At 40.0% G+C, this 230,584-nt stretch overlaps 1 protein-coding gene across 1 annotated transcript; it reads left to right on the top strand.

The window, feature by feature from the left end:
* Positions 1-54,046: 54,046 nt before the first annotated feature.
* LOC308138869 (protocadherin-15-like) lies at positions 54,047-196,087 on the top strand (the record flags this gene model as incomplete). Its single annotated transcript, XM_080508153.1, is given in 38 exon segments — positions 54,047-54,143; positions 73,149-73,163; positions 74,400-74,465; positions 96,535-96,695; positions 97,701-97,856; positions 99,174-99,293; positions 99,416-99,526; positions 102,066-102,236; positions 105,098-105,206; positions 105,340-105,452; positions 108,325-108,531; positions 110,877-111,011; positions 112,773-112,922; positions 115,215-115,408; positions 116,320-116,452; positions 116,848-116,927; positions 121,158-121,251; positions 125,939-126,067; positions 132,559-132,864; positions 135,166-135,396; positions 137,630-137,746; positions 142,428-142,568; positions 144,244-144,356; positions 161,755-161,864; positions 162,874-163,014; positions 167,604-167,731; positions 171,491-171,706; positions 174,047-174,135; positions 176,292-176,468; positions 180,066-180,303; positions 183,052-183,171; positions 183,174-183,194; positions 191,420-191,458; positions 191,601-191,674; positions 193,910-194,024; positions 194,156-195,209; positions 195,316-195,329; positions 195,332-196,087. Coding segments are annotated over 38 exon segments (6,441 nt in total).
* Positions 196,088-230,584: the final 34,497 nt, after the last annotated feature.

The raw sequence follows: 230,584 nt of genomic DNA on the forward strand, positions 1-230,584 counted from the left end.
CTGTGTGGTGAGGGAGGGGCTCGCCCCACGGAAGCACAGTCGGTGTGGATCAGGAGAAAACACAGCCTGAAACTGCAAGAAGAGACCAATAACCAGGGAGTACTGTCCTCACACAGTAATGTGCTATATAAGAGGACGTTTTATTCACAGACAAAAACATATTGTAGATAATCTTAAGGAATTCATAGCACACTTTGCATGCAGTCCTTTCTGATGACACCAGGTGGGGCTCAGCCCCACCTGCCCCTAATGGTCAGTCCCTCTTGATGACAGCATATGCATGTTCAGGGTTGTTTCCTCGGCTGTAGGGTGTATTTGGTATTATTCAGATTCCCTGCGGTACTACATTTTACATAAACATATATTTTTCATGCCTGCCAAAATCTATTTCACTTCCCTATTTTTCATGTTGATATTGAAGTCTTCTGCTGTACAGTATTTTCAGTTGACCCCCAAGAACAAATAAGATTTTCTGATTGTAATCATTTTCCAGTAAAGTATATTTCTCTGAAAAGACATATGGAAATGGTCCATTGTACTCAAGTATTCCTTCATTCTTATTATTAGGGTGAAGATTTCCTGGGTACCCTTTGGAGATTAATTGTCATTCCAAGGGTAGCTACATGGTTTCCCCCCGTGATACTGTCTGATTCAACTTTTATACACCTCAGAACAATACCGGATGTCGTCAAGGCAAAGGAAGAATAAAAGAATACTGTACCTCATTATATATATTTTTTTATTCTCCCAGCATTAACGACCGTGGTCCCTGGTCCACACTTCTTTTTCCTTGTTTTGACATTTTATATCAAATATTTCATTAATCCCGTCGAGCAAGGAGCTGAGAACACTGTTTGAACATGACAGGCTCAAGGGAATGAGGAGGGACGGGTCTTTAATGAAGAGGATAAGGTTTTCGCTTGGGAAAATGAACACCAGCAAAGTGTGGGAATTACTTGGCTTTGAAGTTAATGTTAGAGCTTCAATTAAATTGGGTAAAAAAAAAAAAAAAAAATCTTTTTTGCACTTTGCACTGTTGGAACCTTTTTTTCTTCTTCCATAGAGTCTTCATATGTGCCACAGACATCAGCGCCTCTATCACGTTTCACACACCATAAGATGAGAAATTCTGTGTTTGTGCTGCGTGTGGGATACGACACTCTTGGCTGACAGCGGCATGTGAATGCACATGGTCATGGCCCATTACCTCACCAGTGAGTGGTTGTACATTCAATACAGAAAATGACTTTTTGGTTCAGTGAAATAAGTGATTTTTTTTCTCCTTATGCAAGTATAAACACTTTCCTTGCCATTGGGAGTGGAAATGCAGCTTACCAGAACAGCCTGCTTTAGTTATTTTACCCCCCCAAAAGTAAATATATATATATATATATATATTTGTATTTGTATTTGAGAAATACCAAGGGCTCAGAGAGGAGCTGGAGAGGGCTTGGAAGGTGAAGGTGACAGTAGTGCCCGTAGTAATCGGAGCACTCGGGGCAGTAACCCCCAAACTGGAGGAGTGGCTACAGCAGATCCCTGGAACAACCTCGGACATCTCAGTCCAGAAAAGTGCAGTACTTGGAACAGCAAAGATACTGCGCAGGACCCTCAAGCTCCCAGGCCTCTGGTAGAGGACCCGAGCTTGGAACAGAAAAACAGGTGACCGCCCGCGGAGGGCGAGAGGGGAATTATTTATATATATATATAGTGTTTTGTGTGGGTGTGTGTAGTATAATAAGCATGATCTTTTTTGCATAAATTGGGTACCTACAGTCATCTCATTTGCACTCTTGTGTCGAAGGTTTACAACACGACACACACACTTCTTTTGTTTGAGATAGCACATTATTTTTAAGGTTGCGATATGTATCAAGAATGATTTGAAGATGCAAGACAGGCTCACATTTTAGTGATTTGGCAGAGTAACGGGACACATTGGCCGTTATCTCCCAAGACTTGGCAGTGGCTTAAGTGTACATTACAATCAGAGTGGATTTAGTTGAACATCAGTTTTCTTTCTGTCAGAATTCGTCTCGGAATACATTTTGTGTATTTCAGATATCATCCTACCTCAGGCAGTCGACTGATAACTGATGCTGAGTCTGAAACGGATTCACTCTGAATGACTAATGCCATTTTGTTTGTAGACTCAAGCCCACACTAGAGCAAAATATGTTTTGGGATGGCTGGGGACTTAAGAATAACAAACAGATGAGCCATATTTCAAGTACTTACAAGTGTCCATTTTCTTTATACCAGCTTTATGCAACTGATGTTTGGAGAGCTGGATCGGATTTCCATCTGGCTGTAGGCACACAGGCAGATTCCAGGGTGGGTCTCTAGTCTGTGACTGGACAAGCAGAGAAACACATTCACATGTAACCAGCAAGTTCTAGGCCTAAATCAACTGAATAAATGGACTGGAAAACTTTTGTAACCACATATAATTCATTTATTTATTTGACCTTTATTTATACAGGTAATCTCATTGAGATGCATGTTCTCATTTTTAATATAGTGTTATCTCATAACATGCAAACTCAACACAGATGGGCCCCAGGCCCAAATCAAACCAGAATGCTACTGCAATGCAGGCAATTATGTCACATTAAATTCCAAATGTAATTATTTAGTTAAAATGTGCTACTTTTTTATGCATGCAATTTGTTTGTCATTTGCAGGCCTATATGTTTTAAAAGTGGATGAAAAGAAGTAATGCTTATTGAATTTGGTTTTGCTAAAATATCACTGAAATGGTGTCGCAATGTTTTACCTTTTTAAAATTCCTTTCACAGTCTCTCTTTAATATCACAAGCAGCACAATGAAAATATTTGAATGATGCTGTACTGACCTACGTTTTAGAGTTTGCTTGTGTTCCATGTGGCAGTAGACTTCAGTGAATGGAAACAATAATGGGTCTCACTGATCCACATTAACAGGTATGTCAGGTTATGCTTGGCTTTCAACTGACCTCAGCTTCTTTTATCAAGATGGACATAAGAGAATGTATTTTATTGTAAGTCTGGTATATATATTTTACTGTACTGGATCACCATCAGGCTAAAAATAACTTATTTTCACTTTCCACTCTCAGGAAAACATCTATTAGAAAGGACACCAAATCAAAACTGTTGCCAAAACGTGCTCTGCACTTGTCTAATCCTTTGCCCCGTGCACCTCTTTTATGAATCCTCTTGACAGCCCCGATATAACCAGACACCGCAGGGCTATTTATACACCAAAACTGCCATTTGCATTGGAAAGCTTGTTGGCACGCACAATCACCATTTTCATAACGCCCACAACAGGGGCCTCCTGCAAATATTTCCTCAAGTTTGACAGTGCATTTATTCAGCTGGCAGGCCAGGGGAGCAAATGGCTGAGTAACCTTGCATTCCATCGTGAAGGTTATCACTTTCCGAGCAGTGTTAGGATGTCTTGCAGGTGCGATGACAATTTCACGACCAATTACTCACCATCTCACTCATCATTGCTTGACAATGTTGCCCTCCATGAAGTTGAGGATTTCTTTCATTCGAGCTGAACTTCGCCGCTCCCATCCCTCATGCCGTCACCCCTCTCACACTGTGCACTCTACAACTGCAGATTAATCAACCGTCTTATAATGGGTTCATCACTTGACCCAGTGGTGGATGTTTCTGAAACCGATTATTAAAAATACGACCCTTTGCTCACGAGGATCACTGCTTCTGTTGTGTATATTCAGAGCGACACCGCTGGACAGACTCTGTGCTGATGGATGTGGTGGGAAAAAAAGGGAGTCTACAGCCAATCCTCATTGCTCTCAGGCTGTCAACCTGCCAGCACTCAGCCGAAACCTCAAGTGATTGCACGCTGACTTTAATACTCTCATACGAGGACTCTGCCGGCTGTTAAAAACTGTAAATACAGCCAATAGCACTGGACCACTGTGATTTATGTATGTATATTTATTTTAGGGCTGTACTAATTAATCCCAGAGTTTGTTGATTTACATAAGGCATGCTCTAATTCCTGTGAGCTTCAGAATTGCCTTTATTTTTTGGGAATTCCCAGTGATGAAATTACTTTTATGTCTTCAAAATATTCAACGGATCAAACAGACCCCATGAAACAGTGGTGTACTACTCCTATGAGGAACAATTTCATCCAAAAGCATACAGTGCACACGTAGCCATTATCAAAGCAACATATGACAGCGACATTTAAGAAAGTGCCTCATTGCACTTGCAAGGCTGATAAAGAGGACTCTTCCCCGCTCCAGGCCTTGCTAATGAATTTCTGAACGAGTAGAAATGGACAGAGTTTTTATTGGTACTCAGCAGGATTGTACTGCAGCAATACACACCTTGTGATCTAAGTAAATTAGCTGTGAAATGTGAAGTTGTGCTGATGTCAGGTTTTAATTGAAGCTCTTTCTCATTTTTAGTCCTTTTTTTTGGTATGAAATAGAGCATGACAAGCCTTTGAAATTGTAAAGTAAATCATAGATCATCCTTGTCTCCCCCACTCTTTTTTCTTTAAAGAAAAGTGGCAACACATTCATCCACTTCTTGCCCATGTCAGCCTTTTTTCAGGGTAGCTCTTTTTCTGAAATACTTACCACAACATATCGACAGAGCACTTCAAAACAAATGCACAATATAAAGTGTTTGTTTCCCACACAGTCCATTCTTTGCGTCTGCATGCCCCTAAATGTGCACCTCTTTCTTATCTTATTGTTCATTATGATGGGTGTTACAGCTAAATTGAACTTGTCACCTTGGCTTATAGATGTTTTCATTTGTGACCTCAAGCTCATTCAGTGGAACACCTTGCAGGAGAAATTGCTGTGGTTTATTTATGTTTATAGTTTTTCTGTAATCGATTTTTATTTGCAGACTGAAAAGAAAAATCTGGGCCACTTTGGAAAGACTACTAATGCCTTGACATCAACCAGCATTGGTTTTTTTTTTTTCCATCATTTTATATAGAAAAAAACCTTTCCACAAACAATTTACGGGAAACTTTTGTATGTTAAGTGCTTTCCAATGCAGTGCTTCATCACACCACTCACATGTTGTATTGTAGTTTACCAGGATGAGACTTACTACCACAGGAAATCCTAATTGTTGCATCTGTTTTCATTTTCCAGCAGGTCAATCTGAGGTCTCACTTTTGCATGAGCAAACTGTGCGCAGCCTTAAAATGGGTATCTTCGCAAATTTAGTCATTACAATATACTTCCCCCTTTGTGAGGGGGATATTAGGCCTTTTCGGCACAGTTGTTCCATTTGCTGCAGAGCAAGGTCAGTGATAATTATTGCTAATATGATCTCTGTCCAGTAAGTGATAACCTTAGTCCTGTGGTTATTCAAACTTTATGATTATGCATTTCAACGTGGCCGCCATGCAAGTCAAAGTTCCATTCCTCCGTGCCTGAAAGGGGCAATCTGGGCCCTTTCCATTTTTAATTATACCCAATGTGAGGTTCCACCTATAGAGCATATTGCAGCTGTTGTGAAATATTTTCATCAGGTGATTAAATATAATTAAAGGACAGAATCTAGATCGCTTTTTAATATATGATTTGTCTCTGATTTGCCTATTGTCACTTTGTGAAATGGTAAATGGTCTAGATTTATATAGCGCCTTCTAACCACACTGAGTGCAGTCCCAAAGCGCTTCACATATCAGTCATTCACCCATTCACGCTCACATTCACACACCAATGGGACAGAGCTGCCATGCAAGGCGCTAGTCGACCACTGGGAGCAATTTAGGGTTCAGTGTCTTGCCCAAGGACACTTCGACACATAGACCAGTGTAGACTGGGATTGAACCTCCGACCTCTCACTCCGAAAGACGACCACTCTACCACCTGAGCCACGGTCGCCCCCAGAAGAAAGAAGAACCAGATAAGTACTTATGGTTAAACGCTTAGCCATGCTGAAATCACAATTGTAAAAACAATCTATTTCAAATACTCAAACCACCGGCAGTAAAAAGACATGGACTAGTATTGGAATGTTTTTAGTGGGAACAACGCTAAATAAGGTTAGAGGCTTCCAGAAATTACTATTTTTACATAACTTGTTGTCCACAGGTGCTTCACAAAGCTTAGAAATCCTCTTCTTCTAATTAAATTCCTGCAGCCATCTAAATGGAGCATTATGCATACGTTCGATTGTGCCCCTTGATTGGTGAAGTGCCCACTAGAGTACATTGCCATTATGCATGAATGTCCATGGTGCTTACATTTATTAATTCCCATCTCATCACAGCAGGCTGTTGTGAAGTCACTATATACAGTGCAACAGTTGATGATGACATCCGCCCCAGAATTTCATCATATCAGAGATGACCTATAATTAATACCCATATGGTTCTGAATTGATATTCCATGAATACATTTATATCTTTACACTTAATAAAGTATACTGTCTGCCTCTGGCTGTACATTGCTGCTGCTGTGGGATCTCATTGCACCAATGTTTCCTGAGGACTCAACTATTTAAGAGCGAATTTATTAACCACAACTCCCTTTGATTCATATTCCTCTTCTGGCATTTGTTTGACATCATTTATACAACCAATAGGGTGAGAACAGTTATAACAAGGACATTTCCACAGCCAGTACTTTATTAATTACAAATTTCAGAAAGTTATATTTGAACCCGAGAGCAGCTGGATGTGTTGTGATGCAATCTTTTGACCATCTTTTTAGAACAATCAATTAAGTATGTTGTTATTCTTTTACATTCCAGATTAATTTGAGGGTTTTCTGCTTTGCTAGTATTGGAATGATGGAATTGATGCCATTATGGCGTTTGGTCTCAATTTGTAATTTTATTTTATCTTTGTAAAAAGGTAGCATAACACAGATACAGTCCATGAAAACTTTACTGGATGAATTGTGTTTTAAAACAATTTCGTGGCATTTTGTTGCAGTAGGTGGACAGTGGTAAAAGCATATGTGAAAAGGATGTCTGATTTAAGTCGTTAATTTTATTATCATGAGAAAACCTCAGCAGAGCCAGTCAGGAAAATGCAAGAATATCCTCACAAACATCCTCAAATAAAGCATCAGAGTTAATGGAGGTGGATGCCAGACCAGCAGAAGAGACAGTCCTGTGTAACAGAGGAGATCCACCCGAGATCCACCGGAGGGAAAGGTGCTAACAAGTTCAAATGAATCCTACAGAGGAACTAAGAGTAATATTCATTAATTGAAGTTCAAATCACTCTGTTTAAAACTAATCCTTTTTCTCTGTTTTTCTGCACCCCTGCCACAATGGTCGCTTGTGTGATGGATGCTGAAAATCAATAGAACACGAGTTCAAGCAGAAGAGCTGAGCTTCCAGCAGAAAAATTAATCCAATGAAGTTTCTCTCTGCTTTGCGTCATTATGAGCCTCAACTAATCACGCCCTACTTTAGATTTATGAGATGTTTTATCTGAAATTCTGAATCGCTTTTTGTGAAATAAATCTATTCATGTGACCAGGAAAAGGTCCTTGAATGGGCTTTGGCGTCGTCACAAACATATGGATAGAAAGGCTCTCACAGTGTAATGCACTTGTTTCCTTGACCCTTTGTTGACTCCCACTGAGCCGTTTGATGTAATCTTGAAGGCAGCCAGTTTCTGAGACCTTCAGCTTAAGAACTGTTCTCTGGACTTTGGAAAACAGCCATCATTGATCATTGCTGTGCTGAGATAGATAAGATAAAACTCAATGGATTGTATTTATCTTTTCACTTTGTCTTTGGACTTAAATGGCATCTGCAATAATGTCCAGGACTAAATGGAAAGATCTTTCACTTTCTATATCTTTGTCCTGCCTCTCATTTACTGACTCTGTCCACACTTTTCCCCCCCCACTGAAAGCAGTTTGAGTATGGCTGTTTTCTCACAAGAGACTGTTTCAATGGCTCTTTACTGTCCATTAAGGCACATCAGCCATGACATGTGTTAATAATAAAGAATATCTCAGCTTAATGGCTGCCACCAATGATCCACACTGCCCGTGTCAGATGCTGAATGAAATCATAAGCAGAGAGCTGCTTTCGGCACTTAGCTGCTGACTGTGTTGATGAATCATCTCATGAAGTCAGATGTCACGTTAAGTCCACGCCAAATGCATTTGTGCATGCGCGTGAGAAGCTATGTTTCACTGATAAAACTCAATGTTCAACATGCAGCGTTTAATTGACTATAAGAGCTGACTGCTTCCACATTTTGGAACGCTTTTGGGCGTAACCCGGGAACACAAGTTGCTCCAAAAGGCAGGCGGACACGTCGACAACTTTTTCCTCTGACTGGTTGTCTTAGTGTGATTGGCATTGTAAAGTGCTTAAGCGATTGCAAAGATGAAAATGTGCCATGTAAGTGCAGTCCGCTTGATTGTCAGGATTTTGCTTGGCAAGTGACTGTTCCCGTGTTTATAGCTGTGCAGAGAAACATTCGAAGTAGTATACTGAATAAAGCTGACTTCCACAAAAGGCTCAATAATATATTTTGAAGTGAGAGATTGATACATTTGTACCGACTGGTGCTGTTTTGTGCCAAAACTTTAAATAAAAAAACAAACCAACAATTTCAGGAGATAATGTACCGCCAAAGACTATAATGATGTACTTTTTTTGTCCTTTTGGCTTAGGTATCATGTATTGCTCAGAATAGCCTCCTCTCTACTTCCAGACTGTAGAGCAGTGATTTCCAACCTGCAGGGAACATGGAAATCATGAGGACAGCTGCTTCACGTTGTCTGCTCCAAGAATGTCAAATACTATCTACACTGTTAAAGATTACTACAACGCCTTCTATCTTCAGGTTTTTTTTAGTTTGAATATTTTGAATACATTTTGTACATCTGAAGGTGTTTGAATGTATTTTGGTGAATCAGAGACTGAAGGTGAACAACATGAGCTCTAAGGAAAAAAGAGCCACTACTTGTGGAGAATGCCTCTGCAATAGCGGCGATGTGATGGTCTCTCTCACTCCTGCGATGTGACGGTCACGTTTGTTAAGCTTGAAACCTCTTTCGAGTCTTTTTTTTTTTTGTTGCCCCCCTTGGTTTTTCTGTTGCTTCAGGGTATTGTGAGTGAGCAGATATTAATATTGTTCAAACCCCGTGCCAAGCTAGGTGTGCAGCATCAGCTAGTTTTGTAATTGAAGTTGCTGCTATGTTTTGAAAGTTTGCTGAGTTTATTGTGATGAAGAGCAGGTGCATATTATTGTTTTAGCTCAATGATCTAACTGTGTCTAATAAAGTTTTATTAGCAAACCCTGACTTAATAAATTCTTAATTGTCTAGCACAGCAGAGTAGCTTACACGCAGTCACTCTTACAACACATTTTTTATTTTAAAAAGGCTTCTCCCATCTTGAGCAGTGCAGCACCCGAACAATACCCACCAAAAACACATTGATTATGGTCGGATTATAGGTGTTTCACGCAGGCCTTTGGCTCACAATTGGAGTCGCATGGTCTTTAACTCCATAAAAAAGGAAATGCCCTCATGAAAAGAAGAGTCAATGCCCAAGAAGTCAGTTTCAAATTCTGTTGGCACTGCTTTTTACAACATCTTAAGTGCTTATGTCGAGCAATATGCACATTTAGATTTTGCAAACTGTAAACATTATCACATTCTCTCACCAGAGTACTGCTATGGCAAAGTGTGATACTGAAAAGAACTGTACAAAATATATTCATGCTTTTCCTTAACTCCCTAATTTCAGGAATTTGTTAATGTTGTAGTTTGCTAGCTGAGAGGCGTTTCGCCGGCTGCAAGCTTGTGCTTGTGACTTTGAATGCACAGTGTTTACCTTGTGCAGCATTCCCAGGGGTCTGAGCTGTGCGATACACACGGTAATTACAATAAACGGTCTGAGAGTGTTTACAAAGACATAACTGTTCAGGTTCATCTATAGAGAGGCTCCTCCAGAAAAAGAAATGAATGCATTCCATTATTGTTGGTTGCTTTTTAATCTCATCTGCATTTTTTCCATCTATTGCTGTGGACAGTTGTGTGTATGTGTGTGTGTGCGCGCACGCGTGTGTGTCCCTTTTTTTTTTTTTGTATTTAGACATAGGCAAGCTCCTTGAATGAGGTCAGACCTGGAAAGAGTAATGCAACTATTAAAATGTATAATATGAACATTGAGCCTTTGCTTAGAGATTTACCACAAAGCTGTTTGAGGTGGCATCACTGTTTAATATGGCAAAAGCACACGCACACACGTGCAGAAGCAGGGAAAGATAAGCTATAATCATCATTGCTCAGTTTATACTTCTGTTAACAATACTTTCAAGTCATTAGATTTTTCCGTGTGGCTGAGATACTCAAGGTTTTCAACCGTTTGTTAAATTAATCTTTGCTGTAGGTAATGACATTGATTTTCATGAATAAAAAAAACCCTCTTGAATATAACACAAGACAGTGCTGCTTTTTTTTTTTTATTAATGATTTCTTTTTTGTTTTCTGAGAAATAAAATGCATGCAAATAGATTTGAAAACCTCAGGCCTGTTTAAATATGAGCCTTCTTTTCAGTTGTGATCACATGCAGATGTTCTGTGTTTTTCTTTTTTCATAGTACATAGATTAACCAATGCCCTCTCCTCGACATAATCACCAGACTATGAGACAAGTAATTAAGAGTGTGGTGGAGCAGAGAGAGTGGATTGAAGTTTGTGCCCCTTTACAATTCAATGTGTACCTAAAGCAGGTGTTTCCCCTCAAATTTTGTTCTTCTACTGAATTGAAGCTGAAACATATTTATGCACATTTGAGTAGGACAGCGAACTTGTCTTGGTCCAAAAGGTAAAAAGAAAAATCCCAGTACTTTCACTCAATGTTCAGTAAGAAGTCCAGTTTCCACACAAACTCTACTGTTTATTAAATTTAGTCATGTTTAGACTGTAATTGTCATTATTGCAATGTTAAGTTGCTGTTCTGGCCCACTCAAGTTTACATTTGGCTGTATGTGGCCACTGAGATAAACTAAGTTTGACTTTTCTGCCATAGACACTCATAATTAGGCCACATGAAGGATTTGTCACGGTTTGTCGGGATCCACTGACAAATTTCCAGATTCGTCATTGAAATGACAAAACGAGGATCAGAATGAGGACTTGTTGGCCCTTGGGCAAGATTGCTAAATGTCAAAGGTGATTTTTGTGGTGAATAAACCACAGCCACAGGGAGAAGCCATTTTAAAGGTAGAGAGAATCGCCATACGGACTGAACAGAAGGTCTGTTAGCTTGGTTTTTGCCTTTACGAGAAAAAAAAAAGTCAAATGGGATTTCTATGTCCTTGTTGTTTGGCAAAATATAAAAATGTATTATAGGGCTGAGCAGTTGTTTTAATTTGACACTTGGCTTGTACTTTGGAAGGAAATCAAACCAGCACAGTAAGCTGCAGTGTAACCAAATAAACATGGCCCGTGTCCTGCATAGCTCTTTTCTTTTCGGATGGAGAAACTGGATGTACCACTTGGCAGTCATACTTCGGGGTAAACAACTACTTGCATTCGAACTCAGCCCATCTACTATTTTCTCATTGCTCTAATATTTTCACTCCTACTCTCACACTCAGTTTCTTTGCTGCTTCCAATCTGCCCTTTCCATTTCAATGTTCCCTTTTGCACAGTTTGTCATTTCCTTTTCTTTTTCTTCCTCACTCTCTCCCTCTCCCTCTCTCTCTCTCTTGCACCCCACTCTTTTCTCTTGTTGCCTTTGAAGTGCTAAACAATGAAGGGGCTATACTCCCTGTTAGGCTCATAGGAAAATACAGGCTAAAACTGCATGGCACTGTGCAGCACAGCAGAATCTTGTCCTCTGGACCGCAGGGGGATGGGAAAGCAGGATGAGGCATCAGTAGTGCTGTCAGCATGCAGCGATGGTGACAATAGCTGCACAGAGCCTTGATCCTCCAAGCCCTCACAAGACTCCATTGGCACAGCATGGTTGATGAACACTGTGACTTGCTGTCCGTGAACAATCCGATTGTTGGCCCTTGACAACTGTCCATGATGACACAGGATGTATATGAGATAATCAAATGGTCAACTAAACAAATTGTACTTTATTAATCCCTTTGGTATAATTCATTTTTTTCCCCACATTGACCATTCATATTGCAGGGTTTTGCTCAGAGACCCACAGTTGTGGGATTCAAATCTACACACTCCCAATTCCAAGTCTGCTTCTCTGATCTCTAGGCCACCACTGTCACAAATTATAGATGCTTGAACATCTACATGTGAAGGCTGTACTGACTTTGAGGACCAATGTAAAACATTTCATTAATCCAGCAGTAGAAGGATGGCAACTTGTCCTTCCAGTGTCTCTGTGTTTTCCTTATGGGTTTTTTGTCCCTGCATGCTGCCATGACGTGTCCATGTGATGAATGCTTTTCATTACAAAACACTCAGAATGGGAAATGGAGGTGATTAGTGCCCCTGGAAGCAATCCGTGACTGGGACACACACCAGGCATCTGAGACATGGGTTTATCCACTCCCACATGCTCCTTGATGCAGTGTCTCACAGTTATTGACATTCCTCACTCAACCTAAAGCTTCTTTCTTGACTACTATCTTAATTTGTGTCCATGTTTGTCATTTTGAATGCGTTTACATACATTACCTTTACATATTTAACTCTAAAAAAGTTCTGTAGTTTGGCGTCCATCAATTATTCACTGCCCACAGCTTTCCTCTCAAAACTGACTTCATATAAGAACATTTGAATGCAAATTACTTTTTCAGTCATAATGATTTCATATTTTTGCCTGAGACGCATGCACATTCTCATGCGATTTTCATCGTCGTTGTAACTTATGGATGGCTTCATCCTCAGCAGGCCTGCTCTGTTTCATTAAACATGTTTAATTTGTTTGATTACGCCAATGAGGTGAACAAATGTTAAGACCCCTTCATGGTAGGAGAATTGTCTGAATTTGAAAGCTTCCTCAAGACATTTCACTTTGTTAGAAGCTCTTCTCTATGTTCCCTAAGCCTTTTCTGAGGGGCCTGAGAGGTTGGTGTAGGTCAGGGGCCGGCAACCCGCGGCTCCAGAGCTGCATGCGGCTCTTTCATCCCTCCACTGCGGCTCCTTGAGCCTCTGTCCCACTGCAGTTCATCCCGGAGCGGGACGTAAGGAGGCAAAGCGCACCCAGAGCGCAGTCCCGCGACAAAGAGTGCAGTAAAATGTAGGCGGGTCGTGAATGACGCAGCGATGTAACGTCATTACACAACAATAATGGCATTGAGTACGTAGAATTGCGGCTGCAGGTCATGACAGCCGGAGCTGCAGCTCCACGGCTCAAGTGGTGTCTGAAGCTGGGAGCTTCCTGTACCTTTCAAAGGAAAACTGCTGCGCTGTGGAGCGCCGACAATTCCGGGAGGTTCATTGCAGACTTGTTGAGAGTGACGGCAAATTATAGTGAATTACATAACAACTAAAGGACATTGAAAGCCACACCGCTCACACTCATGGTTCTAAAAATCCCAGATCTCCCACATATATCTTCCATTTTAATAATGTGCAGTAATAAAGGAGCTGAGAGCTGCAATGCATTATGGGAGTTTGTTTGTTGTGTTTTAAATGTAATTATTGGGGTTTATATTAGGTTTGTAGTGTTGGTTATAATTGTGTTGTGTTTTTGTTGCTTAGTTCATGTAGTTTAGTTTATTAGTTGTAAGTTGGCAACCAGCAGTGAAGAAGGTTTTGTGTGTAGTGTCCTCCTGGCATGGTCTGCCCGTGGGACTGTCAAAATAAAAGATGTGCGGCTCTCTGGGTGTTGTGTTCAGTGGGAAACGGGACCAAATGGTTCTTTGAGCATTAAAGGTTGCCGACCCCTGGTGTAGGTCATTGAGAGTCATAATAAATCATGTTACTGTTAATTGGCAGGTTTGTTACATGACGTTTCTGTGTCAGTGTTTGTATGTTTTTTAATCCTCTGATTGACACTGATTGACATGACTGCAATTTAACTTTGATGGTCTCTTTCAATAACATCATAGATTGTTTGCCAATTTACTGTCAGTTAGATCACAAGATGAATGTGATTTTATTTCTACTTTTACAGAACAGATATTTTTATTTGTCTCTCCTCGGATCAAGATCAGTGTATTTGTGGCTTATGTTTTGCAATTTAGTAGAATTGAACATAGGAGCTAATCTATTTTACTGGTGCTGGTTCTTTCTGAGTGTGGGTTTTCTGCTCCAGTCAAATTACGTTTGAGGTTCATTGGTGACCCAAGTTTCCTGTTGGTGAACGTGTATGATAGTCTATCTTTCTGTGTTTGCCCTGGTGGCATTGTACACTTTCTTTAATCCCATAATCAGCAAAGATGAGCTCCAGCCCTCCGGGACTGTGAATTGTCCTTTATAAGATGGATTGATGAAAAATCCACAACTCTGGAGTCCGATGAATGTCTGTACCATATTTTTAACAAATATATCTTGAGTTTCTGAGACTTGGCATGGAATTATGATGACATTTTTGATGCCCATCATCGGGACAATAAATGCCAAATACATTTGAGATCCAGTCGTTGCCACTAAAGTGTCATATTGGATTCAATGGTCTCAAGGCGAGTAAACGTCAGGAACATGAGCTGAATTTAACAGCCACACCATCATGCTGTGTACATAGTTGAAGCCTATTTGAAGAAAATGCCATTTATCTCCTCTGCTCTTCTTTACTCTGGTGACTGTTGTTTCCCAGTGACAATGTAACAAGTGCTGCTGTTAGAAATATGATGTCAACTTCATGTAATTTATAATACCATACCACAAGCCTGTATATCATTTGAGAGTTACCCAGGTATTTACAAAAACTAGAATATTTCTCTACATCTGGGCACAAATGATGCTTCCTGAAAACTCTGGCAATGGGAGATTTGGAAAAACTCAGTGCCATTTGCATCTAAAGATGTTTAGGCAGAGATTTAAGTGACAATATGAGACGGAAGCATCATCGGCGTCATCTGTGTGCGACCCTTGTTGATATTTTGACTGCTGTGATGAAAAGGAGGAGCTCTGTTTTTTATCAGTCCAAATAAGCTAACTATGTGCCATATTCACTGAATAGGAAATAATTTGCGTGATCCGTGATGTTTTTTCCAGTATTCTGATTACACTGCCCCCTATAGTTTTGGCATGCTCATAGTAGCTCTGAACCATGTGCATATGCAGGTCTGTGTAAATGAAAAATTATATGTAAACATAGTGGTGGATATATCCATTTTTGTAAATACCTGGGTACTGACCCGAGAGTTGAGTGAGAATTACGAAAGTCGATGAAGGTTGGAAGGTACTCACAGTACCTTCAGTGAAACATGCTGGATGCTCTGTCGCACTGTGAGTTTGATTTTCTGCTTCCGGCGTTTAATGTATCGAAAGCATCATGACATATAAAGGTTACTCGGACATTCTAGACAAATAATGTGCAACATAAAATCAGAAAAGTAGGACAGTGACCCAAAGAACACATCCAGCTGCACAAAAGCATGATTAAAGTAGATGGTTAAAAGTGGTCAGCAATGAGTCGTGACCTAATTGCCATTAAAAATGGCTGAAAAGAGCTGAAATCTGTGACTGTGAAGAGAACTCCAGTGAACGTGAAAGAGCTTAAACACATGGAGTAGAAAAAGAGGGGTTTTCTTTATTGTCAAAATAATAAGTGATTGGTCCTCATAATTTTCTCTGGGATAGTTTATGTTGGAGTTAGTTGTTTTTTTTTTTGAGACAAAGTTTTTTCTCTCTCACTCATAGTGTACATAGTGCTTATCGGCACTTTCTTTCTTTGATGGAGAAAATGAGATTTGAGTTAGATAAAAGAAAAATCACTCTGCATCCTCCATAATATTCAACCTTTTCTCACACAAGGCTGCTCCATATCTTTGCTCATAAACAACTTCAAGTGTTTGTAGGCCAGTTACTGAAAGCGTCACTGAGCACTTTAATAGAGACTGACAGAAATGTGGGAGCATGAAGGTAGACTGCCTCAGAAAGAGCTTATGAATTATAGTTGCATTTGCAAAGTACTGAATAGATCATTGTGCTGCTGACTGATTTGTGGCATACGTCTGCATTGGGTTCTTTGTCATTTTCATACATGCAACATATGCACAATGAAAGTAATGTTTTTTCTTTTCTTTTTCAGGTGAATGAATTTGACCAAAGGGCGGGATGTGGTGTGATCACAGGAACTTAAACCAGGTATTTATAGCTCTATTTTTCAATATTCTGTCCAGGTTTTTGTAACCTATGAAATATTCTGTGTGTCTCTGTTGCGTGCATGCATGTGTGCATTAGTGTCCCTCCACTCAGCCAGTCAATTACACTGTGATTTTTCACTGGCAGAGTAGAGTGGGACATTTTGGAGACTTACTGAATCAGACAGGATGGACCACTGAGGGTTTTAGAGCAGTTCTTTACCATTTTTTATTCATGACCCTAAGATGATTCACCCTGACATTTGGTGATGCTCTGTCTCAAGCAAATCTCTTTCCATCATAAATCTACTTGTCTAGGGTGCACCTGGTAAATATTTAAACGGTTCCCAGTCAGCTTTGACCATTCCCTTGATAGTCAGTGTCCCAAACCTGCATTGTGCTGTGTTTGGATTAAGAATTTCATTGGTGACAAAGATCTTTCTTTATCTTTGATGCCAGGACAGAAGGAGGACCTTATGAGGAAAAAAAAGACTAAAAACTCTTGAATCACAAAGGCGAACATCTAAAAACGGCAGTGAAGGCACTATCCAGGATCATTCAAAATGATTGATTCTGGTAAAGAATTAACTTTTTCGCCGACAAAGTATTGCTTTCAATTTAGTTGTTCCCTTGTAATTGGACTAAACATAAAGAACTCCTGTCATTTTTGTTGATCAAAGATCAATCGATATCAGCTGTTTAAAAGAGGCATTGAGGACGTTAGCGGTAAATGTCCTGTACTAGTACGTTAACTCTCTTTTCACTCGAATGTCTTTATCTATTTTTATTTAATGGCTTTAAAGTTGTCTAAATTGTACAATGAGTCAGTGGTTCTGCCCCCTTTTTCTAAGATTAACTTAAACTTTAAGAATCTGGCAGTTTCATATTTTGAATGATACTGAGAAGCTCGTAGACCAGATGGTCTGGATGTCACCAACAGTCTAGGATTTAGAAGTGTGACAAGTATTTATGCCTAATCCGGTCTGGCGCTACAGGATAGAAATATTAAAATTATTCATTGATTATATTCAAATGGTTTGGCAGCCAGAAAACTCTGCATTTCCCATTCTCCTCAGCTGCATTGCTCCTATATTACCACATTTCCGTTGTGCTTCTTCATAGTAAACCACTTTTCTTTGCATGCTGGGAGCATCCCAAATCAAACAGAGGTTGGCATGGATTTTGATAGAATTGTTTTAAAATGGCTGTTTGAACCAGGCTTTAAATAGATCTCGCTGTTATTGGTGTTTTGCAAATCCTTTTCTGGCTGTACATTTTTTTTTTATTCTTAACTGAAAAAAATGATCAAAGACACCACATCCAGGTATTCCATTACTTTACCAATGCCAATTAGGAATCCTGTGATAATTTCAATGATTCTCTGTATCTCTCATTCTCTGTTTGCTTAAGGTCTGCTTCTCGCTTTTACTTTCTGTCTATTTTTTTTGTTGTGTCAATAGAAAAAAAGTCTAGTGCTGAATCTCTGAAAGTTGGGGGCCCAGGAGCTTACTCAGATGTGCACACGGAGCTACTATGCCCACATATTGTCACTTACTGACAGGTTCACAGTTGTGTGTGAACTGAGGAACAAGGAGGAGAGAGATGAGAGATGGTATAAATAAAGAGGCAGTGGTGCAGGAAGTGGGGCATGTACCGCAGCATTGGGGGATATAGGATGAGCAAGTGGTTGAAGCGTAAAGGCGAGTGGAGAAAGAGCTGATGGGGTTCAGATGGTTGTACTCAGAGCATGTTCAATCAATTACAGGCACAGGTACAGACTTCAGGCTCACGTGCAGCTAAGGTGGGAACTGGTATCTCCAATTGGACCTACATGGCTCATGCAAGGTTGCATTAATGCTGCCAGTTCAATGCCCGATACACATCTGCACGGATGTATCAAAGATAATACATTTTGGATTTTAGACTATCTTTGAAACACTCACCACAAACCATAGCGCTTGAACCCATTACCGCCTTCTTTGGAATCACAACCTCAACCAGGGTCCCTAAACCAGCCCGGTATATCATTGCTTTTACCACTCTGCTTGGTCGAAGACTGATTTTCCCGAAGTGGTCTCGTTCCTCTCCACCCACTCATAATATGTGGATTCAATAGATGCTTCAATGTGTTACTTTGGAGAGGATCACGTTCTCTTTGAAAGGTTCACTTGACGACTTTCACAAGACATGGAAGCCCTTTTTAACATGCATCGACTCTAACAATCATTGCATAAAGTAATTGATACATCTCTCTCATTTCCTTTTTTTTGCTCATTTCTTTCTTTCTTTTTCTCTGTTAAACTGTCTAATGTGTGTTTTGGTATGCTTGGAAGAAATGTATGTGTGATAACTCGGAGAGCGTGGGAATAGTATAGGGTGGGAGAGTGGGTTAGAAAAATATGAAGTATTGCTTTGCAACAGAACTGCTCTTTATTATGACTGTCTAACAGTCCGGCTGTTTTGTCATCTGCAAATCTCAAGAAAGAAAATTTGAACAAAAAATAATGTATCAAAGATATAGTGGACATGTTGTTTGATTAAATGCAACCTTCATTTTTTACACTTCAATGTCGTGGTTCTCTTTTCATAGGCTTTCAATGATTTCTGACTCAATGGAGAAGAAATCAAAGAGAAAGTCCTTTTCATAACCCTTACTGTATGACCTATATTTTTATTCCATTTTTGAAACCTTTAATGCACATCTCAACACTGTAAACATTTTCTGTTGCATTGCATTCCTTGAAGATATGTTTAAAAATGACCATTTATGGATGAAGTGTGGATGTTTTCACCAAGTAACAGACGGTAATAAGGAGGGCAGGCCAGCTGTCAGTTTGGCCTTTTTTGGGTTTGGTTTTGTGTGTATGTGTACATGGAGGGCATCTATATTTGTTCATGCAGCCACAATATGGGAACGTTGTCTTCCTCACTGGGACATAAAACATAGAAATCATGACATTCTTGAATGAAGACATGTTTCAAGGTTTGATTAAAGTGAACGTAAGGGTTAGGAGGTGCTGGGAGTTCCAGTGAAGGTTATATGAAGTTCACAGGGAACAAAAATGAATCAATAAAATGTCCCCATGAAGGGTGGGTGTGTGTGTGTGTGTGTGTGTGTGTGTGTGTGTGTGTGTGTGTGTGTGTGTGTGTGTGTGTGTGTGTGTGTGTGTGTGTGTGTGTGTGTGTGTGTGCGTGCGTGTGTGTGTGCGTGTGCGTGTGCGTGTGCGTGTGCGTGTGCGTGTGCGTGTGCGTGTGCGTGTGCGTGTGCGTGTGCGTGTGCGTGTGCGTGCGCGTGCGCGTGCGCGTGCGTGTGCGCGCGCGCGAACTCCTGTCACTGTGAGTACAATCTATGAAGGTCCCTACTGGGGAAATGGGGAAGAGATTTTGCAACAACCAATAACAACAGTTGCCAAAAATGTCATAATTGTATTAATTCTGAATGTGATGAAGCCATTCATTTTATGTATAGATAGATTAGTAAGTGTTTCATAGTATCGTAAAGTAAGGTAAACCACTACGTTTAGGTAACCAGTTGTAATTTCTATGTTTGAAATACATCTGTGGGAAACGAGTTACCATAAAGCATTGAAACATAACTTGTGGTTACATGTGCATGTTTGTTTGCGTGTGGGCATCCTGGCACTTGTTCCAAATTGACTGGTAGTTGATCTGGAAGTGGAGTTGTAACAGGTTCAGGAAACATACAACACACGCACTGTGTCAGTGCAGAGTGCACAGCAGGATGAAATTACCTGGAATAATGTTTTTTATGTTTGTTGTTTCCCAGTGAAGGTCACCCAGTCAGTCCTTTGTATTCAGAAAATGTCTCTGCTCAGTATTTTAGCTCTGGGTTGTATTTTTGTATGTGATCACTGTGAAGCCGCTTCGTATCTTACTGTAGCTTTAAATCATTCTGAAGTCGTGGTGGCACAATCGCGTGTGTGTGCGTGCCTGTGTGTGCGTGTTACATGGGATTGCCACTTTGTGCAAAGCATGAAAAACAATAAAAACTTGAATTTTCATAACAAGAGTTTGGAAGTTAGGTAGATAAGTACTAAAGGTCTATTTAAATCAATAGACTCGTTAATCTATATTTACACAGTGAACTGTGGTGAAGAAGTTAAACTGGTCTATTTACCGTAATTAGAGACCGCAGCTCTGCTCTATTTGGAAATGTTGAGCGGATTTGTCCAAACATGTATTTGCTGCTGTCTCTGGGTATTTCCAAACCAAGTCTGAAATTTTGTGTGACATTTTAACAGGACATGGCAGGTACATAAATCATTTTGTGACAAATAGCTTTGTGCATTGAAGAGGCCTTTGTACCTTTCTGCTGCAAGCGTTTGTTCAGTGCCATTCACATTCAGTAAACAATTTTACACAATCGAGGGCAAAGGAATCAATTAAGTTTGTCATCTTTTGCCGATGTACAAATTATATAGCTCATTTTGTCAACTGAGTCATTGGCACAGTTGATGTCAGGTGAAACAGCTAACATGAAAACAAGTGGAGAAAAAATTCAGAATGTAGGGGCAGTAAATCGCTTCTTGAATCCTATATGATGAACACTTTTAATTATGCAACAAGGGTTTGCATTCATTGAACTCTGACATATTAATTATAACTCATATTCTGTCACAACATCTATCTCTGCCACTGCTTTGTAAACAAGAAAAAAGAAAGAAAAATTAAGTGACTTCACTGTTACTTGGAGCTCTTTGTACTGAGAAGCAGCTTCACCACCTACATATTCAAACTGAAAACATGAATAAAGAGCTGTAAACTGCTTATTGTTGAAATAGCAGTTTGAAATGGTCCTTCCCTTGAGCACACCAGAGAGGTTTCAGGAGAGGCAGCAGCAAAGGTCAGGGATTAGATGTCTTATTGATACACATTTTTAGAATAAATCCTTAACACACACACGCACACATATAAATAATTTCTTTTTCTCCCACTCTCCCCAATTTTTTTTTTTTAACATTTCAGTCTTCTTGAATGTTTACACAATTTTAATGTAATGATATATGATGACATGTAAAACATTCTGTAAAACAAACCTTGTTTTTTGTCAGATAATTTTCATGAATGTCTGCTCGTGTTTGTTTCAGAAATTGGCTGACATGTGTTGGGCTCATGTTTAGTTTTCATTCTTCTCATGACTCAGTTTTGTTTTTGGCTCAAAGGATCTATGTGGTTAGTCACTGACATTTTTAATGCATACCAGCAAAATGAGATGAAATAACCTCAGAGCGACACTGGCTAGCTTTGTCACATTTTGTTGACTTGACACATTTCATATCTCTGCACAAAAGAGAGTGAGTCATTTGCAATCACAGATGTTTTGAATGGGGGGAAAAAGCAAGAACAAAACTGCAGTGAACTTTTGGACTGTGCAGTTGTGGTTAGGCTGGGATCTCCACCGTGGAAAGGCATATCCAGGTGTTGCAGTATGAGGCAAGTAATAAAGTGGAGTCATTGCTGCAGGGCCCAAAGCTATGATTAGGCCAGAACCTGTCTGTCAGCTTTCAGTCCTGCTTGGTGTCCTGGGTATTGTACACATTACAGATTATGAAGTTCTTGAAAATGGGTCTGCTGTTCCATGATCATTTATAGTCTTCTTCACTTCATCTTTTTTGATTTTGTAGCTAGAATTATAGTACATTTGAATATTGTGTATAGTATATCCTGCACATGCATGTATTGCTACATGTACATGCACAATGGGAACAGAGCAAGATTAGAAATTGACTTGCAGCTGCTAATTGTGTTTTTTGGAAGAAATGAGAATTGTTCTTATGGAATTATAATGCTGGAGGAAATAAAACCGCTTGACTCAGGTTAAAATGAGATGATGTACTCTCAATACAAAACACTGAATTGTCATAAGATGTTTGTCACATCAAAACAATGAGACTTAATTATATACATAATTAGCTTTTTGAGGTCAAGGAGATTGTTTTCAGCAAAGAAAAGACTCATTGCTTTTGTTGTCTCTCCCTTCCTCTTTATCTGAGCAACATCTCAGTCTTATCTTTTGGGAGCATCTACATCCTTTATCTCTAGTATCTTATCTGCACTGCCAGACAAGAGGAATGGCAATCTAGACGATCGAGATAAAAGGAGAGCAGGACACATATTCTGTGAGAGGGGTACTATAATGATGTTGGAGAACTTATAACATGTTGTCATGAAGCTCGGTACAAGAAATGATTCAAAATCAGGCATTTAGTATATCAATTCAACTTCTAAACTGCTTTATCCAGTTCCAGGAAGTGGAGCAGATCCCTGTGTAACAATGGTCAAAGGCAGGGTGCACCATGTACAAAGCACCGCTTTACAACAGGGCAAATACACTTGCATCCTTATGGGCAATTTGGAGTCACATATAACCTCATAAGCAAGCTTTTGAACCAGAGAACCAAGAGAGAACCCATACACAGGGAGAGCATACAAACTCCTTATGACATTCTCATTATGGATACTACCCAACCGTGCAACCTGATTTTAGATTATATTTAGAATTACTGTAATGCAATTTTTGGTTTCCTTTCAATAAAACCAGTTCCAATGTAACTAGCTTGTTCCGGTTTCTTGATAAAATTCAATCCCAGTGCACAAGCTCACAGTGTTAGCACAAACTGCTCACTTCGACACAGAATTCATTTCAGTTTGAAGCTCGTTTGTTTGGTCTGATTGATAATAAGCCCTTGATTTGATTTCTTCCCGTTTAAAAGTTGAAAGTCTCAGGTTAACGGTTGAAAAGGTCAGTCACTCATGTAGGCACTAATGGAGTCTCCGGAGGTCTGGGTGCCTCTGGTCGTAAAAGTAATAACCTGTGGTGGCTGTCAAAAGAGCTCACTTCCCAAGGTTGCCAGGTATGCTTTGAAGAGGAGAAGAAAAGGCAAGAAGGGAACAAAAAAATAGAAAGAGAGAACATTTTCATTACAGCCCTCACTGTTGGTTTCTTTAGCCTCTGGGATTCAAAGTAACTGATCTGGTGCTAGTGCTTTAGTCCCCATGTGATCCAATTATCAAACCCCTTTAGCTTTCATGCCCATGTGAGACATGGCTCATGAGTACTGTATATGCTTCCACACAGCTGTAGGGCAACTAACTGAAAGACCTACAAGTATCACAAAGATCACCATGCAATTGCAATTGTGCATATTTATTTTACAGCTGATTTGCAAATTACCAGCAGATAGTTATCCATGTCAGAGACCAACTTGGAGGCTCCAATAAGTCATTACTCTCATAGTATCATGCAGACTATAGGATATAAAAGGAACCATCAAGCTTGTTATTGGTGCACAGTTCAAAAGCCAGTCTCTTTGATGGTGTGGAGTTGCATCAGAGCCTGTGGCACAGACAACTTGAACATCTGGAAAGGCAATATCAAAAGACAAACATGTACAGATGTTTTAGAATGTCGGCTCCAATCTACACATCATATTCAAGGAATGTCTTGTAGACATTTTGCAAGACAATGCTAGATGCTAAGACTGCAAAAAGGTACTGAATTGGTGATTATTCACTACCCTAAAAAATTTGACATAAAAAAAAATAAAAATTGCAAAGCAGACTGTTACTGAGCAGTTAGCAACTGCTCTCATCTCTCTCAAAGTCCACAGACTGTTGTTATGAGAACATAACCCCCATATCTATTTTTCAAGTATGCTGCCGCCAACAAATACTGAAATCTGCTAAAATCTGTTATGTGGCATGCATGCACGCATCAATGGTTATGTCTCTCATCAAAAGGCGTGTTTTTCTGCTTGTATAATAGACTGCGATAGAAGCACACCTTGCTCTGAAAGACAACAGTTGGCTCTGTGCTTATGATTTTGATACTGGGCATGTGACATCATTCGAAATCTCTAGTGGATTTTGTCCACAGTATATCTTTTATTGAAACCCCAGATGCTAGTAAACTTCAGAGCTTACACCTCAGAATGACGCTCAATGGGACACATGGAATTTGTATTCCAGGATGGCACAGTGGTATTGTGTTGGACACTCTCACCCTATATAGGTAGGGTGTTGTTGGTTTGGGTCCATTACAGTTTCCGCTGGCTTTTTACCATGCTTTTGCTTGAATGGAAATTTGTAATCCAATGTATTGTTCTATTGTTCCTGATGCAAGGAAGTATGAACTGCTCTATTTGCTTTGTTGTGATGATGAAGCAAATGCTCTTTTGCAAGTCTATCCATACAGTTTATCTCCTTAAAAATAATTTTCAAACAAAGCATGATTTCTCATACAGAAAACTCAAAAAGCAATATGATATAAATTTACTACAGGTTGTTGCTATAAATCCTTGCAACAGCAGCTGAAATCTGGGAACACTTAGATATTTTAGCATAATTATGCACTTTCAACAAGGATGAAGAGGACATTGTTAGATTAGGGCTTTGATTTAAATTCACGTTCTTGGAGTGCATATTTCCCATTGCGATAAGGAGCGAGGGAATACCACAGCATGATGTTTTTCAACAAACCCATTGCAGTTATTTTTAAAACCACCCCCTGTGTATAGTTAAGCCCATGGATATTCTGTGCCACACTGGTGAGTCAGTTGCCTTGCTCTGGCCTCAGCCCATTATATTATTTCAGTTAGAATAACATCCAAGTAACTTAATATTACACTCAAGTTTGCTTTATGTCTCTGCTATGTATTATTTATACTTTTCAGATTAAAGACAATGGTTCTCTTCACATTGCTATAACAGACATCTTTTCTACTCCTTCTCACCTGTCTGAGTGTTGAGTGTGATTGACGGCTTTTGTTACAAGAGAGCCAAAATGTTCTTCCTATTGCTGAATGATAAGTAAATTTGAAAGACTCGCTTATTCTCTGTATTACTTTATTTCTTACTGTGTCTCGAGTCCGCTTATTTTCTTTGGCCCCTGCTTTGTGCTCTCTCTCTCTCTCTCTCTCTCTCGCTCTCATTTTCTGGTTGGCTTTCCTTGACACACCCCCCTTCCCTCTGTCTCGCTTGCCTGCTGTCTCAGTTGCTCTGACCTCTCAATAACACACAAGCTGTCAGTGACAAACTATGAATGTCCCTTGATACTTATACAGCTCAGGAAAACGTCGGCATTTCCATTTGCACAGTCAATTAAAAAACATTTTTTGGTAGGTGTGGGTTAGTGGAAAACTCATAGTCCAAAGAAGCTCAACTTGTAAATACATAAATAAACAAACAATTGCTTTTGCTTTGTGATCCCACGTTTTCGGCTATTGTAACTTCTGAACTGAGGGTTAGGGTTAGAACTTGACAAGTCTCAACGTATAGATGTCATCTTTTGTTCTTTCAATACCTGCATTATATCCACAAGAACAATTAATTTAACTGACAACAGTAACCTCATGTTGGTAGTATACACTAGTAGCATTTTATCCACTAGAGATGACTTTGTTTTCAGCACCATGGAGAGTACCAGTAACTATTCTGTTTGTAGGAGAGTGCTGGCTACCCACATCTTTTCAACAATGTATAGCCAGTAACCTCAAAGACTAACCCGCCATTTCTGTTATGCTGTAGTTGGTATTTTTCGTGGAGATGTTGGTTGGAGATGTGATATTTCTTTGGTCTCAGTCGGGGGGCTTGTGCAAAAGCAGAGTTCTAAAGGATACATCTCTAAAGTTTTAGTAAAGTGCGCTTATATTTTCTGTCTGCAACATAATTTGGTTTATAGCTGGGCAACTGCAGGTTTTATTCTTGTGGTGTACATCATAAAGTGAAGCTCCTGGAGGAGGAAGAAGAGGGATTTGTCACAGCTCTGTCCTATGTTCAGAAAGCAGGCTATGCCCTCATACCGTAGACCAGGGGTGTAAAAACTCAATGTTGTTCACAACCCTCATACAGCGTCATCTGTGTCTAATGGGTTCAGAACACAAAGACATTAAAGCAGTCTTTAAATCATAACTACAACATGGTTTTAATGCAAAGAAGCATATTTAATTCTGAAAATGTTTACATCACTCCTAAACAAAACCTAAAATAAATTACTTACATTTTCTTTCGAGAATGACTTGCTATCTGAACCTTCCACAATGTTTTTATAGCATGAATTTCATGCTAATGCAATTTCACTAGCAATAGCCACCCATGTCATGCTACATTACTACTGGCTTTGCTGCCATTTTCTCTTCAGTTCAAGTTTTCAGTGTTTTGGGTTCCCCTTCTCAATTTCAGAAAATAAGTTACGTTTACAGAAAACTGCAGTTAATATTTCCTTAGTAATGAACTACCATGCAAGGTACTCCTGTGGGCTAAATTGACAGGTTTGAAAACCTTGCCATGGATCCACAATGTAGAAGCTATTCTTACATGATATGTGGTGCATTGCATGTTGTACCAAGAGGAAATGGTGACTGTACATTCAACTCAGCTAATGATGTTGTTTTTGTTGCAGCAAAATGAAAAAAAAAAACCCAAAACAGTTATATATCTTCAACTTGCTTGCACGGGTTCATTTGAGCCTCTGAGCTGTTTCGCAGTTTTACATCTTTGTGTGTGCGCGTGTGTTCCTTGCACTTCGATGCAGGTGTGCACACTCCCACGGGATTGCCTTCAGGCGAACTCGCAGGCAAAGGATTTCAGGGCTGAACAGCTGAGTGCATGTATGCAGTCCAGAGGAACGGCATTTCAGTGAGAGGAATTGCTCCACTTGTCTTGAGTGACAAACAGTAATCAAAATAAAGCCTGTATGAAGTCCTGCCAGCAACTTACCACTCTTGATTTTTCCCTTCCACAGGGCTTGTCACAATCACCCTTGCTCCTTTGATGAGTTTATCCACAATATTCTGCCCCCCCCCCCCCCCCCTAATAGGCGAAGCAGTATCAAAGAGATTTCAGGATGAAGGAATCCAACAGATAATGTTTATTTTCTGCTCATCCACGTTTGACCACACTCTCTGAACCCCAGAATGATTTATTGTGCTATTGATTCAATGAGCTTAAATGAAGGGCACACACACCTCGTGTTGACTCCAATCCAAGTAGAAAGGGAAAATCAGTTCACTTGTCTCAATGCTTCTGTGATGACTGGATGGTTATATGAGGACTCAGTCAAAAGTGCCAAGTAATGCCGCAGATGGTGTGCAACCCATTATGCAAACACTGCCTATCCAAGTCTAACAACAGCCATTCGCTCCTTCAAAAGAGATCATATTCAAATATTTAATGACCCTAAAACTATTTTAATGGGTTGGCAAAAATGTATCATAAACAATGCACCTTCCACCCAAGAAAAGAATGAGTAAGCCATTTCTGCAGCTACGAAATGCAACAAAGGAAGGCATTTAGTGAGAATAATTAAACCATCACTGTCTGTCACTGCCGGCGGTTGACATCTGCAGGACAAAATCAGCTTCTTGAGCTTTAAAGAAATAACTGAAGGTGCTGTATTAATACGTCGCATATAGGCATTTCCCAGTAGAATATTTGTTTTCCTAGTGATTGAAGAAAAACCTCAGCTGAATACAAATAAAATGTCTACAGCATTCACAAGGGGACCCCTCAGGCATCCCTGGTTGTACATGGGGGGGAAAAAATCCCACAAACATTGATACAACCGTGAGCGTTCTCTGGAGAATACATGTCACCTCAAAGTCAGCTCAACTGCTTTTGGTTCAAAGTATTTTGTTTCTGGATAATTAGTTAGATAGAGCATTGGATGCTACAATTAATATGTCACAACTAAAACCATATAAATTACTCTCTTCCAACACACACACGCGCGCGTGCATGCGCATGCACACACACACACACACGCGCACACACACACACTCACTTGAAGAGGGCTGTTATGAATATAGAAAAAAACCCTGATAATTTCTTGTTATAAATCCTAATTAGGTAACTCCCTGCAGTATTTATGCTGATTAACTGCCATACACATGTGCTTTAAAATACACAACCCGCCACAAGTCATGGGCACACACGTGGCTCAGTGTGATGTGGGTTTTGAGGATTTCTCACTAAGAAGACTTCATTGGATAGTTGAGATGAGACTCCTTCCCAAGAGCAGAATATCCCTTAATCACCCTTTTCTGTGGAGAGTCTTCACTCCTGCCTGAACCCTGGCCCCTCGATTTCTCTGCAGCAACAGAGACAAGATGAGAGGGAGAATTAGCACTGTGGCAGCGGCTGATTATTAGAAAGCTTTTGCCCAAAGCTTTTCTCATACCAAAAACAAGCGCAGGCCAAGTGGAGGTAGTGATGACTTAACCCGGATTAGCTGTTCGTGCTCCTCCAGGCTCTGTTAACACCAGTCACAGTTTGATTTTTTTTAATGCCATTTTTAGGTTGATATTTCAGAAAATAATAGACTGGTTATGTAATCATCTCCATCCTAGTAATGGGCCTGGTGTATCAATTAAAATGTGCTGCATATCTTTGAAACTGCAAATAACAGACAGTAATTATATAAATATGCAGTGGCATTATTTTAAAAAAGGTTGTTGCTCGGCTTGTGTTGAATGCAAAAATACTTGAAAGCTCTGATGAACTGATGTGCTAAATTATAGTGTGATGTGCAAAAGATTCAGGCTGGTGTGGGAGAAAAAATCTACAAGACTGCTTTCCAAAACATGTTAATAGCTCTTTTTAATGACTTTTTGCGAATTGCAAAGTCATTCCTCTGGAAAGGAATCAGTATTTAGTGTGACTATCCTTTGACTTCGATGCAGCTTGAGCTGTTCTCACCATAGTTGCACACAGTTTCTGAAAGAACATGCATGGAGGTTGTTTTAAATCATCTTGGAAAACGAACACATGTTTTCTCTGGATGTACTCCAGTCCGGAAACCTGGGTCTCTTCATGTAAACCCACACAGATCGTGGCTCTGTCTGGGCCACATGGTATGTTTGGAGTTGCTTTCCTCTGATTCTATATATTGATGCAATCAGACACAATTTGAACAGAGCTCTTTACACTGTGATGGAAATGTAAGCATTTTCATTTGTTTTCACAGTTCAGACACTTTCTTGAAACTGAACTAGTTTATTAATGATCAAGAAGGAACATCCACTCTGAATGGTACATTAATTATTTAGGAGAGTTTTACCAAGCTTTCACTGTATGAGATGTGCTGCTCTGTCAACTTTTTTTTTTACAGTAATATTCACGTTTTCAAGTATGTTGATACAACCTTCATAATTGTAGAAGAATCGTTACAGCTCTTTGATGTGCTTTACGGTATTTTCAAGCTTCAGACAGTGTTCTTCCCATTGTTCAACTGTTTTCCAACTGCATCCAAATTGAAATATATGAACAACTTTTAATTGAGTTGTAATGAATTTGTTTTGGCACTTCAAAGGTTTCCACAAAATTATTACCCACTGAGTTTCCGAGCACCAGTTTCAAGTCATTGCAACGGTATCCCTTGGGAAACAAGAATTGCGAGGGACCTAATTATACCTATATTTAATCCCATTTATGTGAGGCTGTGTTTAAGCCAATGTTTGGTTCTCCATTTAATAACGGATGATGATTCATGAACTTTCTGTAGATTGGATTGCTCTTTTTTTTCCCTGTGTAATTTTATGTTTATTGTGATTCCCCCTGTAAGTGTATGCTATTATTTAGTCTAAATAAACACTGTTCAGATCACAGTACATATGCTGTTTAAAAAAGGGTATTTATATATTTCGATGAGTATCATGTGGAATTTTCACTGCTGATGACATTATCTCTCTGAGCCAGCCCCCCCAGCTGTGTCATCTTGTGGAGGAACTGTTTTATTGAATATTCTCTGCAACCTTCAGTTGGGACTTATTTGGGACAGCAGCTAATTACACTATATTGACAGGGGGCTTTTTGTTGTTGGTAGAGCTGTGGGGCGGAAGCAGTGAATTGTTTCAAAGTGACAGGTGAATCATAGCTTGAAGCTGCCTTCAGTGGTAACCATTTCTTTTTTCATCTGCTCTCCAATTGTTGCAGAAGGACCAGATTAATGGATTTAACTCTGAAATAACTGACAGCGGACAGTGAATAGCATTTGTTAACCTCTCAAAACCTCAGGTTAACAGTGGTGAGAGAGCAGCGCTGCAGTCCAAGGAGAGTAATAGGTTATGGATTAGTTTGACCTCCATCAGTAGATTTGGTCACTTCGTCCCCTTCATGTTTTGCTCACATTTAGCAGGAGATCCTGTTGAATATGATATTCTTCCTCTGTGTGTGTGTGTGTGTGTGTGTGTGTGTGTGTGTGTGTGTGTGTGTGTGTGTGTGTGTGTGTGTGTGTGTGTGTGTGTGTGTGTGTGTGTGTGTGTGTGTGTGTGTGTGTGTGTGTGTGTGTGTGTGTGTGTGTGCGCGCATGCATGGCTGAGTTTCCCATGTGCATATCAAGCAGATATGGTGGGAGGAGGGGCGACCACGGTTTAGCCGGTCTCACCTTTCATGCCCTGTGTAATGAGATTACCTGCTTCACACGTCATGACCACAGAGGAAGGTGGAACGAGAGAGTGTTAGGAGGAGGAGGAGGAGGAGGGAGGCTGCAGCAGGGTTTGCTCCATGTAGTTATCTCGTATTAGACTCAGGCTCCAACCTTCTGGTGAGTGTGCTGCTGCTGCTGCTGCTGCTGCTGCTGTCTCTTGCTGTGCCGGGCTAAAGACACCGGGGCAGCAGAGTGCTGATGTGCCCGCGCGAGGGAGGCTGCAGCCGCAGTGCCAACCGGTATCTGTGCCATCCGTGCCCAGGCGCATAGGATTGCAGTTGAATACTTCTAAAGCTAAAGCATGGTAAGACGTTTTCTGTTCTTGCTGCGTTAGTGTCGCCACGTTTAATATCTCAACACATGGGTATTTGCGAGACGCACGCGTGTCTCGTCGTTCACGCTGCGTAATGGTCCCGTCTGTCCGCGGAGTATTGAGCTCGTTCACGACTTGTGCATCACTGCCACCGTTTTCTCCCGATCGCACCGATTTCTTCTGAGTAATCCGACGCCCAAACTGTGCTCCGATCTGTGGCCGCCACTAATCTTTTGGATGGTGAAGTTTTCAAACATTGGCTGCAAGCAGCGGCGCTCACTTTGGAGGATCTTAATCATATCCCATTAACGCCTGTGCGTAACTGGAGTTTGGTTTGACAGACCGCGGCCGCTGACTGCGGCACTTTGGACATACTTCAGTGACCTACTCGATTATGACTGTGATTGCCCAAATAGTTTATTTATAAATTTTTTTGTGTTTAATAGAAACCGCGATGTCAATTCGACAGCTGCGTTTTCTAATAGCCGATTTGTGTCTCGCCTCATATGCATGTGAATAGACGGCATTTTATCATGAATATTCATGCGATAACTTCCCCTGAGTGTGAGCTGCCTCGCTGCAGGAGATGATGTGTACTCCTGCAAAACTTCATTCAGTCACACACTTTTCACATCTTCCAAACTTTGTAAACCTTTTGAAATTCCAAAGTGAATTCAGAATGTATTCACTTTATTTTCAACATGTGGCAAATAGCAGTAGCACACTAAAGCCTCTACAGTAATGTACAGTATAAAGCTCTATAACTCAACATGACTATACTAGATGACTTCTATAGTCCACTTACTTTCGAGACCTAATTTTCTCTTTGACAAAATATCCCGTTCGGCCAACCTGAGCACAAAGGGAATGATTCATTATTTCCCCACTTTTGCACCATATTTCAAATAACTTTTTTGTGCTAAAAATAAACGTATAATACATATGATTGGACCTGTTTAGAATGCCAGAAAATATATTTTTCTCTGTGCACATTTGTCTTTGCATGTCAGAGCTGCAGAAGTGTTATTAATAACGTTAATGATAGCCACACTCCTTTTTACCTCTTGTGGTGGCTTGGCTTGCTGTGACTTTTAAATGGAATATAACTCATTGATGTTATTAGTTATACTATGACAGGTCCAAATGTTCCCTGTGAGGCATTGGCTCTACTCACTACTACACTTTGTTGCCTTAATATTAAAGTGTATAAAAGCACCACAAAGAGGTTGCAAACAGACCGACCTTGAGTTAAGATATTTCTCTCAAATTGCTTTATTAGCTGCTGTTGAGCAATCCTTTGAAACAGACCTCTTTAGTAAATGCTTGCTTGCACAACAAATGAGCTCTTACATTTGTAGTGCTATTCACAGGTAAATTAAACCCTTAATTTGCCTTAATTAGGAAGCAACTGTGCAAATGCAAAAACAGACTATGCTTCTTCACACCAGGCTTCCAACTCTTTTTTCATTTTCCATTTAGTGAAAAGAAATTTAGTTTTTTATTTTTTTTTAACAAATGCATCAATGTTGCCCTCTTGCATTTAATACATACTTGTCAAAATATTTTTTTCAAAATAAATCAAATATCAGATATGCCTTTAAACACTCACCATTTTTTTACTTTCACACAATGCAGCAGTTTCTGCCAGTGCACTTGAGTAGGCACTAAAGTTTAGGAATAAATAAATTCTGTAAGTGAAAGATAAAAGCACCACCATAGTGTTTGTATTATAAACCATGAATGCACCTTTGCATGTTGTCAATGGGCAGATCCTACTGGGTTCACAATACACCTTATAGGTAGCTCACAGCAAACCAAGAAAGAGAAAATTGTCTGCAATTGTATATCATATAGAAAGATTCTTGGCCATGAATACTCATATACATAGCTGTACAGTATGTAACATTTAAATGACTATAGTATGAATATGCTACTTCATGCAAGATTGTTTTATGTAAGCGACTATTATACCATAGATCATCCATGTTTAAAACAAGGTGTTCTTTCTTGTATTGGTTTTTCACAGTTGCCACAAAGACATGCATGAAATGTGAAACTGGCACAGAGATCCTGAGCTTCTTTTTAAATTTTCTCTGAGCAATTGTTAAGCTGTGGTAATAGTACAAATTGCATATTAAGTTACTGTCGTGGCTACTGTTAGACAAAAGCTCCTCACCTCTGGTATGGGCTTCAGGACTTGTAAGAGGTATATAAGTTTTTTCATTGTTATGAAGGAGCATTGGCAGCTCAAGGCAGCTACTGTTTAAGTATTAATAAAGTGAACTGAATGAGTTATAAAACACTCCGGTAACTGAAGTGAACCAGGGGGGATAAATTAGATAGTGCTGAATTATCCTTAGAAGTAATGGCGTGTCTTGTTCACACCAAAGGATGAAGGATGAGGAACGCTTTAGGTTGTGATGCACACAGGTGGCATTCAAATTGAGGCTATTCACACCCCTGCATGGTCAGCCTAGACTTGACGCAACATATTTCTTCTGATGGTGCAACTCTTTAGTCTCTTGAATGGCTTTGTGTGCTACATCTTGTATTTTTGATTTGTTAATAACCCTAAACTCTTTCGGTTTATAAAATTGTCAATCTTTGGAAGAAAAATGAATCTTGCTTATTTTATTATGTTGAACACTGACCAAAGGGGAAAAAAAAAAAAGGTAAAGTATTGGAATGTAATGCTTAGCAGCTACAAAGCATACGGCCTTGCATGGACGCATGTGACAAACGGTTTGCATTCATTCAGTCTTAACCTCTTTATTACATGTGTGCATACCAGGCAGATGCGTTTGTGTGTGTGTGATAAAACAGTAATTAAGAAGGGCTTCAACACTCCTATGACTGACTAATGATCTAATCTCGTCTGCAACAGCAGCGCCTCACACGTGGTGCATTCTGGGGGAGTAACAAATACGACTGCTCTAATTTGGCAGCTTTTGAAAAACATGGCTGTGGAAAACAATCTTGGGAGGTTAAAAAGGCTCTATTTTCGGCATATTGTGTAGTCTTATGGTAATATTCACAACGCAAGCCTGTGGCGGTTAAAGGTTGATGCTGGCAGGATTCAATGTGGTTCAATGGTTGAGTCATTTTGAGCAGATTGTATAGAAAACCACTGTCTACATCTGTCGGTTGTGCATTGCAAGCAAATCAAAAAGTGTCGAAAGCACTCATAGAATGACCATGTGCTTTATCAATTTAGCAAATTATAATGAAATGGGAAGAGAAAGAATCTGTTCTTGAGAACAGTGCTGTTTCCTTTCCCCTTAATTTATACCGGATGTAACTGGCTTTTATCCATTTATTGGTTTTTAGACATTAACCTCAATCACATCTACCAAGTGTTTAAGCATCTATGGAAGTAGAGCTCCATCTGACTGGTCAAATATGTTGGCATGCGGAGCATGAGTACACAGTGCAGAGAAACACAAATGATTGCAGCTCAGTCTTCGTGATGTGTGTGTTGTACATGTTAATATCACAATAACAACAATCATCACTCCATTGTGCAGTCCTAGTATATATGTAAATTTTATTAGTGCCTTTATAACCCAGTACAGTGGTGTTTAAACAGTGACTCCTTAATAGTTTTTGGACATCGCTTGCACTGTTTGGCACATAGCGTAGCATATCAGATAATGACCCCACAAGCAACACTTATCTTTTCTTTCTGCATACAACCTTGATGTGTTTATCTAATTTTAATGTGATGTGCGAAAATACCTGCAATGAAAGGTCCCGTCGCATCAAGCTCAAAAAGAAAAAGCGCACAAACATCATGAACAGGCAATACTCTTCATTTCCAAATGAAATTGTATTTTTTCCATAAATCTGCATTACTGCAGACATGTTTTGTTTTTTCTCTTTTGGTAGCTTGCGGGGGACATAACCTACATAATATTATCCATCATAGAGTTCTTATAGCACATACGCTATCACTGCAAGTCTTTACTCTTCCGTCTGGCATGAACCAACACCAACATTAGCTGCTATCACCATTTTGAAGCTACAGTCATTGTAAAAGAGTGAGTGATCCAAACCCCAACATAGAATACAAGTAAAAAAACCAAAACCAAAATCTAAAGAATGAGCAACATGATATAAAGCTCGGGAGAGCAGGGGCAAGATAGAAAGTTAGGTGATAATTATTGTGTGAGATTTCTTTTTCACAAAACCATTGTCTTTTGAGTGATGGCTGTACTTAAAAATGGTGATTAAACACACAATACCTGGCCATGCATTTTCCAGACATGTTAAAACATAAAAGCCTCAGTTTGAAATGGTCTCATCTTTCACAAAGTAAAGAAGCGGGGGGATGTATTAAAAATGGATTTCATTGGAGGATAAAGACTGTTTTCCCCACAGTGTATTGCTATCATAACTTACTTATCATTCAGCAAATATGACTTTATTCATATGCACAATGGACACCTCAGGGCAATCATTTCAATTTTATTTGATAAGAGAGTCGTGGGTAGTGATGCCTGAAATGATTTAGGCCTAAGTGCATAGTGAGAGGAGCAGTAAAAAAGAGCAATTGTGGAATATTTTTGGGCCTCATCCTCACCTTTGTCCCGGTGTTTCCTTATCTAGTGATTTTTTTTTTTTCTCATAGAGTCAGAGGAAATGTTGTGAGACTGTGTCCTGATTTTTGTCAGCCTCTCTATTTCCAGGAAGGGAAAGTACTGCTCAGCAATTCGACTATTAACTGATCAACAGCTCAACGTCAGCTATCAGAAGGAATACACTGTATTTCATCTCCACCACCTGTGGTGGAATGAAACAACTTGACTGTACAAATGGAGACTATTGGAACTGAACCAGCACAGCATTCTCCTGTGAACATGGAAATGAGTCACAGATATGAGAGTGACTGACGGTTTCATCTCTGGGGAGATGCAATTTGACATCTACTTAAATTTATTTAGTCAACTCTAGATTGTCCATCCGTTTCTCATGGTCTTTCTTGTCTAATTGTCTATCATTGCTTTCTCATGACTGTGACTTTCTACTCAACTCCTTGAGTGTGTGTAAACGGTTATTAAATGTGATGAACTCTCTGGGCGACACAATCCAATATGATCCAAACAGCTCTGGGATCAACCCTGCCTTCAAATGAGTCATCATGTTTGATTTTTTCTGAAGATGTTTGTCCCTCCAATGCATGTTAATAAGGTTGTCAAGATATTAGAACGTCAATATAGTCAAATCAATCCACATCAAACATGAACACTGAGCGTGTCGGCAAGTATCCATTCAAGCTCTAGGATGATACTGATCCTTAGTAATTTTTGCACAAAGATAAATGGAATCCTTATTTTTTTCTGAAATAAAACAAGTTTGCAATCTGCAATGGTGGAAACTAGCTTAGTTAAATGTGAACGAAAAAGAGAAAATTGAATTTACACTGAGAGCTATGAGCTACTGCTTTCCATTTGTTAGTTGCTAAACAAGAAGTCAGCTGCGTTCACGTCGGTTTACAAATTGAAACCTTTGGTTTGTGTTCTAGTCCACATGTGTATATTCCACTGAATTTTTACTTGCGTGCCTCCATGAGGAGTTGTTAATGAGCGATTAGTGAAACACAGAATGTTTTCTTTATTATAATTTTTTATATTGTTTCCATATTTGCACCTGCCCAAAAAAAGGACAAAAAAAAGAGGTATAAGAAATCTTAACAAGAACTGAATACATTCTAAAAGGTTGCAACTGTGCAACTGCTGCACTTCTTGGGTGCTTCCTGTTACATACAGTTTTGTGTCCCGTCTCCAGTGTCTCCAGCCCGTTTCCTCACATAGACCTCGCGCCTCATTGGTTTTGCTTCAGCTGTCATGGCTCCCGTGCTCCTGTTCTGCCGGCTCCTCCCATTACGCGTCAATCACCCGATGCCCTGACAACAAGTTCGGTCAGGTGTTTGTGGATCGCATCCAGCATGATCCTCTTCTTTCAGAGACCCCCTGTACTGTTTTAATGCAAAACAAAAAACCTCACTTTATAAGACCAATTTTCAGTAAAAAAAAAAATAAAAAAAATAAAATGCTGTTACAGGATATTGAATCGTACCTCAAGTAAAACTGAACATCATTTTTGAAATGATAACTCATTTTCAATTTAACTCAAATCAAACTTTATTGTTATAAAGCTGCAACATGAGATGGCATTCCTGCTTCCAAATTCTTATTGATCTTTTATAATGGTTAGTATTAAATAGTGCAAATACACCTGATTATGTGTAAGGTCTTTCAAGTTTATGTGTACCAAGTGCTAGTTCCTTGCCTTTGTCTGTCTATTTCAATCGCAGAATGAAAGCCGCGTGAAGCTGTTGACACCAACACTGCTGCACACAGGCAGCGATTGTTTTACAAAATAGAAATGAACTCAAGGTGTGTTGGGAATATAAGTCACCAATAATAAGCTTAGAGGAGATAAAGGTATTATATTGAGGGCCAAGCGCTAAAGTCAGTGAAGGGTGAGATTTAATTTTCTTCCTTAATTAACTGTAGATCACACTCTATATGATGTATTGTAACTAACTACATCTGCTTAGTGCCTCTTCTCCTAAATACCACAGAAATACTCAGAGCTGGAAGCTGAATCCAGTTCAGAGAAGAGTTAAATATGTCTTTGTCCAGTTCTTACTATATCATATTAAAAACAAACAAGAGCATTTCACTCCACATTGAGCCGAGCACTAGAAAACTGATTTGAAGTTAGAATTTAGGCCATTTGCATTATTTATTTGTTTATTGTGATTTCAGTCAGACTGGGTGTGCTCCAGCTGTGAGCTGTTGACTAGAGGGTGGCTGGCATTACTTCTGTGGCTCCTGTCACCAGTGCAGAAATTCCCCTGAGCTATCATTTAAACCCTGTGGCGCTTTATCAGGCAACACTATAATGGACACTTCTCATTAGGCATGTGCATCTTGGTCTTTTTCTCATTCGATTCTATTCAATGCATGGTTATTGTAATTGGGTTGTTTTAGGCAACAAATTAAACCACTGTATATGCCAAAACTTTAAAGCAATGAAAAAGTAAAGTTAGGCCACTAAATGAGTAAAAACGACAAATATCTTGGGGGAAAAACAAGTTATACTAAGATTCCTGTGAACCCAGCTTTAATTACCATATATATGTGACCAGCCGAAGAATATTATGATTTACCGGTACTCATAAATTATGTTGCAGGTGAAGAAACTGCTCTGGGTAGAGAATCATCTTGGGGTCTATTGCCAGCATGTCCTCATATTATCAAGTTGTCATTACAGGCTGAGCTGTGAAACGTGTAAATGTAGATAGTCTTTGTCATTAATAGCTGTTTTATGAAAAATGATCTACTTTAACACAGAGTATCCTGTTTCGTTGTGTTAATATTGAAATGACATACAACGTGTTACTTTGGTCATGTTTTTCTGATGGAAACAAGCTCGGTTCTTTGTAATGTTCCTGGAATATTTGAACTGCTTTCATCAACAAGTGTATGAAGCTGTCCTTTAGTATTGTATTTAGGTATTTGAGGCCATGATCATTGTGCATCACTCTTTGTTATCAGGGTTGATTGTTCAATTTCATCTTTGTCCATATCTTGATGTGTTCTGATGGAGTTCGAGCTCCATGAATGATGGTTGTCATCACTGAGGTTTGAATAAGGGCATTGACCATTTACCATTTCAAACCCTGCGATACCAACTGCTCTTACTTTTGAATCCTATTTAAGTAAGGCTTACGACTATATCACTAACACTATCACATGGTTATAGTTAGGTTTGAAAACCTTTTCAGTTTACTATGTGGTCTTTTCTTGCTTCATGCAGATCAACCTCTCATGTGGTCTGCTGAGCTTTGGGTTATTATGTTCGTCAAAATATAACCTACTTAATTCTAACTACTTGTGAATGTTTGAAAACACTTTTGTAGATAACAAACATTTGTTTTCCCTCTGAATCTGGTGTTTCAATAAAGTAATTCATTTATCTTGTAACAATGTGCACACGCCAATGCAGTCATAGCGATTTCCTCCAAGGTATTCCTCCTGATCGTTTTATCATGCATTTGTAAAGTCGTTATATACAATCTCTGCCAACGTACTCCATCATCTTCCCACGTTTTAAATGGTAGTATCATTCATCAAAGAAAAATACAAAAATGAAGAAACACATGATGGATTATTTTGTTCTGAATAAGGATTAGTCATTCTGTTACGTGTAAAATCTTAGTGAAAAAGACTGTGTGACAATCACGACCATGCTGTGATTAACCGGGGTAAAAGTCACCCATTGAAGTAAAAAGGCTTACAAAAAGTCAGAAGGCAGTCTTTTGTCTGGCATCTGCTGCACGTATTTAAAGGACCCCATGGATAAGTGGTTCCTATTGTGCGGAATGGCGCGCCGTGTGACATGGATAGGACATTGTTGATGCTAAGCAGACGCAGATCGGCTGTGACACACACATGGACTGTGCTCAGTGAGGGTTTAGAGATTTAAATGTGGTCATGAGATGACTAAGGCAGAGGGATTAGGACCTCTGAGATCTGTGCCCTGTTCACCCTGAATTAGAGCATGTGAGCGGTTTAGTGGACCACCAGGCTCTGTTGACATTAGGCACTGCGGAATACATTACCTACTTACTCCGCCGCATATTGCTTTACTTTTGAACTTCGTATTATGGGTTATTCAGAAGTAAATGGAAATATTATTCACATGCACCCTCACACCCGCAGATGTACATATGTGCACAGACAATTATATATGTGGTTTGCTTTTTATGCAAAGGATAATGACTCTCTCATCGCTGCACCTCCTCAGCTGCTCCCTAGTGTCCTGCAGCCATCGCTTTTTACCGACACTAGATATCAGACACATAAACGCCAGCAGCCCATTACTGCTTATCATGTGCTATTCTTTTCTACTTTATAGTCTACAATACTTCCTATCAGAAAGTACAGTAATGTGTGATTGTATCCGCTTTCTAACTGTAAATTCAATTTGAACATTCAGTGTTTTTTCCACATCATTAATACAGAGTAGTAAAGGCACACTGACTGTAGTTTCATTTTATGATGGCAGTTGTATTTAACTTTCCACTAAATGGGCTTGTCTTCACTTCAATACATGCGCCCATTTTTATTAATTTTTTTTGCCTGCATTAGAACATGCCCACCTTTGTTACACTGTGGTGCATGAAGCAATAGATATACAACTACTGCCAAAAAACTGACCCACAGTTTTGTGAGCACAGATGGCAGTATGTCCAACAAGGCCCACTATTTTCTGCTTCAGCCAGAAGCAACACTGCTGCTTTCTACCAATAATGCCAATAATGTAGTTTTAGAAAAGCAAGGTTGCCATGTTTGTTGTGCAGAGGTTGCTCCATGTTACAAAAGTGTTCTCCTTTCCATATTTGTATATATACAGAACATTTTACAACCTATGTGAGCACCAAATGCATATCCACATTTAACTTTTTTTTTTATTATCATCTATTTTCCAATCTTACTAAAGCTGCATTAGTAGTAGCTCTGGATTATACTTATCTGTGGTAACATATAGGGTTTTTCCAAATGATCAGGGTGCCATCAGGAGCCATATTTATCACTATGTGCAGGAAATCCACGCCTTTACTGAGGTTTGTTGCCTACCAGGAGAGCCATGTTGTCCTTCTGCCCATGTCTTCATCCCCCATGTCTTATATGTCAATTAATTTGCTTTTCTTGTGTATATTCTGACCCAAATGGAAGTCAATATAATCACCTCCTTTTGCTCTTTCTGTTGCTCCACCAGGCGATTCAGATTTCCGTTTTGTAGTTTACTCTCTTCTGATACAGAAAAGTCACTGTGAAACTTATTCGGACATATACTGTAAGCAGATGTGAGAGGAATAATTCAAGTTCTGGACCTGGATGGAGATTGTAAATGCAGGTGGATGTATTCCACATGAATAATGCCTATGGTTACATTCAGTCAACACAAATGGAAATACGCATTAATGTATCTTTTGTTCAAACAACTACAGAGACCTCTCTGTCTGTCCAGGCACTAGGGATAGGTTGTTTTGAGATTCTAAACCTGCCCCACCCTCTACAACAGGGGCAGAGATCAAAGTTACTGTGACTCTAACCTATAAATATGAATAGATCTGCAGGTTGAAATAAATCAAATCTTACTTTTTAATGTGGGAAACCATAAGATAGAATATTATTGTTTTTGGACTGCTCTCCTCCGAGTCATTACTGTGGATAATGATCTGCATGTTTGACCGGGGGGGGTCACAAGCTGGTTGTTCTAACCTCAAGGCTACCTTTTAATATGAAATGCATTGTCACAATGTGAGTGCACCTCACCCTTAAAGGGTTCATTTTGTGACTGGATGTCCAAAAAGAGAGCTAAAGGCTCAGTAGAATCATTTTGAAGCACAAACTGCTCTTTCTGTGCAGGTTACCCATGGTGAAGATAATAAGTATGGCCATTAGCGCTTTCCTTTTGCAGCCCGAGTACCTGCATTTGATTCCCGGCAGGGTGTGTACAGGTTAATCCTGTGACTGTGTAGACTTTCCCTGGGTATGTCAGTGAAGTGTGTCTTGGATTAATTGGTGGCCATTGGTCGGTTGTCGCTCTCTATTAGCACTGTGATTAACTGACCTCTCAATCCAGAGTCTACTGTGTCCTCACCAGTGTAAGGACAGGAAGAGGATCAACCCTCACTCATATGAAGTGTGTGGATGGATTGAAATGCTGCTTGGGATTGAGAGAAGTTATTCTCTTTTCACAAAAAATGGAAGTTTAAAGGGGTCATATCACACAACCTTTCAGCATTACTGAATATTTTCTTTACAAAGAAATATGCTGTTTTAACAGCAAATAAATTGCTATTCAGACCAGCCTGAGTGACAGTGCACTTATCTATGCGCATGCATGCTACACTGAGATTGGATAATTTAATTATTCTCTACTAATGATCGTAATTAGTTGTAGGCAGGAGCATATCCTGAGCCACCATTGAATCATATAATTAAATAAAAAGATCACCTCACAATTATCAAGCCCATACACAGACCTACAAACAAAAAAAGTGGCCTCAGCCGTTGCAAATGAACAAGCGTGGTGCTCGAAAATGTATATAAAAGCATATAAATCTGAATATTTTACTTACAGTTTCCACATTTGCAGTAGAGTCACAGATAGTTGGTACAGATCCATGCTTTATTAGAAGTTTTGCAGCGAATCCAGTGTTGTTCTGGCCATGTTATGAAAACTCTCCTGAAGTGCTGGGAGCGACTTGCAAAACTTTGAGAAGTATTGTTGTAGAGTCCCATTAAAAATACAATTATCCCACTGGGTCCTCACAGGCTCAGATGAAGGCAGTAAAAATTGACTCCTCTGCTCATTGATACAATTAATAACGGTGCATCTGGTGTGTTTTGCTCGTATCTTCTCCATGTTTGTTTTTCTGCAGCTGCCGTGAGCTGAAAAAAACAGCACATGTGCAGAAGACTGCTTGTGGGCAGGACAAAGGAAGGGTCAATCTGGATTGGGGTTGGCTAAAAAACCCTTGGTTTGCTTTCCGATTCGCTCGTTGGAGCGCACACTTTAGGAAAAATTAAACAAGCCAGAGAAAGAGATGGCAGCCTTTTTTCACTTCTTGCGGTATGGGGACACATATTACTGTAGGAAAACCATTTGAAGGTGAATTTCGAACGATGTCTCCCCTTTAAAACTTTTATCAAACACAATTAGTTTTTTCTTGCGCGTGTGGGTGTGATCCATTAAGTTTAATATCGATTTCTTGCGTGTGTCGGTGTGATCCATTTCATTTAATATCTATTTGAAAACCCGTCGTTGTCATCATCAATTATTTAATAGGTGATTGACTGTTGCCTACATTTTAGTCATAGCAAACAGAAAAGCCTTGATGTTCTTTTTTCTTTTTCATCCTACTTTGAAGTAGTGTATTTTTATCTGTGAAAGTACATTGCATAAAACAGGTGCAAAGGGTTTATCATGTTCAAACCATCCCAACCCATCACAATAATCATGAGAGCACTTGAGGCCTACATTAAATATTTCATTTGCTGCTTGCACCAGCACCGAAGCACATAACGGCGTTTATACATTTTCCCATTAGGGCTCAGTCTTTCCAGCTAGAACACTTGGGCTGAACATCCCAGCCGTTATGTCTGTATTTAGCATTAGTCCCAGTCAGCGCTGCACGCTTTTTCACAGGGAAATCGATTGAACCCCCCCCGACACAGGTGGGATGGAGAAAAGTTGCATAATTAGAGGAACCGAATAAACATTAACTGCATAACAACTTTTCATTTCCATGTCAAGTGCACATTGAGATCACTGCTACCACTGAAGACTACTCTCTCCCATGGCCACACACGTACACTGAATACACACTTAGGAAACACTCATCATATAATAGCAGTTGCATCATTCTGCAGAGGGAAGCATCTGCACTTTTGGTGACTAAAGAAAAAAAAAAAGCCCACAAACATGTAAATTTAATTATTAAGCAATCCAACAGGGATATTCTGCCCTTCCATTCCTGTTTAGTAACTATGAATCTACATAAATCTTGACTTCCTATCACAGAAACGAGTGAGCTTCATGTAACTAATTTTATCTAATGTGATCCTTCAAATTCGACAAGCTAATTTGAGAATCAAATGTTGTAATGAAAGACATACCCTTGGAATTGCTTTTTCAGTACAACAGTGATGTTCTGTAGATCAATCTCACAATGTTTTTCATGAAGATTGATGGCTGATTTTAGCAATGACCGCCATAATTATGCCACCTTATTTGATTATTCTGATTTATCCTTCGTATGCTGTTATTAGGTTTGTGCTTGTCTCCCTTAATGCCCTCATAAAGCCAAAATGGAGATTTCTAATTGTCAGTTACTCAGTTTTGGGGACATCCCAATTTGTCAGACAATACATAGTGAAATATGGCGGTGGATTGTCATTCCATAAATCATCATTCAAAGGTCAAAAACAGCTCTGTGTGAATTGGATAGCAACTGAGGGTTTATCCAAAATCCATTTGGATCCAGCGTTGTTTCTTAATGGATTTAAGTTAAAAACTGAATCTGATTTAAACAATTTTTATTATTAAATCAAATTATGATAGTATCTGGTATTTTCTGGTGACATAGTGCAACTGTATAGCAACAGTTACAGCATAATGACTATGAAGCTGTTGTTGCCATCTGAAAAAGATAATGTGATGTAACTATTATGTAATGCAGTCATTTCCCCCCTCTTTGTATCTCTTGAAAAGCTGTAATCACCCATGTCAGTTTAGGATGCTTCATTTTGCCAAAAAAAAAAAAAAAAATCAAGATTCTGATTCAATTGAATTTAAACAAATTAAAAATGATCCTTGTTGTACATATCAACAGATGGCAATAGCGTATGGAAATAAAATATAATAAAAAAAAACATACGTGGTGTGAAATCCATTAGTCATTTCACTGTGACTTAAAAAGCAGATTAAAGAGTTCTATAAATAGTGCTTTTTTTCTGTGAGAATGGCTTCTTCCTTTCCCCGTCTTTTATGTGTTTATCTTTCTTTGGAGTACTTAGTTTATATATTAATTCTCAATGTGTGGCTGTTTGCTGATGCTGAGTCAATTTCAAACAGGTCTTTTGGCTTACTGAGATTGCTTGGTGTAGCTGAATTTGTGGGTGCGAAGGAGGCATGTGGTCCTGCAGTGTGAAGTTACAGTGCCTCCTCGTCTCTGTGATCAAACACCTTACTGTAATCAGTTAATGAATTGCCCGGATATCTACAAACCGGTGGAGGTGGGTACCACTGATAACCACAGAGTAGCAAAGCGATAAGGCTTTGGCACAGCTGCTTGCCTGAATGTTAAGCCTGATTTCTCTCCGTTTGGTATTTGAATGCAATCTCTAACTGGGTTTGAGCCATGGGCAGGTCAATCTGGTAGCCAAGACCAATCACTCCTGTCATTAGAGCGCTGGGACTCCCTTGCTGCCGCTGATTACATATCTCACATGGTAATGAATAGCTCTGCACAAGTCCAGAACAGTTTCTCACAATAAATCATATGTTTCTGTTGTATAGTAAACAAACATGAATGCATAGCGTCTTTTGTCGTCTTTCCAAACACGTGTGCACGTGTGTCTGTGAGTGACGTTCGCTTTATGCGGTGTCCTGTTCATTTACACAGGTAGTTTTGAGTTACACACTGGAATAGCTGGTCTTATGTTTCTCAGATTGTAGATTACACACGTGACTCAGAAGCGGTTCGACTTGCACGTCGGGGTAAGACATTACAAGTGATGTAACCAGTCCAGACAGGTGGATGCATGTTTAGATTCTGTGGAAATCTGTGAGATATATTACTAAAGGTTCCTCTCAAGTATGTGTGGAATTATGCATTAGATATTGGTAGAATTATACCAACTGAATCACTTTGGACAGGTCAGAGTCTAAACATGCTGAACAGCTGTATGTTTTTTTTTTTTTATATTTATTTCAGGTTTTTATTTTTTTATTAATGGAGCTGCAAAATGGAGAAATACAAGATGTATGAAACAGGTTGACCTCCAGTGATGTTAGTTAGAGTATTTTAAGGATGTCTGGAGAGTGGAAAAGCATGTACATAGATCAGGCATTTTAAAATAAATATTCATTCAACAAACTCCTTGTAGCTGTTTGTAAGATGTGAAGTGACATTATGTCATTATGTTAACCCGTCACATATATAAACTACCTCTGCCCACTTCTCTCATTGGTTTTGTATTCCCGAGCAACTTTAAACCTTGAGGCTGGTCCTGTTTGTGAATTACTTCAAGTATTTGTCATTCAATAGATCACGTTTGGCTAAATAAAACACAACCCATTTAACACTTGATTATTTTAGGTTAGTGTTCTTAGTGCAGCTGTGAACGACCCAATTATGTCTCTTGTGATCATATTAATTCTGAATGTCTCAAGACACTCTTCTGTATAACCAAAAAAGTGTCTGATTACGTCTAATTTATGGAGCCATGTGCCAATAGCAGGTATTCTGATGTTTGCATATTTACAATGCATTATTTTTCATCAGGCCACTTGATCAATTGCATGACATGAGACTATTGTGAACGGAGATAAGGAGGGGCAGCTTCATATCCACCTGCTGTTTTAGATAAACTGATGAGTTTACAGTTTTCATTACCTGTACTATGGGGAGTAATGTTACTGAGTGAGATTGATGTGAATGTTGAATTCCTTGAGAAATGTTTTTTACCAGTTGGTATATGAGGCAATCTGTTAGAAAATGTTTTGCAGAGTTTGTATTTTTAAGTAGTTTGGAGTCTATTAACTTTGATCCATTTTATTCTATTTATGTAACAGTGGACCAGGCTGCCAACATAACACATCTCTTCCATCTGATGCCGTATAGCACCAAGTAAGGCTGGGTGATATAGCGATACTATATTATGTTATTATGTGGGACTTAATATTAACTTGAGTGCTGTTTTTTCCTTGTTTTAAAGGCTGTTTTTTTGTTATTATTGTGATTTATTGAGTTGTTTAGCAGTCAGTAACAGTTTTCTCCAACAATACTGCTGATTTTTGAGTTTGTCCATATCACTCTTTCCAAGACCAGATATATGCATACTCAACATCAGTTTTTGGCATTCTGCCCTGAGAGAATAGCAAGCCAGAATTGACTATCTACATTTTCTTTTTTCAGGGGAATATTTTTTTTAAGAACAGAGTCTCATTTTCTATTTTTTTTAATTTGTACTTGGAGTAAATGCATTTGTCTTATACCAATCAATCAATTATTGTCAGCATTAAAGTAATTATATTATGCGTATGTTGATGCTAAATCTTCAAAACTGTTTTCACATTCACCATGCCACCTCCAAATTTGAACCCCTCCAAGTGGGTCCAATGCCAGTGTTAATGTATTTACTACCCACAGGCTGCAGGGTCACTTGACCCGCCTATTTCTTATCAAGTCGGTGGCAGGTTGGACTCCGATGGTAACATGACCACTATCAAGGAGCGAGTAAATTGTTGAAGATTCAGCAAAAAGTGCAATTGACTGGCAAGACCTCACCTCTTTGAAAGTTTGCAAAGGATCTGTGTCAGTTTGAATGTTTTCAATCTTGAGGAGATGCAAAGCTGGTTTGATAATGACAAATTGAAGCCGGTGATGCTGTGTAAAGAGCTTTATGTTCCTCTAAGGACAGGGGGTTAACAACATGTACTCAGTGCACAGAAGGATTTTGACTGAATGTTATGAGCCTGTTTGTTTTTTTCCCCAGATTTTAGAATGAGTCCTTCCTTTGAGTTTCCTTCATACTTGCAGCATAAATACAACAGCAAGCCCTCATGCATGTGGCATAAACAGGTAATGCTATTATTTATGTATTAAGTTTCCCAGACATGAGGACAGGATAAGTCGGGATCTAACAGCAGATGATACTGTGTACTCTTCTTCACTTCAGACAGATGTGCTGTCACCGAGTCAGAGTTAATTTGTTATACTCTGTGCATGAGCAGACCCATTTCCGCTGTTCAAGAGAAGACTATTATTTGGGCAAATCTGCCTTCATAAAATTGCTTTTATTGCTTTTGAGTCTTTTCTTCCAGTTGGTTTTCAGAAAATGTAACACCATCTCCAGGTTGCTGGTGTTACTGAAGCAGTAGAGTTGTTAGCCATAGCTCTCTCGCTGGTTTGTGCTTGCATGTGGTCACTTTCAGACTGTATCACATTATGCAACAAGTTTTCCTCCTTTCAGGTCAAGTGACCAGCACTGTGTACAGTAAATGGACCATTTACTTGTATTTTCTACAGTATTGTTTTCATCTCTCTCCTCCATATTTTCACTGAGCTCTTTCCTCAATTTTCAATTAAAACAAGTCCCTAATTGAAAATACCAGCTGTCTTATCTGTGGTTCGTGAGGTACATCATCATTGAGCTATTGATTGTCTTGTGATTCAGGAGAACCAATTTGAAAGTCAAACTGACAAACAAACAAATGCGAGTATAAAATGAGTAGAAAAGTGTTGCTACTTCACGTGGTTGGAGATTTCTAATTTAGATAGTGATGCTAATAATGGAATTAAATAATTGCTGTTCTAATATAAACAGTCTCACAGACATATAGATCAGTTCGAGTAAAAATTAACTTGAAAGCGACAGTGACCTTTGAGCCCTTTTACTCAGCTTGCACATGCTGTTGTGAGTCTTTCTCCAAACCTACACAGCAAAGGTGAAGATGTCAAAGCTATCATGACCTTTAGAGACAAAATGTAAATATGAATGGGAAATGTCACAGGTGGAAATAAATCAAAGCTCTCCTTTCACTTGAAAAATCAGAAATCATCATTCTGCTTTAACATGAACTGTGTCAAGTCCCTCTCTTACCCAGGAAAGGGAATAGGAGGTAGCAGTAAAACATTTTGGGACATCCAAAACAGTCACATTATTAACTTCTAAGTTGCTAATGTGCAAAAGGAGAATGGATTAAAATCTTCATAGATGTGCACAGAAGTCGGGATTGAAAAAAGGGTGAATTATAAGAGCAATTCTGCCTGTGTTGTGTCCATTTGCTTGAGAGTGAGTGAGTGGCTGCCATAGTACGGCGCATGGCCAGAGATCAGCACAAGATAACAAGTGCTTGAAGAGGTGGGGTGTGACATTAACTGTACAGTTTCAGTTACTGGGAAATGAAAGCAGAAGCAAACTAAGCATCATGTTTTGCTTCCAGTCTGCTGCATTGCCTGTCCCCTTGCTTCCTCTATATTCTTGAATGAGCAGTCAATTATACAATTTTAAGACAATATAGCCTGAGCTTTTTCTTTTTTTTTTACAATACAATACAATTTTTTTTCATCACAATTTCCCCTAAATTGCACAATGTTGTCACTTGAATGAAGATTGGAATAGTAAAGAGAGAATACAGTTAGATTATGTCTGTGAACTCATTTCTTTGCCTCAAGTCCATTTTGATCTGCAGTGGTGGTTGACTGTACTGTTGCATGGTGAACAGACACTGTGTGTGAGAATGATCCAGTCAGAGGATCTACTACCAATAATCAAACAAAAGCAACATCTCCACTTGATAGCTGAAAAACAACAGTGGGATGTAATTTCCTCAGCATATATGTATTCACCATTACATATGTGCATTTCTTCTCTGGCAATGAAATGGATTTTGTACAATTGACTGGATGCGTTTCAGTTTTTAGGGGCAAAGTGGGGAACATGAGTAACTACACTCTTCCAATGAGTTCACTTATAAATGTACCATTTTTGCTGACGTCCAGTCTTTATTCAGGCTAAACCCAAGTTGATCGCATTGAAACTAGGTTTATCCTAATTATGTTTTCAGTATATTCAGTCACAGTAGTGAATAGTAGTGGAAGCGAACACTTTGTTAGCACATAGGCATTTAAATGACATATTGTTAATCACATCATTTAGGAGCATGATGAAGTGCCTAACTGCAGGTTGCCAACTTGAGATCTGAGATCCCTTTTGGGGCCATCTGAGATTTTAGGTGAGACTTGAACCTTCTAATACTCTGAGGTTGTCTAAATTAGATTCCAGATGTCCAAGAAAGAATCTAAATAGTTCTGTTGTTATTATACAATGCATTATGAAATTACCCTTGACTTATTGCAGCACTTTATAAGATCTGGAGCAGACCTGGCAGACTGGCAAATACACAGAATCAAGAGAAAAACACACACAAAAAAAGAAAAACAATAAAAACTGCACCTGACAGTGTTTCACTTGGAAACATTATGATTTTTGGAAAATCATAGCTCAAAGAAAAGAGTTGGTTGCTTTTCTTAAATGCAATTGGAGACCTCCATGTTGCCTTTCTAAAATGCAATACGGAGACCTCACTGTTGCTTTTCTTAAATGCGATATGGAGGCCTGCAGTATAAGTTTTTGTTTTTGAGCAACAGGATTTTGTATTTCTACAACTTTTGAGTGTTTAGTCACATACCAATGTAAAAGTCTGGGTGGTTTGTTGAGAAGCTGTGAATGCCCAACTTCCCGTTATATCCAGCTGAATATTTAGGCCTGATTGCCTAATTTTTATAAGTATTTGAATTATTGTTGACTTTACATTCCTGTGTTTTGGTGACATCACTTGCCATAAAGAGTTAACAAAAATGTGGGTTTCTGTTTTTGGCACATCTCTTACAGTCTGTCAACACCTTAGCACATAAGTACTAAAAGGTGCAACAAGGAGATGATGACATATGAGAAATGACCAGAGAAGCACAGTATGTGGGGGGAAAAAAAGAGACAACAGCCCTTTTTGCTCTTTACTTTTCTTCCATCAAGGGACTGAAAAGCTTTACCACTGATGCTGTTGAGACTTGCATTTTCATGATCGCAGTACTCGGGGAAACTTTCACTCACCAAAACCAACACTATTGTACACACAACCTCCCTTTTCTTACCCTTCCCAGAGTTTAATCACATTTTTTTCCATCAAAGGGATACTAGGCCAGAGATACAGTATAAACACTGGGCCATTTTTATTCAACACAGCCACTTAACTTGGAGGAAGGGGTGATTGAATTACTGAGACATTATATGCATTAAGGTAGAGCAGAGTGCAATTGAGTGGTTGCCCTTAGAGTTTCATCAAAGCACTGTGTGGTCGCTGAAAATATGGCTTTCTGTTCATGATTTGACTCATGGGCCTCTATGAGAGGACAGCCAGAGAAAGAGTATTGCGGCCATTTTTCTTTCACCACTTGGTCAGCAATATCTACACTTTTCGTATTCATTAAGTTTGAAGTAGCATCATTGTTAGCTTATGTAAATGAGCGCGTGTTCCCATGTCAACTTGGAGAAGATTTTGGATGAAGCCGTAGAAAGCAATGACTTCTCTCTTCGGGGTGGCTGGTTGTGCAGGTCTGGATTTTCCCGTGGGAAAGGGATCAAAGCAATCTTACTCAGCCCTCTTCAGAAAAATAGATGTACGAATGTGAAGAATCAAATCTGCTTCAAAAGGGAACACCACTGGGAGTCAGAGAGATGAGACGGCAGCAAGTGAATAGAAAACCAGTGGGAAATCACTCTTGTTGTTGCACTGTAAGGGAAGAGAACACGAAAGTCTCCTGCCATCCACGGAGCGATCACGCAGGATATCTGTTGTTTGGCTATGACGAGTAAAGTGGTAAGAAAAAATTATTTGTTGGGCTGTATGTTTGTACAGACTGAGGTGTGAGCATGCCAGGAAAAACATACTGTCAAAAGTGTGTAAAAGACTAAATTGAGTGGGAAGAGGAAGACAAATCACCATAACAAATGAAGAGGAGCTGATGATGTGTTAGAGGTTTGATTTGGCCGGGCATGTTTTGATTTGACAGTGTTGATGCTTGCGAGTCGCCCCTCGTCCCCTTAGCATATGCTATGAAAGCTGATTTCACAGCTTATCGCCTGCACTGAGAATAAGCCTTATGAGGAAGGTGTGACATCAAATAGCTCAGACAGAGAGAAACCCTCTATACCTCATACTGACACTTTGCCTTGCTCTGGCTCCGAGCGGAGGCTGTCTGCTGTGGGTCTGTGCGAGTTGCATGAGGAGACTCGACATATAATGGGAACATGCTGTCTCCACTGTAATTTCCACTACAGCCCAAATATGTGTATCTACTGTAAATCGTATGTTTTCTGGTCCAGGCACCATTATACTGTATGAGCTGTTAAAAATGTCAGTTTATGATTTTCAGGTCAACATTTTTGATGTTTGTGCCTTGTCATTAAGGAAGAATTCTACTTTAATTCTTATTAATATGCATATTATCATTCTGTTGACCACCCTAACTTTGGCCTCTTTTGTCAAAAAACCAAAGACATGCAGAGTCGTACAACAACAATGTCCTTGGTATCTGTTTTTGCAAACATAAAGTTCAACATAGCTTTCGAAACAAAGCCACATTTACATGAATCATTCCAAACCTTCAGTCTGCCTGAAGGTAAACAAACATTAGACATCTGGCAGAAATAAAATGCTAAGTAGCTTTAGGAATCTTCATTGCTGCATTCTTCTGCTCATGTTCCTTTGTTTGTATTGCAAGGCCGTTAACTGTGATCATACTGTATCTAAGGACAGAAGGATGGGTAAATGCCTAAATACATTATACAGTGAGCTGTTTTACTTTTATTGTGAACATTTGAGAGTTGGTCTTCTGCTACTGTTCACCAACATAACCCCCCCACCCCCCAAAAAAAAAAAAAAACTAAAAAACCAACTGTTTGGCTGGAAGTGTAATCCATATGTCTTCACCTTCATAGAGTTTACAGCTAATAAATCCAGACTCTGTCCACTTGGGAGTTGTACAGCACCTCTCCGAATAAACTGGGAGAGATGACTGGAATAAAGTAAGGTGCTGTTCCCTGGTTTAAACTGAATTTTGGGCAAAAGAGAAAAATCTGCACTATGGTGTGGTTTGCCTTGCATTGACACTGGCTTTTAATGTCAACAAAGCCTATGCTGAATTCCTGTTATTGATTATTATTGGTGTTTTTATCAGCTAAGATCTCACCAGCAGCACAGTGATTACAATCTGGCGCACTTCTGAAGCCTGTCACATCTGTGTTCGGTCTGTTCATAGCCCTCTGGTCAACACCGTGCTCAGACTTCAATCAAACTGCACAGACTTTGTTTAGGAGGCCTGCTTTCTTAAACGGGCTTGGTGTGCTTCTTTGGTGTTCACTGGGGTTGGCATGGCAGACTTCACAGTTCCACAAGTGAACGGCACTAACAAATCAATCACACCAGGTTTTGTTGTAATTGGATCAAACCTGACAAGTGTGAACACAGCCTTAAACGTTACTGCTAGTTGGTGACTCTTAATGGTGGTTCGATAGCTGCCACGGCCGTGTACAGCTTCAGTCAGACTTAAAACAAGTATTAAAACATTTGCTTTTGTTTGAAAACCTTCAAAAGATGAGTTTGGAATTACTTCCAGAGCAACAATATGGAAAATACTTCAGATGGATACATAAATACATGGGTGAATCTTAATATTCCCATTCATTCAGAATTTCACATTAGCACCCATTAATATAGAGAAACGCTCTGTATAGGCTGTAATATCCTTTTCCAACAAAAGTAAAGGCTGGCATGAGATTATTGTGACTGTGATTGACATGAGCTATTTCAATACAAAGAAAACCCACTCACTTATTAAATCATCTTTGTATTCAGTCATACTTCCAAACTGAAGTACACCGTTCTCGTTTAAGACATTTTGTGCAGCCCAGACAATCCCATTAGCTAATAGCCATGTATTTGAATCCAATTAATTATCCTTTGGTTGGGGCACATGTTTGCTGTTAACAGCAAAACAAACTTTGTAGGACTGTATCTACCTGTGTGCTGCACATTCATGCTCTCCACAAATCTGTTTTGTTATGTGCATTTTGTACTGTGGTTAGTGTATTACAATCTGTTACAGCAACAATGGCTGTAAAATCGAATTAAATCCATCTCTTGTTTGGGGGAAATCAGACATTACTAGAGTAATACAGATATAACGTAATGCTTGTTATATTTGTTTATGCTCCTATGGAAATAAATATTAAGAGGTGCTTTACCTGAGGAAAATGTCTCCAGAAAGCTAAATGTAAAGTGAATCTACACCATATAGCACCAGATTCTGTTTCGATCAATAAAAGGGACAATGCTGTAAATCTGCTAAAAATTTCTCGATTTTAAATTGAAACATTTCTTTCTTCTTATTGAAAGAAATCAGGCATTACTGGGGTAATCCGGATCAAACTTTATACATTTATAATTTTTTCTCATCCAGTGGATTATTTTATTTCATATAATCAGGGTTGAATTGAGAGATTAACGTGTTCTTCTTCTTCAAAAAAGAAAAATAACTGACCTAATGACATTGCTGTAGGTGGATGTGCTTGTGTGTACATGAAGCCCCAAGGACTCAGTTCAACATGAATAAAAAAAATCCTCTCTGGTGTTTCTTTTTTCTTCTTCTTCTTCTTCTTCTTCTTCTTCTTTTTCCATGTCCAGGTGGGCAGGCAATAAGGCTTGACAGAAGATGCGACGAGGGTGGTGGCTCGTCAGATGGCTGGGGACAGGAATGGCAATCCTCTCTTTGCTAACCCACAGCTTGGGCCAGGACCAAAACGCAGAAGGTATGGGCAGCCAGCTCTGAGACGAACCCCCTCCGGCCTCACTCTTTTCAGTTTACAGTAACTGCACTGCCAAGTAAAAGCTTGAGGGACCGAGGGTCAGCATGTTGGGGGTGTTTTTGCCACAAAAGCTTGACACAATTGTACAGTTGGGGGCCATTTAGCCGGACACCTTGTTTCAAAGGTTCATATGTTTTTTAAGATTTATCGAAAGTTTAGATTACTCCAAACCTGACTTCAATAACAGTTGAGGGAGATCTGAGTGCATAACACATCAGTGCAAATGACTTTTCTTCCTCCATATTCTTGCCATGATGCCAATGAAATTAGAGACTCTTTTAAAAAGTTATTATTCAAAGAAAGGATATGAATCAAGCTTTGTCCCTGTGCACTGATCATAGTAGGATAATTCTCTTTGTAGTTTAATGTGTATGTCCCCACATTACAGTGAGAATTGTAGGTCACTGAGTTTGTAGGTGCTGTTCATGGTGAAATCCAGTTAGAATCTTCAAACATACAACATCATACGCGCCCGTACACACACACACACGCACACACGGTTCAGCAAATGTCTGTGTGGCAATATTATGATTGAGGTCAATTTTAATTCCCCTTTTCCCAACCCAGTTCCCACTTTTCTTTTAATCCTGCTTCCCAGGGTACCCTGACCAAGTGATATAGTCAGAAACATTTTAAGGAAGGGTATTACTCCTACTTATGGAAATATGATTTTATTGAAACATTTTTATATGATATCATTCTAGCAGAGAAGATTAGAGATGACTTCCTTTTTTAATACTGTCTGGACATTTGAAAGAGTACCTTGTGGTTTCCTTTTTGGACCAACTCTCACACTGAGGCTCTGACCGCATTAATAGATGAGTGTTTCCGTGTGGAGTGAGGAACCGGTGACCCAGAACATGCCAGCTGTGGAGCTACAGACCAACTCACTGGAGTACGAGTTGTGGATAATTTCTTTTTCTGACAGGTTTTTTACACAACAAATGTTCTGTGCATTTCTTGACATGTATTTATAGATATGTGTGTGATGGTGTTGCTTGACCTATGGTTCTTTTACGTTCACTGGTTTTCAGTTAAAATGTTGATTTTGGGAACTTCTGTTGACTTGAGGAAACGTGCTCTTGTAAAATTCTTTGCCTTCAGTGATTCATTATTACAGAAAATGTTGCTGTTTCTGAGGAGCAGTTGAAAGATGTTTTTCATGTGCTGTGTGAATCTACAGTTTTTGAGGCACTGGAGTCTGAGACGTTGCATACTTTTCGCAGTGTTAAAATCCAGCACTGTCTCGGAGAAATCTTATTTCTAATTAGCCACACATTCCTTACCTCTTTCCCAAGAGTCCTCTCCACTGCCTCCAAGAGAAGCTTTTCAATTTGTAATTTAAAAACCAAAAAACAAACAAAAGAACCGTTTTGATGTATTATATTTTGAACACTAATTCAGCAAAGAAAAATCAACAAAAATGACTAGGTGTTAAGTAAAACGTCTTACTTTTCCATTCGGTACTAACAAAGTGTCCAAGTTATTGCCATGTCATATTTTCTGCCATGACCAAATTAATGAAATCACCCAACAAAACAGTTTTCTTTTTAATTTAAAATCATGCAGCATCACCGTGAAGCCAAATTTGAAAAGCTGGAGCTTTTAATTAAGAAGCACGAGCCTTTGATTGTAGATTCTCAACTATTCATTATATGCCAGAAAGTGTGCAACCATACTTTTGACAACTACAGAGCAGTTGCTCATCTCCTCTGATCTCTGGCCCGCCTCCTGCAAGGTGGGCCCAGACCTCAAGGTAGGAACCTCCGACCTACATCCTGAAATGTTTGGCTTGTAATTAAAGACCCAGATGTTGGCATCTCTCCCAAATAGTTGTCGATGACCTTAATATCTCTCAAGACTTTATAGGAGTTAAAGTGCACAAAAATAAAAATGCAAAAAAATAATATTTCAAGACATTTCAATAATGACACAGTAAAGTTACACAATAAGGAGATACTAGTGTGCCAAGTTTGAAAACTTTTCCAGCCTGTTTTCAGAACTTCAGCAATACAACATTTCCAATGGAGCTATTTCATTTTATTGCTGCACAAAGTGAAGCCTCTTTTCTTTTTAAAACTAAGGGCACTGATATATTGTTTCTTACCAGAAAAAAAAAAATCTATTCCCTTTATCTTTGTGTTCAGTGTGAGCTTTGGGTATCAGAGCGGCTGCCTGATTGACCAGTGCTGCATAATCAGAGGAGTCAAAGGCAAAACGTCAATGCAAACTTGTACAACACAACACATCCTACAATTTTAATTAAAACTGCATAATGGATTTGCCACTTTTAAGACTTAAGGTTATTGGAGAGCGAGAGCAATGTAAATACCTTGCAAAAAAAGAGGCTGTGTCTACCTGGAATACTCGGCCTTTGCATAGTCATCTATGATTGTCTTCAGAGACCTTGGACCTGAAGTAAGATAATGAATCTTACAGCACTACTGCTTGTGAATACCTGACCTCATAATGTATTGACAGCTCTCCGGCACAACACCTTTTGCTGACTTGCGATCGTCTGATTATAGAAGTCATGACATCCCACATTCTGCATTATTTTCATGCCATTAAATTAGCTTTGATTGGCAGACAATGATCCACTATGCCACTGAGTAGTTGGTGCAGTAGGTATTGAACTATATTAGAGCTGCTACGGTCGAGTAAGGTTGGTATGGTTGAGGGTAAATGCAGGTGCTGTTGTTGCTGCCCCTTGCCACTCGTTGTCACCCGGGAATGATCTTGATTTGAGCAGGGATTTTCACCTTCCTCTACAACACATCCTTCATCTTCTCACTCATAAATCTTCCTGTTCTGCCCACTGCAAAGCGTTCTTGGGTTTTGATTCTGTCAACTGATTTGTTCTGTCTATCAAACGAAAATAGAAAGCAGAATGTTTCAGATGACACTGAGCTGCATAGCGATTTCACATTTTCTTTGATGAACATCACAGTCCAGGCATTTTCAAATATAAATTATAATTGTTATTGTTTTAATTATATGAATGTAGACACAGCGTTAGAAAACAGGGTTATTCTTTATTAGATTTTTTTGTGATTTTGCCCGTATATCGTTTATTTTCAATGATTAAAAAGAAAGTTATTAATAGTTGATCTTGTCGTTCCTGCTCAAATGAGTGCCTTCATGCCTGTTTGAATGATTCTGATAATTAGGATTTGGACCCATACATGTTATTTTGTCTGACTACCAGCTTCCATTAATAAGGTGATGGAACAATAAGTGGAGTTGAAACTACATGTAGCATTTACCAATTAAAACAAAGATGGCATTCTTCAGAAACAAAAACGGCTAATTAGGTAGCTTTTAAAATTATTGGAAGAGGTCTGATGTTTCAGTGCACAAAAAACACTTTTATGGTTTAGACAATTAGTTTGAAAAAGTGTCTCTCCCCACCATAATATTGACAATAGAGAAGAAAATGTGATACAGCCTCACCAACTCAACAAAATTTACACAGCCCGTTTCCCTCCCTTTGCTGCTTTGATTTTCATTAATAGTCCTCTCTTCCATATGCCATCTTTTTTGTTCTCCTTACAATGCAGCAACTGACTCTGCATGTGCTGTAACCTTAAATGGCTCCCACCAAAAAAAAAAAAGACCATACTCAACAATACATACTCATGCAAACCCTGGAGGATACTGCTTGAATGCTTGTCGATCTGTGCCAGAGTGAGGACCAACATGCATCAGTTCAACAAATGGTAATGAAAGGTCAAATTTAAGTCCACAGCACAGAGGACAGATGTAGACTGCCCATACCTCCAAATCCCTCTGGCACTGGCTCCAGATGTCACACAAATGCATGTATGCATAGACATGCTCGGTTGTTATTTGTGTCTCTTGTGGCTTTGTGCTGGGAGGTGTGGATTACTGTTGTGAATATGCCAGCGGACGACTCTGCCATGTGACTCCAGTCTTCCATCTTCTCACGTTGTATTTCTATCCCTCTGCTCGTTACCTTCTCTCCCCATCTGCACAAACTCTTCTGACCCACAATTGTTTATCTATTTTTGGGATTGTCTGATTATGGGCCAGATGTGCATACTGTGTCTGGCTGCAGCAGAAGCCCGTGGAGGGAGGGTGTTCAGTGGAGTGACAGAGGGAAGGGGTTTTAATCTGCTCGCCAGTAGGCTGTAATCAGGCTCCGGGCAGCACAAGAAGGGAGGGGAGTGCACTCTTGGTAAGGCTGGGCAGTGGCTGCCTGTGATCTCTACCAACAGGCCCATCTTCCAGCTCAGTACGTGAGCATGTGTCTGTTGAACTGTTCACCGGGAGTGTGATTGCAACCTTTGCCCTGCTGTCTGTGTGGTTAACCTCACAGGGAGATGGAAAGGCAACAATGAGGGAAATGTCTGAAGAAGAGAAGGAGAGTATGTCTCCAAAGGGATTACGTATCAGTGAGGTAATCTCTCTTCTCTCTGGCATCATTATCCCCTAATAAATGACATGATGTGATAATATTTCAATAGGGTTACAAACTTTACTGTTGCCTCTCCATTTCTTAATATTTTATATGGTAGACTTATTCAATTGTTATAAAGGAGGCTGCAGACACAATTACACCGAGATGTCCCAGAGAGAGGCCAACACTGCTAATGATTTGTAAGGAAATAGAGAGATTTGGAGAGAGTCAGCCAGTGATTACATTGCTTCTGCCCAACATTGACACAGCACAAGAAGCAGCACAGCCTGTCTCCCGATTGATTTACCTTCTATTTCTCTCATGTAAGAGACTAGCGAATGCCTTTGCGTGAGGAAGTGGGTGAGCAGCAAATTCTGGTCTTCCACAAAACAGTACTGGCTCATAGGTTCCTGACTATTGTTTTACTTTGTGTTTTTGGACAGAATCAGCTGAATAACAGCCAGAACGAGCTGCTGTGATGCTCATTGTGTTGCAACTACTTTAGATCTGGTATCTCAGGGAAGCGTATTGGCACCACATAAAAGCTGAAACAGTCCCTTGTCTGTCTATAATGAAAAAAATCTGTTCAAGCTATGTTTCTAACAGGCCAGAAATACAGCAGGTTTCCCATAAACTTGTGACTGTGTTAGTAGAAAGTTTTCAGCTTTGTGAGTTATTTCTTTACTTTTGAAAAAAAAAAACCCACTAATAATAATAGTAATAATTAATAAAACAGTCAAACAATACATAATATGAATTAAGCCACCACGCATTCTCTATCCTCTTTTATTTAACTTAAGCTCGCTTAACACTAACTGATCACAGCTGATTGTGGGCAAGGGTGTTGTAGACCATGTGCAGGTCACGAATACATCACGCAACAAATGCAGAGAGACGGACAATCACAACACCCTCAATCAAACCCACCAGCAATTTACAGTAGAGAAAAAAAACAAAACTCAAACATTTGTCTCTGGACTCTGAGAAGAAATTGGAATAGTCAGAGAAAGCATGCATATGCACAGGGATACCATGCAAACTCTACATAAGAAGGCAGCGAAGCCTGGACTCCAAACCTTACAGCCCTTTAAAGTAAAACCTGTGATGTGGGGATGCCCTACAATCCAAGGGCAAGTGTCCCCTAAAGGCAGATGTCCCCTCTTCGGAGGGACCGGTCACAAGGCCAAATTGTAGGACCAGTTGATATTGAATGAACCAAACACCAACTATGTTATGATTATTTAAAAGCACATAACTGAATCAATGCTATATGTATAGAATATAAATACATGTATACATATGTATATAAGATGTATACAAAAGTAAATTTTAATGAAACATTCTGGTGCAAAATACATTGAAATGTCAAAAAAAAAAAAAAATGGTATAAATCCCACCTTGTTGATGGGACCAGATTGGAGCCTCGTGGTCGGTTTTGGCCCCGGGCCTTATGTTTCCTGCTGTTAAGAGAAAGTGAGTAAGTATGCGTGACTTCAAAATTGTCATCCACCTTAGACTCCGACCCTCTGCAGATATTTTCCGGATCGTTACATTACGTTACTTTATGGAGTGCGCACAGAAGTGAACCCGGAGTGTAGTATGGATGCAATCATGTATCACCTGCAGCCTGAATATTCCAATAATCGGGTCCAGCCCAAATATTTTTGCCATTTCAGTGTTGCTCAGCTTGATATTTGCCAGGAAAACCTGTCCGTTGTCCGCTCATTGCAATGTGTTAACTGTTAAATATGTGTATGCACAATGACGTGTCCGCTCAGTACAAGTTGTCCGCTCTTACTGGGTCCGCTCCTCAGAGTTCTACTACATATGTAAATGCAGATATGATAATGTGGTGTGACTGTACTTGTTCTCATGTCTACATTGTGGGTTAAGAGTGAGGAGTTACCATAAGTCATGAAGTGAGTGAAGAAAGAACCATAATTCTCTTTAAAGTTGATCAAAATGACTGTATTCTCTGAAAACATTTAGAAACTGGATAATAGATCTTACTTTTTCTAAAAGCATGTTTCAGAGGCAACAGCTGTGAACATGCCAGCAGTTATAACTCATTTGAGAAAGGGAGCAATAAAACAGAATAAAACACGATAGGCGGGATAGTGGTGACTTTGAGATCTGGGTTATCCCTGATGTGTGTGAGAAAGCAGCAGGCATGTGCCAAGGGCATTAGTGAACACGTTTACAAATTTAGCAGTGAAAACATTTATTAACCATCAATTGCTTTTTACAAGAATCGAGTGTCTATTCATTATTAACTCTACTCAAGTGGTTATGTAAAATAGGTATACTGAGCATGGTATATGAAAGAGGGTTAGTGACATAGCGCTCTCATAATAAAAAGTGTATGATATTTTTGTTCTCTGAATTATAGTCAAGAATCAAAGATGTTATAATGTATTCTCAAATCAAGCTTTACATATTCAGGCTGATGACACCATAAGAGTGTCATCAGTGTTGAAATGTGTTATTTGTATGTTCAAGTAGTAAAAAGTACAGTAAACTTGGATTCATGCATACTTGGAGCATTGATACATTGGTCAAAATCTACTAAATATACTCAAGTAGAAGTACTGTTTATCCATAATGGGAAAGTTGATACATAATACAACACCCCCAACCCCCGAGAGTTCTCCTTTAAAAAACTGCTCAAAGTATTCTTCCAAGTATTTTTCCAATTTAATTATTTTTTACCCAAGTCAAATTCTAATGTATATAATATATTTATCAGACTCCCCCTTGAACTGCAACCTTATCGTGGTGGGGGAGTTTGAGCACCCGAATGACCCTCGGAGCTATGTTGCCGGGGGGCTTGCCCCCCCAGTAGGGTCTCCCAAGGCAAACAGGTCCGAGGCGACGGGTCAGACTAAAAGCAGTTCACAAGACCCCATGGACACACTCACGAGGAAAAAGGTGACGTCGCCCGGTTTGGCGCAGCCGGGGCCACACCCTGGAGCCAGGCCCGGGGTGGAGGCTCGCACGCGAGCGCCTGGTGGCCGCGTTCTTGCCCGCGGGACTCGGCCGGGCTCAGCCCGAAGGGACGACGCGGGCCCCTCTTCCTCATCCTCCTGTGGACCCACCACCCACAGAGGCTGCCGTAGGGGTCGGGTGCAATGTGGATTGGGTGGACGGCAGGGGCCTCGACGACCCGATCCCCGGACACGGACTCTGGCTTTTGGGACATGGAATGTGACCTCGCTGGGGGGGAAGGAGCCCGAGCTTGTGAGGGAGGTTGAGAGATACCGGCTAGATATAGTCGGGCTCACCTCCACTCACAGCTTGGACTCTGGAACCCAGCTCCTCGACAGGGGCTGGATACTCCACTTCTCTGGAGTTGCCCGCGGTGTAAGGCGGCGGGCTGGAGTGGGCTTGCTTATTGCCCCACAGCTCAGCCGCCATGTGTTGGAGTTCACCCCGGTGAACGAGAGGGTTGCGTCCCTACGCCTACAAGTAGGGGACAGGTCTCTGACTGTTGTTTCGGCCTATGCACCGAACAGCAGTTCAGAGTACCCAACCTTCTTGGAGTCCCTGGGAGGGGTGCTGGATAGTACCCCAACTGGGGACTCCATTGTTCTCCTGGGGGACTTCAACGCCCACGTGGGCAATGACAGCGAGACTTGGAAGGGGGTGATTGGGAGGAACGGCCTCCCCGATCTGAACCCGAGTGGTGTTCTGTTATTGGACTTCTGTGCCAGTCACAGCTTGTCCATAACGAACACCATGTTCGAGCACAGGGGTGTCCATAAGTGCACATGGCACCAGGACACCCTAGGCCGGAGGTCAATGATAGACTTTGTGGTCGTGTCATCTGATCTCTGGCCGCGTGTCTTGGACACTCGGGTAAAGAGAGGGGCAGAGCTGTCAACTGATCACCACCTGGTGGTGAGTTGGATGCGCTGGACTGGGAGGAGGCCGGATAGACTCGGCAGGCCCAAACGTGTTGTGAGGGTCTGCTGGGAACATCTGTCCGAGCCTTCCGTCCGCGCAGCCTTCAACTCCCACCTCCGGGAGAGCTTCTCACAGATCCCGAGGGAGGTTGGAGACATTGAGTCCGAGTGGACCATGTTCTCAACTTCCATTGTCGAAGCTGCTGCTCGGAGCTGTGGCCGCAGGGTCTCTGGCGCCTGTCGTGGCGGCAATCCCCGAACCCGGTGGTGGACACCGGAAGTAAGGGATGCCGTCAAGCTGAAGAAGGAGTCCTACCGGGCACTGTTAGCTCATAGGACTCCCGAGGCAATCGACAGGTACCGGCAGGCCAAGCGAGCCGCAGCCCGGGCTGTGGTGGAGGCAAAAACTCGGGTCTGGGAGGAGTTCGGAGAGGCCATGGAGGAGGACTTTCGGTCGGCCTCGAGGAAATTCTGGCAAACCGTCCGGCGCCTCAGGCGGGGGAAGCAGTTCTCCACCAACACTGTTTACAGTGGAAGTGGGGAGCTGTTGACCTCAACTGGGGACATTGTCGGGCGGTGGAAGGAATACTTCGAGGACCTCCTCAATCCCACCACCACGTCTTCCATTGAGGAAGCAGAGACTGGGTTCTCAGAGGTGGACTCGTCCATTTCCCAAGCTGAAGTCACCGAGGTTGTTGTGAAGCTCCTCGGTGGCAAGGCACCGGGAGTGGATGAGATTCGCCCAGAGTTCCTTAAGTCTCTGGATGTGCAGGGACTGTCGTGGCTGACTCGTCTCTGCAACATCGCGTGGCGGGCGGGGACAGTACCTCTGGACTGGCAGACCGGGGTGGTGGTCCCTCTCTTTAAGAAGGGGGATCGGAGGGTGTGTTCCAACTACAGAGGGATCACACTCCTCAGCCTCCCCGGGAAAGTCTATTCCAGGGTACTGGAGAGGAGGGTCCGGCCGTTAGTCGAACCTCGGATCCAAGAGGAACAATGCGGTTTTCGTCCTGGTCGTGGAACACTGGACCAGCTCTATACCCTCCACCAGGTGCTTGAGGGTTCGTGGGAGTTCGCCCAACCAGTCCACATGTGTTTTGTGGATCTGGAGAAGGCGTTCGACCGCGTCCCCCGAGATGTCCTGTGGGGGGTGCTCCGGGAGTACGGAGTCCGGGGTCCCTTGTTGAGGGCTGTTCGGTCCTTGTATTCCCGGAGCAGGAGTCTGGTTCGCATTGCCGGCAGTAAGTCGGACCTGTTTCCTGTGCACGTTGGCCTCCGGCAGGGGTGTCCTTTGTCACCGGTTCTGTTCATCATATATATGGACAGAATTTCTAGGCACAGCCGGGGGCCAGAGGGGGTCCGGTTTGGGGACCACAGAATCTCATCTCTGCTATTTGCGGATGATGTGGTTCTGTTGGCCCCATCAAGCCTGGATCTCCAGCGTGCACTGACACGGTTCGCAGCCGAGTGTGAAGCAGCTGGGATGAGGATCAGCACCTCTAAATCCGAGGCCATGGTTCTCGACCGGAAAAAGGTGGCTTGCCCCCTCCAGGTCGGTGGAGTGCCCTTGTCCCAGGTGGAGGAGTTCAAGTATCTTGGGGTCTTGTTCACGAGTGGGGGAAAGATGGAGCGTGAGATCGACAGGCGGATCGGTGCAGCGTCTGCAGTCATGCGGACGTTGTATCGGTCCGTCGTGGTGAAGAAGGAGCTGAGCCAAAAAGCGAAGCTCTCGATTTACCGGTCGATCTTCGTTCCTACCCTCACCTATGGTCATGAACTATGGGTCATGACCGAAAGAACGAGATCTCGGATACAAGCGGCTGAAATGAGCTTCCTCCGTAGGGTGGCTGGGCGTACCCTTAGAGATAGGGTGAGGAGCTCAGTCACCAGGGAGGAGCTCGGAGTAGAGCCGCTGCTCCTCCACATCGAGAGGAGCCAGCTGAGGTGGCTCGGGCATCTATTTCGGATGCCCCCCGGACGCCTCCCGAGGGAGGTGTTTCGGGCATGTCCCTCCGGTAGGAGGCCTCGGGGCAGACCCAGGACACGCTGGAGGGACTATGTCTCTCGGCTGGCCTGGGAACGCCTTGGGGTGCCACCGGAGGAGCTGGAGGAAGTGTCTGGGGCGAGGGAAGTCTGGGCAACTCTGCTCAGACTGCTGCCTCCGCGACCCGGCCCCGGATAAAGCGGTAGCCAATGGATGGATGGATGGATATTTATCAGACAAGTAAAAGTGTGTCAGAACCACCATTTATTTCAATCCATGAAACAAATGTAGGGTTGAATGCAGAATTACGTTTTTTAAAGAGAAGAAAGTTATTGATTGCAAAATGTACATGAAAAAATATTCAATATTAATTCAATTTGCGGGCCTACTTAGGGGCGACGGTGTGAAATGTAGCTGTTACAAGTCAAAGTCTGTTACATTGTATAAACTGTACTTAAGTGTATGTAAAATTACTTTAATTCATTCTGTACACTGTCCAGTCAATCACAGCACCTTATCAGATGAAAAAGAAGCATTCTTAATATTTATTATTACAGTAACGCAACTTAATCATAACTGTTCATACTAATGTGATTGTGTTTTTAGTTGTCAACTACACACTGTAGCATTGAGTGCTCAGATCTACTGTGTGCTCATAAGCAGCCATTACATGGCAATGTGTTTCACTGGACAGCTGCCCTTTGTCCCTCTCACCATCCTCTGCCAGGCCCCACTGCACTGGACACAGATCATGCAATATAAGCTCTTATCAATCCAGCGGGGAAATTAAAACGGTGTGTTTGCTCTGTCTCCACTCATCCCTGCTGCGGGCCGTCTGTGACTCCAGGGATTAGTCATAACTCTAACCTTCAACCTTGAAGTTTTTTTTTTTTTTTTCCTATAAATGGATACTTGTCAAACTGGAGGTCAGCAGACGATCCAGACACATCTTTCCCCCAGGATGACCATGTGGGCTGCGGCTGAAAGAGGGGAGATTATTTCTACAAGATTTCCTTTTTCTTGCCTGAATACTTTCACATAGGTTCTGTCACGGATTCCCTTACCCTTGCACACTCTCTGGTATTTATATGAAAGGGCAGAAGCATTTATTGTTGCATATGGACATACAGTATGAAGCGTTTTATGATAAGGGGAACCTTGTGTTGGGCTGGCAGTTTGCCACCCATCTAAAGGATGAAAAATGAGTTCCGACTTTCCTCTTCATTGCTTTTGGTCTTTCTCAATAATCTTTCCCACTCTCCTTTCTCTGCATCCCTTACTTTTCCTGACACTTTTTAATGACTAGCCACATCTGAACCGAGCAGGCGTGTTTCACTGCAATTTCTGTTGTGATGTACATTTCTTAGATAGCCATTTGGGATGTCCATGGCGCTTTGTATATTTTTAAGTAAGGGGCCACTGAATTGATTGAGACAGGGCAGCTCCCTCGACCACATTGCTTGTTAGGTTAGTTGTCCTTTAAAGTCTGTCTCTTTTTCTTTCTTTTTTGAGAGCTCCACTCCCAGGGAGCAACAGTGTGATTTATTGCTTTCTTAAAAGGGGCTTTTGCAGATGAAGCCACAGGAAAGCACAAGCTATTGAATCAAGTGGCAGGTAAAAATGCCTTTTGAAGCTAAATGTCACCAAGTGGAATTCATCTCATCGGTGCCATGCACAAATCGATGGACTGCCTGGTAAAGACCCAAATTGCTTGTGGTTTCCCAGTGACTGTCTGATTTTGAAATTATAATATATAAAGTTTTTTTGTTTTTTTTGTTTTTTTATCAGCAAATGAAATGGAAGTATAGCAAAATGCATGAACAGTCTACTCCTTAGTCTACTGATGTAGCAATTGGACATACTGCACCTTATGTACCTACCGAGATGGGCGTTTTACTCGCTGCTGATTCTGGTGCCACTTGATAGTGATGATTATATTCAGACATTTAGATAAAAAGAACAAACAAAAAACAAAAACTGTAGATAGATACACAGTTAAAGGCATTTTTATTCACTATCCCTACAGCTATAGTGTAAATAGTCATGTCTATTGCTATATGTCCTTTGGTGGTAAGGTAAATAGGAGGCATAAACACAACAATGAAAAAGAGCAGATATTATGCAAAGAAAAAAGTTTATTGAACACAAAATCGAATACAACTGTGGAGGAGGTTGGAACAAGTTGCTTTTGCCAATCAAAATGATAGAAATACAATAAAACCAGGCCTTACTCTCTCTGAACTAATGGAAACAAAACTGAAACAGACATCAGACTCATTTATCTGTCAAAAAAGAGCTTATATATATATATATATATATATCTGTCTATCTATATATATATATATATATATATATATATATATATATATATATATATATATATATATATATATATATATACACACACACACAAAGAAAATAATCGCTAATGCAAATTTACAAGATACCCCATCTTACCTAAGTTGGGGCCTCACACCACAAACTACTACAAACTGCTGTGTGTGGAGCACACACAGCAGCAGCTCCAGCTAGTAGAGAGGATAATCTATTGATGCAGCTCCTGATATCTGCAGGGACAGCTCTTTTATAGGGACAATTGTTGGGCATGATTGACCAGTCTAGAAAGGGACTAAAACCACAGGTGCAGGCCAAATAGGTTGATGACTCCTGTAGAGCAGACAGAGGAGTTTGGGAGAGCAGGAAGTAAAAATACAACTGCAAGCAAGGCATGCATGCAGGCATGTGACATCTGGAAATTAGTAGAAAAAAGCAAAGTTTGATCCTACCCCTCCTTCAATATCTCATTTTACAATTTAATATGTTCCTGAATCCTATGAAGCTCTTTTTTTATACCACTGCCTCCAACATTCTTTCAGTAGTTATTTATTTCAACCACACCTAATTTTCAGTTTCATACTTGCATACATACATACATATTTGCATACAACCTACAACATTAATGTGCATAAATACAAATATACATACAAACAGAGTGATCCTAAAAAGGGTACCCAGCTCTGCCACGACACAGCTCAAGCCACGGTGCCCCTCACTCCACACCCAAGATGAATGATGAGATTGATTTACAAACCCCGCATATACTGCATACAGACTCATACCTCACCAATTATGCCAAATTTCCACAGCCATGGAATTCTATCCTGGCAGCCTGATTATAATACTAATCATGAGAGGGGAAAGACCGACACTACATTAGATCATGTCAGAAAGTATCTCAAAAGCAACTAGTTAATAAGACACATTTTATTATTGTATTTATTTTGTCTGATGATTTCTTCCCAGCTCTCAACCCTTTATAAAATGTAAAGATTTAGCAGAAAACAGAGGGTTGTTTTCTTCCATCATTCCACCAATTGATTGAGGCTCGCTTGCAATCACGTTCTTCTGCCCGATTTCTCAACCAGTCAAACGGTCATTATTTTGTAATTGAAGTTTTACAATTTCTAGTCAACATTGTTAGATTGATTAGTAAGAAATTAATGATCTCCCCTTTAAGTGAGAGCAAATTAGTCCAAGGGCAACAGTAAAAGACTTGTACACACGTGTACAGTGGCCTGATTACTTTCTGACTGTAATCAACATTCGTTTGGAACCAAGAGCTCGGGAAAGTAGTGTTTTACAAGAGTCATGAACAAGTCCTGCTGCTGATGCATTTAATTGGTGGAGAGCCAGTATCGTCACATATGACTGGAAATGTAGAGGCCAATAATAGGGTTTTTCCACCAAAAAGAACCAGGAACTAGTTAAGGCCAGTGCCAGGGCCAGTTCTTAAATGAGCACTGCCAAAGAAGCGGTTGTTTTTCCTGCATTAACAGAGCCAAGTGAGAGTCACGTCATTGCGTCACTCCAAAATGTTATAAGTCACTTGCGCGCACACAGGAATGAGGAGATGGACTGTAATCATCAGTTTCGTCCGGGACAAAGACCAAAGAGTGAGAAAACATTGCGTCTTCTTGTCGGTCTATTGGGTGATTTTTCACGTCCATCTTGCTTTAGCCTGGAGCCCCGGAGTGGCCAGAGAGAAAGAGAGGGGAAAAAAAAGAACAACGCGTGAATGAGCTTTGGTATTATTTTTTAACATTTTGGCAGTACATTGTAAATTTCTGTTTCCTTCACTTTATTTATGGTTGTGTCTGAATACTTAATATAGGGGAGGAATGGAGGTGTAGAATGATAGGATGCTCTAAAGCCATTTCCAATGGGAATCTATGTAACCTGGCAACGCACGGTGATTTAAGTTCTCTTTCACATGAAGCACTATTAAAAGGCACATTTTATGGCTAAAAAAATCCAAGCTTTCATTTGGAGCAGTACGCAATTTCTTTTGTAGTTGCTGGAGAACAAAGTATGGCTTCATTATTAAGAGGTTTTGTGGGTAGAAGATAATAATGGGGCATAGTGGAGTGTAACACAGATCTCAGCCTGTGGTTATAACGCGAATCAAGACTAGGAAGTAAAGTTAGTTACAATGATGTTACATTGCCAAGTCTGCCCTGGCTCCAAACTAGCCCCTGGTTCTTTCTGGTGGAAAAGCCCCCTAAGTGGTGATGGGGTAAACAGATGACCTGGATACTGTAACAAGAAAGACCAAATTGAATAACCTTCAGAAGTGTTAGCAGATTAACTACAAAATATTAGGATATCAGCATACATCCAACACAGTGATACATACAAAAGTCATTGGAAGCTTAAGCAACAATGTCTTTTTTTTTTTTCTTTTTTTTTTTTGAAGTGATGCCAAATTAAGCGCAAGGTCTTCTTGAGACTGTGACAACCTGATGGGAAGTTGGCGATAGATTGAACCCCCCAGCTGATGCCGAGGAGCTTAGTGGTGAATAGACTTACATACGTACTTGAAGAGACTTACGCCTGCAGGATGGGTCCGATGAGCTCTCTGAGTAATCTATAAACCTCAGTGATATATAGAACGCAAGCAAGCCTGCCTGATTTAAACACTCTCTCTCTCTCTCTCTCTCTCTCTCTCTCTCTCTCTCTCTCTCTCTCTCTCTCTCTCTCTCTCTCTCTCTCTCTCTCTCTCTCTCTCTCTCTCTCTCTCTCTCCTCTCTCTCTCTCTCTCTCTCTCTCTCTCTCTCTCTCTCTCTCTCTCTCTCTCTCTCTCTCTCTCTCTCTCTCCTCTCTCTCTCTCTCTCCTCTCTCTCTCTCTCTCTCTCTGTCTGTCTGTCTGTCTGTCTGTCTGTCTGTCTGTCTGTCTGTCTGTCTGTCTGTCTGTCTGTCTGTCTGTCTGTCTGTCTGTCTGTCTGTCTGTCTGTCTGTCTGTCTGTCTGTCTGTCTGTCTGTCTGTCTGTCTGTCTGTCTGTCTGTCTGTCTGTCTGTGTCTGTGTCTGTGTATTAATTTTCCAATTCCATCTGAAAAGAGTTTGTGAGGTGAGTTCACTTTATTTTCATCAGGATCTAAAATACCAGTCTTTTGCGTGTCTGCCAATCATAATGTTGTGAATCACCGTGCTCGTATCAAGTGTGGACCATTTTTGGCAGTGTGTTCACAACAGAGAAGACTGTGACTCACAGTACGTATACGGTAAATGGAGTCTACTTATATTGTGCATTAAGACTACTTCTGCAGCCTTGGTACACTTGAACACACACACACACACACGCGCGGTTCAGCAAATGTCTGTGTGGCAATATTGATTGAACCAATAAGTCATTTGTAGCAAATTGATGTCTGCTGTCTTGCTCAACGACAATCAGACAAATAGATAAGTGGAGATGGGATTCAAACCACCAATTGGAAGATATTTTATACATATTTTGCCTGAGCCCAACATCAAAACAATAGTTGTTTATTTCAGCCCTCAACCAGTCACAACAATGGACACAACAATAAAAGGAAGCTTTTCAAAAACCTTTTTTTTGGATGAGTATGTATTAAAAAAAAGAAAAATACAAAGTTGAAAATATAAGTGCTCCATATGTATTTCTTCCACTGCTGCATTCTGGAACACTGGCTTTCTTTCTGAATGATATTGATTTATACATGCCTTTGTTTACAGCATTACAAGTGTGAGTGGTTTATTATCCCGCACAACACCTATTCTCGCTTGTTATAATGCAGCCATAACCTCACATCTCAAAATAGGTTTCAAAACAACATGCCTTCAATTGCTAAAGGTGGTTCCAGTTAAACAACTGCAAAGCCCAAATTAAAACGTTTACCAGAGCTCAGTACCTGAAGGCCCCATGCTGCTTCTCATCCTTCTCCAAGTGGTGCAATCAGCTGTATCCTTTGTCTAGCTCTCAAGCTTGTCTTTTATTTTGTTCCACTGGTTTCCATTGTACACGAGTGCAACAAACTTATTTTCAACAAAGACACAATCATTTCTTGTTCAACGCGAAAAGACATGACTTGTAGAATAATCACTCCCTTTTTTCTCTCATAACTCCTCACATCAGATATTTGAGCTAAAGGCAACATGTTTGCTTTCTATAATATTTATAGTTTCACAGTATCCTTTAAAAAGCTTGATTTCCCAAATAAGTCTTAAAGCTGCCTTTTCACTTCACCATTTATTTGATATATTTCCGAGTTTCTGTTCATATTCCTATGTGTTTTAAACTGAACATTGACTTTTTATCTTGGTCAGAGCTTGTGAAATTGCTAAATTAATGTAAAAGTTGTTCTCTGGATCATGTTTGTGTGAGATGTTGATGAAAAAGTGAATTCAGAAAACACATTTCATAATCCATTATTATTTGTTTTCAAAATCAGAAGAAAGCTTGACATGTACGGTCATTGGAGAATGTAACCAACTGCTCAATGTTCTAAATGTGGAAGCAATGTGGGATCATTTACATTTTTGTGATGAACACGGCTGATCACAGGGTTTTGCTGTTTTTCTGTGTATGTGTTTTCATTCACATGTCTTTGAGTGCAACATCTGCTTGCACTATGATCACAATATGGAGCTGTTATCACTGCGGATAGAGGTGGTCTTCTTCATCTCGGCTTGGTTCTGCCTTTTGTCTTTGAACTGGATGTTTCACATCTTCCTCTCCTACTGCTGCAACTACCATTTAAAGCTTCACATGAAGACAGGCAACTGCAGGCAGACACACACACACACACACACACACACGCACACACACACACACACACACACACACACACACACACACACACACACACACACACACACACACACACACACACACACACACACACACACGCACACGCACGCGAGCATGTTCTTACGTGCACACGCAATTTGTCTTGAACACACACATTCAAAACAAACAAAACAGATTCTCTGTGATCCCTTTAAAAGATTCCCAAAATGAGTGCAAGTAACTTTTATCTCACATACACATGCGCATCCACGCATGCACGCACAAACACACACCCTCCCACTCTCCCACTTCTGCTTCACACAGTGAAGAGTCTCTGAGCAGATTTGCATACTTATTTTGATGTTGCTTGTTGTTTATGTCTCGGATTGAGAGGTATGACCCACTTGCTCTGTTCATTTTGTCGCTATTAAAGGAAACCCCTTTTACTTCGCCAAACTGGTGCAGGTTTTCTAATTGCCAGACAACAATGAAACTCAACAGTGAGTGCACAACCGAAATTAACGGTGCACAGTGTGCCAATACTTGTTGCTTGAGGAGGAATTCAGATCAGGAAGGGTTCTGCATGCCTTTAAACACTATTTTAAAGGCAGACACTGAATCTTCACAGTGACAGTCACATAAGCAGCAAACCCAAGATGCATTGAAACTGAGATTTGAATCTCAGCGTTGCTACTCTTAATAACTTTCATTTGCATCTTAACATTAAGTGAAATGAGAAAGGGGGGAAAAAAGGTTACAAATGCAATTGAATGATTTGCCTGAAACATTATCTCCTTTCGCCTCTAGTTTACTTTTAATTGGCAATGATTGTGTGTATCTGTGCTTTGAGAACACTCTTGATGATATAAAATGCAGCATCACATACTTTTCATTCCTAATTTTGGTGCCCTTTGAGACCAGCACATTAGTGAACGCTCACAGCCATGCATATTTAATGAGGAGGGTATCCACTGCTTGATACCTGGCAACAGGTGCACGGTTGGCCAACCTGAGTCAGACAACACAGGGTGTGTGTGTGAAACAAAAACCCACCGACTGCTGATATGGTGTCACTCCATCCATCTCTGATTACAGGTAATGTAAGCCAACGCAGCCTGATGGCAAGCTGTTTGAGAATCATTATCTTAGAAGTCAGGGATGAGTAATTTGGACAAGTGAATGAAAGGTATTCTAAATAACTAATGGATGACTCCATGCTTTTTTGTTTCTTTTCCGAGTGCACATAACTAATAGTGTTACACACAGGAAAGGTTTGAATTCCTCAATATATTCATGGTCAGGTTGCACCTCAGTAAGGTCAGACACTTTACTAATAAGTCTTTTTTTTTTTTTACCAGGATCTTTAGTATATCTTATATCAGTTTCTCTTCTCACTAATGTGTCTAAAAGCTCTGCTTTTTTCTAATTATGTATTTTCCTTCTTTCCTAACTTTAAAACCTCTCTTTTAACTGACTCAAGCTCTCTATTTTTTTCTTTCTTTCACGCTTCTGCTCTGTTTCCCTTTGGCTACACTAACCTCTGACTCCTTCAGACTGGCAGTATGAGGGTAAGAAGGCACGCATATGTTATCTGTTTTCCCTATTTAGATTAGCGCATTCCGTATTCTATCCTCTACCACTTCCCTCCACCTCGCTCCCATCTAAAGACATGTAATCCCAAACTGCCTCGCCTGTTCAGCAAGAGTAGAGTCTCTTCCTTTTCTCCCATCTCCTCTTCTCCATCTCTCTGGCTGCCCCATCTGGTGCTGTGCATCAAGCTGCCATTACCTGTGTCCCATGTGTTTCCACCATCAAGCTGCTGTGACCTCCATCTGTGAAGCCACTCTCGCCAGTGCTCTGCTTAGGATGTTGCCACATGCTTTCACCACCCTGTTTGTCTGGTGTCACGAACGAACAGTCCATTTCTGCTGATGTTTCTACTCCAGCAGTCATTTATGCCACCTGCTGTACAGTGATGCAGCACTTTGACAGCAGCTTATCTCATGTAATGAACACTGAAACACCATCTTTAGAGTCATCTTCTTGGATCATTGATCTCATAAAAAAAACAATTTTCTGAACGTCTTATGTTTTGCATAACAGCAGTGTCTTCAACGTAATTCAGACATTCACAGAAGTCCTTCCTCTGATATTCTAGGAATATTTTTTTAAGTATGGTTTGATTTAAAAAATCCTTTTTTTTACTAATGGGTGGGAAGGTAAAAACTATTTTAACTTTAAAGTGTAATAACTCTGGTGGCGTTAAAATCATTCACAATTCAATCTTGTTTGCTATATGTTTCCGCAGACATTTTCACCAGCCAATCAAATTATATAAACCAACTGCATATTGATGTCTTGTGTCTTGTGACAGGGCTTTTGCCCTTTCTACAACAATGCAACGATGCCATGTGCTGATCTGCAAACTACTAGGCATATAGAATTTAAACTGTACGCTGGCAAGAAAATTCTGTTTTACACACAATAATGGAAATCTTTTGCAAGAAGACAGAGGTATTTGGCACATACTGCATTCATATTTCATTGAAATTTTTCTTCAGGTAGTTTTTTTGACAGGGGCTATGGTCATTTATTTATTTATTTATTTGACCAATGTATTAACAGTATAGTAACAATTATATTTCACAGCATATATTTTCGAACAATAGCTTTTATAGTAGACCAGGTGATTGTATTGCTGCTTTGCAATTATGCAATTATACAGGGGCACAAAGCCGATTGATTATTTACAAAACCAAAAGAAAGATTCTTTTAATTTAATTCCCTTCTCTTTTTCCATTCAGAGTGTAAGCTGTCTCGACCAGGCCCCCCTGCGACTATTGTAACCATTGATGAAGAAAGCCCCAACGGTATGTACCCTACCAGGTGCTCATGCATGAACTAATGTTTGACTAAAAATGTCTTGAGGTGCTCTTTGAACGGGTTTACATGTAACTGAAAATATAAACATAATAAAGACAAAAAAGAAAAAGAAAAAAAAATCTTTACATACATGGCTGCTGATTTATTGACACATCTGCTTGCTTTTAAGCAACATGGTTTCAACAAAATGTTTCTTTTGTTTTGTTATTCACCTGTGAGCCTCTTTTGCCATGACTCCCACCTCACGTTGTACTCCTGTTTGGCTATTTCTTCTGCACTTAAGTGGATTAAGTTGTTGGGATTATATTTGGAAGTGTTGCTTTTGTAGACACACACACACTGTTTGTTCTCTCAGGGAAAAGCAGATATTTGAAGGTCCATGCATGTTTGGAGGAATGGCATTTGGCATACAGATGTGATGTGAGGTTCCATTAATCAGTTATCAGCTCCCTGTGCAGGTTGTATTTAGTGTGGTATAATTGTGCTGCAGGAGTGCAGGAATCACTGAAGCATAGAGCAGAAATGCTGCACTTGAGTGGGTCAGGTTAAGTTTTTCTTCTTTATTTTTTACTTCATCTCTTGTTCTTGCTCATTCTTCTGCTGGCCTCTTCATCACCTGCATTCACTTTTCATCTGTCTCGACTTCTTCTCTTCAGTTCCCTTTCCTTTATGACTCTTTACTATGAGTTTCCGAGTGTTGAGTGTTTGCTATTTGCCTTTGCTTTTTGAAGAGTACACGCAGATGTATGTGAGTCTTGAGGGCTGCTTGAAACGAAGCTATATGTTAATGGAGGGTATGAGATATGCTTTTCTCTAAAAGGGACAGGTGTGTGTTTGTCTCTGTCCCTTTCCCCTTCAGATATTAGTACTGCAGGTTAACAGAGTTTAATAACCAGCTCCCACTACAGATGGTATTTTACAGATGCTTCCCTTCTCCGCAATACTGTATGTACCCTGGGCACTGCTTTGTGGGTGGCAGTGTATCTCCCAGAAATGAATTGTTTGTGCCCATTTGCATGCGCCTTATGTGCATATTTGTATCCCAGGAGTATGAATGGGTGGCTCTGTGGCTGATTGGCATGCCCATTCGTCAGAGCAATGGCCAACAATTCAGTCTGTCATACGGTTTCACCTACTCCTTCCTCTCTGCGTGTGCAGCTGTGATTTGGGGCTTTGATCGATTGCTGGGGGAATTTGTGAGATGGAGGTAGCCAAGCCTGTATCTGAAAGCCTCCCTCACCCCACATGTACCGATGCTCTGTGTGTGAGGGATTTGCACTAATCTTCCTCATAAAGCTCTCATTTACCTGGGATATGGGTCTCTTCTGGCTTCAGCGTCCTTTTATTTATCTCCCCGTGATGAAACGGGCCAGAGCCCATCCTCCACATAATGGAATGTAAAACAGGCAACCCGCTGTTATTGACCAAAGCAATTATCCTTCTAAATGTGTTTCATCTCTTCTCTTCTGTCACACTGAAACCATACAAATGACACATAATAAGATCCCATCTTTTCCGAACATTTGCCTTTATATTCCTTCATGTCTTTGAATGGGAAACCAAACAACATAATCACCCATCTGTCTGGCTCAGTTTGGTCAGGGTCAGAAAAGATAGACAAATAGATATATAATTTTTGTTCTCTTGGCTTTCCAGAAGAACAAATTTAATCTCAAACTCAAGAGCCTGGAAAGTATAGGGTTCCCTGAGGGAGAGGGGTGTTTCCCAGAAACATGATAACGTTCACATTTGTTGAGGCGCTCTACTTTATAAACACATTCAGACTATCTGGATGAAGTTATACTTTGCTCAGTTTTGAGACAATAGATGCTGGTATGAACCACTCAGGGATTGAATCCCTACTCTCTCCCCTTTCCCCTGGGTCTAAATCCCTCCCCCAATCTGTCTGTCTGTCCTATCCTTTTCTCTCCTCTATCCCCTCACCCCAACCACAATAACAGATAAAAGCATCTAGAAATGATTGTGTTGTATGTGGTGCTTTATGAATAAAGTTGATTTAAATTGAATTGAATTGGCGTAGACATGGTTAACACGGCCTATTTCCTGCAGTATTTGATATCGGCTTGATATGCTTTTTTTTCTTGATGGTTTTCACATTTTGAAAGGAAGGGGGAAAAAAAGGAAAGTCACATGGGGCGAACAACCCAGTTGCTCAAATGAAGCGTAACATGTTTAATTTATCTAAGCTGCTGCTTCTGCAGACCCATTGACAGGTGCCAGACACAACACATGAAGTCTCACACTCTTGAAGAGTAGAGCTCGGTGAGAAGAGGAAGCTCATTTTCTATAGGCTCCTTTGCTTTTTTTAGTCCTATACATGAGCTAAATCCTAAAGCATTTAATCAGATCAGATTTCGATCTCATAACATGGAGCCAGATGTACAAATGGAGTACGAGGGACAGAGAGTGTCTATTTCCATTGACAGAACGCTTCCTACAACTGTAGAGGGAAATCAGTGTGTCCATAAATGAGGATGCTGTCTCCCAGCTTTTATCTTGTCTCTGCAAATTCATGATTTGTATCTGCTGTTGCCTGAAGCGTGCAAGGATCCTCTCAACCCTCTACACATTGAGCAAGAGCTTATAGGAAATCAGAAATGAGTGTTTCTGAAGTGCTTTATTAAAGGGAAAGTCAATTTAGTGTTCTTATATGCAGTGTGCTGCCAACGTAGCTTCACTCTAAATGCTGATGCATCACGGTATTTATAGATGAAGCCTGACGCCCACTTGGATGAGGCAATCAAAGTAAAAATCCTCCATAGGCAAATGATGCAAGTAATCATATAAGTCCTGCTTTTGTATGCTTAAACAATATCCACTGGTTGCACTGAATACTAAGAAAGAAAATAATGGATTTCCATCACGTTCAATGAAATTTCGAGATTTGCATTTCTTTACAGCTGTTAGAATTGTAGCACTTAAGAATATGGAATACCTGTAATATAATCCATCTCTTTTGATTTATTTTAGTTGCTGTCCTGACTTACCAAGTTAAATATTTCGCAGGGGTATCCAAATCAGTAGGTATTACACACCGTTAAATTGACTTTCTAGTTACATGCTCCTCGATAAAGTTCATGGAGCCGTTGAGTAACAACTCCAGTCTTGGAACCATGCCGCACACTTTTAATGATAAATACATCATGTTACCTTTAATAATATGTGCATACATTTTTTATTAAGTGGTACTATATGAGGCACCGTGTCACCTAATATGCCACTTTCTCGTTAAAAATACATATTAATAATGTAGCTGTATCTTTTGTTTTTCTTGCGAGCCAGATCTTGTCCCAACCCTCATCAGCACCAAAACTTTGAGCGAGGCCACAAACCCACAAATCCCCTCCAGGCGCTGCAGTGCAGCTACCCTCTGCTCTTTCAGGATGGGTTACATGCAGAGGGCACATCTGACTGCAATACTGTGTACCGTACTTGTGGGAGAGAAATAAATCTATTTCCTTTTTCTATCTTCTGTCATTGTTTTAATTATACAAAAAGATGATTAATTTATAAAGCAAATAATCTGTGTTTGAATAGATGGGTTGTTTATTCATGCTTTTTATGAGTGTAACTATCAGAAAGCCCTCCAACATCGAACACAAAGCAATTCCTGCTCCTCTATCACTCCATGCTCTCCGTTATTTCAACTACCCACACCAATCATTCTTCTGAAAGAAAGTGCCCTAGTTAGGGAGGCAACAATGCACTTTCCCTGCCTCACAGTCATCACTAAACCACCGCTGAAGTCGACCACACAAAGCTAATCAGACAGAAAATACAGTGACAACTTCAACAGTCTACATGAAGACACAAAGCAACCCATTTAAAACTTCTGCATTGTTCCGGATGTCTTTTGTCCCCGGTCTGGTGTCAGTTCTTCACTTGCAAGAGTGTATAGGTGTGTTGTTTTTAGATCCTGCTTCTGTTTTTAAGGATGACAGCACTGGCTGCAGAGCAGTCTTGACATGGCATTAAAAGTTGGGCAAAGCTAAAATAATGGTGAGGAAAAAAGACACACACACACACACACACACACACACACACACACACACACACACACACACACACACACACACACACACACACACACACACACACACACACACACACACACACACACACACACACACACACACACACACACACACACACACACACACACACACACACACACACATATATATAATATAGTTCCATTTAATTGTCTCTCATCCGATCTGGGATGATAAGCACTCATAGAGCAGTGCAGGAATTTCCCCTTAGCAAAATACCAACTCCCTCGTCTGTTGGTTAGATCGTATTTGAAGGGCTTGAAGGCATCTCCACAAAGTGGTAAATGTGTTGGTTTTAAACAATTAATGAGATGAACAACCCCATGTGACTGTTTTCCTTAGTCACCGAGGACTCATTAGCGTGCCTCCTTAAAGTTAACTCAATCTCTCACACCGTCTCTCCCCACCAAGCTCGTCATTAGTTCAATCATGCTCTCTTTAGCTTCAGTCTTCCACGTGAATAAATGGTGGGTTCAGCTTCCTTTCCATGTGTTCTTTATGTTTTTATCCATAGGCAGGTGACATCGTGTTAGGATTTTCCATGATTTCGAGGGTAAATATTCACTTCCAATGTATAGTGAGTTTGTTTAATCAAAACTGCTATCCACCTCCATGGGAACCCTGTGCTCTTCATTTTGTTAATTGGCACATGCAGGGATTTACCTTTGCATCCAAGGTTAACACAGTAGTGTGCTAAAGGTCCAGTTAGACACCCACTAAGCACGTAGCACTGTGTTCTATGAGGATAAATCCTCAAATATGTATAGTCCTCAATGCACCTGAACTCAAACAATAGTCGTTGCCAGTGGGAGAGCAAATTGATGTATGGAGCTTTCACTGTTGCCCTGCACAAACTGCAAGGGTATAATTTGTACCCCTTTTACCAAGTGAGGTGACAAATATTGATCCTTGGATTAGGAGACGGATGAGGAAAAGGATTCCAGTGTTTGCCACAGCTGTGGAGTAATAAATACCTGCACATGCAGTTCTGCAGCTGCTTTGGAGATACCCAGGACATGTAATTGTCATTCTTGCAGGTGTCTGTTGCAAGAATATTAATTTAGAAGATGCAGCTTTATCCAATTCCACCATGTAAAAGAGAAAGCTGTAAATATAAATATAAAACCAGTGAAATAGGCTATGTTTAGGCTTTTCTGCTCAAGTGTAACCGACGTAGTTGGCGTTCACCTTGGTATGGCTTACTTGCGATTATTTTATTGAGTTAATTTTACTACAATACACAGATTCCTCAGGTTCACTTTGAGCCCCAGACACATTAAGTTGAATATAAAAACAGAGGAGGCCAATTTGTGTAGTGAAGTGTCTGCCATTAATCCTTCCTACAAATGAATATCTGCACTTTCCTATATTGATGTTTTGCTCAGAGTGCAATACTTTAGGGACATTGTGATGAGACATTACTTTCAAACTGATGTGTATGTTTCTTGTGTCCAGCGAAGGTTTTGGTAATATTACCAAAACATTCAGAGAAAGAGTGCTAGCAACATCTGTTCAAGATGTATGTGATATGCAGTTATGTAATAACTTTGGCCTACTTCAATGTGATAAAGCCAATATTGGAATAACTTGTCACTATTGGAAGAAAATATATAGTTCATTTTCACATCATTTTGCCAGTAATGTCATCAGTTATTCAATGATTGAAGTAGTTTAAAAAATATATATATATTTAAATGTTATAACTGCAGCCAATGTGTAAACTGGAATGTAATTCTTGGACATAAAGGATTTTTTTGTAGGTTTTGTGCAGGTTGCCCATTAAAAATAGCTATATTGAATATGGATGGTCATAGTATTAATTCTTTAAGGATACAAACACTGCAACATTCCATTATTGCAAAGTTATATCATTGGCCATTATTATACTGTTTTTTTCCAGACTTGCCTTCAGTTCCATCAGCAGTGTTCCTGGGACAGAGTGCATGTTTACATTAATCATAGGACTTGTTAAGAGACAATAAATGCATCCATCCAAAATGCAGATTTAGTCTTTTCAGGCCTTGTTTATTTTGAAAAGGGCCATTTAAGATTGGGTGGCAAATGACTTCTAGCTTTCCTGACCTCTTTCCTGTTACCACCAGGTATGACATAAAAACGATCCATAAGTGACCATAGCTATTAAAATTCAAAACTCACCAGATTCACTTTGCATTCGGTTTGCACAGTTTCTGTCTCGCTTCCGTCGAAAATAGACATCCAACACATTCTCCAATGAGCAGAGCGCCACGTTCGACCACTTGGAGGACACTCCAGAAATGTGCAGTGGTGCTTCTGGTGTAAACACAACTTTTTTTACAGAATAGATTATTTGAAGTGCTGCAGCACAGCCACTCCTGGTTGAAATTGCGGGTTGTTGCCCATTCTGCTGATCACTGTTTAGAGGCTGTTGTGGATGTAGCACTAGATTTTACTAACCTCAACATGAGCATGCACACTAATCCAAGGGATCCCACCTTGTCATTTGATTCATGGCACTTCGAAGGCTGAGGATGGTGATTTTCAAACAGCTTACACATTTAAAATCGGAGTTTGGAGACTCTCACAAGGCTTAGCTCTATTTTCTGCTGATCAGTACTTTGTACATTTCTCCCATGTTTAATATTTGCAATTTAGGAGGAGTTGTAACATCTGGACAAAGAGGGGTGGAGTTACCCAAGTGGCCAATTTAATTTTGTGGAGCTGTGAATCTGTTACTCACAAAATGAGCACTGCTGTCTTGTGTGCAGATGCATTCGAGCATTGTGAAAAACGTGTGTCTTTGTGTGTGTTTCAGTCCTCTTTTCTGTTGAGCTCCAGCTACAACATTTGTGAGTGAACAATACTTGACAGGGGACCATACACCGGTTCGTGAATTTCATGGTTTTCGTTCTGTAATTTTCTACAGATGTCTAATTAGGGTTTTAACACCCTCCGCCCCCTGTTGTACTTCTCACAAAGATGCACACATTATGTTTATTTGCCTTATAGGGACATTGCATTGACACTTTTTTTTGTTTTTTTTCTGCAGAACTCTTCTCAACTCAGCTGCAACACACACACACACACACACACACACACACACACACACACACACACACACACACACACACACACACACACACACACACACACACACACACACACACACACACACACACAGGCCTCTAATCACTTCTATGATCATGTCCGGTTTGGATGATTGCAAGGTCATCAATATATAATTAGTGTTTAGCTGAAAGGCAGGGATTATAGCACAGCACCTGTTCCTTGTAGATTAGAAAGTAAAACGGGAGGGTGGGACATCCAGTGAGCCTCAATTATGCATTATATGTAATACATTGTGACTGCTTTAGCCCGTAATTCATACTTTTGTCTTGTTTATGCTCCTAACAAGCCATTATTATTTATGGAAGGCAGATTATGACCAGCTCTCTCTGCTTTTTCCATATGCAGAGGGTCTTTGTTGATCAGATTCTGAGTGGCAACAGCCTTCACCTCCCCATCTACTTGCCCCTAATTACACTATTTGTGTTAATGCTATTGTTTTTCTTTAGAAGTGGAGGGCATATTTTAGTGTTTGATGTGCTAATAAAGGCAGCAATTACAGTGTATTGTGGAGATAAACGATTAGCATAATTACTTCTGTTTCTGTTGTAAATCACTTTGTGCTTATCCTCATTACGCCTCGGAAACGGGTCTTTCATGTGTTACGCTACACTCTGTCATTGCGTCCTGGAACATACTTGAATTCTCCGAGGCATGAAAATATCAATTAAAAAATCCATATCCTCTGAGTTGCAAATAATCTACCAGTAATATGTTTTTATCCAACTTAATCTGTTTTCATGTTTTATTCTATGACTGTTTAGGGGGAAAAAATAACAATATACACAATAATTCATCAATACTGAACACTTCTGTCTTCTTTTTTACAGAATTTAGTTTCCAAGACATCAGAGACAAATGTATTTGTTTTTAAGTGCTGATTCTGGTGAGGGCTCTCACACCTCACTATTATTCAGATAGTTTTTGACAGATTTGGTGGGAATGTCACCCTCGATTGATGGTGTCATCATTGAATATGTGCTATTTTTTATTCCCATTTCTTTGGAAGAAGCCCAGTGTTCTTCCACTGCAGCCTCTATCCTGTGTACATGATGAGATTATAGAGCATAATAATAGTTTTAAGTTTCCCATACTGTCCTGAGGAATAGATGAGTTGAGAAACTAGAATCAGTAAAAGTTGGCCTCTGCATGAGCAACACTGCAATAAAACTTGTTCAACCAATACATAAAACATTGTTCCCTCCCTTCTTTTTAGCTGAATGTCCACACTATATATTGAATCTGACTTGACAGTGGGAGCTGCAGCGACAACATTGTGTGGATGGCATCATTAGTGGAGTCGTCCTCAAGCTTCCCTCCTGGATCTGTGATGCCTGATTCGTGGTCACTGTAATAATGCTTGGGGGCAGTTTTAATGATGGTGGTATTTTCTGGATTGTAACTATTAACACTGCAATGAAATTAAGGTTCCTCAGAAGCTTGTTGACGATTTGGAGTTGTTTTAACCTTGTCGTGTGACTATTCCTCTGTTCAAACTGAGTTGGATTCTGTTGAAGAGGCGTATAAGCCTGTGTGTTGTATTTGTTTTTGCTTGTTATTTGGTAATTTGCATTGCACTGTTAATACCAAGAAGACCATCCATCAATTAATTCCCAAAACATGATAATGAGATCATGGATTTGTTTAATCCTCCCATGAAACCGAGCAGACATTAAAATGATTGGTCATTTGTGTTTCATCCACAGAGCTTATTTTCAGCAACCCAGATTGTGAAGCCTGGCGCATTATGTTGATGTAGATATGTTTCCGTATTGAGCATGGCCACCAACATTTTGCTTTTTTTTTTATTCACATACATCATGATTATGTACTTACAACACATTGTTCTGCCTTTGCACAAATTTGTTTTGATTGACATGTTATTATGTTGTGATTATATGTGATATATAACCCTTTCCCTGTGTCTCAGGGAAACTGCAATATTCTTTAAAATATACATATTTCACATATATTAGAATCATCTTTGCAGGACTTTTTGAGCAGAGGTTTTACTCCATATGTAATAAAACGGCTGGCTTGATTGCCACTTTTGGTTGTTGTTTTTAATGACCAAATTTGTATAGTAAGTGCAAATTACAGTAACAAACTGTCTTCTTTTCTACCATTGGCTAATTGAGGGGCCACAAAATAAAATGTTGGCACAGTATATGTAAGCTGAATTTACGGATTCAAAGCTGTTTCATGTATTTTTCCAATCCTTTAACATATAACTTCATCATTTAAATTTTTTCCCAGTTTCCACTCTTTCCAGTTCTGGCTTTTCTGAGTTGTTTTTTAACCAATTTTCCCCTGTAATAAAGGAAATTGCAGACTCGGGTAATTACAGCGACCTTTATTAATCGCTCCACAGTCCTCTTGGTTAGTTACAAATGGCAGAGAATGGTTGCCTGGTTGATATAGGGATGCCAATTAATTACTAAATGGATTCTTTCTTTCTAGTTAATGATTATAATTACATGCAAATAATAAACTAAGTTGTTGTCAAGGTAGCAAATTAGAGTTTATATGCCCTGTAGTAGCAATGTAGACATAAAGGATTGTCCTCTAATCCACTCTTGACCATATTTTTGATAAAAGACTGGAATACACTCACCACCCACAATACGTGCATATTGGTTCTACCACGTTCAACCTCTTTTTGCCTTTTGAGTTGCCTTCATTTCAGTGTGACATGCATTCAGGTTGCTGGAAATCTTTCTTAGATATTTTGAGACATATGATAGTACCACACCGTTGGAGTGAGTTTGGAGGATTGGTTTCCGTTTGAGTAAATGCTCAAGAAACCAGTTTGAGGTGACTGGATCTTTGTGACCTGCCGCCTTCTCCTAAAATAAGTAGCTATTCAGACAATGGTGCACTCTGGTAATGGTCAGCAATGCTCCCCCACCACATCCGAACTACCAGCAGCCCCTGAATTAGTAATACAAGTTATGATGGACCCACGCTGTCGTCTGTGCTGATTATGTAAAACCCTGATTGCACTCAGCCATGGTGCACACCAGATACCATTTTCCAATCTTTTACTGTCTAATTTTAATGATTGAGGACATATTTGAGCGTTCATACCTTGTACTTCGCTGAGATAAATGCTGCCTGGTGGTCTTTTGCTGTCATAGCCCATCCGCTTTAAAGTTGAATGTGTTGAGTGCCGAGTCAGGATCTTCTGCAGCTTTTGATTGCAGCAAATGTTTTGACATATACTGTTGCCTTTCTGTCACAGTGAACCAGCCTCATCATTCTGCTCCAACATTTGGTTTAATCTTCTCCCAAATAACTGCTGCTCATTGTTCTTTCCTCCTGTTTGGCCTGTTACTAGTAAAGTCTCAAAATAGTTCCATAGGAAGATCCCTGTACATCAGCAGTATGTAACATATTCAAACTATTGTATCGTGTAAATATGCCTTCATTAAAGTTATTTGAATCAGACTTTTGAAACTACAGTGAGCCATCTTGGCCATCTTTGCAAGGCTTTTGGTTACTGCCCTGTAATATTTACATCAGTGAGTACTTGAAACGCTGCAATAATCTGGTTTCAAGCAAGTGTGATTGTAAGCGTCTTGCTCAAAGCTGCTTCTTCCAAAAGCTTTCTCCAGTTTTCTCTTATTGCCTTACCCTAATTAAGTAATCCCAATGTCTTAGCTACACAGCATCTGTGGGCTTACTTTCATGAGAACAGCTGACAATAAATGTGTTACTTGTGGATGAAAGCATTTTTAATTGGTCTCCTCCAGTATGAGAGTTGTAACTGTAAAACTAACAGAAGGTTTGGTGAAACTGTGACACGCTCACTCAATCTGTGGTTGAGCAAATGAAGTAGTTTGATTTGAATATGTAAAATCCTAAAATATTTTTAATTAGTATTTCTGACCAGAATTAGTCCTATAGTTCATCTAAAATAGTGATATTTTTTAATTCCAAAATGATGGAGGCTGTATGCTATAAGATCAAGAGATAAAGTGTATGTTACTGTAGATTTAATTTTGCTACAATTTAAAAACATATATATAATAACATTGTTTGTGTGTTTGCTGCACTGGTAAATATGTATAATTTGCTTCCAAAGCTTTGAAACAAGGGAGATGACTTTGCTCCATCCCTCATGTCACACCAGTGTACAGTTGCATAGTGATTTGTTTAAAAGTGATTGCATTTCCAATACTCGGCACATATTTCAAGCTAACATTCAAGGAATGCACAAAGTCAGTGCCCCATTCATTATCAACCGAGCTGCTGCGGGCTGTAAATTAAAAAGCATAGTTTTTGAAATTGGAGCCTTGGAGAGACCTCATTTCAGATGTAGAGATACTAACCATGCCCTCTCCAGTGATGCATCACTGGCGCATGACTCAGTCCGTGTCCATGTTAACAAAAGGACGTTCTCAAACATTGTTTGTGTCCTGATTTACTGTTGATGCCGGCGTGCATCATCGCATCGACCCTTCCTCTTTTTAACCGCCATAATAATCAAAGTGTCCTTTTAACTGTGATAGATGTGTCATTTAGGTGGACATTCTGATAGGCCAAGTGGTTGCCCACGAACAGGACAAAGTCACACTGGGTTAATTCATCTCCATGGATATATTTTGTAGTTGCACCCATCCAAGGTGGCGTGATGTCATTGGTGGCGCTTCAATGCATTACAGAGAAATCCCAAATTCCGTTGTGTCTCCTAGCATTGATAAGACTGTCCATTACATTTCAAAAACAGCCTTACCACTTCATATTACTCAATTTGATGAATGCCCTCTTTGTTCTGGCAACATTTTCCTTTTTGAAAGGTTTCGACCCATGTTATAGGCTTTGAGGGAGCAGATGAAGGTATGGAACAACCATGCCAGGCATTGTAATTAAGTCATTGTCTCTAACCTTGGATATCTGCCATCTGGATGATGTATATTCTACCATGACGACATTGACCTGTCCTTTTGAACATACTATGTGCATTATAGCCTCTCCAAAATTCATGAATTCCGAGAAATTCATTATGCGGTCAAAGCACAACAGTAGAGTTTTTAGAGAAGCTCAAGACAACATAACTTGCTAATTTGAATAAATCCTCCTTATCAACAGTGCTTGATGTACTTTTCATTATCATCAATTAATTCCAGCTTGTTTATATTTTTTGTTTTCTCACAAGCCTCCAGCGAGCATGATTATTGTTTTTTTAAAGCACAATCATCCCACAGTGATTATATTTTTTTTGCTATTTCCATCATACCATTTACAGTGATTTAAAAATGGCATGGCTCATTTCACAAAGAAGTCTTTATGTTCTTTTTATAGTTTGTTGTGGTATTGATCATGATAACTACTGCAATTTCTCCTTTAAATTGCTTTTAAAACTGTCAACAGCCTTGCCCCGCCTTACCTCTTGGAGCTTATTCAGGCCTATAACCCTACTTTCTCTCTCAGGTCAGCTGATCAGTGGCTCTCAAGAGTGCCAAAAACTAAACATAAGCTCAGAGGGCATCACACCTTTGCATTCATTGTCCCGAAGTTGTGGAATGACTTGCATCCATCCATTAGACAAGCTATTTCCCTGCTGTTTTTTTTATTTTTAAAGGCATCTTAAAACCCACCTGTACATTAGCCTTCAAGACTATGAGTTGGTCATTTTTTATTACTCTACATGATTTTACTGATCTTTTTTAATGGTTTTTATAGTACCCATGTTTTTATTATTTTAATGTGTTTCAGCTGTGTTTGTCTTATTTGTATTGTCTGTATGTTTCATTTATTTTAAGAAACGTGTGGAATGTGCTTTACAAAGAAAGTAAAACATTTTTCAACAGCAAGCATTTGCACAACATGAAATTACACGTTTACACATTACAAGAAAAAGCCTGGGCAAAAGCAGACAAAATGTCCTCGTTGTCGGTGAAATCCATTTTTTTTTTTTTTTCCTTTCATTGTAAATGTTTTTTTTTTTTTTTTACAGAGCTGCTGGGGGTAGGAGAAAAAGCTTAAGGTTTGGTAGACAATACACAAAACTAGTCCTGACCAGCAATTGTTTTTTCTTTTTCTTTTTCTTTGAGGCGGTATCTGCAAATGATGTATAAAGGAACAGAAAAAAGATGTTGTAAAGGTCCCTCAACCCCCTGCCATTTTTAGGTCAAGTCACACTGGCACCCTGCTGACCAGCTGTCTTTAAGGGCACCAGCTGCCCTCGCATAGTGCGAGCGCGCTGTGAAAGCAACCACATTGCAAACTCCACAAGTTCCAAGGGGATCAATCTATACCCCATATTAAATTGTGCAGATATCGACATTTGGTGTTTGAAGTTAATCAGCATGTTTTTCTCATGAAAGTACAGCAGTGCTTCATTGTGACCTGCTTGACTAAAGACTTCTCCCAGTTCTTCTTCTGAGCTTTCATTTTGTCCTTGCTGGTAGCCACATAAACATGGCGTCCCACAGGTCATCATGCTCAGAAGTCATGGAAATATGATATCAAGGTATCAGAGCAGCAAAAATGGATCATATTTACATGGTAGATGTAAACCCTCTTCCACACCCAGGCTATAAGATACCTTTGTATCTTTTAATAGCAGAACTATCTGACGGCTATTCAGACTTTTTAAGACATTTCAGAATGGCTTTAAATCGACTTTATTGTTGATGATACAGTGCTCTTTTGTGAGACTCATGCAGCCTTACAAAAAATAGTGGCATTTCACCAAGGGTTAAAAAAAAAAAAATCATCATCAGGTGACAGATACATGCAAAACATGTCACCTTTCTTAGTTCATTAGTGTGATTTTATTATGAGGCAGCAGATGTCACACTATAAAACATTATTTGTATGTTCAATTTCCATGGACTTTGATATTAATGTCAGAAATGTAATTATTGTCAAGGTCGTCAAATTAGTCTTTCAAATCGATTTAATGTCACATGTGAATTTGTTTGCTTTGTTTATTTCGAACATTTGATCTGTCAGTGCAAAAATGTACTTATGATCTTTCCAGGACATTTCTCAGTAAAGTGTTGGCATCACTCTCAATGATGAGGACATCTTCACTTTTTAGTGAAATAATTATTCTCAATGTACAACTTTTTGCCACTACTGGCAGAAAATGAAGGTTCCCTTGTTCAAACGCATAATGCCGTGAGTGCAACTTGTCGAGTTCCTACTTGGAATGCAAGACACCAGCTTTTGCATTACACTGACTTGTTGCAATTCATCAATTCTCATTAAGATTAATAAAAAAAAAGGTTATATTGGGAGGTCGAACATGCATTTCACTCTCAGAAGGTGACATCAGCTTGGTGTCATCATTTTATTAAAATCAGGATTAAAAGATAAGATCAGGAAAAACAACAAGCTATCATATTGAAATTGTGGGTTGTGATCCGTGTTAAATATGTTGCACACAGTCATAACATCAGTGCATTTCTCAGCTTCTCTGCCACTCTGATCTGTGCAGCAGGGTTGAATACAATTGTGACTGGTGACAAAACTATATGATATAGTAACTTTGATGATTATGTGACCTTTCCCGTCATTCCACCAAAAAAACCCTGGGAACTCTATACTAGTGTCTTAATAAGCGGTGGGGGATTGCTTCGGGGATTGGATGATAAGCTGGCTTAGTAAGGTGAGTCTAAATAGCAGAACAAAACACTGAACATATTAAGTATTTTCAAAGTTATTGTATCAGTAATCACCACACTTATCTATAATGCAATTAAGTATCTCATTCATTTAGTTTAGAGGACTCAAATGCCTCGTCATGTTCAAGCCCTTAACGCCAGATTACCATGTTTCATTTGTTAAAGCCCCTCCACATTTTTGGCTTTAGTCAAACGCTACAGAGCTCAAATCGTGCCTCAGTTTGCTTAAGCCACTTTCTTTTGTATGTGCATGCCTGTGCATATAGTTTTCTTGTGCAGTCTTCAGATTAACCTCATGGAGACACATTTACATATGAAGAAAAAGTGATGTGAGATCTCCCCATGGATCATGCCTCCTGAAATGCATGCAGCATTCAGACTGAAAACGAGAGATAATGTTGCAGCAAAGAGAGTAGGTTTGACATCACTGTGTTGCTGCAACAGCGGGTTATCTGTGTGTTTTTGTAATGAGGAAATTGAGTTTGTGTTTTGGACAATCCACAGAGACAAATTTGCTGCAAGGCTGGAATTAAACCAATTTTGAAGGATAACAGAGTGTCCTGACAAAATCCCGCTCAAGGCATCACATAAACTAAGCTTGTTCATGCTTGTGACAATCATTGCACCCTCAATGAACAGCGAAAGGCCCTAAAATTAAATAAATAAATAAATTTTTTTTTTAAATAAAACAACTTTCCATTTTCCCAGTGGAAGACACTTTTTCAGAGTACTTGATCACTGTTTAGAGATGCAACCAGCTGCAACAGTTTTGTTTTTGTTGTTTTATTGTTTGTAACGTTGACGAGGTTACTGAGCATACATATGCAGGAATGAACGGCTGTTTTTCATGTTTAATTTTATCAAAAGTAATTAAGTGTTATAAAGCTTTTGGAGCACTACGTTGACAGCTATATGGCATCTGTCTTTATTGGATGATGGTTCCACAACATATACTCAATTTTTAATTTTGGCAATGTTTTCAATGTTGCACAGTGGCTCCCTTGACAGCTGGTGCATGGTGTGTGTTTTGTGTGTGTGGGGAATGAAGAGTTAATATGTGGGAACAACAATCACACATGACAGGGACGAACTCAACTTAATTAAAACCTTACAGAGCATCAATTTTCAAACAAAGTTTCAAACTATAACGATTTTTTTCTTCATTGAATAGCCTCCAGTTTTAAACGCTGGCACTATACGAAATATTTTTAGATCTTCTGCTTGACCACCACTCACTGAGCACACTGACATTTTCATTTTTTTTTTGAAAGCTTTTCAGGTGCAGATCACTCCCTTCTCCCTCCTTTCTTTCTTGTGAGGTACCATTGCTCAGTACACAGCGATGTGCTGCAGATGCCCCACAGTCATGGCTTGCAATACTGTACTTTGATTGAAAAAGGTGTAGACAGCTTTTTGTTCCAACAATAATATGGGAGTGCTTTTCCCCCTTTTTTTAGAGACTGTGGATGTAAATTTTGACTTTTTTTCCCAGTTTCCCATCCTGAGGATACAGTTCAGAAATGCAATTATTGTGTTGTACAATGAGGAACATATGAGAAAGGTCCATTATTTCAATAATAACATCACATTACTTCTGTGGCTATATTCTCCCAATATACAGCTTCTCTGTTTCTTATACTGTAGGTAAATGCTAATAATCATGGCAGGCTTACTATAAAGTTTTGTGCCACAGTCTATATGCTGCTACTTACATAGCAAACAGAGCTGTATGTATCAAGGAACATTTTTTATTGACTCTGGAAAGGTCATTCATTCATCACAAAGTAAACACACAGATACAGAGAACAAAACATACTTTTCAGTTCACATTATTAACCCTTTTAGAGACACCAATTAAACAAAATGTTGGTTTTAGTGTACTGTTGGGGAAAACCCACAAATAAATCCTTCAAAATCAACACAAACTACTTTTTTTCTTAATAAAAGCAAATTCAGATAACTCCAGACTACACTTCACTGTAGTATAACTGTGTCTTGTATTTCCAGGTTTACCTGGTTTTGTTTCTGATTACCTGATTGAATGATGGTGAAATTAGAACACGTTATGCAATTTGCTCAAATAAAACGGCAGTCTGTTGGTGGCTTTCTTCAACATGATTTCCCATGTGTTGAAAGACTTTTAAGAAAAGGAATCAGACAACCAGTTATCTGAGCTGGTTAGATGATTTCACTCACACAAGCAACAAAAGCATATCTTGGCAAATCCTCAATCTATATCTAAGTGAACGAGTGTCATTGGCATGAGTATAAAGATGGAAAGCATGAATGTTAGAAGTTTAGGGGATAATGTAATTAAATAACTAACTTCCTGCAAAAAAAAAAAAAAAGAAGTGACATGACAATTCTGTCTTTCATCTTCCCATTTTTGCTGGCAAATTCTAAGGTGTAATGAGCAACTAACTGTGAATGGAAGCTGGAGGGTTTTTATACTCCTCAAGAGCAACCAAGCTACAATGTCCTCAGGAATTTTTACTCGATGAAAAGATCCTCAAAGGAAACAAGTTTCTTTTCACATTAAATAAGGGAATCTAAACTTTAACAGTTTGAACTAAGATGAACCTTTGGAAACATTTGTTTTCACTGCTTTTGTGCCTGTTAACTTCTCGCTTTTGGTTTCCTTGTGGCCTTGTCAATCTTTAATATGTTATGTTATAATGCATTTTGCTCAATTCAAACATGATTCCATGGAAATGTGAATACACCTTTAATGTAGCTTACTTATTTCAAACGAAGCTTGGATCCCCATTAGAAATGGGCTCTTACACTCATCTCCTGCCATCTCATACATGCCAGCATTACTGATATCAGGGATAAAAGTGAGACGTCTGTGGTGTCTCTGTGGGTTGGTCCACTGTGAAGCCCTGATCAGAGACGTCTCTGACCAGCAGTGACACTGACTCAGCCACTGAGCCACTGAGCCACGGTTTGTTCAGAATTGAAGTACATGGAGTACATTGCATGAGAAAGTGTGGATGGCACTTGTCTGAACAGGCCTGATAGTCTCTGGATCCCTCTTGACCGATGAGGACATCAACCTTTCTTTGTGATGAGAGCAGAATTGGCTACAACAGAGGGAGGGCAGCGGGTTGTGCGTCTCTCCTGAGAAGCGAGAGTTCAGTGAACTTGGGAAAGGAAGAGGACTCTCCTTGTCCTCCCTTGTAATACTGTCAGCCACATAATTTACAACCCGAGACTTTCAGTAAGATGGAGATCAGCACTCAAGTTACCAAGGCAGGTAAATTTATGAAAAGCTGCCTTTTAGATTAATGAACAAGCAACACGGGGGTCTTTTTGACTTTTAAATTAAATCCGTCGAAGAGCAATTTTTCAGGTGCATTTTAGCCCAAGTGAGACAGATAATTATTGGTCTTTGTGATCACAGTGCACAGATGTATCAAACCCTGACTGCTGAAAACAAGGGGAACAGCCATTAATAAGAGCCTGAAAATGCAGCATTGCGTATGATAATTACAATGTCGAAGCCTCCATCACACCTCCATCTGTGCTCCCCGTTGAAAATCTGAAAGTCGGATGACTAATGATTAAATGACTAAACCTGCTTTATAAAATGATAAAATACAAGATGTTGGGAGAAGCAATTAAGGAGTGCATTACCATGCTGCCATCTTCTTAAGTTTTACAGCTGTTAGATTACCAAGGCATGTCAAGTGCTTTAGCTTTAAACTGCATTTGAAGATTCATATAAAGTTAGGTTAATCTTGAAGCTACTAAATAATTTAAACTTAATCTGACTCTATGCGTAGTGTTGATTCAATGAGAAGCAAATGAACTAAACTAAAAGTCCGTAAATCAGAACAAAATCCTCCAAGAACCTTTTTTATGTTTTCCAGTGGTGATGTTGCTCATCTCCTCCAACTATAGCAGATGATGATGTGTTCGACTTGATATGCGCCTCTTCCTTTTATGAATGCTTTGTCAGCCTGTGCAGACATGAAAGGTTACAGTGGTCATGAAGTGAGTTATATAGGCCTGCACATAAATAACCCGTGGTATACTGATTTGTAAAGGATTATAGAAATGTGTTTAGTTAATCATTTATTGAGATGGATTGGTTTCCCGAGTGATGGCATGCAACTTATATTTAACAGTAGGCGCGGTGAAGTTCACATTTCGTTTCAACACATTTCCGTCACAGTGCGGCTGATGGTGAAAGCGGTTGGACACGTGTGTCTCTGTCCTGCTCCTTTAGCCGATTGCTACCTTTAACATTTGGATTATCCGACAATTGGCATTAGCATTATCCAAAGCTGTTGTTTCCAGTGAAGAGCAGCTCTGTTAATTGTTCTGTAAAATCCTGTTGGCTGGAGGACGAGCACCTCATTAATCTCGAACAGATTCCGTCCTCCCAACGGCAGAATTTGTCCTACTGTAAGTAACATTAACATTTAGCTGTATCTTAAATTACTGCATTTGGAGCCTTAAATAAACATCAGTTTATCTTTAGAAGACCTGTCTGCTTCTGTCAATGTGTTGGTGGATTATTTGCTATTATTCCTAAATCTGTTTCTCTGAGGAACACGTAACATGTTCTTAAGTTTCTCACTGCATTGGATTCGAGTAAATTAAAATGAGTCACACATTGCTGGCAGATTATTTAACATGTTGCTCTGAGTTAACATTAATCAATTACTAAATTAGAATTATGTTACGAAGCATGCAAGTAGTACATGTTCTATATTGCATTATTATCACAGTTTAGTACAATATTAAAATTAAATTAGTATTTTAATAGTTACCCAGAACATTTTCAAAGCATATTACTGGGTTTGGCAGATCAAAGAATTGCCAACAAACTGGAAGAGTAACTTTTGTATTATTGATTGTCTCTCTCTTGAAGGATGTCTTGATTATGTGCTCATATCAGTATTATTCAAATTTTATTATGAACCTTGGACTGTGTGGTCTGAAATTACATAAAATAGTCAAGTGATGTCGCACATGGCCACACAGTGGCACTGTGGTGTGTGTTCAAATATGTTCCGGGACCTTTTTGTGTTGAGTTTGCATTTTCTCCCTGTGGGCGCGTGAACTTTACCCTGAAACTCTGGTTTCCTCCCACAGTCCAAAAACATGCATGCAAGTGCAATTGGTGACACCCCTTGGTGTGAATGTGAGCATGTGTGGTTGTCTGTATCTAAGTGTTTGCCCTGTGATGGACTGGCAACTTGTCCGGGGTATAACCTGCCGTCACCCGTAGTAAGCTGGGATTGGCTCCAGTGACCCTGCACAGGAGAAGTAGTATGGATGGATGGATGGATGGATGGATGGTGTCAGACATACATGAGTTGGGTTTGTTTGAGTTCATCGTAATATATCAGCATGGAATTCTGATAATCATGCAGTATGTTCACCAACAAATACCCTGCCCTGCAGAAAGATTCAGATTTCAGCCATTATGCACAATTTAGCATTACTCCTGTTTGGAGGGGGTAAAAAAAAAAGACAGACAAACTAAACTAATCCTTATCCAGGTGCTGAAGCTCACTTCTTTCCATGTCTGACAAAATTAATGAGTGACAGAAACCTCAGCAATTGTACGTGCAAAATTATTAAAAAAGCAGCGTTGCTTTAATTCACATTATTGTAAACATTGGGATTTATTCCAGATATTTCAATTTTCTCCCACATGTGCAAAACGTGTTTGAGGCAGCTGATTTCTCTAAATTGAGTTTGTGTGAGTCTCTGCATTTACTCTGAGATGGACTGGTGACTTGTTCAGGGTGATTCTGGCTTTCTCTTAGATTCAGCTGTTAGATAGATAAAAGTTAGATAAAAAGGTAAGAAAGAGATGGATTGATATATTAAACTGTAAGCATAATGGGAAACTGTTACTTTCTGGAGCCTTAAGACCCTTAAAATGCTGCTGTGAGTTAAATCGTTGAGTGTATTGTTTGTCATTATTTTAACTGAGGTTAAAAGGTCTTTTCTATTCAAAAAGTATTTTCTTGGTGAAGGGCCATTCAGTTGTAATGAAATATAATTATTCCGATTAAACAACTTAACTGCATGGTTGTAAAGTGAAGAGAAAATGTCAAAATTTGAATTAAAATTGATTCTGTAATAAAACTTAGGTCGAGGCATTTTTTAGTATGATTTCTACACAATATACAAATGTCAGCAGAGAAGGTACAGTGACTTCCTGTATTTAAGAATCAGAGACACGCACTGCACTGAAGATGAGAAAGCTAATAAGGTAATAGTCACCCAACATTAATGTTTTTTTTTACTTATATTAACTTAATACAATTTAGTGCCAGCTTGGATTTTCTGTATGCGGAAAATGTGTCTGCCACAAAAAAGACCATTATGTCTTTATATCAGACAGACACATCATATTATTATTGTTGCAAACAAGTAAGTAAAAAAAATAGTTAATCACAAATCCCTCAGAAAATTAATTTCTCCACAATTAAAAAATTATAAAACAAATATCAAACTTTTTGCTCAATCCATGAGGGAATTGAACTTTTAACAGACAATTTGCTTCCTTCGTATTGTGTACCGTTTCCTGGTCACGCCGTGTCATATGGTATTTTCAGGGCTGTTCCATAAGCCCAAGTGACTCGAAATAAAACAGCTTCCGGATGTAACTGGGAAGAGTTGAGACCACTTAAAAGAAACGGTAGTTGCTTCCTCCTGGTTTAGTAAAACACCAGTTTTTTTTTTTTTCACAAGTCATCTAATTTGGCCATTTAGGAGTCAAGCATTCCTCAGATTTAACTCGCTTCACGAGGATCGGCCCAGTGGGCTGCTGTGGTAAAGTTTAATTAGCCACTGATTAAAAGCTGTGGAATATAAACCAGAAGGTGTTGGTGCCCCAAAGGATGATAATTACCAGTTGTAGAGCGTTGCCTGTACGAAATGTGGAATAGTCTGCAGAGATCTGAGCCACTATTTCTCACATTGTTGCTAAATAATGATGTTGGGAAGAGTTGGAAGTTAATGATCAAGTTTTTGCTCACAGCTTTACCACGAGGGCACACATGAATGTAGATAATGTGATTTCATCAGATTGTTTGATGCTATATGACTTCAAAGTTCAGCTGCTTTTGTCAACAGTCACCGTAGGTCCTTTAAACCGTCACTTGATTGAAGTCTTTTTTTTTTTTTTTTTTAATCCGCCAACAAAACTCACTGATTAGCAGAATAATGGCGCACGAAAAGAGAGCAGCTCATTGAATGAGACCAATCTGCCTCCGCAGGTACAGTTTTGGTGGAAAACATGCAGATAAATGGCCGTGCCCAAGATCCAGGCAGGACCATCTCTCTGACTTTAGAGGAGAACTACGACCATTGGGTGATACTGGAGCCAGAGCGGCAGAGACTCTACCTCAACAGCACCGGGCGTATTCTGGACCGAGATGTAAGTGAAGCAGATATAGAGAAAACTGGCATTTTTTTTTTTTTAAGTCAATTTGTGTTTTATATATATTTTTTCACGTATTGGCAATGAAGTATGGTAAACGTAGTTTTATATTGTGCAGATTGACTATATTTTGGCAACTTTATCAAGGTTTAAATAGGGATTAACTTTACTGATTGACAAAATGCTAGTAGATATGCTTTTGTTGTAATTTCACCAATGTGCTAAATATAGCCAGGGAATAAATAAATGCGGACCATGGTGTCTGCATGTTTACGTCTGCACATAATACATTTGCCTCAGTTCCCCAGGGTAGTGGGCAAACCGCCGGTGAATACAGAGTGGGCAAAAATAGGAGAGTATAGCACATGAGATGTGGGGGGTGGATTAGAACAGGGTGTTGCTCCTCTAGGAAAGAAGCTGTTTTCAAGCTTATGTTAGAATATATGGACTTAGGGTAGGGATGTGGGTGTGAGGCTATTAATGGGACTAACTCAGAAATATGGCCAGGAGATATGAGAACAGCAGAGGAGCACAACCCTCTTCAGCTGGGAAAAAAAAAAAAGGACGGGTAGAGAGAGTTAAGCTTTCTAACTGGCGAACTGCATTATACAGTAGGCCATGTTTCACCTTCTTTGCTACAAACAGACATGTCATGTTGGCAAAGGGACAAGCGGCTATCGTTACATTTGCATATGAACAGAGGATTTGATCAGTCGTTGCTATTTGAAAAAGAAAAAAAAATTGCGAATAAAAATAAAAGCCAACAAAGGCTATGATTTGATTACACGCATTGCTATGCAGGCATCATAATTAACAAGTGGACTGAAAAGTGGAACAGCTCGCATTTTATTATCGCTTGATGACGTATGCACATTGTTCTCTAAAATACTGATGAAACAATAGCTCATAATGGCCCAAGTCAACCGACTGTCAGGAGGACTAATACAAATGTGTCTACTGCGACACTGAAGGGGCACTTATCTGTGGTTTTCTCTTTCTCAGCCTCCCAACTTCATCATGACGATTGTGGTTCAGGTCCGCTGTGACAACGAGCTGATTGGTGCAGTCATTTTCCACGAGGTTCGGATTATTGTGAGGGACAAGAATGACAACACGCCTCAATTTCAGCAGCCACGCTACTACGTTGCAGTGAACGAGGTAAGAGAGTGATTTCTTTGTGTTCTTTGAGTTTCAATCTACAACTTTAGACACTTCATTCAGATTTGAATGCAGCTGTTATATCAACAAACCGTTTTTTTTGTTCGGAATTGATTATAGCTTGACGTGAATTTCTGTCCCCCAACCTCATGTGCTCTTAAAGATTTTCAGCTTCTACACACATTGTAGGAGTGATCTTACTGACAAGACACACTATAGTGTCAGATTAGGTCATTGTACCTGACCACGGCTTTTAGGTAATTGCTTTCACAATATCATTACAGCTTTCATCAGGACATTTTTGAAAGTTAGACTTAAATGTACTGTAGAATATTCTTTCTTTTGCTACCTTTTGCCAGTGAGAAAAAAATAAATTCTATTGGTGTGCCAAAGTGCCACTGTTTAAGGCTAAACAGTGACTTTGGTGCAGAAATCTTTGAAGCACGCGTTAACATCTGTCTATTTCATTGCAAGATTGTCGAACCAGATCAGAGAAGAAATATTTGTTCACAGTGATGGACTTATTTGTTTTGCACAAACTTCGACAATAGGCTTAAGTATCTTTGCCTTTCATAACGATTGTGTGCGATTTTTATTTGTCCAACCTGTGTCTGACTTGTAGAACTAGAAATATGCATTGATGCAAGTAAGCAGGTCAGCAGAACATTTGTAAATCTGGGTAGAAGCTTGCTGTGCAGTCGGCTTTCTACAGAGTACGAGGCAGAAGCAACGTTTTCCTCCAAAACAACTCTGCAACCCGCAGTGATTTGACTCTGCATCAAATCCTTTGACTTTAAAGTCATGTTTTTTTTTTTTGGTTGTTTTTTGTTTTTTTTAGAATAGAAGATGATTCCTTGTTGTGTTTAGGACAACCATGGCTTTTGTCTTCACTGTTCACACTTGTGTTCATCGCATGTTTGAAAAACTGTCACAGTGAGTTATCATAGCCATATGCAGCTGCCCCAACAGTGTAATGAGTCACTCTGCATTGCTGTCAACTCCCCTGAACAAGATCTGCTGCCTGCTGCCTGGTCCTGTGGACTTTGCAGAGGGCTCTGGGGAATAGAAGCGGTTCTCACACTCACCTTTTGTTACTCTGTCAGAATTGCACGTACACCTCCAGAGTGCTGCTGACTGCAGCATTTTCCCTTTTTGATTTTTTTTTCCCATTTTGTATATTAATGGGATGGCTGGACAAAACTAATAGCCATGTGAATGGGCTCTCTGTAAGTTGATGTTGTAATCACAGGGGACTGTTTGAGCTGTTGACTTTTCCTTTTCTTTTTTTCATCTCTCGCTCTCTTTTATTTGTTCCAGCTCATACCAGTTGGAACAACCATTTTCACTGGCTTCTCAGGAAATAACGGTGCTACAGACACCGATGATGGACCCAATGGACATATAGAATACAGCATCCTTTACAATCCCGATGACCCGGTATATGGACTGATCACACCATTAAAAAAAGAAATATAAAAACCTCTACACTGCTGTAAATTCTTCCAGCTGCCATGTCTTATTTTTGCAACTTTCCTTCTATCTTTTCATTTTTCTTTCAGGAATCCAACAACACAGTGAGTGTCGCAAACACCCTTTCAGGACACATTATTCTGGCAGAGAGGCTTAACTACGAGGAGAAAACCCGCTACCTGGTTCTGGTCCAAGCCAGTGTAAGTGAAATATTCAACACAAAGCACAACTACTTTTGATGGCATGTGTCGAGAACAGCGGGTTTGCAGTATCATTTAGTTAAAAATAGGCTCTAATTTATAGTTTTTATTTATTTAATTTTTCTTTAATGTCGTTTGCATCAGCATTGCCCTTGAGTAAGAAACTCCTAATGCCACTAAACCATCATCTTAGGATGTGAACGTTTCCATTTATTTTAGCTTGTAGATGTTTTCACCATGAAATCAAGAGTTTGCTACTTTGCGGTGTTGAGGTTTTTTATTTTTTTACTTCACCATTTCAAGTAGATGTCAGATGTACATTCTATCGTAATGGTTTAGCGAACTATCCTTTTCAAGTTCATGTTTACCAACCATAAAAGGGATGCTTGTGCCTTTGACATTAATTAGTAACAAATAATTTGACATTATTTCAATTTGTGGTCAGATGTAAGTTGCTCAAGTCATTTTTTTATTTTTTTTTTTATCTGATATTAAGTCTGTGGAGTTGGGCCCCCCAGGGTTTCATTACAACCTACTTTTGATTGAAAGTTTTTTTGACATGTTTGCAGCCTGTATATACCAGAACCGCTTTGCATAGCAGGGATGATTAAATTATGAGTTTTACTTCAGGGAGTGTATTTTCCTTCACACTCTCACTGGACACGATGACTCAGAAAAATATTGTAAAACAAGCAATCCTAATGATGCCATTAGGGTAGTGTGAATTATAATGAAGGTTTTTATGTGGGTTTTTTTTTTGGTTTTTTTCTGTCCAACTTTTTGCCATCAGGCAACAACACACAGTCTGGGATCTGAGGCTTCCCCAGTCTGATGTGGACCTTAGGAACCTTATTATTGTTTTTAACCAAAAACTTTCCCCTGTTTGCCGCAAAAATGTATCAGTCCTAAAACATATTGTTATGATCCTTTGTCTGTCACTGATTACATAACAAAAAAATCCTAATAAGCACATCTTTCACAATGAGATAGAGGAGATAAAGTGCCGTGGGACAGATAATCATTTAGCAGTCTTTCCATCTATTTTCTCCATTTCCTGCATGAGAGCGCAAAAGACTAAACTCTTTAAGCTTGCAAGGAGCCCTCTGGGGATATTTCATTTTCTGTGGCAAAAGGACATCAGAGTAAAGAAAGGAAGAAGACATGGTATTTACCAGAACTCTGCTCTGCTTGTGTCAAGAGTTCAATCACCTAGAGAACGTAAATATATAAAGGGCTGCGCTGGTCACTTCTCAGGGCGCCGCTCTGGGAGGCAAGAGCACCACAACAGGGATCATTAAGGGTAACTGCTGTGTTGTTTATGTTCTGTGGCTAAGAATTATTTTGCAGGAAGAAATGTGGCAGAATAGTTTCCATGATTGACTCTCCTCCATTCAGATTTTTTATTTTTTATTTTTTTTTACCTGAGGACTGTCTGCATTTTACACACATAACACGGTGGTGTAGTGGTCAGCTCCCCCACCTCATGGACTAAATATCCCTATTTCCCCTGGTTAAGCCCTTTTGTGTGGATTTTGCATGTTCACTCTGTGCTTGTGTTAGTTTTCTCTGGGTGTTCCAGAGTACTCCTGCCTGTAGATGTGGATACGAACATGTGACTGCCTGGCTGTATTGTTCAGGCTGTATACAATTACTTCTCATAGTTATAACACCAGATGATTTTAAAACACCATAAAGCAGAGACATATTGCTTTGCCTCCATAATGTGGTCTTGAGAATGCCTTCAATTGCATTTAAGATTAAAGTCACTATAGAATGACATATATTGGATAACAAAGATATCTTAGAATAAGGACCAGAATTATAAAGCCATAAAAATGTATTTTATCTATGCATATTATTAACTTCCCCCCTTCTTTTTAAGAGGCAATTTTTAATCAAAACTTTCCCACAGCTTTTTTTTTCTTTGAAATAAGTAAAATATGATTTCTTTATTGCATTTGAATAACAAATGTGTCATTTAGCAATGGCTTTGGCTCACTGTGCTAACTGAACATGCAAAAAGGTTCCCCAGATGACTTTTTTTTTTTCTTTTTCTAAGATTTTTTTTTTTTTGGCATTTAGATTTCATTAAGTGTGAACAGCAGAGACAGACACAATATGAAGAATAAAAACAGGGGGAATTATAGTAGTGGAGGTAAAGTCTGAACAGCAGAAAATCAAAGCTAGACCTCACCAGTGTTGCAATTGCGTTTATGTGATATGCACCTAAACTACTCAGCCATCAGGTTACCCATCAATATGTTTTATAGTGAAAATACAGTATTCTACCTGATGGATGGGACTATAGGCAATCACCCTGTTAAGCAGGTAAACAAATAAAAACAGCAAAACTGAATTTGTGTGGGCTTTCATAGGAGCAAATACTGCAATACATTTGGAAGAACAGCCGCAGTGATCCGTTATTGCCTTAATATGTCGTATTGATTTCAGTTTGAACTGTGTTTTGCCTCGACGCCCAAAGGAACAAATCATCAGGGAGCCCGAAGGTTGAAATTGAAAGTGTTGGCTTGTCTTCCAGGATCGAGCTCCGTACCCTCCCAACAGACGGTCGGCCACCACAACGCTGACCGTGGATGTCCTAGATGGAGATGACCTGGGCCCCATGTTCCTGCCGTGCGTTTTGGTGAACAACACTCGTGACTGCAACCCACTCACCTATCGTGCCGCTATCCCTGAATTCACTGAACCGGTAAGAACCAGGCAGACAACTGAGTGTGAACATGCTGTTGTTCTACAAGGTCATTCTCACGGGTTTCATACTTTTGTAAATGTGCGGTTTCAAAGAGGCAGGCTGCGTGCGTGTGATGCGTTGTTTCTTGTTACCGCTCGAATTAAGGCAATGCTACACATTTTTAATGCCCTAATTGTCTGCTTACACCTTGTTTCTGCCTCCCCACCTGGAGGCAGAGTACACGTTGCTACTTTGTCTCAGCATGACAATTCCAGAGGCATTTTATGGTCTGTTGTACTGGCAATTAGAGCTGAAGGCTGATCTGACCTGGGATGACAGCTAAACACCACTGGAATTCATAGAAGCCCAAAACGGAGAGGGGAGGGTGGTAACACAGCTGACCACAAGAGATAAAGAGTCTGGCTTGCAAACAACAGTACATCTTCTGTGTGTATTTATTGTGCATGTATGAAATGATCATTACAATGAATTGGCCTGAATTACTGAACTCGACTGTACGACTTAACTCAATGATTCCCCTTAATGGCCAGTAGAATGAGGGGCTGGTCTTAAGTTTTTAGCAAGGTAACAGATCCCTCATCAGTAGTCTAGACTAGACTGGATTACGTTATATTGAGCAGTATTGAATTGAATAGAATTGGACTGGAGTAGTCTGGATTGGATTTGATTGGATTTACTAAACTTGACTGGATTTGGTTTGACACTGTGGCATCGTCTAACCACCAAAGTTTAAATCTCAGCAGGCTTCCCGTAGGTGGAGCATTCCCTTTGTTTCCCAGTACAAAAACTGCGGATGTGTGGAGCGAATCAGACAGGCTGAACAGCCCCCAAAAATCCACAAAACCATGATGTCTCGATTTTCTAAGCACTATTTGTATTCATTGTGAGAGGATTACTTCATTATAATATCTTTTCAATGTTTATAATGAGAGGAATCGCTTCCCAAATCTGCCAAGTCCTTTTATTGTTGTTGTTTGTTGTAGACTAAAAACCCAATTTACAGTTTTACTGAGTTGACTGTGATGACATGGGGGACATTTCGCTAAGAATAGTTCTCTGGGGCTGTTTTGTGAAAGAAAATTGCATCAAGTGCAGCTTATGCATACTGAAGTGACATATTTTGAACTTTGGAGATGAACAGAACTAAATTGAATTGATGCAACATAGAGAGAAACTGAATGACATAACAGCTGCAAAGGGAGGCACAGTGGGAGACTGACCGAGAAAATGAAACGGTGTGGGTTGTGTCACGTGAAGATGGAGAGAGTCACTGAAAATATACATTGAGTGTGCCGACTGTGCATATGCGCCGTTTGTATGTGCATATTTCATACTGTGATTGGGGGAAGCTCACAGTGATTCACAGTTGTTTGTCCAGACTTTTCATTCAGAGGTAGCCAGTGTGATGTATAATTTATGATAAAAGCTTTGCAGACTGCTAAGTATGCAGGACCTGGGAGCACCTGCTGCACAAACCATCGCTTTTTCATTAGTTAGTGAAATGTTGGCATTTTTCCCTGTTTAGCAGGGTTTTTTTAACCATTAAAAAGCATAGCTTCATTCTCCTAAAGCTGTACTGACAGACGCAGCAGCACTATTTGTCCTATACATGCTTACGGGCTTCATCAAAAACAAGCTTTTCTTGGATAGTTTTTCCATAGCCTTGATGATGTATTGCTTTTGTTTTATTATGATTAATTCCGACTTGCTTTTCATTTGGCAAAGCTCAACACTGTGGTATTTATTCCATAGCAGTTTTGTAAGAATTACCTATATTGGTTTTGCTTTTTTTTGTGTGAATTTTTGCTGGTCTCCAATTTTTCTCCATTCTGCAGTTTAACCATTATACTCACATGTCTATCCACTGGGAGGATTGTCTTCTCATAATTGATGAGTGTATTATAATTAATCACAATGGCAAGACAGGCATTATTAAGTTGATCTGTATTTATTTTTTGCCCTGGGGGGGATATAATGTGGGCTCTGGAGTCCCCTGGATAATGACTGCTGGAGGAGGGTATTATAGCTAATCATCATTGTGCAGAGCTAGGGGGATTTGATTTAGCGCACCTCCAGACATTGTAAAAGCGAGAGGGCTGGTAGGGGAGGGGTGCAAGGATTACTCCAGAGCTGAGGGATATAAATATACCCCCACAGGGAGGGATTCTTCTGCTCGTGAGCTGTTAGCCATGTGCTTGTCTATGCTACAAAAGTTTGGCACACGCCTCTTAGCATACATGCACCTACTGTTGTCAGCCATATGGAGGCCTTTTGCCTGCGGACCAGCATTGTTAAAAGTGATGTTCCTAACATATTCCCACCTATCCACATCTTGGTGTAAGAGAGTGAAGGCAGGAGCGGCGCAATTAACAGCAGTAATGTCTCACAAAAACGGATGCAGAGAGGTGTGCCACGGTCTGTGATGTGCGACAGTATTAGGCTTATGTAGAAGAATGCCAATTAGATGAGTATTCTCTCATAATTATGCAGTACCTTGTTAAGTGGGCAGTGTGCTAAAGAACATAGAGTGCCCACATCAGCAATGCTGATTGTTTTAGAAACTGTTTCTATTTTAATAACTGAGATGAGCTTCAGGGCTTTTTGTTGTTGTTGTTGTTGTTTTTTTTGCACACACTAATATTTGATCTGAATTCTTCTTTTCAAAAGTGTATAAACCACTTGCAGCATCTGTCTGTAGGTTGAGGGGACACCAGAATTCCTTCCCATCAATAAAAATGGTCTCCCAAGTTATTTCAGGACACCGTCTGCGCTGCAACATAATAAACAGAAAATGAACACATTTGCATTCTGATTGCTTTCCTGTGTTATTGACTCACGCTCACACTTCTTTTTTGCAGAGCAAACTGAATCCACTAAATGTGACCCCTGCGATTCGGGCCGTGGACATGGACAGAAACATACAACCTCCATCAGACAGACCAGGCATTCTCTACTACATCCTTGTTGGTAGGTTCATCACATATCTTCATTGATTTTACACGTTTAAGGCTCTTTGGTTCATTTGGAATGCCTTGACTATTCTTTTAAATGTTCAGTCAGGTCTTTTTGATGGTACCATAAATGGTCTTTTTTTTTTCAGGTCATCCAGCCACGTATCCAGCTTATTTTGCCCTGAATAAAACCACTGCAGAGTTGTACGTCCTGCAACCAATTAACAGGGACTTATACCAGAGATTCACACTCATCATCAAGGTAAAAAGATGTTGACATTTTACTCTCTTTTATTGTTGCATTTACACACTTAATTTTTTCTTCTTTAACATTTTCCTGAATCCAACTCACACGAACATAATTTGTCATGAATTAGCATAAACTTTAAAAAGTTACACTTTCAAACTTTTTACTTACATTAATGGTGAAAAACAAAACATGAAAAAAAATATAAATGAACATGACGGAGTCTAATTATCTTTGTCATGAGCTCAGCCCAAATTAAAATTAATTGCACTTCTTCGTCTGCTGATGTCAGCTGAGGGTTGTTTGATTTAACATCCTGAGTTGTTTTTTGTTTTTTTTCTCTCTGATGGTGATAGTTGCACGACATGAAGTTTAACTCTTATCTTCATGACTTGAGCATGCTTTCTTGCACCCATACCAACATTGCTCTCAGTCCTGAAAGCCATTAACCTTATCTTTGGTAGTTGATGAGATAGTGGTGAAAAAGATGTTATGATTTATAGACTTAGCAGAAGGATAGGGTCCTGTTCACTCATGAATCCTAATTTAGAGCAGAGTTAGAGTGCCTCTGCGCTGCTGTGCAGAGCAGCAGTGCAGATGAACTTTTCCATCTACCCATCACTAACCTCTCGACACCTCTGAGCACCGTGTAACTTGCTCTTTACCAGGATAGCTGGGGAGCAGAGAGATGAGAGGAAGGTGAGGTTGATCACATGAGAGGCACTTTGCATGTCTTTGAGGGGATTGTGCATAGCTAGAGGAAGGAAAGGAGTTCAAAGGGGAGGCAGGAAAAGAATAAGATTGATAGAGAGATGTGTGTTGAGAGATGGTAGGAGTCTTATCTACCGGAGTCATAAAGAGAGAAGGTTGAACCATAGCTGAAGAACTCAGAGGAGCAGGGAAGTGAGAATTAGACTGTGGTATCTTGAGAGTACACCGATACAGCACAGGATGCGGATAATCTGACCGGCCAGTTGGTGAAATGTGCTCCAGACTCTGGAGAAAGCACATCTGTTGTTGTTTAAAAGTCATCACTGACCCTGATAGAGGCACACCCACCAAAATGATGAGGGTAGAATGAAGACAAGTGGCACAGGCAGATGGGGATGGAGCAGAATAGTTTGTAAAATAGTGGGGAAAAAAGAAAACAACAGATTGAGTATAAAGCTAAACAATGATGGTATTGGGTCATGGAAATTAGGATTGAGTGATGAACAGTGACTTGTGTAAGCAGTGAAAATCCTGCAGGCTTGAGCATTGTCGCAGTGGAGAACAGGTCATTTAGCACGGCCTCCGTGAAATCGGGACACTGCTAAAGAGCTGATTCACAGGGGAACGCCATAAACCCACACCTTGTCTATTACTCTTTCTACCCCCTCAGAAAAAAATTGCGTGTCCCTCGGCGTGTCAAGAAAAAGTGAGAATATCGAGACACGTGATGTCTGTCACTGGCATTCTTGTTTCCTGTGATGTTTGCGTGAGCAGATTGGATCTCTGGGTCAGCATGGTGTGGGTTGTCTTTATTATCACCCAGATAAGGCAGTGAGGATGGAGATGTTAGGCAATGATAGGATTGTGATGGAAATAATAACAGGTGTGAAATGTGTTTCAGAGCTCTTTTGTGGAAGGATAAACACACAAGCCTATAAACATGAAATTACAGAGTTGTTTGGCCCCTGATGCTTTGCCATTTAGCAGAACAAGTGTATTTTGTTACTATCGGTTCACTGCAACACAAGCCCAGTGAAATTGAGCTAATGTGCAGAATTAGTTCCAGGTCATGGCTTAAACTGATGTCGCCTGAGTCTCCCTCTCCATCTGTATTTTCAAAGCCTTAATGTTTCTGAAGCATCCCAGTGTGGGAGGCAGCAGTGACATGTCTGCCAAGGAGGAGGAAGATTATTGCGACAGCTTGACCAGACCATATTCACGGCTTTTGGTCCTTTTGGGCAGCACTACTGTTTGATGCAACTCAGGTTTATGTACAGCTTATTCGGGTTTTTGGGCAGTTTGAACAGCTGAGACAACACACACCTCAATTTGGGATAATGTACTGCATTTCTGAGGCAGTTATGTACCCACCAAACTCTGCTGGTAAACGACAGGGAAGAAGTGTTTACATTGGGCTGATTGCTACAGTTTGGTACCATCCAATTGCTGTTTCACAGTATGTGACATAAACACAGATTCATTTTGGATGCAGGTGTAGAGCTCTGGGGATTTATCAGTTTTCTGGTTTGGAACATTTACTATGTCCACTGGCACAACATGTTCCATTATTTTGGTATTATGTTTAGGGAACTTCTTGATTTTCCCTACGAGGAGTAGAAATCTGAACTATTGCTTGTTTTTATAGAGCAAACTTGCCTCTGATTTGTAATTTGACATTTAATAATATTACCACATGTTGAATTGAGTGGGGTGTATTCCATGATTCTATACTACACTCTCTGGCTTTTTCAGACATTGATAAAGACTCCTACAGCATTTCCTTGAGCTTTTTTTTCTTCCTCTCGGTAGTGATTGTGAGCCCGGAATCAAAGCAACTGTATAGATTTGATAGTTGAGTGTTTAATTCTGATACTAACCACTAAGACTCCTTCTGTAACTGGTTACTTATTTAACAGAGTATGGGAGCCTTTCTCCTATAAATGATGGTATTTGCATTACGTGCCTAGGTAATTACTTATTCCTAATCCTAAGTGGAGCCCTGATTGAATTAAGTCAATATAGCTTCTTTTTATAATTGAAATGGCACATGGAGAGATGGCGCCTTTTTCCCCCTGTGTCTGAATAGGAGTTGGAAGTCACCAGCGGCATTATTCTCTTCAGGTTTCACTTTCTATGACCTTCCTTTCTTTTTGTTTTTCTTCTTTTTTTCATCCAGGCTGAACAGGACAACGGTCACCCCCTCCCAGCCTATGCTGACCTCATTATTGAAATCCTGGATGAGAACAACCAGGCACCGTATTTCCAGTTTGCCACCTATCAGGGCTACGTGAGTGAGTCCTCCCCAGTGGGTACGACTATCTCAGCCAGTGCCAACCTCACCACCCCCCTGGGAATCATTGCTTTGGATAACGACATTGAGGAGGTACAGAGAGAGAGAGAGAGAGAGAGAGAGAGAGAGAGAGAGAGAGAGAGAGAGAGAGAAAAAGAAAAAGCCTTTATCGGCTTTACACATGGCCACCCATGCATGTGTCCACTCAAGCACAAAGCGCTTTTATTTGATTGTTTTTTTTTTTTCAATATATTAGTTTTTTTTGAATGACCACATTCCATCACGTTTCTGTTTTGTCCTTGCAGAAAGTTGCTTGTTCACAAGTCATTTCCCTGCTGTATTTTTTTGTTTGTTTGCTTTTTTTCTTGTAGCTGGCTCCCGGTGATACACCTGTAGGTAAAAGGGTTGTTTTAGTTGCAGTGACATACACAAACAAACACATTTTTATACTGGGATGTCCTGATCCATTTTTTGCTCTTAATCTCTGAAATGCTATATTTTTTATATTTGATATGTTCTGATACTCGTTTAATCCATTATGTTTTCCTGTATAATACCGTTGCACTGTCAGCACTTAATTATTTGGCCTGTATTGAGTAGCAGTAGAACAAATTGAAGGCAGACATTTGATGGCTCACTGCATTTAACCTCTAACATCTCTAATTGATTGATCTGATGTCCCACCTATTTTATTTATTTGTTGGGTGACCTCCTCTTGATCTCCACTTTTCAACAAATCACTGGACGTTCATTTATTTTGTTTGTGTGTTTGTACCTGAAAAGCACACAATGTGCCAGCTGTGGCACAATGTAATTTTAGATATAATGTGGCTTAAAGAGCTATTTGCTGTTTGTTTGGCCCCCAACACTGTGAGGGATTTACGTGTTTTCAACACAACAAAATCATGTTGTTTCAACAGCTCTTATACCTGCAGCACAATAATTTAGTATTAAAAAAAGTATCCAATTAAAAAAAGAAAAGCCTTCTTGAGCTTCATACACTTTCTGCACGTTGACTCAGGACATCCCTGCTGTTAATGCATGCATCTTCAACACTTAATTATAAACTCTGCCACTCTATTTTGGAGAACATTATCGGAGAATGTACATGTTTTTGTTCCCTCAACATTCCCTAAACATTGACTAAAATGTTAAGCATATTCCCAGTAATGATGCATGTGTGTGTAGATCTAGTTTATGCATCAACATTTTTGGGAGTCTTAAGGGAAGTTTGCATTTGGAGTGTGTTACTTGTTTTGAAGTGCTATCTTTCTTTGTATGCAGACTGATATTTTCGGTCAAACCTAATGCACTTCATCCCGATGAAGGTTGCAAATTCACCAAAAAACTATGTTTTTGTGTGTGTGTGTGTGTGTGTGTGTGTGTGTGTGTGTGTGTGTGTGTGTGTGTGTGTGTGTGTGTGTGTGTGTGTGTGTGTGTGTGTGTGTGTGTGTGTGTGTGTGTGTGTGTGTGTGTGTGTGTGTGTGTGTGAGCGTGTGCGTGTGTAGGATGTTTTTCTCTTTGAATGTATTAGTATCATTCTGGTAGAATCTGTGTGTATTTGTGTGGAAGCACACAGAGGTATGCATTTGAGATGATGTTTTAATGAGGTTAGGATTATGGTTTTGGATATGTCTTTTAATATGTTATAAAGTACTAGAAAATGTAGTATATTATTTCAAAAGCCCCAAAAATGTGTGAGTAGAGTATCCATATGCATGTTTTAATTCAATACACTGACTGTGCTGATTGAATGAACGATGAAAACACGTTATTATTGCACACCAGCTCCGCCAACACAAATAATAGCAACTGTTGGTTCAGCTTTCAAAATATAGCTTTACTGAGTCTTTGAAGAAGATTAACAAATCAAAGTGAAGTGGAAGCAGAGATAACAAAATCAATAAGCCACCTAGTCCTGATGTTTACCAAACTCTCCTAAGAGGACTCCTTGATGGACGTGAATCGAAGGCGACTTGCAGCAAAGGAACACAATGGACTTCAAGTTTATTTGTTCACACAGAAGTGATGATACGTCTTCAGTAAATTGCCCTGGTTAGGGGCTTTTTGCACAACCATAGGCGGGTAGTAAAACCTATATGTTTTAGATAATTGTTCTCATGAAAGGAACTGTAATTAACTCTTGTTTACTCTCATCACTTTTTCTTTTGATACAATCATGTCCAGAACATCAATGTGTTACTGATCCCACGATGTCAAAAGGATAGTTTACAGCTTTATTATCACCTTCTTCTCCAGTTTCTTCTGAGGACAAGGCACAGGACCTGTCAGCAGATTACTTTTCTGTGTCTGAGGCCGATCAAAATATACTCTGATAGGTTTTCATATCCCCACAGCTGAGTCCTCTCAAAAAAGAAAAAAATAAGTTCATGTATCCATAGTAACATGTCTCTCCTTGTATATCTTTCTGTTGGAAGACGAAAGATCCCATGGTGAAGATTACTCTGGATGACTACACCACGATCTTCGGCCTGACCCCTACTGGGGTAATCCGCCACCTGAGGCTCCTCAAACCTGTGGACCGGGAAAAACAGATGGCTTATACTTTTATGGTAGGTCCTAGTACTCTGTGGAACTATTGCAAGATGGCACACTAGCCCTGTGACCTACATCTCTGATTTGGTGGCTATTAATAGAAGTCACAGGTTAGCACTATACTAAGAAAGAACTGTAGATGCAAAGGTGACCTGACACTTCCACAGCAGTATGACCTTTATTACTGGTCAAATAGCAAGTGAACCAGGACTAAGACAGTCGAGTTTAGTTGATGTACAAAATTAACACTGGTATCTCTGTTCATGTTGACATGGTGGAGGGGGCTTCTATCTTCTCACATAAAGTTAATGGTGTGAGTGTTTTGGGCGACAGGTTTTTGGCCACCTTGTAGCCCCTTACTGCTCCAACAGAGGGAGTGCACAACTTGTCATATATTTGGTAGAAAGAATATACATTTATATTTTAGTCTATCCAGATGTCAATCCATGCAGTGTTGCTGGTTTTGTTTTGTTTTTTTTGCTTTTTTGTTACTTTGTTTTTGCATGCAAACAGTAGTTTTGCATCCCTAAAATTGTTAAATCCTAAAATTGCTGAAGTCCTAGCCTTTATATGAGGCAGTTTTGTTACAAATTACGTCAATAAGAGTCTGCAGGGCAACGTGACTCATATTGTGTGTAAAAGAATGTGTTGCCATTAACAACACATTGTTTTGTGTGTCCACATGTTATTTACAGTTAACTCAATGCATGAGTGTGATGTTTTCCTTCAGCGCTCCACATAAAGCGGATGAAACTTGTTTACAAAACTGAACACAGTGCGTTGTAGATGTAGACCTAATTGGTGATAATATCAGACATTTTCATAAATGCAAAACTTGGCAAGTTCTCACTAAAAGCTTGTTAACATAATGTTTACTTTAGAGTTGTATACAGGCTTTGAAGGTTGTGCCGCGGCTTTTATGTGAATCATGTCATTCCAGGGAATGGTATTAAGAAACTGTGTCTGTGTGTAACTGGTAGAATCAAATGAATTTATTATTTCTCTGAATACACGAGACTGGAATTAGAAGGGCACACTGATTCAATTTAGATAGATATAAGCCTTCAAAGATTATTATTAATTTTATTATTTTTGTGTTTGTTTTGTTTGGCGACTTATTGCTTTTGTATGAACGAGAAGGAAAGGGAGATAAGCAGGCAGGTCGGGTTTAAAATTACTCAATATTTACACATATAGGAGTGCATCTATACAGTTTAAATGATTCAGTAAATTCAAATCAGTTTGTTTGGTTCCTATAAAAAAATACAGGCTATTTGACCTGGCTGAAGAACAGAAACATATTTCGATTGGACAGAAAAGCAATGCCATATACACTCTGCATTTCTGTTTAGCCGCTTTACTTTAATGTTTAGTCTCTACTAAAGGCATACTCAATCAGAAATAATGCATTGCAATGCTGCCACCACAGTTGTTGTTTAGATATCCTCCGCTTGTAGTAAACTTAATTTGTTTTTTCACTCTATTTTCCTACTTTTCAAATACTGGTGATCTGAGCCACCAGGGACAAGCCAACATGTCGTTTGCTTAGTTTGTCTTTCATGCCAGCAGTCTCCATGCACTTTAATGTAAAGGGAATGAAAAATGAACATGTACAAAAAGCGGAGTACGAGTGATGTTATTATGTTGGGAAGAAATGTGCTGTTGTTTGACATTCATCTCATCAAAGCCAAAAGCACATCCTGAAAGCAAGTGGACTCTGTTTACTTGTCTCCAGTTTCTAAAGCTACAACAAATATTTTCCTCACTTGTGTTTACAGATGGTGGCATCAGATGGCGTCCAGCAGAGCAGTCCGGTGACTGTCAACATCCTGGTCATTGATGCCAATGACAATACACCCACGTTTGCGGAGGTCTCCTACAGCGTGGATGTCTTCACAGACATGCAGCCCGGTGAGACAGTACTCCAGGTAATCAATTCAGCAATTGTCCTCTCTCTCTCGCCGTCCTCCATCCCCTTTGGTCTTTTGCTCTGGCGCTCTCCTTACCGCCTCCATCTTTGTCCCCGTCACGCTGAATCTCCCTCACACATGTTCTTTCATGCTCAAAGCAAATAAGCACAACAATCAGTGCATCCTGTTGACAGGCGCACCTCTGGAACACTTCCCTTCAATCCATTTGCAGTCATGACAGATGAGTCAGAGATTTTATTATTTTTTTTTAATCTCCATTTGCAGTCCAGAGGCCTGTGGAACTCAGAGTGGAAAACATTGGGGATGACCATTTCAGTTATTTCCACTGTACTAAAAGGTTGTTCCTTTCAATATTTGATTTGTTTTTTTACCTAATTCAGTTGGGGTTATTATTGTTAATCAGGATCACATGACATTTTGATTTTATTTGTCTACTAGCTTGTAATATTTAAATCAATTGGTTTCCCTTTGCCACAACACCAAACATGCTGATTCAAAAAAAAATCTAAAAACATACAAGGGGTGAGGATAGGAGTAACACGGTTTACTTCGAGGCTGTTTTCTCAACGCTATGTGAATCCCTCAGCCCATTTTACTTTCAGTGTGGGGAGTTCTATTATTTCATTGTCTCTAATTTAGTAGTTGGGGCCTGATCTTGCAGATGATCTGTCCTATCCTCTCAGCATAGCCTCTCCCTTAAAAAAAATACACAACAAAAAATAAAACAAATGTCAGCCACTGAAAAGGTCAAGTTTAATCGTTTAAAAAAAAAAAAAAAGTCATTTCACTCTCCCTGAAATGAGGACGGGGTTCAGGGAGTGCTTGGTATGACCGCCTAGCCGATTTTTATAAGCCGTTTATGAGACCCGTGGGCCCTCGGAGAATGCGGCTGCTTATTCGATCCTACAATTTTTACTTCAACATCAGGAGCATGAAAAAAACTGGGGTTGGGGTAACTTGGATTAAAGTTTTAAGGCCTGAAAGATATGAAGCCAACAACACCATGAGGGCTCATAATTACAAGCAGCGGGATGCCCTAAATAATTGGATTGAAGGGAATGGTAGTTTCTCTAATCATTTGATAAGAGAGCATGAAAGAAGTTATATATTTGTACGAGACACGTTTCAATTTACTTCTGAACAAAGAATTGAAACCAACTTTTCTTATAAATGCATTGTTGATTCCAACAAATGCTAACATTTAATTACTATTAGGGTCACTTAACCTGCAGTCACTTGCATTGCACATTCATCTTCTTACAACATAACTAACTGTATGGATTTAGCTAAATGTTATTCATTTCCATCTGCCTGTACATGAAACAAAGGTCATGTAAACATTAGGTCTGCTACAGCAGTGCATCACATATTTTCCAGTGTATTATCTCTTGCTATAGACTAAAGCTGTTTTCTGAGACGTGGCTTGGATCTGATCACATTGGGAGCACCATGCTAGTACCAGGTTGAATCTACTTTTAGTGGCCATGATTTTAAAAGGTGCTGGGAACATTCCTCAGAGATGCTGGTCCTTATTGACATGATGTGATGATGTAGGTGGCTCATGTTTGTTGGCTGTACTCCCTCACTGCTACATGTCAGAGACGTAGTATCTGTAGAGGCAATTTGATTTCAGGTAGTTCACTGTCCTATTTCAGAAATGTGTCTGTGGTGATTTCATCTTTGTGACCTGGTGGGTCATCTTTCTGGGGGGAAAAAAACTAAAACTATTGATACATGGCAAGATGATCCATGCTTTCATGCTCTTTACGCCATATTCCGGCTTTTCAGTCATTCAAGCATCACAGCGGGATTCAAGACCTTTCAGGACAATTTTTTATCATCCAGCTTTGATTAGTGTTTTTGAAACCTCAGTTTGCTTTTCTCAGCAGATGCAAGTAGCACCGTGTCTGGTCTGCTTTTGAAATCACCCATCTGCACTATTTCTGAAGGCCTTTCAGTGCACCTTGATTATAACAAGTGGTCGCAGTCTCTTTTCTATCATGGCGAAACAGACTGATCATTCTCCTCCAATCTCGCATTGAAAGGCATCGGTTTTCTAAAAGACAATAGTCTTACCACATTTACTGCCGCCTAAATTGTCTTTCATCCTTAATTATTCTTGATTTTTTTAATACATTTTTTTAAACTGCCGGTTAGCTTCACCCTGTCAATGTGCTTAAATGTATTTGTCTGCTGTTATTGACTTGTTTGATTAAAGAGAAGTGGTCCATTTCATGATCATGAGCTACGTTATGTATATAGGGTTTAATATCTTTCTTTGTCTCTCAGTTAACAGCAGTGGATGCAGATGAGGGGTTGAATGGTTTGGTGACCTATGAGATCCTGGCTGGTGCCCAAGGAGAGTTCATCATCAGTAATCGCTCTGGACGCATCACTGTGGCTCCTGGTGTCACATTAACTGTGGGGCGCTCTTACACACTTACTGTCAAGGCCTCAGATAATGCACCAGAGACCCAGAGAAGGTAGAACTGCTTTGCACGTTGTTAATATTCTCTTGGGTGTTTCCTCTGAACAGTATTTTTTTTTTTTTTTTTTGTATTTTATTTATTGTCATGAATATAATATGCACTTCATGAAGTTATTTGTGTGTCTGGTTTTTTTCTTCTTCACTCAAGTTGCAGTGTGGTGAAGCACCAAGCAAGTATTATTATCCAAGTGTTATTTAATTTAATAAGCCCTCATAGTTATTCTCAATATAGCTTCTAAATGACCGAGAGAGTTTTCTCTAAGCTAAATTATGGAGAAGTTGCATTTCTCATACACTGCTGTGAGTCAAAGCGTGAATTGCTTCATGCTTTGGCTCTCTTCTTGGTGCTCTAATTAAAAAGCAGAGATGTTTTGGGTTTTTTTTCTCTGCAAAAGAAAAGTACTTCAGATCCCATCGCAAAGTGTATGACACTGTAATTGATGGAGGATTAGCAGTCCTTTTTGATTTCACCAAGTGGAACTGGAATCGGTTCTGACATATTTTAGCAACCCAGGCTTCAGGTTAACATCAAAACACAATGGTTACTTCACTGCTCATGTCAAGTCATCTCACAGAGCGGGTACCTTCACAGCAGTTCAACAAAGGACATCAAATGAATAAATAATTGACTCCGTCAGTTCCATTTCCATGTGCGCTGCTGTGAACAACTGAGAACAAGACACTCATGAACAAATCATGAATGAGAGGATTGTTTTGTCTTTGACATTTTGGTGTATGAAGAAACATCCATCACACTGTTGTGGACCTGGAAGAAAAATGCAACCACATCCCTTTTGTTTTTGATACGGCATCATATATGTGGGCTGTGGGCAAAGCACGCGTTCAACAAGTAGTCGAATAGTATCTGATGCTGTAATTGAGCTCATGTGTGTTTCTTGCTGCTAGGAGCTCCATCACCACGGTCTACATTGAGGTTTTACCCCCAAACAATCAGAGCCCTCCACGCTTCCCTCTGCTCACCTACAACCTGGAAGTCAGTGAAGCCATGAGGATAGGAGCTATTCTTCTCAATCTGCAGGTGAGTTAGCGTGCATTCATTGTATTGAGATTGTAAAAAGTCTCACTACTTGTGGACTGAGGGATTGAAAACAAAAAGAATACAGAAGTTTAAAATATAATGTTGCATGAAATTTTAATGTATTGATGAAGAGGAGAAGCAATGGGCTACTATGGTCTTTTCACAAGTTTTACATTTTAACATTTGGCACTATGAGTTGAAGCTGGTAGGATATTCTGTCCAGTTCGGCCACCTTATCACCAACCTTCTTCCTCTCTGCCACATTTCACTGTCCGACATGTATTATGCTTGTTTTTATTCCAGTCGAGTTTTCTTGCTGACTACCCTGCACTACCTTGTATCCTTGAGTTTCAATGGTACCGTATGGCCTTCATATTTCTGTTTTTTTTCTTCAGGCCACAGACAGAGAAAATGATCCGATCACATACCGCATTTTGAGTGGGGATTCCCAGAACGTCTTCAACCTCTCTGAGACGTAAGTCTGGTTGGCCTTGTGCTCATTTTTTCTCTAAGTTTTCACCCCTCTGCTCAAAGTACAGTGACATGCAGTTTTCTGAAGATAAACTGTACAAAGGTTTTTTGTTTGGTATGTGGGTGTGTGTGGTTTTGCTCCAATGCACGCTGATGTGGAGTTATGCTGATGAATGAATACTTTGCTGGACTGCAGTCCAACTGGTATCAAACTTTTCTGGCAATAGATTTCACCCTGCATGTTGAACTGTTGAAACGCTGACATTAGTTGGAGTGTTTGTACAACAAGGCAAAGCAATTTTCTCATGCCTCATAAAATGGCAATTTTGCAGTCTTTCACAAGAATCTTTTTTGTTAATGGTGATGATGTTATACTCACATATGACCATTTCATTCATTCATACACTAATGTGCTAATGGTAGAGTTTGCCATGCAAAGTGTTGAGACACCTTCAAGAAGAGCTTGAGCCTCGGTATCTTGCTTAAGGACACTTCGACAATTGGACAGGGAGAATCAAACCGCCAACACCAGGATTAAGCTGAGCTTTACATACGTTAGTAACACAACTTAAATGGGATACCATAGATGGCCATGTATCAAAAGGGCTATTCGAATACTTTACTTAAATATCATGCGGATGGTCAACATTTGAAAAACTTGTCTCACTCTGCCATTGATGCGGAGCAAGGAAAAGGCATGAAATATTGAATTGGCAAGTTTTAGTTTTTTTTTTTTTTTCTCCTCTCTTTTCCTCCATCCATTAAATAGGCAAGTAAATATAGAGTGGGGAGACATGGAGAGACTGAGAATGCACAACCCAGCCAGACAGGTTTCTCACTAATTGATTACGGCCTTTTTAGGCTACATTCTCAGTCTCTCTGCTTTGCAAGGACAAGCTGTGCTGCAGTACTGTATCCTTGCCTTTTGTTTACTCTTATTATGCTTCACAGTATTTGAATTTCAATGTATTTTTGTAGCAGTGTTTACTCTATGTTTTCATAGTGTTAATGGTAGGGGGGAAAAATACACAGTGATGCAATTAAAATGGGGACCGACTGCTAATGTTGCCACTGCATCTGCAATCTTGGGAGCCAAATTTGACATAAGTCTCCCCTAAAATAAATAGACATGTTTTCTTTCAGGACATTCTCCATTTGGCTGAAATATTACAGCCCTATCAAAAGCGCTCCACAGCCTATCAATATAATAGCTTCAAGCAGGTGGTGATATAGCATATGATGAGTATGCAATATACAGAGCTCTACCCCACTCCTTCAATTTTCAATCCTCAAAAGTCCAATATGATTTAGTAAGAGATTCTCGCATTACTGCATGTTCAGATTCAGGCAACGTATGGGGCAGCGTCAAGCCAGCTATTATGAATAATGGGCTCTCCAGTCTGAAACGTCTTTAAAATGGGATGAGCTCTCTCAAAGAGAGGTGGAAATGTTTTATATTTACTCATCCTTCACTAAATACTATTCTTGTGTGTCTCTTATGCATAGATTGTCACTGGAAAGGAATGCAGAGGTTTATTTCAAGAAGTAAAAACTCATAAATATGAAACAAAAACGTTTTATGAAATAAATTTCACATATACTTTAGAACAATTATGAAAACAACACCATTGAGACATAGTATGTGCAATATAAACATATTATATTGACAAGTACATGAGAAAATTGATTCCACTTGTTTTTCTTTGAGCAGTTTCAATAAGTAAATGCAGCTGGTTGCATTACAAGGTGTTTACACACCAGAAGCTTAACGTTTCAGTCTTGTAAAAGGACATTCTGATACATGGACACAGGGCAAGCTGGAGAAAGAAACCGCCATCACAAGTCAAGCTGAAATTTGGTTAGTTTGAGCTCATCACAATATCAAACCAAGGATTTCGCTCAACCTCATTTCTCTGCATGTTGATGGCGGCATCATTTTTAAAACTGAAGTTTTTTTTGTTGCTCTTTGAGGTTGTAAAAAGTTAACCAACCAGGGCATGCCCATTTTGATAATTGCAGAGTTTTCTAGTTGGCAGTCTTCTGTCTTTCTCGAAAGATAAACTCTGTTTAAAAAAAAAAAAAAATGAAACCAAGTAAGGAATTTCCAAAAAATGGCTTTGCATTTTGAGGAAGCAAGCCAACTTCTGGACCACTTTACAGAACCTGGAAAAGCTCTCACACAGTTAGCTCTTCTGGGGTTACAGTATCTTGCTGTCATTGGAGACCACCTCCAACATGTTTTCAGTCATAAACTGGCATCCAAGTTAAAGAGCCAACTGGCTACTTGCATGCATGTCCTCACATTGCATGTAATGCATGTGGAAATGCGAGGGGCTGGTGCACTGGAGCACGCCAGCCGAAGCAGCAGGGAAGAAACAAAAAGAGAAGGTCTCGCTTATGTAGGGCTCTTCATACATCATGTTTGAGTAGCACTGTATCCTTTATACGGTATTATGTTCACATTTTGACTTTGTAGTTAAATGCTACGACTATCCTCAATTGCTTCAGTCATAGTATGCATTTTGCATCTTGCACATAAGCCACTGATCTATCCATAGATAACAGTAATGAACAAGGACTTGAATTGCCCTTCATATTATCCTCTTGCTTTAGGGAAGAGATTGTCATTCTCATTCATTGCATCTGCTATCTTAAAATTTCGGACAGAAAGTCAGCTGTGATTGAAGATTTAGAGTTAGAATTCAAATCAGAGCTCATATTTACCCTTTTCACACGCCCCCAGGTAAAACATTCATGCCACCTGGAGCTCATGTCTTCTGCATTAAATCTGTATCACCATATAACGACACGATCTGACTGGAATGGAAGATCAAATGTTAGTGTGGTTAAGATGGATAGCATGTAACCCTCGCCACTGACACTGCAGACGATGCTGTTAACAGCGGCCCATACATCTGACAACATCTTTTCATTTTTCTGTGACAGGGGAGAGGAGGCAGGGCACTATCGCACATGATCAGTGAACCTTTCAGACCCAGCCACTGGAGTGTAGTTTAACACCGCAGCTGTAGTGAGGCATAAACTCCCCACAGCCACCTAATCTTCCTCATCGTTGTCATAATCACCATCAGGTCACCATTTCACTATAATTATGACAGTTATCAATGTACAGCATCATCATCATTATCGCCACCACCATTATCATAATATTGTCATCAAAGCTTGGTCTACCTTTAGCTTCACAGAGCACAGTGTGGACAACTTTCTGCCCTTCTGCTTATGCATAAATAAACATGAGAACGGCAGTGGGTGAAGGATGGTGCTGTGCATTTTTATCGTGGTTTCAGAAATCTGTGTTTGCCCGCCTCAACCACCGACCATCAGGTCTAGTGGATTCAAATAGGCACGGTCACTGTCACTTGGGGCAGGTGCTTAAAGAAATAGACAATGATTATCAAGGTTTCAGTGATGTGCCTGTCAGATCTTAAAATGAGGCGTTACACTTTGATGGGTATTGTGTCGCAGAGGCAGGAGGAAAAGTAACGGTCAGGTTCTGGTTGGACTGTTTGGCCACAGGAGCTTTAAATTAGAAATGTGAAGGAGTAAGGCTGCGGAAGGGATGGGGACATCTGGGAATTGCGACAGGCATTAATCTAGCGGTGCGTTCAGATGCATTCGTCTTTCCCTTTCCGGTTCTGGCAGAAGCTCTCCTGAGTGTGGCAGTGAAATTGTTTTTTTTTTTTTTTTTTGCATGCAGTGTGTGCGGCTGTGTTTGCATGTATCTCCACTTAATGCCCATGTGTGCAGCGCGTCTGTGTGCAAACAAAAAAAAAAATCTGCATTGTGCATGGGAATGTTGGGGTAAGTGAAGTGCCAAATTATACCTTGTGGATGAGCAGGAGGGCTCCTGTGTCTGCTGCAGTCATTAGATGGAAAGCATGAATCTTGCTGTCTGTAGTCCATGTGCTCTGGGAGTAAGAGAGACTGCCTACACAGAGAAAAGACAGAGTGGGAGCATTTAAACTCCCACCTGCTCTCTGCCCTAAACTCATCCTCCTTGATCAGTGACCATGCTTTATACATCTGTCAAAACTGGAAGTAAATAAACTCTAAAGTGCAGTCCTCCCCATCACTTGCAATTGCATCATTCATAAACTATTACAAATTGTAAAACGAGAATGGTCTGTGGTCAAAAGCACTGCAAAGAGAAATTAGAATAGTTTAACACATAAAATTATGTGATGATTGTCTTTTGTGACTCTTCCTTCAACAGGATTGGCCTTCTACTTCTGGGCAAGCCTCTGGACAGAGAGACCACTGATCAGTATCGTCTGATTGTCACAGCATCTGATGGCAACCCTGGAGGGGTGAGACAAACACAATTATTTGCTTGATTCCTCTGTGTTCCTGATCTTCTAAGGTTGTTTTTTTTTTTTTACAAAAAAAAGCTCAATTTCTATCTCAAATATTTCATTAGCCCCGGGATATTTAGTGGTTTTTCAACTCAGAGTGCAATACATTGCAATTATGTTAGTAACACACAGTAAAAATCTGCCCTCGCACCATTTTTTTTGTCCCATCCCAAATTAATAAAGTGCCTCTACAAAAAAGGCAGGCTGCTCATTTTAGCTCACAATCTGTATGTACGTAGAAATTATGATTTTTGAGACTTTGGCACCCTGCTGAGTTCCTTAGTGGGACTTCCTCACAGATTAATGGGAGCCGTTTCAAAAATAACCAGAGTCAGTACAACTGTGTTGGAGATATTTTTACCTAGTTAGGTTCATTTGGAGTAACTATTGTGCCTGTCAGTCTACAAGTTGTAACCGTCTGTTCGAACGAGAAATACTGCCAATCCTCAGGTGTTTAACAATTGCCCAGTGTTCGTTTTTACAATTATAGTAGAACCGAGCAATAAGAAACATGTACGAGTGTTAATGCACTTCACTGATGAATGGCATACCAAAGTGTTTGTGAAAGGTTTGTAAATTTGTGTTTTTTATGTGCACAAAGGAGGTTCTAGCATTGCTGTTTGTCAGGCAAATGAAACCTATCTGCAGGTTTTGTTGGTCTATAATAAAGGAAAAAATAATAATGATTATGTTATGATAATATAGTAATTTTTGGAAGTAGTTGTATGTAACGCTATGAAGCATTTTAATAGAATCTGAGTTAAATGATGACATTGATGAAGTAAGCTGAAGCTCGATAACATTTCCAGTCTGAGCAAACAAATTGGATCATTTGTACTTTAGTGACAATGTAACTTTGTTCCAGGGTGATTTAGAAAAAAGCTGAGTATAATATGCACAGTGTAGGTGAACAGCCTCGCCAAACTACTTTGAAATCAGTGAAAATAAACAATCAGAACATAAGAATAACTAACTAAGGAATCAAACAGTCAGATCCTAACAAATACCTGCTCTAAACATACTGGATATTACATTTCTCAAAATGCAACCAGCAGCATGTTTTACTTAAATCCTTCTTGTCCAGTAAATGAGAGTAAATGACACACTTGATAAATGTTTTCTGGAGCTCAGGACTATATACAAGTGTTTTTACATGACTTACAAATTAAAATTGTTGTGCACAATAAGTTGAGTGTACTTTATGATAACTTCTGTGTAGTGGGTACTTGAGTTGTCAATTTGCAGTGTTTTACAGACAATGTTTTTGTAACTTAGCCTGGCAAAACAGGAGACCCAAAGCGAGTGTTGGCTGTGTTGTCTCCCACTGAGAGCTGATAATCATATAAACTGTCTTAATTTAATTAGACTTCACCTCGGATGGCTCAGTTTTTGTAGCCGCCTCTGTTCCAGGCAAAGGTGAATTGCCGTTTCCTTTTTAAGATGCTGTGTGTGATCAGTAATGAACATTAGCTGATGAGCTGTCACAAGAGTGATGTTGATAGCCCTCCTCTCACCTGGACGCTCATAAACACTCACTTCGACAGCTTCTTTTCATTCACTGGCAGGCGTGGTGTGTCTTTCAAGTGGAGCTGGATGAGAGGCTGCTGTTACCTTGCTGGTGAAGGAGAGCAAATAAGACTGTGAAAGGAGACAGGAGTGTAACGGCGAGAGCAGGAGGGGAAGAAGAAGATGGACAGTGACAGGGTCAGAGAGAAAAGAGCAAATAAATAAAGAGTGTGTGCGACTGCAACTCACAAAAAGAGGGAACCACAAACTAGTGCTCTTTGCCTTATGATTGATGGACGTACAGACCAACACACTTTACTGGCACATTGTATGTGTGGGATCCTGTCCATGGAGGGAATTACTGGAGGAATGTGTGTGTGTGTGAGCAAAATGTCACAGCTCTGAAGAAATCCTGTCACCACAGGAAAGGAGTTGAATGAGGGAGAGGAGTAAAGGTTTGTCGGAGTGTAGAAGTGTGGAGCACCCCGCTCAGTGCAGCAGAGAGCTGAAAGGAGGGAAGGGATCAAAATAAGCACAGGCGGAGAGGAAAGAAAGGGCACTGAGAGTGATAGAAAAAAAAAAAAAGGACGGGGACACCAGGGGTTTGGATGTGTAATTAGCACAGAACTTGGGTCGCCATGGCAACGTGACACAAGGAGCGAAGCAAGCCCCCCCCCTCCCACCACCCCACCCCCCCGGTGCTACTTCTCTTTGAAAATAGTCAAACACACGTGCCCACACACACATACGCGCACACACACACACACACACACACACACTTACATCACCATCTTGTTCAGTCCTTTCCCTTGTATTAATGTATTCAACTTGCTCCTTGGTCTAACCTTCACCCTCAACCACTGTACATATAAATGGACGAAGTGTTGGTTTGTTTTGAAGTTTTGGTGTATTCCTGTAATGTGAGCCTGAATTCCTTACCCGAACCTATACTGTTTAGCCCTCAAATTCATGGGTAGTGGTCTGGACTGGTTTAACATTTATTCTAATTTTAACCTTTAACTATTGCCTTGCCTTGTTTTCTCTATGGGGACCAGATTTATTCATTTATTTCCATGGGAGAATGGTGACATGTATGCACATGCACAAACCTTTCCTGATTATAACTCATTGCATCTTCGTTTACTGGTGCATGGAACAATTTGTGCTCATCATTGTGCTCAATTCACAATTTGTATTTTCTTTGTGGTTTAATCTTAAATTTACCCCCAAAAATTATTTCGAGCAAACTAAAGAAAACCGCATAAACAACTGACTGATCCAGTTGGTCCCGTCGACATGGCTTCTGCTCTGGACTGTCACTTAATGGCAAAGTGCAGATGGTGCAAACCGAAGAAGAGACATCACACAGCCCCATATTCTTTGTTAAATAAATAATTGCTGCTCATTAATCACACTCATGTCCATAGAGGTGGGATTTTTGGCTTTGATAGGAACACCCACACCAGGATGGAGAAGCTAATTGGCTTCAGATTTTCTGTAAAATGCGAAAGAAATAAGCAGTACCCACTGACTGTGAACTCCATTTTCTTATATCTTAGTTTTAACATTGAAGTAGCAACAGAGAATCTTTTTTTTTAAGCTGAGTTTCCATGTCAGTCACCATATGAAGGGTCTTGATTATCTAAGTCTCAGAAGTTAGACGAATAAAAAATATCGAATAATTGTGGATGATCTCCCAATGGACAGTAAGATGTAGATGACATTAACTAGGTCATTTTCTTCATGACATGTGGTGAACGACTCATCTATCAAGCATCGTTGTTTTTTCTTCACACAAATGCTAACTCCCGGGACCCACCCATTGTTCGTCCCCCAAAGGAGGCCATTTACTCCATTATTTGCATACACGTTCATCCCTGGGCACTGAGATATTACAGATTGTGCATATTCAGCCACTTTCTAAGATGATTTATAGAAGTGTGCTATGTGTCGCTACTGTGTCATTGTTTGAAGGTTAAAAGCAGTACAGTGGTCCACGTTGGCCTCGTAAATGAATGAACACCTCTGATGATGCTGCGGGCGATTTTTTTGGACTCACCCGACTTTGGCATTGCATAAAAACATCCATCCATTATCTGTACCAGCTCCGTCCTGGAGAGGGCATTTAATAGAAACGACCACAACATCGTTGTTTGCAAACAATAGGATGACTTAAAAGTCCAATGATGGCAGCATATACAATGCAAGAACAATGTTTGTAGAGTAATTGAAGTCTGAATCTTTGGTGTGTTAAAGCTTTGTTTCTTATTGCAAAGGAAGACGAAGTAATTGATCTGTCTTCACAATTTCATTTTCAATGACCTTGCTCATTCTTCTCCTGATTGACAATTTCAATACATAATTTCAAAATGATGTGGGAAATGGATCCATCGTTCTTTATTCAATAAATGATGAATAGGTATACCATACACACAGCAAGGCGGTTTGTTGTCATTACTGTTGTGCACTTTCCTTTAGAGAAGAGTTGATTATCTTTCCTTGCAAGGAGTGAAGTGTTTTGTTAGCAGCATTTTTTTTATCTAATTTAAATCTATTCCATACCCTTTGACCATTTTGAATTCAGAAAAGAATCTGAGTCAAATAGGAATGAACTTGCATATCTATATTATCTAGTAGCACCTGGCTGCATACCTGACAGCCTATACAGTTATAAATATGGATGAGAAATCAAAAAAACAGTACACACACAGGCCTTCTATATACTCTACCTGGCTATAGGACGTTTATGAATTCAATTTAAAAGCTCCACTAGGTTTGCTGGGTCCACTATTCCCTTTCCTGTGTCACAGCTAGAAGGCATTGTAATAGTTTTACTGACAAATCACCTCAATTTGTCACTATTCAGCATTGGCTTGTTGATTGAAATGATGCCATTTTTATACAATCAGAAAGCTTTTAGCATGTTCTTACAGCTATGAATAATTATGATTATAGTATAGCTTTCTGAATTCAAAATAAAGCAGCAGCAATGAACTCACGACACATGAGAGGCAGCTTTACTTATCTGACAATTACTCCTAAATCTGATACTGAACTTAGTATAAACGGTTGTAGGGGACACTGTTTTTTTTTTGTTTTTTTAATTGAGTACTTTTTTTGTTGTTGGTTTTTTTAGACATCCACTACCACTGTGAACATGGTCGTCACCGACGTCAACGATAACGACCCTGAGTTTAATCTCACCATATCCACCAACTTTACTGTGCAAGAAGAGGAGGCCAATTTATTCGTAGGACAAATCAGGGTGAGTGCAATGTTTCACATGGGCGATCTTTTTTTTGTGCTCATGTAATATATGTTCTTCTCCCAACTTTGGCAGTCCCTCCTTTGTTTTCGGTCATTTAGAGCTGATGTGACCTTTTCAATGTTTCATGTTTTATACTGTCTTCTTAGTCATGACTGCAACCACGGGTGGAGGAGTGAGGACGAATGTCATTTATTGTCTGAGTCAACAATGGTCAACAATATGTTTCAGTTTGACAAATTGTAGACAAATTAGTTTAAATTAATGATTAACAATTATTTAATTGACATCTTGTTTGCGTAAAGTTATAGCATGCATGAATGTACTGTGTCAAGTAAGGTGAAACAATCCCCTTTCTTCATGGTTTGTTTGTTTTTGTCCTCCATTTTCTTGCAGCTTCGCAGCCTGATTTTATATACAATAAGATGCCCAAATCCCCACATTTCCTCCCAACTCAGTGTTTTCAAACACAGTCTGAAACTCAATACAGTTCAGAGTTTTGCTTGAAAAATAGTAAACAAGGTTAAATGTTTGGAGAAGTGGCAGATGGCTTGGGGCACTATTACAATATTTCAGACTGTATTTTATTCTCATACTATATATATAATATTAAAAGAAAACCATGGGCTCAAGTTTGGATGTTTGTTTTAGCTGCTGCTCACTTCTGCAGGTTCACATGACAGCAAAAATATTGAATCAAATCGATTAAAGAGATGCCGTTCTATAAATGATGCATAGTAAATGAACATACCCTTAACTGGCTTGCATCCGATAGTTGTTCTTCCAGAGATGTAGCATTTCATCTCCGTGATGGAGGATAAAATCTGTAAAGTACAATTGCTTTCTTTAAAAGTCATCTCTTGGATAGATAGATATTTCAGTGTCATGTTAGTTTCTTATCCTGTCATTAAGTTGCTCATGCAAACAAAAAAATGCCATCGTCACTGAGGGTAAACGGGCATCGTCATATCAGTCACGTTCTTCATCTTTCGAGACATATGCTTTTAACATTAGGCTTCCCGTTACAGTTTTTAGAAGGTGATATAATATACTACCTCTAAATGTTAGGGGTTTATGAACTGTGAAATAAGACAAAAGGACACACAGAGGAAGCTCAGTGTTTGCATGCAGCAAAGCTACTTTCGCTCTCACTCCTAAGTGTTTCTCAGAATTGTAGCCAGCAGCTAGATTGGGGCTTAGCCCATCCCGCCGGCTCATTCTCTCTCTCTCTCTCTCTCTCTCTCTCTCGCTCTCTCTCGCTCTCTCTCTCGTCCTCTCTCTCTCTCTCGTCCTGCTTACGGAGGTTTTTCTCAGCTGGCTCTCTGCCAGCTTGAGCTGAGGCTCTGCTTCTCTGACTGAAAAGAAAAGTACATTAAAGTACTTAGCTGAACACAATCCCGCTCTCCATGCACATGCACATCAAGAGGTTCCAGCTTAGCCTGTTGTAGCTGATCAATAAGTTATGGAAGCCTTTTTTTTTTTTAACATTTTACAGTTTGGACATTGTATATGCAGATGGTCTTTTATGATGACCCTTCAAAAACTTGGACTTTGTGAGAATACCATGGCATCCAGTGGTTTAAAGCATATATACATTTTGGACTTGTAAAACAACTAATCTGGCCTGGAGACATCTACAAAGGTAGTGATGTGGTATCAATCATGTGACAATATGATAATGTTCCACAACATATACCTTGTACAGAGTTATGGCTGCTTTTGTGTCATAGATCTGAATTTTTGGATGCACGCCTTTACAGATATATTATGCCTCTTTTTATGATGCTTTGACTTTGCTTTGATCAACAATTTTACATCCATGTGTTTTTGGTAATTGAATAAGAACTGAGAGGAACAGACATGTGCAGCAGAAGCTGCCTTAGTGTTAATTAATTCATCATAACTAATATTTCCCTGTCCACCTACAGCCTGTCTCCACAATATCCTCCTGCCTCTTTCTGGCTTATCTCCATGACATAATCCTTTCATAGTTTGGACACATTTTTCTCACTTTCTATGCGGCGAGCACATTTTTGCATTTTAGGAAATCATGTTCATTGCATACTATCTGTGGAGACTATCCCTCAGGATGAGGTTTCAGAATAAACTGGACCTGTTTGCATGGATGATAAAAAGTGTGTTTTGTTTTACATTAGTCTAAAATATGATTTACATTTGCAGTCAAAGGCCAAGAAAGATCATATCATGAGAAATGTGCTTTTCTGCCTTGAAAATGGCTCTGTTTTTAGCAACATGTGTATGACATTTAAGTCTGCAGTGCCAATAAGCGCATTAAATGTATATGAAATGCCCCTTTGCTCCATCTGAACACTTTCCAGAGCCTTCCTGGAGTCATTAGTTCATTTACAAACTGCAGAGGGAGGATTTATTTCACATAGAAATACAGAGAGAGAAATATTAATATTTTATTGGACTCTTTACTTTGAGGTTGCAAAAAAGACAAAACAAATATTGAACATTTTTCTGTCTAATATTGGAGAATATCTATGACAAAAGAAAGGGAATATGTAATTAAAGGCAAGAGGACTGATCGGTTGCATCCACTCACTGCTGGAGATATCTGACATTGACATCTCTGTCAATGTGCCAGTTGTGGAAAAAAAAAAGTAAAAACACTATTTGCAGCCAGACCGTTGTCACTTTATGTACACCACTTAAGTATTTCTCTTTGTTTCATCATCCATGTTGATAGGCTGACACATGGTCAGTTGCTGCTTGCACTCTTTTCTTAGGCCGAAATAACATCTTGTGATATGAGATTTTTAATTTTATTTATTTTTTTATTTTAAAGCGCTTTGTGCAAGTGTGTATGTGGTATACGTTTTCCTTGTCAAATAGTAGCCTGCAGCTTACTGTTACATGACATGCGTGATAAGAGTCAGCAGTAGAATAGGGAACTAATGGAGTGGAGATGGAGACTTATGAAATGAACTGCATATACTCTGAGTTACAGTACGAAAAGTCTTGCAGAGAGAGCAAGTGCCCTCCTGCGCATGCATGGATTTCCACCGGGTACTGTGTGTGCTTCCGCCTACAATCTAAAGAATTGCTTGTTAAGTTAATTGGTGATTCTAAATTGTCCGTAGGTGCAAATATGTTTGGATGACTGTCTGCCTCTCCGCTAGCGCTGTGATGTATTGGAAACCTGTCCAGGGTTTATCTCACCTTTCTCCCTGTGTCAGCTGGGATGGATTTTAGCCCCACTGAACCTATACAGGGTACTAGCCGTAATGCAATACCAATGGATAGGTGGGTACTTTGACTGTCTATGCTTCAGATTTCCATGCGATGTGTTCTAGTTTCTTTTTCTCCTTATACATCTTTGAATTCACCTGCAGACAGTAATAGTGCAGCCCTCAAAGCTTCAGGCAATTGCCAGCAGTGAAGATGACTGCAGTGCATATGCATAATGCGGCTAAGTAGCTTAATGTTAGCCTTAAAGCATTTTGGATTATCGTAACAGTAATTGGAACTGGTTCCCACCTGTTCCTATTTTACACACACTTGCACCGACACCAGACGCTTTACCAGGTTATCACAAATGACAGCTTTGCTGGCTGTGCTAATAGAGTCATTTGTTCTGTGACTGACAAATCCTACATCATATAAGCTCCCGTCTGTTTGCTCCGAGCAGGGAGCCATAATCTAAGAATGCAGATGACCGGAGGACAAATCGATTAGAATTTGTGTCAAACATGTCATGGAAACATCATGGGATATTGTTACAGCTAATACAATGCTGTCTATTTAGTTTGCGATTACATTTTCCATTTTTTGATCAAATTAATTGAGTACAGTGCTTCAAGACGAATGGTGCATGCATGGATGGATGGATGTTAAAGTATGTTGTTTTCAAAATAATATTTAGGATTTTTACCAATATACAGTATTTATTTTTTAATCCAGCTACAATACATTATCGACTGATTATATTGGGGCGGCTGCTCTACTTAAAGTGGAAATGTGTTGCTTGTTGCTCATTCAGCTTGAGATTTAAGAAATTCTTGGGTTTTCTGGTTTAAGTATTAATCAAAGTGATCATTCTATGCAAAGCTGAATCCATAAAACAAACATTGAAACAACACATGCAACACACTTTGAAGCATTATTTTAAGTGGCTATGTATTAAACACATGCACAGCCTGCGCCACAGGCTGCTTTTTGCGCAGCAACTACTCGTCGCTCTGCATGCAATGAATTGTGGAAGTCATATTTTTTAGATGGTAAGCATCATAAACACTAAATACGCCAAAGGTTCTTGCCGGTAAATCTCAAGATTTCTTTTAGTGTGTAGAAAAGTCATCATTTAGACAAGGGATTGAAATGGGGTGGGGATGGAAGGTGGCGGGTTCTGAGTAAATAGCCACTAATGTGTGTAATGGTACAATGAATCAATCAGAAAGACGAACAACCCTATTGAAATTTGTACGCAGCTTTGCTCTGACTCGTCTTTCTGGCTTTATCCATGTTAATAATTCTTTGATAACTGATGGGGATACGAGCACGTTTTTATTTATTTATTTATTTTTCATTTCACAGCTTATGAGCCGCTTTCATATGTTGTTTTGTGTGTATATTATGGTCGCTCTTATGACTGTGCGAAACAAGGGACTCCTCTCCATACTACCCCCGAGACAGAGTAATGTGTTCGTTTTGCAAAAGCTTAATGCAAAAGGTCCCATTTTTTTCAGTTAAAGCTTTCAGTGTTTGTCAGAGGCTTTGTGTTAAACTAATTAAAGAGCACTTTTTGCAGTCATATGTTTTCATGTGAAGTCTCCCCCTCCTCCCACAGCTCCACTGAGGCATCTTTTGTCTGTATTTTATGCTGCCTTGTCCTTACTTGCACTGAGGTTGAGGAATAATTGCCAAACAGACAGATGAAATGTAGTTTGATCTACGTGTGTCTTTGTCCTCTTCCCTCTCCCTTTTTTTTTCCCATCCTGTCTCTTACTCTCTCCAGAGATTGACAAGAGAGACTGCTCGAGCAGACAGCATTTATATCAACAGGCATGTTAATGACCTGCCATAAATTTAACTTATTTTCACTCTGCTGGATCATTTTAGGATAACAGAATACACCCAATGCCTCTTTTCAGCTTCTGCCTTTTCTTCTGTTTGTTTGTTTTGTTTTTTGTTTTGTTTTTTTTCACAATCACATGCATGCTCTTAAGCTTGGATTTGGCTTTTTTTTTGATGAGAAGTACAATTCGTTTGAAAAAAGTGTGGTGTTTTCTTTGCCCCCAAATGATTACTGAAAAGTTCCAGTCTGCCTTTAATCTCAATCTCAAGAAATATGATAGTTGTTTTTGGCTCTGCCTCTGCGCTGTAGCTTATGCGGCTTTCTAAGTAAACCTCTGTAAATATATACGAGGTATTAAGATAAAACCGCGCTCTAATGGATCATGTAATGGATCAAATTTACAACAGCTGCTGTTTATCCTAAGCATGACACCTCTGCTTTCCTCAGGTAAAATCAGGTATTCATACGTTGTTGTGTCTGTGAATATGTATCTCTTTTCTGTCCTTGATAAGAGCGAAATGGATTTGCAGCTTTTCTCACAGGTTGTACGCAGCCCACTTTCACTTGACTTGATTCAGGAATCATTCACGACTGTTTACGCTTCAATTGACATCACATTAACAAACTATTACTCCTCCATTGGATAATATCTGTTATGTGTTTGCTTTATCTCTCTGTGCAGGGAGTTATGGGAATTTTAAAGGTATCTTTATTTTTTTGTGGATAAAGTAACATCAATCATAAGTGAATGCCGAGACTTTTTCCTGTGTCTATTTCAAAAACTATAGTTTTACATTGTATTGCCAGCTGTGTACTATATACTATATTGGTTTATTTGGTGGAGTAGGTTGTCTCTATTGTCCCAGTGTCCATGAGCAAGACATCGATCACATTGATCTCAATGGCGGTTGAGTTTGAGCACTTTGTATGACAACCATCATCAGAGTTTCTTGGTGAATATGATCTACAATGCAAAGCACTATATCAGTGGAAGCTATTTACGATTTTACCATGCAGTTTTAAAAGTGATTTAGTTTATTGACTCCATAGTAGATGAGACAAATGTAAATCTGCCACTTGATTCACTTGTTTTGTGGATTTCTGCCTACCTGTGTTAGATTATGACCTCATACTAACATTATCACCACCACCACCAAAAAAAGGTCCAATGTGTCTTGAATTGTGTATCAATAAAGGTATAAATTGTATTTTCTTACTTCTACCATAAACAATGCGTGTACTTTTCCCACATCTCCTGGACTTACTTAATATACATCAAATGTGTGGTGTAACAAAGCCCAACATTGGAATTGAAACTAAAGACCAATTTAAGCAACACCCTCCAAAGGCATGCTGCCCAGATATTAATACTTCTTGTATCCCTGCACGACTACAAGGTTATCATTAATCTTCCCGGAGCTGAACCTCCAATTATATTCTCTTTCCACAGGCCACCGATCCAGATGCCGGAGCTAATGGCCAGGTGCAATATCGGATTGTGAATCATCCAGATTTATTTCTAATCGGTACGAATGGAAGCATCTACACAAGAGTGCCACTTGACCGGGAGCTAAGGAACCACTATGACTTAGTGGTAGAGGCCTCAGACGGTGCAGTGGACCCTCGACGGACCACTCTGACCCTCTCCATCCAGGTCACGGATATCGATGATAATAGCCCAGTCTTCTCACAGCAAACTTATGTGGTGAACGTTCCCGAGAACAGCCCTGTGGGAACGGTCATCTTGAAGCTCAGTGTAAGCAATTTCAAGTGCAAGTATTTACAGCAAGAGTTGTTGTCTCATTTTTTTTTCTCCTGTCTCCCTTCATATTACGTAGTTACTTGTGTTAACAGCCTTTTAGCATCTCCTGCCTTTAAGAGCAGGCGTTTTAGTGTTTAAAATGTCAAGCGCTTCCAGACAAATGCTTTCTCAGACAGTAGCATATACAATCCTAACATACAGGGAAAGAAAAACAGCTTTCAGCTGTTGTGGCGGCTTTCTGGCCATTTTCGGATAGGACTAAACCTAATACTGTTTTTTTTTTCCAAGCATTAACTGGCTTTTGGTAGCTTTTTCTTCTCCAGCCCGACAGACTAATTCATTTTGGGATACATTTTGAGGGGAAAAAACCAACTCTTTTTTTTGATTGGTCCGCTTTAACTTATTGGATAGTTTCGACACAGTCGAATGTTGGTGCATAATGTAAAGAGAAGCCATGTGCGTGCAGAGCAAATACTAGCAGAAGGGCAAGTAATTGCTGGCATATTGTGAGTGACATCTCCTGGAGGGGATAAAGCTGGAGGGGGGGGTGAGTGGTAGGGAGGGGGCTGAGGAGCGTGAGTGACAGTGGCACTGTGACACTATTAATCTCCAAGACGGCGACACCTCCATCAACTCTAAACAGACGGGGGCAGCAGTCAAGACATGTAAAGAGCAAAAGTGAGATAGACCAGACCTTTCCTCACAAAAAAGACAAAGAACTGGTTTACATTGGTAGATTAAAGCATGTAGCTTATACTTGAACGAACATTTTGATTTGCACTAATAACCCATGTTGTGGACATAGGGACAACATGAATACCAAGAGGCATTCCAGTCCATCCATTTTTCTATTTATGATAGTAATATTGACTTTTTTCATATTTTCTTGATTTGATAGTTGACTTTCCCTTTATTAATAACTGCAGGTTCTGACTTATTCCGAGCACCATTTTTTTTACAGATATAAAAAAGTATATATTGTAATGACCTTGATAGACTCCTCTAAGATGAATTTGAGAAAAACTGTGGTGTTAGTGGCAAAACAGTGGCAAAGTATAGGCTGCATTGTGGGGAAACCTGATGCATTTTCCTTTTAACAATGTGAATTAAGTGTGTTTGCAGATTCTGGCATTAAAGTGGCTCCCACAATAGCAATACTAATACAAAAAAAAAATCAGTGTTTTGTTTTTTTGTTTTGTTTTTCTGAGCTGCGTGTTCAAAAAAAGCCCATACTGGTTGCAGCAATTTAATCTTTACAACTAAACATTACTTGTCTGAACAATACCCATATTAGGCCATAAAATCACACCACAGTCTCATGACTTATCGTTGCTGAGCCAAATACTTAATTTGTGTTTACTTTCCAAATGGACTCGAAATCAACTGATAAAATTAAAGGTTGAGAAGCTTGAGTGACAATACTTTTACAGAGCTTGAGTGCAGGCGAGGCTTTAAAGGCCATGTTGTGAGCATTGTTAGCAACCACTTTTTCAATGCAAATAAAGGCTTCAAAAATAATTGTATTTTATGGAATTAAATATGATTTGTTGAGGCTGAGTTAAGCACAGAATTCATATTTCAGGTTTCTAAACAAAGGTGCACAGGGAATGCAAAACATGCATTGATGGGAACTCACACAGCACTCGACAAGCCTTAGATGTGATTTGTGATCACCTCAAATCATGAATTATATGATAGAGTAGGTGCATGTGTGAATTTCTCTCCTGCCAAACTCGAGATTCACATCATCCTCAGCTGAATTCTGTGTTTGATGAACAAGCATCAGCATGCATTCTTTGTCTTCATTGTTAATACAATTAATGTTGTTACCCCCCAAAATTATATATTCATCTTCTATACCCACATCATACACGTTATGATAGTAGTGACTTGAGTCTATCTCAACTAAATGTGGGTAAAAGGCACTTTACATTTTGGTCAGCCTTTTAGTTCATCACTATGTTGACACCTGGAGACAGACAGATCTCATTGCCTTGCAAATTATTGCTACTTAAAGATTTGTGATTTAATGCAATGAACTCAATTTGTCCTTTGTGGCTTAATTTAATCATAACCACCCGATTAATGATGGATGTAGCTAACCCCTACAGCATAAAACGCAGTTTTAAAATAGAAACATAAATATTAATCGTGTACTTATTAAACCCATCAGCTTATATGCGAGTGCAATATCTTATTTTGAGTTATTTCTGCTTTTATCAATCTTTTTTTGTTACTCAAATATTGTGTGTTTTCTTTTAATGTATTCCTCTCGTTTGGTTCTTCATCTCACAGGCGGTGGATTCAGACCTTTTCTCTAACGTCACTTATCGGATCAAGACTGAATCGGCCAGGCAGCTGTTTTCTCTGAACGCAATCACAGGGGAGTTGGCTGTGGTGCAGACCCTGGATTTTGAGGACCTGGCAGCTATGGGCATGGGGACCTCGTACACTTTCCAGGTGGAAGCTGTCGACCAAGGAGGGGTCATGCCCCCAGGGCAAGCCACTGTCACGGTCCGCATCACGGTAAGAGCCTTCCAAAAGTCAGTCTGCCATTACCTCCTTGTGGTTCTTTCATCTATCCTCATTGTCCCTTTGGAGTCGCAGCACTGCCCGTGCATATGTGGCGAGTCACTATGTGAGACATATGACATCATTTTCCCTGCACTGCTGTTGTTTATTATTCAGTTTACTCTTTTTCTTTTAAAGGCAGATAACTTCCCTTTTATATAACATGTTGGCCTCCTGAACAGCTCATCCTCATAGCACAACCAGAAAAAGAGGGTTGATGGATAGGTGCTTGTGTATTTCACACAGTGCTATTCCAGATCTGAATGACTCATTAGCTTTGTGACAGCAATTATGTCAGGTTTTTCAGGAGCTTGTGTTCCCTTTCCAGCCTTTCATGCGATTAACAGCTGAATCCCAACCAAAGGATTAGACGCCTTGTGTCGTGATATTATTTGTGTGTATGCGTCAATAGTTGTGTGGTGTATTTCCTCAAAGTGTGTATGCATTCATCTCTGAATCCATCCTCCTCCAGTGACTGTCTCAAAATCGACATTACACAGGAAAGCAGGAAGTGCCCAAGTTTTAATAAGCATGCTCGCCGCGTGGTCTGCCAACCTGTGGAGTGAGTTTGTCCTCTGATAAGGACGAGCTTTGTGGCATTCTTTGTGCTGTCACCCAGACATGGCGCGTGAAAGGATAAGGCATTGCACAACCGCTGATATCAAACCAATGTCAGCCTTTTCAAATGGCAGATGTGAGCCTAATAGATTCATGCAGCCTTCCTGTAGACTAAAGATGGAGCTGATTCGACTCTCTTCTTCATGTAACAACACCACAGTATTATTTGATGTTCCCTGTGCTTGACGGGTTTTTCTCCCTTGTTTTGTTGTTGTTGTTTTTTTTATCAAACACCCCGCTGTGCTGGATTGAGTGTCCTTCTTGTCTCGCTGTTCCGATTGAACTGTACAAACTTTTTCCTTCTTTATTCACGTTGGATTTGTAGAACTGTGTGTGCTTGTGAGTGTGGGTGCATGGTTGGCCTTCAATCGCCGTGTGTATACGGACATGTAGTACCATGCATATTGTAAGCAAGCATGTACTGTGGGGACATCCTGCTAATAGTGTGCTTGGAAACACTTGCAGCCTGGGCATCAGCCTTTGTTGTTCAAAGCAAGATCTGGATCATAGATTTTCTGCTCGGAAACTTGTGTTTAGATCAACAAAAGGCGCCCTCCTCCATCACTGAGCGTAAAGAACACAATGTTGCCCATTGAATTCCTGAGAAATATATGAAGGGCCCTCTGAGCTTTCATTGCCATGCAGCTATCAAGATTTCTTTTCTTTGAGAACGAGGTAAACTCTACTCTATGCATTATTTACAGGAAGAAGGTGATTAAAAGCTACGGTTGATGTGTTGAAATTCTCATGTATTGCGGTGAGGAGTAAATCACTGAGCATTATCAAAACCATTTCATCACCGATATAGAGTTTCATATAGGCAGGAGAAAAATGGAAGACACTGTGAGCCATCGATCGTTATCTCGTTATTTGTTTTGTCTGGTTATAAGAGTCAGCACTAGAATTTGAAATGCCTCACAATTTCATGATATCCTGTCAGCTTTCTTGTGTGGTTTGTCAGGAGGTCTTAATTTTGTTGTGCAGGCATACAATGTGCAACTGTGCAATGGCAATAATGACTTATCTTATCTTAGGATTTATCAAAACAATGCTCCTGTGTGTTTTCAGAACTGGTTTGAAAGATCCATCCCTCACAGTGAATTATGAATTACCCAATGAATAGTTCATTCAACCATTAAATTATCACCTAAATTGTTATATTTTCTATTTTCTGTGATTTCTTTTTTGTATATTTGCATTATTTTAATACATTTTCCCACATTTCTTAAATTCACATTAGTTTTCAACTTCATCATAGTTTATTCAAAGATCATAAGTCATTTCCAAGAAACATTGTATTATATAGGACAATTCCTTTTATTTGTGTGAAGTGTTTCTAGATAGTTTTATCGCAGTATCATCTTCATTTGTAATGGTCTTACGATTATATATGCATTTATTATTGTGATGACATTCACTTCTCAGATAGATAAGACAAACAGTTCATTTTAATGTCATTGCTGTTCCTCTGTTGCTATCAACTGGAATGTAACTGAAGACTTACTGCAAAATAATATTGTGCGTAATCAGTCATGTAATAACTACTAACCACTTTTTTTTTTCTCTTTAGGACATGAATGACTTCTCCCCCATTTTCAGCCAAGACTTGTATAGGGGCATGGTAGCTCCTAATGCAGAGAAAGGAACGGTCATTACAACTGTGTTTGCAGAGGATCAGGACCCACCGGTGAGTATGCACAAATTATTTATCAAATATGCATCATAAACAAGGAAGATGATACAATTTCTTTTTTAATTGCATGTTGATCACATGATGCATTTTAAATATTATTTTAGGGCCATGTCGCTCCCATTAGAGATTCATTGTGTCATCCCCCATTGTTCTATCTCCTGCTGTAAGAGGATCTTGCTTAGCATCCTCACTTGTGTGAGTCATCGAGCCGTTGCCTCAGACGGTGTCATGTTTCCTCAAAGTTCTCTACCTCACTATATCTAAGCGGGTTGCCTTGGGAATGGAGCTATTATATATTTATTTATTTGAGTCGGAGGGAAACCAAAGACCAAAATTACACAATGACAGATGAAAAAGTGTGTGACATAGTGTTGTGACAAGAAGTTTTATGGCGAGTACACACTCTGACAACTCCGAACTGCACGTCATTTACCGCAGATGAACTCTTTTTACTGGCATCCCCACCCACCTTAATATTTCATTGCACTTTGTGAGTCAGCAGTCCTCTTGCTTACATCCTCCTTTTCTTTTGGTTTCACTTTTGTTTACGGAGACTTCCCTCGTAGGGCTCTTAGTTACTTTGGCAATTTATTCTCAAATATTCTGAGGAAATAAAGTGAATGAGAAGATCTCAGTGACTTCTGAGCTTTGCTCAAATACCTTTCGGCCCTGAATGTTGTTTTTTGTTTTGTTTTGGGGGGTTTTTCCGTGAAAACTTGTAAAACTGCACCAGGATGCTTTTTAATAATGGTTGTCCTGCTGGTGGTACCTCACCAGGACTGGATAAGCTTGTGCTCTTTCTGCAGCGCATAAACACAGAGTGATGTGGATGCCTGTCAGTGTCGTCTGTGGGTGATGGAACATATCCAGAATGACAGTCTTTTTTTTTATTTGAGCTTGTGCTTTTTCTCTCATTACTTCTTCCAAAAAATATTCAACAGCACTAAAGCACAAATAAGATATTGTGTTACCATGAGCACAGAGGCTGCGCATCATGCACAGGAGTGACACAGAGAAATGGTTTGACTGACAGGGGGATTAGATTTCCTAACAGGGGCTGACTAACCCAGTCTCTTATTGACCTGGATATGGGAGCTCAAAGTGGTTTATTGACAGGATGGCTGTCATCGACACCTCCGCTTGATGGAGCAGAGCTTAGTCTTGTCTATTGCGTACTAAATGCACAAACAAATGCATGCTCACATGCTCTCTCACTGCTACGGAGAGTCGTATAAAATCCAGACAGCCGAAGAGAGAAAGAAGGAAGTAGATCATGTCAGACATATGTTATGCATTGATTTATTTCAAGACAATATACTATTCTTTGGGGTAGACGTAACCCGTAAAAAAAAAGTGTTATTTATAAAGTGTCTTTAGTGTCTATTTTTTGTCTGTATTCAAAACGGCTTTGGCAAAGCCAAAGAGCAGCAAGGAAAAAGAGAGAGGTTGAAAAAAGTATTTTAATTCCTAAAATAAATTCACAAAACTATTTTCACTCCACCACCTGGTAACTCAAATAATATGTATGTATGTATGTATGTATGTATGTATGTATGTATATATATATATTTATTTATTTATTTTTTAAGGCATTTTACATAGTGTAATAATGTCGGCTCCAATGAACTGTATGATTATGGTAGACACAAATGTTCCAGAAGCACATTTTGCTTTTGAGTACAAAAGTTCAAGTCTCTTTCAATAAGAAAGTCTCATTTGTCAAAAATAAGACTTTAGTTTCCGACCACAGATAAAATTCACTCTTACTGCTTCTTGTGTTTTCAATTTTCCCCACGTGTTTTAGTCACTTCGCAAATCTACTTTCATGTCTGAAATGACCAAAATAATGCCTTAAATTTGTTCCACTCCTGATTGAAGTTATGCCACTGTGCTGTGTATTTTTTAGATATCGAGTGACAGTTCTAGTACTTCCCTCAATCATCTAGCTTTTATTTATTGAAGAGAGTTAGACTTTTATTGGAAAAGAAATACATCTATCAAAGCCACATTTGGACATTAATCCTTTTTGAAAACCTCTCACTCGGTAGCAGCAAGAGAGGTGTTTTTTTTTTTTTGTACTCAAACTACAGTTTGTCTGCATTTTTTTTACTCGTCTGCAATGTTAATAGCGCGGTGAGTTCACTCTAGTGGTGAATATAAAATATTCATAGTCTGTTAGTTACATGCCATACAAGAGAAAGTGTTGTACATCTAAGAATGTCTGCGGACAGAAACAAGGTAAACTCACGCTGTAAGCACACTCCACTCACAGTTGGGCTTGTTTTTGTCCATCATCTCTAAGTCTTTACATTTCCTGAGTCTATCACTTTGAAACTCTGCAGTCTACCAACAATTTCCTTTTCCTTTTTTTTTTTTATATATATACATTGAATATAGCACGGAAAAGCTTCTGTATGGTATGCTTTTGATATAGTGGAGTTCTGGTCAACGTAGGGGTTTCAAAGAGCAAAGCAAATAACATAAATAGAGGAGAAGGAGGCTGAGTGCTGTTATCTGACTGACTGACTCACTGATTGTATGTTCAGCTTTGAGCCAAGGATTTTTAACCTGCTGTCATCGCCGAGGAGTTCGTACATTCGAGTGGTCTGTGGGACGTGTTTTTGTTGTTTCTGATCTTGACCTCACACCACATCTTCACACGAGAGAAAACAATTTGAGGAGCTTTTAGGAAGAATGCTTTATTTTCTTCAAGAATCCCCTTACTGAGTTCACCTCGATAGTTTTGAAACCTCTTAGTGATAGATTTGTGCCTGTAAGTCTCCCGAAGGTATTCACACTACAAGAGGATTTACCTCACTTTCCTGCCCTGGGTTGTACCCCGTCCCCGGGGAGTAAAATCTGCTCCAGCAAGCTTCAATAAGCTTATTTAAAATTTGTGAGGTTTTAGTGTCCAAAGGGACGACACTGGAACAAGATAAGCTTATAGAGATGATTACTAATCAGGAACCGTGATTAATCATAATCAAAGGGTCATAATAAAATCCAGACTGTCTAATGAATGAGCGTGCGTTACTGATGAGAGAAAAAAAGATGGATTTAATGGAGAGGTTTTTATTTGATATAAAAGGAACAGGTTGAATGAGCTTGTATAAGATTTCAAATATGAGGATGAGACTAATGGGGGTCATGACAAGCTAAGAGTTTTTCATATGGATGACAGAAGATGGGTAATTTTTCAGAGTACATGAGAACAACAGTTTGCCACTTCTGCTGCGTCACTTAATTAGACAATCACATTTTAAATGCATCTTTATTGTAACAGTATGGCTATACTATCTTGTCCTGAATACACATGGAAATATTGGACAAATTAGTTTCATTTGACAATGTTATTTCCCTTTTTTTACCCTTTAGGATGGCACATAACAATTGTCCAGGGACTACAGACGAAACATAGCCATTAAGCAAATTCTGGCATATTTTGCAGAAATGTATGCTACTATGCACTGTCCCTATAATAAAATACATGAATTAAAAAAATGTTATATGCTGGACTAAGAAACAAACAAGGGCGAATAGAGTGCTCAGTGATCTTTGTGTTTTTTTTTTGTTTTTTTACCTTAGTGAATATTTCTGACCAGGTATAAATCTTATTTGTCCCTATAGTGACATTATGATTCCACAGCTGACAGATTGACATACAGCTTTTAAAGATACAAAGAATCCATAAGCACAACTTAATCTGTGTATGTTCTGTAGACTTTACTGTAAAATGCTCGATTGAATGCATGAATGAAGACATTATGCAAAGATTAGAAAATTAAGTTACATAATCCATTTTATTCCAGAGAAAAATAACACATGTTAAAAGTATACCGTGTTGCCATTTCACATACATTATTTGCTTATTCTTAATTTGATGAGCACAACAGATCTCAAATGGTTTGGACAGGAAAAGGAAAATGAACAAAAGTATGTTGAACTAGTTGGAGAAGCATTTTGTACCTAGTTTGGTTTACTTGTCCAAAGATCTTGACTATGACTGGATATCAAGGCTTTAGACCAATGTCTGAATCTTAGGAACTCCTGTATTGATAAGAAGCCTGACTTTGCACTTAAAACCACTGTACAGACTCAGGAACATTTCCATAAATGAGTGTCTGTGAACACAATTCATTGCACAATCATCAAATACAAGTTACTTCTCTATCATGCAAAAATATGTGAACTATGAAATATGTGAAAAAGGTGAACACAACCCAAATATGCTTCAGTTTATTTTGCAGTGGACCAAGGAAAAATAGTTTTGTGTGTAGATAAGTTAACATTTATTGTCCCAATAAGTCATGGGTGTCTTGCACGGTAAGGAGATGAGGAATTATTCACCTTGTTATTGCCCTAGAGTTCAAAAGCTTGCAGCTGTGATGATATGAATTTGTAAAACTGGAGCAACTTGCTTGTCTGAAAAGGCTCTTTCATTGTGGCAAAGCGTTTTTTTTTCTGTTCCTTTTTAGAGTGCTGTGTTGGGGGAGTTTAAATATGTGTCTGTCTATTTAGAATGTCCCCATTGTTGGATGAATAAATGATCATCTAATGTTTTCTCCAAGAATTTATTACTGAGGAATGCTTTCAATTTTTTCCACTTTTGACAAAAGGTGATGTCCAGACAAGGAGGTTTTTATGAAACTGATTTTGTCCCACCTCTTTTCTTCAGGGTACTCCAGCCAGTTTTGTCCGTTACAGAGTGGACCTGGACAGGTCACCATATAGTGGGAGCATCTTTGAGGTGGAAGAGGAAACGGGAAGAGTCATCACGAAGGTCAATCTCAATGAAGAACCCAGCGTCACTTTTCAAGTGAGTGACTGTGGATATTAGAATCAACTCGGGTGATTCCGGGAGTTTCTGAGAACAGCAGCCTGGGGGAGGAAGCTGTCTGTGTGGGCTGTGTTGGAAAACAGAGCCGTTTAACTACTACCAGATGGGAGGAGTTTAAAAAGTTTTTTTGTCTTGGATGTGACAGATGTACAGAAAGGCCCTGGATTACTACAGATCTTGGGTGGAGTGAAGATTCGGACCAATAATCCTTTCTGCTGCCTGTTTGAGTCTGGTCACGTCTTGTTTTAAGAGCAGAAGATGTTTTTTTTTTAAATATTTTTATTGATAAGTTAAACTTGCTAAGTTGCCACAGAAGGGTATGACCTCTGCTGGGCCTTTTTCTAGACAGTTTCTCTATTGGAGGTCCACAACCAGTACAGAGAGATAGTGGATCCTAAGAACCAGAAGTAATCCACAGTAGATGCTGTGTTGTTCAGGATGATAATTGAGTGGTGTACTCCTGTACACCCTCATCTCTACAGTATTTTGCATTTCCAGCTGGAGATGGTACTGACTGTACTATTCACCACTCTTGTAGATCAAGCCAATGATGGTGGTGTAATCTGTGAACTTGGCAATTCCTTACCTGAACAGTTTGGTTTAAATTCCTCCGCAGAGTCATTTTGTGAGATTTAGGTTTGTATCACAAATGATTACCGTGTGCACTCAATTATTATTACTCTACGATTAGTTTGATAATGAAGGAGCCAGCAACTGTAAATTGAGCAGTGTGCCAAGTGAGATAACTTAGCTTTTAAATATGTTGGTAATATAGCAAAAACCACTCCATTCTCAGGCAGCAGTGATTTTATATGTACATTTATGATGTCATGGTGGCAGTAGGCCTGAGTGTGATAGTCACAAAAAATTCAATGTTCAGAAACACTATATACTGTACATCCCTTTGCACATGTTAGTTTTATTATTTGCCCTTATTGTTGGTTTTCTTGCGTGGTGCGGGACATAATAATTGATTGCACATGTGGATATTGATTGTGAATCAGAGAGTCTTGCTTGCACAAAGTTCACTGACTAATGTTGGTGTTCATTCCATTGACTCTTTTGTCTTTGTGACTGCTGATATTGAGTTTTCCTATAGATCGAGCAGCCACCCTCACAAGGGACTTGAATAGCCATGTTTTACCAACTTGAGGTGACCTTGTATAGACATCTCTATAGGTGGCGATTGTGAAGCAGCTCATGTGGGATATTAGGCCCTAATGTGTTCATTCCCTCAGAAGCCATCAGTTTATCTTTAGAATGTCATTTATTGTCTCTTTCCATTCCTTGCTGTTTTAAAAACACTTGCCTGTGCCCCCCCCACTCTCTCTCTCTCTCTCTCTCTCTCTCTCTCTCTCTCTCTCTCTCTCTCTCTCTCTCACCCCACCCCCCACCAGCCCTATTCTCAACAGTCTATAAATGTAGATCAATACATTCATACTCACTCTCTGGGAGCTTTTCAGGCAGCTCGCCAGATCCTATTTTGCCAGTCGGTCTTTATTAGAATGCAGAGCATGTCCACAAAAAGTCTCTGGCACCCTCAAAGATGGAATTATTTGTGTCACGAGTAATAGTATGCTTTAAAAATGTAACAGTTTCCTGCTCGCATTTGCATGCGTTTGTTGTTTTACATGTGTTCTCTTGCCCACTGCAGTTGTTTGTGATAGCCTTCGACGACGGGGAGCCGGTGAAGTCCAACAGCACTTTGGTAGAGATCACTGTCCTGCAGCCTTCTCGCATCCCAATCTTCACCCAGGAGGAGTACAGGTAAGTACCCCTGACACACTGTTGATGCAGCTGCCTCCACATGTAGCTTCACACACCAAAGAGCAGCTCAGACAGGGAGAGACACTGGAAAAGGCAGCAGAAATTGGACCAGAACAACTTCACACACATTTACATCTTGCGGGCGCATATTCCATTGAGGCTCTATAATACTTTGGTTAATATTTAATCACTTGATGAATTTTATATTTCACTTTGAACTGGCTGCATGTGCATTTATTTTATTTTATAACAGTAGCTGTCTGTGCATTATTGCGTCCTTGTTATCAACACTCGGTCAAGTGACTCCATCTTGTCATGCTGTTGTCTCGCTGCATGACTGATATGGGTTTTATGTGTGAATATATGTTGCCGCTTTAGGGTAGATCCTGCATATCATCACTGTTGTAAACCATATTTGTGGGAAAACCTGGGCTCACCTCCGAGTTTATTGAAAGTCTCTTTTGACAGGATTTAACAGTTTTGAACTGTTAGACCTGCAGAGATAAGAGATGAGGAAACATATTTTTGGCTGTTTTGCGATGACTGACTGCCTCACATGTTATTTACTCGTGATATTGGCCCAAGGCTAAGCACGGTTTGCCCTGTGCATTATGGATGCCATAAGTCAGGAGGAGGCCAAGAAATGTTTTCTAATTACAAAAGGCCCTGAGGATTATTAACAAGGCAAAGAAACTGCTTTGAAAAATCTTGTGTAATGATGAAATGCGGTCACAGTTGCTGTCGATTATGTCGCGCTGTAGTATCTCGGCATCCTAGCCGTATTGTAAGGTTTCAAGGCCCGATGGCAGTTACCTGGCACAATGCAGTCACGGGATGCTTAAAGAAAAGCTTACTTTAAGTGGATTGATTTACTAGCTTGTGTCTCAGTCGTATAGTTCAGCGCCTTGGCAGAGTTTAAGGGAGTTTGATATGCTTCTACACATAAGTCCGGGGATGTGAGTCCTGCCTGACCTGTCAACACCTCACTTGGAGTGTTTGGGGGTTTTTTTTTTCTGCGTTTTTTTGCGCAGGTTTATCGTTCTGCTCATCACACTGTCTTTGGTTAATCTTCAACTGAGTGAATGTGTCACTGCAAATGTGTATTTCGTTACACAGATCAGTATGTGTGCATGTGCTTATCACGTAAATGCTTTCCTGATGGTTTATAATCCAGCACTTTGTGTGTGAGCTCACGTTCTTCTGTTGCTCAGCTTTATCCAATGATTGATACACAGGAACAGCGGCGTAGCAGCTGAAAGGCCATTGATTAAAGCTGTGAATGAGCGGTCTGTCTGAAACGCGCACAGAAGGTCGGGACCACAGGCACAGACCTCTGTAGGGTGTCACACTGACAATGCTCACCATACACAGTGGCAGGCCTGCTGTAAATTATGAGCCATGAAAGCATTAGCCAGGTGCTCGAGCCTCTCCTGCTGGACAAGGTTCTCTCCAGTGGAGAGTATCCAATCTGCTCACGCTGCAGTGAACTGTCTCCTCCATCCTGCCCCTCTCTATCTCTCCACGTTGCCGTCTCCCCAAGGAATCTTCTGAACACAAATCACTCTCTAACCGTCCACAGAAGATCTCGTCTGTCTCCATGAAGGCAGTTAGTTATAGCAGCAATCAGGTATGCCATGCCTACAGCTCCAGCGCACACAATTAAAACAACCCTGCAGGGTTTTGGCTGACTTAATGATTTCTTCTCGTGCTTTATGGTTGGTCCTCTCCATCTGTCAGAGGGAAATGAGGGGCTCCCAGTCATTGTTGGCTAACACAAATAGCTTATGCTGTAGTGGTTACTGTAACAGCATGTTGCCACTCACTTTTTCAAAAGTACCATTCTTGAATCAAAAACAACTATGGCGTTTTATCATTTTGGGGGGGATTAACCAATTGTTTGGCTTAAACACACTAGATTAAGTATTGTTGTTGATGCCATGCCTAGGAACACCATTTAATTTTTTTTTTTGTTTGTTTGTTTTTTAATTCTTGACCCTACAAGGAATAATCACACAATTTGGCAGCTTCACAGTTTTAAGCCTCTTAGCTCTCTTTGTTTCAGTCCTGCAGTTCAGAAGTGCACTGTATGACTGAGTCTGACTGGCCTCATCAGCCTCCGTCCATAGTAATAATGCTGACAGCAAAGTGTATGCAAACCTCTCAGCATGAACTGGACACAATGGAGTAAAAATAAAAAGAAAACATGCTGATATATTTCTTCGATGGTAATAGACTAAAAAGATAAACACAGCTTGAGTTATTCATATACATCTACTGAATATGTGCAAAATGTTATTACATCAGAAGAAGAAGATGATGCTTTTATTTCAGGAAATAATCTAAACCTTTCTGAGGTTATAGAAAACATTATATAATATTTCAATTACTTGTGAAAAACAAGTCATAATTTATGCAGCGCTCTCGTTTCACTCAGGAGAATTCTCTGTAGGTTTCTGGAAAACTGTAGGATTCTGGGAAACAGCTTTGTATTATCTGCTCAACTCTACAGATCAGAGCAGTGTTCATTTAAGTGAAATACTTTATTTTGAATGCCCTTCTGATTGCTTTTTTCCTCTCAAGATGTATTTGTTTTACCTTGTTCCTCTTTTATTTCTGTAATTTTTTTTGTTTGTTCTGTCCACTCATCCATTGCTTCCTGATATGTTCTGTTGATGTGCTGTTAATGAAGCCTTGGAAGAAATTATCAGTGACTATTTTGATGCAATACATTTCTGTATTACTCTAAATTAAAGACAATCATAGGCTCTGTGTCTCAAAATTGCATTTTAAATTTGATTGATGATTGTGGTCAGGCTCAACTTATTGTAAATTAATTACTTTTCGCTAAATCCATTTTTATTCCATTAAATACATATTGAGATTAATTACCATTAATGTACATAGGCCAAGATGGTAAGTCCCAGTTTGAAATCACATTGAATGATTTAGTTTTTTGCTTTTTTTGTTTAAGCATGATGCATCCAGACACCTTTTAGGGAATTCTTTAGTACCGTTTGTGTTAGAGATGAGGCAATCCGATCCTGTACCGGCATTGGTTTCCTATATCAACGTAATTTATGGATCGGAAATTTCTGATCCAGCCTGTGGAGATTTCTGATCCATGAAGCCTCGTCTGTGCTTTACTGTTGCTGAAATGACTCCATAGTCCCAATCATTTGTGCTGCGTTCGTACTGGAAACACTGCTGTTTGTGCTGCATCGCTAAAGAATTTCTCCAGGGATGAATAAAGTGATTGTGAGGTTTGAAAGATATAACAAGTTTATTATGAGATGATGATGTCACACAGACCCCCACATTGTCCAAATTGAACAAATATACTTTGTACGGTTTCCTTTTCTGACCTTATACTAACCTCAAGTTGCCTTTTGGGAGAATACATGCATACATTTGTACATTTCATACTTGACTGGAGAAAGGAGTTTATTACAGCCTCATATCAAATCAACAATAATGATAATAATAATAGTAATGCAGACATAGCTCTGGTAGCAGAAGATTATCGGTAGCAGATATCTAAATTCGCGGATCAGACCAGAAGTGAAAAAAACCAGGATCGGAGCATCCCAAATTTGTGTGTATTTATGTGTGTGTGAGAAAGGGCGAGAGACGAGGACTAAGCTGCTATCCAGCACGGACTCACTATGTGAATCTTCCCTTCTTGTACTGAGGCTACTTCTAGAGCCCGATGCTACAAACCTGCGATCTGAGCAGTTTTTTGTGCTGCTTATCTCGCCCACAGCGCTTCCCCTTCTAAATCTACTCCAAATCACTTGGGACTTTTGCCTCACTGCTCCTGAGTATGTCATTTTGCTCTCCTCGTCTTCCTCAGTTCACCCCCACCTCGCCAAGCTCCCGCATCCCCTGAGTTTTTTCCTCTCAGCTTATATCTCTCTCTGTCAGTTTCTCACTTTGTCTTCCCTTTTCTTCTCTCCTCATTTTATGGTCAGTAGCCCTTCATTTTCACCTCAGCGAAAGGTTGAATTCCTGTCTCCGAGATGTTCTCCAAAGAAATTGGTGTTTCTGTGCTGCATGTTTTAATTGGTTGTTCTTTATATACAATATAGCTGTGAATTCAAACCTCACCACAATGCATTTTAAACATATTTCCCATGACATGGATTTCTATATTCGCATATTTGAACATTTGTTTGTTGTCACAATTCTGTCTGCTGTATTATGGTGGACTGTGGTTTATGGTTGTCAAATATAGCAACACTTTGACATCAGTTACTACCCTTATACAAAAAACTTCAAACACTCTATATCCATCACCTTTCTATCAAAATCATTATTCAATCAGTATTTTCTGCAATTTGATCTACAGTAGCTCGCCTGTTGAATTGACCATCCTTCCCTCCCCTGGTGCATCAATTGTAAAAGGATTTCACATATATTGCACTTTTCCACTGCTTTAGCAGTCCGAACAGTGCTTTATATTGTTAATCACATTGAGGTTAAGTGACTTGCTCAAGGACATTTTCCCACACAAACATGTTGGATCCTTGCAGCCTTACGATTGGAAGATGACTGGTCCCACAAACTGAAGCCCAGCAGCCTCCAGAGTCTCGATTGCATATGACCTTGTCGTGAGTTCATGAATTTTCCTGAACTTGAAGTATTTCTTTAGAGAGACCAGCAACTGCAGACTGAAAACTCCCTACAAGATCTTGACACAGTCACAGTCAAAGTCATTGAACACATTCTAATACTTATTAATACTAACCCCTAAACTTACAGAACAAAAGTATTATTTGCTGTCATGTATTCCACCCACTACAGGTCTCACGATGAAGAAATAACAGGCATTGTTCACTTCATATATCAACAGTCATAATGTTTTGGCTGTTACTTGTTTGTTAGCTAAGCGATCTTCTCAAAAAAACAAAAAGACAGACTCCCTGATTGGTGGACTGAATAATGTTATGTCAAATAAAAAAAAGACATCTGGATTGTGACAAAATCTCACTCATCTATGGTTGCATTAACATATATCTTATATTAATGACTGACACATTGGGACAATTTCAATAGAAATGGTTTCATGAGCCTCTGATACTTTTTGCCATTTAGATTTTTGTGTTGTCCAAGAGGAAATATATTCATAGAGAAATCCTCACATACGTCCTGACCGTACAATGACTTCATCTCTGTGAACGTAATATAAACAGAACATCTATAATTAATACCTTTTAGTCAGTTTAGCCTGACCTCAATGCCAATTCATGGTTGGTTTAAGTGTCAGTGAGCCAGTAATAGCGGCTATTTGTCTTGACTGTGTAAAAGGGAACTGTTTATATTTCCAAGTGAACATGACTTGTTTATTCTGCCCACATTACAATAGCTGGCTTGTGTATTGACATGAGAGAATACCATTTGGAAGCAAAATGTCATGACATTATTCCTCTTACGGCGGCTCAACGTAGTGAGACAGCAGATGTTGTGCCATACCTGTTGTATTAACAGACAATCTGGCAATGCTGTGAAGAGTGCCGTTACTGAGCAACACTTTTACTTGTCCTGTTAGCATAGTAAACAGCAAACACTTGGTATTATTACAGTCAACAACATGATGGGACAACGCATGCTTGCTTTGCGAGTAATTACAGAATTAGTGACAGTATGGTCAAATTGCTGTGTACACATCTTGTTTGTCGCTGCATGCATGCACATTTAAATAAGGGTTTTCTTGTTTTCAGATCACACTCAGCCACCTCTTGAACGTTCACTTTTTCGACTAAATACATCCAGCTTTTCTCCGCTTTTGACACGTCATAACTTGTTTATTGGATCTTTGGTCATTATTGTGAATGTCAGTGGCAACAGTTCAGTCTGGGGATATTACAGTACATATCTCTTTTCGGCAGTTGTTGTGATTTTTATAGATCATAGAGACTGCCGGCACAAATTTCCTGTGGTTGCTCACTGACCACAGTGACTGATTAAATGTTCTCAGTGGTCAGACTCACAAATGGTTTCACAACACCTGAAGTAAATGGATGTCCTGTGGCTTGTAATCCTGGCCACCCACAACTTCAAAGCCATGTTGCTAATGGAAAACTAAGCCTGTATATTAACCATCCAGTTAGAAAGAAAAGCACAGTCTCTTCTTATTTTAGAAGAATGGTTAAAAACTAGAAAACACAAACCTGTGTCCTCTATCAGGTGAAATATAGCATTTATCCGTTCTAGCTAAAAAAAAAAAAAAAAAAACAATACACATATGTCATATGTTATATTTCCAACCGAGACAACGCTGTAATGCTCACATAATTAGGCAGATGACATGCTTTCATAGCACACATCTCTTTTACTGGCAGCCGTCTTGCATCTGTTGTTCTGCCAGACATTTCCACAAGTCAAATGGATGATCTCAGCCTCCTCAGAGATGCACATGCCAGGCAGTTAAAGAGTTCAATGTAAACCCTACAGTGTTCTCTCCCACACACAGGCACTGTGCCTCGCTTCAAATCTCCAAAAAAAAACCCAAAAAAACCATTCCCAATCCTTGCTATTTCTACATATTTCCTCTAACTGCTGCCATTTTTTTTTGCAATATCCTATTCCTCTCTGGTCTGAATCATAGCTGTAAGGTGTGTGGAGCACTTTCATGCCTCTGAAGGGCATGATTGATTTTCAGCTGTAGGTTTGAATTTGCTGCCCTGAGCCTTGAACCACTAAACACCAGAAGCGCACTGACCTTTCACTTGTCTCTGCTAAGTAGGCAGGCATCACTTGGCTGTCTAACAGACGCCAAGTCACACCCGTTGCACACATTCCAAATATCAGATAAAGGTCGATGCCGAGTCCCAAGCAAGACGTGCAGTGTGACCTACTATTAAAGCCTCACGCTAACTTCCCCAATGTCAGTAGCTATAGGGCAAGCATGTATAAAAGATAGCGGATGGTGCAAGATATGTGTACCGTTGGCGTTTGGATTGCAGTCGAACAATTGATCAGCTAAAGTGGTCACCTTTCATTTATTCTGTATTCCTGAGATAGACAGGAAATTATGAATGGAGGGACATTTGACAGGTTCTAAAATGCATTCTATGCATTAAAATGAGCGGTACATTTTAATGTTGCCTTTCTACTGACCTTTTCTGTTCTTTAACTTGACAACATGAGATATTTGTGCAAAATAAAGCTGCGAATGAGGGATGTCTACATGCTGTGAATCACTGCGTTATTTGGTTCTATCTCTAGCCACGTTGCTCGTCTCCCTGCCATCCTTCTCATTTAATAATAATATTTTCTATAAAATTAGGAGAATCTGCATATTGTACTTCAGGCAATCGAATCACCTTTCGAAAGACATTTCAAAGATATTGTTAATGCTTTATAGCTTTATTTAGTGCTCTTTAAAATACTTACCCCAGGGACTTTAAGGGTATGTCATCAGTCAATTTTGGCCCAAGACATTTTAAATTCATCAGTGTTACAGTTTAATTTATTTATGCCATTTATTTAACATAATCTTTGCCCAAAAAATTTTTTTATGTTAAAATGTTCTTAAACATCTTATATTTCAAGCATTGTAGCTTGAAATGTGTCTGAATGGGATGTATTTGTCACTGAATTCCATTAAGAGGTAATGAAGTATCATTTAGTCTGCAACTCAATGTTATTTCTAACAAAGGTTGCGAAACATTACCCCAATTTGTCTGTTGTCACTTTTTTATGGGTGTTGTGAATAAATGTTGTGTCATTTGTTCATGTTTTATTGGATTTTTAAAAGGAACAATCAGGTGTCCTTGTGCACTAACTCTAAGTAAGAGGTACTTTTCTGAGGGCCAAACCACATTTGCGTTTATGTCATTATATGATAAATTTAAAGCTGAAATGTTTACGCATATTCTGAGGAAGTAACCAAAATGGTAATTTGCATGATAAATGGTTAAAGCGGATGGTTCATTTCCAAACGTGTTCATCTCACATGTGGGACTTAACCCAAACTGACATTAAAGAAAGGCTCGTATTAGTTGGTGCTGCTCAGCTCAACACACAGCTACAGATTTATCCCGTATTTCTTCAGGTGCTAATGTCCTCCTGTGTACACATCCCACAGGTGCTGCTGTGGCGGAATAGATAATTTGGACAGGAGCCGTAATTGGACAGTAAAAGCATGCAGGATGGCACCTTGTGATATTGCTCTAAAGCGGGTCCTGTTTAGATAGTGCATCATCTGCCAGCATCCAAACATTCACTAGTCAGATCTCCTCTTGTGTGCGAAATGACCCAGTGAATGATATGTGAGGCGATGTCCTGTGGGCTGACATGGCGAAGCCGACTCTCCGCATGTTGCCTGATCAGTGAATGTTGCTTCTCGAGCATAGGTAATGATTTCCTTCTGGCCCTTCAGAAGGAAATCTTGATGAAAACCTATTTCCCATCTTGTAGGACTCTGGTAAGAGATATAATGTGGGTACAAGGAGAATCTGGGGTCTGGCAAGGAAAGATAAGATAAGCTATCTAAACTGGGACTTGGAACAATATTCTTTCTTGTGTGTAGACTTCAGCGAGGGGCTACGTTGATCATTGTAGCTGACAATGATGCAAGTGGCACACATTTAATATTGCCTTGAAATAAACACATTTCAATGGTAACTTCAAAAAAGTTAACTTAAATTATAATAATTGCAACTAATTTATCAAATTTTTTGAGGGAATTTGGCTCATTTTGGCCAAACAGTATGAGAAAATGGGGCTACATGTGGCCCACAGGCCACCAGTTGCCCATCTCTGATTCGCTAGGTACAGGAATACTGAATTTCTGAGATCGCTGTAAGCAACAGATAATTATTTAGCAAAAGCCACTTTGCAATCATGACTCAGAAGCTCATAAACATTGTTTGTAAATATTAGCAAGTGTTGAATTTGTTTTACAAATGAGAGCATTTGCTGGGGGAGGTGATGTGTTTTTCATTTATACACAAATTCATGAACAGCTTTTACTTGAATAGTTGATAAATAAACATTGTTACAAATTCAAACTTGCAACTGTTTCTTTTTCTGATTGTTCTTTGAGATTAACACTTTGTGCAGAATAACTTAGTAAATCATGACATGAATGAAAATGTGATTGAGAGATGTGTACTTATGTTTACTATTATGGACAAGTGCATGACTTTAGATTATGTGGTTAATCTTTTAGCAGCGTTTTCTTTTTTTCAGGAGTTTACATTCTGTCAAAAATGTCTTTCCTTAAATTAATGTTTATATTTTTTGTTTAGTAGTAGTAGTAGTCAGTGTCTACTGGTGAGAAAATCACTGTTATATAGGGTAGAAAGTCAAAGCACATTTCTGTAAAAGAAAATACACAGCTGTGATATTTGCTTTGCTTTGCTGGGCTGCCATGGTTAATGTAAATATATGCTTATATGATCATAAATGCATATGTAAACATGCCCATTACATGCTATACTGGTGCCTTTGAAGTTAAGAGATGAAATATGAGTACGCCTAAAGCACAAACAGACACAATTTTCAGTTATCTCTCCGGGTATCTGGCAAGTCGCTGTGCATGTACATGCTGAGTTTTGAGTTTGGACGCTGGATCTTTATTTTATATTTCTACTGCTTGGAAAAACTTGACAGCAGAGTTTTTTTTTTCTTTTCACCAGAAACATTGTCCTTCTCTCTAAATAATCCACAAATATGGCTGTGAAAAAAACCTCTTTAAGGTTCTGTACATACTAGATAGATAGTGTGCATGCTTAAACATATGCATCATACAGAATATTTTTTTTTATATATATATATAAAGCCAGCATACTGCAGTAGAGTTACAATCAGCATTTTCAATTCTGGCTGACAGCAGAGATTTTTTTTCAGAAGGATTTCCATGATATCCATCCAACCATCTTCTGCATCGACTTTGCACAAACTTGGGTCACTTGGAATTGAAGTTATTCTAACTTACGTTGGCAAAGGGACACTGGGTAGTTTTCTTGAACCAACACCGGAAGATACAGGGACACACACACTCACTAAAAACTTACCTCAATCCTGTAGGTCTTTAGTCATGTTTTTGGTATTTCAGGAGAAAAAGAGATTATTATAATATTAGTTTTACATTGCATTGTCTCAATATTGTGTTCGAACTGGCTGCATCAGCTGCTGAGTATTTTCTTGTCCGTAAACAATGAAATTCAATGTATACTCTTGTGTGCAATTGTATATGGCTTGTAAAGTCTGGCCAAAGGAAATGGCTCTGTAATACCTCAGCTTTCAGATAATGCACCGTGTTCCAAACCTGTTTGAATATCTGGAGTGTTTTCTGGATATTGGAATAGACCTTTCTTATCTCATCATCCCTCCTTTCTACTGTTCCACTCCTCTTCAACCTCAACAAATATAACTATAATATTCAAACCTTTAATCTTTAAAGTTTTCCCTGAAATGCATTGAAGTTTGATTCAAAAGTTCAAACTGTATAATGTTACATTAAATTCAGAATATTGGAAAACTTCTTATCTCAGTGTAACCATAATGTTTATGAAAGGACATATAGTGAGCCTCAAGGTATTCATTTATTCATGTGAGTTTTAATTCAAATCAAACATTGTGACATAATTTCCTATATTCTTGTGTTATACTTATTCTGTCAAGGATTCCAGCATGAACCATCACAATGAAATAAAAAAACAACCATAAAATTCAACTCAAAAGACTATTTCCTGTGGAAATGATGCCGTGTCAGTGAACTGACTTTGCTTTGGCTGTCACAATCACGTAGAAACGTGGTCTTAATAGAGAGCATGAGTCACAGGAGTGTTTTTCCTATTTGTCTGCTTGAGTTTGAAGAGAAGCCGAGATCCTATGTGTAATTTGGTTCAAGTTTAGGAACTCTCTGTTCGTCATTCCCCGCAATTTGCTCCCAGGCAGGAACAGGGAAAAAGCCAACACCAGTGTGACAGAACAACGAACCAACATACTTGCGTGCGCATATTCTCTGCAACAGTCATTGAATTAGCCTGATTTATAAGTGCCGAACAGAGTGTGCTTCCACGCTCGGGCTTAAATGTGCTGCAGTACATTTGCAAGTTCCCATTTATGGACATCGGTGTATTGTTTATGATGATGTTCGATTGTGAGCACATTACAGTTAAACGACTCCTGTCTGGACTTGATGTTAATCGAGACCTTTATACATAGTTACATTTGCATAGCCGTGAGGAGGACCGTTGTAGGCAGGCTTGTTGTCTTGGATTCAGAGAGGTCATTCCCGACCTTCCCCCGGCGTGTCCGTTGTCTCTTGTTCTCATGGTGATCTGGCACATGAAAGGAGAGCAAAGGCGATGTGGAAAGATAGTAGACACTGTAACGTCGGCCCCCGTGGTGCACAACAACATTTTAGCGCTGCTGCCTGGCCTCATAAGCATCACTCCACCGCCGGCCCTGGGGCAGAGTGCACACTGACACCTGTGTGCCGTCTGTGCTTCTCAGTGGCATGTCATTCACCTGCTCTCATGTTGACACCAGGACTTTTCTACTGCTGCCTGTAAACATGTCAGTGTCTCGCTCCACTTCTCATCACTCTCTATCGCGCTCTCTCCTTCACCTCCCCTTTGCATGAGATTTTCATCTGAATATGAAAGGAATATAAAGTGACTTCAGCCATGCTGACTTGGAGATGATATTATATTGTGCACAGCTGACTCTTTTGCCTTTTGCTTGACTTTTGTATCTACTTATTTACCTCCGTTATATATTATTCGAGTGCCTCTCCCCAAGCGGCTGAATGCTTGTTATGTGGTGACCTTCAGTCTACATCTCATTTTATCTCTCCTTTAGTTTACCCTCCCATCAGTCCTTGCATCCGTATCTACTGTATCTGTTAACCTTTATGTCATACCTCCATCTACATGGGGATACACCTTTTCACTAATCCGCTCACTTCCCGACACCTTCACTCCCCCAATGGCATTTCTCGGCAGATCATAACCCTCAGGCTCCGTCACTTTGTAAGGAAGTGATAACATGTCAGTGCTGCCTCTTCCTGGCAATCACACCACGCAGCTCAGTGCTACCTTCTCACAGCCTTTCAAACCTGGCTCACACTCAGCATCAACCTGAGAAAAACCTGCGAGTGGGTCAGCACAGGTTATCAGCTGAGCTCAAGAGTAGAGTTATGCCAAAACTACTTAAGATAAAGAATACATTATAGTTTTTTTTCTTTGTTTTTGTTTTTTGTTTGTTTGTTTTCTTCCCTTGTGGAAAACACTGGTTTGACTTCATAAAAGTTTAATCTGAAGGAATTTGGTATTTCACAGATGCTGTCTAAAGTGAAATGATATGAAAATTAAAATAAAAAAATGTTACATAATTAAGATTCTATTGGTTCTATCAATTTTTATTGTGCAGTACTTAGCAGCTATTTCAATATGTGTTTAAATTGTTTGTATTTGTATTTAAAAGTCTTCATTATCATCATATAATTACCAATACATCACATATGCTGTTTAGTTAGCAGATTTCTTTACAACAGGACTTCACACAAGAGACAGGTTTTTAATTTTTTTTATTTGTTTGTAAATGGATTCTACCCTTAAATAAAGCTAATGTTCTGCCAGTTGCCAGAAAGCTCATAATTGGGTGTGTGGAGATGGTAAGACAAGTGGTGTAGCCTCAAGCATCTTTCTTTGAGCATTTTGGATTTTTTGGGGGTGTATAGTCACTGATTTTCAGTGTTTTTCATAAACAACCAACACCTAAGCCGTTTTCCTACGACTTGTCATATGAGACTCATCACTTTGTCAGTTAATATATGACAAGCTTGCTTTTTTTTCAATTACTAATACAAAACAGAGGGGAAGTGAATGTAAATCATGCCCTCCCATGAATGTTTTAGTTTGACTGTTGTTTGGACAACCATCGTTTTTTGTTTTTAATCTGCTGACAGTTAACCATTGGAGGTCTTTGAGCAAGGTCCTTAACACCCTGGCGCTTCCTTTTGCTGCACTGTGACAGTATACAGCTAGTTGAATTTAAATATCAATAGGATGGGTTAAATATCGAGAAATAATTTCCCCGCGGGGATCAATGCATTTTGAAAGGGATTTCTGTTCTCAAAAATTTTCATATTTGCTTACATATCTGTTCACGTATATCGCTATATATTTACAATTTTAGGCATGAAGCTTTCTTGTATGATAAACAAGGAGTCACTTGGCTATCTTCTGCAAGGTGTTATCGTGTGACTAATCTGACTCAACCTGAAGTCAAAATCTTCCAGCTCTGCACTCAACAATTCAAAGTAGGTCTGGGTTTCTTGTTGAATGTGACCAGGAACTGACTGGGAACAACATGTCCCAGCATGACACTCAGTCTCTTTAGTTATACGAATGTAGAGTTTTTAGTCATTCATGCTGCAAATGATCTGCGATTCAGTGGGGAGCAGCTGAGTTACTTACATTGATTTAAAGGTCTCTCTCTCTCTCTGGCTGTAAAACTCACTGAAGTAGGTTGGTCCTTGAATCCACCTGAGCTCAAGCTCCGTACTGAAGGCTGAATATGTTTTCTAGCAACAATAACTCTAGAGAGTGAGGAAACCAGAATACCTTGCTTGAGGCATTATGGATGCATCCTATAGAGATGGCACCGGAAGAGTAGTCCTCAATATACAGCAAGCCAAAAAAGGAATCATTTAAAGAAATATTCTTGTGACATCTCCATGACAAAGTTGGACTTTTCAAATTTAGCTGTGCTCTTAAGTCAGCAAATCTTATAGCAGTAATAGAAGAGCAACCTTTATAAAACTCCCTAATGTTTCTGAGTGTTTCTGTATGTAGAATTTAATACCATCCCAGTTTGATGTAGGATCATAAAACATTGCAAACTGAATATTTTAGCTGTGAAATATGTAGATTTACAACTTCTTAGAGGAAGAATTCAACATTTATTGGGACAGTTTTCCCATCATGACTCATTAACATTTAGCAACTCATTTAGAATTTGTACGTTTTCACTATTTGAAGAATTGCAACGGAAAATCATAGCACACCATTTCTTGTCGAGATGCACATGAAAGTTTTCTTCAATTTATGCTAATTTAGCAAAATCTCAATAACAAGCAGAGGAATAAATGTGTCATATAGTAAACGATCTGCTTTAATGCATTAGGTTTTGGGATGTTGTTTATATTGAAGTAAACCAGCTCTTCTCGATAAGATTTAATATCAAAAGAGGTATGCTGTATTGTGCATTGGTATGTGTGGCCATGGGTCTATTCTCTAGTGTTGATAAGTTTGAAGCCAGCTGAGGAGTGCCTGCAACCTTCTGCAAATCATACATAGGTTTTCAATGCAAAGCTTTTGTTCGCCTCATTCAGAGCTTCTGAGGAGCAGAAGGACTGTGAAATCAGTCTATGCCCTATAATGTTCCCACTTCTGGGCTTGCAAAGGTCCACAACAGACATCAGACTTCTGAAAACTGTATTCGAAGTAGGGGTGAAGACATTTACTGACAACCATTGTGTTACCCTTGGTTCCAGTGAATGGCACATTTATGTGACTGATTTAGAGTCACATTTTGGGCTCTGCTGCACCACACAGTGCTCACATTGTTCAAGGGCTTGCTGCTGGGTTTTTTTTGTCAGGCAGTTCCCGTGCCAAACAGGTAATCTACTTATGTGAAGGCCACATTAATAAATTGGTTCCCATCACTGTGGAGCGTGTGGTGGCTTCATGCTCGAGGATGCCGCAGGTCTGTGATTATTCAGCGAGGGTACAATACTGCACCGAGAGAGAAATTGAACAGAAGTCATTTTGTGTTATGAAAACAAAGCATTATTCACATGTCAAAACCAGCACAGTACTTCGTGTTTTTTTTCCTAAAAGGTATATTTCATGTTCCTTATTTCATCATATCATAGAGTACCTAGTATTCTCCCTGAAGATGGTATGCTATATCATCCCGTGTATAAGTTAATGGTTTCTATTTTATACATTTATTCTCAAGCTAAGGTGTCCTTGGGGATTGTTTGTGTGTGGAGGCAGTAACTGTAGCCACCAGGTTGGATAGACAGGGCTTTCTTACTCTTTGTCCTTCAACAGTGTACTGTTTGCACGTTTGTTTGTCTCTGAAAAGTGAGAGAGGTAAACACATATTCTATGGAGAGTATTATAACCACAACCTGTCTGAAAACTTTCTGAATCGTTATTTTATTCTAGCAAACAGCAAGGAAGGTGTCATTTGCCGGCTTGAAACTAGTATATTCTATCTGAAAATACCCTTCTGCGGGTTTGGTTGCGAATGCAGTTTAGGTGTTTCAATTTTCACTGCTTTATTAGTTATTCTCCTCTCATCTTCTCTCACAACTGCAATCATGTGGCGTAAACACTGTCGACAAATGGGATGACCGCATCGTCGTTTCCATGAAAATCTTGGCACTTGCGTAGCTGAAGGTGTTTGCACTGATGGGTCAGCAGAGACAAGACGAACGACACCACTGGATAACATGTAAACATGAATCAGAGGCATCCGCTCTTTATTTATAACGCTGATTGTCAAGATAGAGTCTGCAACCAAAAACCGACTGTATAATAGACTTTGACAGCAACAGACTACGCTGCATGTATCACTCCCACAACATTGTCGGCTTTGTCACTGCCACCATGAATAATAGTCAAAGTTTGAATGAAAAGCGCTAAAGAGGAGATACCGTCGTACACTCGCAAACATGTGCACGCACCTCGGATGCAGAGTGAGAGAATAAACCAGAGAGCAGTGACAGCATCACAAAGGGGGAGTCGCGGTGAGACGACATTATCAGCTTAAATTGTTCCTCACCGACACGCAGCCGAGGCAGGGTTCCCTGCTATTTATGGCAACTGTAATTTCTGTGAAGAGCGGTGACAATCATATCTGCTGGATATGATTACACACTCGCATTCCTGATAGTCCCGCACAGTCATTAACTGTAACAAAATGTAGCTTATCAGGAACAACATTTAAATGTTGCTATGGGATCTTTTGTTTGGATTTAGATTTCTTTTTTTCTTTTTTCTTTTTTTCTTACATGGTAATAAAATCTTTGGGTGAAAAGTATTTACTTTTCACTTGTTCAACAAGCTTTGTCAGATATTAAATCATAAATAAACTGGTAAGTTTAAAAAAAACAAAAAACATTTATGCTATTTTAGCAATAAAAAAAGAAATCGGTGTTTAAAGAAAAATGTAATCTTTTTTTTTCTTCTATTTATAAGCAGCTTTTATTGGTCAAGGCTGAAATCTCACAAACACTGTGCTTCTTACAGGTCCACTGGGTGAAAACCATTCAGAGGCCTAAATATCTAATTCTTTAATATGCTGAGTAAAACTCACATTTTCCTCTCAGCTGTTGGTTGGTGCATCGCTGAGCCTTTCTTCTTTCTACTACTGCCGCCGCTCATGCACTTAACCCTGCATTACGTTCAGGAGCATCTTGTACTTCTACTTACTGTGGGAGTTCTGTTAAGTAATATTCTGTCTTTGAAGAGTTCCATTTTCGATGCACATGTCAAACATGTGAACACCATACAGAAAGGCCCCCCAAGCAAAGCCCGGACTCAAACCACCAGAGATTTCTTGCTTTCAGGCAAGATTATAAACCACTACACCACTGTATGGCCGTCACTTCAAGTTGTTAATTGCTTACTTACTTATACCTTGCATGTTATCCAAGATGATTTGGCAACTGTTAAAAGAAATTACAATCTGTTTATTCATTCCACAGAGAAGAAACAAGATAATAAGTTGTACAGTTGTCTGGAGACAATATGAAAAGTGCTCTAAGAAAACCAATAAAAGTGATCAGAACACTAAGTTCCCGGGTTCAAATAATTCTTAGCTGTCACAACTTTTCTGAACTTATTTAAAATAAATTGTTTCAGGGGCATTGGCTGTTTTCTAGCAGTTTTAAGCTTTAGTACACTTGATCTAATTTCTCAAATCTCATAATGTGCATCTCAACATGTACATTTGGTGAAATTGCTAAATTTCCCACTGAGAACAAAGTGGCAATTACTCAACGAGAGTCCATCAAATTCACAGTCAAAGGCCACTGGAGCCAATCGCAGCTGGAGGGCAAACCCTGGACAGGTTGACAATCCATCATAGACAGACACACTCACATTCACACCGACAACCAATTTAGTCGCCAATTAACCTGAAAAGAAAGCAGACTGTTAGAAAGAGGGCTAACCACCCATGGGCCTCATTCAGGCTTTTATCCTTTACAAACACACACGTACGCATAAACACACACACACACACACACACACACACACACACACACACACACACACACACACACACACACACACACACACACAAAACCGCCTTCATGTTCATCCGTTATTCTGTCGTCGTCTTCATGTGTTCAATGTTTTTTTTCCAGGTTTTCCGCAGTTAGCGAGCTGGCGCCGATAGGAACTTCAGTGGGGACGATTCTCGCTGCAGCTATCAACCAAACCATCTTCTACTCTATTGTGGCAGGAAATGAACTAGGTACAGACAACAGATCGTATGACATGTATTCAGTTAACACTCAGTGAATGAATTTCTGTTGTACTACACCGGATGTCTTGCCTCTCAACTCTTCCTTATGTTGTCTTTCATTCGAATGATGGCTCAGGATGTATGCGTCCATGTGTCCGTCTTTCTTGTCCTTCTAGAAACGTCAATGAGATTCAAAAAGCATTAAGATTATTTAGAAAATTGGAGTTTGTATGCTGTGCTTATAGAGGTCTGTCCAGGACAGATAGAGCACTTTTAATGTTTTTGTTGCTCACTCTGAAACACCATAATTGCACTTTGGGATAAAGAACAGTCAGGTATGAGGTTTGCGCGGTTTTATCAGTGAGAAGAAAGGGACATATGTTAATAAAAATATCAATGAGAGTAAAAGAAATATATTACTCAGTAACTTCTTCTAAAAAGTTCCCGCATTGATGAGTTTCTGTGTGTTTTTGGGACACGAGCTGAAGTCACTATCAAGAGAGTCTTCTTGACATTACACACAGGTATGTCCTAAATTTGTAGACATCTTTAATATAATATATAATGCAACTTATTCAACATGTATTACCGGCCCAGCTTCAACTTGAGTCTGCAGCAGAGAAAAACTACAGCAATTATAAAGCCAGTGTTAATTAACCTCAACCTTCAGTTTATAGAAGAAAATGAGATCAAAAAGTGATGGCATGCCCTCCAGAGCTCTGATCCTTACATAGTCAAGTTGTGTGGCTTTACATTAAGCAGTAGAAGGATCTAAATCAGGATACATCCACGGTAAATGTATGTTTTTTGTTTTTTTTAACAGCAACCCTGAATGCAAGTTCCTTTACAAAACTGCGTACACGTGTGTTGAGAAAAACTGCTGCTGCTTTGAAGGCAAAAGGTGGCATGGATAACCATCCAAAATCCAACCACAGTTTAGCTTTCAAGATGAAATCGTATCTACTTGATGTCTCTTTTTTTTTTTTTTTTCATTGGTTCTGTATTTGTTTGATTTCAGGTCAATTCCTGGTGAACAACCGGACAGGCGTCATCTCGACAGCCAAACCTCTGGATTATGAGAATGTGACTAGCTATGTCCTCAGGGTCCAGGCTGATTCCATGGTTGTTGTCATGTCCAACCTGCGTGTGCCATCCAAAAGTAAGATAATTGAGCCATTCGTAAGGTTATATTTGAAGGAACATGCATTATTTTTCTGGATATTGTATTTATATTTGATCTTATTCCCTCACTCAGAATTGTTATGATTAAGTCCAGTTGGAAGCTTATTTCTGTCTCTTTTATTTATATTTCAGATGTAATTTATGAGCTGGGTTATATATTTGTATGTTTACATTGCATTACAATGCCTTCCAAGATACAAAATAATGAGAATGACATAGAAAATGAAGATGGAAATGTGAAACTGATGCCTTTAAAAAGAAAAATGTCCCAAAAAAATTTAACAAAGCACCTGCAGCTTTACAAATGGCTTTAAGATGGAATCATTACTGGATTGTTCCACCCATATTTTTTCTTTCACACTCTGCCCTTCATGGGTCATGACATTGTCAAGAAGGAGCTTGCATGGTCTGAGTCAAACATGTGGAAGAAATACATTAACCCTAAATGTCTTTCTTTGTTGTTATAAATGGCAAAACGGACAAGACTATGCAATTTTTTATTATTTTATTATTATAGGCCCTTTGTATAGGTTGTGTCAGGTTTGGTAGCAGAATGACTGGTTGCTTAATTCAACACACCATTCAGCATGTTGACAGTTTAGACATTCATCCTTCAGTCGTGTTATTGTTAAAAAAAATAACCTGAACCTATTATAAGTCCTACTTTCACTGGAGAATGGCAATCCAACAGTGTCATAAATTATATCCAAGTGGCCTAATGATGGAAAAATAGCCCATTTGTTTTAATTTTCTCCGATCATCTCCAAAACGAGGGTGGGTAACAAAACATTAATCATCACAAAATCTGTGTTAAATGAACGGCTGCATATTTCCCTCCTCCGTGTGCTTGAAACATACTAGGTTTCACAATGTGCAGGATGACATTGGCCACATTTGGACGACGGCAGTGAAAACCTGCAGTTGCAGGGTCTTCCTTCTGCTTGGCGTCTCTTCACTGATGCCTCTCCAAGAAATCAGCTTCTTTTTTTGAGTTGCCACAGTCTGGACACGATAAAGTGTAAACTCAGCGATAGCGACGCCTGCTCTCAGATGCTTTCTCCTCAAAGGCTCTTAGTGTTGCACATGGTTGTGCACACAAAAAGTGACAGAAGTAGGTGAACTGGGTTGAAGTGAGGAACTTATTTTCCTGCAGTGCAGACTCGGCCTGATGGTTGGATTCTCCATTTTTAAAGAGCTGGTTAACGATTGGATCCTTTCGCTGTCACCGATGTTTCTCATGCCGTTGACCATTGTTTCAGGCCGACTGAGACTTCAGACAGCACACTCTGCGATGGTCACGCCTCAGCTGGAACATCATTAGGCTCATTGTGACCAGTTTACAGGCATACACTCTGGTTCAGTGAATAATCAATCACCCACTTTACCTGACACTCTTATCCTCACATGGTGTGTCTCTCACATACTAATGGGACTAATTACTAGTTAGCCGTACTGTCTCTCTTTCTCTCTCTCACACATGCCAACACACACTTGTGATAGAATACTTGTGATTCCCACACGTCAACATGATGCAATCCACTACTGGTTTGCATCAATTTTACCATCAGGATGAAGTATCTCATCCTAAACATACCCTTACAGTGAAAGAACTGTTTGTGTGGCATAATGCAATTTCTTGCCATTTCCTCAAACCTCAACCTGTCCCTCCAAGATCTCGTGGGCAAAAATCCTTGATTTTGTGTGCCACTTTCTTGAAAATTTCAATAGAATTCACATTATTTTTTGTGCGATTTCTTTTCAAGCTATTTAAGGAAGTGACAGAAATTGCAAGTCACTGATTATTATGTAACCTCTGATAAAAGCATACGGCACCACACAAAAAAAAGTAACCTGCAAATGTTTTAGTTATCTTTGTTAGTTCAATTTTAATCTGCTTTTATATGTAATGTGTTAAGTTCAATGTATAGGCAATGCAAGTGTCATTTCGTATTGAAATTATTATTTGCTTGTGAAACTTATACCCAAATAATGTCTAAAGTACCCGTACCCCCCATGCGAAAATCTGAAGCCGAGGGCTCTGTCTCATGCAAAGGAGAAAGTCAACAGGCTGACATCCTGTTTTGGCTGAGTGCACAGAAGCCATTTTTTCTCACTTGTCTCATTTGTATAATTCTAATGCAGATCAGGGCTCAATGACAGCGAACATCTTTCTTGTTTATGCATCGCCAGGACTGCAGCGCCTAACCTGCGGGCCCAGGGCGAGCCAGATCTTAAGAGACACTCAACCGTCCATAAACTGTTCGAATGGCCACCCTCAGGAAAAAGAATCTGGACTCTGATCTTTTAGAGACATGACTGGAAAAAAGAGGCGCGGGGGGGGGGACCTCTTCTCATCTTAGATACATCCGTGTATTTAATTCAGTGCTATGTGTCTTGTACAGTTATTGGGTAAAGTTATGAGTTGGTTTTTTATGTTATCAGCATAAAATAGTTCTTATGTGCCATATCTTGTGGTTATTTATGTGCTCATCAATTATTCATTTTACACAATACATTATAAATGTAAACCTCCTTTATCTTTTCTTATCTTCTCCTTATTGATATATTATGTATTTTTTATTGCGTTTCAATCAGCAGAGCAGTAGCAAAGTAATTTGTTAGATGGATTATTGTATTCTTCTCTGGGCCAATACATTTTCTATGTATTATATTGTCAGTTGGCACACATGCATACGTACACAGGGATTCAGTTGGATATGTGCACACTCGCTAATAGAGGATATGACAAGGTGTAATCAAAGGATTTCTGAATGATAATGTACTATTAGGCACTCTCAACCTTCGGCAGCCTAAGACGCAATCTCTCTTCTTAATGGCCCCGTTTCTTTCATGCATCTTTATGAGTATTTGTGTGAGACGGAGCAAGTAGAAAGGGAGGGACTGCATTTATGCATTTTATAGGCTTATACTCTGAGGAGGCAATATGGCCAACCTTTACAAAGAGCGGGAGAGGAGAGAGAGTCTGCTGTTTTCTCTCCCATCCCCTGGAGTCCTCCCTCTGTGTCTCACACGACAGCTTTTGTGCCTGTAATTTGATGTGCTGTGTTTTGTGTGCTCAATTCCCCTGGTGCATCCTCAGCTCCAGTGCCACATGACTTTACATTTTTGCATCCAGCGAGAAGAAAAATGGTCCTTGACACTGCATATTTTTCACATGAACTGCAGGCCCGTGTAGTTTTTGCACTGCATGTATTTATGGTGTACATTATGTACATCTGGCCGTGACAAATTAAAGGGGTCGATGTTTATGCTCCCTGTATGCATGTTTAGTATTTTAAAGGGATGGATGCCGATTTGAAAGCACTCACAAAATGCCCAGTTAACCAGCAAATACAGCATTAAAAGTACCGCATGTGTTCTTTTTCTCTCATAGTGTAGGGGAAACTCTTGCTGCTTGATTATTATCCCTAATAATGTGCAAAATGCTCCCCTGGTAAAACTTTCACAACGATTTTTTGAGGGCACTGTTGTACGCCAAACTGTTGGGAGAAAAGAAGTCCTCAACAATAATGTTGCAGGGTACACCCCACTTAAAATGAATGACTGGGTGGACAGATCTCATCTAGTTTTATTTGTTTATTTATTTATATATGTATGTATGTATTTATTTATTTGTATGCCACTTTCCTAAGCAGAGTGGAAACTGGTTGAGTTGTTTTTGTTATTGCACTAGTATTAATGAGAAATCATGTTCATAGGTGAGATGCAGAAAAAATGTACGCAATCAAAATCAAATGGACATCTTTTATTATTATATAGCTTGTCATATGTATCATCTCATGTTGGAGACAAGAAGGTCTGGAGCAACAGTGTGTTTCACGTTTCCAATTACAAATCCAGTACAACACAATATTGCAGTGAAGATAAAAATCACTGCAAATGTATTAATTTTTCTGAAAGCTTAGTGAAGTAACTCTTTTGTCCAAAACACATTCAGATTCACTGTTAGTGGAATTGCATATATTACATTGAAAAAACAGCAAAATACAGATGAAATGCAATTATAACAACATCATAGGGTTTAGGTATTATTACAACTACATTTGTTTTCAGTGAAATTGCAAAAGGCTGCATCACTTACAGCATCAATATAAACTACTATGAAATTTGTTCCAAGCACCATCTATCAAATCTAAAAAGAAATTCTTTATACTAAGTATTGTATAATTTAAAATTTTAAATGTCTGATGGATAGACCATGGCAATTTTTTTTTCTTACGTGCTGTGATGATTTCAGTGATGGACACATTTCAAGATATTCGGGAAAACGATTTCAGTCTGTCCTTTGAAGTTGTGAACAAGCTGTGGAGCATGGACAAATTATTTTGACGTGACAATTCCGATGTTATGCAACACTTGATCAGCCTCTGTCCAGATGGCTAAATGAGATGCATTTATTCAACATCTTCTGGGCTAACTTGAACTTTTTTTTTTACTTGGAAGCACCAAAACTACTTCATCGAGTCCAATGTGTGTTAGTTTTATCCCAGACTGAACGTCATCCACAAACGTTAAATGCTATGTGGTACCATTTACGTTTTGCAGCTAACACAGCAAAGGTGTTCATCGAGGTGCTGGATGAGAATGACCACCATCCCGTCTTCTCCAGGAAGCTCTACATAGGCGGCGTGACAGAGGACACCAAGATCTTCAGCTCTGTGCTCAAGATAGTGGTAAGAAAACATTGTTTCTTTTCATTATTTTACTCAACATACATTGAATCAGGTGGAAACCGAAGTACTCCTTTCAGTTCTGACTCCTTCAACACGTCCCCTGCAGCCACAGGGTGAAATCTCATCCACTTTACTTTGTGAAGCACAGTTTGATCTCTTCTCATATCTCTTGTAATATCTCCTCGTCAGTTTCGCTGTCCCCCCTGTCTGCCCAGTCGGTGAGCAGGTGGGATCAGAGTGAGCAAAGAGATGTAATTCCAGCATGTTCACAGAAGCATGGTCGGACATCCTGTGTAATTACTGGCCTCCTCTGCCAGTTTCACTTTGTCGCCCTGTCTGATGCACTGTGTGAGTTTTCGTTGTGAACAAAAACAGTGGGCGTCACTGTACCGTGCACTAATGTTTGTGTAAAAAAATATTCGACGATGTCTCCTCGTTTAAAAAAAAAAAGAAAAACTGAGTGTCCCTGTGTAAAAGAATATTTACAGTGCACAAGCCTTTTTTTTTTTTTTTTACACCGGCACAAAGTCACTGAATGCTGTATTTGTAACTACTCATGACTTGAAATTTAAGAGTTGTTTTTTCCAGGAGCAGGTATAGGCATAATAATTTCGATATGTCCATTTAGGTGTCACTATTAATGTCAGAGAAAGTTAAAACTACGAAAAAACTTTATTTTTCAGAGCTCAACCAAAAAGTTCGCTCACTGCTGTGCTTCCACACAGTTGTGTTAATATTTATAGCAGACTATTTCAGTCAATAAGATCTCCTTCAGGAATCCTTCCATCCTCTGTACTGTTTCATCCAACTCAGGTTTTGGGAGGGGGGGGTGCTGCAGCTGACTATGGAGGGAAGCAAGGGATGGCCCCCCAAGACGGAGTCACACACTCGCATTCATTGCTGTGGGCCATTGAGAGACACCGTTTAACCTTAAACAAATGTTTCCTGGGCAGCGGGATTAAACTGAAAGACCCAGAGGAAACATGCAAAGAGAACATATAAACTCCACACAAAGCGAGCCCCAGCTTCAGCGCCTTCTTCATAAAAAAACATGCATTCCTATGTGCTCAAACAATCCAGTGTCTGCAGGAAATGAAAGAATCAAATGTCCAAACTGCTATCTCAGATACGGAAAAGGAAATTACTTTTCATTGTTGTTTTTGTTTTGTTTTTTTCCATCCATCTATCATCTGTTCCCACTGTATCATGCACAGGATTGCAGCTCATTAAAGCTTGCTCAAAGGACAGGGTGCACCTTGAGCACAAGGCCAGTCCATCACAGCACAGTAGTAGATCATCACTCTCATTTACATCTTTGGACAATTTCGGACATCTAATTAACGTAATAGTCATGTTTTTGGATTGTGCGAGGGAGTCAGAGAGAGCATGTAAACTTCACTCAGACAGGGCCTGATAGACGTTTCTAAATTACATTTAACTGTGCAAGACTTAAAACCACTCCAAGGTTAAAACAACTCACGAATATGCAGGTGCACGTGTTTTGTGTCTACTTATAGGAAGTGGCCACTTAACTAGTTCACTCAGCCTATTTTATTTATCTCAGTATAAACATCACATGTAAAATCACGATTCAAGTGTTATCTATATTTCCACACAGAGGCCAGTGATTGACATGGTTAATGTGAAGGGTTTGTACCTGACTTAATTAGTCACAAAACTGAGGGCTCTTTTCTCCCTCAAGATAGTCATTAAAAACATTGTCAACATTTGGCATGTGCTGACAATCGTGACCTTCTGCTAATTGATGCATGGGGAGGACTATTATAGTCACAGTCCGAAGAAGTGAATGATGTTTTTTGTTGTTGTTTTTTAAGTCAAATTTAGTTTTATTTCCTTTATTCCTGAAAAAATGCAGATGTGTGCATGAAGGATAGACATACAGATATGCTGTTTACCATTATTTTAAAATGCATGTAATAGCATTTGTGGGTTGCTTCGATCCATAATAAGATGGTTTTATTAATAGAAGGGAGCCTTTTAAACAGAAGCTTTAGATTTTTCTTCAGTTGTGTTGTTTAGGATTTTTTAATGTGGTCAAACTGCTGTGATTCACATATTTCCCTTGCTCTCTCCATGCTTGCAAACAGACCTCACTCACAGTGTCAGCCTTTCCCTGTGTGCCCATAAAACTTTTAAAGGTTTGCCCTACATACATGATGCTTGTACAGATATTTGGCAAAATTCTATCGAGTGGGGATATCTCACTTTGTTGATTTATGCAGTCCTATCAGCGGGACCTTGCCCCTCCACCCCCACACTTCCTCCTGTGCCAATAGCAAGAGGAGGGAAAAAAAAGAGATTGCTCCTATTCATCAGTGTCACTCGCCACAGACAAGCACTCTGAAAATTGATGCCTGTGTGTGTGAGCTCAGGGGCCAATCAGAACTGATGCCTCGGGGATCGATGAATGAATTGTGCAGTTTTGTTCACTACAAAATGAAGTGCCTTGACAGGCCTCATACAGACTATGATCATTGTAAATTATATGGGGGTTTCCTTCTGTTAGTAAACCGTCTTCATCAGAGAACTAGAATGAAATGTATCTCCCTGTATTTCACATATTTTACATCTATGTAAAAACATTTTTCTCAAAGAAAAATTATATTAAATGCGGTAATCTTAGATGTAGCTCATATTAAAATGAATAGCAGAGACTTACTATCTCTGCAGCTTTTAGGAGGTTATTGGCAAATTTCAGCTAATTTTACAGCTGTCCAGCTGCACACTCACACTCCTCGTGGGATCTGGGTTGACTCCAGCGGGAAGCTGTTTTTAGAAGAACAAAACGCAATGCGTACAACTGGGTCTTCCCTAAATGGCAGAAAGACCATCCACAACAAGCTAGTTGACAGAGTGTGGCACTTAAAAGCTAAAGAGGGGGATGTTTCCCTCAAGAGTTTTTAGAGACCCAAAATAGAGTTTAAAAAAAAAAAGAAAAGTGCATCAATATTAAAAGTCCAGGCACCCAGAAGCACCAAACTCAGTGACCGATAATGACCTATAACCACTAAAAATATAATTCAATGGTTTACTAATAGTTTTTATGCAACAGCTTACACAGTGCTTGTGTGTTTCTATTGTGTTTCCATCCTCAGAAGGAGTAAAATAATAAAAAAAAACATTTAAAGCTCATCAATTAAAAGAAGTGATATCAGAATAGCTTACCCATTGTTTTTTTTTTGTTTGTTTGTTTTTTTTACTATGCATAGCAATGGTTTTCACAGCGGTGTGACACCACTTGAGGTTTAGATGACTTATGAGCCTCCAGCTGCATCTCTTTTCCATGTTGTCAGCTGCTTTCACAGAACACCTGCTTGGAATGAAATTATAAGCAAATATACCCCCCACACCCACCCCTTCTTAAAATGTCCCACTTCAGTTTGCAGCCTTTAAATATATCACTGCTATAGTTGTTTAGTGATGTTCCGGAATTAGTCAATGACATTACTTCACACAATAGGAAAAATACATATATATTGGGATCTCCTAAATAAAGGGCAGTGGTCCTAACCCCCAGTTATAAAATATTTTTGAGCGCAAACATTCCAGCTCTCACAAGAAAATACTATTGCACCTCTGGCTTAATCCACTTGTGTAAACGGGTGTCAAAATCAAAGTAGTGGATGCGACATTTCCGATTGCAAGGTGGATGAAGTGCAACACACTTTGCATAAAACACTATGGTCAAGTGCTCTGGTGGCATTAATTCAAATAATGTGTGTTACATATGTGTTTCAGGCCACTGATGTTGACACAGGAAACTACAGTGCTATGGCGTACCGCCTGATAATTCCTCCCACAGCGGAGGGTCAGGACAGCTTCGTCATCGAGGCCTACACGGGGATCATCAAGTCTGCCATCATGTTTCGGAATATGCGCAGGTCCTACTTCAGGTTCGAAGTCATCGCCACAGACGACTACGGACAAGGTCTCAGCAGCAGTGCAGAAGTGGTGGTGAGTATTCACTGTGACGCTTGTTTCCCCGAGCTCGTGTGTGTGGGTCCGTGCAGATCGATGAGTACATGCAGGACACACATCCACCGCTATGATTTACATGTCACTGGCACAGCAGACGCATATCGATTGTGTGTGGCTTGCCAAGTGTGGTACAGCTGCAGTGAGCTTTACAGTGTCCACAAAATACTAATAAAGGTGAGCGATATCAAGGGGAAGTGCGCCACTTTAAAGTCTTTATGGGGCGCAGCACAGCCGGTGAAAACTGTTGCATTATGTTTGCTCTATCTCTTAAGGAATTTTGTCACATCTGAGAAAGAAAATGACACCACTTTGTTAATCTTTCATTCCACTTTTGAGCTTATCATTTTGGGAAAGACTTTTATCCACTCACTGGAAGAACTACTTGAATATAGCCCTGCATCCCTGCTCACTGATAAATATATACCTCCGGAAACAAGGTTATAAACTCAAGTCAAGTGATTTAGTGGCTGACAGAAAGATTTATTTCCTGCCTCAATTTGTGGTACTTTCCTAAAGTTGGATATTCAGTTAGTGGAGTGCAACTAAAATATTTTGTATTTTTGCAGCAGAATCACCTTTACATTATTACAAATGTTTATATAACAGTACAGTAATACCTGTATTGTATGAATAATGTGTCTCATACTGCACATTGTCACTATGTACTCACTGGAAAGGACGAATGGAGCCATCAATTGTTAGTTCTTCTTTTTTTGTGTTTTTGTGTGTGTTCAACACTTTATGAGCTAAGGACAATATTTAAAAATCGCTGCAATTCTTCCTTTTGGTTCCAATCAGTGACTATCAGGAATTCTATATATATAATTCAAGTATTTTACCAATTTGACACTTATTCAATCTGTATCGCACAGCCAAGTCTGACAGTAGTCGGTGGAAAACATGTTTCCGAGTTGTAGTGCAACATTTTGCAAGAGGCATGAAGGAAAACCTGGAAAACCAAGAAAGGATCATTGAACTCTGAAAGGATCTGTGAATGAGTCAGAGCACAGACTATTTCTGATATGGATGCAAATGTTGGCACATTGACACTATAAACTGCAGAAACTAAGTTAAATTAAGTGATCAACCAATGACTCACTACAGACATTAACATCACTGAGCAAACAAACAGTTTTCAGTTAAATATCACCTAAACACCAATTCTGTCGTTTCAATTATTAATTTGTTGCTTTGGTTCATTTGGAAAAGGCAGAAAAACTAAAGTAATTACACACACACACACACACACACACACACACACACACACACACACACACACACACACACACACACACACACACACAGCAAAATTGGCATTTATTTATTTATGCTGAATATTGCTAGTTGGAATAATGAGCAAACTTGCAAAAGAGAAAAGTCATTTGAGCCACGGTTTGGTCTTTTATTTCCACTGGAAAAAGCACAAGACAAGCAGATGAGTAGTCCTTACAATTCTGCCTTTAAGTTAAAAACTTACCACAAAAAACAACCACAAATGGCTGCGTATTTTACTACTACATACTTTTTCTTTCATCTCAGGCTTTATATGCATTATCTTGTTTATTTTGAGGCACAGTGATATATGCTTTGTCTTGTTTACTCGGGAGCAAATGTTTTGATTGTGCTCTATTGAATAATTCACAGTAGGTACAACACACTCAACATGTGCCCTCCGCCACTAGCTGATGAGCCAATTAAAGTCTTTCTCTCAGCCATAAGTATTAACTCTGTAAACATTATGTGCATCTGCCTGCTTGTAGGTTCGTCTTAATGTGTGTCGCTCGGCGCGCTTTCTTTTCCCCAATAATTTCCCCACTCACCCGCTGTGTAAGGGCTCAGCTTTGCCCCTAATTCAATGCTTATCTTCCCTGACCGTGGGCAGGCTTATTTTTCGTTTCAGTGAAATATGTCTGGCTAACAAGCTTCTAACGAGACAGAAGGAGGGTCTGGGACATTGCCTGGATGTGAGGGAGCAGCGAGTGCTTAACCATGGTGCTCGTTAATTTTCAAGGGGAAACCTAATTTCACAGGAGCCACATGGGAGATTTGGCTTCACAGCACAGAGGCTGTTTCCCATGCTTTTCACTGCAGCATCAGAATTAGGTCTTGTTAAGTTCACCGCTCGGCGGCAACGCCAGCGGGCAATTAGAAGGTCTGCTTTGGTCCACTGAAAAATAAAAAAGTAAGAAAGCATTCTAATGTGTCGGCCAATCACAATAGGGAACACCTGAAAAAGCTGTTCAGCCACAATTTATCTCAATTTTGTGTTCTCGCTCTCATCTCTTGTGTCCTTTCTTCTCTTTTAATCTCTTTCAGGTTTCTGTGGTCAATGCACTTGACATGCAAGTCGTTGTGTCCACTGTGCCACCCACATTGGTGGAAGAGAAAAGGGAGGAGCTCATTAGGTAAGACATGACTCGCATTTCGGCGGTAGAGACAGCGGAAACGTCTTCCTCAATTTTCATAATGCAAAAGCAATATCTGTGTCTGCGCTAGGAGACTCAAGCAAGGAATTCAAAGTAATTTATTTCTTATTTTGAGAGTATACCACAGAGCTCACAGACCAGACATGTGATCCACTGGTAAACATGACAAGAAAGAATAAGATGTGTAGAAATTATATTCAATTTGTATTCAATTTTATAAAGAAGCAAATGACTAACAACAAAAAGCTGAACACAGCAAAACATCAGTGCATTAAAACATCTGCTGTGGCATTTCCAACTGGAGACATCCCCCATAGCGCCTCCAAAACACCAGAAAGTGCAATATACTGTACTTGTTCATGCTTGTTTACTTTGTCCTGTTGTGACAAAGCCGGACCCTGAGGGAGCTCCAAGTCCTGATGGGTTTTGGGGGGGAAAAAGCTGCTGCTGCAGAGTTCAAATACAACAGTCTCTCGGCCTAAATTATATGCTGTGTAGTCAAGAAAACATGCATTCACTGAAACATCAACAGCTCATTTGGATGAAATTAACATTTGTTTGAGTGATACAAAATAAGTGATATTAGTCTCTAGCAGTGAAAAGAACATCATCTCAGAATCATATCTGGCAATGACTCACTGCAAGATGGGCAATAGATACGATCCCTGGGGATTCTACATACTGATGGTGGTGGAGCAGAGTGGTGGATGGCTATCCTCTCTGATCCGCCTGAAGGATGAGGAGGTGGAGGGTTGCATTGCACATTTTCTGTTAGTGAGACCATCGCACCATGATATGAGTTGCGGAGAGTGTATCGACGTTGGGTCTGCAAAAGCATGGGAAATAAACACAGACGTATCAAGATGAAAGACCAGTACATTTGTATTACTTGGAAAATCAGACATAGTCCAAATTTGTTGTGTTGATTGATAGACTGAGTGAATTTGAACTTACACAAATTAGCTTCGTTGTTGTGGATTCTTGAGCCCATCTATGAGCGCCGGCGCTTAGCTTGTATTTGAGCATGGATAAATGCTGCTTCTTATGTCAATGATCGATCCTGTGTGCGAGCACATTTGGTGAAGCATTAAACTGATTTAATTAGTTTCTATTTAGCAATCCGGCGTGAAAGTGAAGATGAAGTAGTATATATTGCTTTGATCTGTTGCCCTTCAGCTTATCCCTCCTCCGAGTCACTTATATGCCACATATTGTTTCCAGTACATTTCCTTGCATTCAACATTTCCATTAGTCATTTGTTTTCGTAGCATTGGCAGTCAGAAATGATAGCAACTATGATTTAGGCTGAAACTGGCTCAAAGTATCCCCTTAATCTTTGAATTGAGGGATCATATTGAAGTACATAATTCAGCTCCTGAAAATAACTGTTGAAGGAAAAGATTGACTAAAAGAAAAAGCGTGTGTTTTTCATTCTCAGTAACCATTAATCAATTGGCCATGAATTAGTAAATAAGATGGTTCAGTCTATCCTCTCGAGTCTGTTTTCATAGCAAGTTAATTATTAACAGAGATTCGTAACGTGTCTTTTCAGAGCACGAGGGACACTGTGTTTTGCCTAATTAGTCAATCTGAAAGGCAAATTTGTTTTAATAGTTGAGCTTTCTGTGTTTGTCTCGCATAACTGACACAGCTCTTCAGGCTGGAAAACACACACATTAGTTATATTAAGCTCCTCGCTGTGATGCCATTTGAGAGACGTGTGATTTTTTTTTTTTGATTTTTTTTTTTTTTGCAAGGGGCTGGCTTCAGTCCAGAACCATTTTACCTGTGCGCTCGAACCGTTTATCCACCTTGGCAAAAGCTGACAGCAAGGCTTTCCTTTATTGGCTGTAATATGAGGTGTGGATTTCTCTGTGCCTGAAAAGGATTATCGGAGCCTTACTTTTGCCAAAACCCCAGTGTGGAGAGGCAAACTCTTGTCCAATGGGACAATCACTGCCAGAGGGGAGTACTTAAGATCAGTGGCTGTCATATTGCTTTGGGCACAAAGCTATGAACCAATGTGAACCTCGATCTCGGCTTCTGTAAAGTTAAAAGGTGACGTGTTTTCAAATGTTTACACCTCTGTTGCTTTCTCTATGTAAACTGAACTTGTGTTTTTTGTTTTTTTTTAGAATTCTGGAGCGCCATGTCCAAGACCAGATCCCAGGAGCCAAGGTGATCGTCGAGTCCATCGGGCCACGTCGTCATGGCGACGGCTTTGAGCTGGAGGACTACTCCAAGTCAGACCTGATGGTGTACGCCATTGACCCGCTCACGAACAGGGCCATTTCGCCCAAGGAGCTCTTCAAGTGAGTGGGCGAATTTTATTACAAGCAGTCCGAACCAGCCTTTCCTATAAATTGATGTCCTAATGTCCCAGCTGTGCTGCGTGTTTTCCCTGCAGTTTCTCTCCATCCTCTGTTCAAACAGTGAGTCAGCAACTATCTCTTTTCTCAGGCTCCCCTTGGTTTCGTCTTCCACAGTATATCCACTCCACTACTTCCACTTTCTTTATAAGACTTTGATTATCCGGCAGGTGCACAATAGCCGTCATGTCATAGGGAAAGAGGAAAGAGGAAGATGTCGGGGAGAAAAGGAAGGTGGTTGAGGTCATGGTGGGACAAAGTCAAACCATCAACCCACCAAGCCAATGCCTCAAAGGCTGAACTGAGAGTTGGTAGATACATTTGCCAGAAATACATTTTTATTTATTTCTCGTTTGGAATATAGATCTCGAGAATTTGCCAAGGGTTTCTCTCTCTCTCTCGCTCTCTCTCTCTGTCTGTCTGTCTGTTTCTCTCTCTCTCTCTCTCTCAGCGGGATTGGTAAAATACCACTGAAAATGTGCAGATCATCATCCCTCCATCAGAAGAGAAAGAAAACATTGCCTCGGCTGTCACCCCAGGACAATTGTGCACTTTCCATTCTCAAGTTCCGCATCTTTTCTGTCAAACAGATCAGATACCAATTTTAGAGTGCAAGCTTCACCAGAGCGCAAGCGTCTCCAATCGATAGGAAACACCCACTTATGAGTCTCTTCTTCGCTCTCGGACCAATTTGTGCACCTGCTTGCCTTTCATTTAGCAGCCCAATGCAACCTCTTGTTGTTGTTTCTTCTAATCCATAATTACATAATTACTCTCTTCAATGTGTCACTGTTCAACCTACCGCCATCTTTCCAGTGAGATTGTGACAATTGCAGGTCATTGAGAAACTCTCCACTGAAATGACAGTTTGAGGTGATTTGTGTATGCACTGAATTAATCTAGAAACATTACCCGTGTGTCCTTGACCATCAGAGAAGCTCCACAAACTCTTTGACTCAGGGATTGGAGCCGCAGCCATGAGGACTGTGGCACTGTGTCATAAAAACTGTATTTTTTTATGAAGTAAAGACTAGTAATCATTGTGGAACTGACAGTTTTTTGGAAGCCAACCTGATTTTAAAAGATGTTTTTATACACCCAAATCTGCTTCCTTAGACACAGATACTGTCAAGAAAATCCTTTAGAAGTGAGGCAAAAGCTGCCTTATGCATGCAGAGCACGTCTGAGCATGTCTGACAATGTTTTGGGGTAATTGTATGTTATATTGCTGTGACTTTGCTGTCAGATCACAGAGGGAAAACGACAACATTGAAAGTGGACTCTTGTATTAAGAGTGTCCTTACCCCACCTTGAATGCAGCGCTCGCTACAATTCAAGGTCTCTGGAGAACAGCGCCCAGTTAATAACCTTCATCTCCGCTCATTTGTTCACCTATAGAAAAAAAGAACAATGACAGATATTGAATAGGGCAGTCTGCTCAATCCTCTGCGATGCAGGATGTTTGGAAACCGAAACAACTGGTTTGGTGCACAAAATAATTTTAGAACAGTAGGTGGTTTGCATCGCTAGTTTATCACGTTGCCGAATCCACCTTCTGTCAGAACTCTGTGCTTGAACCCGAAAAAGTTTGTATCAACACAGTTTGGTAGAAAGTATGTCATTTTTTATGTGCTCTTAAAGTTGGACATAAATTTTAATGATCAGTATGGTTCTAGCACCCAGTTGCCTTTAAATCATTCATAATTAAATTAAATTACCAGATGCCTCTGACCTTGTAATATTGTCACTCAGCAAATTAAATTCTCAAATAGGCACGAGGAGACACGTCTGGCCTCTTTTGGGACGTTGCGGCAATGTATGGTCTCAATGTTTGCTTTTTATCAATTGAGTATCATCCAGGCAGTGTCACCTATTGGAGCAGCTGTTTTCAGTCAAGGGTTCAGATTTAGGTAAGATATGCCATGAACATCATTGTCTCCTGACCTTTTTCTTTTATGGTTTGACGACAAACCGAGTAGACACAAGATTGATTATTTGCACCATTGACTGTACCAGCACATGGAACAAAGTCTGGACTGGAGACATTGCAGGTATTTTGGTATTTTGTTAATGTCAGTAGTTAACAATGTGATCTCTTCCTTATTTTTGGTCTCTGAAAAAGATTTAGGTTAAGTATAAGTTATTGTACATTCAAACACTGAACCCTGATGATTTTTACCATCAAAATTTGCAAATGGATTTGCTGCACTTTAAAATCAAGTTTTTTTGGTTGTTTAAAATTGCGAACATTTCTATTTAAGTCCCTCACGCAAAGTCTTGGCATTGTTTTTTTAAACAACTACCAATGATATTTCAAGTGGAGCATGTGTGGCGTCATCTGGTTATTCATGTTAAAGCATGTCATGCCGATCTATTGCAACCCCCACGAGTATAAAATTAACCTGTTTTGAATTCATATGAGCACCAGTCATACCACACTTTTCTGAGGGGAATGTCTGAAGTCATGATGTTAAAGACTCATTAAGAAACAAACGCCTATTGAGTCAATATCTGTAGGTGAAAGAGGCAACACATAAGCTGGAGGCCCAGTGAAGAATGCCATTGCCTTATTTGCTGGGAATTTATTGCAGTATTCCCAAGTGAAACCACAACTGACACACATTAACAAATTCTACATCATCCAGTTGTAGTTGTTTTACATCCAAAGTGCTTTTGTTATTAATCCTGAACTTGCTTCAGTATTAGGATGAATATTGTAAATGATTGATATGAACTCTGCATATGCAAACAGTGGCTTATTGATGCATATCACTAGTACAAGTCTATGTGTGTTATTCAAGGTTCATGGTTTCTAGCTGATAAGTGAATTTAAGATTTATATCCCCTCTGTTTTAGTACTCTTATCTGCCAATGTATGTCTCCTTAACTGCTCAATAGTCCATATTGTTCACGACGAGGTTGTGAACAACATCTGTCTGCTATCTGGTGCCGAGGCAGGCCGTGTACAGTGTCTTTCACAGCTTTTTGATGAAAACAGTTGCGTACTGTTGCCAAAAATGACACTGTGAGAGAAATGAGAATAAACCAAACACAACGGCGAAAGAGAGATCCGCAATTTTCCATAAGGTTGCTTAAAGAGGAGACAAACTAATTTGTTTTTGCTCTCCTTTTAAATCGGTGTCCGCCTCCACATTGTAAAGAAGGTTGTTAGACAAGAATATTTAACATAAGAATAAAATATTAAGGTGCTTTAATGTAAATGTATCCATGCAAAACATTACATTTATCCAATGAAAGTTTTGAGCACAGATGCTCCTCTTCAAGAAGTGGCACAGAGGTACTATGCAAAAAGTCTTTTTCTGAGGCATCTTCTTCACCTGACAGGTCTGCATTTACCCTTCACATTGTCACATTGTTGTCGTATTTTGTCTGGCGTGAGAAAAAATATTGAAGTCTATTTAAAAAAAAGGCTTATTTTTAAAAGTTTGGATGACAAATCTGAAACCAGAGAATTTCTTGCTGGTGGAAAACATTTTCTTCTACCATCTTTTCTACGTCTGTGTATATCATGAATCACAGATTTCTGGATGGAAACGTGTTGGAGATCAATAAGGAGTTTCAGCCACACCTGGGCGAGGGAGGCCGCATCCTGGAGATCCGCTCGCCAGACGTTGTGGCGAGTGTGAAGAAGGCAGCCCAGGCTGTGGGCTACACAGAAGGAGCTCTCCTGGCCCTGGCCATCATCATCATCCTCTGCTGCATCCCCGCCATCCTCATCGTCATGGTCACCTACAAACAGTCAGTGCTCTCAGTTTCATAGTAATCGATTAATCTTTGTTGTCAGGAAGTCACGAGGGACGTACATTTTATTTATGTCGATAAACGGTTTACTTTGCAAAGACCAAAATTAATTCATTGGAGAACGTTAGTTGCTTGCATCCTGTGCCCTTTGGTCTATTACACTTGCTGTGCCAGCAAAACCACACACGACCTTGTTAAAAGGTGTAATTATTAAGTATATGGTAGTATTTTTCATGTGTGTGCACGCGCGTCCCTTTTTGTCTTGTTTCCTTCTCTCCCATCAGACATGCTGACTGCGCACTCTGCTGGGCTAATCTTCCTGCTCATGCTCTGTGAAAGCAGATTAATTAACACTCATTTGTGACAAACATCTACAGCCAATTGTGACCGTCACAGCACATCTTCACGCTACTTAATCACCTATGCCCAAGATGCGCACAATAAGCAGGGCTCTCCTTGTCTTCCTCGCACTGTCGGTGTCATAGACGCATCTTGGTTGGCTAGAAAGAGGGGGGGGGGGGGAAGTGATGCTTTTTGTTTTAAGCGTCTTTCAAACCGACGAGGTAATTGAACTCTTATTTGGCAGCATCCAGGTTCTTATCCCCATCTAAATGTTGATATGATGCAAGTGCTCTATAAACATTTATGTTTTGGAAATGTTTATTCCTAACAGATGGGCAGAGTGGTTGTTCAGATCCAAAACGCACAGACCAGACACGCAGCAGAAAACTGTTGATGGTGACATTAGACGCAACGCGCAAACTGTCGCAGCAGATGGTGCTTTGTTGGCGGTGACACCGCTTTGGTGAAATAAAATGGTTTACAAACTAATCTCCATGATTTCTGTTTGTCAATACACTTTACCGTTTGCCAAATTCAGGAGTGAATGCAATATTCAAAACATCAATTTGTTGACTCATGTGGAATGATTGAATTTTGTCATGAATAAGTAATGGTGATATGAGGCATGTAAGATTCACTTAAGAGAAAAGCAGGACCCACTTATGCGTGTAGCCCTGCAGTCACCACTGACGACTTAATGGCTTCTCGCTGAGTTTAGATATTGCAAGGAAAATGCATGTTTTGGTCTTGGATTGGTAAATATGAATCCGCTGTTGGCCAATAACTAAATATCATACGGAAGTGGATTTTTTTAAAAACACCATCTGGCATCAGAATTGTATAACATTACTCATGCCATATTATCTTATTATACATCTTTTTTGTGTTCCCCTCTCTTTTTTCTTGATCTGTCCTCTTTCCATTGGAACAAATCTTCTCATCAGGTTCAAAGAGTAAGTAATTCTTCCTGTTTTACAAGTGATTAAGCTTTCATTGCTTGAAGTGCATGAGAGAAGTACAGTTTCTCTGATCTTCATTATTCATCAGCGGTTTAAGGATGAGCTATGACAAATGAAACACATGCCACCCTTTTTAAATGTCTCGACTGTAATGACTTGAAGCGACACTGATTCATCTTGTAAATTACTAAATCCATGCATGATCTAGCAGCACAGTTACTCTTAATGTGAAAATCTGGTGAATCTCAAAGGAAAAATCAACCCTGAATTCAGAAATGAGGTTGATTCAAACTGTGAGTCAGCCTCATTAGTTATAAGATGTCCAAAGCATGAATAACATTGTTGTAAAATTCACGTCACTAATTAGATAGATTATGACCTGGGTGAGTAAAACCAGATTTAATAAGTATGTGAGTGAGTTTAAAATTGGGCACATCGCTTTGTTGTAGCGTCTTCACTCATTTCGTAGAGTTTGAAATGTTATTTCAATTCAGCTGCAATGTTTATTTAAGCAATATTTTTAATTAACTGTGAGGTCATGTGTTGGCCAATTTCTGGTGACATGATGAATATAATGCATGAGTTATGATACTAACAGTTGATTAGATTGTGATATAATGTATGAGGAAGCTCCACATATATTACCAAATCTTGTCTGTTTAATTAATAGTGGTTGACATATTGCTGTAGCACTTTGAGTTTTCAAAAGGTTGTGCACTACAAATCAAGTTATTTATTCACTCATTAATATTAATCCAAAGATCACAATATGTGATTTTGATCAACTTCTCTCTTGCTTGTCTTGAATTGAAACAATTGCCTCCTTTAATTCAAATGCTGTTTTTAGTGCCGAATACAGAGCAACTGAAGCAACTCTGAATATATATATTTTTTTAATTTGACTTCTGGAGAACTGCAAGGAATTAAAAAAAACCATGGCAGTCTATGATTGACATGCATACAGAAAGTGCATCACAATTAACATTAACTCTTGCTCGTAATTTCGAGAAAAATCTAGAATTCATTGACAGTTTTCATGTTAAAACTGTGGTGGTGCTTTTTGGTTTAAGTGCTTTTAATAAATCTCTTGAGTTGACATTAAGTATCAAACATCAAAAAGAGATGAGAAAAAAGTTAACTTTGCCAATTTCTGTTTTACAATCTCCCAACAGTCAATTACACGTGACTGACTCAAACTGTAGTTTTAATTTTACTCCTACCACTCTGTGGGCTTCCATTTTTTTGCAAAATTGACTTACAAAAACACATAATTAATTCATGCTGGAGGCTTCATACATAAGTGATGTGGCTGGTTTCTTCTTACCTCCATTAAATGTGAGAGAAACAAACTATTTTTTAGCTGGTTGATTTTTCTTTGTGTTTCCCGATGAGTGTTTCTTTTCTGCATGTGGAGTAAAGAAACGCTTCTCTTGGTGACTGTAAATGTTAACTCTTTGCTCAGGCGACAGGCAGAGTGTGCCAAAACTGCCAGGATTCAGATGGCTTTACCACCAGGAGGGAAAGCAGCTCCAGCGGGTGCTCCCAGTGCTAACCTCTATGAAGAGCTGGGCGACAGCAGCATGTGAGTCACCCTTGTCGCTTTAGTGTCTGTCTGCCCTCCCACACAACCCCACCAATTGCCAGGAACAGCAGGTACTCTATACAGCTCGGCAAGTTTCTTCCTTTGAGTTTTAGATCCTCACTTGCAGAAAAATTGTTTGGACTTGATCGCGATTGTGCTTCTGGCTTGCTGTTTTTTTCATATAGATATATAGATAGATAGATAGATATATTTTTATATATATAGCATATATATATATATATAAAAACAAAAGTTTCAGTTGCTATCCACACTTCTAAAGTGACCACTGGCAGGTCAGGATTTGACCTCAGAAATCTCCCTGCTGCTTCAAACTTATTAGTAGCTGCATCAGTGGATCTCTCTGCCGTTCATCTTTCTAACTATAACCCTTGTCTGACATCTGCCAACTGCACTGTATATTTCAGCCCATCTGGCGACTTGCTTTTAGCTTATGTATGTGTTTCTAATCTAACTGCTTATGCATTTTAGCAAGACCCCCATTTTAAGGTAAGCCTGGGTTTAATTTTATGAAAGTACAGTTAAAGAGAAACACATAATGAAGTATGTGCTTAATAACTGTCAGAATTAACCTGAAATACTCAGTAACTCCAGCAGCGCACTAAATGCTTCATGACTTTGACCACACACTGAATTTCTTCCTTTGGCCATCAGCACAGTCAAGCTTCACCTTAAGTACTGCCGTGAAAGCGTAATGAAATGTTAATGCTAACGGATAAATGAGGCTAAATTGAAACTGCTGCCCTGCTGGTTTGGCAGTTTTGATTTACAGCGCGTCAAAGCAATACTGCTGCCCATAGCACAACTACCGACTCAGAACAGAAACCAGAAGTTTCATGACAGGCTGCACCGAGCTTTTGCCCAAACATATGGAAGCTTTTGGTTTGTGGGGTCACAAAATCCCTCATGAGTAATGGTTTGAAGCCATCTATAGTCTATTTAGCATTGTTTTTCAACATGCAAAAGGAAAGAAAGCTGCTGTACTTACACTATAAAACAGTGTATAAAATGAGGCATAATTTAATTTGCAGAAAGCTGTATTGTATGCATTCTGCAAATTAGTCTGTGCAGTACTCATACTCACAATATGAGAACTTGCTACACTCTGCACCTGCACCACATGCAAGTGTATATATTATGTGTGAACATTATTATTAACACGTCTGACTTTTTATCTTCTCTATCATTTCTATTCCCTTGTCTCTCTGGATTCAGACTGCAGTAAGTAATCCTTACATGAAGTCTGAATATGAACAATATGACAGGAACAATAATATAAAGTGTAAATATAGCACAAAATGAACCCCCTTGGCTCTCCTCTTCCTTGTTGTGCTTGCTAAGCATAGTCAAAGAATGTAGATAGAAGAATGTAGATTTTTGCATTTATTAAAAAAAAAAAAAGAAGAAAGAAATGCAGTGTGCCCTGTGTATAGAAATACCCTCCCTTGCTTGATAAACTTAGTGAAGGTATACCAGTTTAAGGGGTTTGGAAAGTTTTGCTAGACTTTCAAACCTTGTGTGACTCATCTATGCCGATGTTGAAGGGGAGCTCCCCTTCTTTAGAAGTAGTGTACTTCAGAAAATATCAATAGAGCTGCCTCCTCTCTTCCCTCCCATTAGATGAGCATCTCCTTTTGTGTCCTCTTGCCATTATTTTTACATCTCTTCACATCTCTGTGTTGTGACCGACCATACCAATGTTGATACTGTGTCTTACCTTCAATAGAAAATCCAGCATATTTATAAGTATACAAAAGTTATTTATTCCTACTATTTTTTAGCATGGCCCAGAAAGTACTCAGTATTCGAGTTACATTGCAGTCTGTTGGAGTAAAATATGCAAACATAAGTAGTGAACCAATATATAATTTTACATGCATCAGTCACAACCCAGTGGGTAAAGATTATATAGCTCTGTTGCTTGCTTCCCCCTTTGCTTTATTCATTTCTAAACCAACAAACTTTCACATGTTTCAAGCTTTTTTTTTTCTTCCCCCATCCCCGTCTTTCACTGGGACAGGGCTAAAAGGTCTGTCATTAAGGAAGCCGACCACCAGAGGATTCATGGCACCTTTGCCAGTCGCACCATTACAGCCCGCAGCAATGGAGCACTGCATGTCAGCTTACCCCGGTCGGAGAGTAACGTGACCTTCTTCTCTGACTTCAACCCGCTCACCACGCACAATCCAGTCTACGAAGACAACAGTCCTCGCCACAGTCCTGATATCTTTGCCCGGGGGATGACTCAGTTTGAGAAGCCGTTCTCCTTCTCTCCTCTCCACTCCACCGGGTCAGGATGCGCCTGGTCGATGCCTGCTCGCCTTCACGACGGCCTGCTGAAGAGGCAAAGCCTCATGGACCCAGTCGATTGGGAGCTGCAGATACTCGAAACGGCCATGAGAGGCAGGCAAAGGCTGGACAGTGCCGACACGCTTGACCTGGAGAGGCAGCACGGAGACCAAGTTGTCAGTTCGCGAGCAGGCCAAGCAGTTTGAGCAACAGGCCCTCCAGAACAAACCTCAAGCAAAATAGAGGCTCTTTAGGATCTCTCTCTTCCATCCTTCTCAGGGACCGAGACAGTGTTGACACCCTGGAGCTGACCTCAGAAGCCCTTCTTTCTCTCCTGGATTACTCGTACAGCCCCACATCTGTGGGCAGAGACGTGCCCCCCAGCGAAATATTCACTCAGGGAGATGACTCATGGCCCCCGGCAAGCCAGAGACCGACTCCACCTGTTCTCCGGAAGTTTAGCTCCAGCATCTCAAGCTACATGACTCTTCAGCCCTGTCAGATCACTGTGGAGATTATACCAGACCCACCAACAATCCACGCCAAGCCCGCCACAGCAGCGGCCACAGCCGCCACCCCCGCCCACATCTCCTCCCCCCCAGCCCTCCTCCTTCTCCTCCCTTGCCCTCCTACTTTCATGAGCAATCCACTCTTCTGTCCTCTCCTCCTCACTCCCCCTCCTCCTCCGCCTCCTCCCCCTCCTCCTCCCCCCTCCTCCCCCTCCTCCTGTCAATACAATGGTTGTTCCTCCGCCCCCACCACCCCCTACCTCCCCCCGCTCTCACCTGCTTCCAATCTAACGCGTCCCGTTGTCCAGTTCGTCCCAACCTCTTTGCCACCCCGTGTCCTCGCTCCCGTCCCATCTCTGAACGGAAGCACCCCCGCTCCTCCTGTCCAGTCCCAAAGCTGAAGTCGGGACAAAGAAGGAGCTTAAAAGGGAATCCTGAAAAAACATCAGAACTTAGACCGAGATAGAAAGGTCTGTTGCCAATCTGTACAGCCAAGTAGACAAAAACTGCAAGGTGCCCAAGTTTAACAAGAAGCCACAAGTGACTGAGGAATCGGAGGATGCTAACAAAACAGCAAAACTCTGATCCCAGCGATGAGCAGAGCATGCCAAAGATAATCAATTCCAGCTCTGCGGTCCAAATCAATTCATCAACAAGTATGAACTGTGCTGAAAATGGAACGAGTCAACCAAACATGGCAGCAGACGTTCTGCAGACGAGCCAATTGAACTCGGACAGCCCGCTGACGGCTGAGCCCAGTGAACATGTTTCCTCTCAGTCCACAGTATTCTGACTTTTTCTTTCACTCCACGTCCTCATTATTTCCATTTCCACATCTCCTTGCTGTTTTCTGTTGTTTCAATTTTTTTTTTTTTTTTTTTGCACAGCTAGAATTTTATATATGCTTTAGTGTTGAATATGCAAGTTTATAAGAGAATAAATAATGCTTTTTGTACTAAATACTATGTGGGAATCAAATTGTAGAAACCTCCAGCCAAAGAACTGTACACAAGTCTGCCACACTGTCTGCACAATATGTTTGAATGCTTGCATTAGAACAAAAAAGTGTTTACGTATGTAGGACTTTGTCTCTGTCATATGTTACATTTTTAATCGTCTGGTGTACAGTGCAGATTTTTGATTGTGTTCAAGTATGACCAGAGTTCACAGATTAATCAATTCATCCCTGTTAAACCTATGGGCTTTTTTTTCAGTCAACAATTCTAACATGAATATATCACATCCAAGATTAATTAAATTATACAAAATACCTGGAAATTTTAAATCCCTCATGCCTCGAGTCAATTTCCTAAACCTTGCGCTGGCTGCATTGCGCTGGCTGCATATGAAAACTTTGGATGCCGTTGCTCCATGCAGAATCTAAATTAGGTGAAAGGAAAAGAAAAACATAAATTGAGATTTTTTTTTTTGCCAATGAAGGAAATTACCATAACTGTTTTATTCCCAATTTCCCAAAGGTATGCAAGTGTTTGAAACAAGCTTCCGAGGATGATCACATACTTGTTGATGAAACATATTCAGAAGAGTTATTGCAGTGACTTTCACTCCCCTAAAACATTGCATTTTTTTTTTAGGTGTGTTTCACGGATATATAAAATGCAAACAGGTGTTTGATACAGTAAAATGCAATGCACCTCCTGAGCAGGAAACAGCAGAGGGTACACACAGCAACAATGTAGAATAACACAACCTAAAGCAAAAATTTCAAAAATTAATATATAAAGGATAATATACTAAAAGAAATCTACATGAACTCCTTTTATAAAAACAAGCTGCCAGACATGTCCATGTAAAAGCTTCGCCTTATGCTGGTTGGAGCGTCAGCAATTAAAAGCAGGCCTCAGCTGGACTCCCTGCAGGCGGCTGTTGAATGAGGAGAACCGACCTCTTGGGTACCTGTCTATTCACATGTCGACAGAGATCCTCTCAGCATGATAAAGTAGTCGCTGTGATATTCGTCTGCACACTGGAAAAGGCTAATTAGTGAACCAATCAATCGTTAACCAGGGCCGCTGCCTGTGGGACTGTCAACCACTGTTAGCCTCTCCTTCTCTTTTCCATCCCTCTGACCTTCTTCCAGTGCTTATTTCTCTCTCTCTCTCTCTCTCTCTCTCTCTCTCTCTCTCTCTCTCTCTCTCTCTCTCTCTCTCTCTCTCTCTCTCTCATCTCTCTCTCTCTCTCTCTCTCTCTCTCTCTCTCTCTCCTCTCTCTCTCTCTCTCTCTCTCTCATCTCTCTCTCTCTCTCTCTCTCTCTCTCTCTCTCTCTCTCTCTCTGTAGTTAGTTCTAATATCTTCCAATCCTTGGCCTCCTCTGGTTAATCTTTCTTTGTGGTCCTCATGAGATTCCATCACCTTCTTTAGACTCATTGCCATGCGGCCCCTGTCGCACCTCTCTTCTCCACTTCAGTGTTCAGGTTTTTTTCACTTTCTCTCCTGGCTGGCTTCTCTCCACCATATCCTTCACATGTTTGTTTCACCCTTCATGCCCTAAGGCAAATGGTCTTAGCATACCTCACTTCCAGAGCAATACAATGTTTGATTCATCACATGTTCCCCTGATGGGCAGATCGAAGACCTGCTAATTCTGTATTCCATGTTCACAACGTGGGGTAATCTTTTTTGTTAAGAAGGGAGGCGCTCACATGCTGTTTCTTTCAAACGGAGAAGTAGAAAGCCTTAATGGATGATATTCCTTGTATTCCATTTTGACTTTAGGTTAAAATAAACGAACAATTGAATACAATCGCATGAAGAAAACAATATTAGTAAGTGTTGTGATAAACTTCAGAAAAAACATCCAACCAAGTTTTAAAGGTTAAAAACTAAGTGGAGGGATTAAAATGATGCCCTAAGCAGAAAACTCAGGTAATCAGTAATCAATATTGACTCTCATTTGGTGATGTGTGGCTTTATTACCGAAAGTTAGATAATAAACTTTTTGGCACATTTGTATGAAATATAAATTATTTAGCTTGAAAAGGAATCCAAGCCTTGTTTCCAAGAATGACAAAAGAAATAATCCAATAAAGGATGTAAAACCCTGTCAGCAACCCTTTGATTGTTTTTATGTGTCTGTGAAGCTACGCTAAAAAGTCCCATAGGAAGTCGAGTGCTACCAGTGTTTCTCTCAGCATGTTCATCATCACCTGGTTTTTGCCATAACGAGCAAACTTTGATTTGTTGGTTTGTTTACGGCAGCAGAGTAATTTCTTTTGGCATTTTTATATATAGCCTTGTGTAATATAACGTGAGTAAGTTACTCAGCGTGAACCTCCCTGCTGTTACACACTGAGCACTGCAGTAGTCCCTTACAGCTTTATCGTCCACATTTCTTCATCGCACCTCCACTGCCAAGTCCTCTCCTCTACAAACTTCCTATGGTGACTGTCCACTCTGCCATTTTTCTTGATGTTGCATGAAGCAGCAGTAGCTGGCAGCCAAGCCAACAGGTCATCCATCAGATCCCTCTCCCATCATCCTCTCTGCCCGGGAGGTGTGGCGTATGGCTTTGCCCCGTCCCCTGGTCCTTGCCCATAATAACAGATTACAGCTCTCCAGAGGAATCTCACATCATTGCTTGGCTATATATCCGAGTGTGTGAAAGTTGTCATTATTTATGGGCCCAGGCAGGTTACAGTTGTACGCTTGTGAACCTGGAGGTTTTAGCCGGGCTGCTCCATTACCCACCGTTTCTCATTGACTTGCACTGAAGGTGCTGTAGAAGCACTGTTGTCCTCGGGAACAGCTCGGAGTTGTTGTTTTTCTTAATGTGTTTGATGAATTAAATTTTCAAGTTACTCACTTCAATTCAGCCCCTCCTGACAAAGCACTGCTCTCTGTGGAGACAACCAAAGATGATTGTGTTGCCTGTCTTTGAGTCAGACCTTAATCACAATTTCTTTTTGATATCAGCTGGTAGATACACTCGATATGCCTCTATAAACATGGACTTTTTTCATTTCCCAATCTTTCCAGCCTCTTCAACGTTTGCATTTCTTGTATCTTTTTTTTCATCCTGTTTGGATGAGATAACCGGGGGGAAAAACAGCCTACGCCAGCGTGATAACATTGTACCCTTAGGCACCCTTTTTAAAACTGAACAATATCTGCAACTCTGTAATTTAACACGTGAAAATGCACAGTAAGTAAAGCTGCAATTTCCTCACTGGTCAGCAGAATGTAGACACACTAGTCCAGTAGACTTTACATTTCATATATCTGAAAGCACATGAATTATTACTGTCAATCCATATTCATTGTTTTTCTTGTTTCTTTCTTTCTGCGACACACAGGAGGCGAGGCAGACCGGTAAGCATCCCTGCTCTTGTGCGTCTATCTTATTGTTTTGCCAAGACATTTTGTCACCAAAAGCGCTTTGAGGCAGCTTACATACCATTACTGTTATCTATGATTCACTTGATGGAAAACACTGAATGAGATTAAGATGAGATCCTGGTGATAGAACTTCTAACACTGACATCACAGTTTAGGTTTGATTTGGAAGTGTGTCGCCAATGTCCCGGTCCAGTATCAGATAAGCCTTTTTGGAAGAGTTTTTCTCATCTGTTGAGGAAAAATTGAATCATGGACCAAATGAAGTGAATCTGTTTAACAATATTTGACATTAAAAGCCTTTCCTCACTTTGAAATGCACTGTGAACACGCAGTTGTACGTAGGATGTGTTATTTTTACCTTTGAATGGTGCGCTTGGCACGCTATCCTCTTCTTTCTTGCTTTATTTTCCCTCATTTTCAGTGTTTCTGTCTTTTCCACAATTTACATTGATATATAACCACAGTGCAATTTGTGAAGATACCACTGAAGTTTAACTACCACAGTCGTGAATTCATATAACCAATTTCGAGTTTTATAGTAAAAACCTTTGACTTGAATGGTTCAAATATTGCATTTTATTTCCAAAATAAATCCCAACAACCAGTACAAAAGTATATCCTTTAATGTTAAATTCTCCAGGAAGTCTGACATTGACTAAAATGTGTTGTTTAGTGTAAAACAAACTTGATTCAGCATGAAATCTTAGATTTGATACTGTAAGTTTCACCTTCGATGTTTGGGAGTTGCCATCCCTGCTTTACTTACATCGATATGTGCATTAACAGTATTTGATGTTTAATGTAGTCTGCTGGTGAAGTAGCTTTAATCACTGAGAGGGCCATAGATTTTATCCCCTGCTGCTATAAAAAGAATTTTACATAAGGTGGCTTAGGGTAGATCCCTTCTGACAGATCGCACCATGGTTATAACATAAACCAAATATTGAATGTTGGAGATGACAGCATTTTCTGGCATTAAATGAGACATAAAACAGCCACACTTCTGTATGTCTGTGTCTCGCTTGACCACCTCTTCCTTCTATTGCCTTATCCCTCTTTTGTACTAATCTTTGGCAGCAACAGCAACTGCTGAGGCCATCTCTTCTGAGACCTGAGGTAGAAACCCTGCTTTTCTTAATTCACAGGGATTGTAGTCATTCCTCCTGTACACACTCCCTTGTGCTGCTGTTGCTGCTCTTCTGCCGTCCACCTCCGAGTTGTGCTGAGCAATTTCTCTGTTTCCCTCTTTGAAATGCAGGAACTCTCCATGGAGTCAGGTATCGACCCGGGCCAGGACTACTACACACAGGACTACTATAATTATGACCAAGGGTGAGCATGCAGCCCGCTAACCGCCTCATCTCTCATCACTCTTAGTCTAATCCATGAAATTGATCTCTTATCGGTCTCATTTGAAGTTTTAAAAAAATTACATCATTAGGACTTATTTATTATGACCTTGCCCTCCAGCACTGAGAGTTTAGGTCCTTGGGGGATGAGTAGAATTCCAGAGAAGTTCAGAATAAAACGATGAGCATAACTTATCATCCCCCTCGAGCCTGACGCACGATCCAAGCATTACCCCCGCTACTCCCGTCTGTTACGAGATCAATTATGCCGCCGAGAGTCAGGCACCTGCAAGTCTGAAAGCCTTTCCCTTAGCTTAATGGAGAGAGGGTGTTTGGACTTGTGTGTTACATCGCCCATATGGTCTAAAGAGGAAAAACATGCAACTCAAAGCCATAACAGCTGCTGCAAAATTGTTATTCATTAAATGCTCCTGTTCCGTTGCAGGTGACTTGCACCGCTCTGGGGAATTATGCTGCAAGTTTATCATTATGAGCAGAAGCTTTTGCACCTTACAGGCTTATATCAGTGAAAGGAATTCCAACAAAATGGCATTAAACTATCCTCAGTCACATTATATGTTGTAATTGCCTCTTAACTACTCAAGTCTACCCTACAAGTCACCTTTACTCACTCTGATTACTGTATCTGAATCACTCTGGTCTTCATGTGTGGCAAGCTAATATTTTAATGATATGTCACAAACTTTCAGAGCAAAAAGCTGCTTGTGTCAGTGAGTGTACTATTGATACGACTCGATGCTTTTGATCTTTGTCTGTTTGTGACGAGGGGCAAACTTTACCAGTGGTTAAGCTTTTAATCCAGCAGTCACCAGACCGTGTGATCCATATAGCAGCTCCCATATGTTCAGAAAGTGAGAGAGACAAAAACTACATCTGGTCTTTTCAACCTTGGGCATATTTCAACTTTAGTATCATACAAATAAAAAAGATAATACCTTATGAATATACATCTTAAACTTCTCTACTATGTAAGTCAGGCTATTTCCATTGCATTAAGCCACGTAACATTAATCGAATTTTAATGTATATAGAAATATATAAGTATAAACTGTTATGCTTTGTGCATTTATAATACCTAAATATTATTTAACACTTTTTCTCTTTTTTATTTGACATTTAATAAGATGTGCAGCTGTGCATTTATTCTTTATGGTTTTTGGATGTTGAACATGGTTGAATACAGTCATTTAAAATGTGTGTGAAGCGGATAATTATGTTATTAATTATAACAGCAAAAGCTACATTAGTAGGTTGTTGGCAACTACAGAAATAATCTACACCATTATGTAACTAACAATTATTGTTCATCACCTTTTTCCCCTGAATATAGACAAAAGTGTACCTCTTCATCAAATTATGTTGAGGAAATTTTTTGTTCTATACCTCCTATATCCTGGCCTCCAGAAAAAAAAAAAACTTTCAGAACATTAGCCCGTTTACTTTTAAGCTATATTACAATCGAAACAGCTCAGTTAAAAACTAATGAAACTATCTTAATCCAGAACCCATAACTCCATAAACATGATTGAGGTATTTCTAACAAGGCAGATTTCTTTTTTATCAGTTAGTTTGTGTTCTTGAAATTTAGTAGGCTCTCTTGATGAAGGTTGTCAAATTAATTTCACTCCATTTATTTTTGGAAAACAATTTTGCTCTCCACATGACTTTTTTCCACTCCATTAAATTCATCCTAAATTGAAAATCAAATTGTACATGACAATGAATGTGACCAGCTTGAGTCAATAGAGGGATATCCAGAAGGAGTAATTAAATACAGTTAGATAAACAAGATTAAATACACCCAAAACAGGCTCTTCATGTCCTTGAAAATGTCACATTGTAATGTGCACCCTCAAGTGAACATTGTGGATGGATTCTTTAAAACAGTGCAGCAGTCTAAGGGTTAAATAACCTTTCAGTCTACCAACTGAATCAGGAGTGTATCGACTGTGCTGTCAGTCTTGTCCTCCATGCAGATTATTAATGTCCCGCCGTGTCCACCCTGAATGTTGAGCATCACTATGTTAAATCATAGAAAGCATTTTTGGGGGGGGCTTTTTGTAGTGCAGATTCTATGTGGAAATTTCTTTTAAGGAAAAATCTCTCCCAAGATCATCTGTCCTGAGAGGTGAATGTAATAGACAAAAATTCTAATTATTGTTTAATTTCACCTGTCTTCTGTGAATCTTTCTCTCAGGTATGACTTTCCTCAGTATGGCAGTCGGCGGCGGCTGATTACTCCCATGTATGATGAATATGGAGAGGTGATCATGGAAGATGACGGGTATTACTACAGTCCACATGGACCTGAGGTATTATCGTACCTTGATGTCAAACTGTTGCTTTGAATAAATTGTGTCCGGTGCATTCTTGAAATGGCAATGTCAAACCAATGTGTATCTGTCTTCAAAAACATTTGCTAAATGAACTGTGACTGTCTTAGGGCCGTGGCAGAGGCAGAGGCCGTGGTGGCATGCGAGGTAGAGGTCCACCGAAGAGGGTTGGGTTTAGAGACCTCCCACCAGAGGATGAAATTGAACAAGCTGAGCCAGCAGAGGACGGCGAGCCTTCGAAGGCTGCCAAGAGGCTGAAGTCTGTCATGAAACTCAGCAAACTTCTGGCGGCCAGCAAGGGAGAAATGCCATCTGATGCCGGTCCTGGCCAATCTGCATGGAAGAAAGCCAAGATGTTCAAGATGTTTGGCGCCGGGAAAAAGGACAAAGATTATGCTAAGCTGATGTCAGCCCGCCGCATTGACAGCCAGGAGAGTCTGACTGATGGACCAGCACTTACCGGTCCAATAGACAGCAAGTCTGTTGCACGAAGCCGGCTTGGAAAGGTCTTTAGAAAGATCAACTTGAGCAACAAGTTGCAGATACGGAGAAAGTCCCAAAGTAGTGTGAGTCGTAGCTCGGCCACTGGCAGCGAACGAGATGAGGAGGCCTCACAGGCAGCCAGTGAGGATGAGAAGAAATCTAAAGTTTCTATTAGCGTAACAGAAAGTGAACCAGAAGCAGGTCCAAGCGGGAGCAGTAAGGAGAAAGACTCTGATGAAGAGTCCTCAGAGAAAAGCAGTGTTGAGCGTCTTAAAGTTGATTTAGACCGGGACGATACAAATGAAAGCACTGTTGACTCGGAGGAAGAGCCGGAGGTGGAACCAGGGGATTCTGATGAAGAAAGCAAGTCCAAATCTGAAGAAGAAACAGAGAAGGAGTCCGGCACTGAACAAGAATCTGACTCGGAGAAAGAGTCGGATTCGGAAAAGTCATCAGCAACAGAAAAGGAGAGCGGGTCAGAGGAAGAGTCCAAATCTGAGAAGGAAACGGAATCAGGCTCAGCTACAGAGAAGGAAACTAGCACAGAAAAGGGCTCAGGAACAGAGAGAGACTCTGATGAAGAGTCTGAGGAGGACGAGGCTTCAGGCAGCACAAGAGAAAGTGGGTCTTCTGCTCGCTCTTCTATGAGATCGTCTGCTACTGAAACCAGCAAAGGGAGCAGTGCAGCAAGTGGCAGTGGTAGTGGTAGTGGTAGTGGCAGTGGCAGTGGCGGTGGTAGGGGTAGTGGTAGTGGTAGTGGCAGTGGCAGTGGCACTGGCACTGGCAGTGGCACTGGCAGTGGCAGTGGCAGTGGGACCAGAGGAAGTGAAAGTGCCAGTGAGAATGGTAGTGGGACCGCTAGCAGTGCTGCATCTGTATCTGGCTCAAGTGTGAGGTCATCTCAGAGAACCAGGTCATCAGCAGTAATCTCAGAGAAGTCCAGTGAAGAACTCAGTGAGGCTGAATCGGGGACTGGGACCGCCAGTGAGACCGAAGCTGAGTCAGGGTCAGGAACTGAAGACTCTTCATCGCTCAAGTCGAGTCAGAGGAAAAAGTCTAGCACAGACGTCACTGGGGAGTCCTCAGTAGGCAGTCAGATGACAGACCAGAGTTCATTGGGGAGCGAGGAAAGTTCCGCTGGTTCCCGTACCACCAGGGGCAGCCGCGGTTCCCAAAAGTCACGCTTGAGCCACAGATCTGAGGCCACAATCACTGAGGAAAGTGAAGAAGAGGAGGAAGAATCTGAGACAGCTGACGAGAGCAAAGAGTCCTCTAGCGAACTCAGTGATGATTCATCATCAAGAAGGTCCAGCATGGCATCAGGAGAACCCGGACCATCCGCCCCCTACACCGGTCCCCCTTACAGTTCTGAAGTAAGAAGCATTGGAAACACCTCTGAAGAGACGTACGGAGGACTGTCCCCCATCACCGAGGTGGACGAGGACGCCATCTCCTCTGACAAGTCATCTGACAGCGGTTCTGGATCAAAAAGCTCAGCAGAAACCGAAGCAACATCGGATGCTGAATCAGAGTCTGAAGGAAACTCGACCTCCTTCTAGAGATATATTGTCCACCATGAAGTAAGAGTGAATGAAATCCACTGTCCTTGCATGGGAGTGAAGAAATATTGCCTCTAAAGTTTTTCAAGCTTGCATTTCTCCCATCATTTTCCTTCAGAAAGAAAACCTTGACTCTCTTTTTAACATCTTTGACTTATTCTACTGTTTGGGTTGGTGTTTTCAGTGTCCAGCATTTCACAGTTATCACTGTGTAATGTTGCATTCTGTGTGATCTGGATTTTTTTTTTTTTGTGAAAACTCTTGCTTGGTAATCCGGTAAACGGTAGTAGTATTTTCAAATTGCATCTTAAAATTCATACTTGATTTTCAATGTCAGAACAACTACTGTGGTTTCCTTTTGCAGCAATAATTTTCCCAAATTTGACCATTTTAAGTCCAGCGAAAGCTGATTTTAATTTCATGTCATATGTTGCATATTAGGTGTTGTAATTGTTCACTAATACTAGTATACAGGTGTAATTTTACATTTTTATTTTTATTTTTATATTTTAATTTTTTACTTTTATTTCTTTTCTATTGTATTTTATAATATTCCTAGGTACCAGATTGCTGCAACAAAACAATTTCCCTTCGGGGATGAATAAAGTAATTATCTTATCTTATCTTATCTCTTATCTTATTCTAAAGAAATAAGGTTTCTTACCTGATGTTTTTGAACATGTAACTTGAGATTACATATTATTTGATAAATCTCTTGTTTCACATTTATTCAAATATTTAAACTTTTGATAAATGTGTATTTAGAATGTGTCAATTGTTTGAGTGAGTTTGATGCTTTTGGAGAGAGTGGGGTACAACCCTTTGACGTGTAGTTTTGTTTGGGTTGTTTTGGGGTTTTTTTTGCCTCAGCTATGCTCTGACCCTGAACTCTTCACCTTCTCTTCCTCAGCTTGGCAGAAAAACACGGATTAAACTAGTGGTAGATCGGGAGAATGAGACCACCTCCACAGGAGAGGAGAGTTCTACGGAGACACAGCGGACCAGACTTCCCAACAATCACACCAACATCAACGGGAACGTCTACCTTGCACAGAACGGCACCATCATCCGAACTCGGCGCCCACCGCTTCTGAACAATCTAAAGATGGGCTCACCATGCCGGCTGGGTAAGCAGTTCAAAAAACTTGACAAGCTTGGGGTGACGCACGAAGAACCGCCTCCTGTTATCAGCATTGAGGGTTCGGGAAACAACACGGAAAACGGAACGGGTACGTCTGTTCCTCCAAACACAGACATCAACCTCAACACTCGGTCCTCCAGCGGCTCCGTGGGGTCTCCCATTACAGACCCACAAACCTTTGGGTCAAAATCCAATATCGCCAAGGTCGCGAATGACAAAAACAGCAGCGGCCCTTCTGTCAACGAGGAGCAAGAGACTTCTGTTGACAACCACAAGAATAGTCGTGAGACACTGGAGTCTCACAGCGACCACACACTATCGGATGAGGAGGAGCTGTGGATGGGACCCTGGAACAGCCTGCACATACCAATGACAAAACTCTGACTGGCCATGCAGCATTAGTTTTTTGTTTTGTTTTGTTTTTTTTTATAATTGTTTGTCTCAATCATGTTGTTTTTCTTTAGAAGATTTTCATAAAATGTGTGCCTCAGCTGGATAAGCTCCAGTCACTGTCTATGGCGTGTGACTGCATTTACATTTGTTCTGTTTATTCATAAAACGTTATTAAAGTATTAGTTGTTCCAAGTGTTTCTCACTGACAGGGCTATTGTGGATGAGGACATTTGACCTGAAAGGCAATGAGTGCCTCAAGAAAATATAACATTTTATTGGAACTGTGCTTGACTGTAATTTTAACTTTTTATTCAGCACAGAGGATGGGCCTCTTTTATTGCGTGATTCTTTTCCTTTTTTTTAGTTTCTGTTTTGTTCGAGCCCTGAAACGGATCACAGAGATTGTCCTTCATTTTCACTCTGATGTTGAATATATTTACAGAGAACTCATGGTGGGCATATGAAGAAATTATGATTATATAGTCTACGAAAAGAAAGATATTTTGCTAATCACATTTTACTTGCAAATAATCCAGATTGTCATTGATTATTTTATGTTGTGATCATTTGGAAATGTTTTTGAAGATTTCTGGAAAAATATATGAAATTATTTTTGTCTATTTTGTATCTAACAGATGGAGAATCTAACATATATGACATTTAAGGAAGAAAAAAAACATGTTTTTCATGTTTTTGCTGTATTTCAGCAGTGACATTATGGCGGTGTGAAGGATGTTTTTATATGGACATTTGTACGTACAGAATGTGCTCTTTTCAGTCCCTTGTACATGACGCAGATTAACCCTGTTCATGTCATGATAACGGAAAGAATACCAAAAAAATGTATCACATTCAACAATAAAGCTCTATCCTGCTTTACTGTGTATTGTGACGCATTTATGGTGAAAGTCATCGTACAGCCTGAATTGTTGAGTGCAACTATTGTGTATTTGTGAGCCAGCCATCCATCTTCTACACCAGCAATTGAGGGTTTCTGGCAGACAGCGAAAGGAGGATACATCTTCGGTAAGTCACTTGTCAATCACAGGGCAAACACAGAGAAACACACAATGCTCCTATTCACACCTAGGGGCAATTTTAAGTCACCAATTAACCTCAAACACATATTTTTTGGGACATGCAACCCGTCTTTGGGATGATGTTATAAAAATACTGTGTTGACAGCGGCATCCTCTGTGAAGAAGGCTTTCACTTTCAGGAAGAGCAATGACAGATCATCTCACATTGGGATGTGGATAGGTACTATACTGAAAAATATTCCAGGAAGTGTGAGAAAATGACAGCACCAAGCCCACTTTCCCACCTGTTAACACAACCGCAAAAAAACAGCGATCGTCGCCAAGAAAGTAAAATGAGAGCGGTAACGGGGAAAATCCTAACCACATTCTGGCTTTGTTTCTCAGTTTATCAAACAGTAACGCATTTAACACATCCAGGATGACATTTACAAAAAGTGTCCTGCAGTCGATCAAGCCTTGAGAATGCCAGTCAAGTTCACAGAGTCCTTTATAGGCTGACATTCAGAAAAAAGCAAGAGCTGAATACCAGAGTGAAATAGCTTGAAAAGATACTTGGGAAAAATAGGTCAGGAGGGAACCTTGTTTCCAACACAACAAGCCCAGTGTCCTAAAGGATCAAATAAAAAACTCGACTCTATGTCGATAAAAAAAAAAAAAAAAAAAAAGGAAAAACCATAGAAGCAAGTCTGTCTGTTTTATTAGTCATTTATGTCTGTCGTTCTAGTTTTGACTGTCTATCAAGAGTCGACTTCTCTGCATGCACATAGAGAGGAACTGTTGACAGGAAAACATCACTGCCAAATATCCAATCCACAGTGCTGTCCAAGGTTACAACATTGTTCACTTTGAGTTAATCCTTTTATAATATAAATGTTTTGAGTAATATACACAAAAGCCTGAAAATGCAATCAACATTTCTGCCAAGTAAGAAAAAAAATGTTTTCCATTCATTTCATGCATTTTTCTCCTAATCTTCTCAAGCACAAGGACGCACTTTACCGCTCTCTCTGCAATAGTCTCTGAATTCGATTAAGACTGGCCAAATGAATAATGGAGGCATTTCGACTGTCTGTCAAAGGATTATGTCCACTTTTTTTACTCCCTGCCATGATCATTTCACTTAGTAGATTAAATTACAGCATTAAGAATCAACATCCCTAAATGAATGTTAAGCTTGAGTGAACTTGCAATCCAATGTCTCCACAAATGGGATTTACCTGAAATTTGCATTAATTATTTATTAACGTGATGTATTGATATACACATGAAGATCTGAAGGTTGGCTCCCGTTTACTGTCACTGTCCTGAAAGAATTTCACAGATGGAGACAAGTGGAACAAAAGTTTTTTATTTTTGTTATTTGCTATAGTAAATTCATCTTATTAGTCAAGACCAAAAGAAAACTGCCGACAGAAAAAAAAAAATGGACATTGATTAATGGTTAAATATACAAACTAATCAATAAAACATTATAAATGAATTTTTGTTTTTAATATTGATGTCTGGAAAGGAAAGCAAGCCAAGGGCATATTATAAGGTAAGATAAATTGATGTGGAAGTAACAAATTACATATACATTACTGTTATTTATACAGTGGGTTTTGTTTTGCTTTTTTGCAACATCTACTTTAAGTAAATAGTTTAGCCATGTTGTTTTTGTCATACTTTGAATACTATTTTCATACTTTGAAAATCACAAACTGCTTCTGCATAACCCAGACAAGTTAAATCAATATTCAATATATTCACAATCTGCATGTATGTAGCCACTGAGGTTGTTCTTTCAGTTGTGTAATTATATACACGTTTACAAAACAAACTTCCAGGATGGAATTTTGAATATGCTTTACTTTGTGTCAGAGGTATTTATGCAAGTGGAATGAATAGAACTGAATTGAACTGTTGACAGTGTTTAAAAAAAAAACACAGTCAAAGGTAACTTTGAGCAGTTTTTCCATACATTTACTTGAGAACAAATTTCTACTGGTATTTTTCTCCTGTGGTATTTAACTTTGTCCATGTTTGCTCATGACAGATAATCCAGGTCCAGTGATTGTTCTCACCAACACAGCATGTCCTGCACGTAACCTCCTATACCCTGGCATATTGCTATCATGGTGCCAGGCAAATGAAAGCCACAGCTGTGCTGGAGTTGAGTTCTGATGATGGCCACTGCGTGACAAATAAACTGAGAGAGCTCATTTGTCTTAAGAGAAGAAAAGCACACTGCATCACCTGCCATTATATCCTGACCAATCCTGTCCTCCTGTTGCGGATGATCGCTAAGTAAATAATGAAGTTATCACCGCCCTACTTATGAGATGCACATAGAGACTCTCAGAGAAAGGACACCTGTAAACAGGTGGAAGCAAGAAATATAATTTCATAACATTGAATGCTTTGAGGTGCTTTGTCTTTTTCAGTCTTTGATTATCTAACTTGAAAAATTAAAGACAATTTTCACTTTCTGAAACAAGCTAACGACTTCAGCTCTTCATAGCACATTCTAGTATTTTGCAGATTTTATTTATTGGGATTCATTTTCAGAGTTGAACATTTTGTCATGTGCCACAAGTGTAGAACAAGGTAGCAAGCTTAATTTGGCTGTGGCTCAGTTAAAACTTCCAATCCAAAATTGGGATTTCGCTCTTCAATCCGCCTCTACCTACATGTCGAGGTTCCCCCGTGTAAAACGTTAAAACCTAATGGAGTTCGAGCACCTTGCATGGCAGCCGTCGCTATTATAATGTGACCGAATAAGTGAACATGTCTCACGGTGAAAAGGGCTTCAAGACTGTTGAAGCAGTGAAAATGGGCTGTAAACATGAAGCGCATTCACAATTTAATTGAAAGTATCCCCTTGAGTTGAAGTGCATCGTTGTCGGCAACCTCTCATCTACATTGGGTAAAAAATTTCTCATCTCGACTAAATACATGCAAAAACTTCCTATCAACCTTCGCTGCGTGTTGTGCTAAGTCAGCACAAAAGCACACAAAATGCTGGCACACGTTAAAATATTGAATAGCTAAACAAAGATAGTGAAATAACAGTAAATATTGGCCCACTGATTCTCCCACTCATAGCTGTGATTCTGCAATCTTGTTTAAAATAAGCTTGGAAGATAAACGTATAGATTTAAAGTGACATTATTAGTTTTTAACATAAGTGCTTTGTGATCATGCAGTTTAATGTACTGCCAGGCCATCACTTTTAATGACTCCAAACTTTTACTACCACTGTGATCTGGACATCATAGATATGTCGAAAGTCAATTTTATGAAGAGATCATCGAAGAGGCAAGCTGTATTCCTGTACCCCCGTGTCACATAATCTTTACCCCGGGGTTCATCTAAATGTATTTATACACCCTCTGAAACAGGTTCTGCTACAGTTTGTGTTTATGCAAAGTCATTTTCTGCAGCAGTAATTCTGTAATAGACCTGTGGATGTAAATCATGATACAGAAATACTGCGGCGCTTCTGAGAGATTCATAAATCTCGAAAGGTTTTATGGATGTGATTATTCCTCCAGCAGGGAGTCTGCAAAGTTAGCATGTATCAACCAAAGGTAAGGGTCATGCTCTGTTTGTATCCAAGGTTATGAGGGCTTGCTTTTTTTTCTAATTGGCCTTTTTTCTGGCTCCGAGTTAATCAGTGCAAAGAGTTCATGTCTGCTCGGTTACGCTTGATACCTCTTCAACATGTAAACGAATACACTGACTTGCTGAGAATGTAATATCGCAGCATCATATAGAGCCACGTATGTGCCCAATATGTTAACATTCAGTATGCAACATCAGAGAAATTCATCAATATTGAATCATCTTCAGCTTAAAAATTTATAGTGAATGTAAAAACAAGCAGAAGCTATTTTTTTTAGTCTGTTATATGTAATCATTATGTTAAGTAGTAATTTCCACCTGAAATTAATTTTCTACATATCACACATCTTATCGCATTTGATGGCAGACAATTACATTCTTGAGCAAACCTTTGGAAAAAGATGAATGGGAAAATAACACAGTTAATGACTGATAGTAGTATATTATGAGTAAGATGTACCTCCCAGTACCATTGCTGATATTTGATAGGATGATCCACAGAAGGAAAGAAGAAGCCCTCTGAAGTATGAATCATTTTCTTTGCTGCAGCAGCAAATAGAGCTAAAAGGATAGAATCAGAACATCGGTTGTTGTGAGGCTTCAGTGTTGAAAAGCTGCCTATTTCAAATGCTTTGAAAAGGAAATGCTGCACATCACGAAAGGGGAACAACAGGGGTGTATCCAGAGAATTTTTAATTGGGGCGGTGGGCAGAACATGGGTCTCACAGAAAAATTATACAAATGAAGGATTGGAATTTGGAAGTAAAAGACAACCTACTATGTATCTTCCAAGCAAAAACCGAGAAATTCCAAAAGTTGTTTTGCAGGCCGGGTTTGTGAATTATTGTGTGCTCCGGTTTTCCAAATGAGGATTGTCTGACAAATACTAAGATGCAGAAGAAATGTTCTCAGTAGTTGTGGACTGAAATCTCTTGTGAAGTAAGAAATAACTTGGTTTTATTTGCACTAAAAAATATCTAACAAAGGTATCTGTTGTTGTGGCAAATGTATCCTCAAGATACTCTAAGTGTCTCGTGTTTATATTCAATTCACACCTTGTTTTGGTCAGCTGCCGTAAATGTTTTCCTTGACTTTGTTTTTCTGACATCATTTTGAACCCATGTTAACTGTCGGTCAATTGTCCACCATGGACACTGTGCTCTTGAAGAAAAAGTGATATTATTCCAAAAGCAGGACATGTTACCATAAAGAATAACTTTTGTTCAGTATAGATGGTATAACAAAAAAAAAGTGTATTTGCACATCCATGTCCACTGATCTTTAATGCTGATGTGTATCAAAGAAACAACAACAGCCACATGTATAGGACAAGTAAATGCAGTATTCCATAAAAGTGTAATGAGATTGTTTGTTATCTGAAGTCACAACATAAGCATGCAGATTTGATTTTCAGTGTACACAGCAGGAGTGGCTAATACAATAATGCTCACTGAGGACTCTGCTTCCCAGGTACAGGGAAGCACTGTTGTCATCATAAGTCCCCCTGAGAGCCTCCTGAGTTTCGCCTGTTAGCATTGCCTGTATGGGATATCCTGGCCTACAGCAGGCAATATGGTAATCTACCTATGAGTCATTCTAAAGGAGATTATCATAAATCCTCAACGGAGGCAGGAGGAAACTCCTCATAATACTTATCCATCACCGAGGCTCACTACATGCTCAGACCTGATGAGATGTAGTCATCACTTCCTCCAAAGACTACAGCTCCAAAATAAAACTAAATATATCTGTTTTTGAAATGCTTATACAACATAGTAGAGCCAAGTTGCATTTTACAATCATGAAAAAAGTTACAGTGTGACTGGATGTTCTGTGAGCACACACACCACAGCAAATGGTGAGATTGCAGCAACAGCCATGTTATTATTTGTGTTATTCTATGAACTCTGACTTTTTACTCATTAACTTAGATCAGGTCAGTCCTGCAGCCAGCACAGGGACAGATGGGAACAGGTTCATGCTCCAGGGGAGACTGGGGCTGGTTGCTGGTTGGTTATTACAGAGGAGCCACATTAGAGGGTGCTGTGGATTATTGTTTATACCCAACGTGGTGCGGGGGTCATTCTTTCGATAAACAGTACAACTATCAAGCGAACACTTTTTATTTGACTTATTTTCTGAATTGTTTTCCACCCTTAAGGGCGGACAAAGCAGGAGGTGTTTTCACCAAATTGCTTCCTCCTGTAGTCTAATTTTCATTCAAGAGAAAGACGTAATAGGGATGAATTATACGTGAAATCAGTTTAAAATATGGTATGGAGAAAAAAAATCTTGTGGTGCATGAGCTCCCCTGAATATGTTGCTTCCATTGAAAAAAGGTGGAATAACATCCAACAGCATACATAACACCGGATGGTTCCATCATAGCCATAAGTGTATGTTTAAAGACCTGCAAGGTAAATGTGAATCATGGAGATATTCCTCTATAACTACCTATAGAATAACATAAATTGCTTGCAAGCTTCCTATAGTCTGTGAAGCCCATAGGTTAGAGAAGTGGGCTTCAGGTTATCATTGTGGGTCCCCGAGCAAGGCCCTTCACCTCTGAGTGCAGCACAGACTCAGTTCTTAGAAGAGAAATAGACAATTTAATGATGCTCTCTACACTCAAACAGAACTTGTTTTGGCAGATGCGCAACTGACTCTCCAACTGTTAGCAATAGCATTATCCAAAACTATTGCCTGCAATAGCAGGTCTCTTATTATAACACTGAACAAGAGGAAAATGAGAAGTGATAATAAGCATTACATAATATTAGCAGCATCTTTGATGTATTGGCCTAACCAAAAAGTAGCTTATTTTTATGAGAATATATACTGCTCATTTCCACATTTGTAGCTTGTCTCTGTTTAATCTTGTTTGTTCTCATGGCTTTTATTCGCAAATAGGTTGTAGAGGATCTTCCAAAGAACTGATGTAACCACAGCAGAATTAATGAGTGAATCAATCTCCAGACAGACATGTATAAATCATTTAACAGTTCTTACATTTAACTAGTTACTTTTTATTTCCTACCTACGTAACTACCTACCACTTGGGAATCACTGAGGCTCTGGCAGCAACATTGCTTGTCTTGGTACTCAATAAATCCTCGTGTCTTTCGATAGAAGCATAAATCTACACTTGAATACAGTTTGAAATACACAGAGAGAGAGAGACGCTTCTTCAGAGTCGAGTCCCTGATGGCTCACCTTTTCTAAAAGGACATTTTAAACAAGATGTGTACAACATTAAAATTGATCTCAAAATGAGGAGCAGAGAAAGACGACAGTGTGAGGTTCCCCCGACGCCGTTGACATGGGATGTTTCATACTGTGTTCTTTACTCTTCTTGTGTCCTTTTCCGGCCTGCAAATACATTGGAGACACTTATTGAGTTCTGACAGCATTGTAGCTTTCAATAGTTCATTACTCCTGCTGACAAGCGATGGTATTCCAGGAGCCATGGCCTTTCCAGATCAATGCTAAATTCATCAAAGCCTCCCCACTGGCCATAACGTGATTAACTGCATTTAAGTGCAATTCATAAACATTCTGTGAATTCTCCGTGGGCCGCCCAGAAGCCACTCATTTCCCCGCTGATCAATTTGGCTTCAACTTTATTAAAGTTTTTGCCCTACAGCTCAGCCACCTGTTAAAATCACACTTAACCCAACTTCCCCACTTTTCAGCACATCACTGCCTGCTAATTACATTTCCTCAGGAGTGCAGCAGAGTTAAACCTGATCAGAGAGATAGTAGCAGAAGCAAAGTGAGAATAACTTTGGGAATCCCTGCATGACCCCATGAGAGGATCCCAAACTGTGAACCCCACCGAGAGACGGAGACAAGCCAAAGAAATGATAAATGGCTGGAAAGAACTGATAGCAGAGCTGATTTTGCATAAACTTATTCCTTACAATTTATTCCCACATCATGTTGCGTCGTGTTATATATATATATTTTTACTCACTGACAGATCTGACAGCTAAAGCATTTCCATGCATTTCCAGTTTTCTGTTGCTGCTTCAGAAAAAGTAAGTTATTGAATTCCATTAAATTTCATCTATGAAATGGTAATTTTCTCTCAATCAGATGGTTTCCTGCTGTGATTCATAAAGGACAGGGTGATTTTCACATCATGAAATGTGTTCTGTGTTCTGAAATATAAAATTATGCCTATAATTAAAATTATACTTAATTTCTCTTGGTTTTCACAAGATTGCATATAAAAACCATTTTTGCATGTCTACATTGGCTTCCTGTTTCTTTTATAATAGATTCTTATAATTATTTTAATCGTTCATAAAGCACTTTATGGTTGAGCATCTTCACGCGTTTCTATCTATTAAACCAAATGTTTTAAACTGCATTTTATGATCAGCTAATGCTCCTTGATTAAATGTTCCCATAATGAAACACAAATCAGTGAAACTGTTTCCTGTTTTTATGCAAAAAAAAAAGTTATTTTATAACTACTTTATACTCACCAGTTTCTACAGCAGCTTAAAGTCTCATAAAGTTGCACTTTTAGGTGGATTTTCGTATGAAATTTCGTATGAAATGCACTGTATGAATAGTTACTGTTATTATTATTATTATTATTATTATTGGCACCCTTTCTTGGCGCGTCATGTGCACATTCAGCCACCAGATGGCGCCTAAAACTCACGGCTGTCCTCGGCCTGTCAGACAAGAATGAAGCGATGAGCAAGTAGTTTCTGATGAGGTTGGTACTGATGTGGAAATTAAAGGCAATATATTTGACCGTTGCAGCCTCTGGATACTGGAGCAACACAACACTGCTCGTTGATCATCCTTTGTGTGCAGTTTCTCGACTCAAGTGAGTAAGTGAGAGCTGTAAATGATGATGTTGATGATTGTCCTTGACAAAAAGAGAAACATCATAAAATGAAATGTTCAACTTCACAATAACATGTTTTAGGGGGACTTTTCACTGAAGCAAAGGTTTCTCTTTACTTGTTCTTGCGTGTAATGTATGTTTTTATTGTGGTGTCTATTTAAATGACCTTCAAATTGTCTTTATAAATATACATGGCCCTTAATTATAACGTCAACATTAATGATTTGTTGCTTGTGTAATTGTTTAACCTATATTTTAATTATTTCTCTTTTTTCTTCATGGCATGTAGAAAATAACACATCACTCCTATTTTCAGAAAAACTCAGACGCTCGGGCAGAGAGTAGAAGTCCATCATCATCTCCTCATTTCCTGCAGCTATTTAAGACTGAGCGTCTCCGAAATAGGCGCCCAATGACCGCAGTCAGAGCTATCTGGGGACCTGCTTTCAAACTAATTCAAGGATATTAGGATGTCTCTGAAGGTTTTGTTTTGACATTTCTATACCTTCGCCGGCTGTTGTGTGTGCAAAGCGTGTGCCATCTGACTTAATGCCATTTTAGAAGTCATCTCAGATGCTTTTAGGTTTCCATAACTATATATTGTACATTTTGAGTGCTTTATAATTTATATGGTGCACATTGTTATTTTGGAAATGTACTCCAAAACCCAAAGTAAGGTTTAAACTCACACACACACACACACACACACACACACACACACACACACACACACACACACACACACACACACGCACACACATACGCATACACACACAAAATCGTGCCGCTCAGTGAGTGCAGTCCTACAACATCCCGCCCAAAGGTTATATTCTATCTGAAATGTTGGGTGTGTAGTAAAATACATGCTCCACACTGTCTGGCTCTACTAATGAAGGGGTTTATGACTGGTAGTCCGTGTTTGTACCATGTATCATACACCATTCTATCGCTGGATACAAGGTCAGATCATATCTCTTCCTATATCTGCCAGCTGTGCAAGTCTATGCAGTGACAGCTCAGTCTATTAGACACCGTAGAGGTAATATTCCCAGACATTAAGCTGCTTTTTCAAAAATGGGATTTAGATTGAGAGTTGAGCAAAATAGAAGTCAACTTTATTTCACTTGATGGCATTTTTATACACTGTATATACGAAAAACATTTTTTTCTCTCAAAGCCTCTCTTGTATTATTATTATGACTTTGACGCTGTTGTACGTGGCTAAACTTGTCAGACTGTGAGCTTTCAGCACCCACAGTGTTAATGTATAATGTCAACGCAGTAGGGAGCCTTGTTAAAAAGCAATTAAGCCAAAATGATTTAAACATTGTGTGGTTTGGCCATTGGCGAGCCTCGAGGTACACACTGTGTTGTTGTCTTAAAATGAGAATTTCACTGTCTGCTCACACAGAAAACCGCTATTTGTGTGAGTGTAGCTCGAACCACACTTTCCCACACCCGCCAAACCATACCAAACCACAGACTTCAGATGAGTCTGTGCAACACACACACACACACACACACACACACACACACACACACACACACACACACACACACACACACACACACACACACACACACACACACACACACACACACACACACACACACACACTTGCGCGGACACACACAGAATTCACATGAAGAGTAATTGAGGGGTTTGACTAGTTTTTGGTGCATTAAAACAGTAGCTGTTTTAAATGACAGGGGTTGAGACATACTTGCATTGATGTCTGCGAGGCTGGTAAAGATGGCTGATTACTCAAAGAGGACGTGGCATTCGGTAACTCTTATTATATTCCTCTTTATTCAGTGGAGTTTGACTGAATCACACCATTTAAGCTGTTCCTGACAGTAAGACATTCTTAATCCAAGGCTTTCTCGCTCAGTACATTCATTTCTTGAGCGATTTCAGGCACAAGCCTTTCTGCAAACAGGGTTATACTTGGTCTTATTCCTAATGATCAAAACACTGTTGCTGACAGTTGAGAGTCATCAACAGGCAACCCAGAGGTATTAAGTTGTTCCCCCCGTTTCCAAAGCAACAACTCATCCCATATTCCATGTGATAATTTGCCATTATATGTGTGAGTCTCCCAGCAAGTCTACCAGCGTTACGTAAGCAGCTCCAATTTTAGTTCCAGTGGCCGTTGTCTTAGACAAAGATTAGTGCTAGTCCGTAGTCAGACACATTTTAGCTGTTGGCAGATTGTTAGCTTACACTCTGTGTGCAAATGTGCTCATCACAGCCAGACTGCTTGGATGTGGTTTGGAACATCTGTGTGGTCCCCACTCCACAAGAAGACAGACGGGGAAGAGACAGGGTGAGGAGCAGCTGAAGGGAGGGGTGGGTGGTGGGACCCCAGGGCTGCTCAGAAAGAAGCCCTCAGTTTTTCCATTGCTGCTGTCGCCGCCACCACGGTGGCGTTGCCTTTGAGCGGAGCCAGGGGACAGTGTGAGACAGATGCAAAGTGTGTGCGTGCGTGCGTGCGTGCGTGCGTGCGTGCGTGCGTGCGTGCGTGTGTAAGACAAGAACGAAAGATGGAGAAGAGAAAGCAAGAGCGGGGACAAAAGCGACAGTGTGGGGAGCTGTCAGTCTAGTCGATGACTTATGAAGCTGAAGGTTAGGTCTGGCATTCGTGGAGCTGCTTGGCGGGGGTGGGGATGAGGGGCGTTGAAAAGAGTCTCGGTCCAAACCTGCGGTCGACTCCCCCACCACCAGCAGCAGCAGCACCACGGCCCAGCTCCCTGCCTGTATGCCTGTGGTGTTTATTTACGAGCCCGTTTAACCACGGCGCGGTCCCTGTGGTGGACTGACACAAGATGACAGCAGCCTAAATGTCTTGCCCTTTAAATCCAGTCTAATGGTCGCTTAGTGCTGTGGAGACAGGCACTGGGATAGGCGCCTGGGGTCTTTTCATAGGAGGCCCTCTGAGTAACACATCAGCTAACACATCTATGGGCCACCATCCAGGGCCTTATTACTACCTGCTTCTGTGGCTGTGGCGCCACTGATTTAGCCATGACTGTGTGTGGAGGGACAATGCTAGCATGGGAATAGACAGTATTCACATATTACAGCTGTTCTAACAATGATTTGGGATGTTAAAGTTATTCTAATGTAACTTTATGGGACCACTAGATGGCTGGTATAAGATATGTGGTTAAAATTCAATTTCATTGCAATATCTGGGATGTCGACAGTAACTGTCTTAATTGTAAGCCAAAAATTGGACAGAAAAGGGCATTCTTGTATTGTATATGTTCATTTCACTGTGGCTCAAACTTGAACTTAAAGAGTTAATCCCTTGTGTTTTTGCCTGAAGTAACTCTGTGGTAAGTTAATAGCAGATGTGAGTGTTATTGGGCAAATTATATGCAATATGAGAGCAAACATACACTTCACATAAAAACGACCTGCGTAAACACACCATTCATAACTGCATGCCATTCTGTGTGGGCTTACCAGCCAATGCAATTAGATGCTTTCTGAGAGGAAGAAAAGATTATCATCCAAAACCTCGTGCCTTGCTCAAATCATGTGAAAAAAGGGATGTTTATTATGAGTCAGTTTCTGCCTGTCAATAATCCACAACAGATCTTGGTTAAAGTCATTCTGATCACACCTCTGGGATCTGTGAGAGGAAACAGGCGGAGGGGAAAAAAGTGCCCACAAATCCCATGGGAATCCATTTCTGCTGGAGAGTCTTCTCTCTGAATCACCTGTTGCCCTGGCTCGCTCCTGGTACACCAACCTCAACTTGTTTCTCAATGTGCACGCACACACACACGGTCACACACACACACAGACACACACAAAGGCTTTGAGTTTCAATCTGCATGCTTCGCTCCTGTACAAACACAGATCAGACCATACTCATTGGGCCGTGTCTCTGGCACTCATCAGGCTGTTTGTACTGCAATTTCCTCCCCGCTCTTATCCATGTTTTGTCCACTGTCATTCCAGCAGGATTATGGGATGCTTTCATCATGCAGGAACATCAACTGAGGCACTGAGGGAAATGCAAAGGAGGCATGTTGTTTTGCTCCTCTCATCAAACATAGTGTTATCATCACATGCTGTAATGAACGCTGCAGTCTAGGGTTATCCTCGAAGCTAATTATTATTTTGTAGCAACTGTCCTGTCCATCTAAACAAATACTGTATTTGCAACAAACACTCTCAGTCAGCTTCTTCCAACCTCTGCAAAATAAAGATACTATTAACATAAGACAAGGAATGCTCTCTTTATTCATGCACTTTATGTCAATTATCTACTGCGGTTTTTGATTATTAAACTGTGATGGAAATAAAAGATGTGATTTACAATATTTAATATTACAATATTAGCCAGATTGGGGGGACCGGGACTCGAGAGCAGACGGTACGGCCGTAAACGTTGCACTACTGAGTCCGCTCGTCATGTTGTTAGCCGGTGCTCCATTGCGTGGGCCGCCACATGTCCGCTCACACTGGTGAAGCAGAGTATGCAAACAGCAACAACAGAAGATTCACAAGACTTACGTCAGCCGCCCCCAGCTGAGATTATTGTTGCAATGTCACATATCTGTGGAGCTCTCAAACCAGCCTACATGTACTTTCTACAGAGAAACCACTCTGGTTACGCTTTGCCGGACCACTCTGTACTGCTCCGTTCCATCCCTGAACTTTTTGAGTGGTAGAAATTAGGCTTTAGTTGCTAACTTGTCATAAAGAAAATGGGACTATTTATTCTCTTCACCTTGTAAACCTCAACAATTGCTTATGTCATTCAGAAATCAAATGAATTCACATAGTATTTGTATTCTTAAGCACATCTTTATTTTCCTCTCTAAATTGTGGCTTGAAATAATTCTTCTGTGCTATCACAGCCGCACGACTTTAATAAATTGTGGAACACAAAGCTGAATTGTCTAGGCCACCATTGATTAATCTTAATTGTATTACGAGTATTTGTAAATTGACTGCTGTTTTCTACAATACGTATAGCATCTGATGTTTTTTTGAGTGGCGTTATAAATAGCATTTCAGATTACGCACATAAATATATAGATTTGTCACTGCCTTGTGTGCCTCAGTGTGTAATATTGTCCCTAAAGCAGACCAGTGATGTCAGTATACTCAGTTCTCAGAATAAGTCATCAGACCAGATTAGGGCTCTGTCTAGACACAATCTGTGGTTCGTTTTGTGTTTTCTCTGCATATTAGTCAAGGCTTTGGCGAGGTTAAGATTATCCTCAGTCACCGCTTCAGGCCTTGGCCACTTGTGGTTGTAATCTCTTGGGGGGACAGTTTAGTTGATTCAGTCTTTGACGAGGTGCCCTCCCTCTTCAATACTGATGAGCTGTTAGTCGTCACCACTGCCCAGCTTTGCTGATGCGGTCTGGGCCTGCCGCCTCCCTTCTATCCAAGAGCCTTATTCATCCCAAGACAAACAGACACAGCCATTACAATTAAGCAGCACTATTAAAGGGACAGGCCACTGGCAGATTAAGAGAGGAGAAATTAAGTGGCACTTTATGTTATTGCAATGCAGTCAATTTATAAAGCTTGAGAGTTGCTAAAGTTTTGTTTGCTGACCATGAGTTTTAACATTTGCGTGCATGTGGAAATTTAAGCACAATTTCACCTCCTGGAAAAACAGGTCTGCGACTGGGTGACGTTTTATTAGTGTAAGGTTTAAAATGTACATTTTTAGTATCTGCCAAGCAAATGAATAAGAGGACTGGAGGAGACTCTGAGGTCTCAGACTCCGTTCTTAAGGGGCCTTGAGACTTGAAGGATTAAGATTATGGGGGAGGTTCTTTTAAATGACTGATAGTACAAAGTGAGAGAGCGAGCAAAGCAGGGCAGGGCAGGAGTCTGTGTGGCGGACCAGCAGCAGCTTTACTCTTCAATCAGTGAGATGAAAATTGCCACTCGTGTCAAAGTAGAGGTGTTTACTGAAAGGACGACAGGAGAGAAAAAGAAATGGCAAGAAGACCTGAAGAGGGAGAGTTATGCAACCTGGATGGTCCAGGTTACCAGGGATCAAGCTGGCTAAATTTAGCCAACAGAGCTACCCTTTTTTTTTTTTTTTAAACCTCTTCAAATATGCAGGCAGAAATAGCAGAGGTGTTGAAGATGAGAGCTGGGATTTAATGTGATCCTAAAATTATGTATGTTTACACAGAACCAAATTGTACATCCACGAATGAGGCTAAAATGACAGTGCTTTGGGAATAAATGTGGGGCATCAGATACAGGACTTGCTCTGAATCTCCTGGTGAACATTTTCCACAAAACATCTCTGTGAAAGTGAAGGAAAATAGCCGCATTTTGAACTCCAGGAAACTGTTTAAGGCTTAGCTCTCGACATGGAAGGAGTCGCTCACGACCTCTGCTCCTAATCATCTAGAGAGGCTTGAGCTAAGCGATTGGCTACAGTGCGGTTTGGTAGCACGGTGGTCTCATTGATGATTTATGGTATAGTAGTGCCTTGTGGCAATTCTGCCCACACTGTATTTTGTGTGTGCCTGGATATCATCGATCCCTGTTGTGATGGAGAGTTGCAGTGAGGCCTGTACGTCAAAGCTGGGTGTCATTGTTAGGACACTTCAGCCATGGTGAGGCTTCCTAAACTTTTAAGCCGTCTTTGGACTGTGATTTGTTGTTTGTAAGATGCATCGGTCAAAACAAATGATTTAAAACTTTTCCAAACACACTCAAGAGCAGCGTGATCACCGTAATTCCAATCAATTTGATGTCGCATGAAGAAAGGTTGCTCGAATAAATGCTCATCCATTTAGTTTTTTCGAAAAAGTGGATCTCATTTTTGTGGAGTGCATTCTGACATCTTCATAAATCAGCCTAATCATAGGGTTGTGGTACACCTCTGCCTTGTTTGTGTCTTTGTTAATGCCATGCACATGGGACCAATGACATGCTTGCACAAAATAGTGAGTGCAGGCGTGCTGTCTGGGCCGTTGGGGCGTATGGATGTCTACCTTCAAGAAAGTATTATGAGGGCAACATGCTATATGTTGCTGGGATGTGTGACTGTGGGCTTTGACATAAAATACATGCAAAGAATGGAAGAATGGAAGTTAACCCCAAACAACAGTCGGTATCATTTTTAAATTTCAATACATGTGCAATGATGACTTGAAATTACCACTGATTACCTGACATTACTCATTGAAATCACATTTAACTCTCAATTCGCGAACAAGCCTTAAAGAGACAGCGACCGCTAACACATATATTTAGCATTTCCTGACACAGGCACTACAGGTACACCTTGATTGCTGCATATTAGCTAAAAACTCTTGCTCTGAGCTTCGGTATATTCAAATGGGCACCACTTACATCACATTCATGAACCATTGAGAGACAAAATATTGCTCTCCTTCACTGGCTTCTCATCCATACTTTTCTTCTCAGAGTATTGGACATTTGCACATGTTTTTTCCTTCAGACGCTCTACTTCAGTAAATTCAATTTGAACTTCGATATTGGAAACTACACCAGCATGACAGCTCTCAGCATTGATAGGAGTAGGATTATGTCAATATTGACAGAGTCGTGTGAGACACATAGTCCTTTTAACACGCAGGGTCCAAATTGCAATTCAAAAGTAATTGCTACTGGTTGTTGAATGTGCCCTGGATGGCAGTGTGTGGTTTCAGTCTTATTTTCTGCTGATAAAGACCTCACACTGGGCTCAGACTTGACACAAAATTGCCTTTTAGTTTGAGGTATAGTTAATTACTCTGACAAGGCAAGAGGTGGTCTTGAAAATGAACGAAACAAACAAAGCAGTATCAAAAATCAGAAAATGAAAATTGACATGGAAGATGGCTTTGTTTTGCAGCACTATGGAACCTCAAAGCATCCACCGCAAACTCAAACTCAAACTGAAAGCCTTGGCAAGCCTAAAAGAAAAAGAACAGTTTTCAAGAACTGAAAAACACTTAAAAAAAAAACAAACAAAAAACTAGTCAACTGAATGTGACAAAGCTTTTGAGTCTGATGAAACAAAAATTACACTCTGTCAAAGTGATGGAAAGAGTGAGATTCTGAGGAAAAAGTTTTGATTTAAAGTCTTGATTTAAAGCAGGTGCTGCCTCATCTGTCAAGCATGATTGGTGGCAGTTCTGGGATGACTTGGCTTTTATTGAAAATCTAGCAGCTGATGGAAGTAATGGGTTGGAGTCAGAGAAAAGTTTGTCAAAATAAAAGGACAGCATTTCATAATTTATCTGGATGACATTCATGAAATAATCAGCAGCCCTGCAGGACTGTTGCACGATAAGCAGAAGAAATATTTCTCACCGACATTAACTCTATCAAATATTCCCTGGTTTCACACTCAAGAGGTTCACACAATAGCAAATATATCACTTTTAATATATAGAAGTTGATCTCTGCTGAAGTACTTCATTATAGATTTGTTTGGTCTTACCATGATGATACAACCACAGCAGACCATGCTCATGATACACAAAGGAGACATCAATTCTTCTGGAAGGAATTGCTGTCATGCAATAAGGTTGATATCACCCTAAGGTTGATATCAGTCACTGTATCTACCTTCAGATGCTGCATTCAAGTTCACGTTCTGTTTGAAGCGATCCATGCTTTCTGAAGTGGAGACAGACCTTGCCCAGATAGCAACTGATGAATGCCGGAATGCTTTTGGTCTTATCATATTGTTGTGAAGATCTAACTACGCTAGGCCATGCTCAGGATGCACAAGTGAGATGGCGTGTCGTCTGCTGTCATGCCATATATCATCATATCTGTCTCATCGTACTCAAGAAGCCCATGTGCAAACAAAGATGTCACAATTCTTATTTAGATATAGATTGCAGCTGGAGGGGTTCATTTGTTCTTAGAGCTGAATTGCACCACCGTCGTGGTTCTGACTCCGACATGAATCCATATTTGAAATGGAGCATTTCATTTAAGTGCTGAAATTGTGCTGCACTTGCTGGATTTAATACACATGAGGCAATATTTTTCCTACGATATCTTTTTAGGCTTTGACTTGACAGACTTATTGGGTACCAGTTTGTCATATAAAGGGCTATTTGCTCTCCAGGCTCATTAATTTTGAATGTTCCAGTGTGCTTGTTACATACCTCACTTTTTTCCAAGAGTAAGTTTTTATTTACTTTGATGACTTGCGTGTGTGTGTGTGTGTGTGTGTGTGTGTGTGTGTGTGTGTGTGTGTGTGTGTGTGTGTGTGTGTGTGTGTGTGTGTGTGTGTGTGTGTGTGTGTGTGTGTGTGTGTGTGTGTGTGTGTGTGTGTGTGTGTGTGTATTGGATATTTTACAAGTAATGCTAAAACAACTGCTCATACAACCAAGCATGTGAAAAAAGAACAAAATATTCATTCCAGTGGGTGAGGACATTTAAACACTGTGGTAACCATCAGCTCAGTCACTGAAGTGGGGCGAGTGGTTGCTGCATATTCAGAGTGCTGGTGGCTCAGGCGACAACAGTGCGACTGGCCGTCTGTCAAAGTTTCCAGTGTTTCGTCGACGACTACGGTGAGCACAGATCTGGTTGTGATTACTATAACGGAGACAGTAAATCATGACGCAGCATGAGACTAATTTGTGGTGGGAAAAAAAGACCTGGCCCTTTCTTTATGGAGTCGTAGTTAACTACAAAAGACACATTAACATGTGCGAAAGTACATTTCAGTGGCAGCGAGTCAGAGTGGAACAGCCACAAAAATGAGAAGAGAAATTTACTGTTGTTTTGTGCTTGTTAAACAGTGTACAGATGGCTCACAAATTAAGGTAAAATATGACATTAGGTGTCTCACACCTCTTTTGAACAAGTGACCCAAATCATTTTCTCCTTTTTTGATTTCAAATTATGTCAGCCAGTAGGAGTTCATCCCTGGTCATGATAGAAAAAGAGAGGGGGAGAGGGAGCGAGAGATCTGTACTGGTAGACGCTTATTAACTTGGAATTGGGCAAAGTCAGACAACACGTCATATTTAACAGTGAAAGCAGGGTGTCCAAAAACACTGTTGAACAGACCAAAGTATTACCAGTCCACTCTTCCATTAAATTGTATTTGTTGTTGTCATCATGAATCTTTGTGCAATATTTTGAAGTGCTTTGAATTTGTTTGTTTTCTGTTTCTGTGATTGTCATCTACCTCTTGACGTCTTTCTCACCATGGATGACGGCCTCCTTCCCAACATGTCTTAGCACATCTCCATGTTAATTCTAGGATTGTTCACCAGCAATGAATCTGAAACCATTCCTGCAGGTAATCACACTTTCATTTGTCCTCACAGAAGTAGTTAACATATCAAGAGCTGGGTCATGAAGAAAAGTCAGCATTACAGGTTGACCCTTTCATGGATGAAATTAAGAGCCCCTCTCACAATTAGATTAAATAGAAATGCCACGAACAAAATTCCTCACAAAGGCTGCATCAAGAATGGATTTTGTAAAATGTGGCCAGTCGTGCTACTAGAACAATTTAGAAATTACTGTTGTTGTGACATCTTATGGTGACAAGAGAGGCTGAACAATAATAACCCTCATGATACCACACCAGGCCGTCTGTGGCCCATCCATCCATCCATCCATCCATCCATCCATCCATCCATCCATCCATCCATCCATCCACCCATCTTTTCTTGCTGTGAGGCGAGAGCGCGAACTGGTGTTCAAGTGGGCAGTCCCTCGATATCACAACTACAATTTTAGTTTTTACAACAATGCAGGTGCAATAGTTCTGGAATAAACCATGGTAATGTAGGTGTGAGCCTGTTTGGACTTCCAGTCAGTTTTACTTCGGTGCTACACCAGCATGATGTTCAGGATCAGGTTCCAGTTAATTAAAAAAAATAAATTGCTTGATTGCTTGAAACTACTGCAGCATTAACTCTTCTACGTTTAAAAAAACAACAAACAAACAAAACAAAACAAAACATATATATATATATATATATATATATATATATATATATATATTTATATATATATATATACATACACACACATACATATATATATATATATACATACACACACATACATATATATATATACATATAGCATGCATGCAGCTACGAGTAAACAATTACAATCTGCATTTGTTTCTTCTCTTATTAACAAGCAACAAAACACAGAGATGTGTTCTTTTAATTTATGAGCTATTACAAAAGGCCCTGACGCATTACTTAACCCAATCTTCTTAATTCCTTTACAGCCAATGAAAGAAATTGGAAAAATGCAGGATGAATCATTCTTGTTTGTTTGCTCACCTGTCTGGATGTTGTGTATTTTAACAAGAGTCCTTCGGTCTCCAGAACTGATCTCAAGGCATTTAAGTTAAAAAAAAAATTTCCACTCTGTTTTGGAGACCAAGTGAGTCAGCGTCAATAAAAGTTTTAGGGTCATCATGCCCTCTGAGAGCCGAACACCAGTACTACCAACAGCAGGCAGATAATGTTGGATTGCCTCATATATCATCTTTCTCGGACAGACTGACTGATCTATGAGAATATTTACTTGTGGTTTGACATGACCCCAAAGAGCATCCTTGCTGAGTGGCCACAGTGGTATAGAATAACTAATAGGCATTGTAGACTCCTTAATTTTTCAAGTCTCCCATACAACACAAACAATGTTTAGAGAAGTGTGCAGTCTGCCCCTTAATCTTTGCTGCTGAGATGTTTTTGTCTCTGTTGGCCTGCTTTTCAGTTTAACTCCTTTGAATCTACCTCACTGGGTCAAATGATTCCCTGGCTTGACAGCAGTTCTGCGGTGGCTCCACTAATGGTGCTGTAATTTTGCATCTCTTTGAAGTTCTCCCCGACCGTTGTGTTACCTGAAGTCTGCACTTCTCTGAGGTTTTGGGATGGGGCAGGCTAGCTACCCTCTGCAGCCTAATTAAATGTAATTGCTCTATTTTGTAGTGGTGCCCGTGTGGAGAGGGGAAGCCTTGTAATAAGGGAGATTGCGTGAAGGGTCCGAGGATCACAGACGCCAAAGAGGAGCCACGAGGAGACGATCGGAGACGCTTCCCCCTCTGTCGCCTCCTCTGTCCTGAGCAGACCTAGTCATTACCCCTGCACTCTTCTCGCTCTGGCTCTGTCTCTCCTTTCCTCTCTTTGCTCTTTTTGCCTCTGCTGCTCCTTCATCTTCTCTGTCATCATCACTCTTCCTTCGATTCACAGTCCTGTTTGTGTACATAAGGAATGTTTTGCACACTATATTCTTCTTAGCCCCACGTGCAATCATTTGCTTTTTTTCCACCTCATCTTAAATGTTGTCATCTGGGAATGACACACCAGGAAGACGAACCCTGAGTGTTTGCAGGAAATGTCTGGTATGATCTCTCTGGCATTCCCTCAGGTGGCGTCACAGTTGTGGGGGCAAATATCAGGAATCCTTGGAATCCTTCAGGCACCTTTGCAAGACTCCGTAACTGAGTCAGACATTGAAATGGGCTGTTTTGCCCCCTGACACTGACTGGTGGAGCGACAGGAGACACATTCTTTCCGGGAGAGAGGAGAGGAAAAAAAGGAAATTACAGAGCAGGAGAGAGACAACATGACACACAGAGAGAGGGAGCGCCAGCTTGACCGTGACCCTGCGGGATGACAGGCTGACAGGGGATGTGTGATGATGTGTGTGCTGTGGGTACAAAGGTGACTTAGATCCAGGGATAAGAATCATTCTTTCTCTCTGTTGTCTTTCTTTTTGGCAGTGGTGGTTGTGGGGGAGTTTGCCTCAGTGGGGGGTGGTGGTGGTGGGGGTGTCAGAAAGCCTTACAGTCAGGATGATAACATTCCTTCCTGCTGCCTAAGCGCCACACGCTCCTTCTGCGTCAGGGCGTCGAGCGATTTGCCTGCTTCATCTTCCTCATAGTCCTCCTCCTCCTCCTCCACCCCGTCTTCTCTGCTCTGTGGTGCCAGTGCGTCTGCCACACGGCCCGTTAAGGCTAATGCGACACAGGCTCCATATCGCATTTCAGCCTCACATGAGCACCCCCCACTACTTCATCCTCTACCTCACCCCCACCCCCATTTCCTCTCCCCAAAGCTGACGAGGCTTGGCCCAGGATGCATACATTTGATCGGAGAACACAGATCAATAAAGGCTTCAGAATCCCAAAGCCATCATTTTGTGTTTTATGGTCCAGGAAAGTGTCCACTGAACAATTTCTGTGCTCGGTGCATTAGTTTTGTGGAAATGGATGACAGGAGCCAAGCGCAGATTGAGAAGGTGTGTGTGTGTGTGTGTGTGTGTGTGTGTGTGTGTGTGTGTGTGTGTGTGTGTGTGTGTGTGTGTGTGTGTGTGTGTGTGTGTGTGTGTGTGTGTGTGTGTGTGTGTGTGTGTGTGTGTGTGTGTGTGTGTGTGTGTGTGTGTGTGTGTGTGTGTGTGTTCTCCCTGTCAGTGAGAGTAGGGGTCCCCCTCTAGAAGCAATGATAAAAATTGAGCAGGGAAACATCAAAAGTGTGGTGGAGAATGAGTGTGGTGAGATCGCACACAGCGCCGGGCCTGCTGTCTTTCTCATGACCTCCCTGTCATGTGGCTTCCATGAGAACCAAACATCCAGCCACAGTTGTTTCCATACAAAACCAAGCTGCTTTGGTGATCCCAACACTTTTTTTCTCTCTTTTTTTTTTCATACCGCAAAGCTAATCGTTTGGATGTTTTCTCCATGGCTGTTTTTTCCCCCCTCTTCTTTTATCTTATCATGTGTGAAACTTGCAGTATCATATATGTTGACTAATTGCATCACTCTATATATGTCATCTTCATGGCTTCATTGCAGGCAAAATCTTACTTTCAATGCCTTAGTCACCCATTTCTCACACCTATTCTGGTAAACAGAGTTGAAAGATACCGAAAGGGGGGGAAAAAATTCTTCAAAACATCAGGGTTGTGTAGCTACGTGTACTAGTACTCCATAAATCTGCCAACCTGATCATGCTCGCATTCTAAACAGGGGGCATAACCAATTAACGAGGTCTACACAGTAATTAGCTGTCTGCATGCTGAATAACTCCGCACTCCCAGTTCCCATTAGTGGCTTATAGTGGCAGAAGATCGTAATTATACCATGAATTGTATATGTGCTTGATTCATAATTATACCATCTATATAATTATAGATTCATGCTTCCTTTGCAACCTGTTTTGACACATTTTTCATGAACTCTTGTGATCAGAGCTATCAGTGTGTAAATGTTATTGAGTCAGGGATTGCAGGAGATCTTTTAGCAGATGTTTTTTGCTGTTTCTAAACATGAGGTAAGAACTGTTTTGGGGTGTGCACCCTTCAACCTCTTGTTTCTGAGGGCAAGGATATACACCCCTATGATAGAATTATAATAAGAATCGAACCTCCTCATGAGAGGCCTGAGTGGCAATCATTTCTATTCTATTCTTAGCAAATGTATCAGGTTATCTTGACGTTGACACAACTAGATCTAGGAAACGTTTTCAAAAAAAATTCTCCAAAACAATTCTCCAAAAAAAAAGCATATTTTCTAACCACGTGTCTGCTCTATGATTAGTGCCTTTTTGTTCTGCAGTCAAAGTGTAGTAGGTGCCTTAGAAATAATGTAATTGTTTGAAGTGTAAAGCATCAGATGGCATTCATTTATGGGATTATCAAATCCAGATGGAGCTATATTTTCCCCCAGCATGATTCAAATATCCATCTCTTTGAGTCTGCTTGCAATTAAACCATTCAGTGAATGCTCAACAGCCTGAGAAAAATCTGGTCTTTTGGAATCAGTGGGACACAAAACAGGGTGAGCTGTTAACACCATGAAAGACCACCCCTGATATTGACTGTAAATGATATTATACGTCCGTCAGGGCTCAGGTCTGACATCAAAGCAAAGGAAACAATACAACTTTGACTGCTTTTTGTCCTGTGTGAGAAAACTGGGAGTGTTTTGAGAGCTGAAGAGGTAATCTCTTCTTTGGATACACAACAGTGATGGCATTCCTCAAAAGGTAGACTGTACAGAATTCAGTCAATCAGGTGAAAGATGGAGACTGTGTTGGAGGACCAATAAAAAGTGCATTATAGCAAACTCCAGATGTTTAGTTAGTTCAAGAATAACAAGTCCCTGTCAAAAGTTGCCCTCTGGAAACACTGGGTTGTAATTTCAACCCTATTAAGATGCATTAGTGTTAATTTGTTTAAAGACAAGGAGCTGTTGTTTTGAAGAAGAAGGCCTATTGTGTTGAGACCAGGGTGTGGAGAGCACACATTAGATTTATCTGCAAATGTTGGCAGATGAAAACATCCACTCTTAATGAATGGAAAATATTTGTGCACAGCTGATTAAAAAAAAAAAAACGAAGCATGCCCACAGGTGCAATTAATTTTAAGACGTTGGTTTTGAGGGTGAGAAGAAGAAAGACAATGAAATGTGTATATGTTTTCATATTAATGGGAAACCAAGTGACAGTATTAGAGCTGTCTGTGATACAAATCATGTTCTCACCACATAATGAGGTGGTATAAATGTGTTTATTTGAGATGACATGACTAATTCCAGTGAGAACAAATCTGTTGTGTATCTTTCTCATGAAGTTGAAAAGGTAAAGCTTCTGATCAGCTGACAGGTAGCTCAAAAACCTTCATTAAAGTCTCTCTTTTATTTCCTTTCACTTTCAAATACTGTATTTACAGTCGCAAAGGTATAAATAACATAAGATTAACCAGAAAAGGATAATAAATCACAGAGAGAAGGACCAAAAATATGATAAAGGGACCATTTGAAATCATTTTGATGCAATGAGTTTTCCACAAGGACAGCGGTCGACCACTGAGTACTGGATGAGTTTCAACAGGGTCAAAAGGGCATCATCTAAATGAAATGAATAAATAAATAAATAAAATACGTTTCAGTCTCTCTCATTAGAGTGCAGAGCACCGTGGGGACTTCCTGGGTTAATAACTGGGATGAGGTTTGCATTACTTTGTGTCTCAGCAGCAGGAGAGGAGCGCAACCCTTTAATACAGCCGCTTCAATTACACCACATCAGGAAAACGATGTCCCCTTAGATCCCATTAAAAAAATAAGACTCAAACCATCGTCTGTGTGTGTGTCTGAGTGAGTAAGAGAGGGACAGAGCTCTCTTTAGGATTCTCTATTGGGGACCCATGCCACCGTAAGGACACAAATTGACTTACTCAAAAGGAAAATAATAGGCAAAGACTTGTTTTAGGATAAAACTATGGTTAGGCTTACGTTAAAGTTAAGGTCAGGACAAGAGTTAGGCAAGTAGTAATGTTTGACCAAGCACATCAAATTCATTTGAGCTCAGAAGACACATGCAACGCAACTACAGTTCAACAAGGCTGGAGCAGCAGGGGAAAAAAGCAGTGTAATACCATATAAATAATTCCAACTTCAAATCTCTCCCATTTGATGAATTTGTTCTTCAACAGACAAAAACAACTGAAATTTCTTGACAAAAATAGGTGGAATCTGAATCCTATTTGCCAGTGTTTCTCTCCAGACTAATGTTGGCAAAAGCCTGTCCCTCACAGTGGACAAATGAGGAAAATCACTTACTCTTTTGGAAAAACTGCACTTATTTTCATCTTTGTGATTTTTACGCCATTCAGCGTCAAACCACAGGCTGCATCGGACACACTGGCAGGGCTGTTTAGAGTATGTTTAGAGTAAGCCTACAGGAAATTAATGTAAGTCGATGCATTGTCCCCATAAGGCTCAGAAACATAAACTCTGTGTGCATGCGTGTTTGTACAAGTATGGTTTAGGGTGAGTATCGTAAATGTTTTTTTTCTTCCTCACATACTCAAAAAGCTCCTGGATCCAGACATTTGACAGAGTTGTCCTTTAGCCAGTGCCAGGAAGACTGATGTGTTTAAAAGCTTTAACATCTGTTAAATTGCTGCCATTGATAATCATCACAACTACCGGCAAATTGCTGCATCTTATCATGGGCAATTAACAAAATACGGAACTTCTAAAACACCCTCCGGCTGTCTTTTCTCTTCCTAAAGTCCTCTCTTTCTTTCCCCCTCTTGCTGTCAGCTGCACAGACATATGTGGCCTCATGTTAGGGAATGCCTCTCTAGTGAATACCCATTGAAGGAAGCTATTTTGCCAAATGCCAAAGCCATTGGGTTACTTCATATCCTGTCAGATAAGCAGCCACAAAGAGCTCGCTTTTTTTTCTTCCCCCCCCACTCCCAAACTGCTCCTAGCATCTCTACATCCTCTTCTCTTCCTTCCCGCGCTCCCTTCTCCTGCTCCTCTTGTTAGTTGATAAAGAGTGTTGTAATGTCAGGAAGGGCACACATTCCTCACAATGTACTCACAGATCTCAGAGGAGCAAGGTTTAGGTGACTGTGTATGTCAGATGAGAGGGATGGAGAACGAGAAGGAGAGTGGGGGAGCACTGGCACAAAGCATTACATGTAGCAAGATTAGAAGAGTGAAACAGATTTACAAAGGACCGTTTCCTTGCTAAATAAAAATTTAACAGGACTAAATACCTAATCCACAGGTTGCTGTGCAAGCAGCTTAATCAAATCAATTGCCCATAATCAATTAACAGCGCCCTCTATTGTCTGCAGTAAATATAGCAGGCAATCAGGTGGGAGTCATGGAGGAGGTCAGGGTTGGTTTATGAGTCAAAAATAAAAACTTTTCACTAGACTGCTGTTTATTATCCACAACAGGTTTAGTGACCGATCAATGCGTCACCGTAACCAGGTGCTTTATAAACTTTCATTTTAAACGGTTTACCTGTGTGTTTTTCATGATTACATCATAATCTTAACATTTTTCAGTCCCAGTACAGATGTTATTGAAACGAAAACAATGATGCCTTATTCAAACCCAAATCTGATCTTCAATTTGGGTGTTTAATTCAAACAACACAGACATAAAAGTGTTTCTATGTCTTTTAATTAATATCATTCCCAAAAGTTGAATTTATAGGAAGGTTTAATGTGGTGCTGTACAACTGCTTTGCCTTAAATTCCAACTTTAGAATGCTCAGGTTTGTTTGAGATATTCAGAGAGTGCGTTCTAATATTCAAACCACGCCATTAACCTATTTTAGTGGGGCAAAACCTTTACAAAGGCAGAATTTATGGCAGAGTACTGGATCACATCAAACTGTACAAGTGTACCCTGTGAAGTAACCTTGGAGTGTATGTGGTCATTCAAGTTGGAATTGTGGTTCAAGGCAAACATGAGACATGTCCTGACTGGACTGGAATCACACCAGCAATAATAAATCTAAACTTTACAGCACCTGTCATATGACTCGAGCTCAAAGCGCTTCAAATTATAAAGAAAACAAATTTACCGTACACTGTCATAAATGAGCCACTAATTTGTTTATTTCAAATGAATCAGCTATTCTCCTCAGTGGAAAAAACAGCGGAGGTCCAGACTTGGCATCGGTCGTAATGCCTCACAGCTCCTGCACAACATTCACAGTGCATCGAGTTAAAAAGAATTTTAAGTTTATGTGATTTCAACGTGGGAGTCAACGGTAGCACATTTTCTTAGTCTTTCGGCTCAATTATAAATTACATAGACAGCACAACAAAAAATGCTTTTGTGTCTCGCACAACTTTTAAAACCGACACTGAGACAACATTTGGACGTCTCAAAAACAGAACTGTCAATAAAAAGCAGACTTGGTCCTCAGTGCCAAACCATTAGTAGTGTGCTGAGGCACTCGGCGCGGTTCACAGGCGTTAATTGCCTGGTTGCTTGTAACTTGGAATCCTTTTTTAATGCTGTTGTTTTTGTAAACAGGGTTGCTTTTTTTTTTTTAAGGATTGTAAACACCTGTGTGCTGGAAAATGTGGGATTGGGACGCTCAGATACTATGAAAGCTGATAAGTCAAATGCTGTCCATGTGTTTCTTCACAAGCTGGTGATCTGGGATATCTCACAGAAGCTTTGTGGTTGCTGATGCCCATTTGGAAAGCGTTTATCACTTTATTCTCTTTAATCTGGAAGTCATGCTCTGGTTTCTTACTCATCTTCAGATCCTGGCCTGTAAAGAGTCTCCAGATGCTCCAGCTGTTGTGAATGACATAGAGAAAACATGGCGGAAACAGTCCAATAACAATAGACAATGACAAATATATTATACAGTAGACCTTTAGCTTTAACATTCAAACTTAAAAAATGTTTTTTTCCAATTGAAATCATCAATTGTGAAAGTCCTTGTCTATTTAGCCTCGGGAGAATGGCTGTTTTAAAGCATTTTACAGTCCTTGTTCTCATTTTTATCATATTCACACATTCTCAGGTTGTCAGCATGAGCTACTTCACTTAGTTTGTTCTGCTGACTCTGCAGATTTGCTGGCTATATGTAGGACAAGCACAAACAGTGTTGCATATGAAGCCTTCCCAGTTTGGCTCCTATCAAAATGGCTGAGATGCTTGTGGCTTTGTGATTAAGCTGTTGCAAACCACACAGCCCAGGGAGAGTAAACCCAACATTTAAACCAAAACCCAGATACAGGCAGCCTGGGCAACAACAGTGGCATATTAGTAATTACTCCAAGACAAAATGTCCGTCATTTGTGTGTATCCCACATTCAGGCACTTCGGCTTCTCAGCACATGGTATTAAGTTTGGGAGGCTTCAGGGGGTTCAGGGTAATGTTATGCAGTCATTTGACAGCCCTTCCATTGTCTGGAAGAATTAAAATGACTTGCTGTGAAACTGCTTCAAGTGATTGCTGAGGAAGTTTTCTGCGTCATTGTGTTTCATTAAGCCGTTTTTAAAAAAAAATTTTAATACATGTGCATCATCTTATTTCTGTTTCATTTGGAATCGGATATGGATCACCTGCTTGCTGGACTTCAAAGAAAGCACCAATTGGATATCAGCTGCATCATTACCTATCGAGTCCCCTCGAATCCCTTTTTGACCAGAGGGACCTTGTCTAGAGGGGGAAAATAACCCATCTGTCCGGCAAATGTTTCCATATGGACATAAGGAGTGAGGCCCATTCTTGTGGAAATGACGGCAAGTCCTTTCATCTAAGAGACATAATCAATAAATGATAAGGCCTGTAGCTGGAGGCCAAAGCGGTGGTTTGAAGATAACTTAAGACAAGATTTGTGATGGGACAAAACGGGGGTGGTGGGGATGCTGTTGAATTAAAACATTATGCATGGAGGACTGGAGTTACTTGCTTGGTAATCAGGAGTCCCTATCAGCTCTTTAGATCACTTCCTGTGAGCTTAGCTCAGTTGTATTCGAGTGATCATTGTTTTATCTGGAAGGAATGCTAATTAGAGTGGTGGAGGAGCTATCCCTTGCTGACATTACCGAAATACACTCTTCTGTGGTCAGTTTAAACAAGACAATAGAGGCCTTCAGAACAACTATTATGCAAAGGAGTACCAATTTGGAATGCAATTTCCGTCTAGCAAATATTTACCAACAGCTGAAGACAGGGAAAAAAGCTTAACAGACAGCTAGGATGGTTAATGACAAAGTATAGAGAAGAGCTGAAATATACATTTCAGTAACAAGGGGTTAGACTGAGGTTCCTGAGTGCAATTCAAGCCCCGTCAGGAATGTGCTGAGTATGACTTTTCATGTGCTAGATAACTGAACTAATGAGCATTTTCAATCGACATGTCAACCCAGATCTCAGCGGTGATTCAAAAATAACACCAAGGATGAAGGGAGGTTTTAGGCTTGGCTTTGATTTCACGGGACTATAGGTTTATGGACCAGAATTACATTTGAGTGCCAGTTGAATTTGTTCATCTCTGGAGCTGTTTCTAATGATATGGAATGACCCAGACGAGTGCTACTGGTCTTAAAGTCTCTTAAAATAGAGATGCTTATTTGCTACACCACATTTGGGCCATGCACACAGCGAGTGGCAAACTGTGACACCAGGCAAGGAGTCTAATTTTCCCTCTTTTATGGTTATTGCTGAGAATTCTCTCTAACATGCCAGGCAGCCTTTGAAATAATACATTTTGAAATATATAATTTAGCCATCGGCTTGTAACAAACACAAACTATAAGGATTTGGAACTTCGTGGCATTTACATTTTGATCATATCTTGAGTTATTTAACCAGAAGGCAGCTTTCCAATTTTTCTTTTTTTATGAGCAGCTGTAGATGCTTCTATAAAAATACTAAGCTTTAACGTGAGAACTGCGTTTTCAGGACAGTGTGGAATGTAGTGGTGATTCTCTCCACCAAATGCATGACTACTTTATGATTTCCAAAAGCAAAGGCGTTTGTGGGATCCTTTTGATGTCCGCAGTTTATCAAATTACGGTAAGAGATGTCATACGCAATCAACTTAATTCTTTGTCTCTGGCTGTGGCTAACAGCAAGCACTGGGGTGTGTACATGTGTATGATTTATACCTTTCTCTTAAAGTCAGCTGTGAGAGTGACAGTAATATGATGTTTCCCACCCACAATGGAGGAACACACACACAGTCAGCAACCTCAGCATGGCTGTTTGCTGTGGCTATAGGGTGTTCCCAATCATTTCCTTACCCACAGCATAGACAATAAGCTTGCTGTATTATCAAGCGTTGGTCCTGTGACTGAAAATAGGGAAATTAACTGGATTCATTTTTTTGTTGTATTGTCTCAGAATGTTATTTGAAGGAATTCAATAGGATATTCAGCCCTACTACTTTGTACATGCTAACTTTGTGTTGGGGGGTGGGGGCCGGTGAGGGGTTGGGGCCGGGGCCGGGGCCGGGGGGGGGGGGGGGGGGGACTGCAAAGATAAATGAACTTGACCACTTTGCATTATTCGCATCCCCTTGTGTGTTTCTTTTTGTCAGCTCATTTAGAACTCCTTAGATGTTGGTGTAAACAAATCAACATTTAGATAGTGTACTAATGTGTCCCGAGAAGTTCCTCTGAAGATAACCACCTTTGATATGACCCCCTGCAACTCACACTGCCCCCAGCTTAGCCTCACCAGCAGGGGCAAGACAATCCAATCCATTTGCCCCCAGGAGAGATCAAAGCTGCTCTTCATTCTATTACCACAGACTCCACCTTTGAAAAGCCCTTACACAAATGAGGTTACCCATCAACCATTGTCTTTGGTGGGTTTAAAGGCAGACTTTTTGAAAGGATTGGGAACAAGCACGAACATTAAAGAGTTTTGGTGTCGAAGGAGACGAGATTGGCTGGGGGAGGCAGGATGGCATGAAAAGAGGTGCCTAGTAGTGAAATGCTCTGATTAAAACCTGATGAGTGTTAATGGTTGAACCACTGGGGCCATTACTGTGCCTTTGTCTGATAGGATGCTTCCCTGTTGAGCAAAGGTATGCCTTTTCACAGCTGCTGGCTTTTGATGCTGCTTCAGCATAGACATGTTTGTCCATGTCTGATGGGGACCCACTTATATCCTCAGAAGGAGTTTTCATTAAATACGAAATTTAGAAACATCCATTTCCTGCTCCTCGTAAATGTATCTGTCTGTCTGCTGTGAGCATACTGGATTCAGCTTGGTTACCAGCGATGCCTACTGATTGTATACTCTCATACTGGGATTTGCCAATCATTGGTTAAACTGTGTCTCCACAGTACTAAGAGTTATTTTTCAAAGTATAAGGTTTCTGTGGTCACTCCGACTCAATCAGCCGTGCTAATTGACTGTGACTCTGTAAGCCTGCCATTTTTCACTCTTATATAACTGGATATAACTTTATTTTTTACTGAATAGCAACTCGGGCTGCATCACTTTTCCACCAACTCTCTCGCTTTGCAATATTTTTTTAATTTTTTTTTTTTACTTCTTCGAAAACTTTGTAAATAATGAGTAAATTATATGTGTGAAGCAGCTTTGAGCAATGTGGTTGTGGCTGAGGCAGACTTTACATAGCAGCCAGGAGCTGAGCCAGCTCTGGCCCTTGTCCTAGCCCCAACCCCACGCCGCCAAGCAACAAGCTTCTGGACCAACCATAATGAAGAGTATGCATTTTTATCCCCAGTTGAAACTCAGCCTCCTTCCTGGTACATCTGTTCAATCCCAGCTCGTCTGGCACAGCAGGCAAATGTTGCATATTGGAGCAGTATTTGTTTGTACTGAAGTGGTTTCAGCTGTGCAAACAATGAATATGTCACATGTAGAGGGACTGCAGAGAGTTAGAGAATCCACCTGAAGGATGCAGGTGGAGGAGGATGTGAAATCTGGTGGCTGTGTCATCCATAAAAAGCTAGCTGCCTTGGTTTACTCTTAAAAAAGCAGGGGCATAAAGAAAATGTGCATGCAGGAGTCCAGAAAGCGACCAAGCATAACAAAAGCCTTGGGTGTTGTAGTCCAGTATCAGTCTGCTTGCTTCCACTGTAGTGTTTCTGTAATCGGCAGCAAACGCAACACACTCAAAGATTTTTTTAGACCTTTAAAGCTGAAGTCAAAGCAGCCAAGTTTCCTTCATGTGGTAAACTCCGGACTCAAAGAGA

Source organism: Blennius ocellaris (genome assembly GCF_963422515.1).
Source record: "Blennius ocellaris genome assembly, chromosome: 13".
Classification (NCBI taxonomy): Eukaryota; Metazoa; Chordata; class Actinopteri; order Blenniiformes; family Blenniidae; genus Blennius; species Blennius ocellaris.